The 288358-nt window shown below is 43.1% G+C and overlaps 1 protein-coding gene across 3 annotated transcripts; it reads left to right on the top strand.

Moving 5' to 3' along the window:
- The first annotated feature begins 74292 nt into the window (after window positions 1-74292).
- AADAT (aminoadipate aminotransferase) lies at window positions 74293-192712 on the top strand. 3 transcript variants are annotated; one of them, XM_073606371.1, is made up of 14 exons: window positions 74295-74533; window positions 101310-101378; window positions 138194-138362; window positions 140109-140241; window positions 142018-142092; window positions 144392-144601; window positions 147736-147801; window positions 148879-148961; window positions 156665-156761; window positions 174344-174405; window positions 178474-178538; window positions 179485-179591; window positions 181824-181925; window positions 189651-192712. In XM_073606371.1, exons 1-14 carry the CDS (start codon window positions 74497-74499, stop codon window positions 189693-189695), a joined length of 1320 nt encoding a protein of 439 aa, XP_073462472.1. In that variant the 5' UTR covers window positions 74295-74496; the 3' UTR covers window positions 189696-192712. The 3 variants fall into 3 exon arrangements, with proteins under 3 accessions (XP_073462489.1, XP_073462472.1, XP_073462481.1); XM_073606380.1 differs by lacking the exon at window positions 74295-74533 and adding an exon at window positions 74726-74865; XM_073606388.1 differs by lacking the exon at window positions 181824-181925 and having other exon boundaries at window positions 74293-74533.
- The last annotated feature ends 95646 nt before the right edge of the window (window positions 192713-288358 follow it).

Raw genomic sequence — 288358 nt, 5'->3', positions numbered from 1 at the left:
GGGATATATTTATGGCATTTTTTTTTTTTTACTAGTAATGGTGGTGATCTATGATTTTTAGCGGTACTGCGACATTGCAGCGGACAGATCAGACACTTTTGACACCTTTTTGGGACCATTGACATTTACACAGCGATCAGTGCTATAAAAATGCACTGATTACTGTGTAAATGTCACTGGCAGGGAAGGGGTTAACACTAGGGGGGATCAAGGGGTTAAATGTGTTCCTCCTGATTGTTTCTTACTGTGGGGGGATGGACCTAACTGGGGGAGGAGACATATCGCTGTTTGTAATTACTACAAACAGCAGATCTGTCTCTTCTCTCCTGTCAGAATGAGGATTTGTGTGTTTACACACACAAATCCCCATTCTGGCTCTCGTGCCCGCGATCGCACCTGCCGGCCACGTACATCGGGTCCACCGCCATGCAGTGAGCGCACATGCCCCTTCTATTCCATTCGCAGGAACGTGCCACTTTGGCGTGAGCCGGTCGGCAAGTGGTTAAAGCCCCACATTTTGCCCTCATTATGAAGGAACTTCTGTACTATGTAACCTTTATTTATTCATAAAGGTTATTTTCCTGAAATACCTCAATAACAGGAAATAAATCTGATTAGCAAATTACGATGATTATTCTTGACAAGTGGTCGAAGGTTTGGGACATTCCTCCCGCAATTGTTTTATAAATAGACCCCTATGTGTGCATGACCAGTCTTAAAGTGACATTAAACCTTCCTTTTCTTTTCTTTTTTTTTTTTTTTTATTAAAACAACAAACATGTCATACTTACCTGCTCTGCACAATGCTTTTACACAGAGCAGCCCCAATCCTCATCTTCTGGGGTCCCCCGCCGGCGCTCCAGGCCCCTCCTTTTCAGGGAGTGCCCCTACAGAAAGCTGCTTTCCATGGGAGCACCCGTGTGGGCTCTCTCCTGAGATGCCCTGTCTGTGTCTATTGACACAGAGTGGGTGGCTCGGCTCCACCTCCCGCTCCCTCGTCACAACGTTTGATTGACAGCAGTGGGAGCTATCAATCTGCCCAATGAGGAGGAAGACAACGGCAAGAGCCGCTGTTCTCATGCACATCGCTGAGTCGGATCGGGCTCAGGTAAGAAAGAGGGGGGGGGGGGGCTGGGAGGATTCTTGCAGCAGAGAAGATTTATTTACCTGAATGCATTAAGGTAAAAAAAAAATCTCAAGGCTTTGGAACCACTTTAAATTATTACTGTCAATAAGTGGCGATTGTGTTGAAAGAACCACAAAAATAGAAAACTGTACATAGAAACAGATACAAGACTTGTGATCAAGTTTCAGCATTTATCCCTTCCTCCAGTTCCTTTTTCTATACTGCAAAACAGGAATGCTTAAAAAATAGTATCCTTACCTTCTTTTCTGTAGCATTATTTGCACTAGAAAATGGCAGATCCACTTTAATCCCTAAACAGCTCAATCTTTATTTGGTTTAAGGCCTCCTGCATATTTTAGCCAGCATTTTTGCTGCTATTATACATTATTTAATACAGAAATGCCCATTGTACTAATTTACATTATACTACTGGGCATTCATTTAATCTGTTACATGACTGTGTTGATTCGTTTCTATTAAATACAGTCAATCATGCTTGCAATTTTCCTTTATGGGTGTTTAAGGGATAATTAGTGGTGGCTGACCCAGAACCTAGCTACGTAGGTTCTCGATAATGAAAATTTGACTTAATAAAATTCTTTTCTATTTTTAACCCAGGTGATTTTTTTTTTCTTTTGTTAATGTAAAGAAATTCCTCAGGAAATAGTGTATGTCTCCATTATCAGGTTCCTATTACTTTTTGCAAACTTTTCAATATCCTGATATACATTTCCTTGTAATAGATTAACACAGATTGCAATATATCTCATCTGATGCATTTAGTTCATTAGGTTGCAGTATAGTACACTTGTGTATTAAAGGTGAAATAAAAATCAGGGCCAAATTTTAAATCACCACAGGAAATTGGAATATATGTAGTAAAATATAATGAGTAAAATGTATTGATTCTTAGTAGCTGGCATGCATTATGACTACTCGAGAAGGTCATTCGTAAAGATCCTGTCAGTAACAAAAATTGCAAATCTCATATGTAATCAATAGATGAGGATTCACATATCTTTAAGGGCTCGGTTACACCATAACATATGATTTAAGGTGTGTTGCAATGGTGTATTTTGATATGCATTCTAGATGTTTTGCACTGCGTCATTTAAAGAATTGCTTTTACTTGAATGGCAAAATGCAGGTCAGCACTTCCAAAATGCAGCACCAAGGACATTTTAATAATGGCAGTTTAATGCTAAGCATTGGTTTTATCACAGATAAACAGCTCCCACTAGGGGATAGAGTGGCTGACTACGACTTAGCTGTAGCAGCTGGGCAGATGGTGGTGAAGGTCACAGAATAAACACACAGAGCTCACTGTGCCCTCTAGATTAGTGCTGGCAAGAATCCTGAGAAGGGTCAAGGCGCAGAGTCTTAGGTACAATCTTGTCTTCACTAGAACACCTACAGGTGGAGATGTTACTCTGCAGGCAGTACCCAGGTTGCGGTCCTCTAACTCACCAGTGTAGGCAACTACTGAAAGCAATTAAGGCTTTTGCAGTGCTGGGATGCTGGCTATTAAAGATGAGCTCAGACATGTTCTGACACAAGTCTGAACCTGCCTAAGCTATCCCACTGGGAAGCTGTCAAAGTGGACAGCCAATCATAGGCATCAGAGACATTCCCCACCCCACAGCTGCACGCGTGCAAGGGATGTGTATTTGTGCAGTTGGGGGAAGCGGAGAATAACCCATATGTTTTTTTTTCACTTTAAAAATGTAAACACTACAAGAATTAATCTTAACTGGCAGCAGTTGGTCTCAGAATACCACACACTTTGAGTTGCCAATGCAGAGCTTTGGGGGAGATTGGGGTAATCACATGCTTAAACTGGGTATACATGTACAATTTTTTTTTTTGTTCAACCAGCAAGTTGAATGAAAAAAACTGACAGGTTCCCACATCAACACAAGCGATGTTGATGCAAGGACGCTCCACTTCACCAGAATACACAGATCAGTGCTTGCAGTGAGGTTATTGATCAAATGTTGTTTTCTCAGCATGACCTTTCGACAGTACATATCTGTCATAGCTGACAGAACATAGCTGTTGAACATACAGCCATACACATGTACCGAAATTCAGCCGGTTCCTGCTGAACCGGACAACTTTCGGAGTGTTCTGTTAGGGCTTTATACTCCTCCATTTATCATGCTTATATCTCCCTAAGGAGAAGCAGGTAAGGATTAACCTCACTGACAACAGCTTTAAAGGAGATGGTTGATTCAGTGCTGCAGCTTGTCTTGGCTGTGAACACCTTCCCGAGACAAGCAATGGCAAGAGGAATGCAAAGGTTGACAGATCCCCTTCCCTCTGCATTCCTCTTGCCATTGCTTGTCTTGGAATTGTGGTCACAGCTGAGACAAGCTGCAGCTACAAATCACAGCTGTTGTTGAATCAGCCGCAGTAGGAGGGGTGAGGGCAGGTCGGCACTTTTGACTATGGCTAGAAAATAATATTTTTACCTAAACTTCAGGTTTAAGAAATCCACCAGGGAGACTGGCCATATCAGGTGTTGAAGGAACATGCCTGGATGTTTCTAGTGTACATAAGAGACACTATAGAAGATGGCATTTCTGCCACAGTGTAATGTCATAGCATTACCAGGCACTTTAGCACTGTTGTTACCTTTAGGGACAAGTTAATTTTACTGCAGTTTGCTTTTTTTTAACAATATTACTGTTTGTGTAGCAGTCAATAATTTTGTTATATAGATTTAAACATCTGAAATACTATGCAAGTCTTCACTTTTCTTCAAAATGTTGTGCTTGGTCCCACCCCTATCTGCCCGGCAAGCTACCCATTGGTTACCTTAGTGAGGGGCAGCCTTATGGAACTATGGAGAGTACTGTAAATTGGAAGATGAGGAACCAAGATCAACTCATACAAGAAAAGTATATATCTTTTGCTGGCTATATCTGTGGATCAAAGAAATATTCTGACATTTTCATTTTCACTGAACTTAATTTTTGCTTATTTATTTTTTTTCATCATGTACTCAGTTTAAATTACCCAGCTTTGTGACAAGTTTATTTTAAGAAATTGGTTTTCACTGACAGTTGAGTGAATTAGGCATTACTTGAATGCATTAACATTTATACAAAAAAGATTTAAGTCTTTTCTTGCAGAGTAGATACTGCTAATTCTGATATCACAAGGAAAATGGTGACTCTTTTTTAAACAGTATGTTGAAAGTGCCTATATAAGAAATAGCAGCTTTGAGAACAAATCACTCTGTGATAACATGCCAATGTCAATACATATGAGCATTTAAGAACACGGAAGACATCATCCTCTACAATATCAGAACACTTTAGTCAAAACATGCAATCTGTCAGTATGTCTCAATACAGCATGATAGGACTTATGGGTCCCTACACATGCCAAACTGTGCATGGTGTGTTGTGCATCATAATTTTGGGGGAGTGTCTTCAACTCTCAATGATTGCGGGCAATTGTCACTTGTGGTGGTCACCAATAGGGTTGGTAGTTTTTAGGAGTTTTTCTTTCACTCAAGGGAAATTAGGATGTGTGCTTATGACTTTGAAGAATGGATTAAAGGTGGTGTCACTTAAAGGTTGATGATGACAGTATTTTACCTCAAGTCGTTTTACAATTAAGCGGTCGGGACTATGTCATAAGAAGCGCATATGGAGTACAGAGCTCGGTAGTGGGCAATACACAGAAAGCGCAGGGGCCAGAAGTGAGAAACACAGAGAATGCTGAGACCAATAGTTAGTAATACAGAGAATGCAGGGTTCACAAGTGAGTAACAGCGAGAATGCAGGGTTTAGGAGTGAGCAATGAAGAATTCAGGGTTTAGGAGTGAATATTGACGAATGCTGGGATCAGGAATGAGCAACGCAGAGAATGCAGAGCTCAAAAGTGAGTAACGCAGAGAATGCAAGCCTCAGATGTGAGTAAGACAGAGAATGCAGTGCTCACAAAAGAGTAGTGGCGAGAATGCAGAGTTTAGGAGTGAGTAATGAAGAATGTAGGCCACAGGAGTGTGTAAAGCAGAGAATATAGGGCTCAGAAGTGCTAGCAGAGTGAGTGCAGGGTTTAAAAGTGGGTAATGCAGAGAGTACAGAGGTCATGAGTCCCCCAAGGCCATCTCTTCCACAGTTCGGATCTCCACCAACAGCTCCAAATCACCCCTTGCAGTCCACTCCTCAGCCCTCCTCAGCCTAACCCCCAGGACAGACCCCTTTCCTCAATACACAGCCCCCTTCTCAGCCTAACCTTATGTACAGATCTCTCTCCCTAGTAAAGCCCTCCTTCCCAGCCTAATCCCTAGTACAGGCTCTCCTTCAACCAGTACAGGCTCCCCCTCCCCCCAGTACAGACCATTGCCAGCACAGACATGCCTGCTGAAGCGGCCAAGTTTTGAACCGTCTATGGCCAGCTTTAGCTAAACAGCAGGCTACCCAGCATCCAGGGCTCACTCCACTGCTCTGGAATGGCTGACACTTTGTATCTACTGATGTTAGGTGCCACCATCCGCTCACAGCCACTGCTCCTCTGCAAGACATTGCTTCTTCTTTCTTCCCAGGTGTAGCAGGTTTGTCTCAGCCTCAGTCTCTCTGCAGAATGCCCCGTCTTTTTTTTTTTTTTTTTCAGTCCTGGAAAATTACTTAAAACACTCCCCTTCCTCCACACCACAGTGTAACTGGGAGTTGAAGTACAAGAACAAACTATAATGCCGCGTACACACGGGCGGACTTTTCAACCGGACTGGTCTGACGGACTTTCTAACAAACAGACTTGCCCACGCACAATCACACCAAAGTCAGACAGATTCGTGCGTGATGCCGTACGACCGGACTAAAATAAGGAAGTTGATAGCCAGTAGCCAATAGCTGCCCTAGTGTCGGTTTTAGTCCGTCAGACTAGCATACAGACGAGCGGATTTTTCGACTGGACTCGAGTCCGTCGGAAAGATTTGAAACATGTTTTATTTCTAGGTCCGTCGGACTTTTGGGGAAAAAAAGTCCGCTGGAGCCCACACACGATCGAATTGTCCGCCGGAGTCCGGTCCGCCGGGCCAAGTCTGCGGGAAAGTCCGCTCGCGTGTACGCGGCATAAGGCTCCATGCACACTGCAGCTCATAAACATTTTTGGCTGTTTGGGCATTTTTTTTAAGAGCCCATAAACTCCCCTCTATGTTATCCTATGTGTCCAAGCACACATGGACATTTTTGGATATTTATCAGCAGTAGAGTTTATGGGCTGTTGTCTGAACGTCCTAAAATCGCATTCAGGAGCTGTTTTTCTACCACAAAAATATGTTAAACGTGTATAAACGCTGATAAACGTCGATAAATGCTCAAAAATGTGGCTAACGTTTTTGATCCATTAAATAAAAAAAACGCTAATGCAGAAAAACGCTAATAAACGCTATTGCAAAAACGTTAGGCATTTAAAGACTCACTGCAAAGCTATTTGCGCTTTTATAACGTTATTTTAACGTCCAGTGTGCATGGAGCCTTATACAGGTTACGTCTCTTTTCTTGCACTACATTTCCCACAGTCCTTTACTTTTCTTCTCAGTTTCCAGCAGTCTATGTCCTCAGTTTGCCCCCTAGTGGATGGCAGGGGGCTTAACAGTAGCTTCTCTGTCTTCTCTGAATGCAGCTTTTCCTTTAGCTATGTCTGTAAATGTCTCCAACACAGCTGCAGTCTGGGCTACACTGGAGAAAAGGGTAGGACATATGTCATGAACAGGCAGTGGCATTTAGAATGAGAAAAGGGCAAGTAGCAGCAGGGCTGTCTGATTGTGCCTCTGGACACATTGCTGGTTATGTCATTATGGAACTGATTGTGTTTGTGAACACATTTGTGGTTGAAGCAGTTTGGTATGTGTTGGGGGGGTAAGGGCGTTCAAAACAATTATGTTTGAGTGTTGGGGGCAGGGGGTGACACAAGGTCGCTGGCCTAGGAGGAGGAAAATGTATAAATCCAGCCCTGATAGCAAACCACAGGAAGTTAGGGTAAATTACTTCCTGTGGGTTTTGATCCAGAAGATATATGGCACTTGTGTATTTTAGGGGTCTTCTCTTAAAATAAAAGCAATATATGGCCAATTGCACACAGACATAAGAATTTACTGATGTTTATACTCAGGATCTTGTTGACAAAAAGATCCTGAGTAAAATGTTCCATAAAGGCCTTGAGTAAACAAGCGTAAAGGCGCGTAAGTGTATACAAGTATAAGATTGTTTTTTACCCCCAGTATTGCAATATACACACGTAAACATGGTATAGGTACAATATACAATTTTCTATTTTTGTTTTATGGCTTTGTACTCATCGCTCTATTACTCATCTTTATGCAGCTGTGTATGGTTCCACAGACCACAATGCATCTATATCCAGATGAGTAAAAAGCATCACATTCTTTACTCCTGTGTGCAAGAGGCCCAAAAAGTAAAATAGGTATCATATTTATCGGCATATAACACGCACTTTTTCCTCTTGAAAATAGGGGGCAAATCATGGGTGCGTGTTATACGCTGATACCTGGCTGCCTCGGAGGGGAAGGAGGGGGTGAGCGCCACCAGATTACACAGAGCTGGGATCTCCTGTGTACTCTGCGCTTGCAGTCACACACAGGCCCGGCTCCTAGCATAGACGTCACATGTCCCTGGATTGGACCTTCTGTTCTGTCTATCATAGGAGCCAGGGCAGGAGGCAGGACCGTGTGTGACTGCAAGCACCCAGTACACAGGAGATCCGTGCTCTGTGTAATCTGGCACTGGTGAGGCTGCATTGATGGGAAAAGGCGAGGCCACAGATGGGCACTGATCAGGTTGCAATGATAGGCAATGCCAAGGCTGCAGATGGGCACTAATCAGGCTGCAATGATGGGCAATAGCAAGGCTGCAGATGGGCACTGATCAGGCTGCAATGATGGGCAATGACGAGGCTGCAAATGGGCACTGATCAGGGTGCAATGATGGGCAATGCCAAGGCTGCAGATGAGCACTGATTAGCCTGCAATGATAGGCAATGGCGAGGCTGCAGATGGGCACTGATCAGGCTGCAATGATTGGCAATGGCAAGGCTGCAATGATAGGCAATGGCGAGGCTGCAGATGGGCACTAATCAGGCTGCAATGATGGGCAATGGCAAGGCTGCAATGATAGGCAATGGCGAGGCTGCAGATGGGCACTGATAAGGCTGCAATGATAGCCAATTGTAAGGCTGCAATGATAGGCAATGATGAGGCTGCAGATGGGCTGCAATGATGGGCAAAGGTGAGGCTGCAGATGGGCACTGATAAGGCTGCATTGATAGGCAATGGTGAGGCTGAAGATGGGCACTGATAAGGCTGCATTGATGGGCACTGAACCTTGTTTTGCTTCAAAGTTCTTTTTTTAAAATTTAAGTTTTTTTCTGAAACTTCCGTCTTAAAATTAAGGTGCGTGTTATATGCCTCTACCTGTTTTACGCCAATAAATACGGTATATAACAAAATATCAGAAAGCACCATGGTTAAAATTGTATTGAAAAATATTTGTAGAGAAATATTATTACACCAAAGAAGCACATAACTTACCTCCTCCGCACACTTGCAAATAATGTAGAATGTATGTACAGATGCATAAATGCTTGCTTACTTTAATGTAAAATGGCAGAAGCCCTATTTGAATAGCACTTTTCATTTGCTGATTGTTTGGAAACAGACTTGTAAATTTGAATGTATCAGCCTAATATAGTATTGATTTTGCTGCGCCATCCAATTGCTGCTCAACGAGAAAATGTATAAATGTAGTTCCTGAATCCCCAGCGCGGGAATCTCACTTCCTATTTTCATTAACTAAGCATAATACAATGGGATCATCTAGTGCTTTTTCAAAATTAAGGCCTTTAATTTAAACTTACAGAAAGGGGAGTAAAAGGCACACTACCACTATAAAATAAAATGGAAATTTTTTACATTTAAACATTATAGTTGTTGTCACACACTGTATATTAACATGTTCCCTATGTCCCTCGTAACATGTTAATTATATAAATCTTAAAGCAGAACTTATGCCAACATTTTTTTTAGGTCAGACTGCTAATTAGAACCTTTATGGCAGTGGATCAAAATTTGAATACCAGCCCTCCTTTAGAAGAATTTGTACTTTTATTCCCCACCCACTCATGTGCATGGCTGTGGATAACGAACATCAAAACACATAAAAACACACATGGAAAAGTGTTAATCCACCTTAAGGTACTACATTTGTCATTGCACCCACCTGACTTGTCAGTATACAGTGAAAGGAATCAACCGTATCTAAGAAAATAAAAAAGTAGGTAGTCCTCATGCAAACATTTTGAAACAGAAACTTCCGGCGTCCAAAATGCAGACAAGCCCACTCCCACCGAGAGATGAAAAGGCTTACCAGATGAGATGGACCCAAAGGGGCATACGCCGAGTTGGGCCGGATAAGGTTTGGGTGGTGAGTGGCTGTGCTTGGCCCGAAGAGGTGATGTTAATGAGTGGTCCCAAATGGCACCCGGATCTTGAAGGGTGTAGGCAATCTCATGGATGTGGATGGTCCTGCAGATCACGGAAGGGTGGGGTATCACGTGGATGAATCCCTCGAGGCGATATTCCATAAGCCAGAAGATGGTGTTAATAAGTGGGGAGAGAAAGGAATGGCCACATAGTGTAAATCAGAAAACGAAGATTTTATTTAAAATATAGATATACACTCACATGTAGATCCAACATAAAAACAGCGCTGTGAGAAAGTGGCGACAGTGCTGTTTTTATGTTGGATCCACATGTGAGTGTATATCTATATTTTAAATAAAATCTTCGTTTTCGGATTTACACTATGTGGCCATTCCTTTCTCTCCCCACTTATTAACACCATCTTCTGGCTTATGGAATATCGATTCGAGGGATTCATCCACGTGATACCCCACCCTTCCGTGATCTGCAGGACCATCCACATCCATGAGATTGCCTACACCCTTCAAGATCCGGGTGCCATTTGGGACCACCCATTAACATCACCTCTTCGGGCCAAGTACAGCCACTCACCACCCAAGCCTTATCCGGCCCAACCCGGCGTATGCCCCTTTGGGTCCATCTCATCTGGTAAGCCTTTTCATCTCTCGGTGGGAGTGGGCTTGTCTGCATTTTGGACGCCGGAAGTTTCTGTTTCAAAATGTTTGCATGAGGACTACCTACTTTTTTATTTTCTTAGATACGGTTGATTCCTTTCACTGTATACTGACTGGCCAATTGGCGTTCATGTTGGACATTGTATAGCGCTACACTTGTTCTCTGCTTTCCCCATTTATACTTTGTTGGTCATGTTAGCTGCTTTCGTTTCCTTCCCTGTTTTCTTTGGGTAGCGCAGAATTATTTTGTATACATCCACCCACCTGACTTGACACTTCACAACACAGGTCCTGCAGAACATCTGCATGCTGGGCTGTGTATTTCTACACAGGGTGAGTGGGAGCTAGGAGCCTGGTGTTGTACAGAACCCTTTGTGTAGGGAACTTGTTTGCAGTTGCTGAACTTTGTTGCCACCAGTAGAATCTGCCCAGGACACTTTGGGAGCATTCATTTCATAGCCAGTTGATTGCAAATACCCTTGAGAGAGTGAGTGCCCCAACATAAGTTTAAGGGCCCGACTGCTGGCAGGCCTGTTGTCCAACTGACGAGTAGTTAAATAAGGCCTACAAATAGTAAATAAGCCATACTGTTCATTTGTATCCCCTGGTGTTCTGTTCAAAGCCTAGTTTAAACTTGCAGCCAGGGGACGGTAAAAATAAGCAGTTGAGCCATGGTTTACTGCTTTCCTCCCAGGATGCCTTTCCTAATCTAACATAGAGGCTAGAGGGGGAAGTACATATGCCACAGTTGCTTGTGTCTGAGCTGCAGCAGAAATTGTAACCCCCAGCCACTATCTTTGGGCAGTGCCACCGCCTAATGCGACCCATTCAAGTGACAGAGGGGAAACGGGCCGTAAGAAGGCAATATAACACTTTCCAACCACCTGTCAAATGCCCTCTGAAACACGATCCACTTGCGACAAACAAGCCCTTAGAATTATTATCTGCCATGTTTATTTCATTGTTGTCAGCCTGGTTGTTCAAATCTCATCCACCAAGTGCGTTTGGCAAGGCAGTTCACAGGCCATAAGATCAAACGGAAGTCATAGACTCTGTCCTAAAGCTGAACTCTGGGTTAAACAAATGAAATGCTCATTTAGGCCTAGAGTACCAGGAACAAAGACTTTTATCTAATCCCTTCACCCCGTGGGCCTCCCCTATTCTATAAGATTGGATGCCACAGTCTCTTCTCTAAAGTGACAAGTACATCACAACCCTGTGCATCAAGGAGAAAAGTTGAGCACCTTATGCCAGGGGAGTGACGGTTGAGGTAAGTAAAGTTCTTTTTTCACTGTACCCTAGGTATAAATGAGGAGCCAACCCTTTTAACATTATTTGTATTGGGTATGATATTGGATTAGGCTATTATGGCTGAAAAAATGTTTAAACAGAACTTCCATTACAGGGCTTATTCCTGCTCAAATAAAGCCCACTTTAACACTCCTGAAGTGTCGGCAAGTTGCAGAGTTCAGATAAAGGTAGTTCACAGCAGGGAGCAGCAGGGAGATTTAAAAAAACAGCAGTTCCATAAGCAGTCAAAGCTAGAGATAGGTAAATTGAGGACCACTCAACTGAGAATTCACCTTGTTTCACCCCATTTATCAGATTTTGTTGCCCATCTACAAATCCAAGTATACATGATCTTTAACTTTAAATGATCCTTCTCTTCTCTGTGCAGGTAGGATACTGATCACTAGATACTGGAAAAACACTTCCCCCTAACCCTCTTAGAGTGGGTAAGTGAGATCAACGATATCATGCTTATGGAGGAGATGCAAGCCAAAGTCCTGGATAAATGGGATAAATTCTTTACTACCTGGAGTATCCGGAAGCACTACTCCACATCAAGAAATTAAAACATAGGATCTCTTCGATAGGAACTCTTCGTGAACCCCCCCATAACAACATTTAGAGTCCTTGCTCTTGCCTTCCCCCCTTGAATAGAGCTCACTATCTCTCCCCCCTCCCCCTCCCCCTTCCTTTTTCATTTAATTTCTTTTTCTTCTTTGTGTTTTTCCTTTTTTCTTACTGTCTCTCTCTTTCTTATCTACACTTTTACCTGGTTTGAATATAATTTTATTTTTGAACTACTAGTATTCTAGCTTCATGTATATGAGCATTATTACCACCCAATGCATTCTAAATTGTCATGTCTGTAAACCAATGTTTTTGTGCTTGGAAGTTCTGGATATTAGTATCTACGTATTTCCCTCTCATTGTGCTGACAGCAAAACTTACTCTACCATAAATGGCACATAGGACACAGTTTACTCCCATTGGGGTGTCTGGGTTGGTAGGCACGGCACATAGAAAGCAATAAGTTCATTACCCCAAATTAAATGGCGTTGATTTGTTCTCTCTATATATATTCATGTATGCTATATAGAATACCTCTTTGATAAACATGTAACACAAGCTCAATATGCCAGTGTGCCTACTGGTTTGTACTTTGTTACCTTTTCGTGTTGATAAGACAATAAAATCTATTGAACTTAAATGATCCTTCTCTTCAGGAAATCATTGTGGTTTATTATATTTACACCACATAAATATATACAGCATGTACTATAAAACAAGTTAAAAACATTACATTAACCACTTAGTAGTGAGTGAGGCAGTGGCAGAGTCTGTTCTAGCAAAGGTTAGCAGATGCTTACAGTCAATAGTTTAACAAATTCTGATGGCAAGTCACATGCAGTTTTCACAGCTGTCACCATAACCGCTACTAAAAAGGACAGTTTTGCCTTAAGAAAAAATATATTTTCTCTCCACTTCAGCAACAGTAAGACAGTAAGATTAGGCAAAGCATTGGGCATTTCTTATATAGTAGCTATAACATTCATATATTGGAGTGTTACACTGCCATCCAGTGGTAATAAGTAGAAAAAATTTATTATATATACTATGTACATATACTGTATATATATATATATATATATATATATATATATATATATATATATAGTATATATACACACACACACATATATATATATATATATATATAATGTGTGTGTGTGTATATACAGTATATTATATTGGATGACCATTTTCCTGGGAACTCCAAGCCACCATCAGTGATCTATAGTAGTATGTACAGTAGGAGGCATGGGCAGCTCTGATGGGCAGGCAAGATGGCACTGTAAACCAGAGGCATTCAGTTGTTCTAGGAATTCACAAGTCTCCCTTGCAACATATATTAAATTGTATATTTTGGGTTTCCATGTTACACTTTATGGGTTATTGCAGCTTTAAACATAAACATGTATAATTAAATTATAAAATATACGTTTAAACCCCAGATGCAGTCTTCCCAGTACTAGGTAGTGTATGCTCATACAGAATAATCTGGATCTCATTTGGGGCATGCACTCAGCACAACCACAATTTGCACTGTCAGGCTCTTGGAAGGCTGCAGCAGCAAAGACGTCTGCATTTATAAAATGTACTTATATTTTATAAGTTCATCAAAAATATGAGGGGGGCAGAATATGGGCAATTGCTCAAAATGGTAACCACGATTAAGTTTAAACATTTTGGGGCCTGCCTAAACGGGGGCTTGCTTATATTACTCTTCTGTTGGTAATGATGTGATACTGAAATATAGGCAGGTTTTTCCTCTCCTTCTAATACTGAAAAGCAATAATGTTCATTGCAGAATGTAAAGAATGTATTTTACACTTCCATCTCTAAAAGCAAAATGCACACTAAACTTTAAAGTGATTCTTTGTGCTGCTCACCCACACAAGACTAAAAACCTGCATTTAGAAGGGAAAATCAGTTTGTGCTGAAAGAAATATCACCAAAAATGCAAAATACTTGTTGAGTCCCCCAGTGTACCAAGTGCCCGAGCACTGGGGATCTTGGTGCAGCTGGAGAGGATACTGTGGATCTTGGTGCAGCTGGAGAGGATACTGGGGATCTTGGGGCAGCATTAATGACCAGAGTGTAGGTGCGTTGCAGCGGCAATAATACAAACAGTCCAAGTGCGATGAAAGAACTTGTACTGAAATCATGCAAAGACAGTTCACGATAAACTGGGTGGGAAGACAGTACAACCCAGAACACTCACAGGTCCAGCAGAGTGTAGAGAGCAGGTTTCAGCTGAGCTGACAGCACCTGTTGGGGGCAGAGTGTGGCCTGGCCATCTGATGGCAAAGCAGGAGGATGTCCAAAAATATTATGAGCCCTACGCTTTCCCCCCTCATCAGGAAACTTTCCCTGACGCTAATTCTGCCCCTACCAGGGGGGGTACCTGTTCCTACTCTACCAACTCACAAAAAAAGCACCAAGTTTGGTAGCCAGGGCCTTAAATGGGTTCTTACTGTCCCAAGATGGCTGCAAGATTTACATGGGTGGCAGCATCCAAACGGATAGCTTCCTCAGGAAGACCTCTATGACCTCCTTTCCAACTGTACCATCGCTACAGATGAGCACCACCTACAGTGGAGAAAGTAGACTGCACCTGCCTACAACAGTAAAGACAATTTCTGGAAGACAAAAGAGCACAGACTGGGATGCCTGCTATTCTGAGGAGAGAGACCAGACTGGCTTGTGTTGTTATGAATTACATTATGCACTGGAGACAAACATCATCATTCCCAACAACACAATCCGCTAGTACTGTAGTCTCTCTTCCCAGTGTATTGGCTAGGTCTGTGCACTGTTTTATATACATATAATCATGTTGATCAGGCGCTTATATGTAAATTTAGTGGGTTATCTGTTAATATATGATACAGATTTAATCTATGGCTAAATTAGCCTCTGTTCCAGCATTGGCTGTGTTGTGTGCAGTTTCACGCTGTTGCCTGTAGGTGTCGTTGTCACCACAGGCCGGTGATGAAAAGCAACAGGCTGAAGTGTATTGAGTGCTCTTCTTTCTCAGAAGCAACTAGGCAGAGGTGGTCCACTGCTATGCATTCTGGGAGAGAGTACTTAAGAGGCAGATGCCATTTTTTGGTTCTCTTTCACCTGCTGGCCCTCCTGGCCTAGAGGTATGTGACGGCTTCTTTTCAGTCTTGGGGCCATGCTGGCCCGAGGCTGCGTTACTATAAGTGGTCCCAGAGGCTGTCTGGGGCCCGCTGGTTTAGACGTGGTCCTGTGCTGTCTGTCCTGCGGGAAGAAGTCAAGCAATTGAGAAGATCCAGGGGAGGACCCATCTTGGAGAGGACCGTGCGGAAGGCTGATCTCAAGAGGGGCCTGGTGACTCAATTGGAGGATGCATCCTATCCTAACTTATTGCACGGTACTGCCGGGTCGGCTTAAAGGTTCTGGTACTGTGTCGCTGTTCATCTAAAACCATTACATCCTGTGGCAGAGGACTGTTCATCTAATACTACATCCTGTGGCAGAGGATCGTACAACAAATTTTGTTCCTTTAAAGTCTGTGGCAGAGACTTTTTTGTTCATGCGCCATTCCGGCTGCTAGGTCAGTGAGAGAAACCTATCCGGATGGGCAAAAGATCTTTGGACTGAAGGTTTAATCGTCTCTAAGATCTTCAATCCCTTAATGATCTCAATGATTTTCCTGTAACTCCCTTTCCACCTCTTCACTGCTACTTCTTTCAAGTTCTTTCATTAAAGCATTGGAAAATTACTAAAGTGACTGGTGCATACATTGTTGGATACAAAGCTCAACATGGACTCTAGGTCATTGATGTGGTGAAATTACAGGTAAAGGGGTGATGGCAACAACCGAAATATTTCAGCAGCTTCTTCGGGGGTTAGTGCTACACATATATATATATATATATATATATATATATATATATATATATATATATATATATATACACACACATATAAAAAGGTAGACATACAGTATGTAAATTTTTTTTTTAGATAAACCGCATTTTTTAAAACAATATCATACAGAGTTTCCTCTAGTGCCTAATACAAAATGGGAAAATAAAACTTACATTTATGTTAACATTTTAGGTGAATGTGAACTTTTCCTATCATAAATTATTTTAATAACATACAGTACAATAATAGCCTAAAGCAAACCTTCAGATAAGAAAATAAATCTAAAAAACACCTTTTTTTCCCATACATTTACAAGTGATCACATAAACATTATGATGGCTCTGGATTTTGGCCTCCGAAGGCTGGGGGGAGGAACAAAAAGGAAAGGGCGGAATGGTTAACCAATAAACTGAGCCTACATCCCAACAAGTCTGGAAAGTGGAGAAAACGCCCCCTTACAGGACTTTAATGGCCCGCATAACAGTACATCAAAGATGATTATAAAAAAATATACAAAGTTTATTGAAATATAAATATAAAAGAATTGATCAATGAGTGGCTATAAACATGATAAACGTACGTATGGGAAACATAGAAAAATTAAGCTCTAGAATGGTCCAAGGACTACCGTGATGGAGATCACCACAGCAGGATATGCGGACCACACCCAACGCGTTTCAGAAACTCCTTTCTACGGGGGTGTATAGAGCAGGTTTACTTCTATATTTGAAGACAGACAAAGAATAATCAATAACATGCACAAGCAAACATATTTATACTGTATATGAATATGTACAAAATATACAACCATTGATTATTCAAAAAACATCAAGAGTAAAGGTGTATATAAATGAGCACTTACATGTTGCCCAAATGGGTACAGGTACATGTTACAGCCATGGAGTTGTTTTATAGGAAGTCAGACAATCATATCCCAGTCAGGGTCCAAGCGGTGCAGCCAATAGCCTCCACAGATGGAAAGACAACAGTGAACAACCAGCGATACCAGCACACAAATAAAGCGCACCCGCAAGGGGCGATAACGTTTTTGAAACAAGCTTTTTGTGACACTGGAGGGATCCTCGCGGTCTATTTGGATACAAAAAAGGGGTGTATTAAAGGAGAGGTATAGCTAGGACAATTATCCATAGCATGGAAATTAAATGCAATGATATCCAAATTAGAAACTGAATGAAAGTAAGCCCCCAACAAACAGTGAACCCAAAACAGGGATTACCTGGTCACATGAAGAGACATGGATGTTGCCTGGAGAAGGGAGATGAACAGAGTGCAAAAAACTCTACTGCTCCTCATATAGTGCATATCCTGGCAAGAGTGGCTAATTACGGCCATATGAACTTCCCATCACCAACAGCTGACATAGATTGCAAGCTAAAGGCCGATATGTGTTGATAGCAATGCCACAAGTGGAGGCGCATGGCGCAGCATGATGACGCTGCACCAGTGCGACATGCGCTTCAAGCTGGTCCCGGGGTGAGTGGCGCGCGGCACAGCCATGTCCGGAGGCGTGGCAGCGTCCCGCGTCACATGCCCGCCGACACGCACAAGGGTCAAAACAGAGGCGGCATCACAGACAAGCAAGGTTGCCAATGAAAAAGAGGCCCATAGATGGAAAAAGCATGCCATTGGCTGCAATTGCACCGAACGGCCTGGGCGCGCCAGGTGGAAGGTCGCTGCCGGAAATGTGGAGGCACAAGGGGCAAGGCAGCCAGAGGGACCGTGTGGGACAGAGAAGGCTGACATCCATACAACTCTGTGGAAAGAAAAACCTACAAAATAATAAATACATGATACAAATAGTAACGCAATATAAAGCAAAATATAGTGCATGGCTATACTGTGATTACTATACAATAGACAGAAGAGAGGGGAAAAAAGGGGGTGAATACCTAAATGTTCAGCCATAATAAATTGTTGACACGATACAGATATGGTAGATAAATAAAGATGACAGGTCCCAATTAGTAAATAAAGAAATGTATTGTTTTTCATTTTTATTGGGCAGGAGGGGGATAGTCCCTCACCCTCCTCCTCCTTTCCTCTTATGCCGCGTACACACGAGCGGACTTTCCGGCATACTTGGTCCGGCGGACCAGAGTCCGCTGAACAATCCGACCGTGTGTAGGCTCCGGCGGACTTTTCTGGCGGACTTTTTCCCAAAAGCCCGCCGGACCTAGATTTGAAACATGTTTTAAATCTTTCCGTCGGACTCAGTTTCTGGCGGAAAGTCCGCTCGTCTGTGTGCTGGTCCAATGGACCAGATACGACGCAAGGGCAGGGTATTGCATTTCGCGCTCGCTGCAATAGGAAAAACAAATTTTCCTATTGCGGTGAGCATGGGGCATACCAGGCCCTTAGGTCTGGTATGGATTATAAAGGGAAACCCCTACGCCAAAAAAACGACGTGTGGTCCCCCCTAAAATCCATACCAGACCCCGATCCGAGCACGCAGCCCGGCCGGTCAGGAAAGGGGGTGGGGACGAGCGAGCGCCCCCACCCCTCCTGAACTGTACCAGGCCGCATGCCCTCAACATGGGGGATGGGTGCTTTGGGGGAGGGGGTGCCCTGCGGGACCCCCCCACCCTAAAGCACCTTGTCCCCATGTTGATGAGGACAAGGGCCTCTTCCCGACAACGCTGGCCGTTGGTTGTCGGGGTCTGCGGGCGGGGGGCTTATTGTAATCTGGGAGCCCCCTATAATAAGAGGGCCCCCAGATCCCGGCCCTCCACCCTATGTGAATGAGTATGGGGTACATGGTACCCCTACCCATTCACCTAGGGAAAAAGTGTCAATAATAAAACACACTACACAGGTTTTTAAAATAATTTATTAAACAGCTCCGGGGGGGTCTTCCTCCGGCTTCGGGGGTCTTCTTCCAGCTTCGGGGGTCCCTCCGGTTCCTCTTCTCCCGGCGTCCAGTTGGTTCTTCTCCGCTCTCTCCGGCCTTTTCTCCCGGTGTTCCAGTTCTTCGGCCGGCCCCTCTGCTGTCTTCAGGCCGCTCTTTTGCCAGCAGAGGTCCGGACTGGGGGTACAAGGTGCTTTGAGGTGGGGAGGCCCCGCAGGTCGGGCTGCGTGCTCGGATCGGGGTCTGGTATGGATTTTAGGGGGGGACCCCACGCTGTTTTTTCGGCGTAGGGGCTTCCCTTTATAATCCATACTAGACCTAAGGGCCTGGTATGACCCACGACGGGGCTCGCAAGGTGTCAATCTCGCCGATAAAAGCGGCAAGATTGACTTCCTTTTCTAGTCCCGTTGCACCTGAGTCACGTTCAAAATGAACGGACTTGTCCATGTGTGGGCAAGTCCGTCCGTTTTAAAGTCCGGCGCACCTGGCGAACAAAGTCCGTCGGAAAGTGTGCCGGACCAAGTATGCCAGAAAGTCCGATCGTGTGTACGCGGCATTACTTAGAGGGGGGTGGGAAGATAATCACTTTTCCCAACCACCCAAAACAAATCCCTCCAAAAAGGGATTGATATTTATGGCTTCATTTAGCCCCGGAGGGGATGTTGCCTATAATGAAAAAATCCACCTTAATTCAATTTTTTGCTCCAATCGCCCCCTCTAAGGGGGGGTGGATTCTATCCAAAATAAGGAACTGTACATGGGGGAATCTACCATTGAGTACAGATATAACATGACGTCCCCATGGGAGATCAGGATTTTTTTGAAGGCTGGGGGAGGAGATTCCTAGTGATGATTAGCAGCTCCTGCCGACGTTACATATCTCAGCAGCTGCCACTCAACTGTGCAGGGCTGGGTGGGGAGCATGTCCACAGAGATGTGAGCAAACCTGTAGCTCTTAAACAGAAGGCAATATCCTGGCTAGTATTGAGACCACACTGGGTCTGTTCAGAATTGCAGATATGTTCCATCACAAAGAAATTATACTCCTGGTGGGGAACAAGGTCACAACCAGTGCTTAACCCACATTTACTACTACTGACCTTTAACTGACACCAGTTTATTTTATGAAACACAAAAAAAAAATCTATGCGGCAAGAACGTTTCAGTCCAACTTTTCCCTGGACTGGCAGGGGCTGTTTGTCGCATTAATCACCAACACCCAAGACCCCCCCCCCCCAAACCTGTTGGTTCGAACATCAGTTACCAAACAGTGGATTCTAAAGAGGGTGTTTACATTTTTCTGATTACAACCCGCCTGGTGATCCACTTTAAAAGATCCTAGAGGGCCAGAAACCAGCAGGTAATCCTCGAATTGTGGTCCTTTAGCCTGGGTCATCTATTTTAAGGGAGCATCAGAGGCGGTTCTCTAATTAGGAAAATTAGGTGGTCGCCTAGGGCCTCACACTCACAGGGGCCTTGCAACTGCCTAATTTGCCTAAGAGCCACCTCTGAGGCTGTCCCACAGGGCACCCATGGATGAGATAAAGCCGCGCTTGTCACTCTCTGGCTCCTGTCACATTTGTAAACGCACGCGGGCATGGATTATCCTCCCTCTCGCTCAGGTCTTTCTGCCACTCCCGCTCAGTTTGCTCCAACGCTGTCTGCAAAAATCTTACAAGGGAGGAGGTGGAGCTGCAGCTTGCTGAGATGCGAGTGAATGCACATGGAGTGATGCTGAGTGCTCATTGCCGGAGATCGGAGATCCCCCTTGCCCCCCTCCTGCACATACCACCCACCCCTATTCACTCCATGCCCCTCTCCTGTGCATACCACCCACCCATATTCACTCCATGCCCCCCTCCTGCACATACCACCCTCCCCTATTCACTCCGTGCCCCCCTCCTGCACATACCACCCTCCCCTATTCACTCCGTGTCCCCCTGCACATACCACCCACCCATATTCACCTTGAGGCGGAGCATCTCACTACTGCTGCTGCTTGTATGGGTGGGATGTGTACTGCGCCAATCCTTGCTGACCCTCCTCTCCTATTCATCCCATGTGATTGTCACAGTACACATCCCACCCACACAAGCAGAAGCAGTAATAAGATGCTCGACCTCGGGGTTCTTCCTTAACCCCTCACAAAGCCTAGAGCCGCCTCTGGGGAGCATGATCTGTTATGAGTCGATTGCGACTCCCCAGCAAGTAGTACCGAAGAGCCTCTAGGGCCCACTTCAAGGCCAAACACTCTCCCTCCACAATACTATAATTCCCATTCTTCAGAGGTCAGCTTCTGACTCAAATCAACCACCATATGTTCTTCTCACCTACCACATGGGACGAGACAGCCCCCAGTCCTACTCTTAATCAGGGGCTGCTTCAAACTTTAAAAAGCCACTTCAGCCTTTGAATTCCATGTAATTCCTACTGGGAAGCTTTTGCTCTTGGTCAGGTCAGTTAAGGGTGCTGCCACCATGGCAAAGATTGGGATGAACCTATGATAATACACATAAATGCCCAGGAAGATACTCACTTGTTTCTTGGTGACAAGAGCAGAACAATCCCTGATGGTTTCCACTAGACATGTGCAATTCGTTTAGATCTGAATACAAATTCGGACAAATTTTTGGGTATTCGGATGAATACAAATCTCTGAATGAAATAGTAACAAAATCCATTAAAACTTGTTTTGTTTATTCATATTCTAATGAATTCCAACTTTTCAGAACAAATAGAATTCGGATTGGTCGAAAAATTATCGACCGATTTAAAATCGCACATTCCAACAACAAAATCCATGTTTTTTTCCTTCTGCTAATCTCGTGTTTATCTCGTGTTAGTAGAAGTTTGGTGAGAGACGATTCGCGCTTTTCAGCTTCGTGCTTTTCAGATCGTTACTGCTCTTCAGTTTGTGCTTGTGGGTTCGTATCTGTTCTTCAGTGCGTGTAGTCAGTTCGCATTTGTTTGTCAGTGCATTCTTGTCCGCTCGTTTCTGATTTTCAGCTCACTCTTCTCAGGCCTTTCTGTTTTTTAGTGCTTTCTGTTAGTTCGTTCTGACCAGCCGACCGTTTTGAAGCCATGTTGCGGTTACCTACTCGTCGTAGAGTTTGTGCTGTGCGGGGGCTTGGTGTTGGGGTTCTTGCTTTGACCCAAGCCCAGTCCATGAACAGGATGGGGAGGAGTTCATGGACGAAGAATTGGTTGCTCCAGCGTGACCAATTCTCTCACATGCCTTTGTTGAGGGAGATCCGTGAGAATAATCCTGACGATTTCAGGAATTACCTCCGGATGACGGACCCCGTTTTTCACCGTTTGTTGGCTTTGCTGTCCCCTTATATTAGCAGGCAGGACACTTGCATGCGGCAAGCCATCACTCCCGAACAGAGGCTAGTCACCACTAGGGATGAGCCGAACACCCCCCTGTTCGGTTCGCACCAGAACATGCGAACAGGAAAAAAGTTTGTTCGAACACGCAAACAGCGTTAAAGTCTATGGGACACTAACATGAATAATCAAAAGTGCTAATTTTAAAGGCTCATGTGCAAGTTATTGTCATAAAAAGTGTTTGGGGACCTGGGTCCTGCCCCAGGGGACATGGATCAATGCAAAAAAAAGTTTTAAAAACAGACGTTTTTTCAGGAGCAGTGATTTTAATAATGCTTAAAGTCAAACAATAAAAGTGTAATATCCCTTTAAATTTCATAGCTGGGGGGTGTCTATAGTATGCCTGTAAAGGGGCGCATGTTTCCTGTGTTTAGAACAGTCTGACAGCAAAATGACATTTCGAAGGAAAAAAGCCATTTAAAACTACTCGCGGCTATTGCATTGCCGGTCCGACAATACACATAGAAGTTCATTGATAAAAACGGCATGGGAATTCCCCACAGGGGAACCCTGAACCAAAATTTTTTTTAAAAAATGACATGGGGGTCCCCCTGAATTCCATTTTAAGGGGAACCCCGCGCCAAAAAAAAAAAAAAAACGGCGTGGGCCCCCCCCCAAGAATCCATACCAGACCCTTATCCGAGCACGCAACCTGGCAGGCTGCAGGAAAAGAGGGGGGGACGAGAGAGCGCCCCCCCTCCTGAACCATACCAGGCCACATGCCCTCAACATTGGGAGGGTGCTTTGGGGTAGCCCCCCAAAACACCTTGTCCCCATGTTGATGAGGACAAGGGCCTCATCCCCACAACCCTGGCCGGTGGTTGTGGGGGTCTGCGGGCGGAGGGCTTATCGGAATCTGGAAGCCCCTTTAACAAGGGGACCCCCAGATCCTGGCCCCCCCTGTGTGAAATGGTAAGGGGGTACAAAAGTACCCCTACCATTTAACTAAAAAACTGTCAAAAATTTTAAAAATGACAAGAGACAGTTTTTGACAATTCCTTTATTTAAATGCTTCTTCTTTCTTCTATCTTCCTTCATCTTCTTCTTCTTCTGGTTCTTCTGGCTCTTCTCGTTCTTCCTCCGGCGTTCTCGTCCAGCATCTCCTCCGCGGCATCTTCTATCTTCTTCTCCTCGGGCCGCTCCGCACCCATGGCAAGGGGGGAGGCTCCCGCTCTTCTCTTCATCTTCTTCTCTTCTTCATCTTCTTTTTCATCTTCTTCTCTTCTTCTCTTCATTTCCTTCTCCGGGTCGCTCCGCATCCATGCTGGCATGGAGGGAGGCTCCCGCTGTGTGATGGCGTCTCCTCGTCTGACGGTTCTTAAATAATGGGGGCGGGGCCACCCGGTGACCCCGCCCCCCTCTGACGCACGGTGACTTGACGGGACTTCCCTGTGACGTCACGGGGAATGCCACAGGGAAGTCCCGTCATGTCCCGTGCGTCAGAGGGGGCGGGGTCACCGGGTGGCCCCGCCCCCTGTTATTTAAGAACCGTCAGACGAGGAGACGCCATCACACAGTGGGAGCCTCCCTCCATGCCAGCATGGATGCGGAGCGGCCCAGAGAAGAAGATGAAGAAGAGAAGAAGAGAAGAAAAGAAGAAGATGAAGAAGAAGATTAAGAAGAGAAGAAGATGAAGAGAAGAGCAGGAGCCTCCCCCCATGCCATGGGTGTGGAGCGGCCCGAGGAGAAGAAGATAGAAGACGCCGCGGAGGAGATGCTGGACAAGAACGCCGGAGGAAGAACCAGAAGAGCCAGAAGAACCAGAAGAAGAAGAAGAAGATGAAGGAAGATAGAAGAAAGAAGAAGCATTTAAATAAAGGAAACTGTCTCTTGTCATTTTTAACATTGTTGACAGTTTTTTAGTGAAATGGTAGGGGTACTTTTGTACCCCTCTACCATTTCACACAGGGGGGGCCGGGATCTGGGGGTCCCCTTGTTAAAGGGGGCTTCCAGATTCCGATAAGCCCCCCACCGCAGACCCCCACAACCACCGGCCAGGGTTGTGGGGATGAGGCCCTTGTCCTCATCAACATGGGGGCAAGGTGTTTTGGGGGGCTACCCCAAAACACCCTCCCAATGTTGAGGGCATGTGGCCTGGTACGGTTCAGGAGGGGGGGCGCTCTCTCGTCCCCCCCTCTTTTCCTGCGGCCTGCCAGGTTGCGTGCTCGGATAAGGGTCTGGTATGGATTATTGGGGGGAACCCACGCCGTTTTTTTTTTTTTTTTTGGCGCGGGGATCCCCTTAAAATCCATACCAGACCTGAAGGGTCTGGTATGGAATTTAGGGGGACCCCCACGTCATTTTTTTTTTTAATTTTGGCAGGGGTTCCCCTTAATATCCATACCAGACCTGAAGGGCCTGGTATGGAATTTAGGGGGACCCCCACGTCATTTTTTTTTTTTAATTTTAGTTCGGGGTTCCCCTGTGGGGAATTCCCATGCCGTTTTTATCAATGAACTTCTATGTGTATTGTCGGACCGGCAATGCAATAGCCGCAAGTAGTTTTAAATGGCTTTTTTCCTTTGAAATGTCATTTTGCTGTCAGACTGTTCTAAACACAGGAAACATGCGCCCCTTTACAGGCATACTATAGACACCCCCCAGCTATGAAATTTAAAGGGATATTACACTTTTATTGTTTGACTTTAAGCATTATTAAAATCACTGCTCCTGAAAAAACGGCTGTTTTTAAAACTTTTTTTTGCATTGATCCATGTCCCCTGGGGCAGGACCCAGGTCCCCAAACACTTTTTATGACAATAACTTGCATATAAGCCTTTAAAATTAGCACTTTTGATTTCTACCATAGACTTTTAAAGGGTGTTCTGCGGCATTCGAATTTGCCGCGAACACCCCAAATTGTTCGCTGTTCGACGAACTTGCGAACAGCCCATGTTCGAGTCGAACATGAGTTCGACTCGAACTCGAAGCTCATCCACATTGTGGTACTTGGCTACGGGGAGAAGTCTGCAGGACATCAAGTTCTCGACAGGCATCTCCCCCCAGGCTCTGGGAATCATTATTCCAGAGATCTGTTCTGCCATCATTCAGGTCCTGCAAAAGGACTATATTAAGGTAAGATTTCTCCTTTAACACCACATTATATATTAATGTTTGCTAATGTATCGTATGTATTTCATCATTCCCTAATTACTATGATTGTAATATGCTGTGAATGTCCCCTTTGTTCTCATGCATGCTGGAAACTTTAAAACTTCCTTTTTTGTTCTTCATGCATATTTGCCTTCACTAACCTTCCCAGCATGCTATCCTGGACCCATATACACCTAGCCTAGTCACTTAACAATGTATTTTGTCAGCTCCATAGTAGTGTTTTACCCTAAACAAACCCTAAAATGTGTACAAATGTTATTTGTGTCCTTAAATTCATGCAGAGTGGCAGAGGCTTTTTTTTGGGGTCCCAAAATCATTTTGAACACTCCCTCCCCCCAACCGCTAAGTCAACCGATATCAATCCTCTCTCTGCTGACTTTGCCAAACCCATACACACTATACCTACCTCTGGTAGTCTGGTGTTCAGGTTTCTGGATGAATTCACCAAAGCATGTAGTGAAAGGGCCTGCCTGAATACTTTCAAATGGTACTGTTTAGGTTTGTTCTCCTATTATCCTGATAGGTAATTGCAGAATGTAAAAAAGTGCTTCAATTTGTACAGTGTGTATTTATATTTTTGTATTATGACACTTCTTATCTGTCCAGTGGGCTGCCAATAGTGTAAGGAGGGGCTGGCCAAAGTAACATACATTATGTATGCATTCAGCTCTATTGAGCATCTGTGGTCTCTAACATCCACCAGCTCTGTGATGTCGTTATGGAGGAGTGCAAGAGGACGCCAGTGGCAACCTGTGAAGCTCTGGTAAACTCCATGCCCAAGAGGGTTTAGGCAGTGCTGGAAAATGGTGGCCACACAAAATATTGACACTTTGGGCCGAATTTGGACATTTTCACTTAGTGGTGTACTCACTCTTGTTGCCAGCAGTTTAGACATTAATGGCTGTGTGTTGTTGTTATTTTGTTATTTTGAGGGGACATTGCAGCAAAGTGTAATTTCTTCAGTGTTGTCACATGAAAAGATATAATAAAATATTTACAAAAATGTGAGGATGAGATACTGTACATGAGAATTACATTAAAAAAAAAACACAAAATTGCATAAAAAAATATTAAAAATAATTTTAAAATTCACCCATTCTCTTACATTTTTTAAATTGGCAGAATGTTCCATCCCTTGTATCTTTTCTATGTATTTATCTATTTATTAATGGAACAGACCAGCTCTATATTCTTAGACCTCAATTCTCAGCATCTCAACCTCTCATGCGGCGTACACACGAGCGGACTTTTCCACTGGACTGGTCCGACGGACCGAATCTGGTGGACAATCCGACCGTGTGTGTGGGCTTCATCGGACTGCCGACGGACCTTTTCGGTCAAAAATCCGCCGGACTTTAGATTTGAAACATGCTTCAAATCTTTCCGCTGGAACTCCGCTGGACCAAGTTCCTATCGGGAAGCCCGTTCGTCTGTATGCTGGTCTGACAGACCAAATACCACGCAAGGGCAGCTACAGCACCTGCCCGCGAGAATGTTTCCAGCGCAATCCTATCGCTCTCGGCTACAGGGTAAAAATCTCAGAGTAAATACAGAAAAAGCCTTGCAAGCCACAATGATTTGATGCCTCAAGTATGGAGAACACCTAGCTGCCTGCGTAGAACACGTTTCATAAACCGTGCATCACCATAAACATATATAAAATATGCTGCGCTAAGGTGTAAAATAACAATAATAAAATATGTGTCTAAATAGTATTCCAAAAACAGTGGTGAAAATGGTATGTGTGTGATTTGCTGAAATACTATTTAAATAGCGTATCCTACCTCAGTGCAAAATATTGCAACTAAATCAGCAAATATTCAAAATATAGATCAGTATAATATAAAGTGCAACGTGCAAACTAGTCAGCTAGATATGATAACATCAGTACAAAATATGTAAATATTGAGCTGGTGTTAAAATATATAGTAAATCAATAAAAAAATTCAAATTACGTAATGAATCAATAGGCATAAAGTGCAATGTGCAAATAATGTATCACAATACATATAATATGAGCAAAATACAAGAAAGTGCCAAGTGCCACACAATAAGTGTAAATAATTCATCCAAAAAAACAATATAACACGTGATCAGTGAATCCAATGTGTTAATATTGAAAGTGTATGAAAAAAGTCCGTAATAAAATTATTCCTAGAGAAAATCCAAATATATTCTTAGTGTGTAGGTTGGTGCACTCACACACCCCGAATTTGTAAGTACCCCATTGTGGGGAGTTTTTTACTTCAATAAACCTTTTAAAACGATATTATACTATCCAGTTTTTTCTTTTATTTTATACTTGTGGAGCTGCTGCTGAAGCTGTGTACCTGGATACCATCATTCAGCCGTGGGATGGCTCCTAAGCGTGTTTAGACTCAGTATCACAGCTGAGTCACACGCTCTGAGGTGAGCGGCTGTCCCGGGGGGTCACTGGATGACACTTGAGCATGGTTTCCTGAGCACTAAGCACTAAGAATATTTGGAGCATGCTGGATTTTCTCTAGGAATAATTTTATTACGGACTTTTTTCCTACACTTTCGATATTAACATATTGGATTCGCTGATCACGTGTTATATTGTTTTTTTGGATCAATTATTTACACTTATTGTGTGGCACTTGGCACTTTTTTGTATTTTGCACATATTATATGTATTGTGATACATTATTTGCATATTGCACTTTATGCCTATTAGGTATAGGTATTAGGTAATTTGATTTTTTTATTGATTTACTATATATTTTGACACCAGCTCAATATTCACATATTTTGTACTGATGTTACCGTATCTAGCTGACTAGTTTGCACGTTGCACTTTATATTATACTTATCTATATTTTCAATATTTGCTGATTTAGTTGCAATAATTTGCACTGAGGTAGCATACGCTATTTAAATAGTATTTCAGCAGATCACACACATACCATTTTCACCACTGTTTTTGGAATACTATTTAGACACATATTTTATTATTGTTATTTTACACCTTAGCGCAGCGTATTTTATATATGTTTAGGGTAAAAATCTTGCGCTTGCTGCAATAGGAAAAACACATTTTCCTACTGCAGCGAGCGCGAGAGAGAGGCGGCAATGTCATCTGGTATGGATTTTAAGGGGAACCCCCTACGCCGAAAAAAGGGCATAGGGGTCCCCCCAAAATCCATACCAGACCCTTATCCGAGCACGCAGCCCGGCCGGTCAGGAAAGGGGGTGGGGACGAGTGAGTGCCCCCCCATCCTAAACCATACCAGGCCGCATGCCCTCAACATGGGGGGGTGGGCGCTTTGTGGAAGGGGGGTTCCCTGCAGCCCCCCCACCCCTAAGCACCTTGTCCCCATGTTGATGAGGACAAGGGCCTCTTCCCGGCAACCCTGGCCGTTGGTTGTCGGGGTCTGCGGGCGGGGGCTTATCGGAATCCGGAAGCCCCCTTTAATAAGGGGGCCCCCAGATCCCAGCCCCCCGCCCTATGTGAATGAGTATGGGGTACATCATACCCCTACCCATTCACCTGGGGAAAAAAGTGTCAATAATAAACACACTACACAGGTTTTTAAAGTAGTTTATTAGGCAGCTCCGGGGGTCTTCTTCTGACTTCAGGGGGGTCTCTTCCGACTTTTCTGCTCTCTCCGGCCTCTTCTCCCGGTGTCTGCTTCTTCTCCCGCTCTCCTGTTATTCTTCCGGACTCCTCCGCTATCTTCTGCTCTTTTGCCACTCTTTTGCTAACGCTGGCCCAGTCTTCTCCGTCATCTTGTTCCCTCTTCTCTTCTTCCGATGTTGACACAACGCTCTCTCCCGCTGTAATGCTGTGTAAGCGGTGTGCAAGGACTTATATAGGCATGGGGCGTGGTCACTGGGTGGTTACCCCACCCCTTATGACGGCACAGTCCCAGCATGCCCCAGGACTGTGACGTCATATGGGGCGTGGTCACCCGGTGACATCACTCGGTGACCACACCCCATGCCTATATAAGTCATTGCACACTGCTCACATAGCATTACAGCTATGTGGTCGGTCGGTGCAGGTGGAGATCAGCGTAAGTCAGGCAAGCCGAGCAGTAACAGGAACCAGGAAATCAGATACAGGTAGCAGGTACTGGGAACACAGGGAGCTGATGATATTCCAGCAACTTGCACACTACTGCAGCAGGTTTAAATAGGCCAGAGGGCGCCAAACACTGTTACTGTGCACGCGCGCGCGCCCGTGCGCGCGTCTGCAGGCAACTGCCGTAATGCATCTGCGTGTCCCCATTGTCGCGCACCCACGTGCGCGCATGCGCACGGGGGTGCGCCTAGCGCGACCATGACTGTTATTGGCAGGATCGTCACTCCTCAGATTACTTCCCTGACAGTGCCCCCCCCAAGGGGCAGCCTCCGGATGCCCAACCGGGCCCATTTCTCAGGATGGCAGGTTCGGAACAACTGCAACAGTCTGGGAGCATGGATATTATTTGCTGGTTCCCAAGAATTCTCTTCCATAGTGTAACCTTTCCATTTAATAAGAAACTGAATTTTCCTAACTCTCCGTCGACAGTCCAGAATGGCTTCCACTTCGTATTCAGTTTCATCTTCCACTGAGACTGGAGGGGGAGGAACTTCTTCTCTTCCTGGAAAGGGACTAGAGACAACAGTTTTAAGCAATGATACATGGAATACTGGATGTATTTTAAAAGAACCTGGTAATACTGGTTCAAATGCTACTGGGTTGATATCTAGTTTAATTGTAAATGGCCCGATAAACCTAGGACCCAACTTCCGAGAGGGACAAGGCAGTTTCAGATTTGCTGAAGAGAGCCATACGCTATCTCCCACCTTAAACACAGGATTCTTCCTCCTTTTGTCATACTGCTTCTTGTAATCCTCCTGGGCCTTTTGCATGGTCATCCAGAGGGTCTGATAATTAGCCTGGATAGCGTTAATTCTGTCCTGAACTGCTGGAACTGAGACCTCTGGAATGACATTGGGCAGAAATGAGGGCTGGAACCCGTAGTTGGCCCAAAAGGGAGACTGATTGGTGGTAGCATGGACTGAATTATTATATGCGAACTCCGCACATGGGAGTAAGGAGATCCAATTGTCCTGGGAAAAAGAGCAGAAGCAGCGTAGATATTGTTCTAGGGTTTGCTTTGTTCTTTCGGTTTGACCGTTGCTCTGGGGATGATAAGCAGAGGATAGATGTATCTTAATTGATAGCATTTTGCAGAGCTCCCTCCAGAATCTGGAGGTAAATTGTACCCCTCTATCGGAAACAATACTGTTAGGTAAGCCGTGTAATCTGACTATTTCCTTTATGAAAGTCCTTGCTGTATCAGTGGCAGATGGTGTATTCTTCATGGGCAGGAAGTGAGCCATTTTGGACAGACGATCCACGACTACCAGAACAGTCGTGAATTCTTCTGAGGGAGGTAATTCCACAATAAAGTCCATTGAAATTTCTTTCCATGGCTGTTCTGGCACAGGCAATGGATGTAACAGACCCCAAGATTTGACGTTGGACCCCTTATTTCGCTAGCAGATGGTACAGGAATCAACATATTTTTTACAGTCAGACCTTAGAGACGGCCACCAAAAAGATCGTTGGACCAGTTCCATAGTCTTTCGCACCCCGAAATGGCCAGCAAGTTGATGGTCATGCAAAGTCTTCAGGACCTGGATTCTGGTTTGCTGTGGAACAAAGATTTTATCCTGGTAACAAAGAAACCCATCCGAGTTTCTTAGAGAAGAGGCTTCTGGTTCTGAGCAATGGAAGGACGCCTGTCTGAGTGCGGAGCTTAGGTCAGGTTGGATCATAAGAAAGTTCTGTGGTGACAGGATGTTGCTGGGAGCCACCTCTTTGGAAGTGTCAGAGGACATACGGGATAGCGCATCTGCCTTCCCATTCTTAGATCCAGGGCGGAAGATTATATGAAAGTTAAATCTGGCAAAAAACAGAGCCCATCGGGCCTGTTGAGGTCTTAACCGCTTGGCAGTGCGGATGTACTCTAGGTTTCGGTGGTCCGTAAATATCATTATGGTGTGAGCGGCACCTTCGAGCAGATATCTCCACTCCACCAGAGCAGTCCTAATGGCCAAAAGTTCTCGATCACCCACATCATAATTTCTCTCGGATTGACTAATTTTTCGGGAAGAGAAGGCTACAGGATGCAGTAATGACTTAGACCCCTGGCGTTGAGACAGAACTGCCCCAGTGGCTACTTCAGAGGCGTCAACCTCCAGGACAAAAGGCAGAGCAGGATCGGGGTGTCATAAGATTGGGGCTGAGGTAAATAAGGACTTCAATTTGTCAAAGGCGGATTGAGCTTCTGGAGTCCACAGGAACCGAGCATGTAGACGGGTTACCTGGGTTATCGGTGAGATAATGGAAGAAAAGTTCTTAATAAATCTTCTATAAAAATTAGCGAAACCCACAAATCTTTGCACCCCCTTCTTGTCTGATGGAGTTGGCCAATTCAGGATTGCCTGTACCTTCTGTGGATCCATGGCTACACCACCCATGGAGATGATTAACCCCAAAAATTGTATGGATGCTTTTTCAAAATCACATTTCTCCGCTTTCACGTAGAGTCTGTGTTTCCTCAGTGTGTGTAGCACTGTTTTTACATGCGTACGGTGAAGCTCCAGGGTTGTTGAAAAGATAAGGATATCATCCAGGTAGATGATTACGAAGAGATCTAAGTATTCACGGAAGATATCGTTCACGAAATGTTGGAACGTAGCTGGGGCGTTGCATAGCCCCAAGGGCATCACCAAGTATTCGAAATGTCCGAAGCTTGTTCTGAACGCTGTCTTCCACTCGTCACCCTCCCGGATGCAAACGAGATTGTAGGCCCCCCGTTGGTCAAGTTTAGTGAACACCCGAGCAGTACGAAGTCTCTGGAAGAGTTCAGGAACAAGGGGGAGAGGATAGCGATTTTTTATGGTAATTTTATTAAGTTCCCTGTAATCCACACAAGGCATTAGGGTCTTGTCCTTTTTTTCAACGAAAAAGATCCCGGCACCAGCAGGAGAGGAAGAAGACCGGATGAAACCTTTTTCTAAGTTTTCGTCAATATATTGATGCAGGGTTCCTAGTTCCATTTCGGAGAGAGGGAAATTACGTCCAAAAGGAATTTCGGCTCCAGGGAGTAATTCAATTGGACAGTCATATGGCCTATGTGGAGGTAGAACATCAGCTTTCTTCTTATCAAAGACATCCGAAAATTCATGGTAGACTGATGGCACATTGGGATAACTGACCGGGTTGAACTGTTAAACAACTGGTAGTGTCCTTGTGGCTAGGAGCCAGGCAATGTTGCAAGCAGTAAGGAGATGTGAACACAAGTTCTCTCTTAGCCCAATTGATTTGACGGTTGTGTGCTTGGAGCCAAGGAGTACCCAGGATGACTGGAAACATAGGCGAGCTCAAAACGTCAAATCATATGAACTTTGTGACAAAAAGAGGAGCAGTCTCTTGGGTAACAGGACCAGAACTAGGCAGGGCACCGTCGGCCAGGCGAACTTCCAGCCGATGTTTCTTTGGGAGCAGAGGTAGGCCAAGTCTTTTTGCCAGGTTCAAGTCCAGGAAGCAGCTACATGCCTCAGAATCGATTATGGCTTGCAGCTGAACGCTCTCTTCTGCTAACTGCAACATAATGGGAAGGACAAGGTGGGAAGTGGAAGTTCCGGAGACCTGGAAGTATACTGGAGAGTACTTGGATGGCTTGCAGGGCCTAATAGGACAGTAGCACAAGAAGTGTCCATATTCTCCGCAATAAAGACATAAATTGGCTTGTCGCCAATGTTGTTTCTCCTCAGGGGTCAGTGCAGTTCTCTTTCTACTAGCGAGCATAGCCCCGGTCTCTGGACTAGATATAAAGAGGATCCGTGATCATTCGGCCTGTCGCTCCCGTAGACGTCTGTCCAACTGGATGGCCCTTTGGATGAGACCCTCTAGAGTAGCAGGAATACCACTTCTGGCCAATTCATCCTTGAGGGATTCAGAAAGTCCTGAACGGAATTGGTATTTTAAAGTGGCCTCATTCCAGCCTGTATCTGCAGACCCTCGACGGAAGTCTATGGTGTAATCCTCTACCGACCGTTGTCCCTGCTGTAGAGAGTGCAGGGCAGCTTCAGCGGTGGCTGCGAGCAGAGAATCCTCGTAGAGTTGAGACATGGCTGCGAGGAAGGTGTCAACTGTATGGATAGCTGGGTCTTTTTGTTCCCATAGATTGTGAGCCCACGCTTGGGGGTCACCGGATAACAGAGAAATGAGGAAACCAACTTTAGTAGCTTCAATGGAGAATGTCCGGGGCTGAAGGGCCAAATACAGCAAACAGGAATTTTTAAAAGATCCTAACTTTAGTCGATCTCCAGAAAATCGCTCAGGCATTGGTACTCGTGGCTCTGGGGGCGGAATCATCATCGTAGGGGTAGCTGGTTCCATTAATAGCTTTAGCCTGTCCTCCAGATGCAGGTATCCTTCCTGTAGTCTTTGGACTAGGTTAGCGAGAGTGGAAGTCTGTTGGCACAGAGCCTCCACAGGGGACGCACCTCTGCCGGCCTCAGTCATGGCTGGATTATACTGTCAAGTTCTAGGTGTGAGGCCGGATTGCTGAGAGGGCGACCCTTGCGACTAAGTGCAGCGTAGCCCTGGAAGTGAGACAGGGAATACGATGCCCAAAGGTGCACGGATTGCCGGATGCTGATGGCCGGATCGCTGAAAGTTGCTGGGGTGCGTTGGGCAACCGTGCGTGGAGGATCCGGGAGCAAGGTCAAGGCAAGCCAAGGGTCAAGTACTGTAGGAGCAGACCGAGAAAGGCACAACAGGGTTAATCAGGAACAGGGTCAGTAGCCAGGCCGGAAGTCAGGACCGTTCAGACAAGCAAAGGTACAAGGGTATAGGCAGAAGCATAGTCAAGTCCAAGCCGGGGGTCGGTGCAGGCGGAGATCAGGGTAAGTCAGGCAAGCCGAGCAGTAACAGGAACCAGGAAATCAGATACAGGTAGCAGGTACTGGGAACACAGGGAGCTGATGATAATCCAGCAACTTGCACACTACTGCAGCAGGTTTAAATAGGCCAGAGGGCGCCAAACACTGTTACTGTGCACGCACACGCGCCCGTGCGCGCGTCTGTGGGCACCTGCCGTAATGCATCTGCGTGTCCCCGTTGTCGCGCGCCCATGTGCACGCATGCACACGGGGGTGCGCCTTGCGAGACCATGACTGTTATTGGCAGGATCGTCAGTCCTCAGATTACTTCCCTGACAGGCAGGGACGATATATTTCGTTCACAGCACACTGGGTAACGCTGCTTGCAACTCGAAAGGATGCAGGACAGGGCTCTGTGCTGCAGCTTGTTGCACCCCCACATCTCCATACAGCTGGTGATGATGATGCCAGACCTGTGAGCTCTACCCCCCTCCTCCTCCTCCTCCGCCACCTCCATGCCCTCCTCTGCAGAATTGTCCAATGAACATCAGGTACCCTCTAAGCATTCAAAGAGCTATTCCCAGAGTCAGGCTAAAAGGTTCCATGCAGTGCTTCAGCTGGTGTGTTTAGGGGACAGGAACCACGCCGGAGCAGAGATTCTTGCAGCTCTGCAGAAACAGAATCAAAGGTGGTTCACACCACGCCAGCTGGAGCCAGGAATGGTGGTGTGCTATAATGGCTCAAACCTCCTGTCTGCCCTTAGCCACATGAACTCAATTTGGTGGTTCAGTGTTTCCTAAATACGTACCCAGGGTTGCAAGATTTGGTAAAGCTGGCCAGAAGAGTCTGTAGCCATTTCAGGCGGTCATACACAGCCAGTGCTCGGTTGGCTAAAATTCAGCGGGAAATCCACCTGCCTGTAAACCATCTGATTTGTGACATGCCCACCAGGTGGAACTCGACTTTGTCAATGCTACAGCCACTATACATGCAGCAGAGGGTCGTCATCAAGTACCTGTGCAAATACGGAATGACGACAGGCTCAGGCCACCTCTGCTTTTTTTTCCCCACGCCAATGGCTGACCATTAAGGATGCATGCAGTGTTTTGTCACCATTTAAGGAGGCCACATTGATGGTGAGCCGTGACAGTGCATGCATCAGTGAGGCAATCCCTGTTGTGTTCCTGCTGGAGCAGACTCTGCGTGGCATTATGGACAGGGCACTGGAGGCAGAGCAGCAGGAGGAAGAGGAGGACTTCCTTTCCTCTCAAGGCCCTCTTTATCCAGACACCATCATTCCTATGTCACAGAACACACAGGAGGAGAGAGGGGAGGAAGATGAGAAGAAGGATTCTGGCACTTTTATAGGCTTTGAAGAAGAGGAAGACATGTGTCAATCTGTAAGCGATGGCTTTCCAACCCCAGAACCCTTGGGAGTAGTACGTGGCTGGGAGGAGTACGTTCCAGATGTTGTCATCCTGAGTGACCCAGAGGAGTCTGCTTCTCAAGCCTTGGCAAATTTGAGGCTCTTAGGCAGCCTCATGCTTCAAAGCCTGCGAAAGGACCCAAGAATAAGTGGCATAAAGGATAAGGATGATTACTGGTTGGCAACCCTGCTTGACCACCGTTATAAGGGGAAGGTCTCAGAACTCATGCCGTCCCCATAGAGAGTGCAGAAGATAAAATCTCTTGAGGACACGTTAAAGAGGATTTTATTGAATGTTTTTCCTGACTCCAGTAGGTTACAGTGTCGTGGAAAATGTAGCTTTGAGTCTTCTGTTGGTCAAGAGAGGAGTGTTGGAGAAAGTGTCCGCCTAGGTGAGGCATTTTGGATTTTTTTTAGTCCTCGCCGCCCAGGGCTGTCAGCTTCAACATCCCATCGGCAGCGTCTGCATCACATGGTAGACAATTACCTCAGAGCCAAAACAGAGATGGAGAGCTTTCCAGCTGACGATCCCCTGACTTACTGGGTCATGAGAATAGACCATTGATCAGAACTTTCCCAGTATGCTATTGAGTTGTTGGGCTGCTCTGCATCCAGCATGCTTTCAGAAAGGGCATTCAGTGCTGCATGAAGTTTTGTTACTGATTATTGAATGTGTCTGTCCACAGACTCCGTGGACCGTTTGACTTTTATAAAAATGAATCAGTCCTTGATTACCAGTAGGGATGAGCTTCGTGTTCGAGTCGAACCCATGTTCGACTCGAACATCGGCTGTTCGATCGTTCGCCGAATTGCGAACGTTATGGGCCGTTCGCGCTAAATTCGTGTGGCGCGTCACGGCCCATAATTCACTGCGGCATCGCAGTGCATTGCTGGCTGATGATTGGCCAAGCATGCACTATGACCCGCATGCTTGGCCAATCACAGCGCCGTCAGTAGAGAGAGCTGTAATTGGCCAAAGCCAGGGTGGCTTTGGCCAATTATGGCTCAGGGGATTTAGTACACACCCCACACTATATAAGGCCGCCTGCACGGCGGCCCTGTGTAGTGTGTGTTCCGGTGTGCTGAGAGATAGAGAGAGAGAGAGACAGTGTCATTTGATTTGAGTTAGATAGATTAGGCAGAACAGTCAGTCAGTTAGCTGCACTTACAGTGTATTGTGTATATATATGCATCCCAGGTGTTGCATATATATATATACACTGTATTCAGTTTAGCTAGATCCGTTCCTGTTATCTTCTATCTAGACTATTTACATTTAATGCAGTGCGTCCTGCTCACAGTGTTCAGCTAGATCCGTTCCTGCTATTTACATTTAGTGCAGTGCGTCCTGCTCACAGTGTTCAGCTAGATCCGTTCCTGTTATCTTCTAGACTATTTACATTTAGTGCAGTGCGTCCTGCTCACAGTGTTCAGCTAGATCCGTTCCTGCAATTTACATTTAGTGCAGTGCGTCCTGCTCACAGTGTTCAGCTAGATCCGTTCCTGCTATTTACATTTAGTGCAGTGCGTCCTGCTCACAGTGTTCAGCTAGATCCGTTCCTGCTATTTACATTTAGTGCAGTGCGTCCTGCTCACAGTGTTCAGCTAGATCCGTTCCTGCTATTTACATTTAGTGCAGTGCGTCCTGCTCACAGTGTTCAGCTAGATCCGTTCCTGCTATTTACATTTAGTGCAGTGCGTCCTGCTCACAGTGTTCAGCTAGATCCGTTCCTGCTATTTACATTTAGTGCAGTGCGTCCTGCTCACAGTGTTCAGCTAGATCCGTTCCTGCTATTTACATTTAGTGCAGTGCGTCCTGCTCACAGTGTTCAGCTAGATCCGTTCCTGCTATTTACATTTAGTGCAGTGCGTCCTGCGCACAGTGTTCAGCTAGAGCCGTTCCTGCTATTTACATTTAGTGCAGTGCGTCCTGCTCACAGTGTTCAGCTAGATCCGTTCCTGTTATCTTCTAGACTATTTACATTTAGTGCAGTGCGTCCTGCTCACAGTGTTCAGCTAGATCCGTTCCTGCTATTTACATTTAGTGCAGTGCGTCCTGCTCACAGTGTTCAGCTAGATCCGTTCCTGTTATCTTCTAGACTATTTACATTTAGTGCAGTGCGTCCTGCTCACAGTGTTCAGCTAGATCCGTTCCTGTTATCTTCTAGACTATTTACATTTAGTGCAGTGCGTCCTGCTCACAGTGTTCAGCTAGATCCGTTCCTGCTATTTACATTTAGTGCAGTGCGTCCTGCTCACAGTGTTCAGCTAGATCCATTCCTGTTATCTTCTAGACTATTTACATTTAGTGCAGTGCGTCCTGCTCACAGTGTTCAGCTAGATCCGTTCCTGTTATCTTCTAGACTATTTACATTTAGTGCAGTGCGTCCTGCTCACAGTGTTCAGCTAGATCCGTTCCTGTTATCTTCTAGACTATTTACATTTAGTGCAGTGCGTCCTGCTCACAGTGTTCAGCTAGATCCGTTCCTGTTAAATTCCTACTGACAGGCAGGCTTGTCTGGTTACAGTATATAAAGCTACCTGAAGAAAATTACAGGTGTTCTATTTGATCCTATTAGTACCACGGTCAGGCAGCTAGACTATTTACATTTAGTACAGTGCGTCCTGCTCACAGTGTTCAGCTAGATCCGTTCCTGTTATCTTCCTACTGACAGGCAGGCTTGTCTGGTTACAGTATATAAAGCTACCTGAAGAAAATTACAGGTGTTCTATTTGATCCTATTAGTACCACGGTCAGGCAGCTAGACTATTTACATTTAGTACAGTGCGTCCTGCTCACAGTGTACAGCTAGATCCGTTCCTGTTATCTTCCTACTGACAGGCAGGCTTGTCTGGTTACAGTATATAAAGCTACCTGAAGAAAATTACAGGTGTTCTATTTGATCCTATTAGTACCACGGTCAGGCAGCTAGACTATTTACATTTAGTACAGTGCGTCCTGCTCACAGTGTTCAGCTAGATCCGTTCCTGTTATCTTCCTACTGACAGGCAGGCTTGTCTGGTTACAGTATATAAAGCTACCTGAAGAAAATTACAGGTGTTCTATTTGATCCTATTAGTACCACGGTCAGGCAGCTAGACTATTTACATTTAGTACAGTGCGTCCTGCTCACAGTGTACAGCTAGATCCGTTCCTGTTATCTTCCTACTGACAGGCAGGCTTGTCTGGTTACAGTATATAAAGCTACCTGAAGAAAATTACAGGTGTTCTATTTGATCCTATTAGTACCACGGTCAGGCAGCTAGACTATTTACATTTAGTACAGTGCGTCCTGCTCACAGTGTTCAGCTAGATCCGTTCCTGTTATCTTCCTATGCCGTTTGTCTCACTGATTTTCATCCATATTGCCATGACCCGACATGACATTAAACCCGCAAGCAGTTTTAAATGAGATTTTTTCCTTTAAAAATGACATTTGGTGCAGGGACTGTTCTAAACATGGGAAACACGCGTCACTTTACAGGCATACTATAGACACCCCCCAGGTACGATATTTAAAGGAATATTTCACTTTTTTTTTTTTACTTTAAGCATCATTAAAATCACTGCTCCCGAAAAAACGGCCGTTTTTAAAAGTTTTTTTTGCATTGATACATGTCCCCTGGGGTAGGACCCGGGTCCCCAAACCCTTTTTAGGACAATACCATGCAAATTAGCCTTTAAAATGAGCACTTTTGATTTCGAACGTTCGAGTCCCATAGACGTCAATGGGGTTCTAACGTTCGTGCGAACTTTCGGTCCGTTCGCGGGTTCTGGTGCGAACCGAACCGGGGGGTGTTCGGCTCATCCCTAATTACCAGATATGAAGCCCCTGATGCAGATGTCAATGATTAAGTCTTTTTGGGATGTGAAATCTCTGCAGGACTTCGAGGCTGCCTAGCTTTGAGGGTGTTCAATCATTTCATCTGGAAGAATGTTTTTGATATAGGTTTCATGGGCTTCTTGCTTTCATCAAGAGTACCTCTATAGGGTTACGGTGGGAAGGTGCCACCGACACCCAAAGACTAATTTTTCTGCACCTGTTTAACAGGTGCATATCATTGCAATTTTTTTTTTGCAGCAAGGATAATTCTTGCTTTCAGCAAGAGTACCTCTATCGGGCTACGGTGGGAAGGCGCTACCGATACCCAAAGACCAATTTTTACGCACCCGTTACTTCTATCCAAAGTCAAAGTGACACCAGAATGTATCCAAAAAATCTCAAATCTTGATCCCAGTGCACTACACTGTGGCCTCATCATACACACTGGCTCCCCAGCTGTTGCTGAGCAAAATAAAGGCAGCTTGCAGGCAAAATTTTATTTTTTTGGCTTTATAAATGCAATTATTGCTGCGGCAGATTCTAGACATGGTACAGATCTGCCACTTTACAGGTAGACTAAGGGGACCCCCCAGGCACTATATTGGAAGGAATTTTTCATTTTTATGCTTTCACTTTAAAAATCAAAAACTCACTACTCATTTAAAAATGACATTTTTCACAAACTTTTTTTTTTAATGATACATGTCCTCCAGGGCAGGACCCAGACCCCTATAACCAAAATAGGCACTTTTGATTTTTGACGTTCGGGTCCCATTGAATTTAATGGGGTTGGAGATTCGGGCTGAACGTTTGCAGAGTTCGAAAGTTCTGGTGCAAGCCAAACAGGAGTCTGTTCTGCCCATCCCTACATGTCATCATCGCCAGAGTGATGACATGTACGCCCCACAGGTAGAAATCAGACTACCACTCCGTGGTATGTGAAAGGTAAGAGCCTTTGGGGGCGTTGGCTAAGGTAAATAGACGCAGCCCGTTGTCCGGGACAAATAAAAAAAACGGAGTGGAATGTACCGGTATACCGATCGCTAGAGGAGTAAGCCTGGTGATAAAAGCGATTAGAAAAGTGGTGAGTGCTCATATAGCGAACACGAGAACTACTTTCTCGTCTTGTATTGGTGAAGGTTTTTCTACTTTACTCTTTTAACTTTTTCTATGGTGAATTCTACCTCTGCGGATTGAGGTCTGAACTGTTTTTTGTGTTTGGTCACCCCGATTAATGCATTCTTGACTTTTTTTGTTGATTGTATATGATTTTTGTAGTCAAAGACCTAGATTGGAATTACTAGTGTTCTATTCTAGAGCGAAAAAGGAACTTAATTGTGATGGGTAATAACATATGTAAGAGTACAGGATGTGCCTGTTTGTGTTGCTGTTGTGTGCCTTAGACCCAGCAGTCTGTTAAGGCAGTTATATAATGATGGGTGATGCCGAATCTCGCTCAAATTATCACTATGATTATCATCAAAGGGGGGAATGGGGTGTCAGGTCACCTGAGACCAGGTGACAGATGCACTCCGTAGGAGTCAGGAGTGCACCGCTAAGGTAGTGGAACCTAGGACTGACTGCTGCGGATTGAACCCTGAGAGGTTCAGGAAGCAGGTCTACTAGATCACTCACACAGATCCCAGTGGGAGCTAGAGCATAGATATCCCAGGGCGCGGAGTCTAAGAGCCAGCGGGTGTTCACCAGAGCCTCTAGTGGTGAGGATGGACTGCGCTGCAGTCTGGCTCCAGGTCACAGCCCGCAGGGTCTCACAGCTCACGCTCACAGTAGACTACAGGAGATAGAGGAAGGAAGCAGCAGGCTGGAACAACAAGAATAGTAAGGGGATAAGCCAAAGTCGGGGCAACTAGCAGACAGGGATAACAGAGTACACACCAAAGGTTCAGGGTCACGGGCAAACTGGGATAGTCGGGGACACGCCAAAAGGTCAGGGTCACGAGCAAACAGGAATAGTCAAGAACACGCCAAGGTCGGTAACAGAGACAAACGTAGAGCAGGAAACAGGAAGCCTAACACAAAATGGTTGATCAGCAAGGTTGGCTTGCAATGCACAGGTTAATATAGTGTTCCTAATTAGAGGCTGAGGTGGAGCTATGCTGAGGGAAGATTATGTATGCAGTCAGGTGAGAGTGGATGGCGTCTAAAGGAACACATGGAGAGGGGTAAGCTGACAGACACACATTACTGCATAACCATGACAGTACCCCCCTCTTTTGAGGCCTCCCCCTCCCCTGCCTGGGCCCAGGCTTAAAGGGAAACTCCAGATGAAACCTCTTCAACAGACGAGGTGCAAAGATCTCAGATGCAGTGATCCAAGACCTCTCCTCAGGACCAAATCCTTTCCAATGTATGAGATACTGAAGAATGCCTCTATGGAACCGGGAATCCAGAACTTGACTAACCTCATATTTTAGATTATCCTCAGAGATCGAAACCGAGGTAGGGAGAGGACGAGAGGACTTATTAAGGACTAAAGGCTTCTTAGGAATGGGTAAGGGCATGAGAAGACCATCAGGAGTCTGAGCAGGGTCCCCCAGACCCTTAAAGATGAGCTGGACATCCAACACCGGACCATCAGACTGGGCAGAGGTCAGTGGATCCCTGAGACAAGGTTGATTAGAAGGTGACGTGTCACAAGAGTCAACCTGGATAGCTGAAACACAAGCAGAATGCAGAGAGCCCAGAAAGAAAGACTGAAAAGCCCTCCTAGCCGAATGAGGCAGTCTATCCAAAAGATGGATTGAGCCTGTTAAACAGGTTTGAATGGACGTAGTAGTAGGGTGAGGCCAGGTTACAGAAGGTTCTGAATAAGAAGAAGCAGGAAGCTCACTGGGCATAGGCTGGACTGGCATAACTGGTGCAGAGGCCGACTGAATAGCATCGCCAGGTGCAGCGACTACCACAATCGCATCACAGGGCGTAGCAACTGTGGAACTGGTGGACGAGTTAACCTGGGTGTGCGTCCAAGGGAGTTTAGGGACAGGCAAAGGTAAGTGGTTATGCAAACTGGAGTGAATGACCGGCTCAGGTTCATAGGTGGGCTCCTCATCCAGAGTGCCACATGACCTAGAGAGTGTATCAGTTCAACTATTGCAGGACACATCCCAGAAATCGCTATATACAGCGGGAAGAGCAGAAGATAATGGGATTGTGGCAACATGAAGTTTCTCCTTTGGAGAAACCTTGAGTAGGCAAGAAGAGGAACAGGAGGAACCCCAAGCCAGGATCTGTCCAGCAGTCCAGTCAAGATGTGGTGAATGAAGCCAATACCAAGGAAGACCTAATATGATAGGAGATGAAGCCTTAGGTAAGACAAGGAAGGATATCCACTCTTGGTGGAGTGTCCCTATCGACATCTTAACAGGGAGGGTCTGGAAGCAGATAAGGCCCCCTGGGAGAACGGTGCCATCAATCGCCAAGACCACCAATGGTGTTGTGAGGGGCAAAAGGGTAAGTTTCATGGAAGATGCAGTTTCCCAATCCATGAAATTGCCAGCGGCTCCAGAATCCAGATGTGCTGAGACCGAATGAGAGGAAGCGCCGACATGAAGGAACACAGAAAGGAGAAGACGAGAAGGTGATATTTCACGGTCTAATACTCCACCTTCCAGATGTATTAGCCCTGAGCGTTTTTCCAGACAAAGAAAACAAGTGTTTTGACCCCACAGTAGAGGCACAGGCCCAGAGTTCTGCGCCTAGCACATTCTTTGGGAGATAACTTGGTCCCGCCCAGCTGCATAGGTTCCTCAGCAGGCAGGGGGAGCTCCTTGGGGCGAAGAGAAGGAACAGGGAGCTCAGGCTACCTAAATAACGGGGAGTGCTAGCGTCTTTTTTCCAGGGCACTCTCCTGAAAGCGAATATCGATCTGGTTACACAAGGTGATGACATGTCCAGATCAGCAGGGAGGGATCTTCCTGCTAATTTATCGTTCACCCTATCAGAGAGGCCATGTAAAAAGGTTGCAACTAGGGCCTCATTATTCCAGCTCAGCAGTCAAAGTACGAAAATGAAGAGCGTACTGTCCCACAGAAGCGGACTCTTGACGGAGACGTAAAAGAGCGCTGGCCACTGAGGAGACATGACCCGGTTCCTCGAGGATATTCCGAAAAAGTTTTAAGAAATCAGACAGGCTAGAAACCACTGGATCATTCGGTTCCCACAGAGGAGCAGCCCAGGCTAATGCCTCGTTGGACAGGAGGGATATAATATAGGCTACCTTCGCCCGATCGGACAGGAGGTTTTAGGGCTGGAGTTCAAAATGAATTGTGCACTGGCTAAGGAACCCCCTGCAGGCCTTAGTGTCCCCAGAGAAGTGGCCCGGAGCTGGCAGTTATAATGAATGTGTGGCTGCGACTGGTGAGATAGGTGCAGCAGCAGATAGCGGTTGAGGTTGTTGAACTACTGAGGTTGTTGTCCTAATGAGGCCTGAACCTGTTCAAAATGGGAGGCCAAATCCTGAAGGAGTCGCATCACCTGGGTCTGATTAGATTCCTGGGTCTCAAGTCTGAGGACTATGCCTTGCAATGGATCAGCTGCAGGAAGCGGCACATCAGCCGGGTCCATGGCTGATCCAACTGTCAGGTCACCTGAAACCAGGTGACAGATGCACTCCGTAGGAGTTAGGAGTGCACTGCTAAGGTAGTGGACCCTAGGACTGACTGCTGCGGATTGAACCCTGGGAGGTTCAGGAAGCAGGTCTACTAGATCACTAACACAGATCCCAGTGGGAGCTAGAGCATAGATTCCCCAGGGCGCGGAGTCTAAGAGCCAGCAGGTGTTCACCTGGAACAACAAGGATAGTAAGGGGATAAGCCAAGGTCGGGCCAACTAGCAGACAAGGACAACAGAGTACACACCAAAGGTTCAGGGTCACAGGCAAACAGGGATAGTCGGGGACATGCCAAAAGGTCAGGGTCGCAAGCAAATAGGAATAGTCGAGAACACGCCAAGGTCAGTAACAGACAAATGTAGAGCACACGGCAAGCAAGAAACAGAAAGCCAAACACACAATGGTTGATCAGCAAGGTTGGCTTGCAATGCACAGGTTAATATAGTGTTCCTAATTAGAGGCTGAGGTGGAGATATGCTGAGGGAAGATTATATATGCAGTCAAGTGAGAGTGGCTGGCCTCTAAAGGAACACATGTAGTGTTGCCAGAGCATTGCCACCTTGTGTACAAGCTGTGGTTGCAGCAGAAGAGGCAATAAAGGCCTCTGCTTTCATTGTGTCATATCACCCTCTAACACTCAAAGTACCTCATGCAGTGTCTGTAATTCTATTACACCTAAAGATATCCCACCTTAGTCCAGCTATACATTTATCTTGCATGACTGTACTATTGACACAGTCACATTTAACAATTGAAAGGTGCACTGTTCTTAACCCCCTCCACATTATTACCAATACCAACTGATGGTGAACCACATGATTGCACTGCAGCAATAGCAGAAAAGGTGCTACCTAGGAAGGATCTGAGTGACACACCATTAGCCAACCTGATATGGTGGGATATGCTGTAGTTTCAGACTCACCCATACTTGAGGCTAAATCCTTACCAAAACACTATTCAGCACAAGCAGCAGAACTTGTTGTTCTGATAAGGGCATGCATTCTTTCCAAATGTAAGGCAGTAACCATCTATACAGACAGACAGTATGCCTTTTCTATAGTACATGTATAGGAAATTCCATAGGTAGATTACACAATCCTCAAAGACATGCAACATTTCACCTAGTGAAAAGAAATTATGGCAGACAAAAGGGTGTAGATCTGTTGAAGACATCTACATGTCTCCTGAAAACAAACCTGTATTACCAAAATCCCTGTTCAGATATACTGCAGTGTTGACACATGGAGTCACTCATGTGTCAAGTGGGGGCATGGTAGCCTTGTTAGAAAAAGTATGCACAGCATACAGATTTACTAATTATTCAAAAACTTGTTGCTCTCAGTGTATCATATGTGCAAAACACAATGCCCAAGGTGGCATAAAACCACAAAAAGGGAAGTCCCCATGCCACAATATCCATTCCAACACATTTGCATGGATTTCACTGAACTAGACAAATGTGAAAGGAAGAAATATTGTTTGGTAATCATAGACGCCCTGACCAAATGGGTGGAGGCATTCCCGACAGGAAGTGCAGATGCACAGACACTTGAGAAAGCATTACTAAGAGATATAATTCCTACATTTGGAATCCCCGAAAAGATTTACAGTGATAATGGATCACACTTTGTAAATAAAACAATACAACATCTAACTGAAACTATGGTCCAAGTGAAATACCATTGTGCCTATCATCCCCAATCAGCTGGATTGGTAGAAAGACATAATGGCATTCTAAAAAGCAAATTGAGAAAAGCCATGGAAGAAACAGGAAAAATTGGATGTATTGTCTACCATTAGCTGTAACTAGCATACATATCACACCTACAAAAGAAGGTTTAAGCCCATTTAAAATGATACATGGTAGACCATATAAGATACTATTATTACCAAATGAAACTCCTACTGAAGAGTCTGAATGTAGACTAGCAGAATACATGTCTAGATTGTTGAAACAAAAACATAATAATGATGTCTGTTGTGTTCCAAAAGGTCCAATTCAAGAAGAAGAGAAAGTGCATGTGGGAGATTGGGTCTTGATAAAAGTCATAAAGAAAAATCATTGGCATTCACCAAGGTGGGAGGGCCCTTTTCAAGTCCTTCTAACCACCCCTACGGCAGTAAGGGTTGCAGAAAGGTCTATCTGGATTCACCAGTCCCATTGTAAAAAGGTCCTACAGGCAGAGCAGGGTCCCCAGTAAGTCCAGCTGCAAAGGGAGGTCTCACACGAGGTGGGATCTGTCTCAAACCGGTGAAAACTCCCTCACCCTGTCCCCTGGAGTTCCGTAGCTAGTTAGGATGAAAGGGATACTGATTATCTTGAGAATGCTGGTGACTCTAGGGGAGATGTCTATATGAAGGGGCAGAAACTGGAAAGTGGAAGAACCTCTAGAGTGGGCAAGTACTGGAAAGGCTTTGAACCTAACATTCATGGAAGGAGTAATCAGTACCATTTTATTTAATTTATGCCAGGTTGTGGACTGTGGAGACATAAACGAAGCTAGCAAACTCTTATGGGCAGACAAATATGTTTGTTATTTCCCAGGGAGAACTGTGTGCTCAACATGAGACCAGGTTCTGTGGACCACTGCCCATCAAGATTGGGGGTATAATCTTCCACACATAGTTGGCCTAAAGGAAATGACTATAACAAAAGCAGCTAATTCCCCCTATACACATTCAAAAAATTGCAATCAACTATTGATTACTGTGGTGGAACCCAGGACAACGGACCAGAGGCTGTATGATATCGGTACCTGGATAACGGGTACAGAACCTACGGGTAAATTCTTCTTGGAAGTAGTAAAAAAAAAGACACTCATGAGTATAGAAATAGACTTGAGGAGACTAAAAAGGGAGAAGAGGGTAACCTAAAGGTAGAACATCTAGGAAAAATTGTCCGATTCACTAACCTTACTACTGAAGTAACATTAGCACTGGAGATAGGATATGCTGATAAAAACAAATGGTTAGAATAGTTGAGATACAGCAGAAGGTCACACTGTCCCTTTATTAGACTGCAAGTGGTGAGTCGGCTATATTTGAGCATTGGGTTGTGCCACATCCAATAATATAGAAAAGAAACAAAATCCCCTTGTGGTGGACTTTTAAGGCACATAAATCGTTTGAGAAAAATTAATCTAGTTTGAAAAATGTTTATTCAATACAAAATATTAAAAAAAAAACACTAAAAAAAGATACAATAGAACAAATTTACAGTGCTGTGATCACAACATAGTACAAGTAGTAAACCAGTAATTCTTGCACCCGACGCGTTTCAGAGCACATATGTGCATCTCCTTCCTCAAGGGTATAATTAAGCAAGAATACTAAGTGTTATCAAAGGAAATATTTGAGAGAAATAAGTATACAAATATGCATAAATATACAGAGACAAACGGGCAGAAAAGGTGGAAAAAATCACCTACATATATATTGGGATGACAACCCTTTCAGACCATGCAGAATAAAAACATATGAATGCAAAAAGATGTTCCCAATTTGCTTGAGCCGGAAATCCAACACAGGTGGCGTGCCTCAAAAAGAGGGGTGCCTAGCCTGAAAGGCTGACCCAGTTCCCCCAAACACAAACCAGACCAGAGGGGGGAGGCCAGGGGACCCACTGGGGCCAAAGAAATGTGTTGAACTTTTGTGATTGTTCTAAAATGACAAAATATATATTGAATATTTAATATTTAACATGGACTCACAATCAAATGACAGAAACTTTGGCATGAAAGAAAAACATATGTGATTGAAGATGCAGAGAGTCTAAGTGCAAAAAGCACATAGGCTGCATGATCAACCGGCTAGTCAGAAAAGTGAATAAACAATGTAGTAAGGATATGAACAAAAGGGATAAGGAGCCAGATTACCTCCCATCAAAATGCAGACAAAAAAAGGGAAAAGCCAGATTCCTACCTATTGAACTTGTGACCGTTCACTCCAGCATCCAGCACAGAACTGACTTGGATGCCAGAGAGAGCAGCCATATGAGCTGTCCCTCCCATTCCAATCAGCCGGAATCAGCAACAGCTGATCTGGCTAGAGAGGAAACAGGAAGGGTGGCGGGGTCTGTTCCAAAAGGCCCCCTGAGCCGTGCGCGTGCAGCCACGTCCACAGTGACGTTGTACTCTGGAACGAGACCACGCCCACACTGCCCACCGACGCGCAAAGCTTCAACAGCAGACAGAGCATGTCTGCTGGAGGAGCAAGATGGAGGCCGGACATCTGGTGCCGTCACGGATTGGCTAACCCGGGGGCTTTGCATGTCGGGCAGCCCCCCGGCACGCCCATGCACAGGAAGGAAGGAGGGGGAGAACGGGCAGCACAGGGCAGTGGAAAGAGTGTTGGACTCCAAGCAAGCAAAGGCAAAGGAGAGGGCATATAAGCCAAAAATTTCAATATAGTATGAGCAATGCATGAAGAAAAGACAGTCAAAGATACAATCTATACAAAATGTTATCAGACAGTATAGAGAGTATAATGTGTTAAGGCAAAGAGAATGATATATATAGACAATAGAATACTGATTGTCATCACATATGAGTGGTTAATGGGGTTGAGCCCAAAATGCCCTCCGAAAGGGGGGGCATATGTATATAAAGAGATGTCATAACGATACAATAAAATAAAACAAACAAATGAACAAAAGAACAAAACAAGATCATACAGGTACCCCTGCTAAGCTCAAAAAGTAACAGAATCTACATAATTCACAACACAGTGGCAGATTGCAAAAACACACAGACAAACAGTTTCATCAATTCTCATTAATAACATTGTCGGGCAGTTATTTCTCCATTCCTCCTGAGGAGAACCCCTCCAGGAACAGTTTGAAGCAGATGGCTTCATTTAAGCATGGGGATTGTGTCGCTTTAAAGTGGTTGTAAACCCTTTACAACCACTTTAACCTACAGATAAGCCTAGATTAAGGCTTACCTGTAGGTGCTTGAAATATCTTCCAGACCTGCAAGGTCTAGGAGATATTTGCAAATCGCAGTAGGGCGATTTCTTCTGCGCATGCGCCAGAGTTAGAAAGGGCACGAAGTGCCGTTTCTAGCTTGGGTCATGCCGTTAAAGGCGGCTCCCATGCACATGCATGGGAGTGGTGTCACGCGCCGCCACGCGACTCCGGCCAGTCACAGATCCGGAGTTCGCGGCTCCTGAAGGAAGAGGGGTGAAGAATGGACGCTCGCTACTAGCGAGGAAGATGGGGACATCACGGGCTTCTCCTGCAAGTGTCAGATAATGGGCTACTATGCATCCCCCTGGGATTGGGGTGCACACTATCAAGAATAAGAAATTTAATCTTAGGAAACATGCCATTATGTACAGTTTTGGTATGATGCCCAAGCGGGAGGTCTGGATTGCATACCTGCATGCTGCGTACATGCCTGTAGGCTCTCCTCCAGAACTCGAGCTTGGTTTTGCCAATATAGAAGCAGCTACAATCACATATTAGCATGTACACCACTCCAAAATTTCTGCAATTGGCAAAATGTTTCGGATGGAATGTCTGACCATTAGGCAGGATGGGATTCTTTTGGGTAAGCATGAAGTTGCAGTAATTGCAGGTTCCGCATATGAAGGTACCCTTGTATTTACAATGGTCCTTCTGATTTTCCCCTCTGAATTCGGTACTGACAACTCTAGTTCTCACAGAAGCTGCTCTCCTAAATGTAAATAGGGGCTTTTTGGGAACAAGTGGTCCTAATACTGGATCGAAAGAGAGCATGTGCCAGTATTTCTCCACAATATTTTTTACTTTAGTTTGTTGATTTGTAAATCTTGTGATTATTTTTAGGGGGTTAGCGTTGCTTTTGGGTGTTTTTGAATGTAGTAAATTATGTGTCGATTGTTTGGATGCCTGTTGGTAAGATCTCTTTAAGGAGGCATGAGAGTAGCCTCTCAAAAGTAGGCGATCACGTAATTTGTCAGCTTCTACTTTAAAAATGGCATTGTCTGTACAATTCCGTCTGACCCTAAAGTACAGACCGTATGGTATAGAATCAATGAGAACTTTAGGGTGAAAACTTGTAGCGTGCAATATTGCGTTCCCGGCTGTAGGTTTCCTATAAAGTTTACTGAGAAGGACCCCTCCCTCTCCTCTATAGACCTCCACATCCAGAAATGCAACACATTGCTTGTGATGAGACATAGTGAAACTAAGGTTGAAATCATTTTTGTTCATCCTAGAGTGGCATTTTTGAAGCATGTCTTGTGATCCATCCCAGATAATAAAAATATCATCAATGTACCGGTACCACCCCAGGATGTGGACTGTATACATTGACATCTCCTCGTCTGCAAGGAACATGTTCTCCCACTCCCCCAGGTACAGGTTGGCATATGATGGGGCACAACAAGTCCCCATCACAACCCCCTGCACCTGGAGGTAGTGGGAGCCATTGAACACAAAAACGTTGTGCTCGAGGATGAATTCCAGTAATGAGATGATAAATTCACTATACGCTGGATCTACAGTGGGGATGGAAAGTATTCAGACCCCTTTAAATTTTTCACTCTTTGTTATATTGCAGCCATTTGCTAAAATCATTTAAGTTCATTTTTTTCCTCATTAATGTACACATAGCACCCCATATTGACAGAAAAACACAGAATTGTTGACATTTTTGCAAGATTTATTAAAAAAGAAAAACTGAAATATCACATGGTCCTAAGTATTCAGACCCTTTGCTGTGGCACTCATATATTTAACTCAGGTGCTGTCCATTTATTCTGATCATCCTTGAGATGGTTCTACACCTTCATTTGAGTCCAGCTGTGTTTGATTATACTGATTGGACTTGATTAGGAAAGCCACACACCTGTCTATATAAGACCTTACAGCTCACAGTGCATGTCAGAGCAAATGTGAATCATGAGGTCAAAGGAACTGCCTGAAGAGCTCAGAGACAGAATTGTGGCAAGGCACAGATCTGGCCAAGGTTCTGCTGCACTTAAGGTTCCTAAGAGCACAGTGGCCCTAAATGGAAGACGTTTGGAACGACAGGAACCCTTTCTAGAGCTGGCCGTCCAGTCAAACTGAGCTATCGGGGGAGAAGAGCCTTGGTGAAAGAGGTAAAGAAGAACCCAAAGATTACTGTGGCTGAGCTCCAGAGATGCAGTTGGAAGATGGGAGAAAGTTGTAGAAAGTCATCCATCACTTTAGCCCTCCACCAGTCGGAGCTTTATGGCAGAGTGCCCCGACGGAAGCCTCTCCTCAGTGCAAGACACATGAAAGCCCACATGGAGTTTGCTAAAAAAAAACACCTGAAGGATTCCAAGATGGTGAGAAATAAGATTCTTTGGTCTGATGAGACCAAGATAGAACTTTTTGCCCTTAATTCTAAGCTGTATGTGTGGAGAAAACCAGGCAATGCTCATCACCTGTCCAATACAGTCCCAACAGTGAAGCATGGTGGTGGCAGCATCATGCTGTGGGGGTGTTTTTCAGCTGCAGGGACAGGACGACTAGTTAGAGGGAAAGATAATTGCAGCCAAGTACAGGGATATCCTGGACGAAAACCTTCTCCAGAGTGCTTAGGACCTCAGACTGGGCCAAAGGTTTACCTTCCAACAAGACAATGACGCTAAGCACACAGCTAAAATAACGAAGGAGTGGCTTCACAACAACTCTGTGACTGTTCTTGAATGGCCCAGCCAGAGCCCTGATTTAAACCCAATTGAGCATCTCTGGAGAAACCTAAAAATGGCTGTCCACCAACGTTTACCATCCAAACTGACAGAACTGGAGAGGATCTGCAAGGAGGAATGGCAGAGGATCCCCAAATCCAGGTGTGAAAAACTTGTTGCATCTTTCCCAAAAAGACTAAGGGTCTGAATACTTAGGACCATGTGATATTTCAGCAGTGGCGGAACAACCGCCATAGCGACCCATGCGGGCACTATGGGGTCCGCAGCCGAGTTGGGGCCCGGTGAGTGGTGTTGCTAGGTGGGTGCAGGTGGCACCGGGTGATACCCTTGGGTAGCACCAGTCGCACCACTAACACCGCTTGCTGTGCCTCGCACCGCTGTGTCCCTCAGCGGCGCGGACCGAAGCCACCTCCCCTCCTCTCTGTTTACATCCACAGAGGAGGAGGAGCCTGCTCTCGAGCCTCGAGAGACACACACCGCTGTGTGTATCTGGAGATTGTCAGCGCTGTTCTGAAGGGGGGTTTCTATACTACTGGGGGGGTCTGTACTACTGAGGGGGAGTCTGCACTTAGGGGGGTCTGCACTACTGAGGGGGTCTGCACTGAGGGGGGTCTGCACTACTGAGTGGGGTCTGCACTGAGGGGGGTCTGCACTACTGAGGGGGGTCTGCACTGAGGAGGCGTCTGTACTACTACTGAGGAGGGGTCTGAACTTAGGGGGGTCTGCACTACTGAGGGGGGTCTGCACTGAGGGGGGTCTGCACTACTGAGAAGGGTCTGTACTGAGGGGGGTCTGCACTGCTGGGGGAGTCCTGCACTGAGGGGGGTGTCTGCACTGAGGGGAGGTCTGTAATAGGGGGGTGTCTGTACTGCTGGGGGGTGTCTGTACTTATGGGGGATCTGCACTTAGGTGGGGGGTCTGTACTGATGGGGGGTGTCTGTACTGATGGGGGTCTGCACTAAGGGGGTATGTCTGTACTGCTGGGGGGGTCTGCACTGAGGTGGGGTCTGTAATGCTGGGGAGGGTCTGCACTAGGGGGGTGTCTGTACTAAGGGGGGTGTCTGCACTGTTGGGAGGTCTGTACTACTGAGGGAGGTCTGCACTGAGGGGGGGGGTCTGCACTGCTGGGGGAGGTCTGCACTGAGGGGGGTGTCTGCACTGAGGGGGGTCTGTAATGCTGGGGGGGTCTGTAATGCTGGAGGGGTCTGCACTGGGGGGTGTCTGTACTTAGGGGGGCGGTCTGCACTGGGGGGTGTCTGTACTGCTGGGGGGTCCTGCACTGAGGGGGGTGTCTGCACTGAAGGGGGATCTGTAATGCTGGGGGGTCTGCACTAGGGGGATGTCTGTACTAAGGGGCTGTCTGTACTACTAGAGGGTCTGCACTGATGTGGGGGTGTCTGTATTGATGGGGGTATGCATGTGTGTCCTTCAGGGGCTGCATACAGTATACTGCATACTTTGTTATTCGAAATTAATATAAGCTGTTGCCTGGGTACTGTGCTACATGGGTGTGGTAATCTGTTGTTCAATGGCATTAGTTCATTTTTTTTGGTGGGGGGGCTGTTTGCAAGGGGGGGGGGGGGCCCATACAACATTTTGCTATGGGGCCCTGTGATTTCTAATTACGTCCCTGTATTTCAGTTTTTCTTTTTTAATAAATCTGCAAAAATGTCAACAATTCTGTGTTTTTCTGTCAATATGGGGTGCTGTGTGTACATTAATAAGGAAAAAAATGAACTTAAATGATTTTAGCAAATGGCTGCAATATTACAAAGAGTAAAAAATTTAAGGGGGTCTGAATACTTTCCGTCCCCACTGTATGTCTCTATCCCTCTGCAGAACTTGCTTGATAGCTGCTATACCCTTTCCATGTGGTATAGAGCTATAAAGTGCTTCAACATCCGCATTTGTCTGCATTTTGATGGGAGGTAATCTGGCTCCTTATCCCTTTTGTTCGTATCTTTACTACATTGTTTATTCACTTTTCTGACTAGCCGGTTGATCATGCAGCCTATGTGCTTTTTGCACATAGACTCTCTGCATCTTCAATCACATATGTTTTTCTTTCATGTCAAACTTTCTGTCATTTGATGGCGAGTCCATATGAAATATTAAATATTGAATATATATTTTGTCATTTTAGAACAATCACAAAAGTTCAACACATTTATAATACATTAATTTAATATTGTGTGTGCACGACTCAGGGGGCCTTTCGGAACAGACCCTGTCCCCCCCCCCCCCCCCCCTGTTTCCCCTCTAGCCGGATCAGCTGTTGCTGATTCTGGCTGATTGGAATGGGAGGGACAGCTATACTCATATGGCCACTCGCTGCATCTTTAATCACATGTGTTTTTTCTTTTATGTTAAACTTTCTGTCATCTGATGGCGAGTTTATATTGGATATTAAATATATTGAATGTATATTTTTTTGTCATTTTAATACAATCACAAAAGTTTTAACATATATATATATATATATATATATATATATATATATATATATATAATTTAATATTGTCACTACAGTCAGTGCCTATAATACATGATAGATACTTTTTTCTTTATATAAATAACCTTATACACTAGGGATGAGCCGAACATCCCCCCCCCGGTTCGGTTCGCACCAGGACCTGCGAACGGACCGAAAGTTCACGTGAACTTTAGAACCCCATTAAAGTCCATGGGACTGGAATGTTCGAAATCAAAAGTGCTCATTTTAAAGGCTAATATGCAAGTTATTATCCTAAAAAGGGTTTGGGGACCCGGGTCCTGCCCCAGGGGACATGAATCAATGCAAAAAAAAGTTTTAAAAACAGCCGTTTTTTCTGGAGCAGTGATTTTAATGATGCTTAAAGTGAAAAAAAAAAGTTAAATATTCCTTTTAAATATCCATACCTGGGGGGTGTCTATAGTATGCCTGTAAAGTGCTTAGAACAGTCCCTGGTATGGATATTAAGGGGAACCCCGCACCCAAATTTAAAAAAGGAAAGGCGTGGGGCCCCCAGGCCCTATATACTCTGAACAGCAGTATACAGGCGGTGCAAACAAGACAGGGACTGTAGGTTTGCTGTTAAGTAGAATCTGTTTGTAATTTTGAACTGGTATGTTTTTAAAGTGTAGCTCCAGCCAAAAAATCTATTTTTAAGCTTTTTGGAAAACATAGGGAAGGGTTATCACCCCTGTAACATTTGTTTTGCTGTCTGTGCTCCTCTTCAGAAGATTTCACCTCACTTTCTGTCCCAATGACAAATGTTTTTTGAAAATTTGTGGTTTTTAGTGAAACAAGGATTGGTGATAAAGCATCAGTGAAGAGGAGACACGTTTTTCCCATATTTTTCCTGTAGGAGTTATTTGTAAGTTGGATGTTTGCAAGTAGGAGCCTGTCCTATATACTCTGCAGAAATTGGGGCCTTAGGTGTTGGTGTTGCCAACACTGTAAGCCCTCACAGTTACTCTTGGTGGGCGCAGGAACGGGCCCTGCTGTGAAATATTAGATCAAGAATTGTAATTACATGTCTCTGTTGAACAGGGGCAGACAAATTGGGCCTTAGGCACTGGTGCCACAACACTGCAACCCCTCACAGATGCTATAGTTGGAGCGCAGGAATGAGCCCTGCTGCAAAATATTGCATCAAAAATTGTAATTACATGCCCCTGTTAAACAGGGGCAGAAAAATTGGGCCTTGGCCGCTGGTGGCGGTGCCCAGAACCAAAAATGTTCTTACAAGCTATCAGCATGAAAATTGAGGAGGAAGAGGATTGTGACTTAGGATAACAGGTTAGCCACTCAGCATCAGCATAGGCAGTCTTGAAGGGATCTCACATTAAAAAAAAAAAATCGGTTACATCAGCATCAGGTGCTTAGTAGCTGGTGATCCAAGACTGATTCATTTTTATGAAAGTCAGCTGCTCGACCGATTCGGTGGACAGGCGCACCCCGTGATCGGTTACAAAGCCTCCAGCAGCACTGAATGTGCGTTCCGAAAGAATGCAGGACAGGCCAGTAGCTCAATTGCATACTGTGCAAGCTCTGGCCAGTGATCCATCCTCAAGAACCAGTAACCCAGAGGATTTTCGGTGGGAAAGGTGTCCAAGTCTGATCTTGCCCCTAGGTAATCAGACGCTGGCGATGGTTGCTGGAACTGATCAGACCTTGGGGCTGCGGACTAAAAAATTGTCTGAATGCATCAGTCAGACAGCCACCTTCTCCACTGCTCCTTCTGTGACTGACCGAAGCCTCAGCAACACGTTGTCAAGGAGGACCAGGAAATTGTAACCTCCCAGGCTCTGGAAACGCGTTGCACAAACCTTTCTGCAAGGCCTCCCGAAGATGTTTCATCCTCTGCGACGGCAAGATAAGGTCCGCAACCTTACCCTTGTAACGTGGATCAAGGAGGGTTGCCAGCTAGTAATCATCCCTCCCCTTGACACTACGAATACGAGGATCCTTCCGCAGGCTTTGCAGGATTAGGGAGGTCATGCAGCATAGGTTTGCTGAGGCATTCGGTTCAGAATCCTCTGGGTCACTAAGGACGACATGATCCGCAGCCACCTCCTCCCAGCCACGTACAAGTCTATGTGTTTCTTCGGACTGTAAATGATCCCTTGAAGGCTGATGCTGAGTGCCAGGGTCCACCTCCATGCTGACTCAATCCTCGTCCTCATCACCCTCGTCCTCTGTGATTGGCAGGCACGCAGGAACACTGTCTGGATAAAGGGGGCCTTGAGAGGTAAGGAAGTCCTCCTCTTCCTCCCTCTGTTCTGCCTCAAGTGCCCTGTCCATTATTCCATGCAGCTTGTGCTCCAACAGGTGGACAAGAGGGACAGTGTCCCTGATGCATGCACTGTCACTGCTCACCATCCTCGTGGCCTCCCAAATGGTGACAGGACAGTGCATGCATCCCTGATCATAGCCCACTGGCGTGGGGGAAAAAAACAAGGTCCCCTGACCCTGTCCTGGTGCCATAGTCACATAGGTACTCATTGATGGCCCTCTGCTGCGTGTGCAGCCGCTGCAGCATGGCCAACATTGAGTTCCAACTGGTGGGCATGTCACAGATTAGGCGGTTCTTGGGCAGGTTAAATTCCTTTTGGAGGTCAGCCAGCCGAGCACTGGCATTATATGACCTGCGAAAATACACACAGATTGTCCTGGCCTGCCTCAAGACATCCTGTAAGCCCGGGTACCTGCCCAAGAACCGCTGCACCACCAAGTTAAGGACGTGAGCCAAACAGGGCACATGGGTCAGTTGTCCCTGTCAGAGGGCGGAGAGGAGGTTGGTGCCATTGTCGCAAACCACCATACCCGCCTTAAGCTGACCTGTGGTCAACCACCTCTGAACCTGCCCCTGCAGAGCTGACAGAATCTCTGCCCCATTGTGGCTCCTGTCCCCCAAGCACACCAGCTCAAGCACCGCATGGCTTCTTTTTGCTTGCATAGCCCCTTGAATCACTTTCTCTCTTTCTCTTTCTCTTTCTCTTTCTCTTTCTCTTTCTCTTTCTCTTTCTCTTTCTCTTTCTCTTTCTCTTTTTTTTTTTCTCTCTCTTGTGACACGCCACTCGAATTTGGCGCTAACAGCCCATATCGTTTGCAATTCATCGAACATGGGTTCAAATCAAAACTAATCCCTAGTATACACCACCAATCAGAATATTTTATTTCTTTTTCTAAAGCTGTGTTGACTGTGCTCTCTACAACAAATAACATTCTTTGCACACTCAAGTGGTTCTTACTCGCCATTGGCAGGTACCTTTTTGGAATATATTACAATCTATTTTATTTCAGACGTTTTTCAAATGTTTGTACATGAATTAAAGTTTTTTCTACTTTTTTACTCCGTTAGATATTAAAAATAAAAGTCAATTAAACTAAAATTAAATTTATGTACTCATTTATTCTATTTCATGATTTCAGGGTCTTTTTCCTCTTTTGGCCCCAGTGGGTCCCCTGGCCTCCCCCCTATGGGTCTGGTTTGTGTGTGGGGAAACTAGGTCAGCCTTCCAGGCTAGGCACACCTCTTTTTGAGGCATGGCACCTGTGTTGGATCTCTGGCTCAAGCAAATTGAGAACATCTTTTTGCATTCATATGTTTTTAATCTGCATGGTCTGAAAGGGTTGTCACCCCAATATATGTAGGTGATTTTTTTTTCCACATTTTCTGCCCATTTGTCTCTGTATATTTATGCATATTTGTATACTTATTTCTCTCAAATATTTCATATAGAACACTTAGTATTCTCGCTTAATTATACCCTTGAGGAAGGAGATACACATATGTGCTCTGAAACGCGTTGGTTGCAAGAATTACTGGTTTACTACTTGTACTATGTTGTGATGACAGCACTGTAAATTTGTTCTATTGCATCTTTTTTGTTTTTTTTTTTTTGTTTTAGTTTTTTTTTTTTTATATTTTGTACTTATCATATTGAATAAACATTTTTCAAACTAGATTCATTTTTCTTAAACGATTTCTGTGCCTTAAAAGTCCACCACAAAGGGATTTTTTTTTCTTTTCTTTATTACACTGCTGACACAAAGTTTTTACTTATCTCAATGTAACTCTAACATCAGCCACATACAGTAACCAGGATCAGTGGAGTGATATGGCCACATCCGAGCACCAATTGTGAGGTTCGGGATCAAGCAAAGAGCTTGCAAAAAAAGATAATCCAAACGCCAAAATATGTTTCAGGGCTTCATGCCCATGTTTATTCAGCATTGCAGATGAACCTGAAAAAACAAGGTTCCTTCATAGGGGTAATACTCAGTCCAAATCCAACAAAAGTTCTTTAGCATCCTGATTAGTAGTGAGTCCACACTGGGTCTGCTCAAACCTGCAGGTATGTTCCATCACAGCCTGCATACATAATTTTCCCAAAAACACTCACCATCCTAGGGAAAAGACAAAGTATTGAATATGCCAGTTAGGAAACAAAATGTGTCTAGTGTTTAACTATCTTTATGTTGCTTCAGATCTTTCTCCATTTACAAAAGTTTTATTTGAAAGTTTGAACATTTTCAATGCAATAAAGGAAGTTTCATATGACAATACAATGTGGTACATCAATTATACAGTATAAGAGAGATATCAATCATGTAGAAGTGTTGAGGAGGGTAATAGTGGTATATACAGAGCAGCAGGATGATCTAGAGAATGTTAAGGTAGGTATTATTATTATTATTATTATTATTATTATTATTATTATTATTACAACTTGGGAATTGAGAGTACTAATCTTGCTATCAAATGAAGGTTTGATTTAGGATAAATTATGAGAAACATATTATAGTATGATCCAATAATTCCATATATTGAAAATATGCATACGGTCATAAAGGGTGTGGTGGATCCTTTCTGACAACCTAAGTATTTCCATCCTGGATAGGACTTGTGACTATAATAGGTTGTTTGATCTCCAGTTGAATGCTATCATCCATTGAATCGAACTGGTCAGTGAGTGAAGGAGTCTGTTGCATGGTGTTGGTATGTTTGGTACAGTGGCATATAGAAGGCAAGCTTGTGGGGAAAGAGGGATTTTTTTTTGTTTGGATGATTCTTCAGTTCTGGTTATGGCTGCATGCCAGATTGATTTGAGATGTTCATAGCTCCAAAAAATGTGTAAAAAAAAAAAAAAAAAAAAAAGTAGTTCTGAACATCCCCTAAAACAGTTAGGGGATGTTTCAGGATAGGACTGTATTTTGGATGGAGTCATATACAATCTAGAAAAAAGTTTAGTAGGGGATTCCCTAAATGAGACTGCTCTGTTACTCTTTCGGAGGTTGTCAATCATAACATTCCACACCTCAGTGGTAAAAGAGCAATCCAATTCAGCCTCACAGTGTATCATCGGTGCTGATTTTTCAGGCAAAGAGAGGGAATTTAAGTATCTATACAGTTGTGAAATAAGGCCTCTGTCTCTTGAGGAGGTTAAGCAAATTTGTTCAAAAAGGGTGTTTGGTGTGTGGATTTGTAATGCGTAGTATTTTGAAAAGAATTATTTAATTTGTGTATAATGGGTGAGTTCAGAGTGTGATAAGTTCTATTTCTTTTGAAGAGTGGAGAAGGATGGGAATCCTGAATCGATGATGAGCAAACCCAGTGTAGTCAGGTTTTTATTGATCCATATTATGAAAGTGTTATAGTCGTTGTGAGTTTGTGTGTATCTAATATCTCCCAAGTATGAGGCTAGGGGTGGAACTTTTGAAGCTAATTTATATAGATCTTTGATTTTTAGCCACAGTTGGAGAAATTGGGCAACTATCATATTGTGTTTAATGTGCGATGGTAGTACAGGTTGGTCCATAAAATGCCTCAAAGGTATAGTGGGGAGATTGAGGATGATTTGAATATTTTCCAGGGGATATTGTGTGTAGGGGCAGACCATTGTGATAGTTGTGAGTCTGGCGGCAAGGAAATAGTGCCATAGATTTGGGAGACCAAAGCCTCCATTGATTTGTGGTCTGTGCATAAGAGTATAGCTACATCTAGGTTTTTTTTTACCCAGATAAATTTATTGATTTCTCTTTGGAGGAATTCTATTCTGGTTTTGGGGATGGTGATAGGGAGGGCTCTAAAGTAGTATAGAAGCTTGGGGATGATTGACATCTTAATTGCACAGATTCTTCGAAGGAAAGAAATGTGGTTAGAGGACCATTTCTTAAGTAGAGAACTGATGTGGGAGAAAAGTGAGGGGTAGTTATCTTTGTAAAGAGATTTAAATGAGGATGTAACCTGGATACCCAAGTATCTAAAGGATTGGGAACACCATGTGAAAGGGAAGTTTTGTTGTAGTAGAGAATGTGTGTTGTGAGGAAGATTAATAGGTAGGGCTGAACATTTGTTTATGTTGATACCTAAACCTGATAGGTTGTAAAAGGTTTTAAGTTCTGTAAGAAGGTTGGGTATGGATATTAATGGGTCTGATAAGAATAGGAGCACCTATAGGGCACCCTTGAAGTATACCCCTAGGTCAGTGGTTCTCAACCCCTGTCCTCAGGACCCACTAACAGGCCAGGTTTGCAAGATAACTGAAATACATCACAGGTGATATCATTTGATGCTCAGTGATTCTAATCTGCATCTCCCCAAGGTAATACCTATATGGGATGTGTCAAAGGAGACCATGTTGTGATCTGACCATGGGCAAGAGCGCATATGTGCTTTTGATAAGTTAGCAAGCAATATAGGTTTGCAAAAGATATAATCTAGCCGGGCGTAGCAATTGTGAGGGTGGGAATAGTGGGTGTTAGCTTTGATACCTATGTTATGGGCTCTCCAGGAGTCTATTAGTTTGAGTTTACTAAGGGTTCATGGATTTAGAAAAGGTCTTAGAGGAGGGGACTACTCTGCTTCTATCAAGAGCAGGGTGGGCCGCCATGTTGAAGTCACCTCCTAGTATCATATGTGGGGAGCTGTAACGGTCAAGGGTATCAAAGAGTTTTGAAAAAGAGTGTTGGGATTCATTAGGGGCATATACTGATGCAATTGTCATTAATCGTTTGTTAATAGTTCCTTTTAATAATGATAAAACGGCTGTCATCATCTTTATAGATGCTTTGAATATCAGAAATGATGGAATTACGAATAAAGATGGCGACACCTCGGGTTTTGTTGTGGAATGTGGTGAAATATGATTGGCTGTAGGATTTCTCAAAGAATTTTGGATGGTTTGTGGAAGAAATATGGGTTTCTTGCAGTAGAATTATATCTGCTCCTAGTCTTTTGTAAGGTAGGAAGGCTTTTTTGCGTTTATGTGGGGAATTGAAACCTTGAACACTATGTGAAAGTAAAAAATATATACTCTAGGGATTATATACATGTCCGAAGTTGCCTGAGCTATATAAAATATACAATGTGTGAAAGACCATTGGTACCTGAGTAATCTAGCTTCTACATTGTTATAGTATATATTTGCATGTTGATTAAATGCACAGTATAGCATTAGATTCCAGTATAGCATGAATATAAAATATTTTCTTAGAGATACCACAAGAAACAAAAGTTGCGGAATATAAAGTGGTAGTGTGAAACTTCCATTAAAGTGGAAGTAAACCCATCCATAAAACAGTTTCATTTCCGGCACATGCCAGAAATGTAACACTCCCATTGGTTGTGCGCTCAACCAAACTGTCAAACCATCCAATGGCTGGTGTCATAACTGATCAGATGTGCAGCATCATGGCAGTTGTAGATTAAGCAGAGGCAAAGATGGCAGCTTCCTTGGCTGAAAATGATAGGGGGGTTTACTTACACTTTTAAGTGGGTTGCAAGTAAGCAAAGCCAGAAGGGCTAAGTAAAAACAGGGGAAATTAAAATAAAAAAAGGGGGATCAGGTGGCAAAATGCCAATTGACCTTGCAATAAGACTAGAAGGACAAAAATGTCCTGGACCTAACAACAGGGACCGATGCGGCACCCCCAGGGGAGAGAGTGTAGAAGCTGGTCACAGAAGTAGGTGGGGCGACGACTGATATGCCAAGCTTATAGAAACATTAAATTTGAATGTGCCTAGAGGTAGAAAAATTCCCTGAAAAAAAAACTGTTAACAAAATTAAATTCAGTTTTAACATTGTGAGAATTCATTGTTGGTCCATGTTGAGAAGGTAGTTCATCAGGGAGTGCTGTGAGCGGCTTTTTCGCCCTTTTTTTCTGCGTCGGCATACACAGGGATGTTCCACAGGGGTGCTTGTAAAGTTTGGGTCGATTTCGTGTTGTTTAGGCCTGGGAAATCTGGCTTGGCAAACCGGGTCAGACGGAGCTGTGCTCAGGCACGTTTGTCCCACATCGCGCCACGCATGCACCCCTCAGATCTTTCTCTACCACCAGTTTATCTTATAATATGCAAAAATCTATGTGGCAGGCATATTTCACCTACAACTTTTCCCTAGGCTGACGGGCTGGTTGTCACAGTGTGTATATACACTCTATAACAGGAAGTGCCTTTACAAGTGCCTTCATGGCAGGACCATTAGATATTAATGAAAGCTGCAGATTTAAAGCTGACGTTTTAGGTATGAATTCTATTGCCTAGTTATTTGGTCCAGCTTGGACCAATGTAAGCCTGCATAGCTCATACCTGAGTGATCTGTGTGGAAGCTGCAAATCACTGTAGTAGTAGTTACCACTACTACAGTGAGAGCAGCACTCTCCTGGGCCCAGTGCCAAGCAGCCACCCTTCTGCTTAGTAAACACAGGGGGTCAATTGATTGGCCCTGCCGCCATTCACATACCTCCTACTATTTTTTAAAATCAATACCAGACATTCTCTAACTGGATGAGGATGAGAGTCAGGCCATGACCTCCACCTCATCCAATCAGGGAACTTGATGTGTTTTTTTTTTTTTTTTTTTCAACCAGACTAACTATGTAACTACATATTAACTGATAAAAATACAAGGCAATTCTGTCCATAGCAGCAGTGCCAAGCAACTCCCTGTGCATACTATGCAGAAGAGCAGCCACTCTGCATTGGACTGCAACTATTAGACCCCTTTCATACTGGGGCGCTTTGCAGTCGCTACAGCGCTAAAAAATAGCGCCTGCAAAGTGCCCTGAAATAGCTGCTCCTGTCTCTCCAATGTGAGAGCCCGAGGGCTTTCACACTGGAGTGTTGCGCTGGCAGGACACTAAAAAAGTCCTGCTAGCAGCATCTTTGGAGCGGTGTATATACCACTCCTCCACATTGAAATCAATGGGCAGTGCGGCTATACCGCCGGCAAAGTGCTGCCGCTACCGGTAAAAGCGCCCCGCTAGCGGCCGAATAACGCCGTGAAATTGATGGTAAAGCGCTCCTAAAGATAGCGGCGCTTTACCGCCGGCGCACCTACCGCCCCAGTGTGAAAGGGGCCTTGTTGTAGTAGCAGCGACTACTACAGTGATTTCAGCTTCTTGAGGGATCGCTTAGGTATTGATCCAGCTACCACAAGTATTCAGAAGAAAAGGTAGCCGGCAACGCTAGAATCCAGTAAAATTAATAATCTTTATTGCTACATATAGGTGGATAAAAACAGCTTGCATGTTTCGGCACAAAGCCTTGATCACAGCATAATGATCAAGGCTTTGTGCCGAAACATGTAAGCTGTTTTTATCCACCTATATGTAGCAATAAAGATTATTCATTTCTCTGGATTTTGGAGTTTCCGGCTACCTTTTCTTCTGAATACTTTTTACAACGGATATAGAACCTTTAAGCCTGTGCACCCAGCGGAAAGACTCCACTTCAGATTTGTCTGGAGTCTCCTTTGTTGAGAGCGCTGTTCTTGTGTGTCGTTTGCCTACATTGATCCAGCTACATAATAAAATTCATATTAAAACCTCAGCTTCAAAGATAATGAAAAAGACATTTGAAAAAAAAATGTATAAGATTTGAATACATTGGTTTAGTTTTACTTTAAAGCATAACTGTGTCCACAAATGTCCAAAAAATGTCCACTCCAGGAATGCGACGTTCACAAGTTCATTCATCAGCATCAACATCTTCTATCCAGCTTCTTCCAAGCGTAAAGTCTTGTGTAATCTTGATTGGCTGAGCCTGAATGATGTAACTCCCATGCATGTGCACACCGAGGTGTGCCACGAATGTATGCTGAACTTTTCATGTCCAGCTCAGTCTACATTCTAAAGACTACAAACCGTTAAAGTAGAACTATAGTAACTATACTTACCTCCTCCCTAAGGCTGGGTTCACACTGCTGCGAATTAGATGCGTTTTTCTCCGCATCAAATTTGCCTAGCAGTAGACTGTGACCGGCTCTCTATGGAGGCGGTTCACACATCTCCACAGCGGCTCTGGTGCAAATTGCACAGGAGTCTTTTTTTGGTCTGTTTCAGGTCCAAATTCAGCCAAAAATGCAGGCTGAAATCAGACCTGAAATGGTGAATTGGGACACACTTTGAGCCGGAGCATGCTACAGTGTGAACACAGCCTTTCAGTCCAAAGTCTGCGAAGAGTTCCTTTGCCGGTGCCAGCATCTTCTCCCCAGGTGCCCATCTTTGGGCCTCTTCATTGGTTTGTGCTGGATGAGGCTATAATGTCAGTCATCCAGGCACAGCCCCAGGACTGCGCCACTTATGTAAGCTGAGCTGCACATGCACAGCTCATTTTTTATGTTGCAGAAGACTGCGAGCAAGTAGGTAGGAGATTTTTATTGCAGAAGAGACACTGGGGGGGGATATCAATAAACCTGCTGTGTCACTTTTCTATCATTAATCCCTCTTGTTAAAATGGTTGTAACCCTAATAAAATGCTCCTGTTCCTTTAAACCATGATCTATACTTAGCATAGTGCTTCTGCAGTGTAATGTGTGCCATTCTATGTTGTAAAATACCTCGTTGATCCTGCCTGTTTCTGTGTCCCCCTGTGTGTACTGACCACGGTAATCATGGTTGCTTATGCATGATAGCGTGGTCAGTTTACACCCCTCCATCATCCCATTGTGTGTTCAGTCTGCCTGCTGTGACTTAGGAATTAGAATACGGTCACCCATAAATATGGTATCCGAATGAATGTATAGCTCATCTTTCATAGGCCAGAATCCCTGTAGTTCAGGACACAGCTTCTTTCGTTTTTCTGGCCAGTCATTGCACATGAGATGAGTTAGTTTTTCTAGGACTTTATCCTGTTTGGTGTCTTGTCTTATCTTTTCCAGCCGTACATATCCGTATATTTCAGCTGTAGCCGTATATTTCCTGTGCAGATGCTATGCCGAAAGGTACCCTTGTGAAGCGCCATTGACCCAAAGGGGAGTGAAAAGTGGTCAAGTAACTGCTGGCCTCATCAAGATGCAATTGCCAGTAACCTGAATGGGCATTTAGTACACTAAATACTGTTGCTCCTACTAGCTTGTGCGCTATATCCTCTATGGTGGGGAGTTTGTAGTGTTCTCTCATTATGACTTTATTCAAATCACGTGGGTCAATGCATATGCAAATTGCACCTGTGTTCTTCTTCTCCACCACAACCATAGAACTGACCCATTCCGATGGTTCTGTGACCTTTTTTACTACTCCCAGCTTCTCCATCCTAGTGAGGTCTTGTCTGACTTTAGCCACAAGAGTTAAAGGTATTCTCCTTGGGACGTTAATGACAGGCTGTGCACTCTCTTTTATATGTATGCGGCTTACACCCGGGAGGCACCCCAGGCCCTTAAATAGATCACAGTATTCACGTTTAATGTCAGCCTCTGTCAGACCTCTGTGCTCACCATCCACAGTCATTATGATCTTCACAAGTCCAATCTCTTTACTTGTTCTGAGACCTAACAGGGCTGGGGCTTGTGTTTCTATCACAAACAATTGTAAAACCTTTTCAGATCCCTTGTATGAACATTTTGCTTGACAGTGACCCATTACTTTCAGCTTTTCACCACCATATCCCATTAGTTTCGGTAGGTCCTGAGTCTCTAAGGGGGATTCATTACTGAGGTGTTCCAGGTATATGTGGCTTGGCACACAATTTACTTGTGTTCCTGTATCTATTTTAAATGTGATTGGAGCCCCTATCTGTAATGTTACAGTTGCTTCATCTGCAGACTGATGTGTTTTTTTGTACTGCTGCAGGATATATTTGGGTGCAGTCTGAGTCTGACCCTGCATTGTCATCATTGTTGTCTATGGCGTGTACAGAACGTGTTTTTGACCTTCCGGTTTGTAAAGACAGTTTACACATACTGGCAAAATGTTCTCTTTTCTTGCATTTATTGCATATTTGCCCCCTTGCCGGACAGACACTATTTTTATGGTGCATGTTTCCACAATATCCACACGCTTCTTGTGTGTTACTTGTCCCAGTGCCATAGGTGTTCTTTATTCCTTTGTGTGTTCTGTCTTGCCCATATCTGCTGCTGTGATTTTTCTATAGCATTAATCTGGAGTTGTGTTCCTTCCAGTACCTGCATGTCCTTTCTTGACATTTCATATGCTCTGGCAATCCTTATGGCTTTCTCAAGATTTAAGTCTTCTTCCTGCAGCAGCTTTTCCTGAACTTCCTTAAAGTGGAGTTCCACACAAAAATGGAACTTCCGCTTTTCAGAACCCTCCCCCCCTCCAGTGTCACATTTGGCACCTTTCAGGGGGGAGGGGGGTGCAGATACCTGTCTAAGACAGATATTTGCACCCACTTCCGGCATAGACTCCCATGGGAGTCTATGCCTCTTCCCGTCCCGACCGCGCTGTCTGCTGGGAACACACAGCTCCCAGGAGAGAGCGGGAACCACTAGGGACGCGCAGCGCGACTCGCGCATGCGCAGTAGGGAACCGGGAAGTGAAGCCGCAACGCTTCACTTCCTGATTCCCTCACCTAGGATGACGGCGGCAGCTGCCAAGAACCGAGCGGGTTCTCGGCGTCCCCTGCTGACATCGCTGGACCCTGGGACAGGTAAGTGGCCATGTATTAAAAGTCAGCAGCTGCAGTATTTGTAGCTGCTGGCTTTTAATATTTTTTTTTTTTTTGGCGGTGTGGGTGAACCCCCGCTTTAAACTTACTGCCCATCAGAATGTGGTCTTTTATCATATCTCCAACATCACAGAAAGCACAGTCTTTGGCAAGCGAGTGCAGTTGTGTCACCCATTCATTCACAGACTCACCTCCACACTGGTTCCTCTCATAAAACCGTTTCCTTTGCACTGTGGAGTTTCTCCTTGGGTTGCAGAATGCCTCAAACTTTGCAAACAGTACCTCTGTTTTCTTTTTGTCCTCTACAGTGATCTCCCCACTTGCTTGCCAGGCTCGGCACACATCACGTCCTTTTTGTCCCACACATATCAGAAAGTGAGCTGCTTTCTGCTGATCAGACCATTTGTTTGTGTCTGGTCCTGCAAACACAAGCTCTATCAGCTCCCTCCATTGTGACCAGTTTTCAGATACATTCCCTAATTCCAAATCCAGGGATGGAATGTTCTTTGTGTTGCTGTTTGCTGCCATGACTCTTCTGACCCGACTTCTGGTACCATGTGATGATTTAACACCAAGATTAAGCAGACAGCAAAAGCTTGAACATGAGCCTAGTCTTTATTCAGCAGAATCCATCTTACAGAACTAACCATAGCACCCCGCCCCCAGATTACATGACCAAAACTGTTAACTGTTTCCCAACATGCATAAGGAACTAGGCATAACAATTGAACTTGAATTATAACATAAAGCATACACATCATTTCCAAACGTGACTTAAAGTAGACCTTCAGTCATTTTTTTCAACTTTCCATCTATTAAATCTTCTGCCTTTGTTGTTTAAACTTTGGATAGTAAAACATTTTTTTTTCTGCCAGTAAATACCTTATACAGCCCACTTCCTGTTTCTTGTCTGGTAAAAAGCCTAGGCTTATGACATCATGCACTCTCGTGAGACTTTGGCAGGAAGGGAGGGGGGTGAGTCATAAGATGGCCAATGGGAGCTGCAGAGCTGGAGGTGTGCCTCTGTGTAAATCCAGGAAGTGAACAGGCAGCAGCTTCAGCTGCCCACATTTAAAATGGTTGCAGTCAGACTCAGTGGAGCAAGATTTCTGCAGCATATTTGGCAAGTACAGAATCACAGTATATACAGTCAGGTCCATAAATATTGGGACATCCACACAGTTCTAATCTTTTTGGCTCTATACACCACCACAATGGATTTGAAATGAAACAATGTGTGCTTTAACTGCAGACTTTCAGCTTTAATTTGAGGGTATTTACATCCAAATCAGGTGAACGGTGTAGGAATTACAACAGTTTGTATATGTGCCTCCCACTTTTTAAGGGGCCAAAAGTAATGGGACAGATTAACAATCATCCATCGAACTTTCACTGTTAAATACTTGGTTGCAAATCCTTTGCCGTCAATTACAGCCTGAAGTCTGGAATGCACAGACATCACCAGACACTGGGTTTTATCCCTGGTGATGCTCTGCCAGGCCTCTACTGCAACTGTCTTCAGTTCCTGCTTGTTCTTGGGGCATTTTCCCTTCAGTTTTGTCTTCAGCAAGTGAAATGCATGGTCAATAGGATTCAGGTCAGGTGATTGACTTGGCCATTGCATAACATTACACTTCTTTCTCTTAAAAAAACTCTTTAGTTGCTTTCACAGTATGCTTCGGTTCATTGTCCATCTGCACTGTGAAGCCCCGTCCAATGAGTTCTAAAGCATTTTGCTGAATATGAGCAGATAATATTGCCTGAAACACTTCAGAATTCATCCTGCTGCTTTTGTCAGCAGTCACATCAATAAATACAAGAGAACCAGTTCCATTGGCAGCCATACATGCCCACGCCATGACACTACCACCACCATGCTTCACTGATGAGGTGGTATGCTTTGGATCATGAGCAGTTCCTTTCCTTCTCCATACTCTTCTCTTCCCATCACTCTGGTATAAGCTGATCTTGGTCTCATCTGTCCATAGGATGTTGTTCCAGAACTGTGAAGGCTTGTTTAGATGTTTGGCAAACTCTAATCTGGCTTTCCTGTTTTTGAGGCTCGCCAATGGTTTACATCTTATGGTGAACCCTCTGTATTCACTCTGGTGAAGTCTTCTCTTGATTGTTGACTTTGACACACATACACCTACCTCCTGGAGAGTGTTCTTGATCTAGCCAACTGTTGTGAAGGGTGTTTTCTTCACCAGGGAAAGAATTCTTTGGTCACCCACCTCAGTTTTCTGTGGTCTTCCGGGTCTTTTGGTGTTGCTAAGCTCACCGGTGATTTCTTTCTTTTTAAGGATATTGCAAATAGTTGATTTGGCCACACCTAATATTTTTGCTATCTCTCTGATGGGTTTGTTTTGTTTTTTCAGCCTAATGATTGCTTCACTGATAGTGACAGCTCTTTGGATCTAATCTTGAGAGTTGACAGCAACAGATTCCAAATGCAAATAGCACACTTGAAATTAACTCTGGACCTTTTATCTGCTCCTTGTAAATGGGATAATGAGGGAATAACACACACCTTGCCATGGAACAGCGGAGCAGCCAATTGTCCCATTACTTTTGGTCCCCTAAAAAGTGCGAGGCACATATACAAACTGTTGTAATTCCTACACTGTTCACCTGATTTAGATGTAAATACCCTCAAATTAAAGCTGAAAGTCTGCAGTTAAAGCATATCTTGTTTGTTTCATTTCAAATCCATTGTGTTGGTAGATAGCGCCAAAAAGATTAAAATTGTGTCGATGTCCCAATATTTATGGACCTGATTGTATAAAATAATATGCAAAGTGGTTGGAGGGAAGCTTCAGAATTTACAAAGATGTTTTTTATTACAAATTATGTAAGCAGACTACAGTACCTTTTCACCAACACTTTAAAGTGGATGTAGACCCTCACAAACTCAATGAAGTGAACAGCCTAAGATAATACACAGGTATGAAACAAATCTCCCTACATAAGTTTTACATGTATATCTGCTGTCTTCACCTTTATATACTGTTTAGAAAGTGCTCTTCATGTTGGGAGATTTTCTCTTCCTGGTTAACACTGCAGTGAAGCCTGGGCATACAGCCAAGACAGCTGATTGGCGGAAAGGCACACACCCCTTCTCCTCATAGGTAGAGACTTTCAGCTCTGTTTGTTGAATAGTTCAGCTCTGTGCCAATCTATTTATAGCATCCTCCCCAACAGAAATCTCTGGCTGCTTTTATCATATGTGACGGAGAACTTGTCAGGAGTTATCAGGCTGATAACAGAAGAATGGAGCAGGAGACTGCTACAGGACACAGGGCTTTGAAGAGAGATAACAAAACACTGCAGATATATGTGCCCAGCTCTATTTTCATAAATCAGGTTTACATCCACTTTAATGTGTTCCGTGACAATTTTGGTTCTGACCACGACTTTTGCACCAAAATCTGGTAGTTTTTATTGTGGTGCAATTCCTGTGCCAAATTCAAATCCAAAATAGAATACAGACAGTTTAGGGTCAATTCATTAACCTTTACTGCATGCGATAAGCGTATCATGTTACTCAGTATGTACCGGGAAAAAAAATGTGCCAATAAATATCGCATAAAAAGTCCAATTCACAAATGAACCAGAGCATTAAAAAGCATATGATCATTACCACCAGGGTTTTGCAAATGGTATCATATACGGTATTTGTCAAAAAACACTGCATACACCCTGCCCCAAAGCACCTACAACCCCCCCCCCCCCCCCCATGTTGAGGGCATGTGACTTGGTATGGATTTGGGGTGGACCCCGCGCTGATTTTTTTTTTTTTAAATTTGGGGGGGAGGGACATCCCCAGGCTGTTTTTTGACAAATATTTTGTTGCTAAACAGCAGGCCGGGGAGCCGGCCATGTCCTTAACAACCGATTACTCATTGAAAAAAAAAAAAAAAACAACAAAAAAAAGCCGACAATTACAGTATGGAAAAAAAACTCAACCCCCCCCCCTCCTTATTCCCATCCTTTTCCTTTCCCTTTTCCAAACCCCCACCCTACCACCTAGCGATATTGAACTTCACCACTAGATGGCAGTGCCACCAAGGCACATAAATAGACCATACACATCCTATACACCGGACCCCTGCTGTGAGACACATCAGTCTTAGATGTGAACCCAGCCTACATGAGTTTTCATACATGTCAGTTATGTGCCCTATTTACACCAATATTAATGCCATGTCAGCTTTTTTCCCCCTACAGAAAACTGCATTCACGTTGCAGATTCCTTCCGTAGAAAAAATCCTCACATGATACCTTTGTTATGGTGTGAACATATAGAGAACTTTTTTTTTTTTTTTTTTTTTTGCCCCTGCAGAACGCATGCAGAAAACTTGACGCCTCTGCACCATGGTGTGAATGAGGCCTTACTGCTGCTCAGTGGCACTGGGCTTCAGCAAAATTGCAACCTCCAGCAATAGGATACAGGAGCAATGCTGGAGGCAATTTACAGCACACACTAATGTTGGTAGCAAAATTATTATTGTGGAAAGTATGTTCCTTGCTAAAGAACCATTATTTTTGAATCAAATTTTTATGGGTAAAGTTCCGCTTTAAGTGCTCTTTTTTTACATTGTTTTCCTCCTGCCAGGGAAAAAGGCATTCAGAAGAGCAGGACAAATGCTCAGTATGCACCAGGCCTTATTCTTTATTCTATCTAGAAAATACTGTATCTAATAGAAACCTGCCAACTTTCTGTACCTGAACCTTTACCAACATTGCTCCTCTTCCTTATTCCCCTGTGCATACCTGTTGATAAGAATAAAGGCAATGGGCTTGATTTACTAAAACTGAAGAGTGCAAAATCAGGTGCATCTCTGCATAGAAACCAATCAGCTTCTAGGTTTTATTGTCAAAGCTTAACTGAGCAAGCTGAAGTTAGAAGCTGATTGGCTACCATGCACAGCTGCACAGTGGCGGTGTGTCCATAAGGGCGCACAGGAGCTGCCCCCTCTCTCCTGCCACCCCCCTCTAGCACAATAGATAGATTTATCTATAGTCACCGTTGCCACCCCCTATTCAGCTGCCCGGCCCATTTTCGGGCACAGGGCGCCTGAATTACAGCGGTGGGGGGTGTTTTTGAAGCACCTGATTAAAGCCATAGGCTCTGATAGGCTTCAAAAAAGGTGACCTGCGAGTGCCATGCTTATATAGTGGCTGCGATTGATGGGCACAGTGGCTGCGATTGATGGGCACAGTGGCTGCGATTGATGGGCACAGAGGCTGCAATTGATGGGCACAGTGGCTGCAATTGATGGGCACAGTGGCTGCAATTGATGGGGTTTTTTTTCAGAATTTTTCAATTTGTCTGCGCCCCCCAAAAATTTTGAGCACCAGCCACCACTGCAGCTGCACCAGATTTTGCACACTCGTTTTAGTAACTCAAACCCCAGGTCAGACAACCCTTGGCAAAAATTATGGAATCACCAGTCCCTGAGGACGTTCCTTCAGTTGTTTATTGTTGTAGAAAAAAAGCAGATCACAGACATGGCCAAAAACTAAAGGCATTTCAAATGGCAACTTTCTGGCTTTAAGAAACACTAAAAGAAATCAAGAAAAATAATTGTGGTGGCCAGTAACAGTTAGATTTATAGAACAAGCACAGGGAATAAATTATGGAATCACTCAATTCTGAGGAAAATTATGGAATCACCCTGTACATTTTCATTACAAACACTAACACCTGCATCAGATTAAATCTGCTTGTTAGTATGTAGGTAAAGAGGGTAAATCATCACGCAGTGTTGCACAAGATGTTGGTTGTTCACAGTCGGCTGTGTCTAAAACATGGACCAAATACAAACAACATGGGAAGGTGGTTAAAGGCAAGCATACTGGTAGACCAAGGAAGACATCAAAGCATCAAGACAGAAAACTTAAAGCAATATGCCTTGAAAACAGAAAATGTACAACAAAACAAATGAGGAACAAATGGGAGGAAACTGGAGTCAACATCTGTGACCGAACTGTAAGAAACCGCCTAAAGGAAATGGGATTTACATACAGAAAAGCTAAAAGAAAGCCATCTCTAACACCTAAACACAAAAAAACAAGGTTACAATGGGCTAAGGAAAGGCAATCGTGGACTGTGGATGATTGGATGAAAGTCATATTCAGTGATGAATCTCTAATCTGCATTGGGCAAGGTGATGATGCTGGAACTTTTGTTTGGTGCCGTTCCAATGAGATTTATGCAGATGACTGTCTGAAGAAAACATGCAAATTTCCACAGTCAATTATGATATGGGGCTGCATGTCAGGTAAAGGCACTGGGGAGATGGCTGTCATTAAATCTTCAATAAATGCACAGGTTTTGGACACTTTTCTTATCCCATGTATTGAAAGGATGTTTGGGGATGATGAAATCATTTATCAAGATGATAATGCATCTTGCCGTAGAGCAAAAACTGTGAAAAAATACCTTGAAGAAAGACACATAAGGTGAATGTCATGGCCTGCAAACAGTCCAGATCTCAATCCAATTGAAAATCTGTGGTGGACATTAAAGAAAATGGTCCATGAAAAGGCTCCAACCTGCAAAGATGATTTGGCAACAGCAATCAGAGAAGGCTGGAGCCAGATTGATGAAGAGTACTGTTTATCACTCATTAAGTCAATGCCTCAGAGACTGCAAGCAATTATAAAAGCCAGAGGTGGTGCAACAAAGTACTAGTGATGTGTTGGAGTGTTATTTTGTTTGATTGTTTTTCATGATTCCATCATTTTTTCCTCAGAATTGAGTGATTCCATAATTTATTCCCTGTGCTTGTTCTATAAATCTGTTACTGGCCACCACAATTATTTTTCTTGATTTCTTTTAGTGTTTCTTAAAGCCAGAAAGTTGCCATTTGAAATGCCTTTAGTTTTTGGCCATGTCTGTGATCTACTTTTTTTTCTACAACAATAAACCACTGAAGGAACATCCTCAGGGACTGGTGATTCCATAATTTTTGCCAGGGGTTGTATATGCTTGTGCGCATACCCGGCCAGCCATGGCAGTGCCTGCACCTATCTCTGTCCGCCAGCAGATGGCGCCGCGGCACCGGTAATCTCTTGTTATCACGGATTGCACTCTGCACCGTTCTCCCAAAGTTCACATCCATAGATTACATATTAACCAATGCATGTAACCGGATCACGGGACCAGGGGAAACATTACAGAACACCTGCTCCATTTATTAGTACACCCTTTATTTAGAGGTCACCACTCTGATAAACAATAGCAGCTCTGCAATTGCTTCTTATAAAGTGAAGAACAGCCATGTCAGACTGTGCAAAAGAAACCTGCAAGGACATAGGTATGTGATGTCTCCCTGCATTCCCTTATGATGTGCTTCTACTGGATACACTCGTATTTTGTAGCAATTGAACAAATCATGTGAGAGAATACTGCAAGCGGCTATTCCTGTCATATATTAGTGGAGCCGTTCTTTCTACAATTGTATTTATGAAGGATGGCCGCTAGACGGCGACATGATAGCTTGTTTCTAGCACAGTCCATTGGACACGGCCAGGCATACAAGCTGCAAAGCGGCATTGCCGGGCAATGGACTTGCTGTAAAGTGAGGAGGCTCGGAGATAGGTTGGCAGAGTCTGGCCGTAGTGCTCTTGTAGAGGAGCAAGGTAGAAGGTACATTGTGTATATTTTGTTGTTTTAGGATTAATAGTAATATTTATACAAATAACAGGATTCCGTGCATAGAGCAGATATGACTGTCAGAGCCGAGTGCCTGCAGGTTACCCCATAGGATTGTCCGTTTGGTAGGACAGATCCAGAATCCTTATGTAACGTGTCTTCTCCATGTTATAACATGTGTTCTCCATTATATAATGTGTCTTCTCCATGTTATAACATGTGTTCTCCATTATATAATGTGTCTTCTCCATGTTATAACATGTGTTCTCCATTATATAATGTGTCTTCTCCATGTTATAACGTGTCTTCTCCATTTTATATAACGTGTCTTCTCCGTGATATAACGTGTCCATATAAGATAGGGTCCTGCCCTCCCTGTGTCTTATCCTTCTTCCACCATGTATGCTAACAATATGTTACAAGTGTCTGTATAAACATGTTATCAGATCACAATGGTATAGTTATACTATATTATCAAAAGTATTTGGACACCTGCCTTTACGCGCGTATTGAACTTTAATGGCATCCCAGTCTTATGCCCCGTACACACGGTCGGACATTGATCGGACATTCCGACAACAAAATCCTAGGATTTTTTCCGTCGGATGTTGGCTCAAACTTGTTTTGCGTACACACGGTTGCACAAAGTTGTCGGAATTTCCGATCGCCAAGAACGCGGTGACGTCAACCACGTATGACGAGACTAGAAAAGGCCATTTCAGAACCAAGCGCGGCACCCTTTGGGCTCCTTTTGCTAATCTCGTGTTAGTAAAAGTTTGGTGAGAGACGATTCACGCTTTTTCAGACTCGTGGCTTTCAGATCGTTTTCTGCAGTTCAGTTTGTGCTTGTGGGTTTGTATCTGCTCTTCAGTGCGTGCAAGCAAGCTACGCGTGACTTTCATTAGTCATTGTGTTCTTGTTCGTTCGTTGCTGTTTTTCAGGTCGCACTTCACAGGCCTTGCTGTTCTTCAGTGCGTTCTGTTACTTCGTTCTGAGCAGCCGACCGTTTTCTAGCCATGTTGCGTATACATACTCCTCGTAGAGTTCGTGCTGTGCGGGGGTTTGGTGTTGGGGTCCTGACCTTGACACAAGTCCAGTCCATGAACAGGGTGGGGAGGAGTTCATGGACCAAGAATTGGTTGCTTCAGCGTGACCAGTTCTGTCATATGCCTTTGCTCCGTGAGATCCGTGAGAATAATCCTGATGATATCAGGAACTTTCTCTGGATGACGGACCCTGTATTTCACCGTTTGTTGGCTTTGCTGACCCCCTGTATCAGCAGGCAGGATACCTGCATGAGGCGAGCCATCACTCCGGAGCAGAGGCTCGTCGCCACCCTGCGGTACTTGGCGACGGGGAGAAGCCTGCAGGAGCTCAAGTTCTCGACAGGCATCTCCTCCCAGGCTCTGGGTATCATTATCCCAGAGACGTGTTCTGCCATCATCCAGGTCCTGCAGAAGGAGTATATGAAGGTAAGATTTTTATCCTTTAATATCACATTTTACTATATTTATTGTTTGATAATGTATTGTATTTATTTCCTCATTCCCTAATTACCATGATCGGAAAATGCTGTGAATGTCCCCTTTGTCCTCATGCATGCTGGATTTTTATCTAATTTTTTTTTTTGTCCTTCATACATATTTGCCTTCACTTACCTCCCCAGCATGGTCTACAGGCCCTATATTCACCTCATGTAGTCACTTAACAATGTATTTTATCAGCTCCATAGTAGTGCTTTACCCCAAACACCCCTAAAATGTTTTAAAATGTGATTTGTGCTTTAAATTCAGGCAGAGTGCCAGAGGCTTTTTTGTTGGGGTGCCCCCCCCCCCCAACTGCTAAGTCAGCTGATACCAATTCTCTATCTATCCTCAATCATCTATCTGGTGACTTTGCCAAACCCATACACACTATACCCATATCTTTTGTGCTCCGATGTATGGATGAATTTCCCAAAGCATGTAGTGCAAGGGCCTGCCTCTATACTTTCAAATGGTACTGTTTAAAGTTTTTGTATCCTATTATTATATTGATAGGTAATAGCAGAATGTCCAAATGTGCTCAAATGTGTACAGTGTGTATCTATATCTTTGTATTATGACACTTCTTACCTGTCCAGTGGGCTGCCAATAGTGTAACTAAGGAGGGGCTGTTCAAAGTAATACCCATTATTTAGGCATTCATCTCTCAATGAAGTGGAGAGGGTTACCTGTCCAAGAGCCCCCCACCCCTATAATGTTAGAAATGGCCCAAGAGAGGGGGTGGGGGAGGGGGAATCTGATAGGTGTACCTTATACTTTGGTGTTTAAAAATTCCCATTAATAAATGTTATCTTGATGTTGGCCAAGAAGGTTTGTGTCTAATCTGCTTTCCATGTTTTAATGCGCAAAAAGACTAATTTTATTTTTTTTTCCCTCTAGTTTCCTTCCACGCCACAGGAATGGCAGACTGTGGCCTCCCACTTTGCCCAGTGGTGGGACTTTCCTAACTGCGGAGGGGCAATTGATGGGAAACACGTCCACATCGTCCCACCACCCAACTCGGGGTCGTACGATTATAATTAAGGTGTTCGATAGTATTGTGATGTTGGCGGTGGTGTCGGCTAATTATGAATTCCTGTATGTGGACGTGGGGAAGAATGGCCGGATGTCCGATGGTGGAGTCATCGCCCAGACGGAGTTTTACAGGCATCTCCAGAATGGCAGCTTGGACTTGCCACCTCCAGAAGACAATGTGGAAGGACTCCCATTCGTCTTCGTTGCGGATGAAGCCTTTGCGCTGGGGGACCACCTTATGCGGCCATTCCCGATGAGGACCCTCACCCCGGACCAGAGGGTTTTTAATTACCGGCTGGCCAGAGCCAGAAGAGTGGTGGAGAACACATTTGGAATCATGGCCAGCCGGTTCCGCCTATTTCTTACACCCATCCATATGGCGGAGTATAAACTGAATCATATAATCCTAGCGTGCTGTATTCTACATAACTTTTTACGGCAACATTCTGCCAACTATGCTGGCTCAGTTGGGCCTGAGGCCGGAATTATGAACCAACCCTGACGGCGCTTGAAAGTGGCCGTCCTGGCTTGCCCTCCCTGAGTGCCCGTGATGTCTGGCTAAGATACCTTGAGTTCTTTGTGGGTAGGGGGACCATCAATATGCCAGACAATTTGTAAACCTTGATCAAATAAAAATAAAAAATGAAGCTAATCTTTGGTGACATTTACTGCTTGTGTTTGTTTTAGCTGACCCTGACCGAAATGTGGTGAGTCCCGAAAATGGCATGAATGTGTAACCTTATACAAAGCACTGTTGGGTGTTATTTACTAAAGGCAAATACACTTTGCACTACAAGTGCACTTGAAAATGCACTGAAACTGCACTTGTAGTGCAAAGTGGATTTGCCCTTAGGAAATAACACCCATTGTCACAGAAAGCAGCAATTACATCACCACAAAAGTGTTGTAGCGTTGAGACAATAATCCACACATTCTTGATTAACAATCTTTTTAATACCTACACAATCACATGTGCATTTAGAAAAGGTTTTTTAAAACAATTTTTGGGGTGGCATTATCAAAAATAGAAATGTCCATTTAAGATAAAACAGGCATGTTTCAAAACAACAAGAAAGACACAAATCTTGAACTTACAAAGTTCACATTAGGTAGAACTTGAAGGCAATATCAGACATGAGTATTTAGGAACTGTTTGATATTGCGTTCAGATGGGGTGAAGTCACCCCAGGAAAAGCCAAATTTTGAAGATGCACACCAATTTACGAATGTCAACATGTGCTAGCTGCCATCACGGGGGATCAAGGGACGTGTTCTGGGGGAGCAACCCCTTCCTCACAGCTACTTTATTATTGAGGAAGGGGTTGCACCCCCAAAACGCGTCCATTGATCTCCCGTGATGGCAGATAGCACATATTGACACACTGTGTGCATCCTCAAAATTTGGCTTTTCTAAAAATCGCTAAAACATTTTTAACATTGTAGCACACAAAAAACAAAGGGATTTGGAGGGGTTTTAAACTCTCCCCAAAGCATCAATGATGTTATTATTTTTTTGAATAACATCATTGATGTTTTTCTTGAGGTTTTCCAATGCTAAATTACACCCCATGATCTCCCCGATCAGGATCTGTGCACTTTCCGAGTTGAAATGCCCTGGATCCACAACATCACGATCACCTAAAAAGATAGAAACCAAAAAAAAAATCAGATATTATAAATATGCCAGCATCCATCTCTTACCTGAGCCTGTGGTCGCAGACACCTGTTGTGGTGCCAATTTCCACCACGTCTTCCTCCTCCTGCTCTTCTTGTGTTGGGGGTATTTCCCCTTCTTCCCGAGGTGGGGGGTCTCTGGTCTCCTCGGATGAGAGGTGTCCTCCAAGTCTTTTCTCCCCTATGTAAAAGAAAAATGGTATACTTAGCACACAGATATTTGATGGCAGAACTATAAAGATGAAACATTGCTTAAAAGTTGTGTACAATTGTCTGTCTATTTTTGCAGAGTTACAAGATGTAGAATTTTTAGTGTCCTTTGTCAAGCTTCAATACTTTACTTGTTTGGTACAAGCTTCACAGATTGAGACACCCCTATAGTATCCACTGGAGCACCTGTGTGGGACCCCTAATAAAAAGGGTGTTCTTGTGTCCCACAATAGTGCTCCAGCGTCCAGATGTGAAAACAAACAGCTGCTGAGTGTCCTCTCCTTACACAGAATCTAGTTTGCATTTCATTCTAGTAACAAACCCATCTACACAACCAAATTTTTTTCATACAAGTAGGCCCTAAAAAATGTGGGCAAATGCATATGGTCAAAACAATGGTGTTTTATAGGCCGAAAGAAAAATGTTTGATACGAACGAATAATGTGCCCATGAACATGAAAGTTGCCGTTTTAAACTGTACAACACTTAAGAAAAGCACATGGAGCAGCATGAACGTAATAAAGACAAAAAGAATAGGAACACAGCACAACTACTTACTTTTTTGCAGCACTCTCCGGATCTTTCTGTACTGCTCGGGCTCTCTTAATTTCAGGTCCGACCACCGGTTCCTGAGCTGATCTTTCGATCGACGTACCCCGAAATTCCGGTGCAGACTTTTGACCACTTTTGCCATGATCTTGGCCTTTCTGATATTGGGGTTGGGGCAAGGGCCATACTTTCCATCATAGTCGGCCTTCTTCATTATGTCGACCATCTCCAACATCTCACCAAAGGACATATTTGAGGCCTTAAATCGTCTCCTTCTGGATCGGGACGCTTCCGGATCCGGGTTTTCCTCCTCCTCCTCGTTGCTATAATTAGCACGCACCTGCTCTGACTCCGCCATGTGCTCTTCACCCACTGTGCCGAACGAAAAGGGGTGGGGAATAGACTAGAAAGAACGTCAGGGGCGGGTGGAGTTACACGCATGCACAGTGTGTATAAAGCGTAACACGCGTGCGTAGTACGTACGATCTGTGAGCGGAGGAACGAGTATCGGAGGCGCCGATCGTGATAACGAAGGTAAGAGCCAAACTTGGGCCTATACTGCTTCTAGATTGAGGCCTATATTGTAACTAGATTAGGAGAGTTTTGCCTGACATTAGGGTTTGTCTTGTGTTGTGTCTTGCAGTGAAAATGGATATCTTGAAAGATAAGGACTTTATGGCAATCTTCATAGATATGTTCAGGGAGCTGCCTTGTCTTTGGGAGATAAACCACCCACATTATAAGAACCAAACAGAGAGGAAGGCAGTGCTGGATCAATTGCTGGAATTTGTGAAGACGGTGATCCCCACGGCAGACATGACCTATTTGAAGATCCTAATTGGTTGCCTGAGGAGCACTTATCTAAGGGAGCACAAGAAGGTCCAGGATTCCCAGAGATCAGGAGCTGCAGATGACATCTATGTCGCCAGGACATGGTACTATGCCAGGCTGCATTTTCTGGCAGGCCAGACTGAACCCAGGTCATCACTCTCCAGTCTTCCTTTCACGCTTCCTTCCCCCCCAGCTGAGGCTTCTGACGCCCAACCCATAGTTGCCAACAGTCCCGATTTTCCCGGGACAAAATCCCGATTTTGGGACCCTCGTCCCGATTGGAGAGTGTCCCGAATCGGGATTTTCCATAAGGAAAATTGGGAATGTTTTTTTTTTTTTTTTTTTTTTGAGCAGCGGGCTCCAGCAAAATGGCGGCCGGCGCCGCCGCTCTCTCTTCCTCTAGTGTTCAGTGGAGAGGGGAAGGGGGCTCGATCCGTGCAGCCAATGAAGCGCCTTCTTTAGCTGCACGGCCCCTCCCCTCTCCACTGAAGCGAGCAGAAGACACAGCGTCTTGCCTGTGCAGTACAGGGGGTCCTCCATTGCCGAGTGGAACTTTCTCAGCAGAACACCGGCCGCTCCTGCACTGAGCGGGGGCCGGGCTGCATTGAGGGGGGCTGCACTAACTGAGGGGGGGTTGCACTAACTGAGGGGGGGGCTGCACTAATAGAGGGGGGCCGCAATAATAGAGGGGGGGTCTGCACGAATAGAGGGGGGGCTGCACTAATAGAGGGGGGGGGGCTGCAATAATAGTGGGGGGGTCTGCACTGATGGAGGGGGTCTGCACTGAGGGGGTCTATACAGACTCTGGCGGGGGCACCTGATGCAAGGACAGACTCTGGCGGGGGCACCTGATGCAAGGACGGACTCTGGCGGGGGCACCTGATGCAAGGACAGACTCTGGCGGGGGCACCTGATGCAAGGACGGACTTTGCTGGTGGCACCTGATGCAAGGACAGAGTCTGGCGGGGGCACCTGATGCAAAGACAGAGTCTGGCGGGGGCACCTGATGCAAGGACAGAGTCTGGCGGGGGCACCTGATGCAAGGACAGAGTCTGGCGGGGGCACCTGATGCAAGGACAGAGTCTGGCGGGGGCACCTGATGCAAGGACAGAGTCTGGCGGGGGCACCTGATGCAAGGACAGAGTCTGGCGGGGGCACCTGATGCAAGGACAGAGTCTGGCGGGGGCACCTGATGCAAGGACAGAGTCTGGCGGGGGCACCTGATGCAAGGACAGAGTCTGGCGGGGGCACCTGATGCAAGGGCAGACTCTGGCGGGGGCACCTGATGCAAGGACAGACTCTGGCGGGGGCACCTGATGCAAGGACAGACTCTGGCGGGGGCACCTGATGCAAGGACAGACTCTGGCGGGGGCACCTGATGCAAGGACAGACTCTGGCGGTGGGCACCTGATGCAAGGACAGACTCTGGCGGGGGCACCTGATGCAAGGACAGACTCTGGCGGGGGCACCTGATGCAAGGACAGACTCTGGCGGGGGCACCTGATGCAAGGACAGACTCTGGCGGGGGCACCTGATGCAAGGACAGACTCTGGCGGGGGCACCTGATGCAAGGACAGACTCTGGCGGGGGCACCTGATGCAAGGACAGACTCTGGCGGGGGCACCTGATGCAAGGACAGACTCTGCTGGTGGCAGGCGACGTGGCTAGTGACACGCTCAGGGATCCCACTGATTCGGCATTATGGTGAGTTGAATGATTTAATTTTTATATTACAATGTAATAATAGAAATAATGCGCCGGGATGATTGAAGCGTTAACACCAGGCGTTTGGAGTATCTTTATCTGCTGATTGTTAAACTTTCTAGAATACACATATTTCTATTGTGTAGGATCTGGGGCTGCTGTCCCGTCATTTCCCTCTCCCCATTTCCCTCTCCATCCCTCATTCATCTCAGACTCTAACCACACCCTCTTGAGCCACGGCCATTTAAGCCACGTCCACTTTCACGCAAACCACGCCCACTTTCACATAAACCACGCCCACTTTTCACTTAAGCCACACCCATGCGCGGCGCCACACCTACAAACGAATGCCCCGCCCCCTAATTATTGTACGGCTCCGCCTACAGCCAAAAAAGTGTCCCACATATTTTTTTTTCAATGTTGGCAACTATGCCAACCTGGGCCTTCCAGGCAGCAACATGTGGAGGAGCCCAGCTTGAGCCAGGTATAGCATTCCTCTAAATATTTCTGCTTGTCCAATCAATGATGTTAACTAGATGTTAGTTTGGAGTACTAATTTATGATTGTGATTGATGATGCAAAAAGTAAATCCATGTCCCTTTTTCATACACAGGGAAGTCTCAGCCAGGAGGTGGCCGGGCCAAGCAGGCTGCCTGATATCCAGGTCCCTCCCAGCCACCTGCAAAGAGAAAGTGTCAGGAAGAGGTGTACCCTGGAGGAGGCTGCCATAGGCCTCTTTTGGAAGGCTACAGAGGCCCTGAGAAGCCCCCACACTCTGGAGGAGGACTTTGCTGGCATAATTGCCTGCAAAATGCAGCGGATGGAGGAGGGCCAACAACTCATGTGTGAGTCCTTAATGTTGGAAGCTCTCAATAAGGGGTTGAGGGGCCAAATAACATCTGCTACCCACATTTGTGACCTCACACATGGTCCTCCTCCTCCTCCTCCTCCTCCTCCTCCAGGTCCTACTAGTCCTCCTCCTCCAGGTCCTACTCCTCCTCCTGCCACATCTCCAACACTAGAGCCACAGCCAGGAAGGAAGCGTGGAAAGAAGACCAGAAAGTGATGACCCTGGGTTCAGTCTGGTCTGGCAATAGATGCAGCCTGTTGTAGTACCACAGCCTGGGGACACAGATGTCGTCTGCTGCTTTCCGGATCTCTGGGACTTCTGGACCAGACTGCACTCCCTTACATATGGACTCCTCAGGCCACCAATTTTGATGTTAAAGAATTGATGTCTGCCCTGGGGGTCCAAGGCTGCGCTAATTTCTGCTGTTTCTCCAGCGTTGCCTCCCTCTTTGTTTGATTCTGAGCCCTTAATAAAGGAATTTTTGTTTCAATTATACTTGCCTATTTGTGTTTTCCTTCAAAAAGGACATTTTGTTTGTGAGGATTCAGGTACATTTCTAAAGTACAATGTGAAATTAACAAGGGACACCAAGCAATCTCCTTGAGATTAAATAATACAAGATAATAATGGTGTTGTGGTAACTTGACACACAAAACACACACAAAAATATTCTGGAGTAAAACTAAAACTAGAATAAAAGAAAGATCAGCCTTTAAAAAAATACAAACCTAAAAAAAAAAAAAAAAATTATGCCTTAAAATAAAAAAAAAAATAAAACAACACAAAAATAATTTTTGTCAGATGTGACAAATCAAATATATTGAGGGAATCCCGATAAACAATAAAAGACGTTTGTGAGAAGTCTGCGTGAATATGAGCAGCAAAACTACTTCATTCTTCTCACATTATAAAGAAGAACAGAGTGCGCTGTATTAAACCATTTTTAACATTGCACCGTGACGAAAGTGTTGTATCCATTGCGAATGCTAATTTTACCAGACCGAGCGGTTCCGTCCCGGAATTTCTTCTGAGCATGCGCGGCACTTTGTGCGTCGGAACTGGCCACACACGGTCGGAATTGACGCGATCGGATTTTGTTGTCGGAAAATTTTATAGCCTGCTCTCAAACTTTGTGTGATGGAAAATGTCCGATAGAGCCTACACACGGTCGGAATTTCCGACAACACGCTCCGATCGGACATTTTCCATCGGAAAATCCGACTGTGTGTACGGGGCATTAGTCTGTAGTATTCAATATTGAGTTGGCCCACCCTTTGCAACTCTAACAGCTTCAACTCTTCTGGGAAGGCTGTCCACAAGGTTTAGGAGTGTGTCTATAGGAATGTTTGACCATTCTTCCAGAAGCGCATTTGTGAGGTCAGGTACTGATGTGTGATTTAAAGCACCTGTGCAAGATAAAGGAAAACCTGCAAACATTTCCTGTTGGGGGTACTTGAGGACAGGGTTGAGAACCACTGCTCTATGTCACTACAGAACACTGTAATGAGGTAATAGCTGATGGGTAGAATCAGAGTACACAGCAGGGGGGCCTATGACACATCTGTAAATACATGTGCATAGTAAATGGGTAGCTGCACACTAGACAAATACTTGCAGATTCCTTAGTCACAAAAATTTTGGATGGGAAGGCCTGGTCTCCACTCTCATTCCAAAGGTGTTCAATCGGGTTTAGGTCAGGACTCTGTGCAGGCCCTTCAAGTTTCTCCACCCCAAACTCGCTATCCATGTCTTTTTGGACCTTGCTTTGTGCACTGGTGTGCAGTCATATTGGAACAGGAAGGGGCCATCCCCAAACTGTTCCTACAAAGTTGGGAGCATGAACTTGTCCAAAATGTATTGGTATGCTGTTGAGTGGTGTGGGATTGTTTTTCAGGGGTTGGGCTTGGCCCCTTAGTTCCAATGAAGGGAACTAAAGAGTTCTCTTCATTGGAACTAAGGGGCCAAGCCCAACCCCTGAAAAACAATCCCACACCATAATCCCCCCCCCCCCCCACCAAATGATTTGGACCAGTGTATAAAGCAAGCTCCATAAAGACATGGATAAGTAAGTTTGGGGTGGAGGAACTTGACTGGCCTGCACAGAGTCCTGAACTCAACCCGATAGAACACCTTTGGGATGAATTAGAGCAGAGACTCTTCTCGTCCAACATCAGTGCCTGACCTCAAATGCGCTTTCGGAAGAATGGTCAAACATTCCCACAGACACATCCCTAAACCTTGTGGACAGCCTTCCCAGAAGAGTTGAAGCTGTTATAGCTGCAAATTCTGGGCCAACTCAATATTGAACCCTGCGGACTAAGACTGGGATGCCATTAAAGTTCATGTAAAGGCAGGTGTCCCAATACTTTTGGCTATATAGTGTACCAGCATAAAATACACCGATCAGCCAGGACATTATGACCACCCACCTAATTGAGTAGATCCCCCTTTTGCCGCCAAAACAGCCCTGACCCATTGAGGCATGGACTCCAAAGTAACACGACGTGAATAGTGGGACCCAAGGTGTCCCAGCAGAACATTGCCCAAAGCATTACACTGCCTCTGCCAACTTGCCTTCTTCCCATAATGTATCTTGGTGCCATCTCTTCCCCAGGTAAGCCACGCACAAGCACCTGGCCAACCACATGATGTAAAAGAAAACACGATTCAACAAACCAGGCCACCTTCTTCCATTGCTCTGTGGTCCAGTTCTGATGCTTACATGACCAGTGTAGACACTTTTGACTGTGGACAGGGGCCAGCATGGTCACCCTGACCTGTCTGTGGCTACACAGCCCCAAACTGCGATTCACTGTTTGTTCTAGCATATTCCCAATTTACACATTCCCGCTGTGTATGTAGACGGGTGCTGCAGCAACTGTCGGCTGGAACTGATAACAATCCGAGCAAGAGGATGTCACCAGCAAACCACAAATCTCCATAATTGTATTGTATGTTTATTTCTTTTTCCCTTATTTTATCTATTCAGAAATGAATAATATTTATTGTAAAACAAAATTGGGTCCAAAGCTTCAACCACTTCAGCCCGGGAAGGTTTTACCCTCTTCATGACCAGGCCATTTTTTGCAATATGGCACTGCGTTACTTTAAGACCCTTTTCACACTGAGGCACTTGAAAACTGCCTATAAAACGACAAGCACTTTTGCAGTGCTTTTTAAGCGCTTTTCAGGCACTTTTGAGAAGTTAGCGGTGCGCTTTTTTGAAGGTTGCGTGACTCAAAAAACTGCTGCAAGAACCATTTTGAGGTGCTTTTGAATAGCTTTTCATGTACCTCCCATTCATTTTAATGGAGAGGGGGCGCTTTTTTTAGCTTTCCAAACATGCTCCAAAGATGCTGCTTGCAAGATTTTTTTTTCACCTCCCCGCCAACGCACCGCCCCAGTGTAAAAAGCATTCATCATTTTTTTTTTTTTTTTTTTTTTTTTTATGGGAAGCAGTTTTTGTGTGCTTTTCAGGCGCTTTTTGTTTGTTGTTGCTGTACTCAAGTAAAATTGATGTCCTTTTTTTTCCCCCACAAAATAGCGCTTTCTTTTGGTGGTATTTGATCATCTCTGTGGTTTTTATTTTTTGCGCTAGAGACACAAAGTGACAATTTTGAAAGAAAAAAAAAATATTTTTTACTTTCTGCTATAAAAACATATCCAATTAAAAAATGTAAAGAATCAAATTTCTTCATCAATTTAGGCTAATATGGATTCTGCTACATATTTTTGGTAAGAAAAAAAATCCCAATAAGCGTATATTGATGGGTTTGCGCAAAAGTTATCATGTTTACAAACAATGTGGTGTGTGTGTGTATATATTATTATTTATTATTATTATTATTATACAGGATTTATATAGCGCCGACAGTTTACGCAGCGCTTTACAACATTAGGGCACACAGTACAAGTACAATACAATTCAATACAGGAGGAATCAGAGGGCCCTGCTCATTAGAGCTTACAATCTAGGAGGGAGGGTCAAGTGATACAAAAGGGTAATAGCTGTGGGGGATGAGCTAATGGAGAAAATAGTGCAGCTGTTAGATGGAGGCAGGATAGGCTTCCCTGAAGAGGAAAGTTTTCAGGGATCGCCTAAAAGTGGATAAAGTTGGAGACAGTCTGACAGATTGGGGTAGGGAATTCCAGAGGATGGGCAAGGCTCGGGAGAAGTCCTGGAGGCGGATATGGGAGGAGGTGATGAGGGAGCTAGAGAGCAGGAGGTCCTGGGAGGAACGGAGATGGCGATTAGGTTGGTATTTTGAGACTAGGTTAGTGATGTAGCTGGGGGCAGAGTTGTGGATGGCTTTGTAACTTATTGTTAGTATTTTGAATTTAATTCGTTGGGCGAGTGGTAGCCAATGGAGGGATTGGCAGAGAGGGGTAGCAGACACTGAGCGGTTTGTAAGGTGGATGAGTCTGGCAGCAGCATTCATGATGGACTGAAGGGGGGATAGTCTGTTTAAAGGTAAGCCAATGAGGAGTGAGTTGCAGTAGTCAAGGCGAGAGATAACCAGGGAGTGAATCAGGAGCTTTGTGGTTTCATTGGTTAGAAAGGGACGTCGTTTAGAGATGTTGCGGAGGTTGAGGCGGCAAGCTTTGGAAAGTGATTGGATGTGGGGCTGAAAGGAGAGTTCAGAATCCAGGATAACACCTAGTACCCTGACATGTGGGGACGGGTGGATGGTTTTGCCATTGCTCTTGACAGAGAAGTCGGGGGAAGAGGAACGTGGGGGAGGAAATATTATATGTATGTATGTATGTGTGTGTGTGTATATATATATATATATATATATATAAAAATTTTACCGGTAATGGCGGCGATCATGCGTTCAGGACGGCTGTTCAGAGGCTTTTGAAACGCCAAATGCCTGTAACAGCTTGTAAACGCGGTATCTCGCGTTTAGCCGCGTTTTGTTTACAGGCGTTTTTCATTTTTGGCTATTTGAAAAAATATATATTTTTATTTTTTTAAACGCAAATGCGGCAAAATGGACGTTTTAAACTTCGGTTACCATCTGTCAAGTTCAGGAGAGGTTGTAAAAACATCCCGTGTACATTAAGCCTAACTGACACTTTTGACACTTGTTTGGGAACCAGTAACATTACTACAGTAATCAGTGCTAAAAATATGCCTCTTACTGGCGGGGAAGGGGTTAACACCAGGGGAGATCAAAGGATTAAGTGTGTCAGTAGAGGATGCTTTCTAACTGTGTAGGGGATGGACTCACTGGATGAACACTGAGATCTGTGTTCCTGTTTAGCATGAACACAAGATCACTTGGAGTGCACATCTTCACTGGTCTCACGATTCGATTTGATTACGATTATCTTGTCCACATTCCGATTCGATTTGGCGATGCATCAGGATTACTGCGCATGGTTAAAAACTTTTTATCCAAAAATTCAAGCAGTCAGCAGTCAGAAAAACTAAATTTTTATCCAGTGGCAGAGGCATGGTGGGATCCGTGGCAGAGGCATGGTGGGATCAGACTGGGATGGTGGGGTGGTGGGATCAGACTGGGATGGTGGGATCAGAGGCATGGTGGAATGAAGTAGAGGGTTGATGGTGGTGGAGGGATGGGATCAGTGACACTGGCACTCAACTGCTATTAGTGTAGATTCCCCATCCTCCATGCTGCTCAGTGTGTCTTCCCCCTTCCAGTGCCTCCAGTGATTCCTCTGCTCATGTTGGATCTCCTTCAGCCCTTCCCCCTGCACTGTACTGGCTGTCGGCTCATCAGCTGACTTTCTTCTTCAGTGAAGGGGGGGGCTTTATCCACCATGCAGGCTCTGCCTCTGTGTTTCTCCCCGAACGGAGCGACAGATGATGTCATCAAAAATCAATTCAGCCGACTTGCAGCATCGGTGCAGCATCATGAACGTCCGAATCGCCATGCACAGATGCTGCGATTTATATTCAACACCCCTAAATATCACTGTGTTCATTCCTGTCAGAATGGCAGTCTGCCTTGTTTACAACGGCAGACCGCTGTTCTACCTCTCTGGGGAACAATCACGGGCGGCCGGGCAGACATCGCATCCGTCGGACCCGGTGATTGGCTGCCCCTCTGGCCAATCAGCGCATGTTATTCACTTTAATTGTCAGTAGTTATGTTATGGCTGATCAGTGTAAATTAATATTATGATTCAGAAAGCCTGAGATGAAGGTCAGTTGATCCATCAGATTATACTATGCAGTATGACCCCTTATCAAGAGTTACAGAATACTCTGCTCTTGCACTTTCTCCTTTACAGAGTGGCTCTGTTACTAGATTAAGACATTTAAATAACACCCGCTTAAAAAAAAAAAAAAAAAAAAAAAAGCTTTAAAGCAGCACTCCAAGCAAAAAAAAAAAAAAAAAAAAAAGATATGAATAGCCCATGAAAGATAAAATAGCAAAACCTTCAATATTCACCTCTAATACATTTCCCCGCAGTCCCTTTTTTCCGCCACTAGCTGTTCTGTCATTGAAAGATGACCAGCATCATTCAGTCACATCCTCTGAGCCAAGGTCATCCTGGATCTGCTCCAGTCTGTGACTGGACAGTGAAATGAGAATCAATTCGGTGATGAGCTCATAACTGTCACTTAGCTTTCTCATCTCATCAGCGTGCTTCTTGCTCTGGTTACAGAGCTGCATTTATTTGTGTCTTTTTCAGATGTCTAGAGTTCAGTTTTAATAAGTACCCATCCCTTCACTTATCTGTGCTGTCAGTCTTCAGCATTCAACGTACTTCCAGATGTACAGCGTTATGGAACCACGCCACGCCAAGTCGGTCCACACTTGCCCACCTGTGCACGAAAAAACTCATAAGGGCATAATATATGGATGACAGCACTTCAGAGAAAAAATGGCAGATTCTTTATTAACTCATAAATTTTGGCAGAACATCAGATGACAGGAATGAAGTCTTTTACATGTTGTACACCTGCAGGCAATTATGAGTAAACACCTGCTGCAGTGAAACACATAAGAGGTTTCATTTACAAATTTTTGTGACTAAGGAATCTACTCTGTGTACTCTGATTCTACCCATCAGCTATTTACCTCATTACAGTGTTCTGTAGTGACATAGAGCAGTGATTCTCAACCCTGTCCTCAAGTACCCCCAACAGGCCATGTTTGCAGGTTTTCCTTTATTTTGCACAGGTACTTTAAATCAGAATCAATGGCTTGGTATTTTGGACAGCTATTTTATCACACTTGTGTGACTTGTCCTGTGACAAGAGAAGGAAGCGTCACCAGCACACCAGGATCTCCAAAATTGGGTCTAAAATTTTAATCACATAGTATAAAAAAAAAAAATAGAAGCCACGTTTCAGAGCCATGCAGGACCACGCAGTCACATGCCTGATGAAGGGGCCCTGCGTGGCTTCAAAACGTGGCTTCTATTTATTTTTTTGATACTATTTGATTAAAATTTTCGACCCAATTTTGAAGATCCTGGTGTGCTGGTGACACTTCCCTCTCATGATTGCAGTCGTTTCCGGCCGTTGGTCATTTCAGCACCTAATATAAGATACAGCCGTTTGTGCAGGTACGTGTGCGCTAGGCGTATTGCATTGTTTGTCCTTTGACAAGTCGTACCCCATGATTTCCAGTGAGTACCATTCATATCTGTGCGACTTCAAGTCGCACCGACTTCAAAGTAGTCCATGCACTGTACTACTTTGGTCTGACTTTGATGCAAATTGAGGTCCATAGACCTCAAGTTTACACAGGCCTTCCCTGAAATGGCAGTAAAATGTCGGTAAAATCGCGCTACTGTCAAGTTGTGGCAGTGTGAAAGGGGCCTAAGAGAAATTCCCAAAACATGGCCTGTTTGGGGTACTTGAAGACAGCGTTGAGAATCACTGAAGTAGAGGATCAGCAGATAAAACCACAAAGTACAGAGGTTGGGGTCCATCCCTAGAAGTTTCAGATGCTAAGGATTTTTCAGCAGCGATATCTATTCATGATTGTGAAGAATGGCAGAACTGAAGATTTTGTTACTGGCAGGCCTTATTTAATTCTTAATCTAGCAAATAAGTCACTTTAGGCTCCATTCATATGGACACACAGCTGTCAATCCCAGCCACAGGAATCAGTATATTCTTGCTGCTCGGATTCAAAGCATGGCTAAATGCCCATGAGAATGGAGACTGACACAAGTCAGTAATTTTTTCAGAAGATCAAAGACAAATTAAATGAAAGAATAGACATATTGTGTACAGTTAAATTACATTTCCAGAAGTGCTCTGGTAAGATGAGACCAAAATTTTACTTTTTGGCCCAAAAGCAAAACGCTGTGTGGGAGAAAACTAACACTGCACATCACCCGGAACATGCCATCCCCACCGTGAAACATGGTGGTGGCAGCATCATGTTGTGGGGATGCTTTTCTTCAGCAGGGATAGAGAAGCTGGTCAGAGCTGATGGGAAGATGGATGTAGCCAAATACAGGGTAATCTTAGAAGAAAATCTGTCATGCCCCGTACACATGATCCGAAATTCCGCCAGCAAAAGTCAGATGTGAGCTTTTGATCAGAAATTCCGACCATGTATATGCTCCATCAGACTTTTGCTGGCAGAATTCCAACCAGCAAAAGATTGAGAGCAGGTTCTCTATTTTTCATTCGGAAAAAGTTCCTATCCGAAAATGCGTTCGTCTGTATGCAATTCGGACACGCATGCTCGGAAACAATTAGACGCATGCTCGGAAGCATTGAACTTCATTTTCTAGGCTCGTCGTAGTGTTGTACGTCACCTCGTTCAGAGAACTTTTGTGTGACCGTGTATGCAAGGCAAGCTTGAGCAGAATTCCGTCGGAAAAACCATCCAAGTTTGGGGCATTAGAGTCTGCAAAAGAAAATAAATAATATCAATCCGTGCAGAGAACAATAAATAAGTGTATATGCTATTAATAATAATCGCTTGCTGTCCCGCCAAGCACTGGAAAAGTGATTTCACAACACCTCAAAAGAAATAAAAAGTATAAATCAGTGTATCGCAGCAAAGATCAACATTGGATCAAAGCAATTAAAATATATTAATAAAAGTCTCTGTAAACAAATTCCTCTGTGAAAAAGTTCAACAGTGTATCCCGTAGCCAGTGTAAGAAAAACAATGTGTCAATCCTCTATCAGATAAATTGCCTGCTCATCTCCGTGCATAAGATAAAAAAGCCAATCATCTCCTCACATCCAGATCAAACAGCTCCACTTCTTTTCCTCTCATTGAATGGATTAATGGATCTCTGCCTCTCCTCACTCAACATGGAAACAGGAAGCAGCAGGCTGGTGTCTCACCGAAAACAATAAATGGCTCCAATCCTTATCTCACATTGTATGCAGTGAATAATCTGATGCTCACAACTCTCATCGGATAATATGTAAAGCAAAAAACACAAACATAGTGTGTTCCGTATGGATATATTTATTGATTTATACATATAACACGATACAGCTCATCACCTCGCCAGGTGGGACTCAGATGCACGTCACTATGCTCCACTCCACCCTACACGCGTATCGCCAAATGATAGGCTTCCTCAGTGGGCCTACAGAGGAAACCTAAAGTGACGTGCATCTGAGTCCCACCTGGCGAGGTGGTGCACTGTATCGTGTTATATGCTTGTTACATCTTTGATCCAGTAAGTGTTTCTGTATAGCGGGGTATATCAAATATATCCATACGGAAAACACTGCCTTTTTTGCTTTACATATTATCCGATGAGAGTTGTGAGCATCAGATTATTCACTGCATACAAGGTGAGATAAGGATTGGAGCCATTTGTTGTTTTCGGTGAGACACCAGCCTGCTGCTTCCTGTTTCCATGTGGAGTGAGGAGAGGGAGAGATCCATTAATCCATTCAATGAGAGGATAAGAAATGGAGCTGTTTGATCTGGATATGAGGAGATATTGGCTTTTTATCTTTTACACAGAGATGAGCAGGCAATTTATCTGATAGAGGATTGACACATTGTGAAAAAGTTCAACAGTGTATCCCGTAGCCAGTGTAAGAAAAACAGAGGAATTTGTTTAAAAAGACTTTTATTAACATATTTTATTTGCTTTGATCCAATGTTGATCTTTGCTGCGCTTCACTGATTTATACTTTTTATTTTTTTAGATTCTGCAAAAGACTTAAGACTGGGGCAGAGGTTCACCTTCCAGCAGGGCTTTGACCCTAAACATACAGCCAGAGCTACAATGGAATGGTTTAGATCAAAGCATATTCATGTGTTAGAATGGCCCAGTCAAAGTCCAGACCTAAATCCAATTGAGAATCTGTGGCAAGACTTGAAAATTGCTGTTCGCAGACGCTCTCCGTCCAATCTGACAGAGCTTGAGCTATTTTGCAAAGAAGCACGAGCAAGATTATCATTTTCTAGATGTGCCAAGCTGGTAGAGACATCCCCAAAAAGACTTTCAGCTGCAATTGCAGCGAAAGGTGGTCCTACACGGTTTTGACTCAGGGGGGCTGAATACAAATGCACGCCACACTTTTCACATATTTATTTGTAAAAAGTGAAAACCATTTATTTTCCTTCCACTTCACAATTATGTGTCACTTTGTGTTGGTCTATTGCATAAAATCCCAATACAATACATTTACGTTTTTGCTTGTAACATGACAAAATTGTGGAAAATTTCAAGAGCTATGAAAACTTTTTCAAGACACTGTACGGCCTATATGCATAAATTGCTGCACTCAAACATAACATTTTCTATATTTATTTTACGGCTCTCAACTCATCACTTAATTACTGATCCTTACACAACTGGGTACATTGTGCCATAGAAAACAATGCATCTGTGTTCAAAACAGTAACAGACATGGCATTTTTTTTACCCCTGTTAAGAGGCCTAAATGTAAATGTGCCCTAAAAGAATTCTGACTATAGGCTCAATTCACAAAGTGTTGCAAAAGAGAAAGTATTTGTATTTTTAGTAATATGACTATAATTAATAAATCTGATTGGACTCTACTGAAACTAACTGTCATTTTTTAAAAATCTAATATTATTATTATTATTATTATTATTCAGGATTTATATAGCGCCAACAGTTTGCGCAGCGCTTTACAACATGGGGCAGACAGGACACTTACAATACAAATCAATACAGGAGGGATCAGAGGGCCCTGCTCGTTAGAGCTTACAATCTAGAAGGGAGGGTCAAGTTATACAAAAGGGTAATAGCTGTGGGGGATGAGCTGATGGAAAAAATGAAAATACAGTTGTTAGGTGTGGGTAGGATAGGCTTCTCTGAAGAGGAGGGTTTTCAGGGATCTTCTGAAAGCTAATAAAGTAGGAGATAAGCGGACAGATTGGGGTAAGGAGTTGCATAGGATTGAGGAGGCTTTGGAAAAGTCCTGGAGGCGAGCATGGGAGGAGGTGACAAGGGAGCCAGAAAGGAGAAGGTCTTGAGAGGAACGAAGAGAGCGAGTAGGGTGGTATTTAGAGACTAAGCTAGTGATGTAGCTGGGGGCGAAATTGTGGATGGCTTTGTACGTAGTTGTTAGAATTTTGAATTTAATTCTTTGGCCGAGCGGAAGCCAGTGGAGGGATTGACAGAGAGGAGTGGCAGACACAGAGCGATTGGTAAGGTGGATGAGTCTGGCAGCGGCATTCATAATGGATTGAAGAGGTGATAGACTATGTAGAGGTAAGCCAATGAGAAGGGAGTTGCAGTAGTCGAGGCGAGAGATGACCAGCGAGTGAATTAAGAGCTTTGTTGTGTCATGGGTTAGAAAGGGGCGTATTTTGTAGATGTTGCGGAGGTTGAGGCGGCAGGATTTGGACAGTGATTGGATGTGTTGCTTGAAGGAGAGTTCAGAGTCTAGGACTACACCTAGAACCTTGGCATATGGGGATGGGCTTATAGTTGTGCCATCGATTTTGACAGAGCGATCAGGGGAAGAGGCATATGGGGGAGGAAAAATTATTATAAATTCGGTTTTGGCTAGATTGAGTTTAAGGAAGTGGTGAGACATCCAGACTGATATATCTGAGAGTAAATTACTGATACGGGAGGAGACAGAGGGAGTGAGCTGAGGGGTAGAGAAATAGATTTGGGTGTCATCAGCGTAGAGGTGGTATTGGAAGCCATGGGAGGCTATCAGTTGACCCAGGGAGGCAGTGTAGATTGAAAATAGTAGAGGTCCAAGAACAGAACCCTGAGGGACCCCAACAGAGAAAGGAAGAGGAGAGGAGGAAGTAGAGTTATAAGAAACGCTAAAGGTGCGGTTGGATAAGTAGGAAGAGAACCAGCCAAGTGTACAGTCACGGAGACCAAAGGTGTGTAGTTTTTTGAGGAGGAGGGGGTGGTCAACCGTATCAAAAGCAACAGAGAGGTCCAGGAGTAGGAGTACAGAATAGTGTTGATTGGTTTTGGCCGTTAGTAGATCGTTTGTTAGTTTTAGGAGAGCAGTTTCTGTGGAGTGTTGAGGACGAAATCCAGACTGAAGGGGATCAAGAAGGCCATTATCAGCGAGGTGGACGCTCAGTCGGTTGTAGACCAGACGTTCGAGGAGTTTGGATAAGAAGGGGAGCAAGGAGATGGGGCGTAGGTTGTTAAGATTGGATGGGTCCAGTGAGGGCTTTTTAAGTATGGGTCTGACAAGTGCATGTTTTAGAGAGTTAGGGAAGATGCCAGAAGAGAGGGAGAGATTGAAGATGTGAGTTAGAGAGTGTAGTATAGGGCCAGAGGGTGGACGTAGCATTTGTGAAGGAACAGGATCCAGAGGGCAGGTGGTAAGGTGGACATTAGCAAATAGTTTAGCAACTTCGTCTGTAGTGGTGGGGTTGAAAGAGGGAAATAATGACTGTGCCTGTGGGCATGAAGTGTAAAGCGTGGAGGGTGTCGGCACAGTAGAGATCACAAAAGTCCGACCGTGTGTACGCTGCATAAGAGGTCTGAACCCATAGGAGCAGCAAGTGCGACTGTCTCAGTTCCAAAGATTTTTATCATCTCCATCCTAAGTAATAGGTAGAAAACTAGACAATACATTGAAGATTGCGAGGAAGGGGGAGCACCTGTCATTGTTTGTTTTTAAAATCGGTGTCTATATTCTGGTGTGTTAGCTTTGTGAATTCAGCCTAATTCACATAATGGAAAAATTCTGAGCCCTGAGTAAGAGAGTCTTTGCCACTCTATCCAATACTTTGGTCAAAAGATTTTAAGGTTGTACATATTCTTCTAAACTGTCAACACTATATGTAATCCTATATATTATTGTGTAATGAAAAGTATTACTTTAATATTTTATAAGATCTGGTTATGTTAGAAGCGCAGTGGTCTATTAGATGCCTAACCATTTATGTATTTACTATTGTTATTGTATCCATTCCAGTATCAAACAGCATGCAGTCTTTAATGGCTTTATTAATCCAAGAGAATCTTTTGTCATGCAATTAATGATTACCAAGCAATGAATGTGATAGGAAGATACATCAAGAATATAGAACTATTGTAAATTTGCTGCATTAGTATATTACACTTCTGGAAATTTTAATTTAATTGTATACAGTATGTCTATTCTTTCCTTTTTAATTTAGCTTTGATCTTCTGAAAAAATGACTGACTTGTGTCAGTCTCCATTCTCATGGGCATTTAGCCATGCTTTGAATTCCAGCAGCAAGAATCTACTTATTCATGTGGCTGAGATTAACAGCTGTGTGTCCATGTGTATTGAGCCTAAAGTGACTTATTTGCTAGATTAAGAAGTGAATAAGGCCTACCAGTAACAAAAACTTCAGTTCTGCTTGTGCTGCCATTCTTTACAATCATGAATAGATATCGCTGCTGAAAAATCCTTAGCATCTGAAACTTCTAAGGATGGTCCCCAACCTCTGTACTTTGTGGTTCTATCTGCTGATCCTCTACTTCAGTGGTTCTCAACGCTGTCTTCAAGTACCCCAAACAGGCCATGTTTTGGGAATTTCTCTTAGGCCCCTTTCGCACTGCCACGACTTGACACTAGTGGGATTTTGCCACAATTTTCCTGTGATTTCAGAGAATGCCTGTGAATACTTACAACTCGCATCAAAGTCGGACCAAAGTAATACATGGACTACTTTGAAGTCACACAGATATGAATGGTACTCATTGGAAATACTCATTGGAAATCATCCCAAGTCACACAAGTGTAAAAGGGGCCTTAGATAAAATAGCTGTCCAAAATACCAAGCCATTGATTCTGATTTAAAGTACCTGTGCAAGATAAAGGAAAACCTGCAAACATGGCCTGTTGGGGGTACTTGAGGACAGGGTTGAGAACCACTGCTCTATGTCACTACAGAACACTGTAATGAGGTAATAGCTGATGGGTAAAATCAGAGTACACAGTGAGGGGGGCCTATGACACATCTGTAAATACATGTGCATAGTAAATGGGTAGCTGCACACTAGACAAATACTTGCAGATTCCTTATTCACAAAAATTTGTGAACAAAAACCTCTTAGGGCTCTTTCACACGGGGCGGATCAGTGATGAACACCCGCTTGCTCAGCGGGGATCGCTCCGCTGATCCCCGCTGAGCAGGAAGATGACAGGTCCATCGCTGCACACTGTGCAGCGACGGACCTGTCAGAGCACCGCTCTCCCCTATGGGGGATCGGATGATGACGGACCGTAGAGTCCGTTGTCACCCGATCCGATCCGAAAACGGATGGAAAAGTAGGGTTTTCCTCCGCTACACTTTTCGGATCGGAGCGGGTCGGATGTCAGTGGACATGTCACCGCTGACATCCGACGCTCCATAGGGATACATGTATGTCCGTTTTTCATCCGAAAACAGAAGGATGAAAAACGGACATACAGATCCTCCGTGTGAAAGAGCCCTTATGTGTTTCACTGCAGCAGGTGTTTACTCATAATTGCCTGCAGGTGTACATGTAAAAGACTTCATTCCTGTCATCTGATGTTCTGTTACTGATCTGAACACAGATGCATTGTTTTCTATGGAACAATGTACCCAGTTGTGTAAAGATCAGTAATTGTGATGAGTAAAATAAATATAGAAATTTTATGTTTGAGTGCCGTAATTTATGCATATAGGCATGTACAGTGCCTTGAAAAAGTATTCATAGCCCTTGACATTTTTCACATTTTGTCATTTTACAACCAAAAACATATATGTATTTTATTGGGATTTTATGTAATAGACCAGAACAAAGTGGCACATAATTGTGGAGTGGAAGGAAAATGATTTTTTTTTTTTTTTACAAATAAATATGTGAAAAGTATGGCATGCATTTGTATTCAGCCCCCCTGAATCAATACTTTGTAGAACCACCTTTCCCTGCAATTACAGCTGCAAGTCTTTTTGGGGATGTCTCTACCAGCTTTGCACATCTAGAGAATGACATTTTTGCCCATTCTTCTTTGTAAAATAGCTCAAGCTCTGTCAGATTGGATGGAGAGCATCTGTGAACAGCAATTTTCAAGTCTTGCCACAGATTCTTAATTGGATTTAGGTCTGGACTTTGACTGGGCCATTCTAACACATGAATATGCTTTGATCTAAAACATTCCATTGTAGCTCTGGCTGTATTTTTAGGGTTGTTGTCCTGCTGGAAGGTGAACCTCCGCCCCAGTCTCAAGCCATTGCAGATTCTAACAGGTTTTCTTCTAAGATTGCCCTGTATTTTGCTCCATCCAGCTTCCCTGTCCCTGCTAAAGAAAAGCATCGCCACAACATGCTATCACCATCATGTTTCATGCTGGAGATGGTGTGTTCAGGGTTGTGCAGTGTTAGTTTTCCCCCATACAATGCGTTTTTGCTTTTTGGCCAAAAAGTTGAATTTTGGATTCATCTGATCAGAGCACCTTCTTCACATGTTTGCTGTGTCCCCCGCATGGTTTCTCGCAAACTGCAAATCCTTGCCACTCTTCAGTAAAGGCCAGATTTGTGGAGTGCACGACTGATCGTTGTCCTGTGAACAGATTCTCCCACCTGAGCTGTGGATCTCTGCAGCTCCTCCAGGGTTACCATGGGCCTCTTGGCTGCTTCTCTGATTAATGCTCTCCTTGCCCGGCCTGTCAGTTTAGGTGGGCGACCATGTCTTGGTAGGTTTGCAGTTGTGGCATACTCTTTCCATTTTTGGATGATGGATTGAACAGTGCTCCATGGGATGTTTAAAGCTTGAGATATTTTGTTATAACCTAACCCTGCTTTAAACGTCTCCACAACTTTATCCCTGACCTGTCTGGTGTGTTCCTTGGCCTTCATGATGCTGTTTGTTCACTACGGATCTCTAACAAACCTCTGAGGGCTTTACAGAACAGCTGTATTTATAGTGAGATTAAATTACACACAGGTGAACTCTATTTACTAAATAGGTGACTTCTGAAGGCAATTGGCGCCACTAGATTTTAGTTATAGGTATCAGAGTAAAAGGGGCTGAATACCAATGCACGCCACACTTTTCAGATATTTATTTGTAAAAAATGTTGAAAACCATTTATCATTTTCTTTCCACTTCATATTTATATGCCACTTTGTGTTGGTCCATCACATAAACCCCCAATAAAATATATTTACGTTTGGTTGTAATATGACAAAATGGGGAAAATATCAAGGGGTATAAATACTTTTTCAAGACACTGTATACGCGGCATATACACATACATATTGCAACACTGGCAACTAGTAGAGGATGAAGAAGAATTTGATGCATGTATAGTAAACGCATATGCAGGTTTATGCGCCTAATACGCATGCATACATTAGGTCTTTTACAGAACATTTTACTCAGGACCTTTCTGCCAGCAAAATCCTACTTCTACACAACATCAGTAAGTTATGTTCATGTGTAAGAGGGCTTAGGCCCCTTTCACATGGGCGGACCGAACGGACCATCCATTACCCTCTGTGGAGCGGTGGGTGTCAACGGACATGTGTCCATTGACACCCACCGACATCCGATCCGCTAAAAACAAATGGCTGGGGACCTGATCCCCCATCCTTCTTTTGGATCGGATGGCAGTCAGGTGTAAACAGACAGATGGTCCGTTAACATCTGATCGCCCATGGAGAACAGGCTATGTCTGTGTCTGTTCTACATAAGCAGAGCGGACACGGACAAGACATCCGCCTGCTCAGCAAGGATCAGCGAGCAGATTCCCAGGAGTCCACCCCATGTGAAAAGGGCCTTACTCTGTTGTGTGTTTTTTTTTTGTTTGTTTTTTTTTTTTTTTTTTTTTCTGAAGTATAATTAAAATCGGTCTTGTCATTCAGTTTGTCGTGACATACACTATATTCCCAAGAGTATTGGGACAGCTGCCTTTTCATGCACATCAACTTTAATGGCATCCCACTGATGTGGACGAGAAGGCCTGGTTCGCAGTCTCTGCTCTTATTCATCCCAAAGGTGTTCTATCAGGTTGAGGTCAGGACTCTGTGGAGGCCAGTCAAGTTCCTCCACCCCAAACTCGCTCATCCATGTCTTTATGGACCTTGCTTTGTGCACTGGTCCAAATTATTTGGGGGAGGGGGGGGATTATGGTGTGGGTTTGTTTTTCAGGGGTTGGGCTTGGCCCCTTAGTTCCAGGGAAGGGAACGCTTAAGGCAACGGCATACCAAGACATTTTGTGCAATTTCATGCTCCCAACTTCGTGGGAACAGTTTGGGGATGGCTCCTTCCTATCCCAACATGACTGCACACCAGTGCACAAAGCAAGTTCCATAAAAACATGGATGAGCGAATTTGGGCTGGAGGAACTTGACTGGCCTGCAACCCGACAAAACATCTTTGGGATGAATTAGAGCAGAGACTGTGAGCCAGACCTTCTCGTTCACAATTCCTGACTTCACAAGAATGGTCAAACATTCCCATAGACACACTCCTAAACCTTGTGGATTGTCTTCACCAGAAGAGTTAAAGCTGTTATAGCTACAAAGGGTGGGCCAACTAAATTTTAAACCCTACAGACTAAGACTGGGATGGCATTAAAGTTCATGTGTGTGTAATGGCAGGCGTCCCAATACTTTTGGTAATATAGTGTAAATTAGTGGAAAAAATCAAGATAAATTATGTTTTAACGTATATCTTTTGTTTATCCACAGATATGAATTACGCACGATTTCTTACAGCAGTGAGTGCAGCTAGGAAGCCCTCACCTATACGAGCTCTGAGTAAGTACTATGAAGCAGTGGTGAATGTCCCTCCTGGGATAATTGTGATGGTGGTCCAGGGGATACTACTTGGTAGTGCTGGGCAGGAGGTACTGCATGTGCATTATCTGCTCCTACAGAGGAATCTGAAAACAAAAAGGACCCAGTAGGGAAGCCCATAATGGTTTCAACTTTTATGACAGGCTCATTGAATGATAAGTTGTGGAGCTTCTCCTAGGTGGAATTTGCAGATTTACCCTAGGTTCACACCTATGCATTTTTTAGTGCGTTTTGCCGTTTTCAGAAACGCACTACAGTCCATTTAACATGGTTTACTATGGTACACAGTCACATCTATGCGTTTTGTGGCCGGTGTGTTTTTGGAAAGGTCGGGGACATTTTTTCTGTGTTTTGCGTGTAATAGACTTCAATAGAAGCGCAGAATAAACGCAAGTGTTGTATTTGTGATGCGATTTTTGATGTGTTTTGCGGTTTTTATTTTGCTCTTTAAAACACTGTATATAGCTGGTTAATAAGGAGGGGGCCGGGAAGCTGTCCGCCGCATCCTTATCAACCGCTGAGTCAGCAGGGGTTCCCCGCTGACAGCTAAATGTAAAAAAAAAAAAAAAAAAAAAAATTTGCGAAAAACTACGTGGGATCCCCCCCAGGTCCATACAAGGTCCTTCGGGTCTAGTGTGGATTTGGATGGGACCCCCCCCATGCTGAAATTTATTTTAAAAATAGCGTGGGGTCCCCCCCCCCCCAAAATCCATACCGGACCCTTATCCGAGCATGCAGCCTGGAAGTCAGGAAAGGGAGGGGACGAGTGAGCGCCCCCCCCCCCCCCCCTGAACCATACCAGGCTGCATGCCCCCAACATGGGTGGGGGGGTTGCCATGTTGATGGGGAAAAGGGCCTCTTCCCGACAACCCTGGCCAGTGGTTGTTGGAGTCTGCGGGCGGGGCTTATCGGAATCTGGAAGCCCCCTTTCACAAGGGGGTCCCCAGATCCCAACCCCCCCCCCCCCTACTTGAATGGGTATCGGGTACATCGTACCCCTACCTATTCACCCAAAAAAGCAGTCCTTTATTAAAAAAGAAGCCCCGAGCCATCTTCTCCCGAGCCAACGGTTACCTGCTAAAAACAAGAAAGGCTGCTCTTCTATTGCTGTCTTCCTTTGTTGTGTTGTCGCCCGCTGTCTGGCATCTCCTATATAGCCATGGGGCATGGCCATCACCCGAAGACTCCGCCCATTGTGACGTCACATGACCATGTGGAGGGCATGCGGCCTAGCATGGTTCGGGGGGGGGGACTCGCTTGTCCCCTTCCTTTCTTGACCTGCCGGGCTGCATGCTAAGGAGGGCTTCCCGATGCCCTCCTTAGCAACCAGCTATATACAATGTGTTTAAAGTGTGTTTAAAGAGACAAAAAAGTAAAACGCATGAAAACTGCATGCAAAAATGCACAAAAGACAAGGGTTTAAAATAGCAAAACAAACTGCAAAACGTGCCTGAAAAATACATCAAGCGCAGCCACATAGATGTGAACCTAGACTTAGTGCAAGTCCTAAAAAAGTTTGCAGTACCTACCAAGAGACAACAGCTTATTAAAAAGGCAAGCACATAAATAGGGCAATTTGGTAATCAGGGATTGCGGTCCCACGTTTACAACATGTTTGTGCACAGGGACCTTCTTCTATGTGCACAAGTGATTGAAGACAATTTAGTGTAAAAATTATGATGTTTTTGTAAAAATCAAATATTATGTGTAGTAACCCTTTTGTTTTGGAATGATCATTAAAGGAGCTCTATGGTCAGAGCATACACCTTAATAACCTCAGTATTTAATAGGAATACAAATTATAGTTATTATTGACAATCCAATATAAGCCTATCTAAAAAATCTCCTTTTATGTTGTGATTGCGGCCTGTTTGCTGGCCATCTATTTCCTGGATTCCTGGCTTGGTATATACATATATACTCAAACAATAACGTGTAAATTAAAATAAAATTCTGCCAGGGAGTCGTGGACTACTTTCTTGAGCAAGGTTGACACCTGATGACTCTCATACTCCTGGTCTCTGGTAAGCTGCCTGAACCAGTTGTTGCAAAGTAGCTTTCCTGGCATAGGGTCATCTCCACATGACCAACATTTGCCTTTCCGGTGCTAAGCCCTCGGAGAAGAAGCTGTGAGCTTTCTCTTAAGCATACATTTGCGCCCTTTGTTCTGGGGTCTGCCAGGACTGAGTCACTTTCTGCCCTGGAAAAATCCTGACGATCCGGAGGGCCTCTGGACCTCCTAGAGCAGGAGTGTAAGCGGCCAGGGCTGCAATAGACAAGTAGGCATACTCGTCAGGGCATAACGCGTTATTTTTCCCGCATCTTCTTACTTACCCAAAGTTGGCCCTTACCTGGTACCTGGTGCGGTGGTCTTGGTTATGTGGTATTAGGCTCATGCTGTCGGAAGAACCGAAAGGTGCAAAGAGGACTGCATGTAAACAGAGAAATAAGGGAAGTGAGAAAGGGGGGGGGGGGGGGGAATACATATATACCCCCTTTTTTGGGGGGGCAAAGAGAAACCAATTTAAATAAAAGAAATCTGGGTACCCCCCCCCCCCATCCCCTAGTAATACATTCTTCCTTGCTCCCCCTCCTTCTATACCAACTACTGTACTAGAATAGCAAGCCTTACCTGTCATTGACTGTTTCTCAGAATGAGATGATGCCTGAATCACAAAGGCATCCATTACCTGGCCAAAATAGAGCATCAGAGAGAGAGACTCAGCCCTCCCCCACCTCTGTTCTAATAAAAAAGGGCTAGTACAATTAGAGGGAAGCCAACGTCCATCCACATAAAAGGACACTTTTAAGCTGGCTACACATCATACTATCCTCTGCAGATTTTCTTTGTCAGATTTACCAAAACCACACAATAGGAGGTCAAACCTTAAGAGCCTCAATTTGTATGCAATCAGGCAGGCCCCTGCACTACATGGTCCCGGCAAATCTAAAGGAAATCGGACAACAAAAGCTGCACAGTGTGTATGGGGTCTTAGAGACATGATAGCAAGAAAAAGAAAAAACTTTTTTATAGAAAACTGGACAGACCTGAAAAGAGTTTCATAGGAGAGACATCATGCGGTCCCAGCTGCTGGATCCGGACCCCACAGCAGGCATGCCACAAGAGGGATATAGTCTCTGATTAGAGAACACCTCAGCCCCAAAAGACCACCAGAAGGGGCTCCCCACCTTGTTGGTGCATTTAGCAGCCTAAGATGTGGGACTGCATTCTGGGAGAGGCTGAACCCAGACGGACGCCGACATATTTGACGGGTAAGAGCTTATCCTGAGTGTAACAGTCTGTAGGTGTTAATCTTTGAGGATAAAAAGGAGAATGGGGGAGGTAGCTCAGTCAGATGTTTATAGAGCTAAACAGGTCCTGTGGGTGGATATAGGGGCGGAGCTATATCATATGTATGCTGCCATGTTGGCGTCAGGAAAGACTGCATTTGATTTGCCAGCAGTTTAAATGCACCACAAAAGGACTCCAAAGAAACGCAAAGCTGGTCAAACGCAGATTCTGAATTGTCATCTACACTAATCTCTTAAAGTGAATGAACTTTATGATCTGCGTTTAAAATGCACATTCAATTCAAACAGCTCCTACCTACTTTATATGAGCCCTAAGTGTTACTTTAACCACTTGCCAACCAGCTGGCGCAGTTTCACTGCGGCAGAATGGCACGGCTGGGCAAAACAACGTTATGTAACGTCGCTTCGCCCTGTGGCCACTAGGGGCGCGTGCGTGCCCCCTGCTCGCCCACGGAGCCGATGTGAGTGCCCGGCGGTCGCGATCACCGCCGGGCTCCCACGATCGCTCGTGGCACACCGAGAACCGGGATCTGTGTGTGTGTAAACAGTTTCTGGTTCTCTGAGGGGAGAAGAGACAGATCGTCTGTTCATACAGAGTATGAACAGCGATCTGTCATCTCCCCTACACAGTCCCCTCCCACCTTCAGTTAGAACACACACTAGGGAACACAATTAACCCCTTGATCGCCCCCTAGTGTTAACCCCTTTTCTGCCAGTGACATTTTTACAGTAATCAGTGGCTATTTATAGCACTGATCGCTGTATAGATGCCAATGGTCCCAAAAATGTGTCAAAAGCGTCCGGCGTGTCTGCCATAATGTCGCAGTCCTGATAAAAATCACAGATCGCCGCCATTACTAGTAAAAAAAAAAAAAGAATAATAAAAATGCCATAAAACTATCCCCTATTTTATAGACGCTATAACTTTTGCGTAAACCAACTTTTTTTTTTTTTTTTTTCTGAGGAAAAAATTGTTTTTTTATATATTTTTGGGGGATATTTATTATAGCAAAAAGTAAAAAATATTGCTTTTTTTTTTTTTTCAAAATTGTTGCTCTTTTTTTGTTTATAGTGCAAAAAATAAAAACCGCAGAGGTGATCAAATAACACCAAAAGAAAGCTCTATTTGTGGGAAAAAAAGGACGTCAATTTTGTTTGGGTGCAACGTCGCACGACCGCGCTATTGTCAGGAAGGGGGTAAAATCTTCTGGGGCTGAAGCGGTTAACATGCTATATCTAAAAGGGTTTTTTTTTTTTTTTTTTTTATGACTACATAAACAGGATTAAATGGTGTTTATCTTTAATTGGTTCATCATTTTGATACCTATACATACTGTTTATTTAGTAAAATGGTAGCAACTAAAATAACAATTTTTTTTTTCTTTAACTTTTTCCAAGTCATCAAAAATAGAGCTATGTAGATATTAACCAATGTTAAAATGGCCATGTGATTAAAAGGTAAATGAGTGACTGTGTATATTTGACCCAGACTTTTAATCTGTTACTGTATGTGATCTTGAGTATGTGGGAAGACATAATATATTACCAGGGTAAATGCAGTAAATGCATGACCTCCAGTCCAGTAAAAGTACCCTGTAAATGCTGACAAGCTTATTTGCCATGTTTGTCACAGTTGTTTGCTGTGTAAGAATAATGGCCGATTGATTTGCTCCTGATAATTGCATTGTATGATGTAGCATTTTTTACCCTACTGTCAATGTATTTTTAATGGATTTTGCAATATGTTCGATTTTTCATAGGTTGTTTATCTTTTACAGTGAGAATGAAGCTTGTTTGTGGCTATTGCATGTATTTAAAAGATTTTTTTTTTCTTTGATTTAATGGGCATTGGTCATTTTAGTTAGGCAATTATTTAATTTGCTTAACCATAGTTAAAATTGTGCTAAACTCATTTCCACATCCAATTTTTACTTTCAACGTGATATGAAAGTGTATGACTTCCTAAATGACAAGAATAAGTACTGTGAGCTGTAGCAGATTCAGGCCCCTTTCACACTGGGGCGGTTTGCAGGCGTTATTGCGCTAAAAATACCGCCTGCAAACCGCCCCTAAACAGCCTCCGCTGTTTGTTCAGTGTGAAAGCCCGAGGGCTTTCACACTGAAGCGGTGCGCTGGCAGGACGGTAAAAAAAAGTCCTGCGAGCCGCATCTTTGGAGCGGTGAAGGAGCAGTGTGTTCACTGCTCCTAAACCACTCCTGCCCATTGAAATCAATGGGACAGCGCGGCTATACCGCGGCAATACCGCGGCTATAGCCGCGCTGTACGAGCGGTTTTAACCCTTTTTCGGCCGCCAGCGGGGGTTAAAACCGCACCGCTAGCGGCCGAATACAGCCGCAAAAACGACGGTAAAACAGCGCTAAAAATAGCGCTGTTTTACCCCCGACGCCCCCACCGCCCCAGTGTGAAAGGGGCCTTAATGTTTCCTGGGGTGAGCAACTTTTAAGAGAACTGCAGGAATAAAAAAATATTCTTGCTTGCCTAGGTGGATGCAGCATCAGTCCATTTGTCCCCTGCTGCCTCTACACTGAGAGATCAAGCAAAGCTGATCTATTGGTTCTCGGTCTTCAGTGAACAGAGAGCTGGTGACTGTAAAGCCTCGTACACACGATCGGATTTTCCGACGGGAAATGTGTAATGACAGGCTGTTGGCGGAAATTCCGACCGTGTGTATGCTCCATCAGACAATTGTTGGCCAACTTTCCGTGGACAAATGTTGGATGGCAGGTTTATAAATTTTCCGCGGACAAGTGTCTGTTGGCTGATTTTCCGAGCGTATGTACACAAGTCCGTCGGACAAAAGTCCAAAGTACAAGCACGCATGCGGTGAAGCAAGGACAAGCCAGAAGCGGTCGGTCTTGTAAGCTAACGTTTGTAATGGAGAATTAACATTCGTGACGTGGCAAATTATGAAATCTCGAAATGCAGCGCACATTCTCTTCTTATTTAATGGGATAATAATGAAGCTGCTTTTGCTGGTGATACTGATGGAGTTATTGCAAACACATTTTCAAAGGCTTTTTTTTTTCTAGTGATATCAAGAACAATATTATGCTTTTTTTTTTTTGGCAAATTACCACAACACCATTATCCCGTAGTTTTTAAGATCAAAGATACAACTATGTTGGTGTCCCTTGTTCATTTTAATTTTACATTGTATTATTTAAAATGTCTACTCCCAAAATGTCATTTGAAGTAAAACACATTGGGGGTTATTTACTAAAGGAAAATGCAAATGCACTTGGAAGTAAAGTCGCTGTAGATCCGAGGGGGACATGCCAGGAGAATAAAAAACAGCATTTTAGCTTGCACATGATTGGATGATAAAATCAGCAGAGCTTCTCCTCATTTCAGATCTACCCCTTAGATTTAGAGCGACTGCACTTTCAAGTGCACTTGCAGTGCAAATTGGATTTGCCTTTCGTAAATAACCCCCATAGCCAAGTATTATTCTACACAATTTTTTTTATTGTGCAGTAAAAAAAGAAAACAAATAAAATTAGACATGCTATCTGGCAATAGAACGTAACCAAAACTTGCATTCCAAGCATCCAAAAATATAGAAAATATATCAAATCAAATCATTATTCAACCAAAAAAATAATGTCAAAGCAATAACTCCAATACCAATAATAAATACCATGTTATCTCTGCTGATTCCGCAACATGTCTGGTTGACGAACGGCTGTTCAGAAATGAACTAAAAAGCATGAGATTAAAAACGCGAACTGAAAAGCGATAAATGAAAAGCGCAAATCAACACTCACCAAACTTCTACTAACACGAAATTAGCAGAAGGAGCCAAAAGGGAGGTGCTGAAGAGCTGAAAAAACATGTAGTACATTCGTGATTGTTGGCCAACAATTGTGTGACGGGTGTATGCAAGACAAGTTTGGGCCAACGCCCTTCGGACAAAAGTCCACGGTTTTGTTGGTGGAAAATCTGATCGTGTGTACGAGGCTTAAGTCACCGATTCTCTGCTCTGCCCCTCAAGCTCTCACTGGAGCACTGGCTGTGAAAGGGGCAGCAGTGGCTGGTTCGGACTCTTAGAATTTCACTGAGAGGCTGAGCCAGCTGTCGGTCCAGGCATCTGGGGGAATCCCAACATTAAAGCCTGGACCAGTTGTTTGCTGAATACAGGTCAAAGGAGTGTAGAACGAAGTACACTCCTGTGATCCCCAGGAAAAGTAGGGCCAAAAGAGCTTTGGGCCCTACTTCTACTTTAAGGCAAATAAGGCCAATCCTATTGCTTTTGCAGGTTATATACAGATGCTGTATAATGTCCAAAAAATAAATAGTTCAAGTCTTAAAAACAAAACCTAGCCATGTCTTGGCTCTTACTATACAACAGCAGTCCTAGCTAACAGGCCACACAAGCCAAATGCTTGTCAGTTTTAAAATAAATTGGGTTTTTTTTTTTTGTTTTTTTTTTTAAAGATTACCAAACTTGGCTCTAGCAGATACCTTCGGTTTGCTCCACAAGTTACAAAGCACAGACTTTGGGGGTTATTTACTAAAGGAAAATCCACTTTACACTACAAGTGCACTTGAAAGTGCACTGAAAGTTTACTTTCAAGTGCAGTTGCTGTAGATCCAAGGGGGACATGCAAGGAAAATAAACAGCATTTTAGCTTGCACATTATTGGATGATAAAATCAGCAGAGCTTCCCCTCGTTTCAGATCTACCCCTCAGATTTACAGCGACTGCACTTCCAAGTGCACTTACAGTGCAAAGTGGATTTGCCTTTTGTAAATAACCCCCTTTGTGTCTCTGGTAAGATTAAATGCCAGATGCCTGACAGGGCCCCCGCCTAAGATGTACGGCACCCACCCATTGTCACATCCTTCCACACTTTCTCCTGCAGCTCTCCGCTAACCTTCTTTATCTTACTTACATTTACCTCTCCTTCCTTTTCTTTCTTTTTTTGTTTTTCTTTTTACCGCTTTTCTTAAAGTGGTTGTAAAGGCAATAGGTTTTTTATCTTATTAATGCATTCTGTGCATTAAGATAAAAAAGCCTTCTATGTGCATCAGCCCCCTTATTACTTATCAGAGGCCCATCTCTGTTCAGCGAAGTCTACGAGTGTCTCGGCCGTCCGAGACTCTCCCTCCTGATTGGCTGGGACACAGCAGAGATGCCATTGGCTCCTGCTGCTGTCAATCAAATCAGTCAGCCAATCAGGAGAAAGAGGGGGTGGGGCTGGCCGGGACTCTGTGTTTGGGTGGACACAGGGAGCTGTGACTCGGCTCAGGTGCCCCCATAGCAAGCTGCTTACTGTGGGGGCACTCAGCGGGAGGGAGGGGCCAGGAGAGCCAAAGAGGGACCCGAGAAGAGGAGGATCTGGGCTGCTCTGTGCAAAACCGCTGCACAGGGCAGGTAAGTATGACATGTTTGTAAAGTCTTTTTTTTTTCCCTAAAAAAAAATAACAATCACTTTAAACTCATTGTATTGTTGATTTCTGCAGCATGAGTACAGCTTTTGGATGTGTTATTAGAATAGAATCACATGCTACTGCTCAGTGTGTTGCTAATTTATTACTTCATGTTATTTCTACATCCTGATGGACATTTCTTTTAGATGATTTCTGCATTTGTGTAGTAGCTAGGTCACCTCACCTACGTTTTTCCATTAATGGATTTGATATCTCTAATTTTATCTAGAGTAAGAGGAGGTGGTTTGTAAAGCACTCAGGAGGAGCAACAGTGTGTGACAGGGGCACATATATAACTAATGCCACTCTAAGGTGTTAAGCCTCGTATGCACGATCGGATTTTCGGCAGGGAATTGTGTGACGACAGACTGGTTGCCTAAAATCCAACCATTAGTACGCTCCTTCAGACAATTGTTGTCCAACTTTCCACCAACAAACGTTGGATGGCAGGCTAGTAAATTTTCGGCGGACAACGGTCTGTTGTCAGATTTTCGTATCGTGTGTACACAAGTCCGTCACACAAGTCCAAAGCACAAACACGCGTGCTCGGAATCAATGCTCACCAAACATGACATTAGCAGAAGGTGCCCAAAGAATGGTGCTCAAGAGCTGAAATTCCACGTAGTACGTCACTACATTTGTGTCTGTTGGCCGACAATTGTGTGCCGTTAGTATACAAGACAAGTTCCTGGCACACGCCCTTCAGACAAAAGTCTGATGCTTTGTCTGACGAAAATCCGATCGTGTGTACGAGGCTTAAGAGTCCAGTGTATGAAGAAATGAGTGAATAGATGGATGTGACACTTCATATAAAGGGACAATAATCCTGGTGTACTTGGAACCCAAAAAGGAAAGGCACTTTGGAGATAGGCAGCCTGTAGCAAAGCTAGAAGCAGCTCTGTAAAGATCGATCAAAGGAGGAGAAAACAGCGCCAATCTAAGTGCAGTATTAAGGATTACACAGTGTTTATTATAAGTATTGCACTTACAGAAGATGGAAGATAACAAGCACGTATAGGCAGATCTTGCTGTAGCCGATTCCATCCATGTAAAGGAGCTATGTTCCAGGGCATCCCATGTTCCAGCCCCACCAGTGCTGTCCAGAGCTCCGAGGTGGGGAGGCAGGTACAGCTCATGTGTCACTAGGAGGAAGCAGGGGGGGGGGGGTGACAATGGCATGCGTTCATACAAAAGATTCAAATTCTAAAAGGTGGATCCGATCTCAAAAGGTGTATGATAGGAGCCAAGAAGATGTGTAAATCTCGAACAGGACTTTTCCAAGCTCCCTGCAAGAGAATCTGCTACAGCACACTGTTAGAATTTTATGTTATCATCTTATATCAAGATAGCATGAATAGCCAGATTATGTTTGCTCAAATACGCACGTATACCATACTCCCTTGATTGTAAAAGCTAGGGCCTTATTCACATGGCCATAAAAAAAACACATTTTGTTTAGGTTCACACTGACTGCGGGAATTCGTGTGAGTTCAGCTGAATTAGCACAATTTCATTCCTGCATGTCGGTCCCGACTTCGGGGGGTGATTTCAGAGACATCTGTGTGGGTTTCTGCACAGATGTTAAAGGAAATGCACCCCGAAATTGCCAAAAGTAGTACAGGAACTACTTTTGGAAATCGATTTGGTGTTTGCGGACCTGAATGCAGCTGCATTGTTTTCACAACAGACATTCACACAGGTGCAAAAATATGCACTGTGTTCAGATCCATAACACAAAGTCTGCAACTGAGGATATACATATACAGCCAGATGCAGGTATTGGGGGGGGAGAAACAGGACAATTTTCTGCAAGTATTTACTGATTATTTTACTGATCATTACTCAGGAACTTTTGTCCAGAAGAAAACATGTAGTAAGATCAGAAAAATATTTATGCCCGTAGGAATGTTGCCTAGAAGAATTTTGAGTATGCGCTAGAGCTGCACGATGTTGGCTAAAATGAGGATCACGATTTTTTTTGCTTAGAATAAAGATCACGATTGTTTCACGATTCTCGCTTTGTAACATCATCTTTCACATTATACAAAAAAAAAATTGGGCTAACTTTACTGTTTCTCTTTTTTTTTTTTTTTTTTTTGTTTAACCAGTTGCCGACCGCCTCATGACGATATACGTCGACAGAATGGCACGGGCAGGTCGGGGGTCCGATCAGACCCCCCCCGGTGCCCGAGGCGGTCGGTATTTCTCCCCCAGCGATCGGAGGTGAGGAGGAGGCCATCCATTCGTGGTCACCCCCTCGCGATCGCTCCCAGCCAATGAAATCATTCCTCTGTAATGTAAACAGAGGCAGAGGAAGTGATGTCATCTCTCCTCGAGCCGGTCTTTTTGTTCCGGCGCCGAGGAGAGAAGACCTCAAGTAAGTGCACCAAACACTACACTTTTAGTAGAACACACCAGGCACACTTTTCACCCCCCATCACCCCCTGATCACCCCCCTGTACCCCCTGTCACAGTGACACCAATAGCAGTTTTGCAGTTTTTTTTTTTTTTGCATTGGTGTCAGTTTGTGACAGTTATAAGTGGTAGGGCAGTTAGTATTAGCCCCCTTTAGGTCTAGGATACCCCCCTAACCCCCCCTAATAAAGGTTAACCCCTTGATCATCCCCCGTCGCCAGTGTCACTAAGCGATCATTTTTCTGATAGCTGTATTAGTGACACAGGTGACGCTAGTTAGGGAGGAAAGTATATAGGTTCGCTGTCAGCGTTTTATAGTGACAGGGACCCCCATATACTACCTAATTAAGGTTTTAACCCCCTGATTGCCCCCTAGTTAACCCTTTCACCAGTGATCACCGTAGAACTGTTACGGGTGACGCTGGTTAGTTAGTTTGTTTTATAGTTTTAGGGCACCCGCTGTTTATTACCTAATAATAAAGGTTTAACCTCCTAATTGCCCGGCGGTGATATAAGTTACGTTTTTAGGGTCAGATAAGGTCTGCATCGCCCCAGGCAGCGTCAGGTTAGCGCCAGTCCCGCTAACACCCACGCACGCAGCATACACCTCCCTTAGTGCTATAGTATCTGAAGAGATCAATATCTGATCCGATCAGATCTATACTAGCATCCCCAGCAGTTTAGGGTTCCCATAAACACAGTGTTAGCGGGATCAGCCCAGATACCTGCTAGCACCTGCGTTTTGCCCCTCGGCTCAGCCCTGCCCAGCCCACCCAAGTGCAGTATCGATCGATCACTGTCACTTACAAAACACTAAACACACATAACTGCAGCGTTTGCAGAGTCAGGCCTGATCCCTGCGATCGCTAACAGTTTTTGTTGGTAGCGTTTTGATACAGTCGCTAACAGTCAGGAGCTTTTTTGCCTGTGAGTCTCACTAGTGTACCACTAAATTTAGAGCCCAAAATGGCAAATCGAAGGTACACTAGTGAAGAGGCCTACACGTTTCTAAACATGACAGATAGTGAAGTGGAAGTCACTCATCTGTCAGATTCAGGCTCAGAATACGATCCTGTAGAGGACAGCCTTTGACAACGTCGATGACGAAACGCGTAAGGCGGAGCTACGCACTTACGTCATTTCCGGGTACGGAGCGAGAGAGCTTGGAACGCAGCTGGACCGCACGCTGCGGGATAGCATTTCCTGGCTTTCGGCTTCACCCATAGTGTAGTGTATTGTGGATTTTACCTTTTCCCGATTGGGGAGTATATATTTTTAATAAAGATTTTAATCATACTACACTATGAGGAGGCATCTTTTCTTATGAGGATTCCCCTGGCGATCCCCTTCTTGGACGTAATATGGAGAAGTGAACTGACATTCCTGGGAGAGAGGATACCATAACTCAGCAACCACGGGATACGTACCAAGAGGACGGCATTGGGATTTCAAGGTGTCTGTCACCCCTGCAGGGGTATTGGGAGTCGGTGAGTGGGGAGCCAAAAGGGGGAGCACAGAAGTCACGGATACTTTCCTCTGTGGGCACTACAGTCACCAAAGCTCTTGGAACTTTGTCCTGATATTTGCATTTTGGGAACGTATCACCTATGAATAGACTTTCTGCATTTTGAATTTTTTTATTTTTTTTTTTTTTTTTTTTATATTTATGATGATTTACAATATTTTTTTCGTTTATATATTTTTTGTCGATTGGATTGCATTTGTCACTTACCTTTGAAACACGCTGGAATCACCACTTAAGCTGCATAATTCATATTGGTGGCACCCAGTGGTCACTATTTGCCACTAATTTATATTTTTTGTTATTACATGCAAATGCTATTTAGGGATGTTTTCATCACTATTTTTTGGTTTCACGATTTATTAATGGTTTAGGGTTTCATCCATTCATGAGTTTTTGTAATATCCTTATTAGCATTATTGCATCACTATTTACCGTATCACTTATATACCCCTCACAAGGGAGCGCCATACCCCCATTTACCTTTTTCCTGTAGAGGACAGTGGCTCCATGACAGATATCACTGACGACGGAGTTGTGGTCCCTGCCAAGGTCAGGCGTAACAGACCCTGAACTTCTTCTGTCCTTGATGTGCAAGAACCGCAGGTCCCTCATATGGAGCAGAGCAGTACTAGCGCCGCTATTCCTACTGGTGAACTGGCAAGCACCAGCGGCCTAGTACACCCTGGTCGTACATCCAGCACTGCAATAGCACTTGGTGACGCGGCGAGTCCCATAAGTGCAGTTCAAGCTGGTGAGGTGGCAAGCACAAGTAGTGTCCCGCTGCCACCAAGAAGACAAACACAGGCCCGTCGTGCCCATAGTACCCTTCCTGCTGCATTTGCCAATCCTAATTGGGAACCCACCACTTCTGCAGCGCACGTACTTCCCCCATTCACTGGCCAACCCGGCATTCATGTGTTCATTACGCCCCTGGATTATTCGCTGTTTTTCACCGAAGATCTCTATAGATCTATTGTGGACCAAAGCAATTTATACGCTGGTCAACACATTGCCACTATTCCCCAGTCCTCCCTTGCCAGAGATTGGAGACTATTTACGGTCTCCGAATTTAAGCTCTTTCTGGGCCTTTCCCTCAACATGGGCATAACTAAAAATAGTGAGTTGCGGTCATATTAGCCCACTGACCCAATTCACCATATGCCCTTGTTCTCTGCCTCCATGACCAGGGCACGATACGAGCAGATTTTGCGGTTCATGCACTTCAACAACAATGAACTCTGTCGTCCTCGTGGAGACCCTGAATACGATCGGCTCTACAAAATTTGGCCCCTCGTAAACCACTTCAACCAACGTTTTGCAGACTTGTTTACTCCCCATCAAGTTGTCTGCGTTGATGAGTCTCTGATTAAGTTTTCTGCCCGCTTGTCATTCAAACAGTACCTTCCGAGCAAGCGTGCCAGATACGGGGTCAAGTTGTATAAGCTCTGTGACAGGGCCACAGGCTATACATGTCGTTTTATGGTTTACGAGGGCAAAGATAGTCACGTAGAGCCGACAAACTGCCCTGACTACATAGGAAGCGCTGGCAAGATTGTGTGGGACTTGGTGTCACCCTTATTCGGAAAGGGGTACCACTTGTACGTGGACAATTATTACAGGAGCGTGCCACTTTTTAGTCACCTTTTTGATCAACAGATTGGAGCATGTGGCACCGTGCGACCTAATCGCAGCGGCTTGTAGATTACCGTCTTAGGCTGGGGGAGAGAGCCTGCTTGCAGTGTAATAACTTGCTCGCTATGAAGTGGAGGGATAATAAGAAAGTTTTCGTTCTTACCTCCCTTCATACAGACACGACGGTCCAAATTACTACGGCGACTGGTGTTGTGGAGAAACCCCTCTGTGTCCACGAATATAACCAAAATATGGGAGGGGTGGACCTCAACGACCAGTTGTTGGCGCCGTACCTAGTTGCCCGTAAGTCTAGACGCTGGTACAAGAAACTGTCTGTTTATTTATTTCAATTGGCTTTGCTGAACGCTCATGTGCTATACAGAGCTTCAGGACGGACTGGATCCTTCCTTTAAATTCCAGGAAGAGATCGTCAGAGCCCTTCTGTTTTCAGACGGTGCTCCACCTCACCTTCCCCAAATAAAGGCAGTAAGCCTGCTGCATGAGAGGCATTTTCCTTATGTCCTCCTGAGTACCCCTACCCAACGAGCCCCCCAAAGATGATGTCGTGTCTGCAGCAAGCGCGGATATACCCGGTATTATTGTCCCTCCTGTCCTGACAATCCTGTCCTGGTCTATGCATTGGTGAATGTTTTGAACGCTACCATACACTAGTTGAGTATTAAGTAAAGTGGAATACCGCGCTGTGAAAAAAATGAAAAATTGAACTAATACAAAAATAAATTAGGCTAAATACAAATACCCAGAAAGAAGCTGCTGCTACAAGTGAGATACACACACAAATAGATAAACCAGAAAAAAGCAGCGCTAACCCACCTACATTGAAATTGTACAATAAAGATCAATATGGAAAAAATATTATAAAAAGTGATGTAAAAATAGAAAATAAATTGAATTAAAATAAAAATAAAAAGTCCATCTTCTTAATTCTAAGTGCTAGTAGTGCTGTAAAAAGTTCAATAGTGTCCTCCACCGCACCACCAGTGCTAAACACCCAAAATGCTCGCTTACCAGACAGGCAAGCAATGAAAGCTTGCGACCTATACCCGGCCAGGGCCTTTATCCCGTCAGGAGCCAAACAGATGGATACCGGGAAGAACCCTCAGGTCGATCTCTATACCAGGCAGGGACCACCAAACTCGTGGTTCACGGATACCAAGTGTAAGTAGATGCAGATACCGTTCAGATGTATCCAAAAATGAAAGAAGGTTACCATAGCGTAATACTGACAAACATATTTATTAGAAAAAGAGAGAGCCACTTACAAGATCTCTCTCTCTCTCTCTCTCTCTCTCTCTCTCTCTCTCTTTTATTGTTATTATGTTTTACCATGTTTGCTTTTCAGATATGCAATTTTTTTATACTTTACTGTTTACTGTGTGCCGTGACTCCAGCGCTGTCGGAGGTGATTTCACCACCACAGTTACATACTTCAGCATATATGCCGAAGCGTGGGAGCAGCAGAAGGCGGAGGAGCGCTTTGCTCCTAACTTTTGCGGGAGGATGCTTCGGCATATATATACGGTGCATGTATACCCATCATTAGAAGTGGGTGGATGAAGGGAGGTATTCTAATGGTGGGTATACCCACCGATTAATCTTTTTTTTGTTCAGCCCACAGGATGCATGAAAAAAAAGTTTACACTATATGCCCAACAAGGACCAGCAACGTACTGGTATGTTGCTGGACTTTGAGTGGTTATACCAGAATGATGCCTGCAGGTTTAGGTATCATCTTGGTGTCATTCTTTTCAGCCAGCGGTCAGCTTTCATGTAAAAGCAATCCTAGCAGCGAATTAGCCTCTAGACTGCTTTTACAAGCAGTGGGAGGGAATGCCCCCCCACCGTCTTCCATGTTTTTCTCTGGCTCTCCTGTCCCAACAGGGAACCTGAGAATGCAGCCGGTGATTCAGCCAGCTGACCATAGAGCTGATCAGAGACCAGAGTGGCTCCAAACATCTCTATGGCCTAAGAAACCGGAAGCTACGAGCATTCTATGACTTAGATTTCGCTGGATGTAAACAGCTCCATTGGGAAATTGGGAAAGCATTTTATCACACCAATCTTGGTGTGGTCAGATTGGTCAGATGCTTTGAGGGCAATGATTAAAAAAAAATGAAAGGAACAGTTTAAAAATAAGATAAAAAAGCAAAAAAATAATAAAGAAAAAAAAAAAGCACCCCTGTCCCCCCCCTGCTCTCGCGCAAAGGCGAACGCAAGTGCCGGTCTGGCGTCAAATGTAAACAGCAATTGCACCATGCATGTGAGGTATCACCGCGAAGGTCAGATCGAGGGCAGTAATTTTAGCTGTAGACCTCCTCTTTTAATCTAAAGTGGTAACCTGTAAAGGCTTTTAAAGGCTTTTAAAAATGTATTTAGTTTGTCGCCACTGTGCGCAATTTTAAAGCATGTCATGTTTGGTATCCATGTACTCGGCCTAAGATCATCTTTTTATTTCATCAAACATTTGGGCAATATAGTGTGTTTTAGTGCATTAAAATTTAAAAAAGTATGTTTTTTCCCAAAAAAATGCGTTTGAAAAATCGCTGCGCAAATACTGTGTGAAAAAAAAAAAAATGAAACACTCACCATTTTAATCTGTACGGCATTTGCTTTAAAAAAATATATAATGTTTGGGGGTTCAAAATAATTTTCTTGCAAAAAAAATTATTTTTTCATGTAAACAAAAAGTGTCAGAAAGGGCTTTGTCTTCAAGTGGTTAGAAGAGTGGGTGATGTGTGACATAAGCTTCTAAATGTTGTGCATAAAATGCCAGGACAGTTCAAAACCCCCCCAAATTACCCCATTTTGGAAAGTAGACACCCCAAGCTATTTGCTGAGAGGCATGTCGAGTCCATGGAATATTTTATATTGTGACACAAGTTGCGGGAAAAAGACAAATTTTTTTTTATTTTTTTTTTTTTTAACAAAGTTGTCACTAAATGATATATTGCTCAAACATGCCATGGGAATATGTGAAATTACACCCCAAAATACATTCTGTTGCTTCTCCTGAGTACAGGGATACCACATGTGTGAGACTTTTTGGGAGCCTAGCCGCGTACTGGACCCCGAAAACCAAGCACCGCCTTCAGGCTTTCTAAGAGCGTAAATTTTTTATTTCACTCTTCACTGCCTATCAGTTTCGAGGCCTTGGAATGCCCAGGTGGCACAAAACCCCCCAAATGACCCTATTTTGGAAAGACACCCCAAGCTATTTGCTGAGAGGTATAGTAAGTATTTTGCAGACCTCACTTTTTGTCACAAAGTTTTGAAAATTGAAAAAAGAAAAAAAAAATTTTTTTTTCTTGTCTGTCTTCATTTTCAAAAACAAATGAGAGCTGCAAAATACTCACCATGCCTCTCAGAAAATAGCTTGGGGTATCTACTTTCCAAAATGGGGTCATTTGGGGGGGTTTGTGCTATCTTGGCATTTTATGGCCTTCGAAACTGTGATAGGTACTGAGGAGTGAATCAAAAATTTACGCCCTTAGAAATCCCGATGGCGGTGATTGGTTTTCGGGGCCCCGTATGCAGCTAGGCTCCCAAAAAGTCCCACACATGTGGTATCCCCATACTCAGGAGAAGCAGCAGAATGTATTTTGGGGTGTAATTCCACATATGCCCACAGCATGTTTGAGCAATATATCATTTAGTGACAACGTTGTGCAAAAAAAAAAAAATTGTCACTTTCCCGCAACTTGTGTCAAAATATAAAATATTCCATGGACTCAACATGCCTCTCAGCAAATAGCTTGTGGTGTCTACTTTCCAAAATAGGGTCATTTGGGGGGGTTTGTGCCATCTTGGCATTTCATGGCCTTCAAAACTGTGATAGGTAGCGAGGAGTGAAATCAAAAATTTACGCCCTTAGAAATCCTGAAGGCGGTGCTTGGTTTTCGGGGCCCCGTACGCGGCTAGGCTCCCAAAAAGTCCCACACATGTGGTATCCCCATACTCAGGAGAAGCAGCTAAATGTATTTTGGGGTGCAATTCCACATATGCCCATGGCCTGTGTGAGCAATATATCATTTAGTAACAACTTTTTGTAAATTTTTTTTTTTTTTTTTGTCATTATTCAATCACTTGGGACAAAAAAAATTAATATTGAATGGGCTCAACATGCCTCTCAGCAATTTCCTTGGGGTGTCTACTTTCTAAAATTGGGTCATTTGGGGGGGGGGTTTGTACTTCCCTGCCATTTTAGCACCTCAAGAAATGACATAGGCAGTCATAAACTAAAAGCTGCGTAAATTCCAGAAAATGTACCCTAGTTTGTAGACACTATAACTTTTGCGCAAACCAATAAATATACGCTTATTGACATTTTTTTTTTTTTTTACCAAAGACATGTGACCGAATTCATTTTGACCTAAATGTATGACTAAAATTGAGTTTATTGGATTTTTTTTATAAAAAAAAGTAGAAAATATAATTTTCTTTTCAAAATTTTGGGTCTTTTTCCGTTTATAGCGCAAAAAATAAAAACCCCAGAGGTGATCAAATACCATCAAAAGAAAGCTCTATTTGTGGGAAGATATGGACGCAAATTTTCGTTTGGGTACAGCATTGCATGACTGCGCAATTAGCAGTTAAAGCGACGCAGTGCCAAATTGTAAAAAGTGCTCTGGTCAGGAAGGGGGTAAATCCTTCCGGGGCTGAAGTGGTTAAATTGCGTTTGAAAGACCTCTGTGCAAATCTGGTGTGACATAAAATATTGCAACAACCACCATTTTATTCTCTAGGGTCTCTGCTAAAAAAAATATATCATGTTTGGGTGTTCCAAGTAATTTTCTTCAGAAAATAATGATTTTTACTTGTAAGCAACAAATGTCAGAAAAGGTTTGGTCTTTAAATGGTTAAACCAGGGGTAGGCATCCCCCGACACTGGTGCCTCAAGCTGCACGTGAAGCCTCTTTTGCTGGCACCTGACTCCCTCCCCAACAACAGAGCAGTGCATGGAAGTGTCAGTGAGATTAGAATGCATTCCAGTCTCACAATTCCCCATGCCGCACCTGCACTGGGGGGAAGGCACTGGGTCACTTCAGCACCCAATTTGAAATACAGCCATTTGTGCAGGAACATGTGCCTTGGGAGTATTGCATGGGAGGCACTGTGCCCCCACATATTGTAAACAATGGGAAACATTGGTTATCTAGTTTTGTTGTAGCTGAGATTGTCAGCTCTTGTGTTGGGGAAGAGATTGGGTGCAGGGGGGGTCCCTGTTTCCAGGAGGAGGAGGACTGTGATTGGCCACTGCCAAAGCCAATCACAGTCCTGCTAGCCCTACCCACCATCTGGAGGAAGATAACTCACTTGGTTGCCACTACCAATCTCAGAAAGAAGGGATTTCACTGTGATTGAGAAAACCACAATCGGTTGACAGTTTTTAGAATTACTGTTTCTGGGAACTTTATTAAAAAGAAAAAGAATTGTGACATCACATACAAGCACAAGGGCTAGATGCAAGAGGTGGATCAGCGGAGATGAGTGTGCCAGGAGAGGTAGATGTGTCACATTTCTGCTTCCTTGCAACACTCTGCATATCAGGCATATCATAGATGAGAAGAGGGTACAGCAGTTGAGCAGAGGGTACAGCAGTGTGGCAGATGAGTGGGGGGGGGGGTAGCAGTAGAATCGAAGAGCAAGAGGGTACGAAGGAGGGGCAGATGTGCAGGGGGTACAGTGGTGGAAGAGATGAGAAGGGGGTTCAGCGGTGGGACAAAAGAGCAAGGGGGTACAGAGGTGAGACAGATGTGCAGGAGGTACAGTGGTGAGGCAAAAGAACGGGATATAGCGGTGGGGCAGATGTTCAGGGGGGTACAGTGGTTGGGCAGAAGTGCGGGAGGTACAGTTGTGGGAAAGATGAGAAGGGGGTTCAGCAGTGAAGAGCACAGTGCAGTACAGTGATAGGGCAGATGAGCAGGGGGTTACAGTGGTGGGACAGATGAGCAGGGGAGGTTCAGTGATGTGCTAGATGAGATGGTGGTTACAGTGGTGGATAAGCAGGGGGGGTTCAGTGTTGGGGCAGATGTGAAAGGGAGGTGCATTAGTGGGACAAATGAGCAGCACCATAAATGCACCTCCTCGTTGAAATTCATTGAAAACGCAGCAATAACACATCAATAAGACACCCATGTTACATTTTTGATGCGGTTTTTGAGTCACATGACCTATAAAAACCACACCATAAGCACAGTAAAATCATGGTAAATTTGCGGCAAAATCGCACACGTTTTCAGCACCATTATCGGCACCTTTTTCTCTATCAGCCAAATGCCGATAACACCGTTTTCGGCCGATATGTTTCAGTGCATCTCTAGTATGGGCAGTTTATTTTGTGAATACACACATGTACTGTACAGTTCATCCTCATGTTGTTTTTTTATGGCAGGTATAGCTGATGTTCATACATCCCATACTGAGTGCAAGTATCCTAATGCAAATGAGTACTTTGCCTGGACCTGATAACAGAAATTGTGGAAATTGTTCAGGTCTGCACTCTGACCCCCAAGTCAACATAATACTCAGGCATGGAGATTGGCAACGTAAGCCCTGGACATGCCCGCCCTCCTCCTTCCCAACATACCTGTAAGAAGGAAAATTGCATCTGGTGCTTGCTACAGTGAGAGAAAAAAAGTATTTGATCCCCTGCTGATTTTGTACGTTTGCCCACTGACAAAGAAATGATCAGCCTATAATTTTAATGGTAGGTTTATTTTAACAGTGAGAGACAGAATAACAACACAAATATCCAGAAAAATGCATTTCAAAAAAGTTATAAATTGATTTGCATTTTAATAATGGAAATAAGTATTTGACTCCTCTAGTACTTGGTGCTAAAGTAACAGAGGTCACACGTTTCTTGTAGTTTGCCACCAGGTTTGCACACATCTCAGGAGGGATTTTGTCCCACTCCTTTGCAGATCCTCTCCAAGTCATTAAGGTTTTGAGACTGACGTTTGGTAACTCAAACCTTCAGCTCCCTCCACATTTTTTATGGGATTAAGGTTTGGAGAATGGCTAGGCCACTCCAGGACCTTAATGTGCTTTTTTTTGAGTCACTCCTTTGTTGCCTTGGCCGTGTGTTTAGGGTCATTGTCGTACTAGAATACCCATCCACGACCTATTTTCAATGCCCTGTTCACATTAGGCTTATCTTGTATACAGACAACCGCTAGAGGTAGAATGTACAAACCTGTGTGTGACATACCATAATAAAAATTTCAAACAACAAGCAAATACATTATAAAATGTGAATAAAAAAGAATTGTTGGGTTAACTTTACACGAATGGCACAATATGGGTACTGTAGTTTTCCTTTAAAATGGGAGCTGTTTGCATGTCAGCACTTCTATGACATCCAAAAAATGCTACATACAGCGGGGCAAATAATTAATTGATCCCCTGCAGATTTTGTAAGTTTGCAGTTCAGTGAGTAAAATAAGTATTTGATCCCCAAACAAAATATGAATTAGTACTTGGTGGAGAAACCCTTGTTGGCAAGCATAGAGGTAAGACGTTTCTTATAGTTAATGACCAGGTTTGCACACATCTCAAGAGGGATTTTGGTCCTCCCTTTTTTAGATATTCTCTAAATCCTTAAGGTTTTTTTTTGGATGTCGCTTGGCAATTCAAAGTTTCAGCTCCCTCCAGAAATGTTCTGTAGGATCAATCCATACATTTTCTATAGGATTATGGTCTGGAGACTGACTAGGTCGCTCCATGACCTTAATGTGCTTCTTCTTGAGCCACTCCTTTGTTGCCTTAGTGGTATGTTTTGGGTCATTGTCATGCTGAAAGATCCATCCATGATCCATCTTCAGTGTTCTGGCTAAGGGAAAAAAGTTCTCATCCAAGATTTTACAATACTTGGCCCCTAAATGTGGCAAAGTTGGTCTGTACCTTTAGCTGAGAAACAGCCCCAAAGCATAATGTTTCCACCTCCATGCTTGACTGTAGAGATTTCATTCTTAGGGTCATAGTGAGTATTTTTCTTCCTCCAAACACGGCAAGTCCCCCTCCTCAAGAAGGACACCATGGATCAAGTAGTAGCATCCAAACGGATTGTTTATTGCTTACTGTTTATTGCATGATCACATCACAAGAACAGTACAATGTTTCAGAGTCACCTAGGACCCCTTTGTCATCACATGCCTGACGAAGGGGTCCTACGTGATTCCGAAACATTGCACTGTTCTTGTGATGTGATCCTGCAATAAACAATTTGTTTGGACGCTGCTACGTTGATCCATGGTGTGCTGGCAAATATCTCCCTTGTCTTTCTGAACCAGTTTCCAGTTGGTTGTTGCTGCAGCACTCAAACTTTCGAGAGCTTATCCAGGAACGTGTGTGATGGGAATATTGTGTATTACCCCTCCTCAAGAAGGCACATGTACAATCATGCCAATGAACATCTAAATGAATCAATAGAAGCTCTTTGGCATTACACCGACTAGCCGTGTTTGGAGGAAGAAAAATGCTGACTATGACCCTAATACAACCATCCCTATAGTCAAGCACAGAGGTGAAAATATGATGCCTTTGGGGCTGTTTCTCTGCTAAAGGTACAGGCTGACTTTGCCGCAATAAGGGGGTCAATGGATGGGGTCATGTATTGTAAAATCTTGGATGTGCACCTTCTTCCCTCAGCCAGAACACTGAAGATGGGTCGTGGATGGGTCTTCCAGCATGACAGTGACCCTAAACATGCCGCCAAGGCAATAAAGGAGTGGCTTAAGAGAAAGCACATTAAGGTCATGGAGTGGCCTAGTCAGTCTCCAGTAGAGCTGCACAATTAATCGTTAAAAAATCGTGATCTCGATTCACCCCCTCTGACGATCTGTCCTGCTGAGTTTGCCGATTCTTTCATATAAACAAGTGGAGAGATTATCTGCTTACTCAGATGTCAAAAGTAAGCATCCGGGCAGTCTGCCAAGTTTAGAACTTGAAGCATTGTAACTAACTTCCTTCTTAGATCAAAGGGATAAATTTCTCTGTGTAAACCAATAACCCAGGCAATCTGCCAAGTTTTACTTAGTTACTTAGTTAGTAAGGTTGAATAAAGACACCAGTCCATCGAGTTCAACCTGAGCAAGTGTGGGCGCGTGTCTACAATTATCCCTATTTTTTTATTTAAGGTACCCATATAGCACTGTGTCAATTTTTACACAGCGCTCCACACATATATCGCACACTCACATCAGTCCCTACCCTCAAGGAGCCCACAATCCAAGGTCCCTAAGATTCATATACTAGGGCCAAATTTGGACAGAAGCCAATTAACCTACAAGCATGTCTTTGGAGTGTGGAGTTTTAAACGTGTAAATGCAGGAAGTTTAACGACTTAAAGTCTAAATCTTTTTCTGACACCTCTTTAAGTTAAAATCAATATTTTTTGCTAAAAAAATTACTTGGAACCCCCAAACATATATTATATATGTGTATATGTAGCAGAGACCCTAGGGAATAAAATGGCAATTGCTGCAATATTATTATTATTTTATTTTTTTATTTTTTTTGAAAAATCTTTTTATGATTGCTGCAATATTTTAATATTTTATGTCACACTGTATTTGCCCAGTGCTTTCAAATGCAATTTTTTGGGAAAAATACACTTCAATAAATAAAAAAAACCCGAAACAGTTAAGTTAGCACAGTTTTAATGTGAAAGATGATGTTATGCCGCGAGAATCGTGAGAGAATCGTGATCTATCCTCTAAGCAAAAAAATCGTGATTCTCATTTTAGCCAGAATCGAGCAGCTCTAGTCTCCAGACCTTAATCCTATAGAAAATGTATGGAGGTAGTTGAAACTTCGAGTTGCCAAGTGACAGCCAAGAAACCTTAAGGATTTAGAGAAGATCTGTAAAGAAGAGTGGACCAAAATCCCTCCTGCAATGTGTGCAAACCTGGTCACCAACTACAAGAAATTTCTTACCTCTGCTTGCCAACAAAGGTTTCTCCACCATGTACTAAGTCATGTTTTGCTTGGGGATCAAATACTTATATTACTCACTGAACTACAACTTAATTTATAGCATTTGTTTTATGTATTTTTCTGGATTTTTGGTTGGTATTCTGTCTTTATCATTTAAAATACACCTGTGATAAATATGATAGATCCTTCATTTCTTTGCAAGTGGGCGATCTTACAAAATCTGCAGGGGTCAAATAATTATTTCCCCCAATGTACATAGTTGGTAAGGTTGAATAAAGACACCAGTCCATCCAGTTCAACTTGAATGTGTGTATGTGACTACTATTTTCCATATGTGATAGACATAAACTCACCCAAGCTCTACTGCAAAGTTAAGGGATGATGAGCTGAGTATCGGTGCACTGGCTTGAGTGTCCCATATACATAAGATAAATGAAAAATGCCGGCAACACGAATGCTTCTTATATTCTTTTATTGAGCACTAACAGCAGGGCTATATCTGAAATGCTGATACTATTTTCCATATCTCTGTAAAGCAGGGGTGTCCAACCTTTTGACTTTCCTGGGCCACATTGGAAGAAGAGGAATTGTCTTGGGCCACACAAAAAATACAGGAACAATAAGGATAGCTGATGAGCAAAAAAGTTGGGAAGATAGTTAATGATCGCTGATATAGATAATTCACCTATCTGAGTAATAAAACGTCATTTTTTTGTAATTTATTATAAAAAGTAAGAGGGCAACAAAAACCGTGTCAAATATCGCACTAGTTTTTTTGATAAACAAATGCATCAATATCTGGTTCAATGTAGTAGCAATTCTCAATGAATTCTCAAGGTGCTCATGTGATATATTGTTTCTAATTTTGCCCTTCTTGTGCATCCTCCTTGAAAATAGTTGCTCACAAATATAGGTGCTGCCAGAAAATGATGACATGAATAAGGTGTGATTGTGAAGAGAGGGATATTTTTCTTTGGGAAGATAAAACTTAGTCCAGTAGAGACACTGTCAAATTTTTCTTTGGCCTCATGTCTTCGTTAAAGTGAATCTAAACCCGAATTATTTATTTATTTTTTTTTTTTTTGGTATCGTATTGTAGAGTATAAGATTTCCTATCATTTGAGCCCAGTCTTGCTACACAGAGTTAATCCATCTCTGAGCAATCCTCTTTTATTGTTCAGTGAGATAATTCTTGACAAACTGAGAAAAACTTTGTCAAATACTCCCCCTTACTCCTTTCTTCAGTAGCTCTGCAAGGATTGGCTGTTCCACACTTCAGCATGATTTGGCATGCTGAAGTCATGTGGTTACTTTCCTGTCTTTTCACTGGATGTTAGAGATCATAGCAGAAGTTCAGTGTTAGAAATACACAGGAGAAAATGCATATTGACAAGGGGAGTGTAGAGGTGGGCGGGGAGTCTACTGACATCACGACTCCACCCACCGAGCTCCAGACAACAGACCCACCCACAGAATTTGCAGTTTTTCGGGTCTAATAACAGACAGAGGGGAGACATTTGACAAGTAAAGATACATGCAGGAGGCATGTATATCCTTATAGATAACCCCTATGGCGGTAGTTTAGAAAGGATGACATTGGGTTTACATCCACTTTAAGTATAAATACATTTGTACAAAATAAAATTTTGAAATCAACATTTTTTGGGCCTCTTACACACGGAAGTAAAAACGCCAGGTTTTTTACTGATTGGAAATTAGATGGATTGTTGCCTATGGAACAATGCACGCAGCCAAGTAAATATCAGTAGTACAATGATTGAGTATAGAGCCATTAAATCAAAATTTAAAATTTTGCATTTACAGGTGTTTACACATCGATAAGCATGTTTACGCAAGTATAAATTAGTATATTACAACACTGGCAATGAAGAAGAATTTTACTCATCTATACGCTTACACACCTTTTACGCGCCTATACTCAACATTACCCACAGTTTTGTTTTTTGTTCAGGGACTTTCTTTGAACAAGTTTAACAGTAAACATCAGTAAATTATGATGCCCGTGTGCAAGGGGCCTTAACTAGCTTTATGATTTTATGTTAAGCCACATTCATAGCCCTCTAGGGCTGCATGTGGCCCATGAGCTGCAGGTTGGACACCCCTGCTGTACATTGTATTCACTAAAAAACACATCTAAAAGATTTTTTGAACTTATCTGTACTCCAACTAATGGTAAAGAACCCCTTATGCAGTTTGAGATTGAACTGCTTCTCATCCAGCTTCATTGTGTGGCCGCATGTCTTTTTTTATACACCTTAGGTTAAATAGTTTCCTTCCAATGCTTGAGCCACCATTCAAAGATTTTGAATATTATGATCATATCCCCTCAAGATTCTCTTTTCCAGGAAGAATAAGTTTAATATATGTAGTTATTCCTCAAAACTAATGTCCTCCAGCCCCCATATTAGCTTTGATGCCGTTCTCTAGACTTTCTCCAGTTCAAGCGCATCCTTTCTAAGGACTAGTGGCTAAAACTGGCCCACATACTTTTTTTTTTTTTTCCCCAAATAATAGTTTTTAGTCGACTTTTCATAAACTATACAAAACACTCTTCAAAAAAGGAGAGAAAACATAAAGAAAATGGGATCAAGCAGGTCAAGTATATACATTTAGGTCATGAAAGGATGCGGCATTAGGATTACAAATTTGATTGGTAAACAGATTCAAAGATCCCCAACTTGTTTTAGCGGCGCTTTACTGTTGTTTTAGCTTCACTTTTCAGCCTCTAGCGGGGCGCTTTTAACCCCCAGTAGCGGTCGAAAGCACTTTGGCTTTCACACTGGTGTGGCATTGGAGGCAGTTTTCACAGGCGCTATTTTTAGCGCTAAAATGCCTCAAAACTGCCTTCAGTGTGAAAGGGGTCTAAGATGTGGCTGAACCAGAGTTTTGACTGTTTTCTCTTGAGGAAAAACACCTTTCTTGCTGAGTCTATGATCTGTGATCCTTTTCTATCCTGGATTCCCCTAGAAGTTCTTCCCCAGTGCATAACTTGCATGCATATTCTTAAAGTGGCGTCTCCCCAGACGACGCCATTTGTGGTGAAACGTATGTCGGGAGGTTGACACTCTGACGTCATCGCCATCCTAGTGTGGACGGGTGCTCGCTATGCCGGCCGGCTGTTTGTTGTATTTTAATCTACTTATGTAAGTTTTCTACCTTCTTTTATTAAACCATCTTGCCAGTATTACACTATGACCAGTTTCTTTTTATCTACATGCCTGTGAGATGAGAGTTTGGGGTCCTCGCCATATCCTCCTACCCATGCTGTATGCAGTCTAAGTACATCAGCTGGATTTCCCATACCAGGACGAAATATAGGCTGTTTTTTGCTTGCCTTGCGGTAAGCGCAATAATTGTGTGGTGGCGGATCACTGAGTGTGGTGTCTCTCTCATCTTCACCACTGAGTTTGGTTGTGTCTACTCAAGGGTTTCTCTCTTGCTGTATTTTAATTTAATTATGTAAGTTTTCTACCTTCTTTTATTAAACCATCTTGCCAGTATTACACTATGACCAGTTTCTTTTTATCTACATGCCTGTGAGATGAGAGTTTGGGGTCCTTGCTATATCCTCCTAGCCACGCTGTATGCAGTCAAAGTACACCAGCTGGATTTCCCATACCAGGGCGGAATATAGGCTGTTTTTTGCTTGCCTTGCGGTAAGCGCAATATTTGTGTGGTGGCAGATCACTGAGTGTGGTGTCTCTCTCATCTTTACCACCGAGTTTGGTTGTGTCTACTCAAGGGTTTCTCTCTTGGACTGATTTTGGTTAATCATTTTATATAAGGATTCCCATCCACTACACATGGACATTATTTTTTGAATTATAGATATATGTATGGACTTATGTATATTTTTTTGACTATCGCAATGTTTTACACACACACACACACATGTATTTTTTAACAGAAGTTTTCCAGATTATTTCACATGTCTCACTAATATTTAGTGCGGTTATTTCTTTTTTCCATTTGTGACTGTACATACAATAACCATTATACACATAGTTTAACACTTCTAATGCTATTCATTTAAACATATTCATAATGTTACAAATATGCTATTCTTCTCTTAATAATACTTCAGTGGGAAAAGATAAACATAATATAATGAATATGGTACATTATAAAATACATAAACCCAAATGAGTGAAATTAATTAAGTATGCATATACGTGCCCTATTATATTGTAGTAATAATAATATAATAGAAATTATTGCTAATATTTGCAATTTAATAATATAAGGCATTTTATAAAAACAGCTTTAGAATACCCCCTTCTCTCAGTCTTGAAAAGGGAAAAAATATATACCTGTTTGTTCATCTGAAACACGAGACATGTACTCATTATAATATAAACATTAGCTCTCTTATGCCGAGTACACACGACTGGACTTTACGGCATACTTTGCCCGACTGACTTTTCGACGGACTTTACGGCAGACTTTTCGAATGAATGGACTTGCCTACACACGATCAACCAAAGTCCGACGGATTCGTACGTGATGACGTAAGACCGGACTAAAACAAGGAAGTTCATAGCCAGTAGCCAATAGCTGCCCTAGCGTCGGGTTTGGCCGTCGGACTAGCATACAGATGAGCGGACTTTTCGACCGGACTCGAGTCCGTCGGATAGATTTGAAACATGTTTCAAATCTAAGTCCGTCAAACTTTTGAGAAAACAAAGTCCGCTGGAGCCCACACACGATCGAATTGTCCGACGAAATCTGGTACGCTGGACCAAGTATGCCGTAAAGTCCAATCGTGTGTACGTGGCATTAGTTTCATTTTTGTCTGGCTGACAGAAATTCAGAATTTATGATCTAAGAGAAACTAAGATAAAGCTCTAAAAATCTTGTTGCAGGAAACCTTGTTTAAAATCATGAACTCCCGTTCACCTTAGGAAAGGAAGAAAAAAATAGCACAAAATGGCTTCAGAGTTGCTCATACAATTATATATATATATAATGCATTAGCCTAGAAATGTAATTCTTTTTAACCCAAATAGTTCTGACAGTTGAACTGGATGGACTTTTTTCAACCAGACTAACTATGTGACTATGTAACTCTCGGGTGTAAGCCATCTGGTCCTGGCGATTTATTCACATTATTCTAGTATTTTTTTCAACACCGGTTTCCATCAGCCACAAGGGTACATTCAATATACTGTTATTAACATTACTGTCTTGTTTATTACACCTCTCCCTTACTTCGTATAAAGGTGAAGAGAATGTACTTATAGCAGTTGCCTTCTCCCTGTCACTTGTAACCAATCTCCCCTGATAATCTTTTATGGGGCCAATATGTTCTGGCCTTGCCTTTTTACTATTAATGTGTTTTATTTGGGGGATGATTTTTTTTTTTTTTTTTTACACCCCTCAGCAATGTGTCGCTCACAATTTATTTTTGGCTGCCCCAATCCTGCGCTCGCATTTCCTATTGCATCCTTTCTAGTTTTGGAATACCGACGATGACCCGTCAGCCTTACATTTATCAAAGGACTGTTCTTTTCTCGTTTAATGTGCCTTTTTAACTTTTATTCTTTTATATTTGTTTGACAGTGGAATGTACTGACGAAAGCTGTTTAATATGTCCTTACAGCATTTCCACTTTTCTTCAGTGTTTTTTGTTGCAAGAATTTGATCCCATTTAGGCCCCTTTCACACTGGGGCGGTTTGCAGGCGTTATTGCGCTAAAAATAGCGCCTGCAAACCGCCCCTAAACAGCCTCCACTGTTTGTTCAGTGTGAAAGCCCGAGGGCTTTCACACTGAAGCGGTGCGCTGGCAGGAGAAGAAAAAATCTCCTGCGAGCCGCATCTTTGGAGCGGTGAAATCAATGGGACAGCGCGGCTATACCGCGGCTATAGCCGCACTATACGAGGGGTTTTAACCCTTTTTCGGACGCCAGCGGGGGGTTAAAACCGCACCGCTAGCGGCCGAATACCGCGGTAAAACAGCGCTGTTTTACCGCTGATGCCCCCTACCGCCCCAGTGTGAAAGGGGCCTTAGTGTCAGAGAATGGAGCACAGCTTGGCTCTTTTGAAATGTAATATTCTTGACCTGCCCTCATGTCTCCTTTTCTCATAATTTATGGCAAATGTTGTTACTCTGTAATCACCTTTACCTAAATTATCTCTTATTTCCACCCTTGCAGTGAGCTCTGTTTTTTTTAAATTAGTAGGTCCAGCAATGCATTATTTCTAATTATGGCTTCCATCATTTCAAACAATAAATTGTACTGCATTACGTTCAAGAAATGACGAGCCTTAGTTGAGTGTGCAGTTCAATCTGCCCAATCAATATCAGGATAGTTAAAGTCCCCCATGATTATAACATTGCCCTGCCTTCCCACTATCTCTTAACTGTTAAAGGAGATGGGTTTCCTCCTCCTCCTTCTTAAGGTTAGGGGGCCTATAGCATACACCCACAAGCAATTTACTTTTTTTATCTTTAAGTTGAAGCTCTAGCCACAAAGGCTTCTCACTAGCTCCATTAACAATATCATCACACATATTCACTATCAAATCGCTCACATACAAGCACACCCTTCCCCCTCTTCTACCTACTCTGTCCCCGGTTCAATGATAATTGCCAACTGGTTTATAGTGGTACTACATAAAAAATTGATCTATCTTACATAGAACTTCGTCCGGTTCCTTAACCACTTCAATACCAGGCACTTAGACACCTTCCCGCCCAGGCCAATTTTCATCTTTCAGCGCTGTCGCAATTTGAATGACAATTGCGTGGTCATGCTACACTGTACCCAAACAAATTTTTTATCATTTTGTTCCCACAAATAAAGCTTTCTTTTGGTGGTATTTGATCACCTCTGCGGATTTTATTTTTTGCGCAACAAATAAAAGACCGAAAATTTTGAAAAAAACAAGTTTTTCTTTGTTTCTGTTAAAAATTTTTGTAAATAAGTACATTTTCTTTTTCAGTGATGGGCACTGATATGGCGGCACTGACGGGCACTGATATGGCGGCACTGACGGGCACTGACGGGCACTGATATGGCGGCACTGACGGGCACTGATATGGCGGCACTGACGGGCACTGATATGGCGGCACTGACGGGCGGCACTGATATGGCGGCACTGACGGGCGGCACTGATATGGCGGCACTGATGGGCGGCACTGATATGGCGGCACTGATGGGCGGCACTGATGGGCGGCACTGATGGGCGGCACTGATGGGCGGCACTGATGATGGGCACTGATGGGCGGCACTGATAGGTGGCACTGGTATGCGGCACTGATGGGCGCTCATAGGCGGCACTGAGCACTTGTAGGTGGCATTGATGGGTACTTATGGGTGGCACTGATAGGTGGCATTGATCAGTGGCACAGATGGGCACTGATAGGAGGGCATGGATGGGCACTGACAGGTGGCACCTATGGACACCGATGGGTGGCACAGATGACACTAATGGGTGGCATTGCTGGGCATCACTGAAATATAATGATGCCAATCAGTGCCTATTTGTGGGCACTGGCACAGATTGGGCAAATGTGGATGGCCATGGGGTACATACCTGGCCATCCACATGTTGCCCGCTTCCCTGGTGATCCTAGTGGCGTCCCTGGTGGTCCAGTGTGGTCATCTGAGGGGGGGCATCGCTGATAATCAGCACAGACCCCCCCCCCCCGTCAGGAGAGCCGCCGATCAGCTCTCCTCTACTCGCGTCTGTCAGACGCAAGTGAGGAAAAGCCGATCAACGGCTCTTCCTATTGACACCGTGATCAGCCGTGATTGGACACGGCTGATCACCTGGTAAAAAGCCTCCGCCGGAGGCTTTTTACCAAGATCGGTGTAGCGGTGTGTCAGACGCAAGTGAGGAAAAGCCGATCAACGGCTCTTCCTATTGACACCGTGATCAGCCGTGATTGGACACGGCTGATCACCTGGTAAAAAGCCTCCGCCGGAGGCTTTTTACCAAGATCGGTGTAGCGGTGTGTCAGACGCAAGTGAGGAAAAGCCGATCAACGGCTCTTCCTATTGACACCGTGATCAGCCGTGATTGGACACGGCTGATCACTTGGTAAAAAGCCTCCGCCGGAGGCTTTTTACCAAGATCGGTGTAGCGGTGTGTCAGACTGACATGACACATGACGCCCAGTCAGGATAACGGAACCACCGCCCGGCTGTCAATCTGCTATAGGCCGGGCGGGAAGTGGTTAATGTATATCAATGAAAAAATATACTTCATACATCGTTTTCCATCTCTGTATGAAAGTTTCACAAATGGCTTTTTGGTACAGTCAGAGTATTTAAAGTGTAACTAAAGGCAAAATGTTTTGGATAGAGTGGAGAGGAATAGAACACCTGTCAGATTTAATTGCTGTCTGTGCCCCCATTACGGAGATCCATCCTTTCTCTCTTTCTCCTGTTTACCATTATTATTGAAAGTGAAAGTAAAGAAAAATCCCACATTTTGGGTTGTCCCCACAAAAGTAATGAAGGGGAAATCTTCCAATGGGGACACTAGTTCTGGCGGTCCTCAAGGATTTCCCTTAGGCCTGGTTCACACCTATGCATTTGTTAGTTCCTTTTCAGTTTTGCAGAAACTTACTACAGTCCATTTTAACAAATTCCTTTGGGCCAGGAAATTTTTTTCTTTTATTTGGTTAATAGACTTCAATGGATGAAAAATGTGTATTGAAAAACACAAAATGCAAGCTGCATGGATCAGGCCTTAATTTGCAGGAATTTTCTCTCACTTCCTGTTTGGCCATGGGATAGGAAGCAGGGTGGATAAAAATTGATGATTTTTTTTTTTTAATCTGATTTTTCTGTTTTAATTAAATATGTTTTTTTTTTTGTTTTGTTTTTTATCAAATTTATTTTAATAAAATGCTTTTGGAGTAAACATCTATCTAAACATAGTTTTCTATTTAAGATACATTGATCATTTAGTTTATTCAGCATGAAATGGAGCTTTGTTATGTAGCATGAGGCTGTATATTCTGCAATATTTGCATTTTTGGTAAACTTATTCAATGAATGCAAGCTGAGATAATATGCACTGCACTGATGCATCCACACAAATATACAATAACCAGGAGATAAAACAAAGTTCAGGAATATTCCTTTATCCCATTATTTTGCAAATCTATGTACACTACAAACTGTATGATTGAATCGGTTCTGATATCACTGTTTTACTAACTTGACAGCTTATTATTCTAAATGGGAAACCTTCATTTTGTTTGCAAGAATAATTTCTTATATTTAAAGCACACCTGTCATTTCAGATCCATCACAGCAGCGCCTGTTAGCGGGCATCCACTCACCTGCTGCCGTCACGTCCCTCACCTTGTTGTGTCACTGCCGCATCACCAACTGTCCTATTAAAGTGAATGGGGCTGTCGTTGAGTCAACAGCGGGTCAGAGGAGGAGCCGCTGCGGGAAAGAGATGACAGTTGCTCTTTAAAAATTATGATTTAAATGGAGTTGATTTAAATCAAGCCTTGAGTTGTAACCCTCCCTTACTTTATCCAAAATGAGACAGGAAGTTTTGCTTATAGTTCTATTTTAAAGGCGTTGTAAACCCTCATGTTTTTTCACCTTAATGCATCGTATGCATTAAGAAGAAAAAACTTCTGACACTGTCCAGCCCCCCATTTTTACTCCCCTGAGCATGTTCGTTCCCTCGGCGGAGACGCGCTCTTCCTCTCTGCCCGTTGTCTCGGCTCTTGATTGGATAGATTAATAGCAGCGCAGCCATTGGCTCCTGCTGCTGTCAATCAAATCCAATGACGTGGGCGCCAGGGGCCGAGTCACGCTTTCTGTGTGAATACACGCAGAAATAGGACTTGGGAGCGCTGCAGCATGGGTGTCCACCACGGAGACGTGGACACCTGTTGCGGGGGGAGCTACCAGCACCACTGGGGGGACCCCAGAAGAGGGCGATCGGGGCCACTCTGTGCAAAACAAACTGCACAGTGGAGGTAAGTATGACATGTTTATTTTTTTTAAAACAAGGGTTTACAAGCTCTCTTTAATTGTCTAGCTGAAATAAGAAATTAAATTGTAAGATTTGTCAGTAATTTGCTGAACACACATCATCCATGGTAGCTGTATAATGGCAGTTTGAGGCAAATCCTTAAATGTATCTATGGTCAAAATATAAAATCATATATTCCTTTCTACATCATCTTTCAATTATTTCTAGCCAACTGCCATTACTCTGAATGATCTTGAAATTTGTAAACCTAGTTTGTGAATATCCCTACACGTTTACTTCTATGCTCTGTGAGTGGGCATTGCCTCTCAGCGATCCACCCCCTCCAAAACCCAGCACTCCAGTGGCAGAGCAGAGAGCTAGAGACTGACTGTCCCCAGCTCCCTGCTCACAGAATGCTGAGTGATCAGTGGTCTTTAATCGCTCAGTTCTCAGTGTAGAGCTGGTGGGGGACAGATGCAGCTTTGGATCAATGCTGCTTCCTCTTAGGGGAGTATAAATGTTGTTTTTTTTTTTTGTTTTTTTTTTCCCTAAATCCTACGCTTTTTAGATTTTATGTGAATGCCAGACAACTGGTTCCTAGACCAAGCTGTTGACTGCCCTTCTTATGTTTTAACGTTTGTTTTTTATTGCATTACATTTTCCAAAACCCTTCAGAACGGATTTTTGCAGTGGTTGTCTTCAACTGCTTGTGTAAAGGAAAGTAGTGCTAAAAAAAAAAAAAAGCCCTAGTGGGTTTAAATGATCATTGTCATTGCTGCACTTTAATCCATCATGATTTGCGTGTTGGTAGGGTGGGAGGGAGTGGCTTGTGTGGTAAGGGTGTGTCTGCTGCCTAAATATTTTGTGCTACACGGTGTCCCATTAAAGTGTTGGGGGGGGGTATGATCCTAGAAGTTACTACACAAGATATCCATAAATCATTCCTGAGATAGAAGATCATTTATATTCACCTGGCCCACCACCTGTTCCTCGCTCGCTTTAAAGTGAAACTAAAGGCAAAACCTTTTTTTTTGTTTAAAGGGAGTAAGGGAGAGTGTTATTTTTTGCCATCTGTTTCCCATTGGGGACCCCAGGCATTGGTAAGTACCTCATTTTTAAATTAAGCAGTTGCACTGTTTGTAGCTGCTGACTAAAAAAACTGTAATTATGTACCGTATATACTCGAGTATAAGTCGAGTTTTTCAGCACATTTTTTTGTTCTGAAAGTGCCCCCCTAGACTTATACTCGAGTCAAGCACTTTTCTGCAGCAAAAAATTTCATTTTCCGAACCGACTTTGGGGCCCCGTATCTCAGGGCCACTTTGTTCTAGGAACTCCAAATTTGGTGTGCAAGCCCAGTGGAACTGGTACCATAACATATCCAAAGCTGGGGTTCCTAGGACCAAGTGGCCCCGAGATACGGGGCCCCAAAGCCGGTTTGGAAAATGTCATTCTCTGCTGCAGAAAAGTGCTTGACATTTTCTGAACCGATTTTTGGGGCCCTGTATCTCGGGGACACTTGGTGCTAGAAACCCCAGCTTTGGATATTTTATGGTGCTAGTTCCACTGAGTTTGCACACCAAGTGGCCCTGAGACACGGGGACACAAAGTTGGTCAACTGTGTCCATCTGCAGCAATGTCATTTCGGGACCATTTGGGTTCAGAGACCCCAAATTTTGGCTGCAGCTAGGGGGCATCTAGGAACCCTTAACTACCGAGTTTGAAGTTCGGGGGACCTATGGCTGCAAATGGGCACAGTGAGGCTGCAAATGGGCATTGTTGACCCTCTTTTCCATTTACAGTAGCTGTGCATTTCTCACCCTCGTCTTATACTCGGGTCACTAAGTTTTTCCCATTTTTTTTGTGGTAAATTAGGGCCTCGACTTATACTCGGAACGACTTATACTCGAGTATATACGGTATACATTTTCATTCCAGCTGCTTAAAGACCTTGCAATAAAAAGTAAGGTCTGTTTATCAGGGCCTCCTTCTCATACCAAATTGCCGAATTAAGGTGTACAATAAAAACCTGTAGGGAAAGAAAAGAGATTGAACACCACACCTATCCCCAGCTCCTGCCCACAACACCCAGGAAAGTGACATCACAATCCTTCTGATGAGATGCTGGGAGCAGTGAGGATTCCAAATCTAATGCGAAAACACTTTTACACTGTAGTGGAATTTCACCCCATGAGATTGGGAATACTCAACATTTCCAAGATTTTACCAGAAGAAATGCAAAAGTGCCCTAACCAGTGCATGAAATCTAAGGCAAGGCAGCCTATATATTATGCAATTTTCTTTCTTTCAGCCTCTAATTTTTTCCTTGCACGTTTTGTAGTTTTCCACTTTATTGAGGTAAGTCAGTATTGGGAAGGAGAGCCTGATGTAATTAGCAGGTCTTGTCTTTAAGTGCTTTAATAATAGTGGTCAAAGTTGTGGTGCCGACCAATCTAAAAAAAGACTTGATTTATTTTTTTCCATTTAATAACAATATTTTTATTTTATTTTTTAGCTGATCTGTTAATTAGGTCTCCACCTTCAATGATATCTTTAGCTGGGGGGATTCCAAATCCAAATACATTCCCATTCAAAGCTGCCAGCATAACATTGGATGATGGCACAGCCATAGAGATTGGAGAAAGTTTGATGAAGAAAGCTCTACAGTACTCTGCCACACCTGGGTAAAATCATAATTGCCAAGGCTGGAAAAATAACGTTTTATGTTTTTTTTTTTTTTACATACATAATTGTATTAGTGGTAAGTTACTTTAATTGCTGTAGTATGCTGTATTTTAACCACTTTCCCTCCAGGCTTTTTCTGGCACTTTTTGTTCACAAGTTTAGATCAGTGTTTTTTGCTAGAAAATTACTTCTAACCCCCAAAACATAATTTTTTTTTTTTTTTAGCAGAGACCCTAGGGAATAAAATGGTGATCGTTGCAATTTTTATGTCACATGGTATTTGCGCAGCGGTTTTGCAAAAGCACTTTTTTGGAAAGAAAATACACTTTAATGAATAAAAAAATATTTACCCCATTTTTTTTTTTTTTTGTGTAATGTAAAAGATGTTACACCAAGTAAATAGATACCCAACATGTCATGCTTTAAAATTTTATGCGCTTGTGGAATGGCGACAAACTGCAGTACTTAAAAATCTTCATAGGCGACGCTTTAAACGCCTTTACAAGACACCTGATCAGAGTTATAGAGGAGGTCTAGCACTAGAATTCTTGCTCTTGCTCTAGCGTTCCCGTCTGCGTGCAAGCACGGAGGGATATTTATTCTACTTTTTATTTTTACACTGTCCCCTTTTTTATTTTTTTTTTTTATTACTTTTATTCCTATTACAAGGCATATAAACATCCCAAAAAGACCCCAAATCTCTTTATCTTTTTAAAAGCAAAAGATTAAAAAAAATTATGTTTTGATCTTTATCAAAAAATAAAAAATAAAATATCAGGACCGGAAGTGATGTCATGACGTTGCTTCGATCCTCCAAGGCTCTAGAGTCGATTAAAGAGTATTAACACTTTGATCGCCCATGGGAGCAGCCAGCCACACGGTCAGATAATTTCTTGGATGAACTGGCGGAAACGGTAAGCCGAAGAAACATCGACGAACCATTTGCACACTGCAGTGTATATCTACATATTGCAGTCGGCAATATGTAATATATCATTTTTATGATATAAGCTGACAAAGAACTTAAAAATGTGCTGCTTTTGTTTCACTGACCATTGTTGTGTACTGTATTCTGCACCCATTCAGGGGTTCCAAGTAGAAATTGAAGTGTCAATTATTATTCTGAATAGCTACAGTATGTAAAAGAAGGGCTACTTTAATCAAACACAATTATTTTAGGTAGAGAGGGTAGGGTTGAACATCAGAAGTTTGTATGTCAGCTGTAAAAAGCAAGTTCTGGTTGCAAATTATGCGTCCTGATGCTACTACGGCAATGCATTTAAATGCTAATCTCAGCACAGTATTAAGTCAGTAAACTTTTCTTCAAATGTCAGTGCACACAATGCAGAACCCTGGATTCAGTGACTTTACTTAACATCATGTATCACAGACCCAGAACTAATCCTGCTCAAGGTACACATGAGTGATGCTACCCTTTCAAACAATCAACTTTCGTGAGAGACAGTTTTTGATGAGACAGAATATCTGAGGTTTTTTTTTCCCCTCTTTACTGTGTATTAGAAGGGTGTCAAAGCATTATAGGTCTTTATTATTGTATGCACTGTATATTTAATTATGTATTTTCTGTTGCATTTTAAGTGTGCTTTAAAAAAGTATATGAGCTGAAAATACACTTAAGGCATTAGCCAGCTAATAAAAATGAACTGGACTGTTTGTATTATATATTCACATTTGCATCAAATAAATTGAATGCAGCAAGTCTTAATGATATATTTGTTATATAGAATTCCTGAATTAGTCTCCTGGTTGAAGGATTTACAGAAGAAAATGCACAACCCGCCTACACTTAGTTACAGCCCTGAGAAAGGTCAGATGGAGCTGTGCGTCACCTCTGGAAGTCAGGAGGGCCTGTCCAAAGTAAGCTGCTGAATCCAAAATTTGTTATAGAGAATGTTTTTAGTGGTGCTTTACTACTGTTTCTAAAAAGGATGAAGTGCAATTTTAACCACTTCAGCCCCGGAAGGATTTGCCCCCTTAATGACCAGGCCATTTTTAGCGATGCAGCATCTGCGTCGCTTTAACTGACAATTGAGCAGTCGTGCGATGCTGTACCCAAACAAAATGTATGTCCTTGTTTACCCACAAATAGAGCTTTCTTTTGGTGGCATTTGATCACCTCTGTGGGTTTTATTTTTTGTGCAATAAACAAAAAAAAGACCAACAATTTAATAAAATTTTTTTTTTTTTTTTTTTACTTTCTGCGATAATACATATCCAAAAAAAAATATATAAAAAAACAAATTTATCAGTGTAAGGCAATATATATTCTTCTACATATTTTTGGTAAAAATTGCAATATATATTGATTGGTTTGCACAAAAGTTATCGTGTCTACAAACTACGGGATAGATTTAGGGACTTTTATTGCTTTTACTGGTAATGGCGCAATCTGCAATTTTTAGCGGGACTGCGACATTGCGGTGGACAAATCTGACCCAAAATGACACTTTTTAGGGACCAGTGACATTATTACATTGATCGGTGCTATAAAAATGCACTGATCGATGAAAAAATTACACAGGCAGAGAAGGGGTTAACACTAGGGGGCGATCAAGGGGTTAAGTGTGTTCTCTCAGGGTGTTCTAACTGTAGGGGGAATGGGCGTACTGGAACATGACAGAGATCACTGTTCACGATGACTGGGAACAGTAGATCTTTGTCATGTCATCTGGCAGAACGGGGAATCGCCTGGTTTAAATAAGCAGTTCCTGTTCTGCCTCTCCTCACCACGATCGTAGGTCACCGGCGGACACTGAGCCTGCAGGTCACACTCCCGCGGTGCGCGGCGGGCACATGCGCGCCCGCTATCCTCCTTCCACGGACCAACGTACGGGTACATCGGTTTGCGCAGGAGAGCCGACTTGCCGCAGTATATCTGCGTGAGTGGTTAAACACTGTGCACTTATCTATTTTGCCCCCCCCACTTAGAGTACACCATCCTGCGGCCACACCCTGCCACAATATCTACATCCTTCAGGGAAATCATTCTGTGTTCCCTGCATTCAAAAACTGTCATATAACACACACACACACAGGGGACGATTTACTAAAACTAGAGCACTCAGAATCTAGTGCAGCTGTGCATGGTAGCTGATTCGCTTCTAACATCAGCTTGTTCAGTTAAGCTTTGGCACAAAAACCTCAAAGTTGATTGGTTTCTTTGCAGATCTGTACCAGATGTTAAACTCTTCAGTTTTAGTAAAAAAAAAAAAACACACTTACCCAGTGTGAGATTCTGTGACTGCCCAGTATTACTGTGTTGGAAATATATATATTAGCAAATGCACCTAACTTGATAGGTAAGGCTACACATATTACAACAACATAAACCATTCCTGACTAGTTTTCAGTAGGATAAAATAACCATAAATTAATATCAGAATCTATTCCCCATAAACCATAATGAACTTTACTGGAATTGACATTTTTATTTTACACTGTACATGTATGTATGCATAAATATACACATTGTATGTACTGTAAAAATTGTATGTTATTAAAACCAATCCACTGATATACAATCTCAATGAAAAAAATAGATGGATATGAAACAAATCCAAAGAAAATTTAAACAAAGTTGTGCCTGAACTTCTGACTTACCATGTTTTAATGCCAATAAGCAAATATTTTTAGGTATTTGAAATGCTTCTGAACCCTGGAGACAATGTTTTATTGGATACACCGACCTATTCAGGAACTATAGCTGCCGTAAGTAGTCTTTTTGTATGTCAAGATTTTGTTATCAAATAAGTAACAATATTTCACTTTTTTACAGTCATTGTAAGCAGACGATCTGATCAATCATGTATGTATTACAAGTAACCCAATGGAAATTGAGACACATTTAACAATGTGGGGAGAATTGGAGAGGCTACTATTGAAGTAACCAAAAGTCGGACTTTGAAGGCAAGGAAACAATGGAGAGATGACCAAGATTAATGTTCATCACGTTTATTGAAAAAAGTACAAAATATAAACGTAGTGTTCAAGGACAAAAAGCACAAATTACATGCATATGATACAGTTTGTACAGTGAGCCCTTGTGCGTCTACGCGTTTCAAAAAGACAAGAGAACGAATCTCACTATCTTAGATTGAAATACGTCCTATGTACAGAGCCCAGATAGGCAGAGAGTTTTTACAACTATGGATGATAAATACACTTCAGATAACAAAGACAGGGGCGGAATTAGACCTTCACTCAAAGTATACACGAAACTAGCAAAGCAATAATATCGTCAAGCGGTCCAATATTCACAAAAGGAACAGACCCTTAGTGGGGTTGAGCAATGCTAGCGGCAAACATAGAGCCTTAACTAGCATGCTGTGCATGGAAAAAAAGAGTGTAAACGTACCCCTGGGAGACAGCCGGGTGCTGCACACGTCTTTGAACCTTGGTCGTGTCCTGAAGAAGCCTAAGGACGAAACGATTAGATGCACAAGGGCTCAATGTACAAACGGTATCATATGCATGTAATTTGCGCTTTTTATCCTTTTTGAACACTATGTTTATATTTTGGACTTTTTTCAATAAATGTGATGAACATTAATCTTGGTCATCTCTCCATTGTTTCCTTGCCTTCAAAGTCCAACTTTTGGTTACTCCAGTAGTACCCTCCCCAATTCTCCCTGAATTTATGGATGTGGCAATTTAAGTGCTCCCCCTTTTTTTCTATTTCCAACATTTAACAATGTGTCTCAGTTTTCGTTGCAAACAAGAAGTTGCAAACACTGAACCTCAGTTCCCCACTCCACTATTCCCAACACCATCACAGCTCCCCACACACACACATATCCTTCCTGGGAACCATATCAGCTGCTGCATACATCCCTCACTTGTAGTTTATCTTCCTGGCACTCCTTCATTGTTTCCCATTGTCCCCCATCACCTGCACAGTGCACTTGGATCTGAAAATCGGCTCTAGTCCACAGGTTTCTAGTGTGCTGTCACTATCTCCTAACTTCTCCATACTGTAATCCACTCTAACAGTCAACTCTGCCCCACAAGTGTCCCCACTGTTGCCACTGCACACTGTGCTTAGATCTGACAGTTAGCTCTGCTCCAAAAGTGCCCCCTCTGCTGCCTCTGTCCCCTGCAGACTACACTCCACTGTGACAATCAGCTCTACTTGTCCTCTCTGATGCCTATGCAGTTTGTAACCAAAATATTTAATTGGAGTTTAACCATATATCCCACCATTTTCTAATGCACTGACCATTCTATTCCTCTTGCACACCAAAGAAAGGGTTACTCTTTCCCCCATACCACAATTCCAGTTCACTGATTTTCAGGCTTTATGATATAGAAGCTTGCCATGTGTTATCACTGAGAACGTACTACAACTCTGACTATACAAAAACTGACTATTCACAAAGCTAATACACCAAAACAAGGAACCTGTTTTCCAAAAAAGTGGTATTTGTTTTCATCTAAATTCCAATGAAATTTTAAAATTAAATATGCTTATCCTTTGTGTCATGCAGTAATAAGATAATAACCATTATCCATTAACTGTCAGCTGATGAATATGGGACTTGTTTTTCTCTGGGACGATCTAACAGAGTACATTATTCCTCAATCCTATGGTCTTCCTCCCCGTTGGTTCCGATTGTGAAAATCTTTCCCCCAGTGGCGTACTTCCTGGCCTCTGACTGGTTTTGATGCCGCCACTCTTCCTAAAATCATCACATAAAGCAGGACCAGCAGCAACATCCCATTGTGATGACCTCCTGCATTGTACGTGATGGCACACGAGTGCCTTTACATATTCCAGAGCTGGAGAACTCAGGAACAGAATGCCCAGCTGTTGCGGTGTCCATTGGCTTCATCAGCTCGGGGCAGGGGGGAATAATAATTGAAGTCCATCTATGCACACCTAATCCCATCTATACACACCTCTACCATTTTGTAAGCAATAGCCAAAACTTTAAGTTGAACAGAAGGATATAGTTTTGAAGAAACAGAATTGTTTTGTAACATCATGACGCTTATAAGCTTTTATTTACAGGTAAGACCTTTGGGTTGCAATCTCATTGGTGTTCCCACTGACCAACACGGTATTATTCCTACGGCTCTTAAGGATATTCTTTCTAGATGGCGACCAGAGGATGCCACTAATCCTGAAAAGAATAACCCAAAAGTTCTATATACCATACCAAATGGAGGTAATCCTACTGGGGCCTCACTGACTGAAGAGCGCAAAATAGAAATCTACCAGGTAATATACAATGGAATGATTATAACCTTTTATATTAACAATTACCATTATATTAATTGATTACTGTCCGTGATACTTTTTTAGTTGCACTAACAGCACACGCTTTTGGGGTATGTCCCCTTTATCAAGGTCCCAGCAGTACTGAGTCACAAAAGTTTTAGCAGATTGTTAAGAAAAACAAAAGCAAAAAAAAGCACAATCTCTGTGGGGAAAGGAAAAAAAAGGGGAAAAACACACACACAAACAAATGTACATGACAATGGTAATACAACTAGCATAATAGTGAGGCAAGACAGAGAGAGCTATAGACTAGGGACGGGGGGCCATGTCAGTCACAGAAGGAGTCGTAAAACTGTTGCATAATGAGTAAGGAAACCCATATCTAAAGTTAGGCCGTTATCTTTTGAGTCAAATAGAAGTATCATTCTTAGTTCAAAAGTTTTCCTGGATAGTTCTGAAATTCCCTTTGAGAACAAAAACATTGAGGTCTTCTATAGAGTGGTCTGGTAGTGATAAGTGATGTCCCACAGGTGTGCAGAAACTATCTTCCTTATGTTCCTTAATGGTATGTCTGTGCAAATTCATCCTTGTTTGCAACATCTGTCTTGTTTCGCCAATGTAAGATCCTTTGCTACATCTTTGGTATTGAATGAGGTACACAGCATTACTGGAGCTGCAGTTGTATGACCCTGTGATATTGAAGGTCCTTTTGTTGTGTGTGACACTTTTAGATCAGGTTGCACAATTTGCAGCGTTTTTTTATTGCAGGGTTTGCTTCCATTATTTGTGACTTCATATTTAAAAAGAAGTATCCTGCTGATTAGTTTGTCTGAGGTTAGGTGGTTGTCCGAAACCAGTATTGGGGGTTGTTGGAATATTCCTTTCAGTTTCATCCTCTCGTATGGTGGGTTAATCCGACCCAAGTTTTTTTAAGCAATTAAAAGGTCCTATTAAAACAATACCAACCCACATACATTCAGAACTTATTAATACAGTTCCGGATAATTCAGAAATCGGGGACTTCTACATGCTGCCAAAGGTTCACAAGCCAGGAAATCCAGGCAATACCATTATAACTGGTATGAATACACTTACCCAACATGTCTCAGGCCTTGTAGAAATGCTGTTAAAACTGTTAGTCATGAATACAGCGAGTTTCCTTCAAGACACAACTGATTTTCTGAACAAGCTCAACAATATACAACAGTTACCACCAAATACTTACTTCTAGTCACTATGGATGTAGAATCATTGTACAGTAACATCTCTCACAAGGATGGGTTGGCTACATGTCAGCTTATCCTCCCTAAACCACAAATACACTGCTCAGGATGTTGCACAGCTCACCAAATTCATTCTTACACACAACTACTTCACTTTCAACAATGACCTCTATCTCCAGTGTATGGGTACTGCTATGAGAAGTAAAATGGCACCTCAATATGCAAACTTATTTATGACTGACATGGAGGACAAATTCCTGAACAGCATACAACAAAAGTCATACAGATATTATTGCTATATTGATAGAAAATCTAAAACAGTTTTACTCATTGATCAACACTTTTGACCCATCTATCAAACTAAAAATGGATTATTCTAATGCCCTGTACACACGAGTGGAATGTCCGACGGAAGCTTTTTATCGTATATACCTATCGTGTGTAGGATCAGATTTTTTTTTTTTTTCGAAAAATCTAACTGACCTAGAAATGGAACATGTTCTAAATATTTCCGACGGACCCAATGCCTATCAGGAAAACCGATCGTCTGTATACTGGTCCGATGGAACAAAAACGACGCATGCTCTGAAGCAAGTACGAGATGGACGCTATTGGCTACTGGCTACTGAACTTCCTTTTTCTAGTCCCATCATAAGTGTTGTATGTCACCGCGTTCTGGACGGTCGGACTTTGGTCAGACTTTTGGGTTGACCGTGTGTAGGCAAGACTGCTTGAATGGAATTCCGTCGGAGAAACCGTCGGAGTTTATTCCGACAGCTAAACTAGTCTTGTGTACGCGGCATAACACACATGTCAATGTGCTAGACACTACAGTTTACATCAGGGATGACAAGCTTCGCACTTCAATATACAGGAAACTGACTGGCCAATGCAACTATCTTCACAGTTCCAGTTTTCACTCCCAATACACTAAATGGGCCATCATACACAGCCAGGCCATCAGATACCACTGAATATCTTCAGATCCAGAAGACAGAGATAAACATCTCAGAACACTAGCAGACTCCTTCCATAAGAAAGGGTACAAAGACATAACCATCAACACCAGCATAAACACCATATTGATCCTCATCCCCACAACCCTTGCCCGGTAGTTGTGGGGGTCTGTGGGTGGGGCGCTTATCAGAATCTGGAAGTCCCTTTAACAAGGGGATCCCCAGATTCCGGCCTCCCCCCCTATGTGAATTGTACCCCTACCATTTCACAAAAAAAAAGTGTCAAATATTAAAAAAGACAGGAGACACTTTGGGACATTTATTAAAAAATAAAAATGTCCCAGGATGTAAATCCATCTCACGTCGCCCGACGAGCCAAAAAAAAAAAAAAAAAGCTGCAATAAGTCCGCCTCCATGGGAGGCTCCCACCGAGTGACTCTTCTTCTCAGTGACAGCTGTTATATAGCTGAAGGCGGGGCCACTCGGTGATGTAAACAGGCTCGGCGGGAGCCTCCCAAGTCCTGCTGGAGCTGCTGCGGCTTTTTTTTTCTTTTTTCGGCTCGTTGGCGGCGTGAGATGGATTTACATCGTGGGACATTTTTATTTTTTAATAAAGGACTTGTCCCAAAGTGTCTCCTGTCCTGCCGGCGTGGTCTGGCCGCCATCACTACTTAACATCATTTTATGATTATAATTTCCTTCTTTCCATTAGACCTTGCACCTCTAAGTATTGACCTGCTACTGATAGTTCTCAACAAATGTAAGCCATGTCACCAAAGATGATTCTCAACAAATATTGGACTTACAATTGGTTATAAAATCATATTAGCCTTGCCACTAGTGCTAGTTATAACCAAATGTGAGCCTTGTCATTAGTTAGGTTTATTTTAAATGAATTCTTGTGCATATTTCTGGAATAGATAGATGCCTGGTAATGTATCTTTTCTTTTAACAGATTGCACGGGAGTATGATTTAATTATTGTGGAGGATGACCCCTATTATTTTCTCCAGTTCAACAAGGTAGAACCTTCTTTTTTTTGTACAGGATGACATAATTTGTACTTTTTTTTTTTTTTTATTATTATTTTTTTATTGTCTTGGTACAACCAATCATGTGAGCTTATCAGTCAGTACCTTAGCCTGCATCTGCCAGCAAACAAAAACTCTGGACAACAATTAAAGCTCAATCATAAATATATGGAAGAGTTTAAATATATGCAGGAGTTAAATGTTCCTGCAGGCTTCCTCCCCACCACATGGGTGAAGCTGCTTCTCTTCACTGATTGTCCAGTCGTGGCCTTTCCAAGGTCATCATGTACAATGCAGGAGAGAGGTCCAGCATTGTATGTGAAGACATTGAGCGCTCTGCCCACATGCCAGAGTGCGAAAAAGCATCAGTTGTCTGTGAACAAAAAAAAGTAAGCATTTTTGCTTATTCCCCTAGCACTAGACAAAACATTCATTTAACCCAATACAAAGGATAACTTTCGGTTTTCCTACTCTAAGAAAAAAGGAACATTATTTCAAGTACATTGTGATGCACATTTTAGGTCTAGAAGACAACTGGGTCACAAGAGATGTAAAGATCCCATCAATCTGAAACTAAAACAGCCATCCCTAAAGTCACCCCACATATACAGTAGTGCTGTTTTAACAAGGCTGACTTTCCAAAGGAGGAAAATGTTCACACAAAAAAGAGTTAAAGTTAGAATATTCAGTCATGTAGTGCAGATGAAATAAACAAGAATTTGCTTTTCGCATGATTAAATAATTCAAGTGAATCTTGACTGTATTTTGTGTGAACATCCTCAACCCCTTTAGTAATTGGCCTCATTACCTCTACCCCGGCAATTCAACAACAAAGCTAACTTTTAAATTGTTGCTTTTGTTGTGTATGCACCAAAGACATCTAAGCTAATATTATGTTAATTTAATCGTGATTTCAATCCTTACTGAATCTGTCCTGGAAGTTTTTTCCCATTTTTGATTAAATAATTATCCGGAATCATCTGAACCCATCACAAAAAATATTATGAGGCTTTCGGTTTTATAACAGTGTAAATTTGACACATGTAAAATATTTTTTTTTCTTTATAGCCTTGGGCTCCATCTTTTCTCTCAATGGATGTTGATGGGCGCGTTATCAGAGCAGACTCCATGTCGAAAGTCCTTTCTTCCGGGTAAGATCAATGATGCATTGGTACAGTAAGACCCCTGCCTTGCGGTGTTAATTATGATAATGTGTGAAATACTGAGTTCACAGAAGAGGATTATGGGATGACTTTTGTTCTGACATTCAGGTATTTTATTAGTAAAACAGCCTTGACTGACAAAGTAGTTTTATATAGTTTTAACAGAGAAATATTTCTGTGTAGAATTTTTGTGACACAGGTTGGAACATTACATCAGATGTAGTACATGTACTCATGGGAACAGTTTTATCTGATGACAACTAACCAAATTTAGGTGTGTAGTTTCATCATCATTTTGCAGCTAAAGCAAAACTGGTCCTAAAGTAGACTTTTTTTCTTTTCATACTGGATGGAGACTAACAGGGTTAATCAGTTATCCACTGGTTCTTTAAAACTGCCCTGGAACCTGTAAAATCAGTACTTACCCAGCTAACTGTAATTGTCCATCCATGCTCAGTTTCTGCTGTCACCTGCTGAAGTGAATTCACAGGAGAGCAGGAAACAAAATAGTTTTAAGTCCCACTATGCTCTTGGTGACTTCTTCATGGGTATTTCTAGATGAATGGAGATTTGTCGAAAAAGGCTTGCTTTCTGAGTTTCAAGGCCATTCCAGAGTTGGAACTGTAAAAGTTTGAAGATCAAAACATGTTCCACTCAGGCAAAGTAGAAAATCCATTTGTGGTGACAGTCTTTAAAGGATATCTAAACCCCAACGGAAATTAATATATTGTAGCTTATCAGTCAGATGTGGTGGCTACATACCTTTTTTTTTTATTTTCAGGCTTAGTACATTTTTTGCAACATGTTGATCCTACAAGAAATTTAGTGTCCTTGTAATTTACTGTGCGCTGAATTGACATCTCAAGAAATGTTATCAGCCTGTCTTCTTTAAACTACAGAACTCCTCCTCACTATATTGTGAACATAAGGAAACAGAGGTAAATATAGTCTAAAGTAGGGGAACAGCCTAGGGTAACACTATCCCTCCATAGATACACTACCGCAAGTAATTATATAAATATGGATGAGTAAATAATCACTATAGATCAACCATTAACCTATCAAAGCGGCGCTATTCTCAGTCCTAAATGCTGACTGATAAATCAAAAAGTCTTTGTAAAATGCAGGCTAAACAAATGCAGGCAGGAAAATTCCAGCAAAGACACAAAGGCTAGGACCTAATCTGGAGTCTCTTAAACGTATAGTAGATCTGATGAGTGCACCTTTCACCATCTGTTAGGACACCTTGTGCTGCACACACCCCGCAAGGGGTTCAAACTCACCGGAACCGAGAGGTTAATAGGCCTTGGATAGTATCCTTACTCCGATTACTCCCGAAGTCCTCCAAGGTTGATTGCGGGGTGTGTGCAGCACAAGGTGTCCTAATAGATGGTGAAAGGTGCACTCATCAGATCTACTATACATTTAAGAGACTCCAGATTAAGTCCTAGCCTTTGTGTCTTTGCTGGAATTTTCCTGCCTGCATTTGTTTTGCCTGCATTTTACAAAGACTTTTTGATTTATCAGTCAGCATTTAGGACTGAGAATAGCGCCGCTTTGATGGGTTAATGGTTGATCTATAGTGATTATTTACTCATCCATATTTATATATTTTTTTGTATTAAGTGGCTGCTGAGAGAGATCTCATTTAGAATCAGGTGACATCAGGTCAAATCACTGCGGTTTTATATTTTCCATCTTCTTATACCGAATATCCTTAAGCGCTGAGATAGGAGGATTGGAGTAGGGCATATTGTCTCCTTTTTGTCTGTTTATACCGTAAGTAATTGTCAAGATCCCCAGGTGAAAATTAAAGAAAAAAGACTGAGAAATGAAAACGAATGCAGCCATCACATCTAAGGACTGTAAGCCCTCATGCAAACTGGGCGTTATAAAAATTCCCATTAGCACTACTGGCAGGAAAATGAAAAACGTGCTGTTAGCCGTATTTTGCAAAAGCTTTTAGACGCGTTTAGCCTTTTTCAGCGTTTTTAAGGGTTTTTTTTTTTTTTTTTTTTTAAACACTCCCCTCTTCTATTTTTCACTCCCACTTACAATGACTTCATGAAAATTAAAATATTCATATTTCAGCACCATTGTAAGAGCAGAGAGAGCACTGTATTTTTCAGGAGCTATCTGTATTTCCTCACTGCGTCCATTATGGATCCCGTCATGCACAAAATTGATGAGAACATACTGCTGATAATGTTATGGTGGGTGAGGAGAAACACAGCTGGAGAAGAGGAGCAGAAGCAGTTGTCATTGCTTCTTGAACCATCCCTTGATATTGCAGCGTCTCTCTTCAGGATACTTTGCAAACATGTATGCCGAGCTGCATAATTATCCTGATAAATTCTTTAACTTTACACACAAGTTTGTTAGTTCCTTCAATCACTTTCTGGAGAGGCTCAGGCCATGACTTCCTAGAATGAGCACCCAGATGAGGATAAGCCTGTCACCTGAGGAATGTCTCCTTGTGACACTTAGGTATGTTATTTTGATAAGATTACATTAATCCTATTTTGTAAAAATGTGTGCATATATTACACACACAATATACAGGGTTGGTTTTATTGACATTTTTTCACTTTTTTATGCTTTTTTTTTTTCTACCATGGTAATTTTTTCCCATTTTTTTTTCCTCAACATTTATTTATTTATTTATTTATTTATTTTTTGCTATTTTTTTTTTATTCTTAAGTGTCTTTTTTTTTTTTTTCAATTTTTAACTTTGTTCATATGCATATTTTTTTCTCTCCTATGTGTATGTTTTGGATGATACCTTTTATTATAGGTTTCTGGCCACAGGAAAAACCTTTGCATCCTTCCTTGCACCATTACTTCCTCTTGGCACTTCTTGGCACTGTTGGAGGAGTTGCATGAAGTGGTTATGCCTGAGCCAAAGGAAGAGATGTGGGAATCAATTATAAATGCATTTTGGAAGAAGAAACAGTTTTCCAATTGCATTGGAGCCCTCAACAGCAAGCATTAAGGAAAAACTGGGTCCTTTTCTTCTGTGGGAGGTAAAGGCATACAGCCCAGATCAGAATAAAGGAAATTGGACTTGATGGTACATAGAGAGGGACAACGAATTATCCCCTTGGGATCCCTGTGGGGATTGGGGACAATGAAAGGAGGGTTCTACGTAGGAATGGTTAGGTGGGGGCAGGTGTAGAGGAGAAAAATCCCATGTGGATTGGGGAAAATGAAAGGAGGGAGCAGGTTGTTTTCCATAGGAATGTGGGGGTAGGCATGGAGGAGGGGAAAGAACATATGAGGGGGTATATGGCATTGCTGATGTCCCGGGGTACATGGAAGGACAATGAAAAATGCTTGGATAGTTTGGGGGTAGCGCACCACTCAGTTTAGCAGCACAGTACTGCATGACAACAGCATACATGCTATGCATGCACTGCTTTTTAAGGTCTCAACCAAAGTCCTCCAGTACATGGTACATGTTGCGACAAAGACATGGGTTACTTGAATCTAAAAATGCATCCACACTATGCCCTTCCTGCAGCAATGGCAAAATCCTCTTCTCAGTTTGTGAAGTCACCCTTGCCCCCTTCTGACGCTGCCGACGTCCAGGTCCACAGTCTCTGATGGACGTGTATGTGTCTTAAAGTATGAAAAACAATTACAAAAATGCACGGAAATTACAAAGATAGATAGTGGCACATCTGTACCTTCAGGTGTTGCTTGGGGTAAAACCTGCAGTGCTCGTCAAGGCACGGAATACTCTCCCACCTACTCTTCCTCAGGTTCCTCCCCCTCTGGCTCCCTCTCCTCTGATCCAAAGTTGGATGTTGTCCTGAAAAGAGAGAATTATATTAAAATATATATTTCCAGTAAAAAAAATTTCTTTAAAAAAAAAAAAATTTAATGTTTTACTTTTTTATTTATTTATTTTTTTTTTAATTTACAAAAAAGTCTTTGAATGTTAACTATGAAAAAATACAACCCCAATTCCAAAAAAAGTTGGGATGCTGTGTAAAATCTACATAAAAATACAATGCAGTGATTTGAAAATCTCATAAACCCTTTTTTTTATTCACAATAGAAAATAGAAAATATCAAACGTCTAAAGACTCTAAACTGAGAAAATGTAGCATTTTAGGAAAAAATATAAAAGTATTTCTATAATGTTATTTTCTTAGTTTAAACATTTGATATGTTTTCTATTTTCTACTGTGAATAAAAAAATAGGGGCTTATGAGATATGCAAATCTTTGGATTCTTTTTTGATGTCGATTTTTACAGTGTCCCAACTTTTTGGAATTGAGGTTGTATAGTATTCAAAATATATACTTACTGTCTAGTGTTTTGAGTTGCGCACTGTATGTGCTGCCTTCTTTGAGTAGCTGGGGCCCCACCATGTGCACTTTCTCATGTTCGGTCAGGTCACGTCTAACACAGTTTCATAATGACTTCCAACATGTTTGAAAAATGTTTTTAAAAATTCAAAGAAAAAAAGGGTTAATACGTCATATTCTGTAACAAGATACACATACTGTACATATTTTACAAATGCATAAATATATGCACTTATCCCTCTGCTTTTCATTAAGGGATACTAGTTTTCAGTTAAATGGGATTTTGTCTGTCCACAGTTTTGACTTGTCATTGTATTGGGGGTGAGATATATCCCAGAGTTCAGAAAGAACCTCAATAGCTAAAAAAAAACATCTCAAAAACTCTCTTTGCCATGGTGATAGCAACCAGATCGTATGACACCCACACGGCTGTGTCGAGTAAAATGTATTCACACTTGTAAATGCATGATGCACCTAAACACTGCTATGCATAGGATACACGGGGTAACGTGCAGGGGTGTTTAGAGGCAGAACAAATAAAACGCCAGATGCCCTTAAGAGCAGCATTAAAAAATCCAGTGTGCATGAGTCCTAAGCTGCAATGTTACATTTTTGTTTTTGGGTTTAGATTTGCTTTATGAAAGAAGTTATCCTTTAACCGTTTAACTGCCACCAACATAAAGGCATGCGGAAGACCTGAACTACTTGCAGCTGACCAGCTCTGTATGCATTAGGGAAATTTTCGTAAAAATATAATTTTGATAAACATTTGCGCAACTATTACGGGACCTACCGCTGCATTTTTTTTTACCATGTTTTTTCATACTACAAAGCGTGAGCCCATTAACCAAGTTTGGGGTGCCAGTGGTACCTAAATGTGTGTTGCATATTTTGCCATGATTTTAGCGCAATCTGGAATCATGGGCAGAATTGCACGATTCCAAATACCCAAAGTGTAAACATGGCCTGAGATAATCCTGTAATTGATTGAGATAATCAGTATTTTGTAGGTTCGTCTAAGAGAGAAGTGCAGCTTGCATTCACCCCTGTGCAAAACCACAGCCTTGCCCAACTGTAGAAATGCATTATGAATGCATGCAGGTACTGGAGATTTTACTGTACTTAACCACTTCCAGACCGCTCACCGCACATATACTGCGGCAGTGCGACCTGGCTGCGTGAAACGTCGTACCTGTACGTCATTTTGTGCATAAGATACTTTGGGCGCGGGGGGAGCGGCAGGCTCTATAGAGTCCACCTGCGATCGCTCCGGAGAGGCAGAACGGGGATCTGCCTACGTAAACAAGGCGGATCCCCGTTCCGACAGGGGACAACACTGAGATCGGCTGTTCCTAGTATTCAGGAACAGCGATCTGTGTTGTCCCAGTGAGCCCACCCCCGTCACTTAGAACACACACTGAGGGAACGCAGTTAACCCTTTGATCTCCCCTAGTGTTAAAACCTTCCCTGCCAGTGTCATTTATATATTGATCAGTGCATTTTTTTTTTTTAGCACTGATCACTGTATTGGTGTCACTGGTCCCCAAAAAGTGTCTCTTAGGGTCAGATTTGTCCGCCACAATAAGGGAATCCTGCTAAAAATTGCAGATCGCTATCATTACCATTGAAAACGATAAAAAAAAATAATTAAAAGTCCCTAAATCTATCCCCTATTTTGTAGACGCTATAACTTTTGCGCATACCAATCAATATATGCTTGTTTTTTTCGGCCTTTATTTGTTTATAGCACAAAAAAATAGGTGATCAAATACCATCAAAAGAAAGCTCTATTTGTGGGAAAAAAAGGACATCAATTTTGTTCGTGTACAACGTCGCACAACTTTGCAATTGTCAGTTAAAGTGACACAGTGCCGTATCGCAAAAAATGGCCTGGTCATTAAGGGGTTAAATCCTTCTGGGGCTGAAGTGGTTAATATGCTAAGCGGTGTTCTATAAGTATATTATGGAACAACCACTGAACTTTGCCTACTCATTTCAATATATGTGATAATTAGCTGTAGTCATGGAAACATATCTTTTCGTGGGATTTGTGGCCTAGTTTTAAATGTCTGAAGTGTGACCAAAATAGGTAGGGTTAGAAAATATTGCAGATGTGGAGAAGAGCAAGGTAGGGGAAAGGAGCTAGGGAAACACATCAGAAGTTATATTTAACTTTAGCTAGATCTGTAATTCATTGTCCTGCTTCCTTCAGTGGATGCATCCAAACATGTGTAGGAATTCACTATCATTTAGGCAGAGAAGGTAGGCAGAAATTTGGGACTAAATACACATCTCATTCCCCCATCCACGCTTAGTAAATGTATCATGAAAAAAAAATATTTGGATTGTCAGCGTTGATCATCTGGAAAGTCAGAAATCTTTATCTGCATACTTCTTCCAGGTGAGTAACTTTAAAGTACTAAAATGAGCTAGCATATAAATCAGGCAGCCAGAATTTTCAGAAGGGAAGCTTGGTAATGACAGCCTTACTGCAATTCTGCTGATGAATGGAAAAAAATGTGTGGTCAATGACTGCTCAGCAAAATGTTGATTCTTTGCCTGTGCCACAAGACTACCATGCCCAATGGTAAGTCTGGTTCTGGATGTGTTCATTTTGTTTTAAACCATACATCAGCAAAATCGTGTGCACTGTTAAATTTAGTTAGACTATAGAAGGTGTTTGGTATATACACTGAGCAAAATTATAAACGCAGCACTTTTGTGTTTGTCCCTATTTATCATAAGCTGAACTCAAAGATCTACGACTTTTCTATGTACACAAAAGGCCTATTTCTCTCAAATCTTGTTCACAAATCTGTCTAAATCTGTGTTCGTGAGCACTTCTTTGCCGAGATAATCCATCCACCTCACAGGTGTGGCATATCAAGATGCTGATTAGACAGCCACAATAAAATGCCACTCTAAAATGTGCAGTTTTACTGTATTGGCGGGTCCAAAAACCAGTCAGTATCTGGTGTGACCACCATTTGCCTCACCTAGTGTAGCACATCTCCTTCGCATAGAGTTGATCAGGTTGTTGATTGTGGCCTGTGAAATGTTGGTCCGTTTCTCTTCAATGGCTGTGCCAAGTTGCTGGATATTGGCAGGAACTGGAACACACTGTCGTATAAACCGATTGTTGCAGCAGCTGTCTGGGTGGTTGGTCAGAGACGATCTTGGAGGTGAAAATGCATAGATACATAGACGATACATAGAAAAAGTCATAGATCTTTGCGTTCAGCTTATGATAAATAGGGGCAAACACAAAAGTGCTGCGTTTATAATTTTGCTCAGTGTATGTATCAGATATGTTGAATCTGCATAGCTTCTTGTGTTATCTTCATAAAGAACAATAATCTTATGTTACTTCTTCCTCAGATTAAGGATTGGCTTTTTAACAGGTCCCAAACCACTCATCGAAAGGATAATACTGCACATGCAGGTCTCTACCTTACAAACAAGTACCTTCACTCAGGTAATTGCTTGAAATGTCAGCAAGCAAGACTGCATTTCATTGCCTTTTTATAGTCAGACAAACAGGGTTCTAAAGACATTATTTCATTATTCATTATTATTCAGTAGATGGATTCACTTTCTTAAACAGCAGTTACATCTTACAATCAATGAATACAACAATTGCATGTGAAATATGACACATTGCATCCTGCAATCTTTAGTACTTTTATAAGATTGATGAAGGTTAAGACTTTTTTTTTTCTTTTGTAACATTTTAATATATTGTATACGTATAACCTGTTTTTAAAAAACATTTAAAATGTGTGATGAAATGCATGTTTTAAGAATTAAGTCATTTTTTTCTTAATATAGTCGGGCTTATTTGATATTATAGTTTGTGGAGTTACTAATATCAATTCAAGATATTCACATTATGTACTGTAATCCACACAATATGGGTTCTGATTCATTGTCTGGAATATTGCCCTTTTTTTCTCAAAGTGCTTAGTTACTTGCAGTTATGTTGTCGCATCAGTGTTCTCCTCTGGAATTTTCTCTTTATGGTTGCATAGGATGAAGGAGTAATCTGATGTAAAATAAACTGTATAGTATTGCCAAAAAAAATTATAAAATATACTATGAGGTCTATTTATAAATGTTTTCCTACAACTTTCACCAATAATTTACACATTTCAAATTGTATTCAGTTGAAAAATGTGGGAATCTTGGGTTAAAGTTGTGTGAATCTAATGTGAAAACATTTATAAATAGACACCCATGTGCGTGTATTAAGTCATGTTAAGTTAGCACACACCATGGAAATTGTTGCCTTTATCAACACATTTGAGTAGGCAAACATTAGATCTTAGTTTAAATAGTGCCCACATATATATTTGATTTACGTGAACAAATTACACATGAAATTTGCATGGTGTATTCCATATTTTAGATTAGCAAAAAAAGTTAACTTGTCATGTGGAAAAAGTAAGCGTGCCCCAACATCACTACCACTTCAAATCCATTAAATTAGAATTAGGTGTTCCACATTAGGGTCCAATGTTTAGAACATCCTTGGGGAGAATTCAGTTGGGATGTTTCTTATTTAATTCTCAAATATCTAGGGTCTAGTGTTCTCTTTATTATTGAAATGAGTGGTGTTATCCTGCTATAAACAAGTGCTCCCTAAGGCCTTCAGAAAGAGCATTGGGAATACCTATGAGTCTGTCATTTTAAATCAGTCATTCCACCATAATGAAAACAATCTACAAGCATTTAGATTTGATATGACTGCTAATTTGCCCAGACTAGTAATCCCAGAACATTCAGCCCAAGACCTTCCCATTTGTTGCTACCTCAAAAAAGGGATCCAGCCAGGGATCCAGCAATGATGTCTGTTGCTTTATGTGATTATGGACAAGATTATAACTATACCAAGATGTGCTGGCATAGAATCTTGTTTTCCTATTATGCTAAAATAAGTCTTTAAGAACCCTTAAAAGAGAAGTATGGGGTTTTTATTTTATCTTTGATTCTTACTTACCTAGGTGGATGCAGCATCAGACCGATGCTGCAGCTGTCCCCCGCCGTTTCTGCACTGAGAACCGAGCCACTGAACATCGTTGATGGCTCGGTTTTCACAGATCCCTGAGAGGAGAGCTGCTGACTGTCAGTCAGCGTCTCTCCTCTCTGCTTCTCCACGCTCACTGGAGCGCTGAGCTGTGGAGGGGCAGGGAGCTGCCGTCTCAGTGGCTCGCTGAGACTGGCATCAATCAAGGCAGCTGGCGTATCCAGACTTGGAAAGTCAGGATGACGGGCTGCCTCAACTGATGGCAGTGACGTCAGCGGAGAGCAGACTTCAGACCGATCTTCGCTGAAAACGGGTCACAGGGGTGCAAAACGAATTTCACTCCTGTGACCCAGAGAAAAAGCCCAGCCTAAAAAGCTCAGGCTGTACTTCTCCTTTCAATTTAATTGCATGATGTGCAGCTAACTCTTGCGTGAGTGTCAAAGTGTATGTTTCAGCAGTCAAAGGGGACTGCACCAATTCAGCCTGCATGGGGATGTGCCAGGAGAAAGCCTTTGTTAGAAAGAAAAAACATTAGAGCAGGACTTTAGTTTGCCATTGAACATATAGGCATATACCAGGTCTTCTGCAACCACATGCTGTGGACCGAGGAGTCCGTGATAGTTGTTTGGCCACAGTAGCAGTAGATATATTTGATGCAAACCAAAGGTAACATTTCAGGAGATAAAGCTCATACCAACTATGAAGCATTGTAGTTGAAATGTTAGTCTGGGGTTGCTTCAGGGCCTGGGCCACTTGCAGATCACCAAGTCAGCTATGAATCCTGTATCATATCAAAGTGTGCTTGATAGGAATGTGGGGTCATCTGCCTAAAAGGTGAAGCTGAAGTGTAAATGGATCTTTCTTTGAATCCCAGTGAAACTTTCAGGGATTTAAAAAGGGCAATTCATGCAAGAAAACTCGCGAACATCTTGCAACTAATTTCTGTTAAAGGGGGCAATACCAGCTTCTGAGGCCAAGGTCTGCTTACTTTTTCATCATTACATCTATTGATATTTTTTTTGAATGATTGAAAAGGCAGATTCTAATATTATTTTATATATTATTTTTCTATTCAAGTATGACACCTTTTATCTGTAGGCATTGTTTGAAAGAAGGTCTAATGTTTATCTGTTCACATATGTTAAAAAAGTCAACAATTTCAATAAGGTGTACTTACTAATTCACATGAGTGTGTGTCTTTGTATATATATGTGTGTGTGTGTGTATGTATATATATATGTATGTGTGTGTGTATATATATATATATATATTCACCTGGTTGCATCCAGGATGGGAAATATGTATGCCCTAGGTTCAGGCTTTATGCTGACTTATACCACTAGGGGGAGTGTTGGGAATCCTGCAGAGGAAGAGTCAATGAGCCCAGCTGAAGTAAGTGGGCTCATTAAGACCTATACAAAAAACCCTAGAATGCTTAGGGAGATGCTCCATCCTGGAACCAGTTCTGTGTGTGTAGACTGGGGAGTGTGGTATCTGGCCTGTGCGGTGAGTTAACGCCTGTGTGGCAAACTTCTAAAAGAGAGATAGGGACTGGGGCAGCACAAGGCTGCACCCAGTTGTTAGATAGGGAATCTACGTGTGTAGTAAGTGGTCAAACTGACCAGGGGGTCACACATACCCGCTGCTGAGCTAACCCCCTTACAGTGTGTGTATATATAATATATATATTTTTTTTTTTTTTGAATGGTAACACAAACTTTTCTTTCACTCATGGTTAGTGTTTGGTGGAAGCCATTTATTATCAGTCAACTTTGTTTACTCTTTTTTTAAATTATAATGACAACAGAAACTACCCAAATGACTCAAAAGTTTACATACCCCAGTTCCTAATACCATGTATTGCCCCCTTTAACATCAATGACAGCTTAAAGTCTTTTGCGGTATTTGTGGATGAGGCTCTTTATCTTCTCAGATGGCAAAGCTGCCCATTCCTCTTGGCAAAAAGCCTCCAGTTCCTGTAAATTCTTGGTCTGTCTTGCATGAACTGCACGTTTGAGATCTCCCCAGAGTGGCTCAATGATATTGAGGTCAGGAAACTGAGCTGGCTACTTCAGAACCTTCACTTTATTCTGCTGTAGCCAATGACAGGTCAACTTGGCCTTGTGTTTTGGATCATTGTCACGTTGGAATGTCCACATACGTCCCATGCGCAGCTTCCTGGCTGATGAATGCAAATGTTCCTCCAGTATTTTTTGATAACATACTGCATTCATCTTGCCATCAATTTTGACCAAATTTCCTGTGCCTTTTGTAGCTCGCACATCCCCAAAACATCAGTGATCCACCTCTGTGTTTCACAGTAGGAATGGTGTACCATTCATCATAGGCCTTGTTGACTCCTCTCCAAATGTAGTGTTTATGGTTGTGGCCAAAAAGCTAAATTTTGGTTTTATCACTCCACATTACTTTGTGCCAGAAAGTTTGAGGCTTTTCTCTGTGCTGTTTGGCGTATTGTAAGCGGGATACTTTGTGGCATTTGTGTAGTAATGGCTTTCTTCTGGCGCCTCGGCCGTGCAGCCCATCTTTCTTCAAGTGCCTCCTTATTGTGCACTTTTCATCATAGGCCTTGTTGACTCCTCTCCAAATGTAGTGTTTATGGTTGTGGCCGAAAAGCTAAATTTTGGTTTTATCACTCCAAATGACTTTGTGCCAGAAGGTTTGAGGCTTGTCTCTGTGCTGTTTGGCATATTGTAAGCGGGATACTTTGTGGCATTTGCGTAGTAATGGCTTTCTTCTGGCGCCTCGGCCATGCAGCCCATCTTTCTTCAAGTGCCTCCTTATTGTGCATCTTAAAACAGCCCACATGTTTTCAGGGAGTCCTGTATTTCACCTCAAGTTATTTGTGGGTTTTTCTTTTCATCCTGAACAATTTTCCTGGCAGTTGTGGCTGAAATTTTAGTTGGTCTACCTGACCGATGTTTGGTTTCAACAGAACCCCTCATTTTCCACTTCTTGATTAGAGTTTGAACACTGCTGATTGGCATTCTCAACTCCTTGGATATCTTTTTATATCCCTTTCCTGTTTTATATTATTATTATTATACAGGATTTATATAGCGCTGACAGTTTACACAGCACTTTACAACATTAGGGCAGACAGTACAATTACATTACAATTCAATACAGGGGGGAATCAGAGGGCCCTGCTCGTTAAAGCTTGCAATCTAGGAGGGAGGGTCAAGTTATACAAAAAGGTAATAGCTGTGGGGGATGAGCTAATGGAGAAAATAGTGCAGTTGTTAGATGGAGGCAGGATAGGCTTCTCTGAAGAGGAAAGTTTTCAGGGATCGCCTAAAAGTGGATACATTTGGAGACAGTCTGACAGATTGGGGTAGCGAGGATGGGCGAGGCTCGGGAGAAGTCCTGGAGGCACATATGGGAGGAGGTGTTGAGGGAGCTAGAGAGCAGGAGGTCTTGGGAGGAACGATGATGGCGATTAGGTTGGTATTTTGAGACTAGGCTAGTAATGTAGCTGGGGGCAGAGTTGTGGATGGCTTTGTAAATTAATGTTAGTATTTTGAATTTAATTCGTTGGGCAAGTGGCAGCCAATGGAGGGATTGGCAGAGAGGGGTAGCAGGCACTGTGCGGTTTGTAAGATGGATGAGTCTGGCATCAGCATTCATGATGGACTGAAGGGGGGATAGTCTATTTAAAGGTAAGCCAATGAGGATGGAGTTGCAGTAGTCAAGGCGAGAGATAACCAGGGAGTGAATCAGGAGCTTTGTGGTTTCCTTGGTTAGAAAGGGACGTAGTTTGGAGATGTTGTGGAGGCAGCAAGCTTTGGAAAGTCATTGGATGTGGGGCCGAAAGGAGATTTCAGAGTCCAGGATAACACCTAGCATGCTGACATGTGGGGATGGGTGGATGGTTGTGCCATTGCTCTTGACAGATAAGTCAGGAGAAGAAGAATGTGGGGGAGGAAATATTATAAGCTCGGTTTTGGACAAGGTGAGTTTGAGGAAGTGGTGTGACATCCATACAGATATGTCTGTTAGTAAGTTAGTGATGTGTGAGGAGACTGATGGAGTGAGTTGAGGGGTGGAGAGATAGATTTTTGTGTCGCCAGCGTAGAAATGATATTGAAAGCCGTGAGAGGCTATCAGCTGACCCAGGGAAGAGGTGTAAATTGAAAATAAAAGAGGTCCAAGAACAGAACCTTGGGGGACCCCGACAGAGAAGGGAAGAGGAGTGGAGGAAGTAGAATTGTAAGTGACACTGAAGGTGCGTTGAGATAGGTAGGATGAGAGCCACTGAAGAGCACAGTCACGGAGATCAAGGGAGTAAAGTTTTTTTTTTGAGGAGGAGGGGGTGGTCAACCGTATCAAAGGCATCTGAACGGTCCAGAAGTAGGAGTACAGAATAGTGTCTTTGCAGTTAGCAGGTCATTTGTGAGTTTTAAAAGAGCAGTTTCTGTGGAGTGTTGAGGGTGAAATCCAGATTGAGGGGGATCAAGAAGGTTATTCTTAATGAGGTGGTCACTCGGTTGTAAACCAGGTGTTCAAGGAGTTTAGAGGAAAAGGGGAGCAAGGATATAGGGCGTAGGTTGTTAAGATTGGTAGGGTCCAAGGACGGCTTTTAAGTATGGGGGTGTCCAGTGCATGTTTTAGAGCATTGGGGAAATGTCAGAGGTGAGGGAGAGATTGAAGATGTGGGTTAGAGAGTGTAGGATAGAGTCAGAGGGTGACCGTAGTGTTTGAGAGGGAATAGGGTAAAGGGGGCAGGTGGTTAGGTGGGCGTTAGAAAGGAGTTTAGCAACTTTGTCTGTTGTAGCAGATTTGAATAAGGGGAGTGTCAATTGTAGCTGTTGATATGGGGTCTTAACTGGGGGAGATACCTGTACAGTGGAGATTTCATCACGGATTGTATCAATCTTGTTTTTGAAGTGATTAGCAATCTCCTGGGCAGTGAGTGAGTCAGTGGGTGGAGGCTGAGGAGGACGAAGTAGAGAGTTGAAGGTAGAGAAAAGTTTACGGGGACTGGATGAGAAGGTGTTGAGAAGGTGTTAATAAGGGTTGTAAAATAGGTCTGCTTGGCAGTGTGGAGGAAAGAATAGTATTTTTGGAGGGCAGATTTGTATTGGTTGAAGTCTTTGAGAGACTTGGTCTTGTGCCACACACACTCAAGAGCGCGACTACGTTTTTGAGAATTTTAGTGTCATATATTTGCCAGGGTTGTAGGGGTCGAGGCCTGATTCTGCGTGTAGTGAGGGGAGCGAGCTTGTCCAGGGTGGAGGACAGGGATTTATTGTAGATGGAAGTGGCTTGGTTGGGGCAGGACAGGGGAGAGATTTTGTCATAGAGGTGGTCAGTAGCAGAATAGAGGAGAGAAGAGTTGAAGTTGCAAAAGTTTCTAAGGGTGATGGTTAAGCGATTGGAGGGAAAGGGAGAGAGAGAAACTAATAAGGTGATGGTAGGAGATAGAAAAAGGATTGTTTGAGAAGTTGCATGGAGTGCATAGGTAGGAGAATACAAGGTCAAGGGTGTTGCCATCAGAGTAGAAGCCTGTACCCATTGCTTCAGGTCAAATGAAGAGGTTAGACTAAGAAGTTTAGAAGTAGCAGGAGTGTTTGTATTAGCAGGGATGTTGAAATCACTGAGAAGAATTGTGGGAATTTCCGAAGAGAGAAAGTAGGGTGTAGCCAGGCAGAAAACTCATTAAGGAAACTCGATAATGGTCCAGGGGGCTGGTAGATCACAGCAATCCACTTTCACTGTCCTGGCTGCTAAAAGCTAACTTTTTTTGGGGGGTGAGATTTAATTAGTTGTAATGTGCCATTACACATTGTACAGCTTGCTACACTTTGTGCTTTCTTAAGCAATATTTAGGCTAATTAAACCACAGGTACAATAAGGGATTACATTACAGCAGCCCTTAAAATTTCCACTCGCCTGCTCGCATTTGGTGAGTGAAAATAAGCTGAGGGTGAGTGAGAAACCGCATCGGCATCACATCTGTCAATCTGAAGCCACACTCACCTGTCAAACTCAAATTCTGGTGCCAATTTCCTCTCTCAATGCTGCCCCTGAAGTCTCAGCCGGCACTCTGATTCCAATCCGTCCGGTTAGTATCTTCTCCCTGCAGTCCCCCTCCTCTCGATTATGTCCAGCTTTTCACCACCCCTCCTCTGTCCTCCCCCCCTAGCATCACCCCTCTTATTTCCGCGCTACCTCCCTCCTCTTCTCCCCCACCTAGCAATTAGTGCAGCTGCCACCGGAGCACATCACACCAGCCTGCTCATTACTGGTCCCCATGTACACTCATAGGAGACCCCGCTGGCCAGCTTACACACTCATCTCCCTCTGTCAGCTGTCACCATCGCCCAAGGTTTCTCCCGACACCAACATACCCCTCAGCCAGACATCAGATCCCTCCCCCCCACTCTCACCAGATCACACAACCCCTGCCAGTGTACTCGCTAATGCCTCCAGTGCACATCAGCTGCTTTCCCCTGCAGCCTTCTTATCTCCCCTACCGCCGCTGGGATCACAAGTGGTTCCCCTCCTTTCTATTCGGCCCATCTCCGCTGGCCGTCATGTTGTCCCTTTTTCCTCATGTTCTCCCCCTCTGTCCCCCCTCCCCATGTTACCTTCTTTCTGTTCCAGCATTTGCTTTGACTCTCACTGCATTCTAGTACCGTTCGAGGATGCATGTCATAAACAGCTGCTAACAGGCATCGACTTATCCACACACTGCCCCAGGTACCCATCCCCAGCTCATCCCGCATCCCATACCACCCCCAGCCATCAGTTCCATAGCCACCCCTTCTTATTTTTATATCATATATGTCTTTGCACCTGTTGTCATTTCTACATATAATTCGAATTTATAAATTATATATATTTATTTTTATATTAGATATATCTTTTTACTTGTTCTTACATATAATTCATACTGGCTACAGGTTTTAGTAGGGATGCTCATTCAGATCATATATACTGTAGATATGTATGTATATATTCTTTCCATACAGCACCCATGGGTTTAGCCTATGGGTTTTGATTGTTATAATAATTTTTCATATACAATTATGTAAACGTTAATCTTTGGATGCTACTTACCATTTCTACATATTTATATATAGTTTTATATATCCATTTCAGTGTATCCTTTTACTTTTTGAACAGCCCTGAGGAAGGGTTAGTCCTGCACAATCTCAACTCCCAAAGAGCAAATTGGCAGGGCCTGGCATACCGCCTAGTAACCAATCACCAGCTTGTTAACAGGAAAAGTTAATTTTGGCAGCTCCCGCTTCCCTGTCCAGTGCTGTGCTCTACTGTAAGTCTCTCTGCATCCTAAATCAGTGAAAGTGTCATTCATTGGTTTTAATTTTTTTAATGCCATATTTTAATATAGCATTAAACTATTTACTTAACAGGGCAGTAATGATGTGTACAGTGCCTAGTCCTGAGATTTGCACAGGTCTGTTACCAGGGGCGGATTCAGAGTCTCAGGAGGGGCACTGACAGAAAATATTTTTTTTTTTTGCGGGCAATTTATCAGGGCAATGGCTGGTGTTGGCGCTTCAATAATTATGGCACAATGGTTAATATGGTGTCAGGATGATTGAAGCGCATTATTTCTATTAATACATTGTTTTTTTTCAAATATAAGTTTTTTATTAAATTTTTCAAGGCAAGGGAATACAGAGAAATGCAATACAACTGTGGCCGTAATATACGGTCAGACTTACATACTTGTCTTTAACAGAAAACTAAGATTCCAGTCATAATGTGGATGGCATAGGATATAAACAACACCCCCTTTGACCATAACTATTCCCTGACTCGTATACATATTTTCATACGATGTCTTGGTCTCTGGGCTGCATACATATTCTGATTTATCTGTATTCCGACCACACTAGAAAGACCGAAGAGAGAGGCCAGTTTCAGGTTGGCTAAAGATAAACCCATCAGTTGAGTGGATAGGGGATTGAGAAAGAGAAAGAGGGAAGGGGGAGGTGATATTGTTCCACATGAGCGTAATGAACGAGATATTCGCGTTATCTTTCCATCAGTCTCCTCGTGACTCTAAGCGTTTAGTAAGGTCTGCCCTTCAGCAGAGAAAATAAACATATACCATAACCGCCAGGTTTTCTAGTGTTTTTCTTGTTTGTGTTGTGCTGTGAGCACTAAGTCCTCCAGTTTTTTAATGTCCTCTACCTTACGCAGCCACAAGGGGCACCCCTGCCTGGTCCCATTGGAGATAGTGAAGGGTTCAGAAAGAACTCCATTAGCTTTGACCTAGGCCGTTGGGATAGAGTAAATACTGGAAATCCAGTGTAGCATGTTCTCACCTAGTCCAGTGTGTTGGAGGACAGAGGACATGAATTCCCAACTCACCCGGTCAAAGGCTTTCTCAGCATCTGTGCTGAGAAAGACGCATTGAGTTTTGTTCACTGAAGCCCTATGTATCAAATGAAGTACCTTTTGTAGTGTTATCCCTAGCCTCTCTTGAGGGTTCAAAACCTACTTGATCCAAGTGTATCAGGTCTGTCATATGCTGTGATAATCTATTGGCCAGTATTTTAGTAAAAAGTTTTAGATCAATATTAAGAAGGGATATAGGCCTATATCTGCCGCAAGCCGTTGGATCCTTTCCCTCTTTAGGTATGAGGGAGATGTGTGCTCTTAGGGTATCTCTTTGAAGGTGACCTCCCTTTGTGAGATTGTTAAACAATTTGATCACATATGGGCTGAGTATTGGTAAGAGGGTTTGATAATATTGGAGGGTAAACCCGTCGGGGCCCGGCGCCTTACCCGGCTTTATGTTTTTGATAGCGCATTGTAGTTCCATCAAGGAGATGGGTTCCTCCAATGCCACTTCAGTTTCTTCCGAGAGTTTGGGAATGTCTGACAAATTGAGGTAATTCTTTATTGTTGAGTCACTAATACATTGCTTCGGGAGGTTATATAAGGAAGAGTAATAGGCCTTAAATTCATTTGCAATTTGGGTGGGCATGACTTTCCTATGTCCTGCGGATGAGATGACATGTGGGATGTATGTGCGTAGTCTCTGTTGTCTGACTGCTTTGACCAGTAATTTCCCACATTTATTTCCTGATTCGTTGGAGAGTTTCCTACAAGCTTGTAGTGCTGCTTTAGCCTTATATTGTAGTATGTGTACTGTTTGTCTGCGGAGAGTCAGTAATTCTGTTTTTAGCGAAGTATCGGATTCCTTGTGTGTTCAGATTCTAATTCCTGTATCTTATGCAGGAGTATTGATAGTTGTTTTTCCCACTCTTGCTTGATGTGTGCCCCGTGTTTAATCAGCACCCCTCTAATTACAGACTTATGGGCTTTCCAAAGTATCCCTGGGTCACAGTCATCAGTGTCGTTGGTTAGAAATACTGATTTAGCTCTTTGGTAACGTCTGTCAGTACTGAGAGGGTCTGTAGTAGGCTTTCGTTTAGTCTCCAAAACTTAGCTTTGGTCGTCGAGGTCTGTGAAAGGGTATAGCGCATGGTAATGGGTGCATGGTCTGACCAAGTGATATTCCCTGTCTCTGGGGCTTGTGCTGCCTCTAGTTGGCTATGTGGTACCAGGAAGTAATCGATACGGGAATATACTTTGTGTGGGGACGAAAAGAACATGTAATCCCTTTCCCCTGCGTGGTGAAGCCTCCATATGTATATTAATTGGGCTTCATGTAAAACGCGGGTAATGCGTTTATGTTTACTGGTTCGGAGAGATGAGACGCCGGAGGATGTGTCTACTGTGGGGTTCAACGTTGCGTTAAAATCCCTTCCCAGAATCAAATGCCCTTCGGCAAAATCCGTCAAAATGGTAAGTGTGTTGTGTATGAAGGTATCTTGTCCGTCATTTGGTGCATAAACCGTGGCTAGTGTCACCAGTACATTTCCTATTAGTCCTTTAATAAACACATACCTCCCTTCTGTATTTACTTTAGTGTCACGACAGGTCCAGAGTATATTCTTTGCAAGGAGTATAGATACTCCCTTAGATTTTGTAGTTGGGTTCGTGGCATGGTAAGTCGTCGGGTAGAACCTGGTTGTTCAAACACGGCAGTGTACCTGATTTTAAGTGGGTTTCCTGTATAAACGCTATATCTGCTCTAGCTCTTTTGAGATCATTCAAGAGCATACTGCGTTTCTCGGGTACATTTAACCCTTTAGCGTTCAGTGAAAAAATATTAATGTGGTCCATCACACCCATGCTAAGGGGTAGGATTGGAAATAGATTAGGGATGGGGGGGGGGGGTTGGTGTGGTAGGGTAAAAAGGTGGGGAGATTAGAAATGGAGCATAGGAGAAAGACGAGAGAGCAAGGTTAACTCTAAAAAAAAATAGGGAAAACGGACAAGTGTTAATTGTCCTATCTAATAATTGATTGTTAAACAAACAATTATATGCAACGTTCTGCAAAGAAACACACTTCGGTTAACACCGGGAAGGTGTTTCGGCCTATTGGGGAGGAGGTTAGACTACGACTGGGAGAGTCAACCCGGCCCTGTCCAGCTCCCCCCCCCCAACCCTGAGGAATGTCTTTGGCATGTAACGTGGGAGCACAAAAAAAAAAATAACCAACATGTAAATAAGTGCACGGATGATAACTTTTATATATATATATATATATATATATATATATATATATATATATATATATATATATATATAGCGTCACGTGTGTAGGGAGTATAGCTGCAGTCTATGGATCGTTATGTCCAGCTCCCATGAGTCTTAAATTCATCAGCACATACTAGGTGACCATTCCCCTCATGTATTGTAAACAAATTAGTCCCACCCTGAGATATTATAATAACTTTTGAGGTGACCCATTATGGGGGGAATTTATGGGTACTCAAGGATTGGTTTTGATGGGTATGTGGTCAGTTTTGGTCATCCCCCGTCTATATCCTGCCGAGGGGATGAGAGGGGGGAGACTGCCAACGGCCTCCAAGAACCATGAACCATGTTGATTTCTAAAATCTCCCTGGAATCTATCTGACTGTCTGTTGTACTTCATTCCTCCACAATGATCAAACCGACATATGTCTTCATTTCAACCTGTATGGAGAAAATCACCATTAGGAGTAAGTGGTTCCGCTGACCCCTGGCTGATTCATATAGTCTCATGTTGTCTCCTGAACTATATGTGGATTCATGCATCCTGGGACTAAGCATTCTTGCTTATCGCGTGTGGGAGTCTTCCTCAATTAACATGTTAGTCAACTCCCTGTTTTCAATTGATCCTGTCCCTTATGAGCACCTTCAGTTCTGGAGTATGACAGGACGTACTGCAGTGAGGCAGTCCTTTGAGGATCATGTAGGGGGAGGGGGATGTTTCTCCTGCATGCCCTTCTCAGGGGCCATTTCCAGGGGACTGCAGTAATGGGAAAAGGTACCACCATGAGAGAATTCTCCAGGGCAGGTATCTATCCCTATGTTTCTCTCCGATCCCCACTTTCCACTCACCTCCCACAGTCCATATCCCACCCAATTACCAGAACATTGGTTTGATGTTCAGTTAAGGATAGGGTGTTAGGGGTCATCCTAAGTTTTTGTCCGGAGGGCATATTTAGGATGCATAGGTGGTTTCAAAATGGGACAGTTGGCGGGAGATTCCAACAAAGTTGCAAAATAGGTGGGCATAACTGGGGGACTATTGGGGGTGAAATATTAGAGGTAGTACATAAAGAGTGTGTGATCTCACCATTGTGGCATCCGCCACTAAGCTTCCCTGTCTTCCTCCGGTGATGTGATACAGGATCTGCGCCGGTCTCTCTGTGGCCTTCTCTGGCTCGATCCTCCTAAACGGGGGCAAAGCGGCGGGATCACTTGGAGCCAATCCGGAACAGCTACAGGATCTGCTTCTAGAAACTTAGAACAACGCAGAGAGTTCCGATGGTGAGCGTAGAGTGAAGAACTGTGACTGTTTCTTAAATGTCACTGCTATGGGGAAACCCCATCAGTATGTAATGCTGGAGTGTTGGGCTATTTCAAGCACCAGCTTTAGCAGCACCCTCTGCTGCAAGGTGGCTCTTGAGAGATCTGGCAGAATCTGGATGGTGGCCCCATCAAATTCAATGTTTCTCACTTCCCAAGCTTCCTGTAGGATGATCTCTTTGTGCACGTACTGGTGGACCCTGCAGATCACATCCCTCGGGCGATTTGGGTCAGTGTTTATCAGCCCCAATGCTCTGTGTATCCAATCAAAGAACATAGAAGTTGGAAAGTTCTCTCCTGCTGTGTTTCTAAATATAGCCAGTGTTGTCGCTGCCAGGTCTTCTGAACCAGTAGCTTCAGGCAACCCCCGAATTCGCAGGTTGTTCCTCCTGCTACGATCCTCAATTTCTTCCAGGTGCAGCTGCTGGGTGAGTACCAATGCTGTTTGTGTGGCCTGGGTGTCTTCTACTTGTTTCAGTCTCTTCTCTAGAATCGTCACCTTAGCCTCCCCTGCTCCAATGCGATCTGACAGGGAGGTTATGTCTTTGCGGTGGGAGGCTTCCAGTCTCCTGGCCAGCGTTTCAATGTCGGCTCTTGTAGGTAAGGCCTGTAGAAGCGCTCTCAGCTCCGCATCCGCCCATAGGGTGAGGGGAGTAAGATGCGGAGGAGCTGCGTCCTGTGTGTCGGAGCGAAACACTTTTGTTTTATCCAGATCCCTGTCCATGCAAAGTGAGGCCGTGGATGTTTGTGTGGCGCTTGGTGCTGCACTCACACGTCCGCCGGGCCTCGTGCTGTCCGCCATCTTAGTAGCTGGGGATGCCTCCTGTGAACCAGGGAAATATCTGTGAATTTCTTTGAGTGCTTGTGGTTTAGGAAGCTGTTTTTTGTAATGTCTCCCTCTGAGCTTCCCAGCAGAGTACTTGCCATAGTTTTCTGTAAAGTGTCGCTGATGTTGGGGCTGGAAAGGTCAGGATGGGACGGGAGCTCCACTGAAACACGTCCTTACTTGGCATTGTCCAGACCACGCCCCCCTATTAATACACTGTTATATAAAATGAAATGGTTAAACTCACCATAATGCAGAATCGGTGGGAGCCCTGAATGTGTCATTTGCCATTGTCGCCTGCCACCAGATGCAGCGTGTCACTTGCCACGTCACCTGCCTTCAGATGCGGATTGCCACATCGCCTGCCACCAGATGCGGTATGTCAATTGTCACGATGCCTGCCACAAATTGCCGATTGTCACTTGCGACATCACCTGCCACAAGTTGCAGGTTGTCACTTGGCTGCCACCAGATGTGGATTGCTACGTCACCTGCCACACGATGCGGATTGTCACTTTCCACGTCACCTGCCACACATTGCGGTTTGTCACTTGCCACGTCACCCACTGACTGGCCTGCCCACCCGCTGACTGGCTGCCTGTTCACTCGCCAGCCGGCCCACTGACTTCTGCCCACTCACCCGCCGGCTTGCTGACTGGCCTGCCTGTTTACCCGCCGGCCCATCACTAATTTCTCGGTGGGGGCGGCTATTAGCTCAGGACTTGCAATTTTGAGCCCTGCATTACAGTAGCAATGGCTTTGTTCATGAAAATACATCAACCACTTCCCGCCAGCCATACGCATATATGTTGTCTCTCGGCGGGTGGGCTCTAATGCCGAGAGGCCACATATATGCGGCCCTATGTATGCACATTACTGTGCACAGTACAGTGGCACAGTAATGCATACTTACGATCAGGAGCTTTCATGTGATTTCTCCTGTCAGCAGATCATGCATTTATTCCTAAACCTTGGAAAAAGTCTACTTTACCTACCATTAGAGAAAGGGTAGAGGAACCTGACTCAATCATGAGGATGGAGGCATTGACCACCAGTTTTCATGACCGTTGCCTGAAATTTCTGACTCTGTGGTACTTTTGGATCGACTTTTCTACCTCATCTAAACTTCTACTCTTCCTATGACAACCGGTAGACCTGCTGTGCTGTTGGTGGCTCTGGTGATCTCCCAGTTGGGAGTCCTCCCTTCACTGTCTTCTCCTATTCTATCCTTCGCACTGATTTCTTGTGCACTTAGGTTCTGACACAGCTATAACTTGACTTGATTGATTGTAACACCTTGCTATCATGTTAGCAATAACATGGCGGGGCCCATCCAACTCAGGATGTGCTTGTATAACTGTGTTGACATTTACCTATATTGTGGATTTATTTTCAAGCCCTGAAGAGGCTTCTTTATCTTGTATTCCTTACTGACTTTAAAGTCAGCGTGTCTGTATTTGTTTCAAGACCTAATAAAACATTTTTCCTAAAGAACAAAAAAACAACTAAAGTTCTAACCCTTAAAATGGAGCTAAAGGCAAAAATACTTGCTTTGGTTCCAATGGTCAAGTGCTGGCATTGTTTCCTTGGCTTTTACCTGGTGTCGGTCTTTGACTGTCTTGATTGGTTTGTGTAGGTTGACATCAGTGTGCCAGAATGTAAACTGAGCTGCTCATATGTCAGCCTCCTACAATCACATAATACTTTTCATTGTGGGAGTACGGGATGGAAAAGCTTTAACTCTGCCCACTGTATCCCACATATGAAAAAAACATGGCTTTGGCTATTTATTGTGTAAATAGTGCAGCGCTACCGACTCTCATGTGATTATTTAGATAAATCAATCTCAACACATTCAATTTCCATACATCAAATAAAATAAAAGTTCATATATATGTTTATCAACTTCTGTGATTTCTTGATTGCTGTGAACAAATATTCCACCACTGTGCTTCTACCAAAATTCTTGAATATAATATGCTGTGTACACCTCCGCCAGCTGTTATGCCTGTTCACCTCAACAATGAGCCAAACAAGCTCTGAATGAAATCTCCCTCCTTTCTCTCCACTCCAATATCACTTCTCCTGCTCCACCCTGTTGTCAATACTGATCTCTCTTATGCCCCGTACACACGGTCGGATTTTCCGATGGAAAATGTCCGATCGGAGCATGTTGTCGGAAATTCCGACCATGTGTGGGCTCCATCGGACATTTTCCATCGGATTTTCCGACACACAAAGTTGGAGAGCAGGAGATAAAATTTTCCGACAACAAAATCCGTTGTCGGAAATTCCGATCGTGTGTACACAAATCCGACGGACAAAGTGCCACGCATGCTCAGAATAAATAAAGAGATGAAAGCTATTGGCCACTGCCCCGTTTATAGTCCCGACGTACGTGTTTTACGTCACCGCGTTTAGAACGATCGGATTTTCCGACAACTTTGTGTGACCGTGTGTATGCAAGACAAGTTTGAGCCAACATCCGTCGGAAAAAATCCTAGGATTTTGTTGTCGGAATGTCCGAACAAAGTCCGACCGTGTGTACGGGGCATTAGACAACTCACAGACGAGATATTTCCTCTTGGGATATGGTTCGTGATCATGAGTAAAATGATCTATCTAGAGGGGAGGAGCCGAGCCCGTGATGTCACGCCATCAGAATGGTGAGCGAGCGGACATCTTGTAATGCTGTGATAAGCGATTTTATCTTTTTACTCTTGTAAGTGTAATGTTTTAAGGGGAATTTGGAATAGATCAGTGAAATGGAGAACACTATGTTTCTTGCATTTGTATTTGCTTGATCACGAACCATATCCGGAGGGGAAACATCTCATCTGTGAGTTGTGGAGAGAAAGGAGGGAGATTGGGAGGGAGAGCACAGTGGTGGAATATTTGTTCGCATTTGTTTCTAAATAGTCACATGAGAGTCAGTAGTGCTGCACTATTTACACAAAATAAATATTTCTGATGGTGACGTGATACAGAGTGTTCAGCAGCTGCAGAAAATAATTTTCAATTATAGTAATCTTGTACACTTGCACAATATCTTAATCTTAATTTATTTTTGCACATAGCACTTTTTGTGGTGTTTGGTTGATCTTTACACAATGGCTTTGGCTATGGTTCAGCTTTAAGTAGCCTATGAAATAAAATCATGTTTTAGCCTTTATATTTTGACGACATTTGAAAAATGCACTGAGCGTACTTTTAACAACTGTGAATTTCCCTGTTGCATAAGCAGTTTAATTCAAAACATTGACTTATTCCTTTTAATTACAGATTATAACATATCAGCTTCTTCAAAAGTGGGGTGTAGAAGGCTTCCTGGAACATATTGATAGGTATTGTAATCTGCCTTTTTTATTTTAACTAGCAAATATGTGACTTTTCCCTAAACAAGTAATTTTGAATGATGGCGCTAAATTACTTTGGATTTGACTAAAGATTTGGTTACATTACAGTATGCAATCTAGTAAATTTAGATAGAACTGTACAGAAATCTAAATGTGTGTGCTTTTATGAGTTTACTTGACTGTTGGGAGTGTGAGCATGTACTTGCCTTCCCCACACTCTGCAGCTGCCTTGATTGTTTGTCAGGTCCCCCAGGTGTATATTTTGACATGCTGATCAAGAGGGCTGTGCTCCTCTCTCTCCATTGTGATTCAGGTGTGTTGATTGGTAGGCCTGGCATTAAGCACTGCATTGCAGAGAGGTAGGGGGAGGTCAGATGTTCACCCTCACTTGGAAATAGCAGATTCAATTTAAGTTAATTTCTTTCCAATTTACCCAAAAAACTATATGATACAAGGATCTACCTTATTGGATATGGATTGTTTAGGTAGGCCCTCATACTGTGGTTACTGGTAAAGCGGAAGTAGACTGCACAGTAAGTAACTTGTGCGAACAGCATCATGATGAACAAATTCTCAGTTTTCCTACAAGTTGATTGTAAGATATTTTCATTTTTTTACCTTTGAGCCTAACCTTTGTATATTGTACGAGAGCTGCATACAGTGAATGTTGTCTACAAAACGTCAGGCAAAGAAGGCATTGTCCGTTAAAAACAAAATGATATAGACAAAGAGGTCTATAATCAAAATACACTTAAATAAATCGAAATATTCTTTATTAGTACAAGAATTGCTCAAATAAGTATAATCAAATTAAATAGTAATTAAACAAAAACCATAGCCTTCACATTCCCCCTTTAAAATAAGACAATGTTGTCTTAACCACAATCAAAAGAAAGATGTCTGGATGTCAATACTAGTGTGTATATATATAACATAAGTCTGTTTCTCAGACAAACACTGATTGGGTGCTGGTAACTTTGATATTCAGTAGTAATCGACTTGCGTTAATATGCCTCCATTAAAAATTCCTTACCCATATATACATACTTCTTAAAAACCCTAATAAAAAGGGTTAAACAAATATGAAACTTCCTTTTCTCATGTATCTTTAAAATCAGTGTCCTGTGCCTGTAGAAATATATGCATGACATAATGCTCAGATCATGCAAGCAGTTAGTGTAAGCATACATACTACCTACCTTAGCTGAGACTTAAAGTGGATATACCTCACATATACCCAGTGAAGTGAACAGCCTCAGATGATACACAGGAATGAAACAAATCTCCCTACATAAGTTTTACATGTATATCTGCTATCTTCATCTTTATATACTGTTTAGAAAGTACACATCCTGTTAGGAGATTTTCTCTTCCTGGTTAACACTGCAGTGAAGCCTGGTCATACAGGCAAGACAGCTGATTGGAGGAAAGCCACACACACCCTCTCCTCATAGGTAGAGACTTTCAGCTCTGTTTGTGGATTAGTTCAGCTCTGTGCTAATCTATTTATAGCATCCTCCCCAACACAAAACTCCAGCTGCTTTTATCATATGTGACAGAGAACTGGTCAGGAGTTATCAGACTGATAACAGAAGAATGGAGCAGCAGACAGCTACAGGACATAGTGCTTTGAAGAGAAATAAGGAAACACTGCAGATATATGTGCCCAGCTCAAATTTCATGAATCAGGTTTACATCCACTTAAGTTAAATTAATGTCCCAGGAGGGACATTGTCACCCTGTCATACCGACTTCTGATGAAAACAACATGTTTCCATTTGTAAACACATTACCTTGACATGGTCCACTGTTGTCCCCATCTGGAAAACCACCCTGAGAAATGCCATTGCTGAAGTACATACATGTAGACAGAAAAACAAATATTTAATAAAAAAACAGATGGCAGATGTGTAAGGTACACAGTGCTTTAGCAAACAAAATATTGTTCAGTTAGTATTAACATGTACTTTAAGCACAAATTGAATTACCCACAGCCCATTTGTTATCAAAGGGTGGTCGGGTCAAGAGTCTGGAACGCAAAAAGGTGTTAAACCTTAAAGAGGAGCTCCAGGCGCCCCCCCCCCCCCCCCCAAAAAAAAATAATTAAGTCAGCAGCTAAAAATACTGTAGCTGCTGACTGCTAATATAAGGAGACTTACCTGTCCAGAGATCCAGCAATTTCCTCACCCAAACCGATTCTTCATTCGGGTGCAGGTGTCCGCATAGCAAGTAAAGAAAACAGGAAGTGAAATCTTGCGGCTTTACAACAAGCTTCCTACTGTGCATGTGCGAGCCACGCTGTGCCTTGTAAATGGTCCCATAGTCTTCTGGGGACTGTGATGTGAGGGGAAGCTAAACTAACGGGGTGATCTGAGCCGGAAGCGAGAGGAGTGGATACTTGTCAAAACCAGGTAGCCACTCCCCCACCCAAAAAGTGCCAAATGTGGCAGTGGAGGGTGCAAATAATCACCATGCCGGTGGTAAGCAATTCTTTGCAGGCAAAGGAAGGCTGGTGTTGGCATTTCAATCATCATGGCACCATGGTTGATATGGTGTCAGGGTGATCGAAGCGCATTGTTTCTATTGTTGCATTGTAATATATAATGAAGTGGTTCAACTTACCATAATGCAGATTCAGCGGGAGCCCCGGGCATGTCACTTGCCACGTCACTTGCCACCATTTGCAGATTGTCACTTGCCACCATTTGCAGATTGTCACTTGCCATGCCAGCCAGTGTTACCAAATGTACATTTTCGCTACATTCATGGCAGGCTGGCAGCACTGGCCCATTTAGTGAGGGCAGGAGAGCGGAGATGCGGGGCAGGCAGTGAGAGATGTAATCTCTCTGCTCCCTGCCGCACCTCCGACATTTAAAAGACCCGCGCTGTGAGGGTGGAAGAGCGCTGATGTGTGGCAGGCAGTGAGTGATTATGTCATTTCTCTGCTCCCCGCTGCACATCACTCCCACTTTGAAGTGGCCCGGCTGTGAGGGCGGAAGAGTGGTGACGGGCGTGCAGAGAGAGATGTCATCTCTGCTTGTCTGCCCGCTCGTCTTTCCTCCACCTTCAATGCCACCCGCCGCGACCCGCCTGCTCTTCTCTTCTCCACCTCCAATGCTGCAGCCACGATCAGCCCGGTTTTCTCTCCTCCACCTCCAATTACGCCCGCCACAGCCACGACCAGCCCGCTCGTCTGTCCTCCACCTCCACCTCCAATGCCGCAGCCGCGACCCTCAGACTCGGGGCTATGGGCTCCACATTCGGGGCTCCAGCCTCGATAGCCACACCCTGGCAAGGCCTATGTGCCTGAATGATAATTCATATGTGTACGTTTTGTGTCTAAGTCCCACAACTCTAATGTTCCCACAGTAATTTGTATCATATTTAATTTTTGCATATCCAGATGTATGACTTGCTTACACATACTGCCCATGCATAGTAATGAAAACCAGGGGGAGTTGGTGCAGGAGTTGTGGTGAAACAGGAATCATGCAGATGTTATGTTGAGAGTGAGGGTTGCTGGCATGATTGTAAGACTAGGGGGGCAGTGTGCAAGTAGGATAGGGGAGGGGTGGTGTACATGTGAGCATTGGGTGACAGTTGGGTCGGGGGGTTGTACAGGTGGTGGTTAGAGAGGGGAAGTGCACACACAGATGAAGGTGAGAAAAGTGTGGGGGGGGGGGGTGCAGGCAGGTGGCGAGGTTCAGTGAGTAGAGAGAGAAGGGGAACTGCAGGCACAGTGGATGCCAAGAGAAGGAGAAGTGCAGTGGGTGGTGAGAAAAATATAGCTGCAGGTACAATGGGTTCTGAGGCAAGGTGGGTGCAGCGTAGTGGTTGATGAGAGAAGAGGGTTTCAGGCACGATGCATTGGGTGCTGAGAGAAAGTGGGTGCAGACACAATGCCATGATGAGAACTTGCTACTGGAGGCAGAATCTTCCAGTGACAAAAGGAAATTAAGGCATTATCCTCAATGGTGAAGTGAAAAAAAACAAAACTCTAACTTCGTTTTTATATTAAGGATCATTTACATTTGTTAATGTCTCTGGGTTTTTCAGGGTAATACAGTTCTACAAATCACAGAAGGATGCCATACTCGCTTCTGCAGATAAGTGGCTAACAGGTTGGTGGACTGCTAAATTAATGTGATGTTCATTTAAAAAATGGACTTAAAGCGAAAAATAAAAAGCCAGCAGCTACAAATACTGCAGCTGCTGACTTTTAATATATGGACACTTACCTGTCCAGGGAGCCCGCGATGTCGATCCGTCCAATGGCTCTCGGCTGCTGCCGCCGCCATCCTCGGTAAGAGAATAAGGAAGTGAAGCTGTGCGGCTTCACTTCCTGGCTACCTACTGCGCATGCGTGAGTTGCGCATATATATAAAATATATCACTGACATTGCCCCCAGGAAATATAACAAATGTTAAAATGGGTTAGCTTTACAGCATCTATCAAAAGCGAAAATACACATTGGGTGCACTGATTCTTTAACACAGGTTTCAAACTGGCGGCCCTCCAGCTGTTGCGAAACTACGAGTCCCATGAGGCATTGTAAGACTGACAGTTACGAGCATGACTCCCACAGGCAGAGGCATAATGGGACTTGTAGTTCCGCAGCTGGAGGGACGCCAGTTTGACACACCTGCAAGTTTAACACTTAAAGGGAAAATGGGAAGTTTGATCCAAAAAACAACCATACGATGAGATTTTAATGGATAAGCACTTAGACAATTCAGTACATGTTAGTACACAGTAGTATTTGTGAGACAGAAATCAAGAGCTATGAATTATATCTATAAATTTCTGCTTTATCAATAGATATCAGCTGAGTACTCTATTACATTGAATATTCCAACTTTCACAATTGCTAGGAATGCTGACATTAGTCTTCCATGATCAATACGATAGCCAGTGTTCCAAATAAGATTAGTAATTGGTAGGGGAAACATCTCTATTCATACAAAGTGATTTTAACTTGCATTGGAGGATTTGGGATTGTACAGGGATACAGTAAAAGTAGGCAGCTATATTCCATTGATAAATGGTTTCTTTGTCTCTTTCAAAAGGTTTGGCTGAGTGGCACAGTCCTTCCGCTGGCATGTTCCTGTGGCTGAAGATCAAGGGTGTCCCTGATACTCATCAAATGATCATGCAAAAAGCATTAAGTAACCAGGTAAATATTAAACAAGGTAGGAATACCACTTTTCATCCTGAATCTCCCTGTAGCATGGTGCTTACATATTGCAAGTAAAAAGTCATTAATTTTCTGCATTTTCCCATTTTCAATAGCCAGTGGGAGCTGAACAGTAACATGCAAAGCTATCTTCCTAGTAGTTTTGTCACAAGGGAGAACTGCACTACAAGACACTCAACTCACCCCATGCATCACCCCGTACTGTCCATACATCACTTTTTTTTCAGTCAGCCATTGGGTTGAAAAAAAAAAAAAGATCCAATTCCCCCATCCACACATTCGAGGTGGATGGGGGAATCGCTCCCGTCACAGCGCTATTGTGCTATATCTGCCCGCTGGCAGAATACAATAATCATTGTTGCCGGTTATGTGTCAAGTGTCCGATGTGTCCGCCATAATGTCGCAGTCCCGATAAAAAATCGCAGATCGCCGCCATTAGTAGTAAAAAAAAAAAAAAATAATAAAAATGCTATAAATCTGTCCCCTATTTTGTAGACGCTATAACTTTTGCGCAAACCAATCAATATATGCTTATTGCGATTTTCTATTTTTTTTTTTTACCAAAAATATGTAGAAGAATACATATCGGCCTAAACTGAGAAAAAATTAGCTTTTTTAAAAACAATGGGGATATTTATTATAGCAAAAAGTACAAAATATTGCGTTTTTTATAAAAATTGACGCTTTTTTTTGTTCGCAAAAAATAAAAACCGCAGAGGCGATCAAATACCACCAAATGAAGGCTCTATTTGTGGGGAAAAAAAGGACGTCAATTTTGTTTGGGTGCAGCGTCGCATGACTGCGCAATTGTCAGTTAAAGCGACGCAGTGCCGAATCGCAAAAAGTGCTCTGGTCAGGAAGGGGGTAAAATCTTCCGGGGCTGAAGGGGTTAACATGCTATATCTAAAAGGGTTTTTTTTAATGACTACATAAACGGGATTAAATGGTGTTTATCTTTAATTGGTTCATCATTTTGATACCTATACATACTGTATATTTGTTTAGTAAAATGGTAGCAACTAAAATAACTATATTTTTTTTTTTTTCTTTAACTTTTTGCAAGTCAACAAAAATGTGTGAGAATAATGGCCGATTGATTTGCTCCTGATAATTGCATTGTGCAATTTGTACGTTGGCATGTTTTACCCTACTGTCAATTGTTAGTTAAAGCGATGCAGTGCTGAATCGCAAAAAACGGCCTGGTCATTCAACAGCCAAATCTTCCAGGGCTGAAGTTGTTAAAGAGGTAGTAAACACCATTTATAATAAAGCTTACCTGTAGGCAAAAGGAGTATCTCCTAAACGTACACCGTTTAGGAGATATTCATTGTTTCTGCAGCCAGTGACGTCACTGGCACAGGTGCATTGCACTCTGAAGGGACAGCATACTACCTTGCGTATGCAAGCCATCATCGCGGTTTGGTCATTCAAAGGACCGGAGCCTGCTAACCCGGAAGAAAGACCAGTTGAAGGTAGAAGCCCTGTCAGCGGGTTACAGCGTGCTGCTGGATAGCTTTGTTTTAAGGTAAGTTGTTCATAATGTGTTAGTATACTGGACATTATGCCTTTTACTTGCAGGGGGAAGTTTTTTTTTTTCTCCCAAACTTTACTACCACTTTAAGCAAAAGTATTTACAAGTTTATTGAGCGTCATATATGCAAGGCAGCACTACTGAAGAAGTCTCCGTTAGGACTTCTTGTTTTTATATACTCTAATCATTTGATCAGCATGGTCTGAAAGCCAAATAAGGAATGATGAAAGAGGATATTGTGTGATCTTCTTGGCTTTCTGGGAACCTAGCAGCCAGTGCAAGATTCCAAACAACTTGTATGGGAATGGGCATGTTTGCTAGAATTATTAAGTAAGTTAACTGTGGAGAGTATTACTATAGATAAAGATACACATAGAAATGCTGGGATTGATAAACAGCAAATCTTATGCATTGAAAGGTCAGGAGAATGTCTGACCATAATAACCATAATAATAGACCAAAAAAAGAACCAATAATTGACCATAATAATGTTTAAGTGCAAACATAGAAAAATACTTAGCTAGACCAATCATATAGTGTTAGGCATTTTCTATAACACTTCATACGCTGAATAATCTGTATCATAATTGCTCCTTCTTCTTCACCTTTACTTGTAATTTATTGCTTACCATACCATGTGCATAAATGCTGAATGTCTTAAATATATATGTCATATACAGGTTCTTTTAGTTCCTGGTTCCGCGTTCAGTACTGACAGTTCAGAGCCCAGCCCTTATGTGAGAGCTTCTTTCTCTTTGTCTTCTCCAGAACAAATAGACCTGGTAAGAAAAGTTTTGCAGTATATATTTCAACCCAATTAGAAGTAGCACAGAAATTTGACTGTTTGCAGTGCAGCTGGGAAGAACTGGAGGGACTGAGCACAACTCAAAAGCTGAACTCTGGGATAAGCAAATACTGTGTAAATGAGGCATGTGTATTTTCTTGAATCTTGGTGTGCATCCTGTCCGGTCATTGCTGCTGTCCATTTCTGCAGGGTGACTGGTCTTGTCTCTGCCCTTCCCTGTAGTTTTTCTGCAGACAGCCTGTAGCGGAGAGCCTGCTTAGGCACCCCTACAGATAGATCTGCTCTCTGCACAGAATATGTACAGCACAATGATCATGTCACCACTATTTTTACAAGGCCAGATCTGTGTTTGGGAAGGGATTTGGTGTGCATAAAGTTGAATAATATTCTTTATGGCTATTGGGAAATCTACTAAAAGTTCTCAACTTTTGCTCAACTTGCTCAACTTTAAGCACTTAAAGTGGTTGTTAAGCCGCTCTGTTGTCTCTACACAATCCTCTCAGTTTAATGATAGGGGCCTTATACATAAAATGCCGTTCTATACCTTATTTTAGAGCACCCCTTGGTGCTCACGTGACCAGCCGCCTTTCTCCTCTCTCGATCTGACAGCTACAGTGGGAGGGCAGAGAATCCCCCACTGACATCAGTTGGGAGGAGAGGAAGAGAGAGGCAGCTGATCACGTGAGCGCCGAGGGGAGCTGTGAAATAAGGTAAAAAATGGCATTTTATTTATAAAGTGCACACACACACAGGGGCACCTTTCATTAATAAACAGAGAGGATTGTGTGAGAATTTTTAGCAGCAGCAGGAGGGGAAGGGGTGGCTCACATACAGACTTGCTGACAGGCAGGGAGAGGACAGGGGAGAGCAGAAAGGAGAGCTGCGGATGACGGAGGTATGTAAACTGACCACGGTGTCAGGGCTCAGCAGCCATGATAAACCGTGGTCAGTTTACAGGGGGAGGGCAGACCCAGGCAGGATCAGCCAGGTACTTCTGGTGATAGAAAGGGCCAAATTACACAGCACAAGCACTGTGCTGTATGACATGTTTTAAAGGAACAGGTTCCATTTTATTTTTTATTTTTTTTTAGGGTAACAAACGCTTTAAGGACACATGTAATGTTTGTTGAAGAGGCTGCTCAAACCCTGTCTAGATCAAGCTACATCCAGCTGTTTTGCAGAGCACAGTGTAAAGTAAAGCTGGTCATAGTTTTTTTTTTTTTTTTTTCAGACCGCTTGTAATGCATGTGGTTGCAACACTCTGCTGTGGGCTTTCGAGGGTTAAAACAGGCTCCCAGGAGGCAACATATCACTTCTAAGAAGCCTGTCAAATGCCTCTGAAAAGCAGTCAACCATGGGCCACTTTTCAGAGGGACAGCAATGACGGCCCCAAGTGTGAGAGAGGTTCCCTCTTAATGTCCCAGGGAAAACTTTTTTACCAGATAGGAAGTGAAGAGAACTCTATCAGCAGGACAGACATAAGTAAATTGTGTGTTTTAAGTTAAAGCAGTATTAACCTCAAAAGAAAACATTTATTATATTATAGATTACCAATTCTTAGATGTGATGGCTGTATTCGTTTTATTCATTATTCTTTCTTTCCTTTATTTTCACCTGGTGATTCTGCCAATAAGTCTATTGTTTTTCAACAGAACAAGCTGCAAATGTAACAATTAGAGTGTTGAGATAAACCATTTACCACTGGTAGGGGTGCCTAAAATGATCAGCTTTTTATTTATTTATGTAAAACCTTTATCCCAGAAGGAACAAAACTGTTGCTCTAACTGCTTGTGTAATTGCATTGTGAGCTGGAGTTTGGCTTCAATTTGTTATTGTATCTAAATCTGCTAGTATATCTGGCACTCCCCCCAGATTAATCACTTCAGCCCCAGAAGGATTTACCCCCTTAATGACCAGAGTACTTTTTACAATTTGGCACTGTGCTGCTTTAACTGGTAATTGCGCAGTCATGCAATGCTGTACCCAAACAAAATTTGTGTCCTTTTTTTTCCCCAAAAATAGAGCTTTTTTTTGGTGGTATTTGATCACCTCTGGAATTTTTACTTTTTGCTATATAAACGAAAAAAGACCGAAAATTTTGGAAAAAAAAATATTTTCTACTTTTTGTTATAAACAAAAATCCAATAAACTCAATTTAAGTCATACATTTAGGCCAAAATGTATTTAGCCACATGTCTTGGGTAAAAAAATGTCAACAAGCGTATATTTATTGTTTTGCGTAAAAGTTATAGCGTCTACAAACTATGGTACATTTACTGGAATTTATGCAGCTTTTAGTTTGACTGCCTATTGTGATGGTATGCGAGGTGAGGTAATGGATAGTCGGTATATTTCACCTCGCATGTGTTCTGACTGAACCGGAATCCGGCCCGGGTTTTTCCAGCCTCTGTGGCAGGCTTTGTTCCGGTCCGGATGTTGTGGTCCACTTGAGACCACGCTCAGGTGGACTTTAAATGACCAGGAAGAGAGCACAGCAGAGCTCTGGCCTGAGACTCAAAAGGGAATCTGAGAGAGAGGAGCCCTGCTTGGATTTAAAAAGGAGGTTTGCTTTACCACGTTTTGTCACAAGTGATTGAAAAATGACAAAAAAAATTTACTCCCTATCACAGTTTCGGAGGCTATGAAATGCCAAGATAGCATGACCCCATTTTGGAAAGTAGACACCCCAAGCTATTTACTGAGAGGCATGTTGAGTATTTTGCAGATCTCGCTTTTTGTCACAAAGTTTTGAAATTTGAAAAAAGAAAAAAAAAATACATTTTCCTTTTTTCTTTCATCACTTTCAAAAACAAATGACAGCTGCAAAATACTCAACATGCCTCTTAGCAAATACCTTGGAGTGTCTACTTTCCAAAATGGGGTCATTTGTGGGGATTTTGTGCTATCTTGACATTTCAGGGCCTCCAAAACTGTGATATTAGTGAGGAGTAAAATCACCATTTTACGCCCTTAGAAATCCTGAAGGCTGTGATTGGTTTTCGGGGTCATGTATGCAGCTAGGCTCCCAAAAAGTCACACATGTGGTATCCCAGTACTCAGGAGAAGCAGCAGAATGTATTTTGGGGTGTAACTTCACATATACCCATGGCATGTTTGAGCAATATCTCATTTAGTGACAACTTTGTGTAAAAAATAAAAAAATACATTTTAATTTTCCCAAAACTTGTGGCAAAATATAAAAAATCCCATGGACTCAACATGCTTTCAGGAAATATTTTGGGGTGTCTACTTTCTAAAAAGGGGTCATTTGGGGAGGGGGTTTAACTGTCCTGGTATTTCATGCCCAACATTAGAAGCATATGCCACACATCACCCACTCTTCTAACCACTTGAACAACCAAGTCCTTTCTGACACTTTTGTTTATGAAAAAATCCTTTTTTTTTTTTTTTTCTAGAAAATTACTTTGAACCCCCAAACATTATATATATTTTTTTAAAGCGGAGGCCCTACAGATTAAAATGGTGGGTGTGGCAAATTTTTTTCACAAAGTATTTGAGCAGCGATTTTTCAAACTCAATTTTTTGGGTAAAAAAAAAATTTTTTGAATTTTAACCACTTCAGCCCCGGAAGATTTAGCTGCTCAATGACCAGAAATGGACAAAGTAATCTGGATGGCCGCACACCAGACATATTGTGTATTCCATGATCCAGATTTATCAAAGGCACTTATCTTGTCCGGTGTGCAGCCATCCAAATTACTTCGTCCATTTCTACTCGTCTCAGCATTATCCAGCACCTGGGGCTTTTTCACTTGGAGGTTCTTTTTTTTTCCTCAGTTTAGGCCGATTCTGCATATTTATGGTAAAAAAAAAAAAATCGCAATGAGCGTATATTGGTTATAGCGTCTACAAAATAGGGAATAGATTTATGGCATTTTTATTTATTTTTTTTACTAGTAATGGCGGTGATCTGCGATTTTTATCAGGACTGCAACATTATGGCAGACACGCCGGACACTTTTGACACATTTTTGGGACCAGTGACATTTATACAGCGATCATTGCTATAAAAATGCACTGATTACTGTATAAATGACACTGGCAGGGAAGGGGTTAACACTAGGGGGCAATCAAGGGGTTAACTGTGTTCCTTAGGTGTGTTATAACTGTAGGGGGGATGGTACTGACTAGGGTAAGAAAGATCGGTGATTCTCGTTCTGTAACAAGCAATTGCGGGTGCCCAGCGGTCATTGCGCCCGCCGAGCACACGCATCGGCTCCAGGGACGCGCTTCGGGCGTGCGTGTGCCGTCAGAGGCTTCTTAAAGAGCCGACTTAGAGCTACGACGGCTCGGGCAGGGGAGCCACCCTTTCACAGTATAACTGCGGCGGCTGGTCCGTAAGCGGTTAATGCACAAAAACACACTATATTGCCCAAAATTTTGGTGAGCTATAAAAGATGATTTTATGCTGAGTACATAGATACCAAACACGACATGCTAAAATTAAGCACACCCGTGCAGCAGCAATAAACTATATACATTTTTAAAAGCCTTTACAGGTTACCACTTTAGATTTACAGAGGAGATCTTCTGCTAGAATTACTGCCCTCGATCTGACGTTTGCGGTAAAACCTCACATGCATGGTGCAAATGCTGTTTACATACAACACAAGGCCGACGCTTGCGTTCACCTTTGCGTGCATGGGGGGACAGGGGTGCTTTAATTTTATTTTTAATCATTTTGCATTTTATTTTTACAATGTTCCTTTCATTTTTTTTATCATTTTTTTTATTATCACAGGGAATGTAAATATCCCCTATGATAACAATATGTAATGACAGGTACCCTCCTTTTAAAAAAAAATAAATAAATTGGGGGTCTATTAGACTCTAGATCTCTCCTTAAAGCATCTAACCACACCAAGATCAGTGTGATAAGATGCTTTTCCAATGGCGCTGTTTATATCCGGCGAAACCAAAGTCATGAAATGCTTGTAGTTTCCGGTTTCTCGGGCCATAAAGATGATTGGAGCCATTCTAATCTCCGATCAGCTCTATGGTCAGCTGGTGGAACCACCAGCTGCATTCTCAGGTTCCCCGGTGTGACAGAAGAGCCTGAGAAAACCATGAAGGACGGCGGGAAGGGAGGGTGTTTCCTCCCACTGCTTGTAAAAGCAGTCTAGCGGCTAATTAGCCGCTAAGATTGCTTCTACATGAAAGTCGAACGCCGGCTGAAAAAAACGATACCAAGATGATACCTAAACCTGCAGGCATCATTCTGGTATAACCACTCAAAGTTCAGCAGCATACCAGTACATGGCTGGTCCTTGTTGGGCATATATTGTAATGTTCTTTTTTCGTGCAGCCTGTGGGTTAAATGAAAAAAGAGAACAGATTCCTCCATTCACATCGATCAGTGGTATGCCCACCATTAGAATACCGCCCTGCATCCACCCACTTCTAATGATGGGTATACATGCATCATTCTTTCTTTTCGTTCATACCATGGGCTGAGCGAAAAAGAGAACCTAACAGATTCTTACATTCACATCGATCAATGTGGATGAAGAAATCTCTGCCAATTAAAGTAAATAAAAATATATGCTGAAGCATGGGGGCAATCCGCCCCTAATGTCCACCCTTGTCCCTATGCTTCGGCATATATGCTCTTTTCTTAACTACGGCGCTGGAGTCACGGATTTACATATCGTGAGAGCAAACCCTGTTGCTGTCAAATTAAACAAACCCGTGCTGCAGCTGAATGACGTACCTGCAAAGCAAATACTGTAATGGTTAACAATAAAACACACTAACAGTACAGTATAACAGTAGAATGACACACCTGCAAAGCAAACACGATAAAACACAGTAACAATAGGGGAAGTTGGGCGACAGCACCGTCTGGAAAGGTAGGCTGTGATGATCTATTCCTGGAATTTTAGTGTCCGCGTGAATGGAGGACAGAACGAAAACATTCCATGTGTCCCTCCACTTCACTGCAAGCAATTTATTACACCTCAAGCAGGCTCTCTCCCCCAAATTGGCAAGGGTCAAATTTGGATTTGCGGCGATAAATTGACCAGCATATAAATTGCTTTGGTCCACAATAGATCTGTACAGGTCTTCCTTGAAAAACAGCTTTTAAAAGTCAGGGGTACTAAAATCCACAGTTTCAACCTGAATTCCGGGTTGGTCAGTGAATGGGGGAAATACGGGCACTGCAGAAGTGGTGGGCTGCCAATCAGGATTTGCAAACGCATCAGGAAGGGCACTATGGTCTCTACAGGCCTGTCTTTAAATTATTGACGGCAGCGGGGCACTACTTGTGTTAATCACCACACCAGAATGAACTGTATTTATAGAACTCGCCACGTCACCAAGTAATACCATAGTGCTGGTTTGTCTATGACCAGGGCAAACTAGGCCGCAGGTGTTTGCCAGTTTACCAGAAGGTTGAGCGCCACTAGTACTGGCTCTCTGCTCCATATGAGAACCATGCGGTTGTTGCACCTCAGCAACAGAAGAACAGGGTCGGGTACACCTGACCTTAGCAGGGACCGCTACTCCGTCAGAGCTATCTGTCAGGGTGCCACTGCTTTCTACAGGTTCGTATACTGAGCCCGAATCTGACAGTGAAGCTTCCCCTTCGCTCTCATCTGTCATGCTCAGCATCGTGTAGGACTCGTCACTAGTGTACCTCTGTTTGGACATTTTGGCCACTAAATTTATAGGTACAGCTCATGTGACTCATAGGTAAAAGAGCACCTGGTTGCCAGCGACTGCTTGAATCTCTACAAAAAATTAACTGTTAGTGCTAGCAGGGATCAGGCTTGATTCTGCTAATGCTACATTTTTGTGTGCTGTTTTGTAAGTGACAGTGATCTATTGATACTGCACTTGGGTGGGCTGGGCGGAGGGGCTAAGCGCAGGTGCTGGCAGGTGTCTGGGCTGATCCTGCTGCGCTGGGCTGCATTTTTGGGAACACTATACTATTGGAGACGCTAGTATAGATCTGATCAAAGATATTGATCTATTCAAACACTATTATAGTAAGGGAGGTGTATGGTGTGTGCGCCAAATCCGATACTGTGGTGGGTTGGCTCAGCTGCGCGAATCACCGTACCAGTACATCACTCGCGCCCGGGAGTAGGGGGCGCGCACAAGCGCCCCCTACACGCAGGCATGAGCGGTGTACCGGTACGGTAATTCACGCAGCCGAGCCAACCTGCCGCAGTATAACTGCCCCAACTGGTTAACAGTGCTGTTGCCCAAAGGTGTCTCTGTGCTCCTTCATCCAGAGTGGAGGCACTCTAATACAGGAGGTGTGTTACTGGCCAGATCACCAGGTGAAAACAGAGGGGAAAAGCCAAGAAAAGAAAACAAATGCATCCACCAAATCTAATGTTTTGGTAAGCTACAATATATACATTTTTTGGTAACGTATTTAGTGCTCTCTGCAGACCGAAGTAGTATAGCCTCTTGTGTGTAAAGAATCAAATACACCACATAGGGCTTAATGTATCAACACATGCTTACCAAAAAACAGATTTCTCCATAGCAACCAAATGATTTAGAATTTTAAGAACAGAACTGATACTGATTGGGGCTAGGTAGGGGTAAGTCCAGTTCATTGCAAAATAAAAGAAAAACTGCTGGTACACAAAATGTGGGGAACACTAAGTTGGATATTATTATAAATTGTGTTTGACGTATAATTGATTTTTTTTTTTTTTCTTCCCAGGGACTTCAAAGACTGTCATCACTTATCATTGCAGAAAGAAAATGAATGCTGCTGGAAAGATAAACTAGGGACATGTTGCATAATAGCTCTTTTACAAATCAATGTTCCAATATTGGTGCTTTTAACACCCCCTTAAAATCATTGTCCCCACATTTGATATTTCATAGTGCAAGATTTGCTATAAAACATAATAACAAATAAAAAGAGTGTAGTCATTGAATAGCCCAGCAAAAAGAAAGAAACTAAACCTTTTAACATGCAAAAGCCATTCTAATGTACATTTTTCTCCACAGGCCTATGTTCAGGTTCTGTGCGGTTATCATGGTTCAGTGCAGTTTGTAATTTGCGCAGGACCCAGTACAAAGTGGGGCAACAGGTTCCTAGGTTCTCCTTATGGAACAGATTTTATGATACAGAACCAGAATCTAGGGATCGTTCTCATGCTGCTTACAATAAGTATTAAAGGACCACAAGTTAGACACCAAGGTTTTAGAGTTTGTAAAATGAACCTTTACTCAATCCTAAGCTGGTCAACTGCCATTTACATATAAAATCTGGCACCCCCAGGGGGTGTATTAGGCGATCGCCTGTGCTAGTTGAATGTTTTTTGTTTTTTTTTATAGATTTAAAGTGGAAAATACTGCACCAAGTGATGCTAAGTATCAGAACTAGTATAATAACATTTGTTTGTTTTTTTTTTTCCCTAGTCATACAGAACAAATGTACATGTACTTTCACTGGGCGAATTTGCTGTAAAATTTTTTTACGTATACCCCTAGGAGTCTTAAAGCATATTTAGCTTTTTCTTAAACACCCAGTAGGCTATAATAAGCCTATATAAAATACATGATCTGCATTGTAGATTGTCATACGCAGTCTTGCAGCCCAATATTTTAAATGAATTATTATCTGGATTTTCGGGGTTCCCTGTGTGCCCTAAGGCAAAACTGAACCTGCCCATAAGCACCAGGATTTGCCTGCTGATGCACATGTGACGTGTTTAAAGAGGTTTGATACTAATACATTCACATATGAAAATGTTTGTCCTACCTCTTTATATAGTTAGAATCTTTTAAAGTAATCCTGCTTTAGGATATACAGTGAGGACGGAAAGTATTCAGACCCCCTTAAATTTTTCAATCTTTGTTATATTGCAGCAATTTGCTAAAGTCATTTAAGTTAATTTTTTTTCCTCATTAATGTACACACAGCACAGAATTGTTGATATTTTTGCAGATTTATAAAAAAAGAAAAACTGAAACATCACATGGTCCTAAGTATTCAGACCCTTTGCTCAGTATTTAGTAGAAGCACCCTTTTGGTCTAATACAGCCATGAGTCTTTTTGGGAAAGATGCAACAAGTTTTTCACACCTGGATTTGCAGATCCTCTCCAGTTCTGTCAGGTTGGATGGTAAACGTTGGTGGACAGCCATTTTTAGGTTTCTCCAGAGATGCTCAATTGGGTATAAGTCAGGGCTCTGGCTGGGCCATTCAAGAACAGTCACGGAGTTGTTGTGAAGCCACTCCTTCGTTTTTTTAGCTGTGTGCTTAGGGTCATTGTCTTGTTGGAAGGTAAACCTTCGGCCCAGTCTGAGGTCCTGAGCACTCTGGAGAAGGTTTTCGTCCAGGATATCCCTGTACTTAGCCGCATTCATCTTTCCTTCGATTGCAAATAGTCGTCCTGTCCCTGCAGCTGAAAAACACCCCCACAGCATGATGCTGCCACCACCATGCTTCACTGTTAAGACTGTATTGGACAGGTGATGAGCAGTGCCTGGTTTTCTCCCCACATAGCGCTTAGAATTAAGACCAAAAAGTTCTATCTTGGTCTCATCAGATCAGAGAATCTTATTTATCACCATCTCAGAGTCCTTCAGGTGTTTGTTTTAGCAAACTCCATGCGGGCTTTCATGTGTCTTGCACTGAGGAGAGGCTTCTGTCAGGCCACTCTGCCATAAAGCCCTGACTGGTCGAGGGCTGCAGTGATGGTTGACTTTCTACAACTTTCTCCCATCTCCCGACTGCATCTCTGGAGGTCGGCCACAGTGATCTTTGGGTTCTTCTTTACCTCTCTCACCAAGGCTCTTCTACCCCGATGGCTCAGTTTGGCCGGACGGCCAGCTCTAGGAAGGGTTCTGGTCGTCCCAAACGTCTTCCATTTAAGGATTATGGAGGCCACTGTGCTCTTAGGAACTTTAAGTGCAGCAGAAATTTTTTTGTAACCTTGGCCAGATTTGTGCCTTGCCACAATTCTGTCTCTGAGCTCTTCAGGCAGTTCCTTTGACCTCATGATTCTCATTTGCTCTGACATGCACTGTGAGCTGTAAGGTCTTCTGTAGAAAGGTTTGTGGCTTTCCTAATCAAGTCCAATCAGTATAATAAAACACAGCTGCACTCAAATGAAGGTGTAGAACCATCTCAGGATGATCAGAAGAAATGGACAGCACCTGAGTTACATATATGTGTCACAGCAAAGGGTCTGAATACTTAGGACCATGTGATATTTCAGTTTTTCTTTTTTAATAAATCTGCGAAAATGTCAACAATTCTGTGTTTTTCTGTCAATATGGGGTGCTGTGTGTACATTAATGAGGAAAAAAATGAACTTAAATGATTTAAGCAAATGGCTGCAATATAACAGTGAAAAATTTAAGGTGGTCTGAATACTTTCTGTCACCACTGTATATGGGGGCTGTCATTGTCCATCTCCTTCAAAAAATGCTAGTTGCTAAACTGTTAGGCTGACTCTCAGGTTTCATTACTTTGCCTCAAAATGTAAAACAAGTGTGTTAATAAGTCAGAGAAGGGGCAGATTTCCTTTTCTGCATATCTGTTCCAGTTCACTGACTCAAAGTATTGAAGCTGAAGGTCAACATGACAGATCCAGTATCTAGCAACTGCAGGTGGAGAGGTCAACAGTGACTGCCCCTTCTTTTCTGAACATGAAATTGTATCACATACTGAACATTAGATTTTGAAATATCTCAACTATTTAAATACTAATTATGAATTATATTTATGAGAAATAAATAAATAAAAAGCATTTAATTGGCAACCTAACTGTCCTGGTAGACAGTATTTGCATAAATTATTTGATGTGTCCTTTCTCAAAATTAGTGATTTTACAATATGAGGCATCGGTTGTTTTGGAAATGTACAAGCAGTGATCAGATATGCTGCATTTTCCTTAACCACTTGACCGCTGGAAAATTTTCCCACCTTCCTGACCAGGCCATTTTTTGCGATACGGCACTACATTACTTTAACTGACAATTGTGTGGTCATGCAAGCTGTACCCAAATAAAATTGATGTAATTTTTTTCCCACAAATTTCTTTGAGTGGTGTTTGATCACCACTGCGTTTTTATTTTTTGCGTTATAAACAAAAAAAAGACCGACAATTTTGGGGAAAAAAAACAAACATTTTTTACTTACTGCCATAAAACATATCCAATAAAAATGTTATAAATCAAATTTCTTTATATAATTAGGCCAATTTGTACTCTGCTACATGTTTATGGTAAAAAAAAAAATCCCAATAAGCGTATATTGATTAGTTTACATGAATGTTATAGTGTCTACAAACTATGGTTTATATTTATTGAATTTTTATTTTAATGGCAGGGATCAGTGACTTATAGAGGGACTGCGATATTGCGTTGGACAATCGCACACTTTTAACACTTTGCGGGAACCAGTGACACTAATTCAACAATCAGTGCTAAAAATATGCACTGTCACTGTACTAATGACACTGGCTGAGAAGGGGTTAAACGTCTAGGGCAATCAAAGGGTTAACTGTCTAGCCAGTGTTTTTGTGAACTATATGTGCTGCTTTTACTAGGGAAAGATATGGATTTTAGTCCCTGCTTTGCAGGGACACAAAATCCATCCCTTCCCCCTGTCCGAACTGAGATCTGCCTTGTTTACAAAGGCAGATCTTCGTTCTGTGTGATTTACCAACGATCGGTGGATGCCAGTGGACATCCAGTGCCCAGCCCCTGCAGATTTGCTTCTGCTTTGATTAATGATCTGTAATCAGGCGAGTCTCATAGACTTGCTGATCACAGAGCGCGCCCCGCGCACCCTGCTTGTGGGCGCGCAGGCCGTTCAAGTACGGGAGGACATCCATGGACGCCCTCCCGGCAAATTAAGTCCGCGCTGTAGCCATCTTTTGGCTATAGCGCGGACGGCAAGTGGTTAAAAAATCTCTGAACAAACGCAACGGAGGTTATTTACTAAAACTGCATGGTGCAAAATCTGGTGCAGCTCTGCATAGAAACCAATCTGATTCCAGGTTTTATTATCAAAGCTTAACCACTTAAGGACCGCCTCACGCCGATGTACGTCGGCAAGGCGGCACGGGCAGGCAAAATCACGTACATATACGTGATTTGCCTCCCTCGGTGCCCGAGGCGGTCCTGTTATGTCCCCTGGCAATCGGAGGTGAGGGGGAGGCCATCCGTTCGTGGCCCCCCCCTCGCAATCGCCGCCGGACAATCAGATCACTTCCTTTGCTGCTGTATGCTAAACAGCAGCAAAGGAAATGATGTCATCTCTCCTCGGCTCAGTATTTTCCGTTGCAGCGCCGAGGAGAGAAGACTTCACTGTGAGTGCACAACACTACACACACAGTAGAACATGCCAGGCACACAAAACACCCCGATTTCCCCCCCCGATCGCCCCCCGATCCCCCCCCCAATCACCCCCCCCTCCCTGTCACAAACTGACACCAGCAGTTTTTTGTTTTTTTTTGTTTTTTTCTGATTACTGCATTGGTGTCCGTTTGTGACAGTTACAGTGTTGGGACAGTTAGTATTACCCCCCTGTAGGTCTAGGATACCCCCCTAACCCCCCCTAATAAAGTTTTAACCCCTTGATCACCCCCTGTCACCAGTGTCACTAAGCGATCATTTTTCTGATCGCTGTATTAGTGTCGCTGGTGACGCTAGTTAGTGAGGTAAATATTTAGGTTCGCCGTCAGCGTTTTATAGCGACAGGGACCCCCATATACTACCTAATAAATGTTTAACCCCTTGATTGCCCCCTAGTTAACCCTTTCACCACTGATCACCGTATAACTGTTACGGGTGACGCTGGTTAGTTCGTTTATTTTTTATAGTGTCAGGGAACCCGCCTTTTATTACCGAATAAAGGTTTAGCCCCCCGATCGCCCGGCGGTGATATGCGTCGCCCCAGGCAGCGGCAGATTAGCGCCAGTACCGCTAACACCCACGCACGCGGCATACGCCTCCCTTAGTGGTATAGTATCTGAACGGATCAATATCTGATCCGATCAGATCTATACTAGCGTCCCCAGCAGTTTAGGGTTCCCAAAAACGCAGTGTTAGTGGGATCAGCCCAGATACCTGCTAGCACCTGCGTTTTGTCCCTCCGCCCGGCCCAGCCCAAGTGCAGTATCGATCGATCACTGTCACTTACAAGGCACTAAACGCATAACTGCAGCGTTCGCAGAGTCAGGCCTGATCCCTGCGATCGCTAACAGTTTTTTTGGTAGCATTTTGGTGAACTAGCAAGCACCAGCCCCAGGCAGCGTCAGGTTAGCGCCAGTACCGCTAACACCCACCCACGCACGTACCGTACACCTCCCTTAGTGGTATAGTATCTGAACGGATCAATATCTGGTCCGATCAGATCTATACTAGCGTCCCCAGCAGTTTAGGGTTCCCAAAAACGCAGTGTTAGCGGGATCAGCCCAGATACCTGCTAGCACCTGCGTTTTGCCCCTCCGCCCGGCCCAGCCCAGCCCACCCAAGTGCAGTATCGATCGATCACTGTCACTTACAAAACACTAAACACATAACTGCAGCGTTCGCAGAGTCAGGCCTGATCCCTGCGATCACTAACAGTTTTTTTGGAAGCTTTTTATTGAACTGGCAAGCACCAGCGGCCTAGTACACCCCGGTCGTAGTCAAACCAGCACTGCAGTAACACTTGGTGATGTGGCGAGTCCCATAAGTGCAGTTCAAGCTGGTGAGGTGGCAAGCACAAGTAGTGTCCCGCTGCCACCAAGAAGACAAACACAGGCCCGTCGTGCCCATAGTGCCCTTCCTGCTGCAATCGCCAATCCTAATTGGGAACCCACCACTTCTGCAGCGCCCGTACTTCCCCCATTCACATCCCCAACCAAATGCAGTCGGCTGCATGAGAGGCATTTTTATGTCCTCCCGAGTACCCCTACCCAACGAACCCCCCAAAAAAGATGTCGTGTCTGCAGCAAGCGCGGATATAGGCGTGACACCCGCTATTATTGTCCCTCCTGTCCTGACAATCCTGGTCTTTGCATTGGTGAATGTTTTGAATGCTACCATTCACTAGTTGAGTATTAGCGTAGGGTACAGCATTGCACAGACTAGACACACTTTCACAGGGTCTCCCAAGATGCCATCGCATTTTGAGAGACCCGAACCTGGAACCGTTTACAGTTATAAAAGTTAGTTACAAAAAAAAGTGTAAACAAAAAAAAAAACACATACAAAAATATAAAATAAAAAAAAATAGTTGTCGTTTTATTGTTCTCTCTCTCTCTATTCTCTCTCTATTGTTCTGCTCTTTTTTACTGTATTCTATTCTGCAATGTTTTATTGTTATTATGTTTTATCATGTTTGTTTTTCAGGTCTGCAATTTTTTATACTTTACCGTGCTTTATTGTTAACCATTTTTTTGTCTTCAGGTACGCCATTCACGACTTTGAGTGGTTATACCAGAATGATGCCTGCAGGTTTAGGTTTCATCTTGGTATCATTCTTTTCAGCCAGCGGTCGGCTTTCATGTAAAAGCAATCCTAGCGGCTAATTAGCCTCTAGACTGCCTTTACAAGCCGTGGGAGGGAATGCCCCCCCCCCCCACCGTCTTCCGTGTTTTTCTCTGGCTCTCCTGTCTCAACAGGGAACCTGAGAATGCAGCAGGTGATTCAGCCAGCTGACCATAGAGCTGATCAGAGACCAGAGTGGCTCCAAACATCTCTATGGCCTAAGAAACCGGAAGCTACGAGCATTTTATGACTTAGATTTCGCCGGATGTAAATAGCGCCATTGGGAAATTGGGGAAGCATTTTATCACACCGATCTTGGTGTGGTCAGATGCTTTGAGGGCAGAGGAGAGATCTAGGGTCTAATAGACCCCAATTTTTTCAAAAAAGAGTACCTGTCACTACCTATTGCTATTATAGGGGATATTTACATTCCCCGAGATAACAATAAAAATGATTAAAAAAAAAAAAAATGAAAGGAGCAGTTTAAAAATAAGATAAAAAAGCAAAAAAATAATAAAAAAAGAAAGAAAAAAAAAGCACCCCTGTCGCCCCCTGCTCTTGCGCTAAAGCGAACGCAAGCTGCGGTCTGTCGTCAAACGTAAACAGCAATTGCACCATGCATGTGAGGTATCACCGCAAAGGTCAGATCGAGGGCAGTAATTTTAGCAGTAGACCTCCTCTGTAAATCTAAAGTGGTAACCTGTAAAGGCTTTTAAAGGCCTTTAAAAATGTATTTATTTTGTTGCCACTGCACGTTTGTGCGCAATTGTAAAGCATGTCATGTTTGGTATCCATGTACTCGGCCTAAGATCATCTTTTTTATTTCATCAAACATTTGGGCAATATAGTGTGTTTTAGTGCATTAAAATTTAAAAAAGTGTGTTTTTTTTTCCCCAAAAAATGCGTTTGAAAAATCGCTGCGCAAATACTGTGTGAAAAAAAAAAATGAAACACCCACCATTTTAATCTGTAGGGCATTTGCTTTAAAAAAATATATAATGTTTGGGGGTTCAAAGTAATTTTCTTGCAAAAAAAAATTACTTTTTCATGTAATCAAAAAGTGTCAGAAAGGGCTTTGTCTTCAAGGGGTTAGAAGAGTGGGTGATGTGTGACATAAGCTTCTAAATGTTGTGCATAAAATGCCAGGACAGTTCAAACCCCCCCCCCCAAATGACCCCATTTTGGAAAGTAGACACCCCAAGCTATTTGCTGAGAGGCATGTCGAGTCCATGGAATATTTTATATTGCGACACAAGTTGCGGGAAAGAGACACTTTTTTTTTTTTTTTTTTGCACAAAGTTGTCACTAAATGATATAATGCTCAAACATGCCATGGGAATATGTGAAATTACACCCCAAAATACATTCTGCTGCTTCTCCTGAGTACGGGGATACCACATGTGTGAGACTTTTTGGGAGCCTAGCCGCGCACGGGACCCCGAAAACCAAGCCCCGCCTTCAGGCTTTCTAAGGGCGTGAATTTTTGATTTCACTCTTCACTGCCTATCACAGTTTCGGAGGCCATGGAATGCCCAGGTGGCACAAAACCCCCCCAAATGACCCCATTTTGGAAAGTAGACACCCCAAGCTATTTGCTGAGAGGTATAGTGAGTATTTTGCAGACCTCACTTTTTGTCACAAAGTTTTGAAAATTGAAAAAAGAAAAAAAAAATGTTTTTTCTTGTCTTTCTTCATTTTCAAAAACAAATGAGAGCTGCAAAATACTCACCATGCCTCTCAGCAAATAGCTTGGGGTGTCTACTTTCCAAAATGGGGTCATTTGGGGGGGGTTTGTGCCACCTGGGCATTCCATGGCCTCCGAAACGGTGATAGGCAGTGAAGAGTAAAATCAAAAATTCACGCCCTAAAAAACGCTGAAGGCGGTGATTGTTTTTCGGGGCCCCGTACGCGGCTAGGCTCCCAAAAAGTCCCACACATGTGGTATCACCATACTCAGGAGAAGCAGCTAAATGTATTTTGGGGTGCAATTCCACATATGCCCATGGCCTGTGTGAGCAATATATCATTTAGTGACAACTTTGTGCAAAAAAAAAAAAAAAAAAGTGTCACTTTCCCGCAACTTGTGTCAAAATATAAAATATTCCATGGACTCAATATGCCTCTCAGCAAATAGCTTGGGGTGTCTACTTTCCAAAATGGGGTCATTTGGGGGGGGTTTGTGCCACCTGGGCATTCCATGGCCTCCGAAACTGTGATAGGCAGTGAAGAGTGAAATCAAAAATTTACACCCTTAGAAATCCTGAAGGCGGTGATTGGTTTTCGGGGTCCCGTATGCGGCTAGGCTCCCAAAAAGTCCCACACATGTGGTAGCCCCGTACTCAGGAGAAGCAGCTGAATGTATTTTGGGGTGCAATTTCACATAGGCCCATGGCCTGTGTGAGCAATATATCATTTAGTGACAACTTTTTGTAAATTTTTTTTTTTTTTTTTTTTGTCATTATTCAATCACTTGGGACAAAAAAATAAATATTCAATGGGTTCAACATGCCTCTCAGCAATTTCCTTGGGGTGTCTACTTTCCAAAATGGGGTCATTTGGGGGGGTTTTGTACTGCCCTGCCATTTTAGCACCTCAAGAAATGACATAGGCAGTCATAAACTAAAAGCTGTGTAAATTCCAGAAAATGTACCCTAGTTTGTAGACGCTATAACTTTTGCGCAAACCAATAAATATACGCTTATTGACATTTTTTTTACCAAAGACATGTGGCCGAATACATTTTGGCCTAAATGTATGACTAAAATTGAGTTTATTGGATTTTTTTTTATAACAAAAAGTAGAAAATATCATTTTTTTTCAAAATTTTCGGTCTTTTTCCGTTTATAGCGCAAAAAATAAAAACCGCAGAGGTGATCAAATACCATCAAAAGAAAGCTCTATTTGTGGGAAGAAAAGGACGCAAATTTCGTTTGGGTACAGCCTTGCATGACCGCGCAATTAGCAGTTAAAGCGACGCAGTGCCAAATTGGAAAAAGACCTCTGGTCCTTAGGCAGCATAATGGTCCGGGGCTCAAGTGGTTAATTAAACAAGCTAGAAGCTGATTGGCTACCATGCACAGCTGCACCAGATTCTGAGTGCACCAGTTTTAGTAAATCTCCCCCATGTCTATGCAATTTAATTCCACAACTGCTATGTGAATTTAACAGACTGAAAAAATAAAAATATGTTAAAGTGTAACTAAAGGCAAAACAGTTTTTTCAGATATTAGGAATAGATAGTCCGCATCACCAAAAATGTCGGTATAGACATAGGGATTGAGCACTTTGCTTGGATTGAATGAAACACTTTTCATTTTGGATAGAGGAAGGGAGGGTTATAATTCCTGTCAGTGTTTTGGGTTTTTTTTGCCATCTGTATCCCATTGAGGAAATTTTTCTTCACTTACTGTCCCATAGCCAACATAGAAAATTAGAGGAAATCCCTCTAAAGTGAGCCAATGCCAGGGTGTCACCAGGGGTCCCCACAGGAAGATTTTCCCACCAGTAGCACCTCCCCCTAATCCATGAGTCTGGCCCCAAATCTACATGCAGGACGCCGGATGCATGGATTCCAATGGGGTTTTTATTTTTATTCATTTTTTATTTATTTTTTAGAAGCACATGATTAGAGCTAGAGGCTCTAATTGGCTTCAAAAAGGGTGGGCTCAACCACTTGTGTGACAATCGCAAATGAATATTCGTTATTGTCTTCTTGCTTCTCCTCCCGGCCTATCAGGAAGCGGGTCCTCAAACCTGATTGGTCGGGAGTCCTAAGACCCGATTGGCCCCGGGTCCTAAGTCCTGATCGGTCGGGAGAAGTGACCGCCTGGACTCGGGAGGAGACGCAGGGGGGAAGCCGCGACCTGGATGGGGTAACTGCAGGGGCTGACGGCGAGCAATGTGGACGATGGGGGGGGGTGCTGATTGGTTGGCTGGAAGGGGGGGGTGGCTGGCTGCCCCCCCCCCCCCAAGAAAATTGGGCACCAGCCACCACTGTTCCCCACTGTTTTTTTTTTTTTTTTTTTTATGTTAATCCAAAATTTGGGATTTTCTTTACCTTTTCACTTTTAATGATAATGGTAAACCGGACAAATAGAGAGGATGAATCTCCCTAACAGGGGCACAGACAGCAATAAAATCTGCCAGGTGTTCTAATCCCTCTCCACTCCATCCAAAACTAAGAAAAAAGTGTTGCCTTTAGTTACACTTTGATAACAACAAAATATATAAAAGTAGGAGGTGGTTAAAACCTCTTCCTATTCTTTTTTTTTTCCCATGTCCCATTGGTGACATTTTTATTTACTTTACCTTTCAAAGACACAACAAGCGTGGGGAAATTCCTTCTTGACAGTTGTCACCAGAAAAGGTGTCCTCAAAAGAAGATTTCTCTTTTATTCCAGTTTTCCTGACAGCTGTAGTATTTTGGATTTTCCATCACGTTTGTGCCTGCGACAATGGTCACCAGAACAAATACCAGTGGGAACAGCAATAAAAACAAGATGGGGGGTTTACCCCCTTATCCCCATACTATCCAAAAAAGATTTTGTCTCTAGATATACTTTAAAACTTGGCAAGTGCAAAACCTGATCACTTCCTACTGATTCACATCAACCAAAACATTTTAAATCCTACATAAAGTAGAGAAGATTCAACAGACCTTTCAGGTTTTTGCGGTAATACAGTTAGGTCCATATATATTTGGACACAGGTGCAATTTTAGTTTTTTTTAAGGTATTTACCAAAACATTTTCAAGCCATAGTTATATAATGGATATGGGCTGAAAGTGCACACTCAGGTTTAATTTGAGGGTATGTACATCCAAATCAGAGGAAGGGTTAGGAATTAAAGCTCTTAAAGTGGATGTAAACCTGATTCATTAAATTTGACCTATGCGCATATATCTGTAGTGTTTTCTTATCTCTCTCTAAAGCACTAAGTCCCTGTGTGTTTGTGCTGTTTCGTTACTCTGTTATCAGCATAACTTCTGACGAGGTTTCCGAGATGGGAGATAAAAGCAGCCTGATATTTCTGTCATGGGAGGTTGCTATAAATAGATTAGCAGAGAGCTTGACTTGTCACAAGAAAGCATTTTCGTTCTTCTACCAAAGTGGGGGGGAGGGTGTGCCTTTCCTCCAATCAGCTGTCTCCCAGTGTAATCCAAGCCTTCTCTCACAGTGCAGAATGAGGAGGTGAAAATTCTAACATGATGTAAGAATTCTAAAGAATATAGCAAGATGAAGACAGCAGATATGCAAGTAAAACTTATGTTGGATGATTTGTTTCATCCCTGTGTATCATCTGAGGCTATTCACCTAACTGGGTATACAGTATGTGAGGGTTTACATACACTATAAGAATAGCCCCCCCCCCCTTTTTCAAGGGACCAAAAGTAATTGGACAATTTAATCAAAAGCTGTTTCATGGTCAGGTGTGGGCTACTCCATTATTTCTTCATCAGTTAAGCGGGTAAAAGGTCTGTAGTTGATTTTTAATCCTCGTACACACGGTAAGAAAATCGGAAGGGGATTGTCGTTTGACAGGCTGTTGTCTGAAGTTCTTAATGTTAGTATACTCCTTTCAACAACTGTTTTCCAATATTTGGCCAACAAATGTTGGATGACAAGCTAGTAAATTTTTGTCAAACGACAGCTCCACGTCAGATTTTCGGATGGTCAGTACACAAATCCGTCACACCAAAGTCGAAAGTACAAACATGCATGCTCGGAATCAATGCTCAAACACGAAATTAGCAGAAGGGGCCCAAAGGGTGGCGCTCAAGAGCTGAAATTACTCGTAGTGTGTCACTACATTCGTGTTTGTGGCACGACAATTTGTGTAACGTTAGTATGCAAGACAAGATCCTGGTACATGCCCTTTTGACAAAAATCAGGTGTTCGGTTGTCCAACAATCGTACCATGTGTATGAGGCTTTAGTGTGGTATTTGCATTTGGAATCTATTGCTGTAAACCTACATCACGCGTTCAAAGGAGCTGTCCATGCAAGTGAAACAGGCCATTGTAAGGCTTCAAAAACGTTTAGGAGTGGCCAAATCAACAGTTTGGTACATTCTGTGGAAAGAACACACTGGTGAGCGCAGCAACATAAAAAGGCCTGGACATCCATGGAACACAACAGTGGTGGATGATCACAGGATCTTCTCAATGGTTAAAAAAAAAAAAACATCACAACATCCAAAAAAGTGAAGGACACTCTCCAGGAGGTTGGTGTATCATTGTAGATTTTGACAATCAAAAGAAGACTTCACAAGAGCAAGTACAGAGGGTTCACCACAAGGTACAAACCATTCTTAAGCCTGAAGAATGGAAAAGCCAAATTAGACTTTGCCAAAAAACATCTAAAAAAAAAAACAGACCAGTTCTGGAAAAGCATTCTTTGGACGGATGAAACTAAGATTAATCTATACCAGAATGACGGGAAGAAAAAAGTGTGGCGAAGGCTTGGAATAGCTCATGATCCAAAGCACACAACGTCATCTGTAAAACATGGTGGAGGCAGTATGATGGCATGGGCATGCATGGCTTCCAGTGGCACAGGGTCATTGGTGTTTATTGATACGACAGAAGCAGCCGGATGAATTCTGTAGTGTTTAGAGATACACTGTCAGCCCAGATTCAGCCAAATGCAGCAAAGTTGATTGGACGGCGATTCACAGTGCAGATGGACAATGATCCAAAACACACTGCAAAAGCAACCCAGGAGCTTTTGAAAGAAAAGAAGTGGAATATTCTGCAATGCCCGAGTCAATCACCTGATCTCAACCCAATTGAGCATGCATTTCACTTGCTGAAGACAAAACTAAAGGCAGAAAGACCCAGAAAGAACAACTAAAGACAGCTACAGTTAGAGCCTGGCAAATCATCAGAAAGGAGGAAACCCAGCCTTTGGTACTGTCCATGGGTTCCAGACTTCAGGCAGTCATTGCCAGTAAAGGATTCACAACAAAATATTTACCACTTCAAGACCGCCGCACGACGATGTACGTCCAAACTTTGAACGGGTATATCGTTGTTATGGCAGCAGCTAGCTGCCATAACCCCGGTATCCCCGTTTTCGTGCGGCAGTCGGCTTTCAGATAAAAGTGGTCCCAGCGGCGGATTCGCCGCGAGATCACTTTTATCGGTGGCGGGAGAGGGCCCCCCCTCCCGCCGCGATCTGGTGCCCTCCGCCGCTTACCGGAGCCGTCGGTAGCGGCGGAGGCGATCGCGTCCTGTGTGGTGTGTCTGGAGACGAGTGAGGCTAAGATGGTGCTCACTCGTCTCCAATACACTGCTGGGCGGAAGCGACGTCAATACGTCACTTCCGTCCACACCTCTTAAAGGCACATTTTTTTAAATGTCATTTTTCTAAATGACTTTTTTTTTTTTTTTTTTTTTATTGCATTTTAGTGTAAATATGAGATCTGAGGTCTTTTTGACCCCAGATCTCATATTTAAGAGGTCCTGCCATGCTTTTTTCTATTACAAGGGATGTTTACATCCCTTGTAATAGGAATAAAAGTGACACCATTTTTTTTTTTTTTAAACAGTGTAAAAATAAATAAAGTATTGTAAAATAAATAATACAAATAAAAAAAAAAGATTTTTAAAACCCCCCGTCCCGACGAGCTCGCGCGCAGAAGCAAATGCATACGCGAGTAGCGCCCGCATATGAAAACGGTGGTCAAACCACACATGTGAGGTATCGCCGCGACCAGTAGAGCGAGAGCAATAATTCTAGCCCTAGACCTCCTCTGTACCACAAAATATGCAACCTGTAGAATTTTTTAAACGTCGCCTATGGAGATTTTTGAGGGTAAAAGTTTGACGCCATTCCACGAGCGGGCACAATTTTCAAGCGTGACATGTTGGGCATCAATTTACTTGGCATAACATTATATTTCACAATATAAAAAAACCTTACTCTTGTCTTATTTTTTTATTCAAAAAAGTGAATTTTTTCCCAAAAAAGTGCGCTTTTAAGACCGCTGCGCAAATACGGTGCAAAAAAAAGTATTGCAATGACCGCTATTTTATTCTCTAGGGTGTTAGAAGAAAAACCATATATAATGTTTGGGGGTTCTGAGTAATTTTCTAGCAGAAAAACCTGTTTTAAACATGTAAACACCTAAAAATCCAAAACGAGGCTGGTCCTTAAGTGGTTAAAAATGAACATTTTATTTATGGTTATATTCATTTGTCCAATTAGTTGAGCCCCTGAAAATGGGGGGGGGACTGTGTATAAAATGGTTGCAGTTCCTAAAATTTGTACTTTATACTTATGTTCAACCCCTTGAGTTAAAGCTGAAAGTCTACACTTCAAATTCATTTGGATTGTTTCATTTAATTTTATTCTGGTGGCATACAGAGCCAAAAGTATGAAAATTGTGTCCAAATATATATGGACCTAACTGTGTATGGCCCACTTCCCTTTTCTTTTCTACCTTGCTGACAGTGTTGTCACATTTTTGGTCTCTGTGTGGCACAGACTTTATGCAAGAGTGCCTGTAGCTGGAGGGTTATTCACTACATGTCTGTTCTTCACTTCTACCACAGCTAACAGTGAGTAAGCCCTTGGCTCTCCCTTTTTTGCATGATAGAGTTAAAGGTCTCATTTCTACTATTTCAGCTGACAGGTCAGGCAGTGGATATTTTTGCAATCCTCAGAGAACCCAAGTTAGACAATGAAAGCACTTGTCCTCCCGATGGGGTCCCTGCCTTTCTGACTTCATTCAGTATCCCTAATTCCTTTTGCTTGAGTAAGGTAAATTTTTCTGCCTCCATGGTGGACATTATGGGCAAGATCATTGCCCTGTGGGAAGCATCAGGTCATAGGGAGCGACAAATAACACCCCCACCCCCATCAGCCTCTCCTCTTAGGTCACTTTCTGCTTTGAGTCTGGCAGACACACTTCTTCAAGAAGAGAGGGAAGACTCTGGGGTTGAGGATGAGAGGAAGGAACGTACCTCAATGTTGGAGGACTCCACTATCTCCCCCAAGTTCATAGACAGCGTAGAGACATTATTTATGTCCACATGGTACTTTCCTGCTTGCAGCTAGAGCTTCCAGCATCCTCCCAGTCATATCAACAGTATAGGATCTTAGAACTCTTCTATGCATCCAAAGGCTTTTCCAATGTGCTCCATTGTTGAGGAAGCTCTTTACCGTAACAGGCCACACCCTGAATAGGTTTACATCTCTTCCAAAACATTTTCAATACTTCCTGTAGGAAGGATTTTACAAAAAGTGGTGGTCCCCTCTGTAGCCTGCCACTCTGTTGTCTACCTTAACAAGTCCCTAATACTACACAGGTGGAGTTTTTCTTTACGCCTTTCTTTGCATTATTGGTCCTGCTATGCAACTTGGTATCGAGTACATGGAAATCTGCAAGACCCTTGCTGTGTTGTCTAGACATATGACCCACATCCCAGGCTCCATTCTCACTTATCCACCAGTCCTCCAAGGCCTGGCGTTTTTTCCCTCTGCCTTGCAATAGTGCTTAGTCTGGTTCATGCCCTTCAACAGATGTCCAGGGTAAGTCTCCTGTTTTTTCAGATGCAGAAAATTCTGTGGCTTAAGTAATGGTTGGCAGAGCTGATATGTTAGAAATGGATACTCTTTGCCAGGGAATGTATCTTTGGTGCCCATCTGATCTCCTTCATCAAGGAGGTCCATTGAAAGTAAGAGCATGCTGGGGGCGTGGCCGAATGGAGCTGAAGATGGATGCCTGAACTCACAGCTCATCAGCCAGGGGATACCGTAGAACGACACAGGCCGCACTCTCGACTCAATCCGGAGCCATCCTTGCTCCAGAGACACTGGTGACCCTGTACAACATGTCCAGAAAGAGATTCACCAACTACAAACCTCAGAAACTGACCGAGTTTTATTTCAAGCCGGCGGAACAGGTCAGTGAATTCAAAGATGGCGACGGCCCGTGCTGCGGGAATCATACACGGACCTCCCGGATGAATCCCCTCAGGACTCACCTAACTCAGGTACCCCTGCATTGCCCTCTCACCCCCCGAAGGGTGACCCCCCTACCCAGCAGCCCCGCAAAGGCTAAAATGCGGCTAGAGACGCCGCCGCAGCGGCTGCTGCAGGCACAAATTGAGGCTCAGGCTTTCAATCCCCTCCTCTCCAACCAGGCCTTATATTCATCCATGGCATCCTTCCCCACCTCAGGCCAACCAGTCATTGACACCACCCTGAAGGACATGTTATTATCGCTGCAGACCTCCCTAATGACTGATCTCTCCTCGCTATTTTCAAAAAAATCCTCAGACATCCACTCACTAGATGATGGAGTGACCTGTATTGAGAAAGGAATGAATGAATGCACTTCCACAGTAAATGAAGTCATAGAGGTATATGATGATGTGAGAGAGGAACAAGCATGGATGCAAGCCAAGCTGGCCGATTTAGAAGACAGGTCCTGCAGGAACAGTGTTAAGCTGAGAGGTATTCCTACCACGGACCTACCATGCTTGGCAAAAGAGATGATGCATATCGTTATCCCAGAAGCGCCCCCCTGGACATAATAGACAGAATACACAGAATTGCCAAACCATCCCACCTAGCAGCCTCAGTTCCCAGAGACGTGCTGATGAGAGTCCACTTTCATATCAAAGAAAAACTTTTGATGGGGATCAAAACTAAAACGCCCTCGCCCGTTCCCTACACGGGGATCCAATTCTTTCCAGACCTCTCCAAGCACACGCTCTAACTAAGGCACCAGCTGAACCCAGTCACCAAAGGTCTTCAAAACCATAAAATACAATATAACCCAGCAACTCCTACTCACGAGAAATGGTCAATCCCACACCGTAAGTGATCTTGATAAAGAGCTACATCTCCTCCACACTTGGGGAATCATACAGGAACCTCCCAAGACAGCTCTGCCACACAGAGGAACACCCACACCCCGCAGAAACCTGGACCAAAACCAAACTAAATAGCTCCCGCTATCATCGCCAAGATGGGCCAAAAAACACCATCGCAGCTCCCCTGAGTTCTGACAAATTGAATCTCTTGTTTCTCAGCTCCCCTTGTTACTAACTGTTCTTACCCCCAGCTAGAGGATGAATCGGTGCATTGCAACACCTCTACAAACCTTTCTACAGCTACCCAGAGTTTTATTCACTAACGGTTTGCTACTCAATTTTTCCACTGTTTGATTAACATATTGCTCTATTTGCAGCTCCATTAACAGTCTTCCTGACTGGCCCTCAGACTTCCGCTCATCTCTTATACCATCTCCTACCCAGGTACCTTCAAATCCTGAACCACAGCAACTGTAAGTGTTACTACATCCAACCCACCAATCCTACACCCACAAGATGACGCTCACTATACTATTACTAAATACCAACGGCCTAAATCACCCGGCTAAAAGACACTGACTATGGAGAACCGCCAAGGTTCTCCTGAGTGACATTCTATGTGTTCAAGAGACTCACCTGTTGCCAACAGACTCTTCCCTATGCAACAACCACCAGTTCCCACACATCTTCCACACCTTCCACTCTACTAAATCTAAAGGGGTCATGATTGCAATCAGACACACTGTGGACTTTCAATCATCTACTCTACTACTGGACCCTGAAGGTCGCTATATAATTTTAATATGTACCATCAACCGAGTATCATATACTCTTATTAATGTCTATGCCCCTGAACTCCCATCAAATGAAATTTCTTCACAAATTGCTACGCATTGCCAAACCCTTCCAGAAAGGACAACTAGTAATTTGTGGAGACTTTAACCTGATCCCCGACATCGTCATGGATACCACATCAGCTGCGAAAAGGCGAGACTCGCCATTCAAAAAATGTATCTCTACACACGATCTAGTTCACGTCTGGCAATGTCATCAGGGATCTGAGAGGGACTTCACCTATTACTCCCCCAGGCACAATTCATACTCGAGAATTGATTTGTTCTTAACTGACAAATAGCTGTTACAAAAATATTTATACGTCTGTGATCCACACCACGACATGCTCAGATCACCCCCCAATCTCAATTACAATTGAAGACTCCAACTTACAGGGTAACACGTTTCTCTGGCATGCAAACAACTATATACTTCAGCACAACAAATATGCACCAGAGATCTCTGATCAAATTACAGATTTTTTTCTTTTTTTCTCACTAAACAAGGGCTCAGTGTCTGATCCTGGAGTGGTGTGGAGCGCACATAAAGCTTTTATGAGAGAAATGTTGATAAAATTAAGCTCTTTCCACAAAAAGAAGAGGACCCATTGTTTAGATGAGCTAATGTCTCAGATAGCGACCCTAGAACTAAAACTTAAAGCCAACCCTCAGGCCCCACAGACAAATCAACTTCTGTCCCTTAAACAAGAACTAAAAACACTGCTCCTCCACTCCTTTGAATTTCTCCAACATAAACTAAAAGCCACTACATACACCTCTAACAAGGCAGGGAAAAGACTAGCACAACGCCTCAAAGGCAAACGATTCAAAACCAAAATACACTAACTTCATCACCTCCATACAAAACTTCCTCAGACTAACCCACAAGACATAGCCAATGCATTTAGCGACTACTACAGTGACCTATACAATCTAAAACAGGGCCCCCAAACCCCACAACCCTCCCAGGATGAAATTAACCAATTTCTCCAAAATATCCACCTACCGACTTTGACTTCAAATCAAATGGAGACCCTCAACGCCCCATTCACAAAACAGGAAATTAAAGCAACGATCGACTCACTCCCCAACGGGAAAGCACCAGAACCCGATGGCTTGACTGGAGAATACTATAAACAATTTTCCGCACACCTAATCCCACATCTCACAGAAGTCTTCAACAACGCTGCCTCCTCTTCTCAGTTTCCAAATGAATACCTAAATGCACTGAAAATAATGATACCGAAGCCAGGGAAGGAGCCAAACATCCCCCAAAATTTCCGCCCAATATCCCTACTTAACTTCGATCTAAAAATGTATGCTAAAACTATAGCAGTGAGATTACTAGACGTTATGCCCACCCTCATACACAGAGATCAAACAGGGTTCGCTAAGGGTAGACAAGCACCAGATGCCACCAGAAGAATGATTAACCTAATCCACTATGCAGAATCCAGCGGAACGCCTTCTCTGCTCCTATCTCTGGATGCAGAAAAGGCGTTCGATAGAGTGCATTGGTCATACCTCAACACAGCTCTCCAGAAATTCGGCTTTAGGGACCACATTCTTAGAGATTTTATGGCACTATATTCTACCCCTTCGGCCCAAGGGTTCACGGAAGGCATGATTTCCCGACCATTCCTCATCACAAATGGCACGCGTCAAGGCTGTCCACTATTATTTTTAATTTGCTCATGGAGCCTGTGGTGGGAACACATCCGCTCCAACCCTGCTATCTCAGGCCTACAGATGGGTAACTCTTCTCACAAAATCAACCTCTTCGCGGACAATGTCATACTGATCCTCACTAACCCGACTTACTCCCTGTCAGAAGTACAAAACATACTAAACTGGTTCAGCAAGATTTCGTATTATAAAGTTAACATGACCAAATCATTTATACTTGACATAAAGCTGGACGCCACAACAAAAAATCTACTTCAACTACAACACTCCTTCGCATGGGCAGATAAAGACATCTCTTACCTAGGAATTCAACTGCCAAGATCAGTTAAAAATCTATACTCCTCTAACTTCTAACCACTCCTTCAAAAAATCCAAACAGACTCGCATCAAATAGCGAAACATGAACTCTCGTTGTCAGGGAGCCTAGCAGCCTTCAAAATGACATGTCTCCCTCAAATATTGTATTTCTTTCGAACCCTTCCCATCCCCATATCCTCCTCATTATTCAGATCCCTCCAAACAATCTTCAACAAATTTCTCTGGAAAAGTAAAAGACCCAGATGTGCCCACCTAAAATTGATAAAACACAAATTGATGGGGGGCACGGGATCCATAGCTTTGAGGACTATTATTTAGCATCCATGCTAGCTCAACTACCTGGTTGGTTCCAACCACTCCCAAATTATCTCTGGGGCCATATAGAGAATCTCTCACTCATATGTCCTAATATAAAAAACTGGTTACTGAGTACCCCTCTAGGCTCCACCATTCCACCCTCCATCTCCCCAACCATGAAGGCTTCAGTCCATGCATGGAAAAAAATGACTACCCTCTCTGATTACACCCCCTCCATGCCGTTCTACCATATTCCTTTAGAGTCCCTCCACTACTTAACTCCAGATCTAATGCTATCACTATGGACCCTCAAAGGGATTCATTCCATACAAAACCTACTACAAGGCAATCAACTCAAATCTTTTTCCCAACTACAAGCAGAATATGACCTACCCTCCTCAGAACACTTCATGTTCTTGCGCATCCACCACTGCCTAGGTAAATTACCCCTTCCCCTCTACAATATCCACCCAAAGACTTGAGACTAAGGCATTTCTTATTTCTATAACCTCCTCCATCAAAAGTATACCTTCATCAAGATGACCCCACATCACCAATGGGAATCTGATCTAGCACACACCTACAGTGACACACAATGGCAATATGCATTAAAGACCATCTACAAAGCCACAAAAATCACTTTGGGAACTTACACAGAACATCTCTCTACGGTGGTACATGACACCGGCTAAGCTGGCATCCTTCAACCCCCAAACCCCCAATACATGTTGGAGATGTAAATCCGCCAAAGGAGACATGCTCCATATTTTTTGGACTTGTCCCGGCATCCAGAGATACTGGGGAGACATCTTTAACCTTATCTCAACCGTAACCAACCACACAATTCCCCCCTTGCCTGAACTTGCACTACTAAATCTAACCATAGAAAACATCCCCCACTCCATCAAACATATAACAACACACGTACTTTTGGCCTCCAGACTCAACATAACAAGACAATGGAAGTATGGCAAAACCCCAACCGCACAAACTATTGACCCGGTTTCCTTATGATGGAATTATAGATTTTAAATAATTTGGTGATCTTTTTAAATCCCTTGCTAGACTCATAGGCATCCACAACCTCTGTGGGCAGCCTTACACTTCAGCTATGAGACAATGACGGCCGCCAGCAATGGTCAGGCCACAAAATCCTGCGCAGCATGGCAACCCTGGGCAGACTGGTCTAATGCGACTATCACCTAACACTTCTACCTCACCCGTATGTCTTTCTTGACCGAGCAATATGTACGAATAACACCAGATTTATTTGTTTAAGCAAGTATATAGAACTATACATACAAGCTGTAAGGAACTTTACCTAGGCTAAGCATATACACATTGGGTCCTCTCGCCTCTTGTGGCACAAAAATGCTCCCAATTGGGGTGCTACAACAGGGGAAGGGATCGTTTATTCCTTCTTCTACCTTTGTTTGACTTACATGCAATCTGTTAGTTGTTAACGAGTTCCTACTGTCTTAATATTTGTTCAACAACGTCGTTGCTTGACGTACAATACCTAAATTGTACTCTGTGCTTACCTGTGAAAAATTCAATAAAAAGATTTGAAAGAGTAAAGTAAGAGCATGCTTATATCCAAGAAAAAAAGCTCTGGTACCTCCAGGTAAGTCTCTCTGTCTTCTATATAGAGGAAGAGTTCCTTGCGTCCCTCTACGTCTTCTGTCTCTAAGCCAAATGGCACTCCATTTAGCTGCAAGCCCTGGATTTCCAAGCCACTGACCAGTACCAAGTCCTGTGCAGCCACCTGGATTTGGGACATGCTCGGGATGTCCAATGTCAGCTTTTTTTCTGCATTTCATGGTAGCTAAGCATCCCTTCGGGCTGGACACTATGCCAAGGTAAAAGCGCCCGTCTTGGTCCTCCTTCACTCCCAGTGTGTTAACATTTGAGGGCTATCTGGATGATCTTACAGATCCTCACTACAAACATGCAACGGACAGTGCAGAACCTGCAGAGATTTGACTGAATCATTGCAAAAGTTTGTGTTGGATCTGACCCCATATCTGAAATACTTGGGTCTGGGTTTCTACATGACCCGGGCTGGGGTATTTCTTCCTCTGGAAAAGATCCTACCTGGGCATGCTTACTACCCCAGACTGACGTCCACAAATCAAGACATTTTAAATATTTGCAAGGTACCCCCGAAAAGCCAGCCCTCTGCTTACAGCACCATGATGTTGATTAGGAAGGAGGGAGGAGCCAGGAGAGGCATAATATAACCAAATTAACTTCTGTTTTAAATGTAAAAGTCTGTGTTTACCTCCTGTACACATGCCCATGGTGTTTATAATGCAGATACACTAGCCAGGTGAGTGCTTCTCATATTGATTTCTCTTGTACACTACAGGTTTAATCTTGGATACTCCTCCTTTAGTTAGAAACCCCATCAAGTCTAGCTTCATAATTTTATTTATTACAGGTACTTATATAGCGCCGTCAATTTACGCAGCATTTTACACAATATATATACAGTGGGGTCGGAAAGTATTCAGACCCCCTTAAATTCCCCCTTAAACTTAAACCCTCCCTCCTATCCAGACCAATTTTCACCTTTCAGCGCTGACGCACGGTGAATAAAATTACGCGGTCATACAACACTGTACCCATATGACATTTTTAACCACAAATAGAGATTTCTTTTGGAAGTAGTTGATCACCTCTGCAGTTTTTACTTTTTGTTAAAAAAAATGTAAAAAACTGAATTTAAAAAAAAAAAATGTTTTAATTTTTTTATATTTTGTTATAAAAAATTTTAAACAGGTAATTTTTCTCCTTCATTGATGTACGCTGATGAGGCAGCAGTGATGGGCACTGATAGGCGGCAGTGATGGGCACTGATCAGTTACACTGATAGGCAGCACTGCTAGGTGGCACTGATTGGCACTACTGGTGGGCATTGATAGGTGGCACTTGTGGGCACTGCTAGGTGGCACTGTGGGCACTGCTAGGTGGCACTGTGGGCAATGTTAGGTGGCACTATTAGGTAGCGCTGATGAGGCAGATGTGCCTCTTCCACTTCGGGACCGATGTCCCTCACATCTGAGCCGGCGATCGCCTTTTTTTTCTACTCACGCTGTCTTAATTCTAAGCGTTATGTGGGGAGAAAACCAGGCACTGCTCATCACCTGTCCAATACAGTCTTAACAGTGAAGCATGGTGGCAGCATCATGCTGTGGGGGTGTTTTTCACCTGCAGGGACAGGGCGACTGGTTGCAATCGAGGGAAAGATTAATGCGGCCAAGTACAGGGATATCCTGGATGAAAACCTTCTCCAGAGTGCTCAGGACCTCAGACTGGGCCGAAGGTTTACCTTCCAACAAGACAATGACCCTAAGCACACAGCTAAAATAACAAAGCAGTGGCTTCACAACAACTCCCGTGACTGTTCTTGAATGGCCCAGCCAGAGCCCTGACTTAAACCCAATTGAGCATCTCTGGAGAGACCTAAAAATGGCTGTCCACCAACGTTTACCATCCAACCTGACAGAACTGGAGAGGATCTGCAAGGAGGAATGGCAGTGAATTCCCAAATCCAGGTGTGAAAAACTTGTTGCATCTTTCCCAAAAAGTCTCATGGCTGTATTAGTTCAAAAGGGTGCTTCTACTAAATACTGAGCAAAGGGTCTGAATACTTAGGACCATGTGATATTTCAGTTTCTTTTTTAATAAATCTGCAAAAATGTCAACAATTCTGTGTTTTTCTGTCAAAATGAACTTAAATGATTTTAGCAAATGGCTGCACTATAACAGAGTGAAAAATGTAAGGGGGTCTGAATACTTTCCGTCCCCAGTGTATATGTGTGTGTGTGTGTGTATATGTATATGTATATATATATATATATATATATATATATATACACAGTTGGGCAAAAAAGTATTTAGTCGGCCACCAATTGTGCAAGTTCTCCCACTTAAAAAGATGAGAGAGGCCTGTAATTGTCATCATAGGTATACCTCAACTATGACAGACAAAATGTGGAAACAATTCCAGACAATCACATTGTTTGATTTGGAAAGAATTTATTTGCAAATTATGGTGGAAAATAAGTATTTTGTCAATATCAAAAGTTAATCTCAATACTTTGTTATATATCCTTTGTTGGCAATGACAGATGTCAAACATTTTCTGTAAGTCTTCACAAGGTTGTCACACACTGTTGCTGGTATGTTGGCCCATTCCTCCATGCAGATCTCCTCTAGAGCAGTGATGTTTTGGGGCTGTCGCTGGGCAACATGGACTTTCAACTCCCTCCAAAGGTTTTCTATGGGGTTGAGATCTGGAGACTGGCTAGGCCACTCCAGGACCTTGAAATGCTTCTTATGAAGCCACTCCTTCGTTGCCCGGGCGGTGTGTTTGGGATCATTGTCATGCTGAAAGGCCCATCCACATTTCATCTTCAATGCCCTTGCTGATGGGAGGAGGTTTGCACTCAAAATCTCACAATACATGGCCCCATTCATTCTTTCATGTACACGGATCAGTCGTCCTGTTCCCTTTGCAGAGAAACAGCCCCAAAGCATGATGTTGCCACCCCCATGCTTCATAGTAGGTATGGTGTTCTTTGGTTGCAACTCAGCATTCTCTCTCCTCCAAACACAACAAGTTGTGTTTCTACCAAACAGTTCTACTTTGGTTTCATCTGACCATATGACATTCTCCCAGTCCGCTTCTGGATCATCTAAATGCTCTCTAGCAAACCTCAGATGGGCCTGGACATGTACTGGCTTAAGCAGGGGAACACTTTTGGCACTGCAGGACCTGAGTCCCTGGCAGCGTAGTGTGTTACTGATGGTAGCCTTTGTTACGTTGGTCCCAGCTCTCTGCAGGTCATTCACTAGGTCCCCCAGTGTGGTTCTGGGATTTTTGCTCACCGTTCTTGTGATCATTTTGACCCCAAGGGGTGAGATCCTGCTTGGAGCCCCAGATTGAGGGAGATTATCAGTGGTCTTGTATGTCTTCCATTTTCTAATTAATGCTCCCATAGTTGATTTCTTCACACCAAGCTGCTTGCCTATTGCAAATTTAGTCTTCCCAGCCTGGTGCAGGTCTACAATTTTGTTTCTGGTGTCCTTTGACAGCTCTTTGGTCTTCACCATAGTGGAGTTTGGAGTGTGACTGTCTGAGGTGGTGGACAGGTGTATTTTATACTTATACAAGTTCAAACAGGTGCCATTAATACAGGTAATGAGTGGAGGACAGAGTAGCCTCTTAAAGAAGAAGATACAGGTCTGTGAGAGCCAGAAATGTTGCTTGTTTGTAGGTGACCAAATACTTATTTTCCACCATAATTTGCAAATAAATTATTTCAAAAATCAGACAATGTGATTGTCTGGATTTGTTTCCACATTTTGTCTCTCATAGTTGAGGTATACCTATGATGACATTTACAGGCCTCTCTCATCTTTTTAAGTGGGAGAACTTGCACAATTGGTGGCTGACTAAATACTTTTTTGCCCCACTGTATGTGTGTATATAGGGTAGGTTAATTGGCTCCTGTCTAAATTGGCCCTGGTATATGTACTGTATGTATGAATGTTCGTTAGGGACCTTAGATTGTAAGCTCCTTGAGTGGGCAGGGACTAATGTGAATGTAATATATATATACACACAGTGGGGACGGAAAGTATTCAGACCCTCTTAAATTTTTCACTCTCTTATATTGCAGCCATTTGCTAAAATCATTTAAGTTCATTTTTTTCCTCATTAATGTGCACACAGCACCCCATATTGACAGAAAAACACAGAATTGTTGAAATTTTTGCAGATTTATTAAAAAAGAAAAACTGAAATATCATATGGTCCTAAGTATTCAGACCCTTTGCTCAGTATTTAGTAGAAGCACCATTTTGATCTAATACAGCCATGAGTCTTTTTGGGAAAGATGCAACAAGTTTTTCACACTTGGATTTGGGGATCCTCTGCCATTCCTCCTTGCAGATCCTCTCCAGTTCTGTCAGGTTGGATGGTAAATGTTGGTGGACAGCCATTTTTAGGTCTCTCCAGAGATGCTCAATTGGGTTTAAGTCAGGGCTCTGGCTGGGCCATTCAAGAACAGTCACAGTGTTGTTGTGAAGCCACTCCCTCGTTTTTTGTGTGCTTAGGGTCATTGTCTTGTTGGAAGGTAAACCTTCGGCCCTGTTCTGAGAACATGCAAACTCCAGGCAGATGGTGTCACGGGCGGGTATCGAACCAGCAACCCTTTTTGCTGCCAGTTTACGGCTTCACTTCAGATATACTGTTTGACCGACCACCGCAGACGAGATCTAAGGCAGCTGCCCATCAGATATTCATCCAGGCGTGTCTGACCCCCTGTAATTAAGGGGTCCATCCTTTCCGGTAAGCGTACCCATACGATTTTGTATATGACATCTGAGACGCAGGAAAAGGGGACCAGTCTGTTTGTGCCAAGAAGAATTCAATATATGTCTTACTAGATGGACTTTTTATTTAATGCTTTTATTTAATGCTTTTAACAGTTTGCACTGCACTTTCATTTCTTTAGTTATATCCCTGTACTTGGCCGCATTCATCTTTCCCTTGATTGCAACCAGTCGTCCTGTCCCTGCAGCTGAAAAACACCCCCACAGCATGATGCTGCCACCACCATGCTTCACTGTTGGGACTGTATTGGACAGATGATGAGCAGTGCCTGGTTTTCTCCACACATACCGCTTAGAATTAAGGCCAAAAATTTCTATCTTGGTCTCATCAGACCAGAGAATCTTATTTCTCACTATCTTGGAGTCCTTCGGGTGTTTTTTTAGCAAAGTCCACACGGCTTTCATGTGTCTTGCACTGAGGAGAGGCTTCTGTCGGCCACTCTGCCATAAAGCCCCGACTGTGGGAGGGCTGCAGTGATGGTTGACTTTCTACAACTTTCTCCCATCTCCCGACTGCGACTCTGGAGCTCAGCCACAGTGATTTTTGGGTTCTTCTTTACTTCTCTCACCAAGGCTCTTCTCCCCCGATAGCTCAGTTTGGCTGGATGGCCAGCTCTAGGAAGGGTTCTGGCCATCCCAAACATTTTCCATTTAAGGATTATGGAGGCCACTGTGCTCTTAGGAACCTTAAGTGCAGCAGAAATTTTTTTTGTAACCTTGGCCAGATCTGTGCCTAGCCACAATTTTGTCTCTGAGCTCTTCAGGTAGTTCCTTTGACCTCATGATTCTCATTTGCTATGACATGCACTGTGAGCTGTAAGGTCTTATATAGACAGGTGTGTGGCTTTCCTAATCAAGTCCAATCAGTATAATCAAACAGCTGGACTCAAATGAAGGTGTAGAACCATCTCAAGGATGATCAGAAGAAATAGACAGCACCTGAGTTAAATATATGAGTGTCACAGCAAAGGGTCTGAATACTTAGGACCATGTGATATTTCAGTTTTTCTTTTTTAATAAATCTGCAAAAATGTCAACAATTCTGTGTTTTTCTGTCAATATGGGATGCTGTGTGTACATTAATGAGGAAAAAAATGAACTTAAATGATTTTAGCAAATGGCCGCAATATAACAAAGAGTGAAAAATTTAAGAGGGTCTGAATACTTTCCGTCCCCACTGTGTGTATATATATATTACATTCACATTAGTCCCTGCCCACTCAAGGAGCTTACAATCTAAGGTCCCTAACGAACATTCATACATACAGTACATATACCAGGGCCAATTTAGACAGGAGCCAATTAACCTACCAGCAAGATTTTGTGGGAGGAAACCTGAGTACCTGGAGGAAACCCACGCAGGCACAGGGAGAAAATGCGAACTCCGTGCGGGTAGTGCCGTGGTTGGAATTTGACGACGACCCTAGTGCTGCTAGGCGGAAGTACTAACCAGTTGGCCACTGTGCTGCATACAAGTGTCTATGTGTAAGCATCTCACCAGTGATAAAAAGAAAGCTATACAGTATACTAGCAAGCATAGGCTAATCCCTTTCTATATCAACACACAGGCAGTCAACTAGGGACAAAAGTTGATGCAATCTGTAAGCAATTGACAAATATTGAGAGACGATGGGTGAAAAGTGTTGATCAATGAGAAGAATTGGTTTAGATTTTCTTCACCTTCAGTCCATATCATGAAGATATCATCAATATAGTGATAATATCTGTATGGCTTTTGTTGTATGCTGTTCAGGAATTTGTCCTCCAGGTCGGCCATAAATAAGTTTGCATATTGGGGTACCATTTTGCTTCCCATAGCAGTACCCATACACTGGAGATAGATGTCATTATTGAAAGTGAAGTACTTGTGTGTAAGAATGAATTCGATGAGCTGTGTCACATCCTCAGCAGTGTATTTGTGGTTTGGTGAGGATGATAAGAATCTGTGACATGCCACCAACCCATCCTTGTGAGGGATGTTACTGTACAGAGATTCTACATCCATAGTGATTAGAAGTGTATTTGATAGTAATTGTTGTATATTGCTAAGCTTGTTCAGAAAATCAGTGGTGTCTTGCAGGAAACTCGCAGTGTTCATGACGGTTTTAACAGATTTTCTACAAGGCCTGAGATATGTTCGGTAAGTGTATTCATACCTGTTATAATGGGTCTACCTGGATTTCCTGGCTTGTGAATCTTGGGCAGCATGTAGAAGTCTTCAATTTCTGGATTACCTGGAATCGCATTGATGAGTTCTGAATGTGGGTGGCTTGGTATTGTCGCAATGAGACCTTTTAATTGCTTAGTAAAATCCTGGGTCAGATCATAATACAGTTTTTTGTAGTAAGTAGTATTTGCCAGCTGCCTCTGGCCCTCTTGTATATATTTGTCTGTATCCATCACAATGACTGCTCCCCCTTTATCTGCTGGTTTGATGGTTATGGCCTGATTATTGCGCAAATCATGTACAGCTCTTCGCTCCAGTGGTGAAAGGTTGTATAATATTTTCTTTTGCTGGGTGGATATCAGGGATGTGACTCGCAGCCTGAAGCTGCCAAAATAGGTATCCAGTTTGGGGTTGAGTCCTTGTGGAGGTGTGAAGTTGCTGTTCTTTTTCTTTTTGTCACCTCCTATTGTCCTAGGATTCCTTTCCTTACTGTGAAAATATTCTTTGAGCCTTAGTCTCCTAAAGAATTCCTCCATATCTGACCATACCTGTAAATTATCCAATTTGGTGGTTGGGCAGAATGTGAGGCCTTTGGAGAGGACTGTTGTTTCTGGTGTAGAAAGTTTATGAAAGCCTTGTAGAAAACATGTTAAAACCTTTAGTCATGAAAACTGCGAGTTTCCTGCAAGACACCACTGATTTTCTGAACAAGCTTAACAATATACAACAATTACCACCAAATACACTTCTAGTCACTATGGATGTAGAATCTCTGTACAGTAACATCCCTCACAAGGATGGGTTGGCGGCATGTCACAGATTCTTATCATCCTCACCAAACCACAAATACACTGCTGAGGATGTGACACAGCTCATCGAATTCATTCTTACACACAAATACTTCACTTTCAATAATGACATCTATCTCCAGTGTATGGGTACTGCTATGGGAAGCAAAATGGCACCCCAATATACAAACTTATTTATGGCAGACCTGGAGGACAAATTCCTGAACAGCATACAACAAAAGCCATACAGATATTATCGCTATATTGATGACATCTTCATGATATGGACTGAAGGTGAAGAAAATCTAAACCAATTCTTCTCATTGATCAACACTTTTCACCCATCTATCAAACTAAAAATGGACTATTCGAACACACATGTCAACTTCCTGGACACTACAGTATACATCAGGGATGACAAGCTTCACACGTCGATATACAGAAAACCAACTGACCGATGCAGCTATCTTCATAGTTCCAGTTTTCACCCCCAACACACTAAACGGGCCATCATACACAGCCAGGCCATCAGATACAACCGAATCTGTTCAGACACAGAAGACAGAGATAAACATCTCAGAACACTGGCAGACTCCTTCCATAACAAAGGTTACAAAGACAAAACCATCAACGACAGCATAAACCCAGCCTTGAAAACCCGAAGAGAAAATCTACTCCAATACACAGAGAAAAAAACAAATAACCGAGTACCTCTAGTCACCACATACAACCCAGCACTTGAAGGGATCAAAAAAGATAATCATAGATTTACAACCCATTATAACAGAGGATGAAATTCTGAAAGGAATATTCCAACAACCCCCATTATTGGTTTTCAGACAACCACCCAACCTCAGACACAAACTAATCAGCAGGAAACTTCACTCTGATTATGAAGTCACAAATAATGGAAGCAAACCCTGCAATAACTAATCTATCAATGGGTCCGCGCTCCAGACTATTAAAACACTGCTGCCCCCCCTGTGCAAGTAGGGAACACCTCAGTGATACCCCAAAAGGTTAAAGTCAGAAAATAGGGGATGGCGCTGTGTAAAAGACAGAGAGTGTAGATGTGAGTGTTTTAAAGTGACAGGTGCTTTAGTGCGTGATACAATCCTACATAAATAGAAAAAATAATAAAATGTAAAATAGAAAATATTATAAAAGATGTGAATTGACCAAAAATCAATAGATAATATAAAGTGATAAATCCTTATTGAAATTGCAAGCAGTTATAATCCCATACATTAAGCAACCTCAATCCTTATCTTATCTAAATTATAGAGTTGTCAAACCACAGTGCAATTATGTGCAAAAAAACGTTAAAAATTAAACCCAATCTATTATATATAAAAAAATTGTATCAAAAACTGTGTATCAAAAAAATATATGTACCAAAAAAAATTTTTTATATAGTCCCATCTGCTATTTAATATAAAAGTTCATAATAGTGATATAATATACAGTGCCATAAATCGTATAGCGTATTTCCCAGAAGATTCTTCTTTGTCAATGGAGATCCATGCAATAACTCTTAGCTATTTCCCCCAATCTGATTGCACTCACCGGAGCTCCCAGCCCCTGCAGGGGTATGAGCGTGTGATGTTAATCCTCAGCCTTTAATCGCTCCGATCCCACCGGTGCCAGTATCCTTCCACTTAGCCCAATCCAGGTGAACCACTCGTTGAGGAGGGGAAGGGGACTCACTGCCCCTTGCTGTAGCACAGATCCCAGCCAGGCATCCACTCAGAGGCTGGCGATCCTGCTCCGCACCGTATAGGCCGCAGTCTCTCACTCCTGGTCACACACACACAGAGACCTCCTGCTAAAAGGTATTGAATGGAATCCAGAGGGGCCCTTCAGCCCAGGGTTTAATTTTTAATGTTTTTTGCACATAATTGCACTGTGAGTATTGCACTGTGGTTTGACAACCAGATTTTTCTATATTTGACACTTGTCACTTAGCATTTTTAGTGAATTTGTTAACACATGCTCTATAATTTAGATAAGATAAGGATTGAGGTTGCTTAATGTATGGGATTATAACTGCTTGCAATTTCAATAAGGATTTATCACTTTATAATATCTATTGATTTTTGGTCAATTCACATCTTTTATAATATTTTCTATTTTACATTTTATTATTTTTTCTATTTATGTAGGATTGTATCACGCACTAAAGCACCTGTCACTTTAAAACACTCACCTGCAATAAAAAACGCTGCAATCTATCCAAAGTGTTACACACACAAATGGGACCTTCAATATCATGGGATCTTACAACTGTACCTCCAGTAATGTTGTGTACCTCATCCAATACAAAAGGTGCAGCAAAGGATCTTATGTTGGTGAAACAGGACAGAAGTTGCAAGCGAGGATGAATTTGCACAGACATACCGTCAAAGAACATAAAGAAGACAGTTTATGCACACCTGTGGGACATCATTTCTCACAACCGGACCACACTATAAAAGACCTTAATGTTTTAGTTCTTAAAGGGAATTTCAGAACTATCCAGGAAAGGGAAAACATTTGAACTAAGAATGATACTTCTTTTTGACGTGAAAAAAATGGCCTGAATTTAGATATTGGTTTCTTTACACATTATGCTAAAGTTTTACAACCCCCTCTGTGGCTAGTATCCCCCCCCCCTCCATTCTATAGCTCTCCCTCTGTCTTATCTCACTAACTCTGCTGCTATCTTTATTGCCATTGATTTGTATGTGTTTGTTTTTCTTTTTTTTTTTTTTTTACATTCTGGTTAAAAATTTGTGAATCAGTACTGCTTGGACCTTGAAGAAGGGGACATACCCCGAAAGCTTGTCCTGAAAAGTTAAAATTTCAAAGAAAAGGTTATCTCAACAGAGAAAGCAGAACCAGGCTAGGTCAGTAAAAACAGCTCATGTCCACCTGGCAGGATGTTCAGGCCTGTCGTAAGACTGTCACCCTCTCTCTTCAGAGAACCAGCAGACATCAGTCGTAAATACCTGAATGCACATAAAGCCTAAAACAGTGGAAAAAGTATGAAATTTCAGCATGTTTCATAACTTCCAAAGTAATAATAGCACAGCCATAATGTAGACATATTTAGTTTCCCCAGATAATTTCTAACATTTTAAGTCCAGACACCCCTATGTCAGGTCATAGGGGAAACCACTGGTACCCCTTATTCCTCCTAAGTGGACTAGACACTAGAGATATGGCATGTTTATATTTGTTTTGAATCAAATTTCACTCTGAACAATAATATGGATATTTGGAGTCTGTAAACACTATAGATGCAGAGATATGAATATATATCACAAAGTGTACCTGGGCCATTGTCATGAGTGTAGACACCTCCCAGCAACCAACCCCTAAACAAGATGACCAGACGATTGGTCACTGATCACTGTCAACACCCCCTTTGATTGGACAGAAAAGAGGAGAAGCCACGACAATGGGCAGTTCTCCTTTTTACCATCCAAGCAGGAACATCTGCCAAGTTTGAGAACCGATTACCCAGCTCATCGATCGAACTCTGATCAACGCACGGACATTAATTGCAAGTATTCTTCCTTCCCAATTCTACCTTATTTCTTTGTGTCTGTATATTGTCATCTCCTTGAAACATCTTTTTCTGTAAATGTTTATTTGCAACAACTTTGACCTTTTTCATAATAAACCCTTATGTTGAAAAGTATTAACCTTGTCTCTAAAGCTCTTAATGCAAGCTATAAATGAACCTGGCTCTTACAAGAGCTCTACTGTTTTAGGGTAAGGCCTCTGCGCAGACCTGTCTGTGGTGGCAGTGTATGTTGCAGATGCTTATTCTGAAATCATAATTGGTATTTCTAAACTTCCGAGTCTCCCCCGGCTCCGTCTTTTAAAACGGGGTGGTGGCAGTTAAAGGGTTAATTGCATAATTAGCCCAGTGACAATTGCTCTCAGGCTGCTCGCACCTAGATTGTGGTCCTGCAAGCTGGAAAATCTTTGTGCTGGGCGCAGCTGAGAGTGGCATTGTTACGTAAGTGACAGCGTGGTGTGAGGTTGGCCGGTCCTTTGTTGCAAGTTAGCGAGGAGGGCAGGGATCTGACACCCGCGTTCCTCACAAGGAAGAGTGTATCTCTGCCAATGGAACGAATGGGCTCAAGTGAGTAAAATGGGGGGGCTATGGGGCCGGTCAGTGTCAGAAGTTTTTTCACCTTAATGCATAGGATGCATTAAGGTGAAAAACCATGTGGGTTTATAACCCCTTTAATCCATTGTGCAACAGCTGTCTTTTCTGAAACTGTCAAATATTACCTATTTTCAATGTGACAATCTGGAGGCATTCTGTACATCGTTGGTGTATGAATGTCTCCAGAAATGTAATTTCCTGCTTGTGTGATTGGGCCACTGGTTTTCCCAGAAGTCTGCATTGAGAAACAGGGCATATTTTAGGAATCTCATCTATTGAAGTTTCATTTTTGGCAGTTACTCACTAATGCTTGCCTATTTCTAAAGGGTTTCAGACTGGTGAAACAAGCAGCATAATTCTTGCATAACCGAAAAAGGAAGCTTTGATAAAATCCTTGCAATGTCTTATAGATAACCAAGAGTGAAATGCGTTTTTTTTTTTTTTTCAATCTTTTTATTTGAATGTTTGAAATAAAGGTTGAAATTCACTGGGTAATACCGAACTGTTTGCATGTGTTTTAACACATTCAAGAAGGTTTTATTGTTTTTAAACTTTTTATTGTACAGTCATGGCCAAAAATATTGGTATTTCTGCATGATCAGATTATGCACCACTTCCCCCAGAAAATTTGTTGCCATTAAAATGTTTAGGCATTCCCGTGTTTATTTATTTTGTTTGGTGTGACACAAAAAAGCAGAGAAACAAAAAGCCAAATCTGACACATTCCACGCAAAACTCCAGAAGTGGACTGGGCAAAATTATTGGCAACTTCTCAAAATTGTAAGAAATAATTGCATTCCAAGTTTGTGATGCTTCTGTAATTTGTAATTAAACTCACCTGTATTAATTAACAAGTGCTGACACTGTAGAAATCACACCAGCAACCAGTTAAAATAGTGAAAAATTTTGTCAACTTTTCTGTTGTGTCTCTGTGTGCCACATGGAGCATGGAGAAGAGAAAGAGCAGCAAAGAATTGTAGAATTGGCTGAGGATTTGAGAACAAAAATTGCAGAAAAGCATGGACAATCTCAAGGTTACAAGTCCATCTCCAGAGATCTTAATATTCCTGTGTCCACTGTGTGCAACATTGTCAAGGAGTTTACAGCCCATGGCACTATGACTGGACATGAACAAAAGAGAAAAATTGATCAAAGATCGGAATAAAGGATTGTTTGAATGGTGGATAAAGAACCTCAATCAACTTCCAGACCCCTACAGGGTACAACTGTGTCAGCTCACACTATATTTTGCCATCTGAATAAAAAGGGCTATAAGGTGTGACAGTCTGGGATTCGGTCAGAGTGGTTGGTTAGGGGATTTAAGGTGAACTGTGTCTGAAAGTATAGACAAGGGGAGAAAGTGTGAGAGATAGGGAGGGAGGAGAAGGGGCCACTTTGTCCATCTGTATATTATATTGTGCAATAGGAAGGTAATAAGAAATCCATGATTCCCAAACTCTGGAATTTGGGCATGTTGCCCTGAAGCCTGGCTTTCAATTCCTTATTGAGCATGGTCCAATATACTGGAGATTTAACCTCGGACACTCAGATATGTTTAGTTAACAAAGCTTTTGCTATCGCCTGTTTGGTCATGAGAATACATTCAAGTTTAGGTAGCCTCTCGGGTTTCTGATTAAGAAGTGCTTCAATTGGGTTCATTGGAAATGTGCAAAAAAGGACATTTAAGATACTGTACACCTACTGTCATAGATGCTGGTCCACCAAATTAAATGAACCCATGCGGATCAACCGCAAAAACATAATGGGGAAGCATCAGGGTTAATACATGCTAGTCTACAGGGTAGGATATACCACCAAAGTAAGACTTTATAGTTAGCTTTAATAGCAGTCATATTGCAAGAGCAGAACTTTGTAGTAACCCAAATTTGATCCCAATGTTCATGATCAATGGACAGCTGTAGATCTTGTTCCCATTTGGTAACATAGTTTAAAGGGTCTGGTGTTTGCTTAGAGGATAGGGTTAGGGTGCTATATAAATGGAAGAGTGTGGGTCCTCTTTGCACTTGGATTCAAATGGTGTTAGGGTTAAACTGTACCCTATTAAGCTCGCAGTTGACGTCACCTAATGTTTTACCTGTAAGTATCAGAAAGGTGCAAGTGGTCTCTTTTTGAAGGTCAGTAAGGGATTTAATTCATTTAGGGGTTAGTAAAGAGTAGATTTTGGTCACTTTTGCATTGATCCAGTGTTAAAAAGCCCCAGGGGACTCATAACCTGGAGTGAAGCAAGGCTTGCGAATTATATATGAGATGTAGATGTGGGGAGAGTAGAACTCCCAAATGCCTGAGAGTATCCCAAAGCTAATGAATGTTGGGCAATAGGTTCTGGGAGAGATTTCCTGTCCTATGGATGTTACCATAGTAGGTTATGGATGTACAGGGGAGGACAATCAGTAGCTTCCAACTTAAAGCGGAGTTCCACCCAAAAGTGGAACTTCTACTCATTTGTCTCCTCTTCCCCTCTGGTGCCACAATTGGGCAGGGGGAGGGGGGACAGGATAGCTGTCTTTGACAGCTATCCTGTTCCCACTTCTGGGAGTCCGGGCCGCAGGTGACATCACCGCAGGGCTCCCTCCTCCTCTCCCTGTCGCCGGGCCAGTAGGAGAGAGGAGCGGGGACTCGCACATGCGCAGTAGGGTTCCCGGGGTGAAGCCGTAAGGCTACACTGCCAGGTACCCTTACCCAGAATGGCGGCGGCGGCAGCACCCGACAGCGGATGGAAACATCAGCTGCGGTGCCGACATCGCTGGACTCCAGGACAGATAAGTGTCCTATTGTTAAAAGCCAGCAGCTGCATTATGTGTAGCTGCTGGCTTTTATTTTTTTGTGGGGGGCAGAACACCACTTTAACTCAAAGCAAAGATTCTTGATTAGTGTGTTCCTTAGTCAATTGAGCTGGCTTTGCAGTATGGTAATATCTCAAGAAGTTTGGGACACCCAGACCCCCAGAGAATTTTTTTTTTAAAGGTTAGGTTTTGAGGTTGGGCTCACGTTAAGGGTTGGGTTTAAGGGGTGTGCTCATGTTAAAACATATCTAGGGTCAAAATCTGAAATGATCATTTCCATATTGAATTTCAAATATTTCTTGCCTACTGGAGATAGAAAAATCCTGGACTGCCGCACTCCATAGAAAAGCATCTTTATTGAAAAATTAGATTAAAATCCAAAATTGCAGACATCACAAAAAGTGGGCACAACGGGAATAAAATGGCTATCGCGTTTCACATCCAAAGATGCTTACTCATAGCTAATTTGATCAAAAACCAAAAGTGTATATAAAACAAAAGAAAAGGAGGAGGGAAGAGGTGAAGCACCCAATCCGTAACAACAGGCAATTAAGTCAGCACATCTGCTACACAATTGGAGCTAAACTTCCAAAGATAGAATGCACATGAGGGTTTGAGATAGTATAATAAGATGTGAAAAAACAAACAAAATTAAAGTTATTTTGAAATAACAAGAATGTAAATATGAATATAAATATAGATATCCCATTGCAGTGCATCTATAAATGGAGTAGAGCGGGGAAGACAACAAGAAAATGCATATTATTCTGAGATATACCGAATGCCTATTATAGCATGATGAGGCAAAAAGTACAGAATGCCTATTATGACATGATGAGGCAAGAAGTACATGGGAATATACATATGATACAAAAAAGTAGAAAACATACATTTAAACACTATATATACTGTCTTGATCCCATTAAATAAATATCGCATATAAATGGTAGAAAAGTATTTTCGTGTACCTCAACGGAAAAGAATATGTATATGCATAATGAAAATAAGATGTGATAAGTTGAGAAATGTAAAATGATACTAAGTTTAAAAAGTATCAAAAACATTCTTGTCTAAAGAGTCTGTTGTCTTAATTACACTGTTACCTGTGGCTCTCTACACAAAGTGGCAGTTATGTTTTTTGAAAGGAAAAAAAAGAAAAGAAAATGAAATCCGAAAAATAATGCCTGTAACAAGTCTACAAAAAGCTGATCCTCTAGCTCAATATTAAATTCTACACCAAACACAGCCAAATAGGTGTATCCACTATAAAATTCTACACCAAACACTGACTGTGTTTGGTGTAGAATTTAATACAGCACTGTGTAGTAGGGCGGGAGTACTTACAAAAGCACAGAGACTTACAGAGCGGCATTTCCTTTTTATTATATACTGCCTGGACATTGCTTCATTTTTTGCCTGCTCAGCTGTCCGTACTTCCACACCAGAATCCCAGCAACTCTAATGCCGCGTACACACGGTCGGACTTTTCAGCTACAAAAGTCCAACGGACGCTGACGGACTAAAGCTGGCTGGTAATCCGATCGTGTGTGGTCTTCTCCGGACTTTCAACGTACTTTTTTAGCCTCAAATCCGACGTACTTTAGATTTGAAACATGCTTCAAATCTTTACGTCGTAACTACGCCGGACCCAGAAATCCGCTCGTCTGTGTGCTAGTCCGACGGACAAAAACCCACGCTATGGCAGCTATTGGCTACTGGCTATCAACTTCCTTATTTTAGTCCGGTGTGCGTCATCATGTACGAATCCATCGGACTTTTGTGTGATCGTATGTAGGCAAATCCGTTCGTAAGAAAGTCTGCCGCAAGTCCGCCAAAAGTCCGCCAAAAGTCCGTCGAAAGTCTGTCGGACAGGCTGTCAGACTTTTGTAGACGAAAAGTCTGACCGTGTGTACGCGGCATAAGTGTCTTCACACTATGGATTACCCTACTAACTCAGCATCTACTCACTCAACGTCCAATGCAGCTAACCTTGAAGTGGACACCGGGTTTAGCCGGACCCTTACAGCTCCTTCGGATAACCCACTTCGATCCAGCCAAAGATGTTCATCCCAAATTCCAGATACCAGTGATCTACTTCTCAGACGTACATTCCGCAAATTAGAAAGTTTGATGGCTAAGGAGATCAGAGCATTCTGGGATGTCAACACTCTCACTGAATATCTATCATTGGAACAAATCCCTCTGGGTTTACACATTAAGAAGTTTCCTACCTTCGAGTTGACCGATGAGGAATCAAAATTGGAGTGGACCAACACATTATCTGCCTGTTCGTTTAAGCTCATGAAAATAATTATTGATTTGAAACAAAAAGAACTGGATCGGGTACAAAGTGAAATGGTTCTCATCCAAAAGGAACTTGCAGACCAAGAATCTAAGCCTGGCTATGCTGAATTAGATGGCCAACTCAACAAGAGACTGGACAAACTTGAAAGAAGTGTTATCTCCACTAAAAAAGACAAACGCACAAGAGATCAATTTGATTATGATACAAATAATGTCTACATTAAAAATGGTCTTTCGGACCAATCGCCCCCGGAGAGCGGTTTCCAAAAAAAGAGTCAGCTTTTCGGATACTGAAGGTGATCTGACTAAAGACTCTCTAGCAGCTACAGGAATGGACTCCTCGTCGGACAACAGTCCAGCTAACGACCACGCACATACTAAAGCCATTACTTTAAACCAAGGTGGATGAGGCCACAACAAGAAAGGGAGAGAAAAGAAAGGAAAACACGGAGAGGAGGTAAAAGACACAAAAGAAGCCAACGAAAATCGTTATCCGCTACGAGGCAGAAAACTGTAGAGGACATAAAAAATGTTGTCAACTTATCAGCACGTTCTTTATCCAGCACGGACATTTCACTCCTTTCTAGAGGTTTAAATTTTTGCCCCCAAACCATTTTGACCTTTTTCAAGTTATAAAACGCTGCTCTATCAAAATGATAAATATAAATATATAATTAATAAAGTGGTATTGTGCTCTCTCGTGACATGTATAAAATGTCCAAAATACTATACATTAATGTGCAATAAACTTCAATAAATAAATTAATTAATAAGAGTGCTTCAATAAGCCTGTGAAAAATATATATAAATATTCCAAAATATTTGTGCAATATTCAAACAAATACTAAATAAATATTTCAAGAAAAAAATCATCCATGCGATTCAGTGTTGCATCCATGCAATGCAGTGCTGTATCTCTGTAATTCAGTGATAGTGCAATGTTCAAACAATATTAGATACAAAATTCCAAAGAAATATCATCCATGCTATTCAGTGCTGAATCCATGTAATTCAGTGTTGCATCTGTGCGATTCGGTGCTGTGTAGCTTAGTGCTATGATCAAATTAACAGTCCATAAACATTCCAAAATCCATCCATGTGTTTCAGTGAACATAAACTAAAGTGCTGTGTGCTCATATAAGTGCTTCCCTCAGGTGATAGCCCCTCACCTTAGGGCATGTGACCTTGCGATTAAGCTTGGTCAAAATGCACCTTAGAACCTCTATGGGTTCGGTATTGTATGCTGGATCCTGGATAGGTTACACTTGTGCCTCTGTTCCTCACAGCAGTCCAGTTTATACCTCGGTATATCAATATAAAGAGAACTTCATGGTGCAGTATGTATTACCTTTATTTAAAATCACAATAAAAACCCACAATGGGTACTCACAATGTCAAGGAGCTTACAGTGCGCCACTCTAAAACAGCGGTAATGTTTGGGTGACGGCGGCCGGTAATGGGGTGGCGTACTAATCGTTCCCAACTGATGGTGTGTGTAGCGTTCCCTCCTGTCCCCTTCCCCTACACGTATCGATACAAGGGGTGTTTTGTATCTTCATCACCCCCTGATGAAGATACGAAATACCCCTTGTATCGACGAGAGAGCACAATACCACTTTATTAATTATATATTTATCATTTTGATAGCGCAGCGTTTTATAACTTGATTTGATTATCTTGCATGGTATATGAGACATGCGTAACGTTAGCAGCTGATCATTTGTAAGATACACTACTTTGGAGACCTGATTTGGTCAACCACCTGGAGGCTCACAGGACTATTAGCATCATTTTGACCTTTTTGGCACCATTCTTGATGTCAATCGACTGGCACGTACCTTAACTTTAAAAAAGCACTACTTCGTTGAGGATGAGGACAATCGAACTGATTCCTTAGTGGATCCATCGCCAATTGGTGAGTCTGCCTCTTCTCCAACACTTTTTGTTGATGTTTGTGCATTAACTGATCTCTCTGATCTTGCCATTGAATATAACTGCAATATTACTGAAAACAATACAGGCTATAATCCAGTGTCTTTCAAAACCAAATCAGATTTCTACCCCATAAATTCAAGAGGGAAAGACATGGATTTATACCAAAAAATGGTGGAGAGAGACTTGTCCATTTTGGCCAGGAACATTTCCCATCACAGCAGTGACAATCTTTCCACAGATAAAAAACCGTCTTTAGATGAGCTACATAAAGATTTGTCTATAGTGATTAAGAACGCTGACAAGGGAGGAGCGGTGGTGGTATTAGATGTGTCTTCATACAAAGAAGAAGCTTTACGGCAGTGGTCAGACACCACAACTTATCTTAAACTTAAGGGTGACCCCACTGACACTTTTAAGGGCAGACTTTCCACCCTTTTAGACCGTGCTGTTTCCATAGGCATTTTTTCACCTAAAGATAAAGAAACTTTGATTCCCACTTTCCCTCTCATGCCTATATTCCATCACCTTCCCAAATTGCACAAGGGCTTGACTCCCTTGACAGGTAGACCCATAGTAGCGGGCATTGGCTCACTCAATGAGCGTCTAGGTTAATGGGTTGATGAGCAACTGCAGCCTTTGATTGTTGAATTACCCGGTTATCTCCGACACAAAACCATTATTATTTAAACTCCACAACATGACATGGAAAGATGGTTCAGCTGGATTACTTGTGATGTATGTAATCTATATTCCTCTATTCCACATGATTTGGGTTTGTAAGCTGTTTCATACTTCTTAAACAGGTCTGGTCTTTTTTCTCCAATCATGCAGGAGTTTATTATTATGTGTCTAGAGTATCTACTCACCCACAATTTTTTCATGTTTGATGGGGACTACTACCTTCAAAGATGCGGAGCCTCTATGGGAGCTAAATTTTCCCATCCCTGGCTAATTTATACATAGGATGGTGGGAGAGACTCTGCATCTTTGGAACAGATAGTCCCCACCGTAAAGACACTGCATTTTACTGTAGATATATAGATGACCTGTTGTTTATAGTCTCAGACCCACATGTTAGATTGGAACAATAGTTAGACTACATGAATGATAATATGTTAAATTTAAAGTTCACAGGGAAACTGGAGGCCAAATCCACAGAGTTCTTGGATGTTTTGTTAACTGGGGAGGACAACCTCATTATTTCTAATTTATACAGAAAACCTAGTGCGGGCAACACACTTTTACGGGTTGACTCCAGTCACCCAAAACACACCATTAATAGCATTCCTGTAGGTCAATTCCTCAGACTTAAAAGACTATGCAGCAAACAAGAAGATTTTGATCGGGAAGCTGCTCTGATGTCCGCCAGGTTTGAAGAAAGAGGCTATTCCAAATCTATCATAAAAAGAGGGCTATCTATAGCCCAAGGGACACCCTGTTTTAAATTACTCATGGATAAACCCACCAGAGCCCATGGTTCCAAACATGTCATTTCAATCCCTACTTTTTCTACTCCCTGTAGTTTGGAGTTCCAGAAAATAAAAAAGATTGTAACCAAGTATCTCCCTGTCTTATCTCATGATCCAGTATATTCACAGATTCTGAATAAAGGCATTCGCACAGTATCTAGAAAAGCCCCATCCCTTGCTAATGTTCAATCATGCTATAATATGCATTCGGTATATCTCAGAATAATATGCATTTTCTTGTTGTCTTCCCCGCTCTACTCCATTCATAGATGCACTGCAATGGGATATCTACATTTATATTCATATTTACATTCTTGTTATTTCAAAATAACTTCTTTAATATTGTTTGTTTTTTCACATCTTATTATACTATCCCAAACCCTTATGTGCATTCTATCTTTGTAAGTTTAGCTCCAATTGTGTAGCAGGTGTGCTGACTTAATTGCCTGTTGTCACTTTTGTTTTATATACACTTTTGGTTTTTGATCAAATTAGCTATGAGTAAGCATCTTTGGATGTGAAACGCGTTAGCCATTTTATTCCCGCTGTGCACACTTTTTGTCATGTCTGCAATTTTGGATTTTAATCTCATTTTTCAATAAAGATGCTTTTCTATGGAGTGCGGCAGTCCAGGATTTTTCTATCTCCACAGACTTGAGCATAGCCAGCACCCAGCACTGTGTAGTAGGGCGAGAGTACTTACGAAAGCACGGAGACTTACAGAGCGGCATTTCCTTTGTATTTCTTGCCCACTCCTTTTAATCTGAACAATCTTGAAGTTTGTGTTGTAAAGATCCCTACACATTTACTTCCTTGAATTCTGTACCACATAATCATTATGCCTTGTAAGCAGGCACTGCTGTGTCACACATTTCACAGAGCCTGCCTTCTGAACTACAGAGGTGCTGAAAGGAGACGTTTCGGGAGGCAGAGTCAGTATAGAAATCACTGTTTGCAGGCAGCAAGGTACCATGGAATATGTAGTACTTAGAAATTGAATGTAAACAGCAGAGGAGAAGTTGCAAAACATGCAAGGAATACAAAAAGTTGTGAAAAGAGATGGCAAGCAGACAAGCAACACTCACAACATGAAACAAGATTTTTCAAGTAGACCATTATTGGAATGACAAATATACATATTGCTTGAATTGCCGTCACAATGCTGAGGTTATAAAACAAAAGTGTATGCCGTGACCATAGATCTCTTTTAAACCAAATCTATGGTTAAAATGTAAAATCATATATTCATTTCCACATTGAATTTAAATTATTTCTAGCTACTCTTAATGATCATTAAGTTTTGTAACTCCACTTTGTGAAGATCTCCATACATTTACTTCTTTAACCACTTGCTTACTGGGCACTTAAACCCCCCTCCTGCCCAGACCAATTTTCAGCGTTCAGCGCTGATGCACTTTGAATGACAATTGTGCGGTCATACAACACTGTTGGGCACCGATAGGCTGCACTGATGGGCACCGATGGGATGCACTGATGGGCACCATTGGGTTGCATTGATGGGTACCAATTAGGCGGCACTGATAGGCAGCACTGGTGTGCACTGAGAGGTGGCACTGATGGGTGGCACTGAAGGGCATTAATAGGTGGCACTGGTGGGCACTGAGAAGTGACACTAATAGGTGGCACTGATAGCTAATAGGTGGCACTGATAGCTGGCAGTGATGAGCACTGATGGGTGGCAGTGATGAGCACTGATCGGCACTGGTAGGTTACACTGATAGGCAGCACTGCTAGGTGGCATTGATGAGGCACTGGTGGGCATTGATAGGTGGCATTTGTGGGCATTGATAGGTGGCACTTATGGGCATTGAAAGGTGGCACTGGTGGGCACTGGCAGGTGGCAATGGCAGGTGGCACTGGCAGGGGGTACTGATTGGCACAGATGAGGCAGAATTACCTTTCTCTTTGGGACTGATGTCCCTTGCACATAAGCCGGTGATCGGCTTTTTTTTCTCCTCACGCTGTCAGCGTGAGGAGAAGAAAAAAAACAATTACCGAGCTTTTGTTTACATCACGTGATCAGCTGTCATTGGAGCTGGCTCGGATCTGTGATCACCTGAGTCTCAGTGACTCGGTGATCACAGCACGCGCCTACGGGGAGCGTGCAAAGGGGAGGACATCTATTGACAGCCTCCCGGAAATTCAGGTCCGCGCTGTGGCTGTCATTTGGCTATAGCGTGGACGCCAAGTGGTTAAATTCTGTGATAGTATTCATTATGCTCTTTTGATCATCATTGCTGTCACATAATTCATAGAGCCTGCCTTCTAAACTACAGAAGTGCTAATAGGAGAAGCTTTAAGTTTCAAGCAAGCTTACAGTGCCTTGAAAAAGTATTCATACCCCTTGAATTTTATTGGAAATTTATGTGATAGACCAACACAAAGTGGAACATAATTGTGAAGTGGAAGGAAAATGATAAATGGTTTTCAAATGTTTTTACAAATAATTATCTGAAAAGTGTGGCGTGCATTTGTATTCAGCCCCCTTTACTCTGATACCCCTAACTAAAATCTAGTATAACCAATTGCCTTCAGAAGTCACCTAATTAGTAAATAGAGTCCACCTGTGTGTAAAAACAAACATGTCATACTTGCCTCCTTTGTGCAGTTGGTATTGCACAGAGTGGCCCCGATGCTCCTCTTCTGGGGTCCCTCAGCGGCGCTCCTGGCTCCTCCTCATCTTCTTGAGTGCCCCATGGAGAGCTGCTCTCCCTCAGGGAACTCGTGCGGGCACGCTTCCATGTGCTGCTGCATCTAGTGATACAGACAGCAGGACTCGGCCCCGCCTCCCGACTCCTGCATCATTGGATTTGATTGAGAGCAGCGTGAGCCAATGGTTGCACTGCTATCAACCTATCCAATCAGGACCCGAGACAACCGGCTGGTGCTGGTGTTGCTCGTCCCTGTCGCTGGAAAGACCGAATTAATGCATTAAGGTGAAAACCCATGAGGGTTTACAACCCCTTTAATCTCAGTATAAATACAGCTGTTCTGTGAAGCCCTCAGAGGTTTGTTAGAGAACCTTAGTGAACAAACAGCATCATATAGGCCAAGGAACACACCAGACAGGTCACGGATAAAGTTGTGGAGAAGTTTAAAGCAGGGTTAGGTTATAAAAAAAAAAATCTCAGTCTCCCGGAGCACTGTTCAATCAATCATCCGAAAATGGAAAGAGTATGGCACAACTGCAAACCTACCAAGACATGGCCATCCACCTAAACTGACAGGCCAGGCAAGGAGAGCATTAATCAGAGAAGCAGCCAAGAGGTCCATGGTAACTCTGGAGGAGCTGTAGAGATCCACAGCTTAGGTGGGAGAATCTGTCCACAGGACAACTGGGGACACAACAAACATATAGAAGAAGGTCAGTTGATACCAAAATTGAACTTTTTTGGCCTAAAAGCAAAACTTTGTGTGGCTGAAAACTAACACTGCACATCACCCTGACACACCATCCCCACCCCGTGAAACATGGTGGTGGCAGCATCATGTTGCGGGGATGCTTTTCTTCAGCAGGGACAGGTAAGCTGGTCAGAGTTGATGGAAAGATGGATGGAGCCAAATACAGGGCAATCTTAGAAGAAACCCTGTTAGAGTCTTCAAAAGACTTGCGACTGGGGCGGAGGTTCACCTTCCAACAGGACAACAACCCTAAACATACAGCCAGAGCTACAATGCAATGGATAAGATTAAAGCATATTCATGTGTTAGAATGGCCCACTCAAAGTCCAGATCTAAATCCAGTTGAGAATCAGTGGCAAAATTGCTGTTCACAGACGCTCTCCATCCAATCTGACAAAGCTTGAGCTACTGTATTTTGCAAAGAAGAATGGGCAAAAATGTCACTCTCTAGTAGACATGTACACAGCCAAAAAAATTGGTCATTTTCATTTTCGTTTCATTAGTTTTTTTTTTTCATTTTTCAGGTCATTCGTTATGATTGCAATTTGTAAATTCGTACATTCGTAAATTCGTTCATTCGTACATTCGTACATTCGTACATTTGTTCATCTGTACATTCGTGAATTTGTACATTCTTACATTCGTACATTCGTAAATTTGTACATTCGTAAATTCGTGAAATTGTACATTTGTAAATTAGAAAATTCGGAAATTTGTAAATTCGAAATTTGAAAATCCAAAAACCCGAAAATTCGAAAATCTGAAATAGTAACTAACTATTAAATTATAGGTATTGTAATTTCCTTTCAAATTTGACTGTCGGTGAACGTAACAAATACGAATTTATCCGAAGTTACGAATTATCCAAAACGAATGCTGCATCTAAACGAATGGAACGGAACAAATTAATAACAAATAATAATAATAAAACGTTTTTATTATTATTATTGTTGTTTATTATTATTAATTCATTACGTTCCATTTGTTTGGATACGGCATTCGTTATTTCAGATCATTCACAACTTCAGATAAATTTGTATGTGTTACATTCACTAACAGCCAAATTTGAAAGGAAATTACAATACCTATAATTTAATAGTTACTAGTAATAGTTAAGTTATTATTAGTTAATTATTATTTCAGATTTCCGAATTTACAAATTTACAAATTCACTAATTTACTAATGTGCGAATGTACGAATTTACAAATGTACGAATTTATGAATGTACAAATTTTTCGAATTTACGAATATTCGTAAAAATTTGTTAAACGGGTTTTCGTTAATTCGGATATTTCCGAATGAGCAAATTTGTCAAAATTCGTTAAACGAATTCAGAATGAAACGAATTGCACATGCCTACTCTCTAGATGTGCAAATGGTGGTTCCACAAAGTATTGACACAGGGGGGCTGAATACAAATGCGCGCCACACTTTTCAGATATTTATTTGTAAGAAATTCGGACAGCCATTTATCATTTTCCTGCCACTTCACAATGATGTGCCATTTTGTGATGGTCTATTATATAAAATACATTTACATTTTTGGTTGTAACATTACAAAATGTGGAAAATTTCAAGGGGTATGAATACTTTTTCAAGGCACTGTATATTGGATTGTGAAAAATAATTATTGCTTGTATTGCTATTACAATTCTTGATGTTGAAAGTGTATGCTGTGTCCATAGATTTCCTTTAAGGGTTAGGGTATGGGTTAGGTTGAATTTAAAGTGATTGTAAAGTCTTGTCTTTTTTTCTATAAAAATAACAAGCATGTTTTACTTTCCTGCTCTGTTGCAGTGGTTTTGCACAGAGCAGCTTGGATCTTCCTCTTCTCGGGTGCCTGTTCTGTGCTCCTGACCCCTCCCTCTTGTTGAGTGCCCCCACAGCAACCAGCTTGCTATGGGGGCACCCAAGCTGAGCTGCAGCTCTGTGTGTCCAATCAAACACAGAGCTGCAGTTTGGCATGCCCCCTCCTTCTCCTGATTGGCTATGATTGACAGCAGTAGGAGCCAATCAGGAGGGAGAGTCCCGGATGGCTGAGACACTCGTGGACATCTCTGGACAGAAATTGGGCTCAGGTGAGTCAAAGGGGGGCCTAGGGGCTGCTGTACACAGAAGGCTTTTTATCTTAATGCATAGAATGCATTAAGATAAAAAAAAACTTCTGACTTTACAACCACTTTAAAGTGTTACTAAACCCACAACAGTAAAATCAGTCTGTATATGCAGTAAAGTATGCTTGTTATACTTACTGTGCAACCTAAGGGGTTAATCTTCCGCATTGTGTTAAAAAGCTGTTTGATCCTGTCTCCTCTGATCCCCCCCTTCTTCCACTGTCCCCAATCAATCTGATAGCACAGAGCCTTGGGGACACTCTGCACATGCTCAGTTTGGTGTGTATTGCTAGAGAGTTTTCTTTTTTTTTTTATGGGAAGGTGCATGTGATCGACACAGGGCCAATCAGCACTGTCCAGACAGAGGGTCAGTGGTCCTGCAGCCTCATAGAACAACCAGGCTTTATCCTCAGGGGAGCGTAAAACCTGAAAAGCTATTATGCTTTAAATTACAGTGCATTTTAAAATATTGAATACCTGTCACTGTCATGATATCTTTATATACAATAGGTAATTTTCTGGCTTTTAATATTATCTATCTGCTAAAAAGCATTTTAGTGATTACAGCCCTGACCATTTAATGTAGGAAGTACAATTGTATATGGAGCGGGCTGAATACTAAATGTATACATAGCTCCAGCATCTTTAAAAACCTATATCATGCTAATTTAAAAAAACAAAACACACAGAACAGAATTGGAACTGAGGTGGAACTCTTATTGTAACTGATCAGATGTCATTTTCTCCATGGAAAAAAAAGTTGGACCTTAATTGGTTACCATAAAATGGAAAATTCTATACTTACCTGACGGTAATTTTCCTTTCCTGATACATAAGCATGACAGCATACATGTATGGGTTAGGCTCCACCCCCCCGCCCAATCAGGATTGGTTATATTATATATAAATGAGTCGCCTCCCCCCAGGCGGCATTCTGGTAACTATTCTCAAATGCAAAAGGGAAGAATAGAAAACTCCTCCTACAAGCTTTAACCAGTCACAAGACTGCTAAATTTTGCTGATGAGAAACCACTTTAACACTATGTAACTTAATTTGTATTACTTTCTCCTCATGATTTATGTATTCTTTTGCTGATAAAGTGCACCAAAATGTCACGGGCAGTGTCAGTCCCAGTTCACACTGCAGCAATGCGGGAACCAGCTCAATTCTTGTGTGGGTTCCTGTATCGCACCTGAGTCGCAGACAGTTCATTCTGCGAACTGCTGCGGGTGTCAATGTAAAGTTAATGACACCCCCAAATTGGTTCGCAGATCGCAGTGCGAACTGTGAAATCAGACAGGAATCGGATCGCATGGGTGTGAACACCCATGTGATCCGATTCCAGTGCGGACCAAAAAAAAAAAAAAAGGGGGTCCCTGCACCATTTCAGTGCAAATGCAATGCGATTTCAGCCATACAAACTGTATGGCTAAATTCGCATTGCATGTTATGTGCACAGCAGTGTGGTGTGAATCACATTAGTGTGAAGCCAGCCTCAGAGCAAGTGACAAACATTAACCTATGTGAGAAAAAAAAGTGTCAATCCGCCTCTGCCAAAACAAATTGCTTTTATTTTCAGATGCCTAAAAACAAGGTAGATCCCTGGCCGCATTTCTAAATGATGTCTCCACACTGTGTGTGAACAGTAGCAGCTATCAGATTTGTGTAAACTAATGGCCGGCACTGCCAACTAACCTTGGAGGCAAATAGTGTGTTTCTAGGGTTGTCGTGTCTGTGGAGTTTTGGCTGCACTTAAGCTGGCTGCAGCTCACCGGCCAATTTGTATGCAGCCATAGCACAGTGTCTCTGTATCCAGAGGTCGCGTTTAGCCATCTCCTGAATGCAGAACTCTTTTAGGCACTGCAGTTTTCCTGAGATACATCGATCACTGGGGATGTTAAGAAATAACATTTATTTAAACTGAAAGAGGAGTATGTTGCAGTTTAAAAGGCTTTATCCTCAGGGGAGCGTAAAACTTGAAAAGCTATTATGCTTTAAATTACAGTGCATTTTAAAATATTGAATACCTGTCACTGCCATGATATCTTTATATACAATATGTAATTTTCTGGCTTTTAATATTATCTATCTGCTAAAAAGCACTTTAGTGATTACAGCCCTGACCATTTAATGTAGGAAGTACAATTGTATATGGAGCGGGCTGAATACTAAATGTATACATAGCTCCAGCATCTTTAAAAACCTATATCATGCTAATTTAAAAAAACAAAACACACAGAACAGAATTGGAACTGAGGTGGAACTCTTATTGTAACTGATCAGATGTCATTTTCTCCATGGGAAAAAAAAGTTGGACCTTAATTGGTTACCATAAAATGGAAAATTCTATACTTACCTGATGGTAATTTTCCTTTCCTGATACATAAGCATGACAGCATACATGTATGGGTTAGGCTCCACCCCCCCGCCCAATCAGGATTGGTTATATTATATATAAATGAGTCGCCTCCCCCCAGGCGGCATTCTGGTAACTATTCTCAAATGCAAAACCTACAAGGGAGGGACCTGTATGCTGTCATGCTTATGTATCAGGAAAGGAAAATAACCATCAAGGAAGTATAGAATTTTCCTGACACAAGCATGACAGCATACACGTATGGGATGTAGCACGCCCACGAAACCCATAAGGGAGGGCCATGCTGAAGTGTTTTAACCCACATATCATGCAATTACTGTAGTTTAGAACTGAAGTCAATTCCCCTGCTTCCAATGCTTGATTAACTTTGCAATAGGCAAAAAAATGGTTTGTAGTACATGAACCTGGTGTCAGGATTAGGCTCAGCCCTTCCTTCTAAGAGCAGGCCGCTCAGCTGTCAGTTTATTGCTAGTTCCAATATTTTCCACAGTTACTCACCTGATGATGATATCCTGTTCGTCAGTCCTGCTGGTTACTTAAGCTGTTCATTTCCTCTCTGCCTTCACCTTGGTCAACACATCCAGAGACATCCTGTGTACCTGTTGAAGACTTGCTTGGCTGACGTCCCTTCTGGTTCCTGATCCTGCTTGTTGTTCCACTACGCTGATTCTCCGGTTTTCTGATTTCCTGGCCTGTCCTGAAGTACGCTGATCTCTGGCTCCCTGATGTCCTGGCTTGTCTGACTACCGGTTCCGGTTACCGAACTCTGGCTATGATTTGACTATGTTGCTCTGTTTACCTTTTATTAATATTATTAAACAAATGTGATTCATGGTTTCTGACAGTAGGCGAAGGCGATGAATTCAGAAGATGCAGTCAATCCCCTTGTTGGAAATATTTTTTCTAGGTTGGATGAGCAGGATCACCATATGGATCAGTTTGCCTTAGTGTTACAGACGCTCCTGAATCGCATGGCTCACCTGGAATCTCCCACTGTGGCTGCTCCGGTACAACCTGTGTTGCAGGCCATCTCTGTTGCTGCTGCTCCAGTCTCTGTGCAGGCACCCGCCTCAAGTATTACCTCTATAAGAGGTCTGTCTGGTTTCGCTCCACTTTCCATCGATTTGATTCCAGTTCAATGCAGAGGGTTTCTCAATCAGGTTGAGATATACTTCGAGATGCTGCCCCAGGTGTTTCCCACGGATAGAGGCAAAGTAGGTTTTGTGACATCTTTGCTTTCTGAGAGAGCTTTGGCCTGGGCAAACCCTCTATGGGAAACGCAAAAACCCATTGTCCTAAGTTACCCAGAGTTTGTGGCTTCCTTTAAAAGGGTATTTGACATTCCCGCAGGCTCCGCTTTTGCTGCCAAGTGCCCCATGTCCATCAAACAGAGTACGAGAACTATTGCCGATTATGCCATTGAATTCCATGCTCTGGCAGCAGAGGTTGCATAGAACAATGAGGCCCTCTTGGCTGCTTTTTCTCATAGTCTCTCAGATACCACCAAAGATGAGATAGGAGCCCAAGATATACCCACTGAGCTGGAGAAGTTGATCATGTTTGCCATCTCCATTGCCTCCAGAAAGACACTCTTTTGGAGCGCTTGCGGAAGCCTCCTGTACATTTGTCTCCAAGTATTGCAGTCTCACCCTTGCCTCCCATTCCTCCTGTTCCATCGTGAACAGGTTACCATTCTCCCAAGGCTGCTGGCCACCCTGAGAAAAATCAACTCTTTTGGGCCATTTCCCAACAATTCTAGTGGCCTAGTCTACGTGCTGATGTAGCCACCTTTGTAGCTGCTTGTTCCGTGTGTGCTCAGAGTAAGACACCATGACACCTTCCAATGGGCCTCCTACAACCCATACCCAATGGAGAGAGGCCTTGGACCCATCTGTCCATGGATTTCATTGTGGAGTTACCCAACTCTCAGGGAAACACAGTTATCCTTATGGTGGTTGATTGGTTCTCGAAGATGTCTCATTGTATTCCACTTAAGAAGTTGCCCACATCTAAGGAACTGGCTTTCCATTTTTGCTTGGGAGATCTTTCGCTTACATGGGCTACCCAAGGTGATCGTCTCGGACAGAGGTAGTCAGTTTGTGTCACGGTTCTGGCGAGCCTTTTGTGCACAGTTGGGAATTCAGCTCTCTTTCTCCTCTGCGTATCACCCGCAGTCTAATGGGGCCGCAGAACGAGCCAACCAGTCCTTGAAGCAGTTTCTACATTGCTATATTTCTGACCATCGTAACAACTGGTCAGACCTCTTACCTTGGGCAGAGTTTGCTCACAATAGTGCCTCAAATTCTGCTTCCCGATTGTCCCCATTTATGGCAAACTATGGTTTCCAACCTTCCATGTTGCCTGACTCATTTGTTCCGCAGAGCATCCATGCATTAGAGGAGCATCTCCGTGCTCTTCGTTCCACTTGGGCACAAGTCCAGGAGGCTTTGCGACATGCCAATGATAGGTACAGACTCCATGCTGACCGCAGACGCCTGCCTGCACCTTCCTACCAGGTTGGGGACAGGGTCTGGCTGTCATTTCACAACCTCCGACTCCGTGTTTCCTGACTGAAGTTTGCACCTCGGTTTATTGGGCATTTACGTATTCTCCGCAGGATTAACCCAGTGGCTTACGCTTTAGACCTTCCTTCTAATATGCGTATTTCAAATGTATTCCATGTCTCTGTCAGAGCTGGCTCAGCCCTTCCTTCTCTGAGCTGGCCGCTCAGCTGTCGGCTAATTGCCAGCTCTCTTCTCTCTCCACAGTTAACCAGCTGTTGTGGATCTGCTAGTCAGTCCCTACTTAAAGACTTCCAGCTCACTTCTTTCCTGCCTTCGCCTTGGTCACATCACAAGAAACCATCTCCTGCATTCCTGTTTAAAGACTGGCTTGCTGACATCCCTTCTGGCTCCTTATCCTGCTTGCTGTTCCTTCACTTGGATCCCTGACTTCTTGCCTGGCTGATTACCCAATCTGGTTACTGAACTCTGGCTTTGCTTTGACTACGCTTACTCTATTTACCTTTTTTTTTTATTAATAAACAAGTGTGATTTAACTGTACTTCTGTCTCGGTCTGGTTCATGGTTTCTGACAGTCTCCTTATTAAAACCTTTGGTCTGCAACCACTTTACCACCTCCGTGCTACGTCCTCACCCAGTACGGGTTGAGAACCATGAGGGGTATGAAGTACAGTCCATTGTTGACTGCCGTAGGTTCCGTGGGCGTATACAGTACCTAGTGCATTGGAAAGGGTACAGTCTGGAGGAACGCTTTTGGGTCTCATCCTCGGACGTATATGCCCCTGTCCTCCCCCGTGCTTTCCATAGATGTTTTCCCCTCAAACCTGGTGGTCCTTTGAGGGGGAGGGGTCGTTGAGGATGGGGTACTGTCAGGGCTGGGCTCGACCCTTCCTTCTCAGAGCAGGCCGCTCAGCTGTCGATTAATTGCTAGCTCCAATATTTTCCACAGTGATTCACCTGATGATGATATCCTTTTCGTCAGCCCTGCTGGTTACTTAAGCTGTTCAGTTCCGCTCTGATTTTCGCCTTGGTCAACACATCCAGAGACCTGTGTACCTGTTGAAGACTTGCTTGGCTGATGTCCCTTCTGGTTCCTGATCCTGCTTGCTGTTCCACTACGCTGATTCTCTGGTTTCCTGAATTCCTGGCCTGTCCTGAAGTACGCTGATCTCTGGCTCCCAGGTGTCCTGGCTTGTCTGACTACCGGTTTTGGTTACCGAACTCTGGCTATGATTTGATTACGTTGCTCTGTTTACTTCTTACTCTTATTATTATTATTATTATTGATAAACAAGTGTGATTTTAACCACTTCCAGACGTGCACGCCGATATAGGTCCTAACTTTTAAGAGGAATATCGTTGTTATGGCAGCAGCTAGCTGCCATAACCCCGGTATCCTCTTCTTCGGCCGGCGGCCCGGTTTCTGATAATAGTGGTCTCTGCGGCGGATTCGCCACGAGATCACTTTTATCGGCGGTGGGAGAGGAGACCCCTCCCGGCGTGCTCCGGTGCCCTCTGCCGCTTACCGGAGCCGTCAGCAGTGGCGGAGGCGATCGGATGCTCTTCCTTGCTGGGTATGGAGACGAGTGAGGGGAAGATGGCGCCCACCCATCTCCATATCATTGCAGGGCGGAAGCGACGTCAAAACGTCACTTCTGCCCATAGCTCCTAAAGGGCCATTTTTTAAAAAATTTTTTTAAATGACAAAATTATTCTTTTTTTTATTGCATTTTAGTGTAAATATGAGATCTGAGTTCTTTTTGACAGCTCATATGTAAGAGGTCCTGTCATGCTTTTTTTCTATTACAAGGGATGTTTACATTCCTTGTAATAGGAAAAAAAGTGACACTTTTTTTTTAAAAGAACAGTGTAAAAAAAAAAAGTTAAAATAAAGAAAAAAAATAATTTTTTTAAACGCGCCCCGTTCCACCGAGCTCACGTGCAGAAGCGAATGCATACGTGAGTAGCACCCGCATATGGAAAAATGTATTCAAACCACGCATGTAAGCTATCGCCGCAATCGGTAGAGTGACAGAGCGAGAGCAAAAATTCTAGCCCTAGACCTTCTCAAAACATGCAGCCTGTAGAATTTTTTAAACATCGCCTATGGAGATTAATTTTTTAAACGTTGCCTATGGAGATTTTTAAGGGTAAAAGTTTATCGCCATTCCACGAACGGGCGCAATTTTGAAGCATGACATGTTGGGTATCAGTTTACCCGGCGTAACATTATGTTTCACACTATAAAAAAAAATTGGGCTAACTTTACTATTGTCTTATTTTTTAATTTAAAAAATTTCAAAAAAAGTGCGCTTGTAAGATCGCTGCGCAAATATGGTGTGACAAAGTATTGCAATGACCGCCATTTTATTCTCTAGGGTGTTAGAACCCCCAAACATTATACTTTTTTTTTTCTAAGTAAGTCTACCAAAAAAAAATAAATGTTTTTAACTTGTAAACAACAAATCTCAAAAAGAGGTTCGGTCCTTAAGTGGTTAACTGCACTTCTCTCTCAGTCTGATTAATGGTTTCTGACACCTGGTTGGTATTCTGTAAATTCTGGATCTCTGAAATTCGCCCAGGAGTACGCAACCCATCTGGTAAAGTGAGCTCTGCACTAGATTGATGAATTCTTCTTCGTTCTTCAAGCCCCTCAGGCTACTTTGACCCGAAATACTGTCATTGTCCTAATGGACAGTGAAAAGTCTTCTGATACCGCCAGGCCTAAAGAGGCCACTGTCTGACCTTCTAGAGAAGCGCCACTTCCATGTATTTCTTCCACAAAGAGACCATTACCCCAGCTTGTGGTGCTGCAGACATTTCAGTTTGGATATGCCGGAAGGGTGATGTCTTGACCTAGAAGCAAGGATGCAGACCTTTGTCTGGTGCTGGATAAGAAGAAACCAGAGCTATTTTGTTTGACTGTGGTAGCAATAATGTAGTTTACCGCTTGACGCTTGGATATCTGTAAGCCTTCACCCAGACGTGATAGCCTTAAGAAATACTGCTTTAGTGTCACTGAACCTATTGAGGAAAGTCTTGTTCAGAGGAATGAAAGAGTGGGACAACCTTCCCAACAGTAGTTGCACTGCAAGTTGTAAGGGGAAAGACGGTCTGTACCAGCCTTTCGGAATTGGTTTCCAAGATGTGCGGCGGTCACTGGATCTCAGGAGGTGAGGACCTGACCAAAACTTGATTACCGCTCATTTTCTTTCTTCTTGGATTACTTGCAGACATCTTAATCTTTACAGCCGGGAGCAGAGGATTTCATCCTTAAATTCTGTGAGATTTCCCATGTTCTAGTATACCTGGAGTTTGCCGCAGGTTCCCCGGCTTCTACAAGGTTTCAAATACTGAAGGTGAGACCACTAGATGAGCCTTCATAACTTGGTCTCTCAGTTTCTAGATCTAATGTGGCTAAATTTGGATACACTTGTCCCCGCTATGTAAGGTCTGAGATCTCAGGAAGAATAGGAGGTTCTTGGGCCAAAGATTGTACTTTGAGGACACCACGGCCTGTAAGGCCACCGGATCATTATTTCCCTTATCACAGCTGTATGACTACAGCTCCTGATGAGGAGCTTGGAGACCACTGAGTCTGGTGCCTATATAGGCTAACCTGCTGACCCAGCTGGATGTTAGTAGATCCAGTTCTTCCATTCCTGACCATAGAGTTTACTGCCAAGTTCAGATTCATTGAACTGCTTGTAGGTCTAGGGACTCATCCTTGACATCCAAGGCTTTGTATTTTACCGTGTCCGACAGGGAGTTATGGGAGGCCAGAACACATAGAGCAATGCGATGAGACAGATTCTACTGTTGGCAAACCTGAATAGAAGATACCTCTGACATGAGCTGAATAATCTTGTATTCCTTCTTACCATGACGATAGGAGATTCCCTATTTCCGTCTGTATGGAGCATAACTGAGGCCTCCTAGGCTGTGTTTCCCAAATGACTTCACCACTTGGGAATCACTGCACCCCTGATATCGGACATTTCGTCCTCCATTGGCCTATGTCATTGACTTTGAGCTAGGAGGTCACTACCAAGAAAGTGAATAGACTTCGATTGGTATGCCTGGAAGCTAATGAAAGCTGAAAAGATTAACTGTCCTTAGCAACCATCAACGGGACTTGTCTCATATATGGGGTAATCTTCCCTGGAATAGCAAGCAAATCTTCCATTACCTTAGAAGGCCAGATTATGATGTTCTCAATCTTCCAGTGCATCCAACCGACTGCATGGATTACTGTAGACTACTTCTTGGCATTTGAGACCATGGGACAGAGCTAGGACCTGCCTCCACATAAGAATCTAATTCTGTCACCCTCTGTGAGGGCAACCCTGCAGTATTCTCCTGAGTGTCTAAAATGTCATTATTATATTCAGATTAGTTGGCCTTCCCCAGCTGATGATCTGTCCAAATGGAGTCTGAATCAGAATTTGCTCGGATCTGGAGGATGTTAAGCCACCTGCAGCTGTTGTCCAGCAAAGGAACCTGCAGCCCTTGCTTTCGCAAGATGGCCACTACTGGAAGCAATGTTCTGGAAAAGGTCTTGAGAATGTGAAGAGGTCAAAGGTTGTTAAATGAACCTGAAGTGAAACTATCAGAAGCCTGAGTGTACCAAAGTGCGTATAGAGTATTGGTAACTGTAAGCGCAAACACCCAAGTCTATATATAACAGGAGATATAAAGGGCTGAGCAACTTAGTCCATAGGGGACAGGCTGGAAGGTCAAGGGTTAAGTGGTAACCGGTTATGTAATGGTTAAAGTAGGCTGGTAGGCTAGGCGGCTGCTGTCCTCAGAGAGCTGGCTCTGTGGTGGATGAGAGAGGGGTAGAGAAGGAAGCACCACCTGAGTGTAGTATTAACAAATGATGTTTAATGACACCAGGTAAAAACACACTTACAGGATAAAAACATATAAAAGGCTCATCTGTATAGGTATGTGGTCCTCGGTGTTCCCTCTGATCCTGTGGTGGTGACGCTGCAGGGATGTTGGGCTGCAGAAGGTGGATTACCAGCCGGGAGCTCCTTCTGTGGACATCAGGAAGAGACTAGGGGCCGGCGTGGAGCGCACGTGGAGTGTGCATGACGTCACAGGTCGTCCGTCTGCTTCTGGGTTCAGTATCCAGGGGAGGGAACATCCAGGGAGGAGGGCTAGCAGGGAGGTTGAGAGAAGGCTTCTCTCAACCTCCCTGCTAGCCCTCCTCCCTGGACCGAGGACCACATACCTATACAGATGAGCCTTTTATATGTTTTTATCCTGTAAGTGTGTTTTTACCTGGTGTCATTAAACATCTTTTGTTAATACTACACTCAGGTGGCGCTTCCTTCTCTACTCCTCTACCAAAGTGCTTATGTACACATCAGCTAGATTCTAGAGCAACTGCAGCTGCTTTAGCTGATGGTTTGAGTAATTGTTCTTAATGTCTCCATATGAAGTTTTTGGATCTTGATCCTTCGTTCCATATCTTGCCTAAATCTGCTTTCTGACTAATAACAATGGATCGATGGTCCTGTTGGACAAGATTTGGTAAAATTTGTCTAAAGGCTTGATTGCTCTAAAGAACCATAGTGGGAGTTGGAAGAGTGGAAAGAAATTCCCCTGACTTCCTTACTGCACAAAGTACATATTCGCCAGCACACCAGGAATCTTCATGTATGTTTGTATGAATCCAGAGATCTCAAGAAAGGAATGGAAACATTGGAAAGTAGGACTGACATAGTGATTAGTCCGGCGGATAAAGGGGGGGGGGATTGTTGTCCTATCCCTGGAACAGTATAAAGCTGAGATGGAGAGGATATTAAGTGATGGGGACACTTACCGGCCTCTGAACGTTAATCCTTCCAAAGTTTTTAAGGAAGAATTAGAACTTATTGTACAGTATGGTACGGAGAACAAACTTCTTAATAAACAAGAGGCAAAATATTTAGTTCCTATGGTCAGTAAAATCCCGCTAATATATTACCTACCTAAAATTCACAGAAATAGCTAGGAGCCCCCCGGAAGACCTATAGTGAGCGGGATCGAATCCATGACTTCCAGATTAGGAGAGTACATCGATCTCCACCTGCAACCTTTAGTAAGAAAAACAGATGCTTACCTCAAGGATACCAAGCACACCCCGCAATTATTAAGGGTATTTAATACCAATGAGAATCTGATCATGGCCACGGGGGATGTAGCCTCGTTATATACTAACATCGATCATGAAGGGGCCCTGGATGCGGTCAAGTGGGCTCTAGAGAAAGAAGATGATGTGACAGGAAAGGGCCTACATAAGTTAATTTTGAAGTGTTTGGACTTTTGTCTACAACACAACTTCTTCTGGTACGATAATAAATTCTATCTACAAATACGAGGAGTTGCTATGGGCGCTAAGTTCGCCCCTAGTGTAGCGAACCTCTATATGGCTAAGTGGGAGGCGGAAAGGGGTCTTGGGGATGGGTTTGGAGATATCCGATTATACAAAAGGTTTATAGATGACCTCCTTATCATTTGGAGTGGAAGTATGGAAATCACTGATGAGGTTACTGGAATCAATGAACAATAATGATCGTAACATCAAGTTAACCTGGGATATCAGTAGGGATCGGATACATTTTCTTGACTTAGAGATATTTAAGATTGCTAGGGGTATTGAAACCAAGTCTTTCTTCAAGGCCACGGATCGGAATTCTTATATTCCCACATCAAGCTGTCACTATAGACCATGGCTGGATAACAGCCCCAGAGGCCAGTACATGAGGATGCGGAGAAATTGCACACAAGATGCGGATTTTGAATTTCAATCTGACATGTTGAGTCCGATGTTCTCTGACAAAGGTTATCGTAATGAGTTTCTTAAAAATGAAAGAGGTAAGGTTAGGGATTTGAATAGAGAAGATCTTTTGATGGATAGGATTGAAACAAGGGACGCTAATAATGATGGGGGCACGTGTGTCGTTTTAGATTATAATTTACAGAGCAAGGAGGTGGAAAAGATCATACGTAAATATTGGAACGTATTAAAACAAGACACGCACCTTAGGGGTGCACTCTCCAATATTATTTTATTTTCAGGTACTTATATAGCGCCGTCAATTTACGCAGCGCTTTTACATATACATTGTACATTCACATCAGTCCCTACCCTCAAGGAGCTTACAATCTAAGGTCCCTAACTCACATTCATACATACTAGGGACAATTTAGACAGGATCCAATTAACCTACCAGCATGTCTTTGGAGTGTGGGAGGAAACCGGAGTACCCGGAGGAAACCCACGCAGGCACAGGGAGAACATGCAAACTCCAAGCAGGTAGTGTCGTGGTTGGGATTCGAACCAGTGACCCTTCTTACTGCTAGGTGAGAGTGCTACCACTACACCACTGTGCCGCCCAATAAATCCAAAATTGTGTATAAAGGAGCACCAAGCCTACGTGACAAACTGGTACACAATGTTGTGTAACCGCCCCTTTCAAGACCCAATATGTTTTGGGACTTGAAAGGTTTTTATGGCTGTGGAAGATGCTATAGTTGCATCAGGGTTCCAACCAATACTAAAAGGGGAAAAGAATTTCAACATCCCCATACTAACCACGTATATACGATCAGGGATTTTATATCCTGCAACACAGTAGGTGTGGTGTATGTGGTGAAATGTCCATGCGATTTCTTAGACGTCGGACGCACCACAAGAGCTTTAAAGGATCGAATGGAAGAACACATAAGGAACATACGGAAAGGTTTCGACAAGCACTATCTTTCTATACATTTTAAAGAGGTACATAACCAAAGTACGGTGGGGATGCGATTTTGGGGAATAGAGGCACCCAAGCGACACTGGAGAGGTTCCAATTACACTAGGGAGATCAGCAAACGAGAGTCGTGGTGGATACACCAGTTGGGCTCCCTCTCTCCGGGGGGGTTGAATAAAGAATTCAACCTCAGGTGCTTCCTCAGTAATTTTTAACCCAAAGATGAGTATGTGAATATACTGGCTATCCTGACTGGAGCATTTGGACATACTGGCCATCCCTGGTGGCCCTTTAGGCATATGTTATTAGTTGACATGAGTGTACATTTAGCACATGTCATCATCTGACATGAGAGTTCTTTCTGGGATGACGATTGAGGATTACATATAGTGTATAGGGGTAGAACGGTGGCTTTTAAATGGCTTTTACAGAACCTGTAGGTTACCGATTTAGAACATGCCTGCCATTAGGCTATACATAATTTCTTTCTTTCTTTATTTCTTGTATTAAATGTTATTTATATTTAATAGTTTTTATTTAATAATTTGATATTTCATTACATTATCATATTGTGGATGGATTTTATTATCCCCTTCTTTTATATTAATATTTACTTTACATATTTAATTTTTCCCCAATATAAATATCTGGATTACTTCAGTACAATATACCTTGAGGGTGTATTTATTAGTATACATGGTGACTTGCGATATATATTTTTATATGTTTTTTGTATCAGTCGTTACCATGTCTTATGATTATTGTCCATTATGGATCTTTGGGCCAATAATTGCACTTATTTTGTTCATCATTCTGTGCATACTTGTACTTTAATTGTGTATATGGAGGTACGCTGTGGTATGCGGGGTACCGGAGCTCCGTCCTGGGTTGTGCATTATTATTACTAGCTCAATTCGGCCGACATCTATAGACAGGCTTAGCACTGAGTAACATTAGGTAGATATCCCCCACTGACTGTTTTGCATTTTTCTATTAGCTATGGTCAGTATTATGAGATAGGCTTTTACATCGAAAAACAAGCTGTAGTCTGACACTAGAGTGTCCGCGATCTATGGCAAAATGGCCGCGGTCGCCTTATATAAACCTGTAGAGCATCCGTCCAATCATATCCCCCTGATGAAGACACGTGATCCCTGTGTCGAAGATGTGTAGGGGAGGGGCCAGGACGGAGAGTGCAACACAGAGCACACACAGCATTATTCCACCACAGCATACCGCACCATACGTCCAGCGATTTTTTTATCTTGTCATTTGGAGGCAGTTGTGCAATGGTGCACTGACGCACCAGTACTATGTGAGTACCCCAGTGCGGGGAGCACTTTTATATAATAAATTACTTGGCTATATTACACTATATAGTTTGTCTTTCATTTATATATATGGAGCCACATTGTTTCCAGCTGGAGGAATATATCTGATACCAATACTGAGCCCGGGGGTGGCTCCAAAGCGTGTTTTGACTCAGGGTAGCAGCTGGGTCACACGCTCTGAGGTGAGCACATTAGCTTAAGGGGGCCACTGAAGTGCATCGGAGAATGGTTTGCAACACTCAGGATATTTCGGCATGATGATTGATATCACAGTTGGACATCACCTGCACACACTGATTTGATATCACAGTTGGACATCACCTGCACGCACTGATTTGGAGTGCTATATAGAACTTTTTTCACTTGTTATTTTTCAATAACTTATCAGAGCAGGCAAGATGCCTTTTATGGAGCACTAAGCACTTTTTGAATTCCATTAGGGCACTCAGGATGTCTTTTATGGAGCAACAAGCTCTTGTGTTATCTATGCACTTCACTGTTTAGTTTAAAGTGGAGTTCCACCCTAAAGTGGAACTTCCGCTCATCAGATTGCTCCCCCCCTCCGGTGCCACAGTTGGTGCCTTTCGGGGGGGTGCAGATACCTGTCTAATACAGGTATCTGCAACCACTTCCGGGCTTAGACAGCCGCAGAATATCCACAAATGCCCCCCCCCCCATTGTGTTCTGGGAAACACACAGTTCCCAGCACACAACGGGGACCAGTGCAGAGGTGCAGCGCGACTCGCGCATGCGTAGTAGGGAACCGGGCAGTGAAGCCGCAGCGCTTCACTTCCCGATTCCCTGACCGTGGATGGAGGCGGGGGCAGCCGAGAACCGAGCGAGTGATCGGCTTCGGCTGCCGACATCGCTGGACCCTGGGACAGGTAAGTGTCCATTTATTAAAAGTCAGCAGCTGCAGTATTTGTAGCTGCTGGCTTTTAATATTTTTTTTTAAGGTGAAGCTCCTCTTTAATATTAATTTCCATACACTCATCTCGCATATTGCACTTTATGTATAATAGGACAGAATTATTACTGTACAGTTTGATTTACAAGCACATAGTTGGATTTTGTTTATTTTATTTATATTTCTTTAGGGTTACTCAAGCGCAGCGCATATTTTCCAATTAGAGATCAATCCAGTCAGTTTGCACTTGAGTCAACACATCTGCCTTTGTGTTTACTGCCGCCTGATACGCAACTTGGCATAGCATATTGGCAGGGCGCGTCAGCTAACGACACTCCCTATACTGCCCAGGATGGAGATGGTCCTTATTGTTATTTCCTTTAGTCTGCTCCTTCTGGCAGCACTTTGAATGTATAGCAGTTTTCTTCAGGGCCAAAAAGGATTTATCACTGTTGGAGGAACAAGTTACCACTTTTCCATTGGGGAGTGGTGCTGGTATTTAAGGGCTGGAGAGTTTTAACATTCATGCTGCCCGTACACTTTTTTTTATTTTTTTTTTTAGAATAGTATACCTACCTGACCCTCGCCTTATTGATCGTGGCTGGTCTCTGGGTAAGCTCATGGCTCAAGATATGAGCTGCAGGTTTGTGGTCATAATAAATACCTGGAAGTACTGGCTAGGACGTAGCCTAATGCTGGCCATACACTATACGAAAAATCGGCCGAACACATTTTCGAAAAACGAACGTTCGACCGTGACCGCAAACGATCGTGCCATCATGTAATGACCGATAAATTGTTCAGTGGACATGAATAAATAATTTTTTGTTCGTTTTTTTTCATATACCTAGTGCAGACAGTTCGGACGGTTAACACATTAACCTTGCAATTTATCGTACGTCCGGGAGAAATTTTCCAAACTTCCCGTTCGGTTTTTTTCCACAAAAACGTCACAAACGATTATCGATTTGTGCCCATTAACTTGCCGAAAAACGAACGAAGTGTCTATATGAACGATTTTTCAGGCGATTTTTCGTGTAGTGTATGGCCAGCATTAATACAATATCAGTGGCCATCCACACATTAATTTGCAGACATTGAAGCAGCAAATGGACCTATCTGCTAGTGTGAGGAAGGGTTAAACCCTTAGACAGAAGCAATTACAGATAGTAGTGTAATAAACCAATTACTTAAGGCACTGAATTTCACTCTGGCAGTTAGACATAACAGGTTAATGCATAGCAATCATTAAACACATTGCACTCAAAAGCAGACCTTAAGCACATAGCAGCAACACAATGCATAGCAGCATCATCTATACTGAAGCATTACTCTATCATGAGCAGTGCAATGAAGGGTTAATATACCTGGCAGGATCACCTACACCAGGCCACTGACCTGTAAAGGTTAAAAACAGCAAGTCCAAGCCTTAGGCCCCATGTACACGGGACGCTGAGGCAAAGTCCTCTGAACTAATTTTTTTGACACCTTGAAACCTGCGTATAAAACGCCTGTTTAGCTGCGTTTGCAAGCCACGTTTTTTTTAATGTTTTTTCATTGTTTTCCATCATATTTTAGTCTTTTCAGGTCTAAAATATAGGGCACCTTTAAAAACGCTTATAAACTAAAACGCGTCTAAACGCGGGTACCCGCGTTTAGCGTCTAAAACGTGGAAATCTTCTGCATCTGAACCCATTTTTTTGCTTCCAAAGAAACGCTATTTTGAAAAAAAAAAATTATTTTTCTTTCAAACACTTCTAAATGCAAAACGCAGCATGTAAACGCAGCAAAACGAACGTTTTAAACGTGGGTCACTATCTGTCAAGTTAAATCGTTCAGGAGAGGTTGTAAAAATGGCCCATGTACAATAAGCCTTAGAGCATTAACACAGTGATCCCAAACCTGTAAAGCCAGGCCTTACTGAGATGCAGGAAAAACACAACTTTGCAGCAAATGCCTGTACAGTGGAACCTCGGTTTGCGAGTAACGCGGTTAACGAGCGTTTCACAAACTGAACACTGTATTTCTAAAAATCCTAACTCGGTTTGTGAGTGTTGTCTCGCAAAACGAGCAGGATTTAGGCCAAAAGCGGTGTGCAGTACCGCTTTTGGCCTGAGGTGGGGGGCGCCAGAGCCGAGCAGAGCCGAAAGTCGCAGTTCGGAAATGCACGGAAAGGCCCGAGGACAGTCCGGCTGACCTCGGCAAACCTCGGAAAGGCTCGTGAATGGACTCTTTCCGAGGTTTGCCGAAGTCAGCCGAAGTGTCCCTTGGCCGTTTCAGAGGCTCTAAAGGGGGATGGGAGAGGCCCTATTCCTGAACAGGTGGCCACCATTCCATCTGCAGTCAGCTGCCTGGAGCTCCCGGCCGCTACTACAATGGGCCAGAAGTTACCCTAACGTTATCTTGCTGTGGGAGACGACTCATTTATATATAGTATAACCAGTCCTGATTGGGCAAGGGGCGGAGCCTAACCCATACGTATATGCTGTCATGCTTGTGTCAGGAAATAACACCTTTTTTTTTTTCTTCTCATCTTCAGTTTAAAAAGCCTTCACATACACTATATGTCCAAAAGAATTGGGATGCCTGCCTTTACACACACATGAACTTTAATGGCATCCCAGTCTTAGTCCGTAGGGGTCAATATTGTCCACAGGACAGCCTTCCCAGAAGAGTTGAAGCTGTTATAGCTGCAAAGGGTGGGCCAACTCAATACTGAACCCTACAGACTAAGACTGGAATGCCATTAAAGTTCATGTGCGTGTATAGGCAGGCGTCCCAATACTTTTGGCAATATAGTGTATCTGTTGGCTTGTTTTATAAAAGTATTATTAAATTGGACTGTTTTTTCTAGTGGTTGTAAACCCTTACATATACCCAGTAAAGTGCCTATCCTCAGGTGATACATGGAGATGAAACAAATCCTCCTACATAAGTTGTACTTGTGTATCTGCAGTCTTATCTTCTTTACATCTGTTCAAAGTGCTGAATTTATAAGCTTGTCTAAAGAGTTCAGAAAAAAGGGGTGGAGAGTTGAAATTACACTCTGGAGAGCTCTGAGATCTGATTGGAGGGAAGGAACACACCTCCTTCACACAGCTCACAGGAACAGAGCTGAGGCTGTCAATCAGCTGGAGGTCCCTGCCCTGCCACCATTTTTCACTTGGTGTCAGGAAAACTTGTCAACGAGATTCATGCTGATAGCAGAGGAACGAAGCAGCAGACAGAAATTACACTTAGTGCTCTTAAGTGAGACAAGTATACACAATAGAGGGATATGCTTTGTTTCATGTCTGAGGTTTGCAACCACTTTAAATTGGATAAGGATTGAAGAGGAGTCATAATTTCTTTTATTCTTTACTATGACCCCACTGGGAAGATTTTCGTTTCACTTTCTTTGTGATGTCTGAATAAGAAATGGTGATCCTGCTGTTACCAGAGCAGTGGGAAGACACCATTGGAGAGATTTCTCATTACATTACATTCTGTATTCTCATTTCATTCTATATTAAAAAAAAGTGAGGGAAATATTCTCAATAGGGATTCAAACAATAAATACCTTACAGTGACTTAAACTTTTTCCTGCTGTATCCAATACAGAATAAAAGGTTTTGTCTGGAATTGGACTTTACTAATTCAATCTTGTCAGTATTTTAAAAAAAAAGTGTGGGTGCATGCCATTTCTATTAATCACAAGCTTCTGTGGTCTTTTGGTGTATTCAATAATAGATTCGTACCTTCCAACCTGAAAAAGAGGGAAATTTTGACTCATTTCTTGAGTCATACCATGGCAGAAGATTTATTTCTTGGAGACTCAGAAGAATGCCCCAGTATCAATAGGAACAACAATGTAAAGCAACAGGGGCACTTTAAGTGTGGTAAACATTTCTGTAAATCAAAAATGGTGTAATTACTTCTGCAGCACACAACTGTAAAAAAAACCTTGTATTTAAAGCGGACCTTAACCCGGAACCTAATGTCCTCATGCCCTGCCTCCTCTCCCCTCATTCTCTTAAAATTGGATATTTTATTAATTTATTTTTAACATCTATTGTGCTGCAAAGCAGCATTTACACATTTTTCACCTAGGCGAGAAAGACACCTGGGACCCCCTCACCCACTCCCACATATATGCATGTGTGCAGATGTGCCATATGGCTTCAGGTCCCAATAGGCCTGTGGCACATTTGCGCACTTGCAGGATTCCCCATACATTTGCGCACCACATGGTTTTCCCCCGTGCATGCACAAAGAGGGTAGTATAGAAGCCTGAAAATTCCCCCATCCTTGCGCAATGCTGGGAAATAACCCTTGCATGTGCTGAAGGGCTCTGCCAGTACCCAACATAATTGCCACACTGGGGGGTCCAGCTTGTAACTATGTATACACCATACCTGGACACTGGAAATCACTGAAGTAGACTACTCTCCAGTTATCTGCACTTGCTTCCGGGTCCCGTGCTGAGTCAAAAGCTTTGTGAACAGAGGTCAGCTTCTCAGCCATTCAGAGAATGCAAAGTGTTCTCTGATTAGACATGGTGGAGAGCGTTACATTGAGACAGCCCATCAGAGCAGGTGGAAGAAAAATGTACTTGCAGTGTGTGTATATATATATATATATATATATATATATATATATTACCATGGGCGTCCGCAGAACTTTTTTCAGGGGGGGGCATAATTTTATGGACACCCATGCTCGGCCCCTTTTCGACAATGTCATGAAGGGAGGGGCTTAGTCACTGCCAGTGTGCCATCAAACGCTGCCAGTGTGCCATCAAACGCTGCCACTGTGCCATCAAACGCAGCCACTGTGCCATCAAACACAGCCACTGTGCCATCAAATGCTGCCAGTGTGCCATCAAACGCTGCCAGTGTGCCATCAAACGCTGCCAGTGTGCCATCAAATGCTGCCAGTGTGCCATCAAACGCTGCCAGTGTGCCATCAAATGCAGCCACTGTGCCATCAAGCGCTGCCAGTGTGCCCATCAAACGCTGCCAGTGTGCCCATCCTATGTTGCCAGTGTGCCCATCATATGCTGCCAGTGTGCCCATCATATGCTGCCAGTGTGCCCATCATGATTGGCGGAGAGGCGGTTTAGTGTTAGGAAAGTGAATAGTCATTCGCTTTTCTAACACAGCTGAGTGACCTGCGAGCGCCAAGCTTGGCGCTTGTAGGTCACCATTTTTGACGCCTATTAGAGCCTATGGCTCTAATCAGGTGCATAAAAAAAAAAACACCCCCCGCCGATGTAATTTAGGCGTCCTGCCCCCGAAAAGGGGCTGGGCACCTGAGTAGGGGGTGGCAGCGGCGGCCATAGATAGATTCATGCAATGCATGAATCTATCTATAGGTGATAGAGGGGTGGCAGGAGAGAGGGGGCGGCGCTCCCGTGCGCCCTTAATGCACGGGCCGCCATTGTGTTGTGGCCATATTTTGATCTTGATGAAAACAGCTATACAGACTGTATAATACAGTCTGTATAGCTGTTTCCATCAAGATCAAAATATGGCCACAACAGTTCCAGTTGTATTGAAATACAAAAAAATTGTATATAGTGGTATACAGGCACTGCTGTTACCTGTGGTTCTTCAGGGTCGGGATAGTCCAGGCACTGGCAGTCACTCAGGCAGTGTATTCCCTGTCGTCCCCGCCACTGCACGCCACGCAGCAGTGACCTGTGGGAGGAGCCGGCTCCGCGCCGGCCGGATTGGCATAGCAGTAACAACATATTTTACACAGGCAGAGGCAGCAGCCAATCGAGGCAGGTCAGTGTCACATTAAGCAGAGCAGTGAGCGCAAAGGCTCGAGCGGCAGAGCCAATCTGATGCTCGGCCAGGGGTGAGGAGGGAGGGACAGTCACGCAGGGATGCATGTAGTCAGAAAAGACAGCCCCAGCAGCAGCCAGGCTTTGAAAAAAAACACCACGGCTGCCGCGGAGGCGGCCGCGGCGGCCGTTGCAACACAAGGAGGATTTCAACACACAGATTCCGGGGGGGGCAAATGACCCCCCTTGCCCTATGGTGCGGACGCCCATGTATATTACACATAATACACTATATTGTCAAAAGTATTGGGACGCCTGCCTTTACACGCACATTGAACTTTAAAGACATCCCAGTCTTAGTCCATAGGGTTCAATATTGTGTTGGCCCACCCTTTGCAGCTATAACAGCTTCAACTCTCCTGGCAAGGTTGTTTAGGAGTGTGTCTATGGGAATGTTTGACCATTCTATCTGTTCTGGTGACCACTGAAAAATTTGGAATTTCTTTCACTGTCGGTGATAATGGTCACTAAGACAAATAGGGGGGGGGGGGACTTCTGAAAGGGGAAACGGATAGCCATAAAAACCTGAAAAGGTGTTCTAATTCCTGTCCACTCCAAAACTAAAAAAAAGTTTTGTCTTCAATTATAGTTTGAGGCTGGGTTCACAACTATCTTCGCATGCGGCTCACAGCAGGGGTCCGGTGCGTCCCCGTTCACCATTTCAGGTCTGATTTCAGCCTGAATTTTTGGCTGAATTCGGACCTGAAACGGACTAAAAGACGCACAGGGCTCCTGTGCAAATTCGCACCGGAGCCGCAGCGGACATATGTGAACCGGCTCCTTAGAGAGCCGGTCAAAATCTCCTGCTATTGCGAATTGGACGTGGATAACCCGCATCCAATTCGCAATAGTGTGAACCCAGCCTAAAGGATAAGTTCACTTTTAAAAAAAATAAATAGATAAACATCTTTTGCAGGTAAAAAAAATGTACATTTATTGTTTTTTTTTTTTTTAGTTTTTTTTTATTGGGAGCCTGCAAAGCATTGCACCCACAAACAGCAGATCATAGGTGTTATGCAGGGCTCTTGCAGCCTCTGTGGGGTGGAGTTACTAAAGGCAACTAGACTTTGCACTTTGCAAAGTGCAACTGCTCCAAAGATTAGTAAATGAGCAGAAGCTCTGATGACATTTTCCTTGCACGTGATTGGGTATCTTTTGCAAAGTGGAGCCTTACCTCATTTACTTACTTCTATAGCAACTGCACTTGCAGAGGGCAAATGCAACTTTAATCTATTTGCCTTTAGTAAATCAGCCCCTCTGCGTAAGCTATGTGCTTGTACGAGCATTCAGTTACACACTGACAGTAACTTTCAATGAACCACCACTCGGCTCTGACTCGGCTCGGGTGCCCCCATAGAAAGCTGCTGGCAGAGGGAGCACTCAGAAGGAGGGAGGGGCCAGGAGCAGCAAAGAGGGACCCAAGAAGAGGAGGATCCGGGCTGCTCTGTGCAAAACCAACTGCACAAAGAAGGTAAGTATAACATGTTTGTTATTTTATTTTTTTATTTTTTTAAATAAGACTTTACAATCACTTTAAGACCACTTTCACACTGAGGCAGTTTTCAGGCATTTTAGAGCTAGAAATAGCAGCTGTAAAGTGCCTGAAAACTGCCTCCCATGCCGCCTGAATGTGAAAGCCCGGGTGCTTTCACACTGGAGCGGTGTGCTTGTGGGATGTTAGAAAAAGTTCTGCAAGCATCATCTTTGGGGCGGTTTGGGAGCGGTGTATACACTGCTCCCAAAACTCCCCTGCCCATTTCAATGAATGGGCAGCGCTTCCAAAGCGACACGGGCATTTTTAACCCCTTCTTCGGCTGCTTGCGGGGGTTAAAAGTGCCCGCTAATGGCTGAAAAGCGCTGCTTAAACAGCGGCAAAGCACCACTAAAACAAGTAGCGCTTTACCGCTAATGCATGGGCTGCCCCAGTGTGAAAGGGGTATTAAACTTTCCGCTGTCACCAGCGTATGCCACACATCAGCAGGAGCAGGGAGGGGTTGTGTAAATCTAACAAGTGGACTAAAGGCTGTTAGATGGATGCACTTCAACTTGCCTTCAATAGAGGGCAGTTAAGACAACCTTGTGGTTTAATTCTGTCCATTTTTGGGCCAGAAAAGCTGGGCATGAAAAGCTGGGGAATCCCATGGGGGACATGTACCAATGCAAAAATATTTTTTAAATGATCATACCGCAGGTATTTTGGTGCAGTTTTGAGAGAAAAATTCACAAAAACTTGGTACTAAAGCCAAAAGCAGAAATGTAATATATTGCAGGTTACCGATTCTAGATGTGATGGCTGCATTGGGTTTTTTTTTTTGTCGTTTTTTCCTTTATTTCCACCTGTTGATCTGGTCAACTTCCTTTTTCAGCTTCCTTTACCAACCAAGCTGTCCAGCAAATGTGGAAGTTTTGATCCAGAGAGGGTGTGAGGCAAACCATTTAACACTGACAGGTGTTGTGCTGTCTATCATACGATTGGCCATGTAGGATTGTCATTTTGAGGACACCTGGTGGTTGCCTGTTGCAATTGCAAGAATATAAATGATTTTTACTGCACAAATTCACTTAAAGCGGAGTTCCACACATTTTTTAGTTTATTAAAAGTCAGCAGCTACAAAAAGTGTAGCTGCTGACTTTTAACAGACACTCACCTGTCCCACAGTCCAGCGATGCGGCTGCCCGGAGCCTCGCTCCTCTCCCCTTCCTCTCCGTCAGCGCCATCATAGTCACTGTGGGCACCCGACCGTGACAGCTTTCGGCTTCACGGCCGAGCGCGCACTGCGCATGTGTAAGTCGCGCTGCGCTCTGCTAGTGGCCAGGCAATCCTCTGGGACCTGTCATGTGTCCCAAAAGATTGCTGGCAGGGAGGGGCCGCCTAGGGGGAGAGGAGGAGTCACCTAGGCAGCCAAGAGCAGGAAGATGGACATGGGACAGGAAGCCCCACTCTAAACTAAGTACCCACTCCCCCCCCCCCCCCCCAAAAAAATGACATGCCAAATGTGGCATGTCAGGGGGTGAGGAGTGCTTAAAGCGGAAGTTCCACTTTTGGGTGGAATTCCAGTTTAACACTAATCAAAAATAGAAAATACCTCCACCAAATTGATTGAAATTAGACAACGTTGTCTACAGACTTAGATGGCCATCACACACATGCGTACATACCCCTTGGATGACAATATGCAATTAATGAAAATCACTAATAGTTCATAGAGAAGTATAAATGATTTTCTCAGAAGCAGTATGCTGATATTAAAGCGGGGGGGTTCACCCACACCGCCAAAAAAAAAAAATATTAAAAGCCAGGAGCTACAAATACTTCAGCTGCTGACTTTTAATACATGGCCACTTACCTGTCCCAGGGTCCAGCGATGTCGGCAGGGGACGCCGAGAACCCACTCGGTTCTCGGCAGCTGCCGCCGCCATCCTAGGTGGGGGAATCAGGAAGTGAAGCGTTGCGGCTTCACTTCCCTGTTCCCTACTGCGCATGCACGAGTCCCAAATGGTCCCCGCTCTCTCCTGGGAGCTGTGTGTTCCCAGGAGACAGCGCGGTGGGGACAGGAAGAGGCGTAGACTCCCATGGAAGTCTATGCCGGAAGTGGGTGCAAATACCTGTCTTAGACAGGTATCTGCACCCCCCTCCCCCCTGAAAGGTGCCAAATATGACACCGGAGGGGGGGAGGGTTCCGAAAAGCGGAAGTTCCATTTTTGTGTGGAACTCCGCTTTAAATAAAAGTCAGACAAAAAAAATCAAATTCCCTTCCATGAATCTGTGTAACCGCAGTTCTAGATGATGGTAAATTTGGAAATTCATAGACAGTCCATGGATTGTGGACACAAGGAAACAGCAGCTCACTGAAATGCAATTTTGATAAGGCAGACAGGAAATAATTCATTCACTGAGCTTATAAATACAGGGCAGCTTGTTCAGGCTGTAGATCACCTATGCTGGTGGGTAGGTAAATATCTAGGGGGCAGATGAGTGTATGTGGGTATACATTCCTCCCAGCCGGGAGGTGTAAAACATTAAATCTCACCGCTCTCCACCGACCACCTCAGCCAATGCACTGGTGTGAAGCCGACAATACACTTGCCGATAGCTCAGGAAGTAGCTTCAGCCTGTTCCTGCAGTTCTCTGGAAAATAGCCAGTAACCGTGAAAGTCCTTCAAGGAAGTGGGCACCTACGGAGCGGTCCGAAGGTTCCGACGGCTCTTTTGAGTGTCCCGGGAATGTCCAAGGTGGGTTCGTCAGCTGTTGGGAGGGTCTGAGTCCTCGCTACAGGGAGCATGATGGCGTCATGCTGACACGTCTCACTCGTGACCCGAGTTTCTTCAGAGCATGCGCAGACACCTGTTGGGTATCCTTAAATAGCCCATGCGCAGTGCAACACTTTGACGTCAGCTCTTGGGCAAGCAGGTGTCCGCATGAAAAATTAGCAGCCATGCATACAAAATAGCAAACACAACAGTACTAAGGCTAGCCAGTCGGGGAGTGCGGAGGTCCCAATGGTCACACAATTTTTAACATTAAACTTACCAAAAACAAACCCCCCCAGGCAAACATAAAAAAATAAGGAATGAAAATAATAATACGTTTTTTTTCGGTTTTTTTTCTTTTTTATTATTTTCATTCTTTATTTTTTATGTTTGCCTTGGGGGGAGTTTTTTTGTTTTTGGTAAGTTTAATGTTAAAAAGTCATACCTGGACACAGCTCGTGGGATTAAACCAATAATTGAAAAGCTCCCATATAGTCTGCCGGAAAAGTGGATTTCTCAAGGCTCCAAGTATAAAGAGGATCATCATGTCTCTTTCCCACCATTCAGTTTCTTCACTGGATTTATTGTCAACCAAGCAAAGACTAGAAATGATTCGAGCTTCATATTCTCTACATGCAGCAACCAAGTTACAGCAAATACAGAGAAGACAGGAGCAAGGTATGGCAACAGACCATCAGTGTCAGTCAGAAAGACGGAGGTGTCAGCCACTAATTCAACTCCACAAGTGAGCAGCCCTGAAAAGAAATCCATGGAACCAGGCAGTCCATGTCCAATTCATAATAAACCACACCCACTGTCAAAGTGCCGTGGGTTCAGAAGCAAGCACATTGGTGAACGTAAAGCATACCTGAAAGAAAATGGTATCTGCTTCAGATGCTGTGTGTCCAGCAAACATTTTACTAAACACTGCAAAGCTAACTTAAGCTGCAGAGAATGTAACAGTGACCAGCATATCTCAGCATTGCATCCAGGTCCAGCTGCTTGGGCAGCAAAGACTCTTATAACCGGAAAAGAGCAAGGTGGGGAGAAAGATGAAGTTACCCCATCCACTATTTTATCCAAGAGTACAGAGGTATGGGCGGAAGGGACAAGGCCCAGATCATGTTCCAAGATTTGTTTAGTTACTGTTTATCCCTCTAACAAACCTGACTGTGCAGTGAAAATGTATGCAGTGTTAGATGATCAGAGTCATTACCAAATCAGAGTTCTTCAATATGTTTAACATTAGTGGTGAAACATTTTCCTACACTCTAAAAACATGCTCAGGCATTATGGAGAAAAAAGGGCGTAGGGCGTCCAACTTCACTGTTCAGTCTATTGATAAGCAAATACACATAGAACTTCCCACACTCATTGAATGTGACATGATACCTGATGACCGGACAGAAATTCCAACACCTAAGGATACGTAGCATTTCTCTCACCTGAAATCCTTAAAAGACAAGATCCCAGAACTTGACCCTAATGCCCAAATACTTCTCTTGCTAGGAAGGGATATCCTAAGGGTGCACAAGGTACATGAGCAGATTAATGGACCCCATAACGCGCCTTATGCACAATGTTTAGATTTAGGTTGGGTTATAGTTGGGGAAGTATGCTTAAGAGAAATTAATAGATCAGTAGATGTGAACTCTTTCAAGACAAATGTGCTGACTAGTGGTTCAGCCCTTGCACTAGCTATATGCAGGTTTTTTGATGCTTACAAACAACAGCCATGCACCCCATCACTATGCTATTTAGGAACTGAAACTCAGTGTAGACAGTTTGGTGATAATGTGTTTGTTAGAACTTTACATGATGCAGTTAAAAAAAAGATGTTTGTTGATGAAGAAAATTATTGGGTAACACCCCTACCATTTCGCTTGCCACGTCCTAGACTGATAAACAATATAAAGCAAGCACAGAAAAGATTCCTGGCTCTACAATGTTCTCTTGCAAAAGAAACCTGAGATGAAAGAACATTTTGTGGGGTTTATGCAGAAGATCTTTCACCATGACCAAGCAGAACCTGCCCCACCATTGGAAACAGAAGCCGGGAAGGGGGAGATGCTGGATCACACCATCTTGTTACAAGTCATTAAAGAGCAACAGGTGCAGCAGAAACATCTTCTCGATCAGCAGGAGAAGCTGTTGGCTGTGATCAAGGAGCAGCACATGGAGATCCACCAGGTTCAGCAAGGTGACAAAGCAGACGGCCTTGCTCCAGAACATCTACAGAGAAAAGAAGAGATAAAAGCGGGAAGAGCAGAAGATAAAGATCCCACTATTGATAAGGAGTCATGCCAAACCCACAGAAGGAAGAGCAGAGAAAAGATACAGAGGGAGTTGCCTTGCCTGCATCTGAGATGAAAGCAGTGCAGGAAAATGCTGTCCTTCAGAACAATAATGATCTGAATATTGTGAAAAAAGTCCAAAAGTCTGAGGTGGTGAAAAAGTCAAAGGACCATCTCACTGTTCAGAGGGGTGGCATTCCACAGAAAAAAATGGTAAAGAAAACCTGCGCTAATGAGCAAGACACAGTAAATAAAAATTGCTTAAATTCACAAAATGCAGCTGCAACAAAATACTCCAAATATCCATAAAGTAAAAAACATATAAATTATAAATTAAATTTGTGCGCTAGCAAAATATATTAAGGTGGTACAATTAGGAAGCTCCTTGGGGTGATACCCAGAGCTACAATGTGTTTAAATCCCAACACAGAGAAATAACAAAACAACAAATGAAAATTGTGCATTAAATCATATCTCCATAGAAAATAAAAAATGAAGAAAAATGAAAAAATATATAAAAAGAGGTGAAAGTTCTGAAGATGCGATTGATCGCTCAATCATTTAAAGGACACCACATTCAGTCCATGAAGAACAAGTTAGCAAAAACCAAAATAAGTGAAAAAGAAAAAAAAAAAGAGACGTTCCTTTGGTGTGTCACATGAAGGCAGAAAGGTGAAAAGATGCAGAAACACTTCCAAGCCACCATTGATTGCAGGAGAGGAGTAATGGATGTGCTCTTACCCCATTTGTTGGACCTCCTCTATGGCGAGGTCATACGGGCTTGCAGATATAACCCTCTGCAGGGACAGATAGAATATAGATGTCCGGGTCTTGTTTCCGAGCACCACCGACTTCGAGCTGATCCGACTGCTGCAGCATCAGAAGGGAGACTCAGGGTTCGGAGGATCCATAATTAAGAAAAGAAGGGGAAAACTCCAATGGTGTAGTAATAATATTAAGGATTTATTAATTAAATAAACCAAAGGTATGTATACAAAAGTTCCAGTATAAAAATCATTAAATCTAAAAAGCCGGCATAAAAACAAAGGCTGAACGCCCGTGCAAACAAAGAACACGTGATGGCAAGCACTGCGAGGCCACGCCCTACATGTTTCGTCATACGTGACGTCTTCTACGGGGCACAGGCGACGCAATGAACCATCACCTTTTATAAGAACAAAATGCAACCAAGCCTCGTCTCCGCACAAGCCCGTCACATGACTGGGCGTGCGCAGAGACTCGATCCGGCCGTCATTGAAGACCGCCTATGGGGGCGGAACTTAACACGTGAACAGGAAATGTTGAGAGGACGGAAAACAAAACAAAATACAACCAAGCCTCATCTCCGTGCAAGCCCGTCACACGACTGGGCATGCGCAAGGGCATACCAAGCCTCGGTCTGGCTGTCTTTGAGAGCCTCCTATGGAGGCGGAACATAGTTATAAACAGGAAATGCTCAAGCGTGTGACTCTAAGTCCAAATATAGAGTAACGAAATCTAATAAGCAAGAACATCCGGTATCATATAGGTAAAAAATCAAACTTAAAAACATCTCAACACCAGTAATAAACTGCTCCACAGCGCATGTGATACGCTCAAATGTAACCAAAATACTATAATACGCTGTACACTTACTGTAGTAAGAAAAAAATTCTCTTAATGAAAAAATCTTTTTTAATATTTTTTATGAAAAAAATGGAAAAATATAAATATGAAAAAAATATAAAAATATATATATATGAAAAAAATGAAAAATGAAAGAATGATAAAATGAAATAAAGTGAAAAATTGGCCTAAACCATTTTAGTAGGGGCATATGAACTAAAAATATCCAAACTTATCAGAGGAGTTATATGAGGTTTGGACAAGTTATGTTAGGATTTAAGCCTATTATATTTTTAGAATATTTTTAGAATTCAAACATGTTAGGTTTAAATTTAAACATGACAGCCAGGTCGAGCCCCAGTATACCCCTTTGCAGTCATCGACCTAAGAGATAGATGCTAGAGTCTATTGGACATAAGAAGCCCATAAAATGGACCTAAGGCTCTTGAACAAAAGTTGAGTCACCATTGAATAATAGATTGATTGCAATCACAAAAAACACATAAGTTGTTATGTCTGAAATTTCATCATGCGTTATCAATAAACGCATTGATTTCAATGTCGACATTGAGTCCTCGTGGTTTGAGACATCTAATTTTGTATATCCATCCCATTTCTAACTTGGATATAGCTCTTCTTTTGGGTCCTCCTCTCCATGGTACCTTCAATCTATCAATACCTATGAATTGGGTGCCCTTGGGATCTTTGTCGTGTACATTAAGATAGTGTTTAGGTACCGGATGGCCTATAAAGCCTCTCCGAATATTGCCGATGTGCTCGTTTAACCTGACCTGAAGCGGGCGAACCGTTCGTCCCACATATTGGAACCCGCACGGACAGGTTAAAAGGTACACCACATGGGTAGTGGAACATGTGATAAACGATTTTATTGGAAAAGTTTGTGAAGTGCTAGTAGAGTGAAAATGGGTCACCTTCCGGTCTTTAATAGCATTAACAGTGCAAACCGCACATTTTCTACATCTACAGGACCCCACTAAATTCTGAAAGAACATTGGTTTCCTTATCGGAGGGTCGCATACACTGGGAGCCACCGATGTTCTAATAGATGGCAACCCCTTAAAGACCACCTGAGGCCTCTCAGGAAGTAGGGGGCCCAATATATTATCGTTTTTCACAATATGCCAATATTTGTGTATCAACTTTCTGATTGAAAAATGTTGATGGGAGTAACTGGTTATAAACGGGCAAGTAAAGTCTTTCTTTGTAGTGTTCCCTGTTTCTGTTTGATCTCTTAAAAGGGATTCTCTATCTAACTGTTCTACTTCTTCAACTCACTCTCTTAAAAAAGAGGCGTCATAGCCTTTTTCAATGAATCGGTCGGTAAGGACCTGAGACTGAATCCTAAAGTCACTAATAGAGGAACAGTTACGTCTAATCCTGACGTATTGGCTTTTCGGGACTGAATCCAGCCAGGCTTTATGATGGCAACTATCTCGCGATATAAACCCGTTTCGATCCGTGGTCTTAAAATAGGTAGAAGTCAGTATCATATCTCCTTCTCCCCATATTTTAAGATCCAAAAAGTTTACAGTACTTAAACTGGCTTCATAATTAAAATGAATTCCCCTATCGTTTTCATTTAGGTCCTCCATAAATCTACACAAAGAATCATGGGTACCATTCCATAGGAGGAGGACGTCATCAATATATCTTGCCCACAGGACTAGTTCAGGCCTGCGTTGGGCATAGATGACGTCCTCCTCCCATTTACCCATGAATAAATTAGCCAAGCTGGGGGCAAACTTTGCCCCCATGGCTACCCCCTTCTTCTGCAGGAAGAAGAGATTCTTATGCCAGAAAAAATTGTGAGTAGTGGCATACTCCAGCAAGTCCATTATGAACCTCTTTTGTTTTCTCAATAATGTCACGTCCTTATACAGATAGTATTTCACTGAGGATATACCCCAAGCGTGGGGGATCGCTGTATATAAAGACGTGACATCCGCCGTAAGGAGCCAGTATCCATTCCTATACCCACAATCCCTAAGTAGGTTGATGGCATGTCTACTATCTTTAATGTAGGCAGGTAATGATCGAACCAAAGGCTGGAGGAAGTTATCAATATACTTGCCAGCCCTCGAGGTGATTGAATCAATACCGCTGATTATTGGGCAGCCGGGCGGATGGACAGGGTCCTTATGGACCTTTGGCAGGTAGTATATAATCGGTATCTGTGACGACACCGGTATCAAAAATGATTTTTCCTTCTTGTTTATAACGCCTAATTTGAAACCATATTCCACAATATTTTTAAGTTCCCTTTTATATTTACTCCGAGGGTCTGATTTTAAAGGAATATAGGTGGTAGTATCTCCCACTATTTTGTCCAATTCCTGGAGATAATCGTTCTTATTCAGAACCACTATCCCACCCCCCTTGTCAGCAGGTCTCACAACTAGATCTTTCCGTTTACAAAGTTGATCTAAACCAGATTCCAAATCTTTTGTCATTTTAATGTTTTTACTTTTTATACCTTCCAGGTCCTTCAGGAAAAGGTCCCTAAAGACCTTAATGGAAGCCGGTAGACCACCCGGTGGATTGAACAGTGAAGCGTTCGCCAGGCCTGAATGTTTGACGTTCGTATGGTCATGGTTCTGGGTATTAATGGGATTACACAACAAGTATCGCTTGATGTTCAGTCTTCTAGTATACTTGTGTATATCCATATATGTTTGGAATTTGTTAAGTGGCTTTGGGGGTGCAAATTTAAGCCCCTTATCGAGGATGGCAGTCTCATTGGGAGTCAGAGGGATGTTACTGAGGTTAAAAATACCCTGCCCGGTTATACCCGTTTTCTTTTTGTTCCTAGTCTTCCTCCCCCCTCTAACTCCTCTCTTTCTTCTATTGGCCTTTGGAAGTTTTGTTCTCCCCTGGGAAAACCCCAATGTTGGGGTTGTGAATACCCATCCCGGTGGGATTGCCGGGGAGTATATTCGTCCCTCTGCATATTCCTTTGGGGGGGAAAGGAAGGTTGGTACCAGGATGGCTGGTCATACCCATTTTCTCGCCTCGGGGTTTGGTATCCATGGTTAAACTTTCCATAGTTATCATTATCCCTATTATGATGCTCCCTGAGTGGTTGGAAGCGGTTATGGGTGGGTATAGAATATCCTGGAGACCGATCGTCTTTATAAGGTCTACCATGGTAATCATATTGACTGTCATAGCGACCATCATGATATCCTCCTGATCGTTCTTGATAGTATTGATTATCCTTATTATGATGTTTTCTTAAATTTTGATTCCTTGGTTTCTTTTTAGGAGCATGAGTGGGAGCTCTCACATTCCGAGCTGGGGACTGTACATAAGGAATAGGATTGGATCTACCTGGAGAGCGATAAGACACCCTTCTCGGGGGGTTAGGATATTGTTTCCGCAATGGTAGGGGTCTATCTGATTCTCCAGGCTGTCTATCACGACTAGAATCTGCGGGGGCCGACACCTCCATGTTATCATTGGCTTCGGCCTCCTCAGCGGCAATTTTTATCTGCCATTGGAATACAGATCCATTTTTATAGTCTGTAAAGTCCCTACTAAACTTTTTCCTTTTTTTGTTTTTCTGTTCTATCTCTTCCTTTTCTAAAACTTTTCTTAGGTTAGAGGATCGCTCCTTATATTCCTCGCTCCCACTGAAAGGGGATAATTTTTCTTTTATAAGTTTAATTTCAACATCTAACCTGTTCAACTTGGCTTTCTTTCTGGGAATCAGAAACTCCAAGAATTTTCCTCCAGCCTCGTTGAAATATCTGTACCAATCTTGAAGGTCAGATTCACCTTTCTGGGGACTAACCTCCCATCTCAGGCTTCTTGGGACCATTGATACAGATACGTAGTTTTACAAAAAGAATATATCCCACTGGGTGTGTACCTCGGAGATCATGAGATTTTTAAGTCTCATAAACAGGCCACCGAGGTCACTCTCAGGTTCATTATTACTCTCAAACACACCTTCTTTGACAATAGTGCGCTTGGAACGGTAATCAAATACATCCATATTGAATAGTGAACTAATAAGTAAAAAAAAAAAAAAAAAAAATTTTGAGTTAACTAGTGTATTTTCTATTATACACCAAGTAAGTGAAATGCAAGTGAGTTACAAGTCTGAGTGTAAATCAACACAATTAATAAAACGATCCAGCTGAAAGTAGGTAGATATTAATTAGAACTAAAAAATGGTAAAGAAAACCTGCGCTAATGAGCAAGACACAGTAAATAAAAATTGCTTAAATTCACAAAATGCAGCTGCAACAAAATACTCCAAATATCCATAAAGTAAAAAACATATAAATTATAAATTAAATTTGTGCGCTAGCAAAATATATTAAGGTGGTACAATTAGGAAGCTCCTTGGGGTGATACCCAGAGCTACAATGTGTTTAAATCCCAACACAGAGAAATAACAAAACAACAAATGAAAATTGTGCATTAAATCATATCTCCATAGAAAATAAAAAATGAAGAAAAATGAAAAAATATTTAAAAAGAGGTGAAAGTTCTGAAGATGCGATTGATCGCTCAATCATTTAAAGGACACCACATTCAGTCCATGAAGAACAAGTTAGCAAAAACCAAAATAAGTGAAAAAGAAAAAAAAAGAGACGTTCCTTTGGTGTGTCACATCAAGGTAGAAAGGTGAAAAGATGCAGAAACACTTCCAAGCCACCATTGATTGCAGGAGAGGAGTAATGGATGTGCCCTTACCCCATTTGTTGGACCTCCTCTATGGCGAGGTCATACGGGCTTGCAGATATAACCCTCTGCAGGGACAGATAGAATATAGATGTCCGGGTCTTGTTTCCGAGCACCACCGTCTGCGAGCTGATCCGACTGCTGCAGCATCAGAAGGGAGACTCAGGGTTCGGAGGATCCATAATTAAGAAAAGAAGGGGAAAATTCCAATGGTGTAGTAATAATATTAAGGATTTATTAATTAAATAAACCAAAGGTATGTATACAAAAGTTCCAGTATAAAAATCATTAAATCGAAAAAGCCGGCATAAAAACAAAGTTTGCCCCCAGCTTGGCTAATTTATTCATGGGTAAATGGGAGGAGGACGTCATCTATGCCCAACGCAGGCCTGAACTAGTCCTGTGGGCAAGATATATTGATGACGTCCTCCTCCTATGGAATGGTACCCATGATTCTTTGTGTAGATTTATGGAGGACCTAAATGAAAACGATAGGGGAATTCATTTTAATTATAAAGCCAGTTTAAGTACTGTAAACTTTTTGGATCTTAAAATATGGGGAGAAGGAGATATGATACTGACTTCTACCTATTTTAAGACCACGGATCGAAACGGGTTTATATCGCGAGATAGTTGCCATCATAAAGCCTGGCTGGATTCAGTCCCGAAAAGCCAATACGTCAGGATTAGACGTAACTGTTCCTCTATTAGTGACTTTAGGATTCAGTCTCAGGTCCTTACCGACCGATTCATTGAAAAAGGCTATGACTCCTCTTTTTTAAGAGAGCGAGTTGAAGAAGTAGAACAGTTAGATAGAGAATCCCTTTTAAGAGATCAAACAGAAACAGGGAACACTACAAAGAAAGACTTTACTTGCCCGTTTATAACCAGTTACTCCCATCAACATTTTTCAATCAGAAAGTTGATACACAAATATTGGCATATTGTGAAAAACGATAATATATTGGGTCCCCTACTTCCTGAGAGGCCTCAGGTGGTCTTTAAGGGGTTGCCATCTATTAGAACATCGGTGGCTCCCAGTGTATGCGACCCTCCGATAAGGAAACCAATGTTCTTTCAGAATTTTGTGGGGTACTATAGATGTAGAAAATGTGCGGTTTGCACTGTTAATGCTATTAAAGACCGGAAGGTGACCCATTTTCACTCTACTAGCACTTCACAAACTTTTCCAATAAAATCGTTTATCACATGTTCCACTACCCATGTGGTGTACGTGCGGGTTCCAATATGTGGGACGAACGGTTCGCCCGCTTCAGGTCAGGTTAAACGAGCACATCGGCAATATTCGGAGAGGCTTTATAGGCCATCCGGTATCTAAACACTATCTTAATGTACACGACAAAGATCCCAAGGGCACCCAATTCATAGGTATTGATAGATTGAAGGTACCATGGAGAGGAGGACCCAAAAGAAGAGCTATATCCAAGTTAGAAATGGGATGGATATACAAAATTAGATGTCTCAAACCACGAGGACTCAATGTCGACATTGAAATCAATGCGTTTATTGATAACGCATGATGAAATTTCAGACATAACAACTTATGTGTTTTTCGTGATTGCAATCAATCTATTATTCAATGGTGACTCAACTTTTGTTCAAGAGCCTTAGGTCCATTTTATGGGCTTCTTATGTCCAATAGACTCTAGCATCTATCTCTTAGGTCGATGACTGCAAAGGGGTATACTGGGGCTCGACCTGGCTGTCATGTTTAAATTTAAACCTAACATGTTTGAATTCTAAAAATATTCTAAAAATATAATAGGCTTAAATCCTAACATAACTTGTCCAAACCTCATATAACTCCTCTGATAAGTTTGGATATTTTTAGTTCATATGCCCCTACTAAAATGGTTTAGGCCAATTTTTCACTTTATTTCATTTTATCATTCTTTCATTTTTCATTTTTTTCATATATATATATATTTATATTTTTTCATATTTATATTTTTCCATTTTTTTCATAAAAAATATTAAAAAAAGATTTTTTCATTAAGAGAAATTTTTTCTTATTACAGTAAGTGTACAGCGTATTATAGTATTTTGGTTACATTTGAGCGTATCACATGCGCTGTGGAGCAGTTTATTACTGGTGTTGAGATGTTTTTAAGTTTGATTTTTTACCTATATGATACCGGATGTTCTTGCTTATTAGATTTCGTTACTCTATATTTGGACTTAGAGTCACACGCTTGAGCATTTCCTGTTTATAACTATGTTCCGCCTCCATAGGAGGCTCTCAAAGACAGCCAGACCGAGGCTTGGTATGCCCTTGCGCATGCCCAGTCTTGTGACGGGCTTGCACGGAGATGAGGCTTGGTTGTATTTTGTTTTGTTTTCCGTCCTCTCAACATTTCCTGTTCACGTGTTAAGTTCCGCCCCTATAGGCGGTCTTCAATGACGGCCGGATCGAGTCTCTGCGCACGCCCAGTCATGTGACGGGCTTGTGCGGAGACGAGGCTTGGTTGCATTTTGTTCTTATAAAAGGTGATGGTTCATTGCGTTGCCCGTGCCCCGTAGAAGACGTCACGTATGACGAAACATGTAGGGCGTGGCCTCGCAGTGCTTGCCATCACGTGTTCTTTGTTTGCACGGGCGTTCAGCCTTTGTTTTTATGCCGGCTTTTTAGATTTAATGATTTTTATACTGGAACTTTTGTATACATACCTTTGGTTTATTTAATTAATAAATCCTTAATATTATTACTACACCATTGGAGTTTTCCCCTTCTTTTCTTAATTATGGATCCTCCGAACCCTGAGTCTCCCTTCTGATGCTGCAGCAGTCGGATCAGCTCGCAGTCGGTGGTGCTCGGAAACAAGACCCGGACATCTATATTCTATCTGTCCCTGCAGAGGGTTATATCTGCAAGCCCGTATGACCTCGCCATAGAGGAGGTCCAACAAATGGGGTAAGGGCACATCCATTACTCCTCTCCTGCAATCAATGGTGGCTTGGAAGTGTTTCTGCATCTTTTCACCTTTCTGCCTTCATGTGACACACCAAAGGAACGTCTCTTTTTTTTTTTCTTTTTCACTTATTTTGGTTTTTGCTAACTTGTTCTTCATGGACTGAATGTGGTGTCCTTTAAATGATTGAGCGATCAATCGCATCTTCAGAACTTTCACCTCTTTTTAAATATTTTTTCATTTTTCTTCATTTTTTATTTTCTATGGAGATATGATTTAATGCACAATTTTCATTTGTTGTTTTGTTATTTCTCTGTGTTGGGATTTAAACACATTGTAGCTCTGGGTATCACCCCAAGGAGCTTCCTAATTGTACCACCTTAATATATTTTGCTAGCGCACAAATTTAATTTATAATTCCACAGAAAAAAGCAGAAGCCAAAGTTCCAGCTGAGCAGGTGATCTGTATACAGAAGCCAGTGCAGGAAGAGGAGGGGGCAGGGAAGAAGCAAGTTCAGAACCTTGCTGACACCTTTTGGAAATGTTGGAGGGAAGAGTATTTATCATCACTCCAAACAAGAAGAAAGTGGAAAGAGGAGAAACCAAATGTTGAAGAAGGAGATCTCGTGTTGTTGAAACACCCTCAAGCAAAGTGCAATGATTGACCAATGGATCTTGTCATGAAAACCATTTCCAGCGATGACAGTAGAATTTGCAAAGTAAAAGTCAAAATCATTAAACAAGGAATTGCTAAAGTATATCTCAGGCCTGTCTCAGATTTGATTGTTCTTGTACCAATGATAGAGTCACCTGCTTGAATAGTACAGTAATTCATAGATTACTGCATATAGTAGTGGTATATATTTATACCAGGTGGGGAGTGTGCTGTCTATCATAGGGTTGTCTATGTAGGATTGTCATTTTGAGGACACCTGGTGGTTTCATGTTGCAATTGCAGTTCAGTTCCTCACAGGAAGTCTTGCCTTTGTTAATAAAGTTTCTTATTGAACAACATAAAGTTTTTACCTCAGTTACAGAAGCCATTTTAGTTCTAATGCAGATAACTCAAGATCTTCAAATTTGCCTCTCGATACACAAATGCCTGTAAGTCTATTTATTATTTCCCAAAGTTAATTTTACACTTTGACTGCACTGTTATGTGTTTGATATATGATTTAACCACCTCAATACAGGGCACTTTAACCCCCTTCATGCCCAGACCAATTTTCAGCTTTCGGTGCTCTCACACTTTGAATGACAATCACTCAGTCATGCAACACTGTACCCAAATGAAACTTGTGTCCTTTTTTTCACACAAATAGAGCTTTCTTTTGGTGGTGTTTAATCACTAATGTTTTTTTTATTTTTTGTGCTATAAATAAAAAAAGACCGTAAATTTTGTTTTTTTCTTTGTTTTTGTTTTTTTCTTTGTTTTTGTCATAAAATTTAGCAAATTAGTCATTTTTCTTCATAAATTTTAGCCACAATTTATACTGCTATATATCTTTGGTAAAAATAACCCAAATTAGTGTATATTAGTTGGTCTTTGTAAAAGTTATAGAGTCTACAAACTATGGTGCCAATCACTGAAAATGGAAAACATCTGATCAGGCCTTCAGTACATCAGGTGAATCTCATTTCTTGAGGTACTAAGGTCTCTTTCACACAGATGATCCGTTCAGGTCTGCCTGTCAGTTTTTTAGGCGGACCTGAACGGACGCTCCATAGACCTCTAGACATGTCCGCTGACATCAGACCCGATCCAAAAAAGTGTGACGGAGGAAAAACCTACTTTTCCATCTGTCTGCAGATCGGATCGGGTGACGACGGACTCTACGGTCTGTATTCATCCGATCCCCCATAGGGGAGAGCGGCGTTCTGACAGGTCCGTTGCTGCACAGTGTGCAGCGACGGACCTGTCATCTGCCTGCTCAGCGGGGATCTACGGAGCAATCCCCCGCTGAGCAGAGCGGGCTCATTACACGGACACGTCCGTGTGAAAGAGCCCTAACAAGTCAGAAAAGTACAAATACCCCACAAATGACCCCTTTTTAGAAAGTAGACACTCCAAGGTATTAAGTAAGTAGCATGGTGATTTTTTTTAAGTTGTAATTTTTTCCCACAATTCTTTGCAAAATCAAGATTTTTTTTTTTATTTTACAAAATTGTCATATTAAATGGTTATTTCTCTCACAGAGCATATGCTTACAACAAATTACATGTCAAAATACATTCTGCTACTCCTCCTGAGTACGGGGATACCACATGTATGGGACTTTTACACAGCCTGGCCACATACAAAAGCCCAACATTGAAGTAGCACCATCAGGCGATCTACGAGCATAACTTGCACATCTCATTTCTCAACCACCTATTACAGTTTTGAAGGCCCTGGAGCACCAGGACAATGGAATTGCCCACCAAATTACCCCATTTTGGAAAGCAAACGCCCCAACATATAATCTATGAGGCATAATGAGTCTTTTGAACAGTTATTTTTTTTCAAAAAGTTTTTTGGAAAATGTGGAAAAAAAATGAAAACACTTTTTTTTTTTTACACAAAGTTATCCATTTATAAGATATTTCCAACACATAGCAAATACATAGCAAAAATGACACCTCAAAATACATTCTGCTACTCCTCCTGAGTATGGCGATACCACATGTGTGGGACTTTTACACAGCCTGGCCACATACAAAGGCCCAACATTGAAGTAGCACTATCAGGCGATCAATGAGCATAAATTGCACATCTCATTTCTCAACTGCCTATTACATTTTTGAAGGCCCTGGAGCACCAGGACAATGGAATTGCCCACAAAATTACCCCATTTTGGAAAGCAAACGCTCCAACGTATAATCTATGAGGCATAATGAGTCTTTTGAACAGTTATTTTTTTTCAAAAAGTTTTTGGAAAATGTGGAAAAAAAATGAAAATGCATTTTTTTTACACAAAATTGTCCATTTATAAGATATTTCCAACACATAGCAAATACATAGCAAAAATGACACCCCAAAATACATTCTGCTACTCCTCCTGAGTATGGCGATAGCACATGTGTGAGACTTTTACACAGCCTGGCCACATACAAAGGCCCAACATTGAAGTAGCACCATCAGGTGATCTACGAGCATAAATTGCACATCTCATTTTTCAACCACCTATTACAGTTTTGAAGGCCCTGGAGCACCAGGATAATGGAATTACCCACAAAATTACCCCTTTTTGGAAAGCAAACACCCCAACGTATAATCTATGAGGCATAATAAGTCTTTTGAACGGTTATTTTTTTTCCAGAAGTTTTTGGAAAATGTGGGAAAAAAATGAAAACGCATTTGTTTTACACAAAGTTGTCCATTTAGCAGATATTTCCAACAGATAGCAAATACAGAGCAAAAATGACACCCCAAAATACATTCTGCTACTCCTCCTGAGTATGGTGATACCACATGTGTGGGACTTTTACACAGCCTGGCCACATACAAAGGCCCAACATTGAAGTAGCACCATCAGGCGATCTACGAGCATAAATTGCACATCTCATTTCTCAACCACCTATTACACTTTTGAAGGCCCTGGAGCACCAGGACAATGGAATTACCCACAAAATGACCCCATTTTGAAAAGCAAACACCCCAACGTATAATCCATGAGGCAAAATGAGTCTTTTGAATGGTTATTTTTTTTCCAGAAGTTTTTGGAAAATGTGGAAAAAAAATAAAAACGCATTTTCTTTACACAAAGTTGCCCATTTATAAGATATTTCCAACACATAGCAAAAATGACACCCCAAAATACATTCTGCTACTCCTCTTGAGTATGGGGATACCACATGTGTGAGACTGTTACACAACTTGGCCACATACAGAGGCCCAACATCCAAGTAGCACCATCAGGCGTTCTAGGAGCATACATTACATAGATAATTTCCTGGCAACCTATCATTTTTGAAGGCCCTTCATATTTCTAACACATAGCATGTACATACCAAGAATTACAATCCAAAATAAATTCTATTGCGGAAAGGGTAAAAAAAAAAAAGTATTACCTGTGCTTTTAGTAGTGTCCACAGAAGAGAGCACTGGTCCAGGCAGCAGTCAGGGATGTGCTTAGCGACAACAATAGTAATTATCCAGGCAGCAGGCAGGAATATTGTCTATGGTCAGCACAAGATATTGTCAGCACAGCCAAAGCATTTGTCCATAGAAATTGTCCAGGCAGAGACAGCCAGCACAGCCATAATATTGGTCCTGGTACACTGTTACCTGCAGACACTCATTATTGTACTGCTCTCCAGCCCTTCAAAACTGCCTCTTGCTACAGCTAATTATTTGCATATTCCAGGTAGCAGGCAGAGGTGTGGTCCGTTCATGCGGCAGGCAAAGGCATGATGGCAGTAAGTCAGCAGCAGGCTGAGGGCCGCAATCGGGTAAGACCTGTGCACAGGGGCACAGGGGTAGAGGCTTCAACCCACCCAAATCTCTATGAAGCCTCCGGACTCCAGACCCTAGTCCGGAAATTACAAAACCCGGATATAAACAAAAGAATTTGTTTTCTCCATCCGGAAAAACTATTCTGGAGCCCCTCGCATATGTGAGACCCCTGTGTACTACAGTAGCAGGGCAACAGATCAGTCCAAGCGGTAGGCAAAAGCATAGTCCATAAATCAGGCCAGGGTCAGTTCACATGGAAGCCGTCTAAACGGTAGGCAGAGGCATAGTCAAAAAGCAGGCCAGGGTCAGTTCACGTGGAAGGCAGTGACATGGTTATTTGGGGAAGCATGGAAAATGGTCAGCACAGATGATGAAAATGGGGAAAATATGGGCTAATATTTTAGGGATGTATGATAAAGTTCAAAGCATTCACCAATGCACAGGCCAGGTTGGGAGGGACACTGGGGACAATGGAAGCTGGTATTTTTTTGAAATCCTCTACTGCTGCACACACGACATCTTTTTTGCCGTCTTCGGCCTGCTTCAGATGGTGGAATGTTGTACGGGAAGTGGCGTTCATGAAGTCGGCTAACAGCATCAGAGCGAAGGTCTTCTGGGGGGGGGGGTCTTTGTTGATAGATGAGGGACGTGACTACTTCTTCTATGTATTTTAAGAAGGGGGCGGGCTTTCTGTGGATTTGGTGTAGACTATGTAGGAATTATAAACGGCCAAATGGATGAGATAAATTGCTACCTTCTTGTACCAGAATCGGGACCTCCTTATTGACAAATAGGGCTGAATCATTTGATTATTGAAATCCACCCCCCATGTAGAGATTATAATATTGGACACATGTCGGTTTTTCAATGGGACCTCGTCTTCGCTGAACTACAACTGTAGTGTCATTGTGAATGGTGGACATCATGTGCACGTTCCTGTTATCCTTCCACCTCAAGGCCAGCACTTCATTGCATCTCAGTGTTGCTCTTTCTCCCCTTTGCAGCTTTTTGTTTACTATGGATTGTGGGAAGCCCTTCCTATTTTTTCTTGAGGTTCTGCAGGCCAGGGTTTTTTCGATGTATAGGTGTCTGAAAAGAGGCAGGCTGGTATAAAAGTTCATTCAGCAGTTTATTTGATATGTTTTATGTTTAATATATGTTCTTATCACTTGTCACTTGGTGGGCACATATTGAGTCTGAACAAGTATTTACATACATTTTCTTTCACAATATTTCCTTTAGGAAAAGTTTGGATATATAGGTTATTTTTTGCATCTCAGCGCCACTGTGTTTTTTTCACTTAGTCACATTTGTTTTGCACTTTTTTTAGAAAAAAAAACACTATATATGGTATAAAGTTGTCAAGGTATATATGATATCCTTTTTTCAGAAGTGGGAAAGCCAGGTCCCATATGATTTTTCCAGTTGTGCCCATGTAGGCCGGGCACTCAGGGGGCTGGAGTTGGGAATCTCTTCCTTCATATATGCGGAACGCATAAAGATATCCGTGGCTCTCTCACAGAGCTTGTAAAATTTTACTCCGTATTTGGCCTTTTTGCTAGGAATATATTGTTTTATTCCTAGCCGGCCTGAAAATGGTACCAGGGACTCATCCACACATATATGCTTCTCGGGGACATATCGGGGACAATCGTTGGGAAAATAAATTTATCAGTGGGCGAATTTTATATAGCTTATCGGAATTTGGATGATTGCGGGGAGGGCACTGGGTGTTGTTGTTAAAATGAAAGAATCTCATAATCACCTCATATCGGGACCTGGGCATTACGGCAGAATACATGGGCATGTGGTGGGTGGGGTTGGTGGACCAATAGGCATGTCTTTCTTTTTTTTTTTTTTTGTAAGCCCCATGTTTAGGGTGAGGCCCAAAAACAATTTGAACTCCTCCAAATTCAGATCTCTCCACTCAAACGGACGGGCGTAAGATGATTGGGGGTTGTTGGCAATATACTGCTGGGTATACAAATTTGTCTGGTCCACAATGAATTGCAGCAAAATGTTGGGCAAAAACAGATGAAAGCAATCGATCTCTGTGAAATTTTGGGTGTTGGCCTGCACACCTGGCTGTGCTGTGAAAGGGGGAATAATTGATGATCTCAAGTCGGAAGGCAGCCATGTTGGGTTGGCAAGACCATCTGGCATGTATGTAGCGGCCCTGGCTCTTGGGGGACGTGACACTCCAGTAGTTGGGTCAGTCGAACTTCCTGTGCTGGTGCTCAGGCGTGATATGGCAGCACCGGTACTGGGCCTGGGCATTTGTTCGCGGGGCCTATCGCTGGCGGCAACACTGGTACTGGGCCTTTGTTCCTGGGGCCTATTGCTGGCGGCAGCACTGGTACTGAGCCTTTGTTCCTGGGCCTATTGCTGGCGGCAGCGCTGGTACTGGACCTGGGAATATAATCCTGGTTGCTGGCGGCTGCCTGGTTTCTAGAGTGTTGTGCCCTTTTAGGAGGGACCCATTCTTCATCCGAATCATTACTACTCTCGATCGGTTCAAATGCTGAATTTGATTCGGAATCAGAATTGGAATCTGATAAGAACTACCCGGTGCTCTCATCAGCCATGGAGAGGATCTGGAACGTCTCCTCACTGTCATATACTCTTTTGGACATGGCTATGTGGCGGGTAGCTGTGCAACGGGTGATAGATGGGTGGCAGGTGACGGTCACTGATGGGCTGTGCGATGGGTGGCAGGTGACGTTCACTGATAGGTGATGATGTTGTGATGGGCAATGGTCACTGATGGGTGACAGGCGATGGTCACTGATGGGTGACAGGCCACGGACGGTGACGGGTGATGGTCACAGATGGGTGACAGGCGACGGTCACTGATGGGTGACGGGTGCACCGCTAATGGTCACTGATGGGTGATGGGTAATGGGTGACAGGGCATGGTCTCTGATGGGTGACGGGTGACAGGGCACGGTCACTGATGGGTGACGGGTGACAGGGCACGGTCACTGATGGGTGACGGTTGTCCTGCTGATGGTCACTGATGGCAGTCTCTTATGTGACAGGTTCACTTTTTTGGGGTGACTGTTGGGTGACAGATGACAATTGGGGGGGGGCGATGCGACAGGTGTGGTGTTGGTGCAGACACTACTAAACATAGATCTGTAACTCACTGCTCCTAGCTCTTCTCTCCTCACACTGGAAATGGTGTGTGAGAAGAGAAGAGCTGGTAACAGCTAGTTACCGCTCTGTGTTTACATTTAGTGATAGGCTGTGAATAGATCACAGCCGATCACGTGGTACACAGCCCTGGCCAATGGCTGTTTACTATCGTTGGTGAGGAGCAGTGTTCCCGGGAACACGCCGCCACCGACATGCACGCGCAGCGCGCTCATGATCATGCGCCGTGTAATGTGGGGAGTTACCATCCATGATCGGCCGTGACTTATTGCAAAGTGTCACATGTAATACATATTGTAATTCTAAGTTTCTCTGATTGTCTTGTAGTTTACAGAACTATTGATAGAAGTAAATTCAGTTTTGGAATAAAACACATCACTATTTCTGTCTGTTTTGTTAACTGGCTGTCAGTTAGTAGGACAGCACAAGTGTGCTTACAGTTGTCAGCTATTATTTAGTTAAAAACCTTTATCCCAAAAGAAAAAATAACTGCTTAAAAGTGGTAGCTGGAGTTCAATTTTAATCTGTTATTCAAGTACATCTAAACTAAACATACTAGTGCACCTTTCCACAGGTTTAAATGCTGTTTTCCTTCATAAAGTAGAGCCAGCACTGTCTGCTCCTCCTTCCCTGCAGGTGCTTCCTCAGCAAGTTGTGTGCTGAAGGGGCACCCGTGCGGGCAAGCTCCTGAGCCAGGCTGTATGCATACTTAGACACAAACAGTCGGGCTCCGCCACACGGCCCACTCTTTCCTCACAGGATTTCACAGGAGACAATGGCTCCCGCTGCTCTCAGAGTCTCCTGTGAGACCAGGAAGAGACAGCAGCAGAGCGGCAGATGGGCACAGTGCTGGATTGAGAGATAACTCAAGTAAGTGTTTAGGGAAGTAAATGGGGGGAACCGGTATTGGAATGTCTTTTACCTTAACTCAGAGAATGAATTAAGGTAAAAAAACCTTTTGAGCTTATAACCACTTTTAGATCTTGCAGAGGATACAGTAGTGTAACATTGGCCAGCAGCAGGACAGTTTTAGGACAGGATATTGGACCTAACTGGTGTACAGTATGTCTTAATTTTATGTTATCAGTGGGAACAGAGGGGGAAGAGTGCTTTGAACGTGAGTGATATTATGTACGGTGTATTAGATGCAGAACTATGCAGTGACATGCTGTGAACAAAAGGCAACCACTTACTGACCGACAAAATGTACAATAAACATCCTGGCTGCAAGTCACTATAATATTGGTATCATCTTTTACAGGCGGTAATCAGCTGCTTAGATCATAGGGGGTTTATAGCCAGCCATTCCTGTTCCCCGAGCCCACCCTTTTCGAAGCCAAAAAAAGAAAAAAAAAAACGACATTGCAATCAGGGGCGTAACTAGAAATCACAGGGCCCCATAACAAAATGTTGTACGGGGCCCCCCCCTGCAAACAGCCCCCCCCCCCCCCACAAAGAAAAAATGAACTAATGCCATTGAACAACAGATTACCACACCCATGTAGCACAGTACCCAGGCAGCAGCTTATATTAATTTAGAACAATAAAGTATGCAGTATACTGTATACAGCCCCTGAAGGACACACATTGCTGACCTCCATGCCTTCTAACCAGTTTCTGTTCTGATTAAACTTATGTGTAAATACAAGACAAATAGGGGAGAAATAAGACAGCAATGATGAACAGTGACCCAGTGTCGAAAACTATTCCCTTTACAGGTGCGCTCGAGCGTTCTGCCCCGCCCACTCTGCTCTCTGTTCCTGCCTCCTGCTGTATGCGGCTGCGTGTGTCGAGGACAGGGCCGGTGTTCTGACATATAGTGTCCTCCTATCAGATAGTGTCCGCCCCGTACTGCGCAGGCGCAGCGCCTGCGCAGTACGGAGCAGCAGGAGATGCCGTAAATGTCCGAAGTTGATCAGCTGACCATCAGCTGTACACGGCGCTCGGGCACCTGTTAGCGATGGCTGTGTAAGAGGGCCCCTCGCGGGCTCGCTTCGCTCGCCACGCTTCGGGCACGGCCACGCTGCGCTCGGCAACTATTTATTCTAACTCTATGTCCACTTGGATAGTAGGGAATGATCCTGGACATAGGGTAAGAATAAATGCGCAGGCGCCGTGTACAGCTGATGATCAGCTGTTGAACTTCGGAGACTTTCGGCGTCTCGTTTGTCCTCCGTACTGCGCCTGCGCAGTACAGGGCGGACACTTCTGGATAGGGGACTGTATTCGACAAGACACCGGACTCGCGGAGCCCGGGAGGCTTGACAGTAAACTTACATTCCTCATCCTCACCGCAGGGGCGGATCCAGAGTCTAGTCTCGGGAGGGGCACTGCCAGAAAATAAGTTTTTTTGGTGGCAATTTATTTGGGAAATGTCAGGTGTTAACTTTTCAATCATCCCAGCACCATGGTTGTTATGTGTCAGGATGATTGTAGTGCATTATTTCTATTATTACATTGTTATAGAAAATGAAATAGTTCAACTCACCATAATGCAGAATCAGTGGGAGCCCTGAGCGTGTCACTTGCACATCGCCTGTCACCAGATGCAGATTGTCACATCTTCTGCCACATGTTGCGGATTGTCCACTTGTCACACGTTGCAGATTGTCACTTACCACGTCACCCGCCACAAGTTGCGGATTGTCACTTGCCACAAGTTGCGGATTGTCACTCGCCACGTCACCTGCCACAAGTTGTGGATTGTCACTTGCCACAAGTTGCGGATTGTCCACTTGCCACGTCAACTGCCACACATTGCGGATTGTCCACTTGCCACATCACCTGCCACAAGTTGCGGATTGTCACTCGCCACAAGTTGCAGATTGTCCACTTGCCACAAGTTGCGGATTGTCACTTGCCACAAGTTGCGGATTGTCACTTGCCACGTCACCTGCCACATGCTGCAAATTGTCCACTGGCCACATCACCTGCCACAAGTTGCGGACTGTCCACTTGCCACATCACCTGCCACAAGTTGCGGATTGTCCACTTGCCACGTCACCTGCCACAAGTTGCAGATTGTCCACTTGCCACGTCACCTGCCACAAGTTGCGGATTGTCCACTTGCCACATCACCTGCCACACATTGAGAATTGTCCACTTGCCACGTCACCTGCCACAAGTTTCGGATTGTCACTTGCCACAAGTTGCAGATTGTCCACTCGCCACGTCACCTGCCACAAGTTGTGCATTGTCCACTTGCCGCAAGTTGCAGATTGTCACTTGTCACAAGTTGCGGATTGTCACTTGCCACATCACCTGCCACACGTTGCAAATTGTCCACTTGCCACGTCACATGCCACAAGTTGCGGATTGTCCACTTGCCACGTCACCTGCCACAAGTTGCGGATTGTCATTTTACTGCTAGGGTGGGGAATGGGGATTGTCACTTCCTGTGTCCCAGTCTGAGTCAGGCAGCAGAGAGATGATATAATCTCTCTGCTGCCTGCACAGTGAATGAGGGCAGAACTGCTGGGATGCAGGGAGGGCCCCGGGCGGTGAGAGATGATGTCATCTCTCTGCTCCACTACCCACTGATTGGCCAGTCCACCCACCGAGCCTCCCAGCTGGCAGCTTCCCGTCCACTCTCTCACCTGCCCGCCGAGCCGCCCAGCTGCGTCCGCTCACACAGTCAGTGTGACTGTGTGAGCGCTGAGCAGACGGGCAGCTCAGCGGCTCACCCACCGCGCCGCAGTCACTTGCACACCGACTTTCCGGGCCCCACTCAGCTGCGGGCCCCATAGCGCCCACGTGGGTCGATATGGCGGTAGTTCCGCTACTGATTGCAATCCATGTGTCTGGTACCCTGCATGGAGATTAGGGGCCAGGCACATGGATTGGGGGGGTGGCACCCCTAATGGAGCAGCCGCCACTGTTCCTAACTGACCCTTAACTCTTCCTTTGCAGTTTGTCAGCTTTCTCTAATAAAATAGCTTCTATGTTGTAGCTTACTGACTCTATGGCTGACCTGTCCCCCCCTTTTTTTATAGTAAGGGGGTTGCCTAATACAGAAGCCCCCTTATTGGCTCCTCTGAGCCTACTGGTCATAGATCAATGGCATGCAGTGCATTATGGCTTAAAGAAAGGATAATATGCAAAAAAATTGTTGGAACAGCAAATCACCAACCTGCATGATCCACCTCAAATCCAAGGTAGCGGCGAACCTGAACCTCATCCCTACTCTGAAAAAAAGCACCTCAAGGTGCCTGCATATACCTGTAGATATCTTGACAAGCTCCTGTCAGTGATTAGTCTACATGACCTGAGAGCATTGAACCAGGCTATAACTCCTAATGCTATTTAAAGCGCCAGTAAATTCATAATTGTAATAAACACAGAGCCGCACTGCTAATATCATGACAATATAAAAGGATATGTTATAGTGCCATATCGGTGTATGGTAATGTTTGATTAGTTCAGATGCTGCTGAAGCCGTTGCCTTCTTTAGTAAAATCGTCCAATGTCATTCCCAAGCCTACTTACACCCTTCTAGTAAATCAGAGTGGCAATCTCTCGCATCCCTGTCCTAAACAGTGTACATTGAAACTTTTTTAAAGGAAACTAGAGTAAATTATACAGTATATTATTTATTGGCACTGAGAGAAACATGAAAATCGACTACTATTTAAAATGGAGTAAGATGAAGTAAAATGTTTAAAGAGTATGTAAACTCAACATTTCATATTCCTGACATGTGTCTACTGTACCATGTACTTGTATGAAAAAGTATCCTGTTCTCTTTGTATTGCTTCCTTTGTGTGAAATCTCTGGTGTTCCTGCCAGTTTCTCTGCTTTCCTATTAAAAATTGACCACACTAAACAGGAGAACACATTGTGGTCAGTTGCTTCTTCTTATGCAGCTGAAAACAGAGGGAATGTGATCACTTTAAAAAAGGGGGAAAAAAAAGGTATTTACTTTGATCCGACAATACCAGGCCCTTTGAGTCTGGTATAAATCTTGAGGAGGGACTCCACGCCAAAATTAAAAAATGTAAAAATCCATCCAGCCCGGCAGGTTAGGAAAGGGGGGGGGGGCGAGTGAGTGCCCCCCCTCCTGAACCATACCAGGCCACATGCCCTCAACATGCTCTGCGTCCCTCCCACCCCTAATCACCTTGTCCCCATGTTGATGGGGACAAGGAACTCTTCCTGACAACCCTGGTCTGTGGTTGTCGAGGTCTGCAAGTGGGGAGCTTATCGGAATCCAGAAGCCCCCTTTAACAAGGCCACACCCACCTTATGTGAATGAGTATGGGGTACATTGCACCCCTACCCATTTACCCCAAAAAAGTGTCAAAAAAAGTGACGCAGAGCACCCAACCCCCCACCCATGTTGAGGGCATGTGGCCTGGTATGGTCCAGGAGAGGGGGGGCGCTCACTCATCCCACCCCTTTCCTGACCTGCAAGCTCAGATAAGGGTCTGGTGTGTATTTTGGGGGGGGGGGGATGCCATTTTTATTACATTTTGCCATGGGTTTCCCCTTCATTCTCAGAGCACAAGTCGCAAGCCAAAGTCGAATCAGTTAAGATGATGACTTTGATCCAACTTCAATGTTATTGAATGGGCTGAAGTCAGACAATAGTCAGACCAGAGTGGTGCAGAAACCTTTTTCAAAATCGGACCTACTTGTGAGGACCAGTTAAGGTGACTCTCATAGGGAGCCATTGATTTATACACGTCATGCAACATGTGCTCAAAGTTGGAGCGTATGTCGCACCAGTGTGAACCGGACTTAAAACTCTATCACAAGCACTGAAGCACAGGTGCCTTTTGACCAGATTCATTATCTCACAGCTGACTAGGACAGGGCTTCTGCCAGCAACACAGGTTGACTTGGGTACAACCAGCCTGCTGGATTTAACATGCGATTATTGCTATCGGCTGTTATAACCACTAGCAACAATCACTGTGTTCTCCCTGCAGGGACAGCTTTTGCATTGCATTGTAGAATATTACAAACTTCAGAGAACATGTGCTGGTGACATCACTGGCTGCATCTAAAGTAAATATCTTCTAGACTCTGCATGTTTAGGAGATATTTACAGTACCTATAGGTAAGCCTTATTATAGGCTTACCTATAGGTAAAAATTATACATGGGAGTTTACTCCCACTTTAACCACTTGCCGACCGCCTAACGTAGATATACGTCGGCAGAGTGGCACGGGCAGGCAGAATCACGTATATATACGTGATCTGCCTCCCGCGGGCGGGGGGTCCGATCGGACCCCCCCCCGGTGCCAGCGGCGGTCGGCATCTGACTGGGAGCGTCGGGAGGCGAGGGGGAGACTATCCGATCGTGGCCCCCCCCTCGCGA

This window comes from Aquarana catesbeiana, linkage group LG01, assembly GCF_042186555.1.
Source record: "Aquarana catesbeiana isolate 2022-GZ linkage group LG01, ASM4218655v1, whole genome shotgun sequence".
Classification (NCBI taxonomy): domain Eukaryota; kingdom Metazoa; phylum Chordata; class Amphibia; order Anura; family Ranidae; genus Aquarana; species Aquarana catesbeiana.
This window is presented reverse-complemented; position numbering and strand designations above follow the sequence as displayed.

Bases quoted from the DNA above. Each gene is read 5' to 3' on its own strand.
- AADAT (XM_073606371.1), top strand. From the start codon at position 74,497: ATGTCAGACTGTGCAAAAGAAACCTGCAAGGACATAG. The intron at 156,762-174,343 runs GTAATTGCTTGA...TTTTAATTACAG, and splicing joins AAACAAGTACCTTCACTCAG to ATTATAACATATCAGCTTCT. The intron at 181,926-189,650 runs GTAAGAAAAGTT...TTTTCTTCCCAG, and splicing joins CTCCAGAACAAATAGACCTG to GGACTTCAAAGACTGTCATC.